The sequence below is a fragment of the Numenius arquata genome, chromosome W (genome assembly GCF_964106895.1).
Source record: "Numenius arquata chromosome W, bNumArq3.hap1.1, whole genome shotgun sequence".
NCBI classification, from domain to species: Eukaryota; Metazoa; Chordata; class Aves; order Charadriiformes; family Scolopacidae; genus Numenius; species Numenius arquata.
In genome coordinates, this window is record NC_133615.1 from 9,418,514 (window position 1) to 9,668,517 (window position 250,004).

The 250,004-nt window shown below is 43.6% G+C and overlaps 1 protein-coding gene across 2 annotated transcripts; it reads right to left on the minus strand.

Annotated features, from left to right (window-relative positions):
* Positions 1-4,517: 4,517 nt before the first annotated feature.
* On the minus strand, positions 4,518-222,489 carry LOC141476648 (probable global transcription activator SNF2L2). 2 transcript variants are annotated; one of them, XM_074165433.1, is made up of 34 exons: positions 222,354-222,489; positions 198,186-198,444; positions 186,951-187,074; positions 176,585-176,914; positions 173,364-173,465; positions 172,171-172,420; positions 152,822-152,948; positions 151,548-151,721; positions 151,126-151,299; positions 144,370-144,540; positions 142,956-143,009; positions 137,309-137,439; positions 137,047-137,107; positions 135,619-135,719; positions 135,136-135,283; positions 132,086-132,249; positions 130,954-131,020; positions 130,371-130,481; positions 127,492-127,734; positions 127,073-127,186; positions 121,151-121,258; positions 117,743-117,829; positions 116,281-116,327; positions 108,386-108,552; positions 107,432-107,595; positions 91,329-91,556; positions 84,227-84,304; positions 62,739-62,957; positions 38,202-38,419; positions 11,931-12,036; positions 11,043-11,144; positions 7,795-7,915; positions 6,035-6,177; positions 4,518-5,427 (listed from the first exon to the last, which is right to left on the minus strand). In XM_074165433.1, the coding sequence occupies exons 2-34, from the start codon at positions 198,408-198,410 to the stop codon at positions 5,395-5,397; spliced, it is 4,692 nt and encodes a 1,563-aa protein (XP_074021534.1). In that variant the 5' UTR covers positions 198,411-198,444; positions 222,354-222,489; the 3' UTR covers positions 4,518-5,394. The 2 variants fall into 2 exon arrangements, with proteins under 2 accessions (XP_074021534.1, XP_074021535.1); XM_074165434.1 differs by lacking the exons at positions 62,739-62,957; positions 84,227-84,304; positions 91,329-91,556; ... (23 more) ...; positions 198,186-198,444; positions 222,354-222,489 and adding an exon at positions 39,999-40,091 and having other exon boundaries at positions 4,747-5,427.
* Between the last annotated feature and the right edge of the window lie 27,515 nt (positions 222,490-250,004).

Below are 250,004 nucleotides of genomic sequence, written 5' to 3' on the forward strand. Positions count from 1 at the left end.
CAAGTTCAAATGAACAGATTAGCTTTCCAACAAGCATCTATGCTCGCCTTACGGGCTTTAAAGCGAGTTCCCGATGGTAAACGTACAGAACTGTCATTTGCGAGTATCCGCCAGGGAGCACAAGAGCCTTACATAGAATTCATAGACCGCTTGCAAACAGCTATTTCTCGAAAGATTGAACTTCCAGCAGCTGCTGAACTTTTATTAATGCAATTAGCAGTGGAAAATGCTAACACTGAATGCCACAGGGCTTTAGACCCTATACGTGGCAAGGCCACCACTTTGAATGAACTTATTAAAGCGTGCCAGCATGTAGGAACGGAAGAGCGCAGGTTTGAGATGTTAGCGATGGCATTGGCTCGACAACTAACTGTGGCTCATGCTGCTATTAAATGTTTTTCGTGTGGGCAGGACGGATACATGAGAAAGGATTGCCCAAAACGAAGGGGAGAAAGGGATAAGACTCCGAATGAATTATGCCCTCGGTGCCAGAAAGGATATCGTTGGAGCAATCAATGTCACTCTAAATATAATAAAAATGGTAATCCCTTACCCTGTCCGTGGTCGGGAAACGCCAAGAGGGGCACACGGTCTGGTGCCCCACGCAATCCCAACAGGGCCCAAGGGCAGATGCTGCAATTAGCACCACAGCAGGGGAATGGACAAGCAATGCAGGCATCGTCCCCCGCCGTGCCACCCCCGGGAGTGCTGGGCTGGACGTGGCAACTGTCGCCACAACAAACGTAAATGATACTTCTGTGCACCTGATATCGACGGGACTGCAAGGGCCGCTGCCTTTTAAAAGACATGCTTTGTTACTGGGCCGGTCTTCTACTACAAAGATGGGTTTGTTTGTTTTACCTGGGATTATTGATAGTGACTATCGGGGAGAAATTAAAATCATGGTATGGACTCCGAATCCTCCCTGTACCATACCAGCAGGTGAACGCATTGCTCAATTAATACCTCTCCCTAGTTTGTCTCCCTTAACAGACGACACTGCTGCATCGGCACCGATCCGTGGAGCTGGAGGTTTCAGGAGTACAGGTGCCACACAGATTTATTTGACTCAGTGGATCACGACCCAACAACCCTTTCTTACTTGTCGACTTAATGGTAAAGATTTTTCAGGGTTGGTAGATACTGGAGCGGACATTTCTATCATCCGTAAGTCTGACTGGCCGTCTGAATGGCCTGTTGTGGACACGGCTGCTTTAATTACTGGGGTGGGAGGAACTCAGCTTCCCCAACAATTGCTACAATCCCTGCTGGTTGAAGGACCGGATGGGAAAATAGCTAAATTGAAACCATACATTCTACTGGTACCCTGTACATTATGGGGCCGTGGCTTGATTTCACAATGGGGTTTGCTTTTAATGACACATTTTTGACTGGGGTCGCTGATGTCCAACCGCGGCTCAAACTTACGTGGTTAACCAATTCCCCTGTTTGGGTTGATCAGGGGCCCCTCAGAGGTGAGCGGTTGGAGCGAGCGCGAGAGCTGGTTGCAGAACAATTGCAGTTAGGACATATTGTCCCTTCTACAAGCCCATGGAATACTCCAATTTTTGTAATACCTAAGAAATCGGGCAAATGGCGATTATTGCAGGATTTACGGGCAGTTAATGCTGTTATAGCTCCAGTGGGCGCACTGCAATCGGGACTGCCGAATCCTGCAATGATACCGCAATCTTGGAATCTTCTTGTCATTGATTTAAAGGATTGTTTCTTTACAATTTTTCTGCATCCTGATGATTGTCCACATTTTGCCTTTTCTGTGCCTTCTATTAACAATGAAGGGCCTATGGAGAGATATCATTGGGTAGTGCTTCCTCAAGGCATGAAAAATAGTCCAACTATTTGTCAATTTGTTGTTTATTCTGCTTTGAAACCAGTGAAAACACAATTTCCTACCCTGTTGTTTTATCATTACATGGATGATATTTTAATTGCTGCGCCTGATGAGTTTCAGTTACAATCTGCGTTTGCCCAGGTGAAATTAGCCATGGAACGCTACGGACTTCGGATTGCACCTGAGAAGGTACAGTCTATACCACCTTGGAAATATCTGGGTTGGCAAATCTTAGATAAAACCATTATTCCACAACCCATACGAATTGACAATACAGTAACTACATTGAATGAGTTACAAAAATTATTGGGAACCCTTAATTGGCTACGACCTTTATTGGGGATTTCTACAGAATTATTATCTCCCCTGTTTGACCTTTTGAAAGGCGATTCTGATTTGTCATCCCCAAGATTGATTACCGGGGAAGCTTCAGAAGCATTGCAGATTGTGGCAGAAAGGGTTAATACAGCCTTTGCATCCAGGTATGATTTAAATTTACCTTTCCGTCTATTTTTAATCCCTAATTCTTTCCAGCCGTATGCGCTTATTGGCCAATGGGATGAAAAGGAACAACAGCTAGTTGTACTAGAATGGGTTTTCCTTCCTCATTCATTTTCAAAAACTGTAACTACTTTGCTTGAGATGTTTGTGAGATTAATTTCTACAGGTCGACTGCGATGCCAGCAACTTCGAGGAACTGATCCGGATTTCATTCATATGTACATCACGAAGGAAGATTTTACGGTAATGCTTCGTGAGAGTTTATCTCTACAGGCAGCCTTTGCGGACTACCTTGGCAAAATACTTTATACTCTGCCGAAACACCGTCCGCTTAACTCCCTAAAAGATGTTCCTCTGCAGCCTCTTTTTTTACAGCAATCTTTGCCAATCCCTAATGCCCAAACGGCATTCATTGACGGCTCTGGAAGAACGGGCAAGGCTGCTGTTGTCTGGCAAGAGGCCACACGTGGGTGGCAACACTCTGTTGTTTTTCAGTTGGGTTCTACTCAATTGGTTGAGCTTGCAGCTGCTATCCATGCATTCAGTTTATTTGCTGCTGAACCCTTTAATGTTGTCACTGACTCTGCCTATGTCTTTGGTATTATACGAAGATTAGAAAAATCCCTTTTAAAGGAAGTTGCAAATCAGGACTTGTTTGAGCTCCTCTCCAGACTGTATACACTGATTTCACGGAGAGCTCATTCTTATTTTGTGTCTCATTTACGTGCTCACACTACATTGCCTGGGCCTATGGTTGAAGGTAACGCTGTTGCCGATTCTTTTACTATGACTGTTGTGGTACCTAAGAAACTTCAACAGGCTCAACTCTCCCATGAATTTTATCATCAGAACGCCAAGGCACTCTCCAAGGATTTCCAGCTCACACTGCAGCAGGCACGAGAAATTGTCTCTGCCTGTCCAGATTGCCAGCGTCTCCTGCCGCTTCCTACACAGACTGGATCCAATCCTCGTGGATTGCAGCCCAATGAACTATGGCAAACTGATGTTACTCATATTTCTGCCTTTGGAGTTTTTCGCTTTGTACATGTTACTGTTGACACCTTTTCTGGGTTTATTGTTGCTTCTGCACACAGGGGCGAAAAGGCTAAAGATGTCTGTCGCCATTGGCTTCGTGCAATTGCTGTTTTAGGTATTCCACAGAAAATTAAGACTGATAACGGGCCAGGCTATGTCGCCAGACAGACGAAAACCTTTTTAGCTGAGTGGGGTATCCTGCACGTTACAGGTATTCCCCATTCTCCGACTGGTCAAGCAATTATAGAGCGTTCTCATCTTACTCTGAAAAATATGCTTCATAAACAACAAAGGGGGAATCCCCTGGGTATCACACCTCAGGAACAATTAGATAAAGCCACTTATGTTCTAAATTTTTTGAATCTTACACGTGCTGACAATTTGACTGCTAATCGACGGCGATGTGGTTTGCCGGATCAGACAAATATGAAGCCTACTGTATTTTATAAAGACTTACAATCAGGGCAATGGATGGGTCCAGTACCCTTGTTGTCATGGGGACGTGGTTATGGTTGTGTTTCTTTATCCACAGGACCATACCTGTGAGAAATATCAAGCTGCCAACTCTATACAAAAAGACGCAGAATCTATTGAAGATGTCTCTCAAGGCGAAGATAAAAAGGAAGATAAAAAGGGCCAAAGTCCAACTATAACTTAACCTGGCTTTGGATGCTGAAAACAATAAAAAAAGTTTCTATCAATACATTAGCAACAAAAGGAGGACTAAGGAGAATCTCCATCGTTTACCAGATGGGGGCAGGGACACACACGGCATTGGACATAATGACCAAGGATGAGGAAAAGGCTGAGGTACTTAATGCCTGTAGGTGACTGCCTACATAACTAATTGTATTCACTCCCACTAAAACATATGGATATTTCCTAAAAAAAAAATAAAAAGGAACATAGATGTTTGTTTTATTGATTAATCACTTGAATTCTAGTTAGGGACTAGAGTTATGCTTCCATTTCAAGGTATCTTTTAATAGCTGTCACTTGTCTTGTATGTCTCTGAGGATGTTCCTATGGAATTCAGACAAGCTCTCATGTTACCTGTTTAGAGCAGAGAACCTTGGGTCTCTACAAGAGGTGCTCTTGTCACTATAGTAAAAAGGATTTTTGTGGAATTCATAACACAAGGCTGTGTTTATTGAGATAAATATAACATTCTTCAAAATTACTGGAATTTTATTTGCCTCAGGTTTATGCCTTGCAACCAAAGACATTGTGCAAAGAAAGCAAAGATTAAGTACACTTTAGGGAAGAGGTGAGAATTCATACTAGTAACACAGAAGATTGGTTTGATGAAAGAAGCCTTTCATTACACTATATAGATTGCAATATTCTAAAACATTTTTCAACCTATTGTTTTTAATCGAGGAGAACAGTTTAGCAAAGTTTAGAGTAAACATAAATTTGCTACAATTCAAAAAAGCTTTTTTCTGAAGGTAATAAGCATAAAGTAAAAAAATGTATACAGGACAAGGTGACGTAAAGGCTAACTACTGTACATTTATAAGCTATTAAACAAAGTTGCATATATGTACCACAGTGTAAAAAAACAATAGAGCAGAAAGCTGCCTGATGAAAAATAAAATAACCAGTGGCTTTTTTGGCTGCTCCTGGTTATCAATGCTACAAAAGACATTTTTTTGTCTTTCTGATGACACTGAAAGCATCAAATGATAAAACCAGGCACGATGAAACCATTACCAAGGAAACGCAACCCAGAGAAATATACTATCAATGCACATTTTTTTCATCAAAAGCTTTTTTGTTATTTTGGAGTTTTAAAAAAAAATCTGAGGCCCATTCAGTCACAGTATGTTACTTCTTTCCTTTTTTACACCGTGATATCATATGTGTGTCAGGCACTATCCTAGAGCTAGTTTATAGAGGATAAGAATACAACCCAATGTCTGTTTAACAAAATGAATTCAGTGGTTGTAAAATGAGAGAAGGGAAGGGGATGGGATCAGTTCTGCCAAGGAAATCAACTCTGTGAGTTACTCATCACTTCCACTTGCTTCTGACCGGTCCTAGAGGTAAGAGACACAAGGTAAGTCAGAAATTCTTTGCCAAGTATTCTATGGATTCTATGGATTTTGTTAAAGAAAAAAAAAAAACTACAATTAAATTGACAAATCAAGATAGCCATAAGAAAAGTAATATGTTATTTACTATTTTCCTTTCATGACATTTCATTCTAATTAAATTGCTGTGGGCCTCTTTAGAAAAGAAAAGGCACAGAGTCAGGAAACACTAGCTCCTTTCTGTCTACCCAGGTATTTTAAAAATGTCTGGAAAGATCTGCCTTCATTTGTTGCATTAATAGAAAGTGTTTCTAGGGTGGGAATGAAAGCAAACAAACCATGAATTTTAAAGTTTCAAAGAAAGAAAGAACATCTTCAAAAAATAAGTGCCAAAAATGTCAGACTTTTTGTCTTCCAGCACCAAGACTAGATCCCACAAGCAAATCCTAACATAGTTTGAACCTGCTCCCCTGTCCTCCCAAGATGATGTCACAGATTAAAAACAATGCTTAATGTTTCTAAGCATGAAGAGGTGAAAATTCTAGTGCAAACAGGACAGGGTATAGATGAAATCACTGTAACCATTTCCAAAATTTCAGTGAACAAAACTTACATTTTCATCTTGATCCTCATCGCTGTCATTGTTACTCACAACAGGCTTGGCTTTTACTCGTCTTTGCCTCTTCTTGCCTTTGCTTTTGTTCTGGCTTTTTTCATCCTTCTTGTTCAACTTGATTTTGACTTTCACTGATTTTGCTGTAAAAAGTGGAACGTGAATGTAACATCTGCTTTTATTTATTGTATACCCTTTTCCTACTAAACAACTTTTAAATAGTCTGTCTTCATGTAAATTCTCCCCTTGTAACCTGAAAAAAATCCTCTTTCTGTTCTTTGTCTGGATTGTGGAATTAAGTAGAGATATTTGCTTTTTGATATTTGATTTTTGTGTTTTTGATAGTTGCAGCGCTAATTTGCATTAAACTATCAAGAAAATCCGAGCGTTCATCAGGTGCATCCTTCTTTCACTTTTAGAATGCATGGCACTTACAAATAGCATTTAGTGTTGCAACTACACTCAGGGAACTTTGTACAAGAACATGCATGTTAAGAACCAAAGTAGTTTTTGTTGCCTGCACACAGAAAAATGTCTATGCTCAGTAGGAACAGACAATTTGGGGATTTTTAAGTACACAAACTCCATGTGGAGGTGACTGGCAATTTTTGAGTTGACAGCTTACTGAAGAGAACACAGGCACACAGTTCCAGGATATCTGCTCGTTTCCAGATGAGCTGCTGAAGTTGCATGCTCTGCATAGCTGCTTGTAATACTTGCAGAGTAGCTCAAGACATAAGTACTCTAGTTTCTCTTTCCAGACACACTTTCAAAGTGCAGTTCTAGGTAGTTTGAAAGTATGGGGTAGAAGCACTCGGGTGGCAGAAAGCAGAATGAAGGGATCCCTCCTTTTCCACAATATCGTGTTTCCAAATTTGCAGGGACTTCAAGTTCAGAAGTTATGTGAGAAGGTACCTATTGAGGAAACTTTAATTGGTCAGGGGAGCTGAAAGGTAATATGTAGATCTGTCTCTTTCTATAGTCATTTTTGTGACATCAGTGTGTTGTGAACCTACTGGCAATTCTGTGGAATAGCAGAGATGCAGCAAATTCAAATTCAAATTGGAAATAAAAGACATACATTTTTACCAATGGAGATAATAAATTATATCAGAATAATTTAATAAGAGATGAGAGTATCACTTCTTAAAAGAGATTCTCTAACTTAACCCACAGCATGCCCTAGATCCCAGATGAATTTTTGGCCCAGCCTGAGCCCATCTCACAGCATATTAGCTGGGCCTCTTAAATTATGAATGTCATCTCCTGCTTACCAAACAATCCGAGTTCCATTTTCCTTTTGTCTCACTGAAGTAACATTTTCTGGTTCTTAATCATATGTGTTGCATAATATCAGAAAGGTTGCTCACCTATGAATTAAGGAAGTCACTAGTTCTAGGCACTTATATTTACAAGCAACAGGACTAAGAAAAGAAGTGTCCACATATACTCATGGTCAGTCAGATAAGGATAAGTCAGATCTGTTTCCATCTAAGCAGTGCTTAAAAGCACCTACTGTGTTTTGTTTCCAGCCTATGAATACTTGAAGTCTTCAGCACAATTCTGAGAAATATAGACAGAATAGAGCAGCCAAGAGACTTAAGCTGAATGGAAGCAGCCAAAACAGCAAACTTTATAAGAAACTACTTCCACCAGCGGAAAATAAAAATCTATAACCAGTCTCAGTACACAAATGGAAAAATCAATTCCCCCCTCTTCCCTAAATGTATTTCCTTCTCAGTATTCAGCAGGGGACTTACATTCTGACTCTGACTCCTCTTCATCATTATCATCATCGCTTTCATCCTCACTCTCTTCTTTGGCAATCTTCTGCCGTGCACTTTTGAATACAGACTGAAGAACGATGGAATCCTCATAGATCTACAGTATGAAAGCAAACCTATGCCAGAACTGCAAGCCAAGCATCATCATTTTTTCCTATACAAACTCACAGAACGTAGCCTTTTTATTACAAATAACAATGCTTGTTTCATGAATTTTACAAAAAATGCCAATATTGAATTTTCATGCTCTAAATGAAGAATCTGACCAACAGTGAGCCACAAAAATACAGCTCAATGTATCACATTTAAAACATCCAATTAGAGAGAGTCCATCCTGGAATGCAATTGTTTTTCTTTCATTATTATTTTATTACCACTAGAACTATGATATATCTTAATTAGATCATAACAGCCTTGAAAAACTGTTGTTCCAAAATCCAAAGTGGGTAAAAAAGAAAATAATTTATCCCAAGCAGCTTTGGGATTCCTTTAAGACTTCTTCCTTTAAGATCCAAAAAGACTGAAAATCCATGCTTATCCAAAACTCTATTCATATTTTGAAGCCTGCTAAATATTTTTGGTACAATCAGCTTTTATATTAACCTAATTGGAAGAACATCTATGAATGAGAAGACTACATCTGGCTTGTAATGTATTTGCCACATTAACAGAAATAAAAATTTAAAATAATAATGAGACATTATAATAATCTTATCAAAATGAGCTTGCACATACTGCTCTGTAAAACTTTGGAAGCAATGCATTGGTTAAATTGAACACACCGTATAAGATCTGTCTCTCCCTGAAAGCACCTTTTAAGCCTCCAGCCCAGATGGAAATGCTTTCCTCAAAAAAAAAAAAGAGGAGCATGCATCATACTAATAAAACAAATATGAAGCATTTCACTTAAATTTTACTATATTATATACTTAAATATCTCTGTCCAAGTAAAACTTATGGGTTTGTATCTTTTAATGTAAGTAGAGCACACATAAATATTATATTTTAATGATATAAGTATGTGTGTCATAGCAAAAGTGGATCCAAACTATTACACAGAATAAAAGAAAAACTAAAAAATTTGAGAACTACTGCAGGAATGTCCCAAGGTTTAATGACAATAAAAATTAATGGTACAGAGAATGTTTCAGACAAAAAAAATCATAGGTACAAGTTATTTGGACTTCATACTTTAAAAAGTAATAGTAAATTTGGTAGATAACATTAGTATGTTGGAATAGAAAATATTTCTGCATCATTCTGTGATATGAATTGGATTATTTCCAAAGAAAAGAAATATCTACTGTACACTTCTACCATTTCAGTATCATTACTGATAATCCGACCAAGAGAATAGCAACCAAAGTTTTCTGACAAGAATAATTATCCATATCGATTTCTCATGTGACCATTGATTTTTCCTTGCATATTTTTACCTCCCTGATCAACTTCCAAACAATTTCAAACTTCTCAGTCACGTTTTTTTTATATCAGCTTCCCTTCTTATTTTTCCATTTACTTTCATTAGCAGTAAAAAAGCTATAAACATTTATATCACTAAACACAATTATCGCCTCTGAACAATTAGTAAAATTTTCTCCCACACTTTCAATCATTAATATTTTTTCTTGAATAATTGAGCTAATTTTGATTTTTTCATTTAATTGAATGTTGTTAAGATATCAAAAATGTCTGTACAACAGACAACATTTTATTCTGCTTGTACACAACAAAAATAATCAAGTAATGATCATTTGTACTAAACAACCCCTCATTTTTAATTGAATGCTCAATTTCTTTGTTATTTGTCAAGATAACATGATATAAAATTCCTCTGTATAGCAAAGGGTCATCTATAGTGTTTAGACACTTGCAGAGTGCATTAATATTGGCAGCATGTGACAGCCAGTTTATAACATTTTTACTGAAGTCCTCCATGACATCTATTTCTTTTTTTTCCTTGAACATTACAGAAGCAATCATCATGTTATCTACTGCAATTTAATAGGGTGCTGCATCATGCTACTTGGGCCTCATATGCTAGAACGTGTATTTAAAATTGTGTCAGAGACTCTGATACAGGTAATACTTGATTCTACATATGTTGCCAGATAAATATAAATTTCTACATATGTTGCCATTCCCTATCTTCTTTCCTACTGCCAATTCAATCTTTTGATAAAAATGTTAACATTCCAGTCTTCCCACCAGCTTTCAGGACCAAGTAGGCTGAATTTGTTTTCATAATGAACAATTCTAATTCTGTTTGTTTGCCCAGGTTCCTAAGACTGGTGTACAGGAAAGCAAAGAGTTTATTCTCTTCATGTCCTGCAGTGCTTAGATGTATTTTGTTCCAATGATCTTAATTTTGTTCAACACTTATTTTTCCCCCTTTTCACATAACCCTTTGTTTGTTTAAAGCCTTCTTGACTCGCCTAGTGTGTCTGTCCCATCCAAGATTTAGATCTTATCCTTTCATAACTAAATCTCAGAGAATCCAGAGCATATATTTAAACTTTCTCATGTCTTCCAGGTTTTTGTACTCTTTTCTTTCATATCGCTGTTTACCTCTTCTATTGTGAATTCATAGGACTGAGTGCATCCTTGTGTGTAAACCAGGCAAAATCCTGAACTCTGTATCTTCTCCAAGATGAGAAATTTGGGTACATTATTTATTAATGAGGGTACATTATTCCAGTCTCTCAAAATGGATATTGTTCTATTGTTCTTTCAACAAGAAAAAAATGTCAACAATATCCAGAGAATATGAACTATACACACAAAGATCCAGTGTCAGACAAACTTTAAACTTTATCTTCCATTAGTAGAGATGAAAATTTCACCACTAAACACTTAACAACTGTCCCTAAGCTGGACCATTCTCTCAATTACTTGTATTACGCACTTTGGTGAGCTCAAATCAACATATGGCTCTTCAGGGCACAGCCATTCAGCATAGATTCAAATAGTCTGAAAACTGTTCTAATGTATATCAAAACAAACTGATCTCAGGATTATGGAATCAAAACTAAATTTGCTGAATGTTTGAATTCTAGTTGTGACAAAGGATTCTGGATGCTTCAAAGAATCTGGGCATTTTTATTCATTAAAAGCACTAATAAGATTAAAAATAGAGGTTCTATATACAGAATTGTCATAATTAAACAAGCACTGAAAACACTGAGTAGGGAAGACATGTTTAACACAAAGTGGTTAAATCAGACCTGTGATCCCTCCAAATTGAATGTCTGAGCATTGTGACACAACAACATGACATCTTTTTCCAGATCACTGAGGTTCCGATATTTATGGTTACGAATTCTTTCCTGTTGCATTTGTTAAGAAGATGGGGAGAAGGATGGATGGCAGCAGTGGGAAGAGAAAAAAAAATAATGGACAGGACAATCAATTAATATTGCTTTTCAGTACATTAAAACCTTCTCTTTAAACATTTTACCTAAGCGGAGTGACAAAATTACAGCCTGTATGAGGAATACGCTGACAAAACACACCATGGCCAAAGGCAGACTAAAAATTGTGCAGTCGCTGTGTTAATTGGAAGGGCCAAAAGCAACAGAAATTGTATTGTTGTGGGTAAGAAAGGAGTTCAATTCCAAGTTTCTTCTCAGTACAGAAACAAAAAGAGGTACAGCGTGAGTGAAGGTAAAAGAGAGAGCCATGAACTGCTCATGGCCTCTAAAGTGCAAGAAGTTGCCTAATCCTCACCTATCCAACTGTGGCTGTTCCAAGATGTGATGCTAGTTGAAAGATGATTATATCCCTCCCAACAACATAAAATGTTTACAAGCACTACACTTACTTAAGTTTTGCTTACAGATTCAGGATTTGGTTTTTTACCAAAAAAAATTCATGTATCATCTCTGAAAGTATGATTTATGTCATCCTGTGTTTTGCTTTGACTTAGATGTTAGTAGTGAAATACTGCAATATACATTAAGCAAAATTCTTAACAAGGGGTATATTAAAATTTAAAATCTAAGCAAAAAACATAGGTAAATTTAATATCCACATAATCATAATTTTAATGATGACTTAATGTTCATATTTCTATGTGGAATAAATAAATGTCCACACCCCAAAATGGTTCTCACCTTTATTTTTTTGAAGTCCACTGGTTTCCTAATTAATTCATAATACTCTGGTAATTCTTTTCTAGATGGGAGTTGAATGAAGACTTCACTTAGCTGCCGTCCTGAACTGTTGAGAAAAATAAGCACACAAAGAATTACTATAACTTTCTCAGAAAAGAAATTGTATACAATCAAATTATTAAAAAGCTAGCATTTTTTTTCTTGTAAAGGATTAATAACAAACTGTGATTTGATATAAATAGTTAATCTACAGTTCAATGCACAACTTTCATGTTCTTGTCCTGATACATCACCACCATCATATATAGATCATAAAGGAGAAGGATCAGGATTTGAATCTGAATTCTCTACTGCTTTGTCTAGGGCAATTTTATTCTTTTCATCATGCTCTTTTATTATTCTTAACTATTCTCTTGTCACCTTAAATTTATCTTCTTCTTGGTCTTTTTTATAGCTATTTTTATAGTTCTGGTTCATAGTGAACTATTTGTCCATACTGAGTGCTATTATACCAGATGCTGCCTGAAATCAGATGAACTAAGTTTTACAATAAATGCCGGTATTAACTTTTGTTAATTAGTGTTAGGTTTCTGGGAAGATAATTGTAAGTGCATTGAAAATCAGTACTGCAGTTTGTACCTCTTTAATCATCTGGAAAGAATTGTCAGATGTAATGGATTATTTAAATTCCTTGGATACCCTAAGATACACTTTGCCTATGATTTGCAATTGTTTATATTCTCTGAGGTTTCCAGATTTTCCCTTCTCCATCCCTTATTAATAGCTACATTAATGCTTCTGAATAAAAGTTCTTTTTATTCACTCATTTGTGGCTTCCCAGGTAATAGCTGACTATGAGTTATTTGGAGAGGAAAGATCCGTTGATGGCCCTTATGGGCTCAAGTATATATATATATATATATTTATGTATGTATTGCCATTTATCTGACAGTCATGGTAGCAGAAAAAAAGCAGCTTCTGAGAAGAACTGTAGCCTGTTTACATAGACAGCATTCACCAGTGTTTCTCAGCCTATATTTCACAGACAGAAACATCACTGCTCAATTCTATCACAACTTACTCCAAAAGTGGCCTGTTTTCTCATTTCCAACTTTGAACGGTAATTTGTAGGAGTTAGGCAATACAGAGCCTGCTGCCAGTTCTTGAGCCCCCCACCTGAGCTTCTCTCTTACAGTTGTCCTCCACAATACGGCATTCTGTTGACACTGCAAGTATCTTATCAGACACACTGGAAGTAATGCTGAATCAAAGGTTAATTTAGGGAATTCTGTCATGATGAGGGAGGATAAGATGTATGGGAAAGCTGTGTCCTCTATGAAAGTCATCATCTATGCCTTTTCAATAGGGATCTCTTAACGTGTATAATAGTTTCAGGATTTGGGTAGATACTATTTTGCCTATGGACCTAGTAGGTTAATGAACAATTAGGAATAAACAGTTTTCTTCTTTTACATGGAGATGTTGTTCAAATGATGCAAGATTTTTTAATGTTCTTGGTTTAGTTCTAGGACATTTCTTCTTATAGACATTGTATGAGAGAAGGACAATGATTCTAATATTCCAAGCACAGCTTCCTATTCGGTGTGGTCCAATCAATATCCTGTGGTATAAATCTTGTGTAGAGTATTTTTCCATCCAGTTTACAGCAAACACAATCCTAGCAGTTAGGATATGGCAGGTGCAGGAATATACTTTTAGCAGCTGCTGCTGCAGGGTGAGAAGAGAAGGCTGGCTATGTATATCTCCCAGGAAAGGGAAAGTGTTCTGAGCGTAGATCCAACCCTTATAGCTGTTGAGGCGAGACCACCCTGTTCTGTGCCACACATGAGAAAACCAGTCAAACTCCAGAAAGTTTACTAGCAACTCACCAAACAGATCTGATTTACTTGAGAAGCACCTGGATATTGTAATAAGATAAAAACATAAAATAGACAGATAATCCTAATACAAATTCTCGTTATTCCTCTCCCACCAGCAAATATTTGTGAAATTGTCATGTTGCTCTGTCTCTCATCCCCTTCTAGTATTGATTCACGCAGAACAGGTCAATTTACTACTACTATACTTCATGAGTCAAAGGGAGAGAGGTTTGTACTGTGGATTTAAAGGCTCCAATCCTATCAATGATCTATGTGAGTGACAATGTGATTCCTCATGACAAGATTTGTTTTTGTTTCAGTTTGTGTTTTCAAAGAGAAATGGGAAGTTGCAAACAAAAGCTACATTTGCATTATTTTCTTTAATCACCAAAAGTGTAGAACATTCACAGCTGCAAATGATATAAATTAAATTTGTTCCCGGACCAACAATCAGACCAGGACCTAACATCATGTAAAACAATAAGTACTCTGAAAACAGACCTCTGGTGTCCAAATGGTATCTTAAAGTTTAAGTCTCTATTTGTCATCTATAAAATTAAAATAATGCTACGGTGTTGTGAAAATCAATTATATGTTTGCAAAGCAATTAGATACTACATACTGATGAACAACATAAAGAAGCACATAAGAAAATTCATAATTCTGTCTTCCAATATGGTTTGAATAATGGACACAACAACTAAGGCACGAAACCACGTATTCAGGAATGAAGATAAAGCAAAATAACAAACAGCTGTTCATTAAGTGATCATTGCCCATCTTGTGCATGATATGAGGCAAAGATCCTGTGGAAAAAAACAAATGAAACCAGTACTGTCATGGCATTACAGGCTATACTTACCTTCTGCCTACTTGACTTCACAAATTTAATAATGTTCTTTTAATAATTCTGTTTTACAACATATATCATGCAGATGTAAGCTAATTCTTTAAAAGGCACAACAAGTTACTTGCAAAATTAGCACACAATTAGCAGATGACTTGTGAAGTCATCCAATATTGTGACAAAACTGTGTCTTCAGAAGCCAGAAGGTATACTATTTTGTAGACATCCTCACTCTGTACTTGCTCAAAGATTAAATCAAAACATTTTCCCATTAAACCAAAAATTGGTAAAAACGAAATTAGTTTTTAAAAAAGAAAGTAGTAAAACTCTACTTTCAGCAGCTAATACTATACTTTAATGGGAACAAACACAAATTTACAATTGCACCATTATAGTAGATATGAAATACAGTCTCAAAGTGCTTACCAAAAAAAAATCCCCAAAACCCACAGTGCATGTCTCCTGATTTGTCATGTAAATGCTAAAACCAGATGTACTGCCCTTTAATTTTGTCTACCCGGATCAGTAACAACTTATTCCATTGCACCATTTTCCCAGAATCTCCTGTCTCAGAAACATTACCTCCTGCTCCCTTTGTGTATGTGTTTCCATATTGCATGGAAATATATGCATATAGATATTGCAGACAATATTTATGTAATCAAAAATTACTTTTATGGGTATGGTAGAAGAAAATTATTAATTTTGAATGCCATTCTCTGATTTTTAATCCATATTTCCACTTTTATAATTAAAACATAATAAATTTGATAGCCACCATATAAAAAAGCATGAGCAGTAATCATTTAGATTTGCCTACCAACTAGCAGACTACATGTTGAAGAGCAAGAGTGACCAGAATAAATTAACAGAATTGACTGTGACAGAAAGATGAGTGATGGTTCACCACTATTGTATTAATTCATCCTTTAATTGCCATGTGTGTTCACATGTGAATACTTACATATTATATAGGTTAAAATTCCTAAAGGAATACTACTGCTTTTTATCAAACCTCTTTCCCCTTCAGATATCTGAAACTAATGAAACCAGAAAGGAAAGGTAACAATGAAGCTGAAACTGCAAGATGTTCACATTTCTTTGGCAAATTTCACACTTCTCAACAAACACTGAAATTCCATTTACATGGGTTGAGTGAAGAGTCCTGCATGCTTGCTCTAGTCAGCTCACACCTAGCACTGGTGTACTAATTACAACTCCCATTCAAGTGCAACTCACAGTGAAGTTGTTCTAAAAAAATCCCAAACAAATACAAAAACCTCACCTTCATTGTAAGATTATTATTTTGTATTTATAACCTTTCAGCAGTAATCCAGACAGGTGGAGAGATTATTCACTTTTGTTACATTTATTTTAATTTTTTTCCCTTTCCAAGATTTTTTGACTTCACTAGTAGATGGCAGACATTTCCCTACTATTTAAATGGGAATAGATAGAAATAGTAATTCCTATTTTTGATGTATTGCTACATAGGCCATAAGCTTGACCAGGATATCAATCACAACTATTTATTTTGTATGCTTGAAGACTTCAGAGTATAGATTGGTACAATTAATTACTATTTACATTACTGATGACCAGTTACATTATTTTATAACACAGCTAAAAGCTAGTCACTTGAGGAAACCTCTAAAACAATCCAAATGAAAAAAAAAATTATATATAAAGAAAAATCCTCTCCCCTGAACTAATCTGTCAAAACTAGGATGGTACAAGTACTAATTTAAACATTTTTAGCTTTAATGATGCAGTGATCAAAATGCTGTACACCAAAAATATGGGAAGTCTTTTGTTCAAGCAAGAAACATGGGCAGGACACAATGACCCAACCTTATTAAACATGATTAACAACCACCTACTAAGAGGAGGAAGCTTTATGAAGTTATCAGGTAAGGCTCTGCACTCCCTACTTTGTCTAGGTCTAATGAACTGAGTAGAGAGTAGGTGGATCATGGAAGCACACCACTTCATACAACAGAGCTGTTATAGTTGTAGAGATCTGGTATGAATCAACTGTTGCTATCTAAGCAAAGTTAATGCAAAGTAACAGGTGCAGCAAAATGTCACCAAGGCATTAAAGAACAAACGAACAAACTACTGCAAGGGAGGAGAGTACAGTGAATTTGTAGGGAAGATGGAGGAATACTGGATCAAATGATTTTTTTTTTGCATTTAAAAATCAGGAAAGGGAAAATCTAACTTCTGAGGATTCTAGGCTAATAGTTTATCTTACTTTGAAATTTAAAAATAAGGGAAAGCACTCACAAGAGGAAGAAGAAAAAACAAAAACACTTTATACATTGCAGATGGGGTCTGTAAAGATGATGCTTATGTCTAAAAATGTCAGCATCATCCCCAAGTTTTTCCCCACTTGTGATTTTAATTCTAAATTACAGAGGGCAAATGTGATCTCTGACACAAAGATAGTATGCTTATAGATACCAAAAGATTAATGAAATAATAACCCACTCATAATTTGGTGTTAGAAATTCATACTAGAGAAAACAGTATAGTGAAAAAAAGCACAGCTATCAGAGGGTCTAACAAGTACAATTTCCTAATGTTTTCCTTTTTTGGTAACTTTGGGAAATTAATTACCTAGACAAGGGTTTTGTTTGTTTATTTTTATGATGCTAGTTATCGATTTCAGGGTGATTTGTTTTGGAAGACTTTATTCAAGCAATTAAACTTCTAAAAATAAAAGCTAGCAGACAAATTCCTGTGAAGTTAAAAATTCTATTCTTACAACTGTTCTAGTGCTTCTGTACTTTGAACAGTAACGCAACATTTAGTCACCAAGGCAAGCTGCTCCGGTGCCAGCCCCATCTGCAGCAGCATGGCAGATCTTGGCATACAGTGGAATTACCTGAGGTAAGGAAATGCCAGGGCAGCAGAGAGACCCGCCAGGAGCTGGCAGCTCGAGAGAGAGAGACACTGACGAGGCCTCGGCGTTGACAGAGCAACTGCGGCCACCCCACACAACTGTAAAAACCAGCCTAGGGAGCACTAGTGACCAGGATGTGGTGCAGCATTTTGTGTGAAAGGGTGTGTGGGAAGGGTGCCATCACCCTCCCAGCTCAAAAGGTGAGTTCAATTGGTGATCATCACCCTCCCAGAAGGAGCTAGGCTATGGTATCCACCCAGCAGAAAGCTATGTCCTCTGCGCTCACCAGAACTGATGTGGCTACCCAAACAGGGTAGCTACGCAGACGGGACTGTGTGAACCTCATGAAGTTCATCCAGGCCAAGTGCAAGGACCTGCACCTGGGTCACGGCAATCCCAGGCACAAATACAGGTTGGGTGGAAAACGGATTGAGAGCAGCCCTGAGGAGAAGGACTTAGGGGTGTTGGTGGATGAGAAGCTCAACGTGAGCTGGCAATGTGCACTGGGAGCCCAGAAAGCCAACCGCATCCTGAGCTGCATCAAGAGAAGTGTGGCCAGCAGGTCAATGGAGGTGATTCTCCCCCTCTACTCCGCTCTCGTGAAACCCCACCTGGAGTACTGCATCCAGCTTCAGAGACTCCAACATAAGAAGGACATAGACCTGTTGGAATGGGTCCAGAGGAGGGCCACAAATATGATTAGAGGGCTGGAGCACCTATGCGATGAAGACAGGCTGAGAGTTGGGGCTGTTCAGCCTGGAGAAGAGAAGGTTCCGGGCTAGACCTTATAGCAGCCTTCCAGTACTTAAAGGGGGCCCACAGGAGAGATGGGGAGAGACTCTTTATCAGGGAGTGTAGTGATAGGACGAAGGGTAATTTAGACTAGATATCAGAAAGGGGGGAAATTTAGAATCACAGAATCACAGAATCACCTAGGTTGGAAGGGACCCTTTAAGATCATCTAGTCCAACCAATGAAGAAAAAGAAAAAAACAAAAAAAAAACACCACACACACAACACACCACACACAACCCACACACCCACACCACCCAACACTAATCCATATCCCCGAGCACCATGTCAACTCCTCTCTTGAATACCTCCAGGGATGGTGCCTCAACCACCTCCCTGGGCAGCCCATTCCAATGCCAGATAACCCTTTCAGTAAAGAAATATTTCCTAATATCTAACCTGAACTTCCCCTGGCGTAACTTGAGGCCATTACCCCTTTGTCCTATCATCTGTAACTTGGGAGAAGAGACCGACCCCCGCCTCTCTACAGCCTCCTTTCAGGTAGTTGTAGAGAGCGATAAGGTCTCCCCTCAGTCTCCTCTTCCCCAGACTGAACAACCCCAGCTCCCTCAGCCTCTCCTCGTAAGACTTGTGCTCCAGACCCCTCACCAGCTTCGTTGCCCTTCTCTGGACCTGCTCCAGCACCTCAATGTCTTTCCTGTGGTAGGGGGCCCAAAACTGGACACAGTACTCGAGGTGGGGTCTCACCAGTGCCCAGTACAGGGGGACGATCACTTCTCGGGTCCTACTCACTACACCGTTCTTGATACAGGCCAGGATGCTGTTGGCCTTTTTGGCCACCTGGGCACACTGCTGGCTCATGTTCAGCCGACAGTCGACCAACACCCCCCCAGGTCCTTTTCTGCCAGGCAGCTCTCCAGCCATTCTTCCCCAAGCCTGTAGCACTGCATGGGGTTGTTGTGACCCAAGTGCAGGACCCGGCACTTGGCCTTATTGAACCTCATCCCGTTGGTCTCAGCCCATCCAGCCAGCCTGTCCAGATCCCTCTGCAAAGCCTCTCTACCCTCCAGCAGGTCGACACTCCCACCCAACTTGGTGTCATCTGCAAATTTGCTGAGGGTGCATTCGATCCCCTCATCCAGATCATTGATAAAGATGTTGAAGAGAACCGGCCCCAGTACCGAGCCCTGGGGGACACCACTCGTGACCGGTCGCCAACTGGACTTCATTCCATTCACCACCACTCTCTGGGCCCGGCCCTCCAGCCAGTTTTTAACCCAGCGGAGAGTATACCCATCTAAGCCATGAGCATCCAGTTTCTCCAGGAGAATACTGTGGGACACTGTATCAAAGGCCTTGCTAAAGTCTAGGTAGATAACATCCACAGCCTTTCCCTCATCCACCAAGCGGGTCACTTTGTCATAGAAGGAGATCAGGTTTGTCAAGCAGGACCTGCCCCTCATGAACCCGTGCTGGCTGGGCCTGATCACCTGGGCATGCTTCATGTGCTGCATAATGGCACTCAGGATGACCTGTTCCATGACCTTCCCAGGCACCGAGGTCAGACTGACAGGCCTGTAGTTTCCTGGATCATCCTTCCGACCCTTCTTGTGGATGGGCGTCACATTTGCTAGGCGCCAGTCGGCTGGGACCTCCCCAGTTTGCCACGACTGTTGGTAGATGATGGAAAGTGGCTCTGCAAGCACTTCTGCCAGCTCCCTCAGAACCCTCGGGTGAATCCCATCTGGGCCCATAGACTTGTTTATGTCGAGGTTATGGAACAAGTCCCTCACCATCTCCTTTAGAATTACGGGGGCTTCATCCTGCTCCCCACCCCTATCTGCTAGCTCAGGGGTCTGGGTACTCGGGGGACACCCTCCTCCACTGCTAAAGACTGAGGCAAAGAAGGCATTCAGTACCTCAGCCTTCTCCTCATCCTTTGTCACTATGTTACCTCCCATATCCAGGAGAGAGTGGAGGTTCTCCCGAGTCCTCCTCTTGCTATTAATATATTTATAGAAATTCTTTTTATTGTTTTTAACATCCAGGGCCAGGTTAAGTTCTAGCTGACTAGATATCAGAAAGAAATTCTTTGCTGTGAGGGTGGTGAGACACTGGAATAGGTTGCCCAGGGAAGTTGTGGATGCCCCCTCCCTGGAAGTGTTCAAGGTCAGGCTGGATGGGGCTTTGAGCAACCTGTTCTAGTGGGAGGTGTCCCTGCCCATGGCAGAGGGGTTGGAACTCGATGATCTTTAAGGTCCCTTCCAACCCAAACCATTCTATGATTCAATGACAGAGCTCTCACGAAAAAATGCAGCCATCCAGGTCTCGGGCTGCAGGGTGTGCCAGAGCCTTTTACTAGTACCTGATGGCATTAGCAAGAACAGCTGTGTGAGGTGTGATGATCTGCTCAGCTTGGTGGCAGAGCTTTGAAAGGAAGTGCAGTTCTGAGTAATGTGCTATAGGAAATCCTGCTTTAGCAGGGGAGTTGGACTAAATGATCTCTAGAAGTCCCTTCCAACTCTGAAAATTCCATGATTCCGTGACAGTTTGAGCATCAGGGAGTCTGAGAAAGAGATAGACTGGTGGGACCGTGCTCTGCTCTCCCTGAGACAGGAACAGAACAGCCACCAGAAAAACCACAAGATCAAGGGGATCCTGTATCCTTCCCCCCACCAGGCAGAAGGCAGTAGCTCAAAAGAAAGGAGTGAATGAGGCAAGTCTACGCTTGGGGGGGCAGGCGACCGCCCTCCTTGCCTTCCCAGGTGCCTCTGTACAACAGGTACGAGACTCTAGATTTGAAAGGCCAGTCAATGAATGATGTGGATGATCTACGCCAGAGATATTGCCAAAGTCAGAAAGGCCTAACCCCTGTATCATGACCACCTCCACGAGTAAAAAAAGATGGGTCATAGTTGTAGGTGACTCCCTTCTGAAGGGAACAGACAGTCTGTCGTGGTATGCTGGACAGACCCTCCTCTTAGGGAAGTCTGCTGCCTTGCTGGGGCCCAGGTTAAGGACATCACTAGGAAACTTCCTAGGCTGATACAGCTAGGGTGGTGATGAAGCCACAATGCGTAGTCCAAGGGAAATCAAGAGACTTCAGGGCCTTGGGACAGTTGGTAAGGGAATCTGGAGCACAGGTAAGTTTTTCCTCTATCCTTCCAGTTGAAGGCAGTGATATTGGAAGAAACAGATGGACCCAGTCTGTTAATACATGGCTACATGGCTGGTGTCACTGCCAGAATTTTGAGGGGTTTGATAATGGGATGGTCTACACGGCACCAGACCTGCTGGCATCAGATGGGATTCACCTTTCTCAAAGGAAGAAGAGGGTCTTTGCTCATGAGCTAGCAGGGCTGAATGACAGAGCTTTAAACTATACTTGAAGGAGAAGTGGGATAATATCAGGCTCGCCTGTGAAAAGCGGTGGGATGACACGCCAAGGTTAGAGGGACGGGGTGCTAGCAAGGGCCCTCAGTTTGTTGATGTGAGACTTGCTGGATACACTGGAGCACACCTGAAGTCTTACGGAGATGAGCCAGGGGCTCCTGAGGTAATAGGAGCCAAGAGGAAAACACCAGTGAAATACCTCAAAGGAATTAAGGGGTTGTCCTGGTTTGAGGTAAAACAGAACTAATTTTCTGTTCAGTAATTTTACTTTTTTAGCTGGGCCCTCTTCTAACTAACTAAACTCTGAAATTAACAGCATATTGTTCAGAAACTGTTCACACTCACAGTGATAAGACCTGATAATACCAAGGAATGGTGAGCAGAGAGGCCCTTGCTTATACTTATTGCTATAACAACCAAGGTCAGGTAAATTTGTTATTTGCACCATTGGAGGGTCGGAAGCGGAAAAGCGTAGAGGGGTCACACCTGTAGGGAGGAGTGGACAGGACAGGTGACCCAAATCTGACCAACAGGGTATTCCATCCCATCTGCATCATGCTCAGTATAAAAGCTGAGGGATCAAAGGGTCATCTCTCTTCCTTCAATGGCTGACGTCTGAGGAGGACCCTGTCTGTTCGTCTGCCTTCTGGATCCTGACTCCAGATCCAGAATCCAGCTCCTGTCCATCACCGAGTCCAGCCTGGGACTTTCCCCTGTGCCTGCTGGTGACGTGATCGTCATCCTGGGAGCTTGATATGGTTTTGTATATACTGTATACTTTATTTTCCTTTTTTTTTCTTTTCTTATTAGTATTTATTATTTCATTATTTATTAATATTTTCATTAGTTTATTTTTTTCTAAACTCATAAATCTCTTTTATCTCTTCCTCTCCTCTTTTCCTTAGAGGGGGGAGGGAGGGGCCATCTGTCATTCTGATTGGTCAATCCGGTCAAAACCACGACAGGGTTGTTCCTCTAAAAAGATAACACTTCTGACAGCCCAGCTGAAGTGCCTCTACACCAATGCAGGCAGCATGGGCAACAAACAGGAGGAGCTGGAAGCCGCTGTGCTGCTAAAAAGCCACGACCTAGTTGCCATTACTGAAACTTGGTGGGATGAATCCCATGACTGGTGTGTGGCTATCAATAGCTGCAGGCTGTTCAGAAGGGACAGGCAAGGAAGGAGGGGCGGAGGCGTTGCCCTCTACATCAACAAATGGCTAGAGTGTGAAGAACTGTCTCTGAAGAATAGCCACGAGCAGGTTGAAAGCCTATGGGTAAGAATTAGAGACCGAGGCAACAAAGGGAACCTTGTGGTCGGTGTCTACTACAGGCCGCCCGATCACGGGGAGCCTATTGATGAAGCCTTCTTACTCCAGCTACAGGAGGCATCACACTCACAGGCTCTCTTCCTGCTGGGGGACTTCAATCACCCCAACATCTGCTGGAAAAGTAGCATGGTGAGCTGTAGGCAATCCAGGAGACTCCTGGAGTGCATGCAGGATAACTTTTTAAGCCAGGTAATAGACAGCCCCACCAGAGGGGATGTGATACTGGACCTGATGGTCACCAAGGCAAGTGAGCTAATTGGTGATGTCAAGATTGGAGGCAGCCTGGGCTGCAGTGATCATGCACTGGTGGAGTTCACAGTCCTGAGGGATATGGGTCAGGGGAAGAGTAAAGACAGGACCCTGCATTTTAGGAAAGCAAACTTCCAGCTCTTCAAGGAGTTAGTCAATAGGACCCCTGGGAAACTGCCCTCAGGGACAAGGGAGCAGAACAGAGTTGGCAGATCTTTAAAGATGCTTTACACAGAGTGCAAGGGTTCTTGATCCCCAGGTGTAAGAAATCAGGAAAGGAAGGCAAGAGACCAGCATCGCTGAGTAGGGACCTGCTGGTCAAACTAAAGGGCAAGAAGGAAATGCACAGGCAGTGGAAGCAGGGAAGAGTATCCTGGGAAGAGTATAGGGATGCTGCCTGGTTGTGTAGGGATGGGGTCAGGAAGGCCAAGGCGTGGATGGAGCTGCACTTGGCAAGGGACACAAAGAATAAAAAGGGCTTCTACAGGTATTTCTGCCAGAAAAGGAAGGTCAAAGAAAGCATATACCCCTTGATGAGCAAGACTGGCAAACTGGTAACAACAGACAAGGAGAAGGCTGAGGTACTCAGCAACTTTTTTACCTCAGTCTTCACTGGCAACCTCTCTTTCCACAGCTCTTGAGTGGATGTACCACAAGACCGGGACTGGGGGAGCAAAGTCCCTTCTACTGAAAGAGAAGATCAGGTTCGTGAGGAACCTGAACATATGTAAGTCTATGGGACCTGATGAGATGCATCCCAGAGTCCTGAGGAAATTAGCTGATGTAGTTGCCAAACCACTCTCCATGATATTTGAAAAGTCATGGCAGTCAGGTGAAATTCCTGGTGACTGGAAAAAGGGAAACATTGCACCCATTTTTAAAAAGGGTAGAAAGGAGGACCCTGGGAACTACCAACCTGTCAGCCTCACCTCTGTGCCTGGGAAGATCATGGAACAGCTCCTCCTAGAAGCTATATTAAAGTACATGGAGGACAGGGAGTTGCTTCGAGACAGCCAGCATGGCTTTACCAAGGGCAAGTCCTGCATGACCAACCTAGTGGCCTTCTATGATGGAGTGACTACATCAGTGGACAAGGGAAGAGCTAAAGATGCCATCTATCTGGATTTGTGTAAGGCCTTTGACACAGCCCCCCCCCCAACATCCTTCTCTCTAAATTGGAGAGATATGGATTTGATGGGTGGGCTGTTTGGTGGATGAGGAATTGGTAGGATAGTCACATCCAGAGGGTAGTGGTGAACAGCTCAATGTCCAGATGGAGATTGGTGACAAGTGGTGTCCCTCAGGGATCCATATTGGGACCGGTACTGTTTAATAGCTTCATCAATGACATACACTGTGGGATTGAGTGTACCCTCAGCAAGTTTGCAGATGACACCAAACTGAGTGGTACAGCTGGCATGCCTGAGGGAAGGGATGCCACCCAGAGGGACCTGGACAAGCTCGAGAAGCCCCAGAGCTGGAAGCAGTACTCCAGGTGAGGTCTTGTGAAAGCAGAGTAGAGGGGCAGAATCACCTCCCTTGACCTGCTGGCCATGCTTCTTTTGATGCAGCCCAGGATACGATTGGCTTTCTGGGCTGCAAGCGCACATTGCTGGTTCATGTCTAATTTTTCATCCACCAGCATCCCCGAGTCCTTCCCCGCAGGGCTACTCTCAATCCCTTCATCCCCCAGTCTGTATTGATACTGGGGATTGCCCTGACCTAGATGCAGGACCTTGCACTTGGACATAATATTGCCATCCAGGTCTCTGGGTGTCTCCAGCCCCAGGAGAAGGCCCAGGACACTCCCTGAAGCCAAAGACCTGGATGATGGCACCCTTAGGAATTCTGTCTGGGTTGAGGCCTCTGATGATGCTTCTGTTCATCTGTACATGCACCAACAATACTGACAGTGAAGACCCTGAGTGTATCAAGGGTGAGGGTGAAGGGCATAGAGGCCCAGGTAGTGTTCTCAAACCTGCACATGAAGGAAAAATGCTTGAGTGTTTCATGGTGACTTAGATGTCTTGCCCTGTGCAATACTGAGGGCCTTTCATTTCCAGTTCTGTAGCCTACCTTTCACCTCTTTAACCTCTCATCTATAGCCCCCCAAGGTTGCTGTGGCAGTGCCCTTACTCTGATGTCCCAAGTGCTCTTTTCTCACAGCCTTGCACTGGCAGATTCTAAACCACTGTCTGTCATGTTGAGTTTCTTGTGGAAAGTGATTGCTTTTGACATGTGAATCACTGTTTTCTTCCTCTATCTCCTCATCCTTCACCTTGTAGCTTCCAGAGTATAATGTCATATTATGATTTCCTCATCCTTCCCTTTGTAGCTTTTAGTTTATAACTTTAGAGCCTAGTAGATAACATACTCAATAAGTTATTTACATATCCAATAACTATTACCCAATAAATACACATGTACAAAATCAAGTGTTCTCTAGTTAGCATTAATAGCAGGAATGACTAGTCTCTATTCTCTCTGCTCTCCACTCTCTCTCCTCTCTCAAAAGTTGGGAAAGAGCATCTTTGCCAACAGGTTGACCAACCTGGTAAGGGGAGCTTTAAACTACAAACATCGGGGTTGGAAGATTACAATCCACAGTTAAGTGAGGAAATGGTGAATGGGGTGGAAAGCTAAGGGTGCAGGGCAACAGATACAAGAGAGACCTCAGGAACAATAAAACAGGGTGAAAGGGTGCCCACCTCAAGCATATGTGCATAAATGCATACAGCCTGGGAAATAAGCAGGAGAAATTAGAGCTCCACATGTGTATGCAGAACTATGACATCACTGGAATAACTGAGATGTGATGGGAGAGTTTGTGCGATGGGAGCTCTGTGACAGATGGATACAGGATCTTTAGGAAACACAGGCAGGGAAGACTGGGAGAGGGGTGTCCTTTTGTGGGATAATTGCTGGAGATGACTTAGAAACTAAAGTTATATTCACATTTTAAGAAAAGGTTCAGCGTTGAAGAAACTTCCAGGGTGAAGTGCAGCTGATATGCAAGGAATGTATTCCACCGTAGTTCCCTAGGCCGCATAACCTGCAATCTTAGAGTCAGCAGATTCTAAGGTGGAAAAAAACAGCATGAAGAGTGGGGCAGTTTGAAGATACCGTAGCCAAACTGTGCATCAACACAGGGAATGGGAACTCATGGTACTATGAATACTGATAAGCTGCATAGTTGTTACCCTGAGCCAACAGTTTCTTATTTTTTGTAAAAATCATGCCCTTAAGTTGAACTTTGCTCATTATAATGTCATTATAATACCAAAACACACCTCCATCCTCAAAGCTACCCACCTCCAAGGTGCGACAATCCCTCACTGAGTCTGTGCTCTGAATTTTTGCTAGTCTATACCTTTAAACACGAAGTGAGGAAATTTTACATCAATCATAACAAAGGTATGTATGACTAGAGTCACTCAAGCTCCACCTGAAAGGTAAAATATAGTATAAAGAGGGCTTAAGAATGGAGAGATGTTAGGAAAGATACGATCCCAGACAAGTCAGGAAGATACCATCATGAACCATCACTGACTTCTGGGACCAGTCGATGGGCTGAGTCTCTCTTCCCCCCTGTAGGGATGCCTATTGGGTGAGATCATAGAATCATAGAATCATAGAATGGTTTGGGTTGGAAGGGACCTTAAAGATCATCGAGTTCCAACCCCTCTGCCATGGCCAGGGACACCTCTCACTAGACCAGGCTGCTCAAAGCCCCATCCAACCTGGTCTTGAACACTTCCAGGGAAGGGGCATCCACAACTTCCCTGGGCAAACTGTTCCAGTGCCTCACCATCCTCTCAGTAAAGAATTTCTTCCTGATATCTAGTCTAAATCTCCCCTCTTTCAGTTTAAAACCACTACCCCTCATCCTATTGCTACACTCCCTGATAAAGAGTCCCTCCCCATCTCTCCTGTAGGCCCCCTTTACGTATTGGATCTGAACACTCAGCTATACCAGGTGCTTCCTGGGAAATTTAGAAATCTCTATATAGAGTTGTTTTATGCTACTACATTACTCAAGTTGCTTTATGCTACTATATTACTTGCACGTGCTTTGCAGACAATGTATTATCACCAGCAACCCAAAAGAATCTGCAGTTCCGTTGCTTCAATAAACTGATTCACAGAATCACAGAATCACAGAATCACAGAATCTTAGTGGTTGGAAGGGACCTTTGAGATCATCGAGTCCAACCACATTAAAAAAAAAAACAAAACAAAACAAAACACAAAAACACACAAACAAACAAAAAAACACAACACAAAACCAAACAAACAACAACACCCCCCCAAAAAAAAAAAAAAAAAAAAAAAAAAAAAAAAGCAAGCAGCATCCATCAACTAAACCCCACACACAACACCCCACCACAAACCAACAATCCCGGGCACTAGAGCATGCCCTGAAGAGCCACGTCTACACGTTTCTTAAATACCTCCAGGGATGGTGACTCCACCACCTCCCTGGGCAGGCTGTTCCAGTGCTTGACCACTCTCTCAGTAAAGTAATTCTTCCTAATATCTAATCTAAACCTCCCCTGCCGCAACTTCAGACCATTTCCTCTGGTCCTGTCGTTATTCCCTTGGGAGAAGAGGCCAACCCCCGCCTCTCTACAGTTTCCTTTCAGGTAGTTGTAGAGGGCAATGAGGTCTCCCCTCAGCCTCCTCTTCTCCAAACTAAACATGCCCAGTTCCCTCAGCCTCTCCTCATAGGACTTGTTCTCCAGACCCCTCACCAGCTTGGTGGCTCTCCTCTGGACACGCTCCAGCACTTCAATGTCTTTCCTGTAGTGAGGGGCCCAAAACTGAACACAGTACTCGAGGTGAGGCCTCACCAGTGCCGAGTACAGAGGCACGATGACTTCCCTGCTCCTGCTGGCCACGCTATTCCTGATACAGGCCAGGATGCCGTTGGCCTTCTTGGCTGCCTGGGCACACTGCTGGCTCATGTTCAGCCGGCTGTCCACTAACACTCCCAGGTCCTTTTCTGCCAGGCAGCTTTCCAGCCACTCTTCCCCAAGCCTGTAGCATTGCCTGGGGTTGTTGTGGCCGAAATGCAGAACCCGGCACTTGGCCTTATTAAACCTCATCCCATTGGCCTTGGCCCATTGGTCCAACCTGTCCAGGTCCCTCTGTAGAGCCTGCCGACCCTCAAGCAGATCAACACTCCCACCTAGTTTGGTGTCATCCGCAAACTTACTGAGGGTGCACTCAATCCCCTTATCTAGATCATCAATGAAGATATTGAACAAGACTGGCCCCAAAACTGAGCCCTGAGGGACACCACTGGTGACCGGCCGCCAACCAGATTTTGCTCCATTAATCACAACTCGCTGAGCACGGCCATCCAGCCAGTTTTTTATCCAGCGGAGGGTACACTTGTCTATGCCATGATTCTCCAGTTTCTCCAGGAGAATGCCGTGAGGGACGGTGTCAAAGGCCTTACCAAAGTCCAGGTAGACAACGTCCACAGCCTTCCCCTCATCGAGAAGGCGGGTCACATGGTCATAGAAAGAGATCAAGTTGGTCAGGCAGGACCTCCCTCTCATAAACCCATGCTGGCTGGCCCTGATCCCTTGGCTGCCCTGCACATGCCTTGAGAGCTCACTCAGGATGATCCTCTCCATGATCTTTCCCGGTACCGAGGTCAGGCTGACAGGCCTGTAGTTTCCAGGATCCTCCTTCCGGCCCTTCTTGTAGATGGGCGTCACATTGGCCACCCTCCAGTCATCTGGCACCTCTCCTGTTGACCAGGATTGTTGATAAATAATGGAGAGAGGCTTGGTAAGCTCTCTTGCCAGCTCCCTGAGAACCTTTGGGTGAATGCCATCCGGCCCCATAGACTTATGCGTGTCCAGGTGCATAAGCAAATCATTAACTACTTCCTCTTGGATTACAGGGGAGTTGTTCTGTTCTCCATTCTTATCTTCCAGCCCAAGAAGCTGAACTCCCTGGGGGTAGTTGGTCTGACTATTAAAGACAGAGGTAAAGAAGGCATTAAGTATCTCAGCCTTCTCCTCATCCTTGGTTGCAAGGTTTCCCCCCGCATCCAGTAAGGGATGGACATTCTCTGTCACTCTCTTTTTGTTGATGTATTTATAGAAACTTTTTTTGTTGTCCCTTATATTAATGGCCAGGTTGAGTTCTAGCTGGGCTTTTGCCTTCCTGATTTTTTCTCTGTATGACCTAACACAATCTCTGTACTCCTCCCGAGTTGCCTGTCCCCTCTTCCAAAGGTGGTAAACCTTCCTTTTTTCCTTAAGTCCCATCAAGAGCTCTTTGTTCATCCAGGCCGGCCATTTTCCCCGCCCTTTAATTTTGCGCTTCATGGGGACAGCCTGCTCCTGGGCCTTTAGGATTTCCCTCTTGAAGAGCGTCCAGCCTTCCTGGGCTCCTTTGTCTCTCAGGACTACCTCCCACGGGACTCTCCCAACCAGGGTTCTGAACAGGTTAAAGTCTGCCCACCGGAAGTCCAAGATGGAGGTTTTGTTAATCCCCTTCCTTACCTCACTATGAATGGAAAACTTAACCATTTCATGATCACTAAGCCCAAGACTGTCTCCGACCTCCACGTCCCCAACTAGCCCTTCTTTATTTGTGAACAGTAGGTCTAGCAAGGCACCTCCCCTGGTAGGCTTACCTACCATTTGTGTCAGGAAGTTATCCTCCATACACTCGAGGAACCTCCTAGCCTGCCTGCTCTCTGCTGTGTTATATTTCCAGCAGATGTCTGGTAAGTTGAAGTCCCCAACTAGAACAAGGGCTGGCGTTTGCGAGACTGCAGCCAGCCGCTTATAGAATACCTCATCAGCCTGCTCATCCTGGTTGGGTGGTCTATAGCAGACTCCCAGCACAAAATCACCTTTGTTAGCCTTCCCTTTCACCCTTACCCATAAACACTCCACTTCTTCATCACTGGAGTCTATCTCTATAGAGTCAAACAACTCCCTAATGTACAGAGCCACACCCCCCCCCCTCCTTCCTTGCCTATTCCTTCTGAAGAGCTTATAGCCACTTATTGCAGCATTCCAGTCATGACCATCGTCCCACCACGTTTCCGTGATGGCAACTATGTCATAGTTGTCCTGCCGCACCATGGCTTCCAGCTCATCCTGTTTGTTGCCCATGCTACGTGCATTAGCGTAGATGCACTTGACCTGGGCTACTGATTTCACCCCCATCTTTGGCCCTTGACACTCAGGTTCATTACCAGCAGGCTTGGTTTTATCCCCATCCCCCTTAACTTTTGGCTTAAAGCTCTGTCCGTGAGCTTTGTTAACTCTTAGCCTAGTACCCTTTTCCCCTTCTAGGAAAGGGTTTTCCCATTGTTCTCTAGCAGTAATTTCTAAACGTCTATCACCTTTCTCTGATGAAATGTCAGAGTGTGAGTCCTCACTAATGTGGCCTCCTTCAAACCGTGGCATGCTTTCCTCAGGCTTAATCTTGACAGGCCCAGTTATCTCCCCTTCCCCCCTCATATCTAGTTTAAAGACCGGTCAATGAGCCCTGCTAACTCCTGCCCCAAAATTCTTTTCCCCCTCTGGGACAGCTGTGTCTCACCTGACAATGGCATGCCAGGTGTCTCATATAGCCACCTATGTTCGAAAAACCCAAAGCCCTGCCTGTAACACCAGTCCCGGAGCCACAAGTTGATCTGTTGCCTCTTCCTATCAATTTCTTTATTCACAGTTGCCACTGGTGGGATAGAAGAGAAGACTACTTGTGTTCCTGACCCCTTGAGCTGCTGCCCTAAGGCTCTAAAATCTCTTTTAATTGATTTCAGCCTCCTCCTACCCATTTCATCACTACCCACCTGAAATACTAACAGGGGGTAATAATCAGAGGGGTTTACTAGGTCTGGGAGTTTGTTTGTCACATCCCTGACCCGAGCCCCAGGGAGGCAACAGACTTCCCTGTGTAGCGGGTCAGGGCGGCATATTGGTCCCTCTGCCCCCCTCAACAGAGAGTCACCCTCAGAGTTCATTAATCAGGCCATGAGAGTTCTCATTGAACGCGACCAAACTCCTTAAATCTGGCCATGCTAGTTCATTGAACGTGACTAGAGCAAAAGTGCATTGCACTATTGTGCGTTTGTAATTGTGGTAGTTCAATACATTGAATGCGACCAGACTTATAGTGCCAAATTGGGCATCACTCAGAATGTAAGCCCAGCTGCCCCCAGCCCCTCTGATATCTGAGGACAAGCTGGAACACAAGGGGGTTTATTTTCTGCCAAATTCCCTTACCCTTTAACACAACACCTCTGTGTGAATGAGTAGCTCAAATGTATGGACTTCTATGGAATGGGAAATGGGATGGTTGAGAGCTTGTGGATCAGGATCAGAGGAGAGGACAGTAAGGGTGACCTCATGGCGAGACCTTGTCACAGACCAGCCAATCAGGGTGAGAAAGACAAAGGCTTCTTTAAACAATTTGAGGAAGTCTCCAGATCTCAGGCTGGGGTTCTTGAGGGAGGGCTTTAATTGCCTTGATATCTGCTGGAAGGGCAACACAGAGCAACACAAGCAATCCAGGAGGTTTCTGAAGAGTGCCAGTGGTAACTACTTGATACAGGTACTAGAGGGGCTAGCCAGTGGTGATGCTCTCCTGGTTCTGCTACTCATGAACAAGGAAGAACTACACAGGGATATGATAAAATGGCAGCTTTGGCTGTAGTGACCACGAAATCATGAAGTTTAAGATCCTGAGGGGAATGAGGAATGAAAGAAACAGAGTACAGACCCTGGACTTCAGGAGGGCAGACTTGGGCTTATTCACTTGGGAACTGGTAGGTGGGATCCTATAGAAGTCAGCTCTGAAAAGCATAGGAGCTCAGGAAAGCTGGCAGGTCTTTAAGGGCAACGTCCTCCAAGTGCTAGAAAGATCCGTTCTGATGCTCAGAAAATCAAGCAGACATATCAGGAGACTGGCTTGGCTGAACAGGGAACTCACAACTGAGCTCCAATGCATAAAGGACGCATGCAGAAGGTGGAAGCGAGGACAGACGTCAAAGGATGAGTTTTGAAACATTGCCCAAGCATGCAGGAGTGGTAACAGGAAAGCCAAAATTCACATAGAGTTGATGCTTGCAAGGGGCACCAAGGACAACAAAAAGAGCTTCTTACTGCTACATTAGTAGTAAAAGGCTGAACAAGGAAAATGTAGGACCATTGCTCAGTGGAGTGGACAAATAAAAGACTAAGGTACTCAATGTCTTCTTTGTTTCAGCCTTCACTAACAAGGTCTCCTAGGCCTTTGTGCTTAGATAAAGGATTCAAGGAGGAGAACAACCAATAGGGAGAGAGTCAGGGATTACTTGAGAGAACTTGACCCATACAAGTCCATGGGACCGGCTGGGATTCACCTGAAGATGCTGAAAGAGCAGGCTGATGTCACAGTGAGGATGCTCTCTATCATCTTTGAAAAGTCATAGAGATTGGGGGAGGTTTCCAAAAACTAGAGAAAGATGATGCACCCAATCCCCCAAAAGGCCAAAAGGACAGTCAGTCTCACATCAGTCCCTGGGAAAATCCTCTTGAACCATATTTCTGGGCACATGAAGGAGAAGGTAGTGACTGGTAAGAGTCAGCATGGATTTACCTAGGGTAAGTCATGCCTGTCCAACCTGATTGCCTCCTATGATATGACTGGATTTGTGGATGAGAGGAGAACACTGGATGTTACTTACCTTGACTTTAGCAAAGCTTTTGACACTGTCTCCCACAATATTCTTGTATCCAAGTAAGTACATTATGGTCTAGATGAGTGGAAAACCAGATGGGTAAAAAACTGCTTGGATGATCAGGCTCAAAAGGTAGTGGTTAATGGTTACTGTACCTGGAGGCTGGTAACAAGTAGAGTCTATCCTGAGACCTGTCCTGTTTAACACCTTTGTCAATGACCTGGAGGAGGCAACGGAGTGCACTCTCAGCAAGTTTTCAGATGACACCAAGCTGGGGTGGGGTGGAGTTGGGTTCCAGTTGACATACTCTAGGGCAGGGCTGCCATCCAGAGGGACCTAGACAGGCTGGAAGAACAGGCCAACAGGAACCTTATGAAATTCAACAAGGACAAGTGCCAAGTCCTGCACCTGGGAAGGAAGAACACCTTATAATGATACAGGCTGGGGATTGACTGGCTGGGGAGCGGCTCTGCTGAAAAGGATCTGGAGTAGATGACTGTCGTGGTTTAACCCCAGCTGGCAACTAAGCACCACACAGCCACTCGCTCACTCTCCCCCAGTGGGATGGGAGAGAGAATCAGAAGAGTAAAAGTGAGAAAACGTGTGCATTGAGATAAAGACAGTTTAATAAGTAAAGCAAAAGCCATGCACACAAGCAAAGCAAAGCAAAACAAGGAATTCATTCACTGCTTCCCATTGGCAGGCAGGTGTTCAGTCATCTCCAGGAAAGCAGGGCTCCATCACGCATAACGGTTTCTTGGGATGACAAAATGCCCTAACTCCGAATGTCCCCTCTTCCTTCTTCTTCCCCCAGCTTTTTAGTGCTGAGCACGATGTCATATGGTACGGAATATCCCTTTGGTCAGCTGGGGTCAGCTGTCCCAGCTGTGTCCCCTCACAGCTTCTTGTGCACCCCCAGCCTACTTGTTGGCAGGGCAGTGTGAGAAGCAGGAAAGGCCTTGATTCTGTGTAAGCACTGCACAGCAGTAACTAAAACATCCCTGTATTATTAACACTGTTTTCAGCAAAAATCCAAAACGTAGTCCCATACAAGCTACTACGGAGAAAATTAATTCTATCCCAGCCAAAACCAGCACAGCAACAAGCTGAACATGAACAAGCAGTGTGCCCTGGAAGCAAAGGCAGCCAACAGTATCCTGGGCTGGATTAACAGGAGCATAGGCAGTAGACCGAAGGAAGGGATCATCCCCCTCTAATCAGCAGTCCTCGGACCACATCCAGAAGACTGCATCGGGATTTGGGTCCCCCAATAAAGAAAAATCATTGATGAACTGGAGTAATTTCAGCAGAGGGCCACCGAGATGGTCACAGGGCTGGAGCACATGCCCTGTGAAGAGAAGCTGAGGGAACTGGTCTTGTTCAGCCTGGAGAAGAGAAGGCTTCAGTAGCTTCCCAATACATATGAAGAATTTACTAAGAAGATGGAGACAAGCTCTTCAGTGGTGCATGGCAGGAGGATGAGAGAGACAATGGGCAAAATTTGAAAGAAGAGAGGTTCAGACTGGATACGAGGAAAAAAATTTTCACCACAAGGATAGCCAAACAGTGGAACAGGTTGCCCACAGAGTTTGGGCAGTCTCCATCCCTAGAGGTCTTCAAGACTGGATCAAGCTCTGAGCTTAACTGACCCTGCTTTGAGCAGGAATTTGCCCTAGAGACTTCCGGCAGTCCCTTCCAACCTGAATAATTCTATGGTTCTAAGGAACCTGATCACTTAATTCAAAGTTTTTTTCTATAATCAGGTTTCCTGTTGGCAGATGATATCTCCTCACCAACAACAAAGAGGAGTCAGAAAAGTTAATACAATGAAATTCTTCTTCTCAATCATAAGCTTCCTTTTACTTAGGACATTTTTTCCTTCAAGTCAGAGGACTTTTTCCAGCTGTATTCTAAACTATCAAATTTAGAGCCTAAACTAACATTTTTAAATTCATAAAGAGAAGAAAATGTAATGTTAAAACACCCCTGCCCTACCAAACAAAAATGAAAGCCGTCAATGGGGAGGGGGGGGGAAGAGATTAGGAGAAAGGAAAGGAATGTACACTTCTGAAAGAATGAGGATTCCTTATTACTTGGGAGACACCCCTTATATCAGGAAACTGGTGTGTGGAAGAAGGCCCTTAAAGTCTTCATGTAGTTAAGGTGCCAGAAAAAAAGCATCTCAGCATAAACACTGAAGCGCTCTCCCATTCGGTAAGTTAGTGAGTTACCTTGTTTTGTGAAACAATTGAGATAAAGTCAGCTGGCAGCTGGAAATTGCTCTGTGAAGACTACTAAGCTTATACTTATTAGAATGTTTCAGTAAAATCTGTACTTTTGTTGGAATGTGGAATGGGAAGTAAGGGAAGAATGCTAGTTGCTAAATATCCCTGCATATAATAGGGAAATCTAAGGAGGCAGCTTTCATTTGTTCTGATGACGTGGCAGAGAGAAACAATAATTTGGTTTCTGTACTAAACATACACCCAGCTAAGCTAGCTTTTACTGCCTTGGGTAAAAAGTCCTTTAATTGGGATTTACAAATAACTGGATATCTACTTCTTTGAATTTCCCGTCACAGGATTTAAAGGAATTATATACTGTATTTCATTACATTGAATATTTATCTCAAATGTTGCTAATTTTTCTCTTTGACTTTATTTTGACCTCAATAACTGTATAGCTCAACCTTTAGTTTGTTATTAGCATTATTATAGCCTTTAGAATTCCTAAATGTAGGCAACCCATCCTGTTTTGTTGGATGCTGTTCAATTACATAAGAAAAAGACTGTCCCTGCCCCAAAATTCTTACAACAGAATTCTAAGATAAGCCATGACAATGGAGGAAGTATATAGGGAGTCCTTCCCCTTGTCAACATTATGCAGAGGTCTCTATACATAAGCAGCCAACTTGTATTCAAGAGTTTTGTAAGCATCATGGATTTTCTTTTTAAAAGAGATTTTAAGTAGAACAGAGGAGTGTTTCAATAAGTACAAGAAGCTCAAGTGTGAGGGGAAGTGTGAGAGAAAGCACAGAGATGCTTAATAGTTTACTGCTAGAAAGATTTTTCTTGATTTTTTTTTTTCCTCCTGGCTTATTAGCTGCAATAAAGAGTGCAAATTTGCTTTTGAGGAAGCAACTCAGTCTAGAGCCACTAAGACTTTTGGGTGGGTGTCTCCTGATCGCCCTTTGGTCTAGATTAACCCTTTGGACTTTCATAAAGTAGATATGAAACATTTACTAGTACTGAAAACTTAAGTTGAAGATGTAAACAGTTTTAAGCATTTATATACTAAATGCATGAAAAAATGAATCTTCATGGCCTATTCCCTTTCTAATGAACCTGTCCCACTATACTTGCCCCAAAACCAAAGATTTGAAAAAACAAAAAAGCCCCCCCCGAATTCAAGGGTTCAAATGGCTAAAATAAAACTCATTCTAAAACTGCCGATCCTGAAAATGCTCCTCTAATCCAAAGGAATAACTCCAAAGATTTTTTAATATTTAAATCTTTACATTTTTAAGAGCCTAATTTTGCATTTAGTTTTCCCATCCTTAATATGACTAAGTGGTTCAATGCTAGCATATACACAATCAAAATAAAGGAACTTGGCTGCTTCTGCCTAACTAACTCATTCCCTTCAAAAGCTCAACCCACAACATAGGCATTTCTAATGCCTAATGGACTAGGGCTCCATATGCTTTCTACAATGGCAACCAATTCTGTCTTTAAAAAATACCTCAATTACTGGAAGAGGGAGTGGTATCCCTCTTAGTGCAGTAGTTACCTGGGCGGTAGAGATATAGATCTGAAGTGACTTGAGCCTGCTATGTTTAAAATTAAAAGTAGGAGCTCTGACCAGAAGTGCTTGCCTTCTGGAAAAGGTCCAAGGCTAGGGACCCTAAATGGAAAGAGATCATTTCTTGCAGCTCTTATTGGAATGCCTGAATTTAAAACACTCCACTCTTCCCAGCTTTTCTGCTGGTTAAAAGCCACAGTAAACTGAACGTTGCTGACCTTTTAGGCAGCTCCTACTCATCATGCTCAGTTTTGGTAACCCATTTTGAAGCAATAAACTTTTCAATGCACTCTAAAGAGAACCTATAGATCACAGGATGATCTGGAGTCCACTTCTGCAGTTATGTGCCTACAAAATAAGGTATTACCAATCTAAATCCTTTATTGCATATTGCCCAAGTTATCCCTGTACAAGCATAGATCAAACTGTAGCTGCAAAAAGGAAAACATGTATCCTGCCATTTGAAGCCACACACTGAAAAGCTTGTTTATATAAAAATTGTAGCAAATTAGGTACTCAGTTCAGAAAGCAAATATTTTATACTGGTGCAGCTCCTCTGGTGTGAAAATGCCTTGTTTTTGAATTAATTTTATATTGTTTTAGTTTACATTTGCTCCTTATTCAAATTAAGGAAATAAATGTATGGAAAAATAGGAGTATCTACACAGGAAGGTTGCACAAATTTAAGTAAATCAGAAACCTGAGATCAAACAGTACAAGTTCCCCACATAGCTGAAGCCTGATACAGCATTGCTATTAAGAGATAGCTGAAGATGAGCTGTTTCTCAAGTTCTTTCTCAATAAAGATGATGATTTTCAGTTGGAAAGTCAACAAAATACAAATCTCACAACTTTGGTTTGGAATAAAAATTAGTTATATTTCTTCCTGAGGTTCAGTTGTCTAACGTGAAATGTATATATATGTTCAAAATTGGGTTTTAAGGACAAAAAAGCTTCAGTCATTTATGAACAACCTACTAGTGCTCAGTATTTCTACAGTTTTTCCTTTGAAAAGTCAAGTGTTGCCTTTGAAAAGTTCATCAGGCAAACCCTAAATGTTTTGGGAGTATTCTTAAGTGTCATGGTGAGAACTTGTATTGACAAAACTATACCCATGCATATATCCATTAAGCTAAAGAAAACCACTTTTGAAACCTGCAGTACTGAAATACATCTACCAAACAGGACAGTAGCATTTCTAAGCAGACATGATATGCCCATCTTTTAAATTACATTTTGACAAGTTTCAATCAACCAGATCCTTTAAAAAGCCCTTTATGTAGAGGAAAACTTAGAAGATCAGGCCCTAAATGGAATTATTTTATTTATAAATAAATAAATAACTACAATTGAAAATTACACAGGATTAAGTTTCCAGAAATTATTTGTCAAAACCAAAAAAAGGCTGAGCTCACCTGTCTTTGTAGTTTATCACAGTATCGATAATGGCATTCATCTGTTTTGTCAATTTAGGTGGGTTGGGTGACAACTTCTCTGCAGGAGGTCTGCCTCTTCTTTTCTTTGCTTTCTCCCCATCCTCTTTCCCAGAATCCTTATCCAAATTACTTCGTCTCTTCCGTTTTTTAAGCCGGATTTCCTCTTCCATTTCTTCCAAATTGCCGTCTTCGATTGCCTGACAACCATGGATTCCAAAAACCCCAAAAAACCCAGAAGAGAAATATGCAAAGACAATTAACAAGTATTAAAAAAACCCCAAGAAAAACACAATGCAACAGGTTATAGATAATTCAACATTAAATGCTTAGTCTATTTTATAAAAAAGATTTCAAAAGGAAACTCGGTTACTGACAAACAATAAGACACTAAAATTAAATTAGTTATATAAAGAACCCTACCACCTAAATACATATTCATCTGATCCTGAATTTCATATATATGAGGGCTTGCATCAATTTGTTCACTTTAGTAGCAATCCTAGATAATGTAGTTCAAAATACTCTGATGTGCTTGTTTACAGACAGGATAGTCCACACCATGCTCAGCTTCCAATGAAAGTAACATACTAGACTCAACTTCTCTTTCAAAGAATTTAAGTGACCTAACAGTTAAAACCATATCTAAAATGTATAATCTTAATTTAGAATAGCAATCAACAAAGAGGCAGAAGCACTGACAATAGTGTTTTACAGCAAAGAGCACTCATCATAGAATGAAAAAAGAAAAACCCACGCATAGCCACAAAAAAAATTAAGTTTTGACTACCCGCAAATGTGTGCTTTTAACCAGAGCCAGCAGCACCAGGCAAACAGATAAAATCTCTATGAAAACAAACCAGGCATAAAGGGAACCTGTTCACACACTAACAGATCCAGGTGAAAAAACAAGCAGCTGAACTTTTTTCTTTGGGGGGAAAAATCCCATAAAAATCTTAAAAGTAAGCTTTCTGATTAATGCTTTCTGGAACACAACTGATGTTGATATTTGTCCCTCCTCCCTCTCAATATTGCCTTGAATAAATGCAAATAGTAATCAATCATTTCTCATAGCTGAAAGAGCTATAATTATAAGGCAAGTACCATCATTTCTCTACAGAACCAAACATGACTAATATGTATGATCATATGAGAAAAACAATTAATATAAAAAGAGTGATAACAGTCCAGACATAATTTATTTAATTTGCATACAGTGTCTTTTGAAAAACATTTTATGAACTAAACTTGGTTCACTATACAAAAAAACCTGGCATGTTAAAACCATTAGTGGGATTTCAAAATCTCTTTCCTATTCATTCTCTAATGTGCAAATCCATAGAACAAACATGAACACAATCCCGAGGAACAGCCTGAAACAAGGCCTTAATAATCAAAAGACAATTTCCATTGTGCTTTCAAGCATTCAGATAGCCACTATGAAGAAGGCTTGAGATCTGATGAGTTAGGAAGAATAAGTAAGGAAAAAACTGCACAAAACCTCATTAATATTAATTTGGTTAAATCAGGATACCCACCATACACCACTGCAGCTAGCAAAGATTAAGAAAAGGAAATTTCTTCACAAATTTTAGAAGCTAAAAATAATAATAAATACAGCATGTAAGGCTGTCAACAGTTAATGTCAATGCTCTCCTTAAGCATTCAGTTGCACAACAAATTTTAGAGAACACCAGCTTTTGATGTCTTATGCACCTACACATTCCTGTGATGCAATTCTACTGAACCTTCAAGACTGCAATGAAAAAGATTATTTACCTTACCACTATCAGCAGGCCAGCTATCGGAAATCACAGTTAGTGGGGATAAAATTAACAAACCAGCAAAGCAGTGAGCTGCTAGTCTCTTCATCAGCTGATCGGGGGGGGGGGGGGAGGGGGCGGTGGGGGGGGGGGGGGGGGGAGAGCTAGGGAAAGGCTATGTTTCCAGATGCAAGTAATCTTATTTTAGTGAAAATTTAATAGTGAAAGGATTGTAAATACTCAAATCTGCTGTTTCATTCTACCTACTACAAGGCCCAAGGCCTTCTTCCTTCAGCTTGCTTTAACATTGACAACTACTTATCATATTTTTCTTATTATTCTAGGCACTCAGATTCTAGATTTTTAGCTGGGCAGTTACCAATTCTTGTTAGCATTTTAATTGTAGGAGCAAAATTGGTCAATTTCATGTATGATTTTAAAACTAAAATATATTGTATGCAATAAATACAGTTTTAAAATTCAAACAATACTCTATTGTTCTGTACTGAACAGATTAGATTTTGGTTATTACAACTAATACAACAAAATACTCAGAATGACAAGAAACAAAAAACAAGGATAGCATTTTGATGCAATGTGCTTTAGAAAATGGATATTCACTCATTAACCAAAACCAAAAAAAATATTTTCTTGCCAAATGTTCCCCCCCACGCCCTCTAAATCAATGGTGTTGTCACCACCCCTTAGTACTAACATCTCATTTAGAACTGTGCATACAGTTGCTACTTAGGATATATACTTTTCTGCACAATTGTTGTGGGGAGTAAGATCAAAGTCATTTCTTTGGGTTTTTTGGGTTTTTTTTTAAAACAATGTTGGCCAATGTAGTACAAAAAAAAAAAAAGAAAGAACAGACAAATTGTGACATTTGCTCTTCCACTTAGATCTCTTCCAACTGAATCTTAAAACTTTGTGCAGACATGTAAATTCAGACAATTTTCCTTAAAAAAGGTTTTAGTGAAAGCACTAAAAATCACACACGTGCATGCCTGTGTGCACGCACACATTCATATGTGTGTGTTCATGTATCAACAAATTATTTATGAAACTAATTCAAATGACAGTGCTTCATTAGAAGAAACAATAAGGCTAAAGTGCCACACCCAAGATAACGTACTTCCAAACATTTACCAGCAGGATAATGACATGCATCCCAGAAATCTCCAGTTTCTGATGGATGATGTGTTGCAAAAGAGTATAGGATACAGCAGAGATCTCCCATGCTCAAATGCCTTTGGATTAGTGAGGTGAAGAGAAAGGAAGTCAAGAAAGCTACTGTACAAATAAATATTTAACGCTTTCCTTAAGGCAATGGGATCAAGTACTACAATAAATTTTGGAGACTCTTTTCTTGAAAGAACACAGTAAAACTATTAGAGAGTCCAATTCTGCAAAGGGTTGAACATCTCATGATGGGTACAGATGGCCAAGAAGGCCAATAGCATCCTGGCCTGTATCAGAAATAGTGTGGCCAGCAGGACTACGGAAGTGATTGCCCGTTTGTGAGACCACACCTCAAATACTGTGTTCAGTTTTGATGTTGAGGTGCTGGAACATGTCCAAAGAAGAGCAACAAAGCTGGTGAGGGGTCAAGTCTTATGAGGAGGGGCTGAAGGAACTGGGATTGTTCAGCCTAGAGAAAAGGAGGCTGAGGGGAGACCTTATCACTCTCTACAACTCCCTGAAAGGAGGGTGTAGAGAGGCAGGGTTCGGTCTCTTCTCCCAAGTCACAGGCGATGGGACAAGAGGAAATGGCCTCAAGTTCCGCCAGGGGAGGTTCAGATTGGATATTAGGAAAAATTTTTACACTGAAAGGGTTATTAAGCATTGGAATGGGCTGCCCAGGGAAGTGGTTGAGGCACCATCCCTGGAGGTATTAAAAAGATTTTTTTTTTTCTTCCTCTTTTCTTTGTTTATTAAGCTGTCTTTATCTCGATCCACAAGTTTTTTTCTGACTTTTGCCCTTGATTCTCTCCCCCATCCCACTGGGGGGGGGGGGGGAAATGAGCTAGTGACTGAATGGGGCTTACCTGCCAGCCAGGGTCAAGCCACCGCAGTCCTTTTTGGAGCCCAACATGGGGCTCAAGGGGTTTGAGATAACGACAGATTTGATCGGAGTGTGCCATTATACCTGTTTAGCTGAGCTGTTACTTGTTAGGCTATTACTTGCTGTTGCTGGTTGTGATGCTGACGTATTTACTCTGGATGCTAACTTACGTGTCATCTCCCCTGCTCTGGTGCTTCATCTCTTTCCTGCTGTACAACAAACTCCAAGAATTGTTAATGACTGTTTTCATTTTTCACTGTTTTCTGTGTTGTTTATCACTTTGTTTTGCTTTGCCTTGAGAGATATGATAAAAGCACTGGCCTTGAGCCTAATCTGGTATTTGGGCCCTACATAGCTAGTGTCCCAGTACTCCAAGACCCATCTCATGGAAAAAATTGGCAATCATACTTTTCCCCTTTTCTCCTCTGAGACATCTTTGTTTAATTCAAGCACAAGATCATTTTATAATTATTCTGGAATGTTAGAGAAGGATAATTTAAAGAAGCAATTAGAAACAGATTGTTTAAAAGCGGAATTGAAAAGAGAGAGCGGATACATCTATTCGAAAAAAAAGTTGAGATCATGCTAGCACAAGCAGAAAGATCCCCCAGTATTGTCCAAATACGAAAATTAATTGCAGGCGCAGATCCCGAGGATCAGTCAGTCGCCAAGGGGAGCTGCTCCAGAGCCAGGCCGACTCACAGCAGAGAGGCAGAGCCCGGCACAAAGGCGGTTTTCCTGAGGTAAGGACATGCCAGGGCAGTGGAGATACCCACCAGGAGCCGGGGCAGCTCTCACGGGAGGTGCTGATGAGGCCTGGGCGTTGCCAGAGCAATGCTGACCACCTCCTGCCTATAAAAAAGTAGCCTAGGGAGCACAGCGACCAGAACGTGATGCGGCAGTTTGCACAAAAGGGCGCGTGAGAAGGGCACCTCTTCAAAGGAGGATCATTCCAACTGGTCGAGCACCGGGCACCGTCCTCTGACCATCTTCACGGGTCAAGGGCACTCAAGGCAGAAAGGTCGACACTCATCAGAGAGCAAATGCTGCAGCTTGGACTAGGGGCTCTGCACCATCCACCCCAGCGGTGGCTGATGCCTCCACCCAGACGGAGCTGCTGAAGGGAGAGGCTGCAGTACAGACCTTGGACTGCAGGAGGTGCTTAGACCTTTCTCCTGGGGCAGGGATAGGCAGCAGACCTGCCTGCAAAAGGTGTGCCCAGGTGGAGGACATCTTGCAGCAGGTGGCTGAGCTGCAGGAGGTGGTGAGGAGGCTGTGTAAAACATCAGGGAGGCTGAGAAGGAGATAGACAGCTGGTTACAAGCACAAACTGCAGTGGACCCACGGCCCACGGCCAAACAGTAAAAGACTACTGGCACACACAGAAGGGAGGGGGGCCAGCATCACAGAATGGAAGCTTGTAACTGCAAAGACTAGCAAGAGGAAGAGACTTCCCCCAAAAACTGAAGTGCCCTTGCAGAACCACTTCACTCCTCTGCAGAGTGAAGAGGGAAGACCCACTGCACTAGGAGAGGTACAGAGAGATTCTCCAGTCTGGCCAGTTTGTAAGCCTGATGGGCAGTGGCGTTTGACGATTGACTATCAAAGATTAAACAGTAATACCCTGCCTCTGATGGCTGCCATTCTGAATATAACCTCAATAGGCAATATAACAGCAATATAAGTATATAAATATAACAGCAATACAGGCAGCCACCCACCCGTAGATGGCCACCCTAGATATCAAAGATGTTTTTCATGATCCCATTAAGGGAAGGGGATTGGCCTCAGTTTGCCTTTGCTTGGGAAGGGACACAATACACCTTTCACTGACTCCTAGGATACAAACACTCTCCCACTATTGCCCACAATGCCTTGGCCAAACTCCTCAATGCGGTGGAGGTGCCATCAGGTGTCCACATATATTAGTACATAGATGATATCCTAGTTGGTGGAGACAATAAAGAACAGGTAGGGCAGGTGGCTGAAGCCATCTGGAACCTGTTGACTAAAAATGGGCTAGACATTCTGCCTTCCAAATGTCAAGGTCCAGGACAAGCAATTAAATTCCTAGGAGCCTGATGGATAGCTGGAGCAGTTGCAGTACCTGATGACACTCTGTCAGCCATTGAGAAAGGGCAAACTCCAGGCAATAAGACAGAATTACAGCAGCTGTTAGGTACATTGGGCTACTCGAGAAAGCATAGGCCGGGGTTCTCAGTGATTGCCCACCCATTATATGACTTGCTCCAAAAGAATAAGGAATGAGATTGGACTCCACAACATACAGAGGCCCTTAATGTCCTAAAGGGTGAACTTAAGACCTATCAGAGGCTAGGCCCACTACACCCACAACACCCATTGAGGGTAGAGTGGGGGTTTGCAGAACATGCCTCCTATTGCAGTGTATTCCGAAAGGGACCGAGAGGGCAAGCTAGACCTTTATTATTCTCTTCTACCTCATTTAAGGAAAATGAACAACGGTACTCAGAGTGGGAGAAGGGACTCCTTTCACTTACCAGGGCAGTCAAGGAAATGGAAAGGTTACGTACTTTGCAAGATATGTGATTGGTGACAGCCAACATGGTTTCACCAAGGGCAAATCGTGCCTGACAAATTTGGTGGCCTTTTACGATACTGCCACAGACTTGGTGGACAAGGGCAGAGCAACAGATGTCATCTACCTGGACTTATGCAAAGTGTTTGGCACTGTCCTGCATGACATCCTGGTCTCAAAATTGGAAAGTCATGGATTTGATGGATGGATCACTCGGTGGATAAGGAACTGGCTGGATGGCCGCACTCAAAGGGTTGCAGTCAATGGCTCAATGTCCAAGTGGATGCCAATGACGAGTGGTGTTCCTCAGGGGTCAGTATTGGGACTGGTGCTGTTTAACATCTTTGTCGGAGACATGGACAGTAGGATAGAGTGCAGCCTCAGCAAGTTTGCTGATGACACCAAGCTGTGTGGCGTGGTCAACACGCTGGAGGGAAGGGATGTCATCCAGAGGGACCTGGACAGGCTTGAGAGGTGGGCCTGTGCAAACCTCATGTCCTTCACCTGGGTCACGGCACTCCCAGGCACAAATACAGGTTGGGTGGAGAATGGCTGGAGAGAAGCCCTGAGGAGAAGGACTTGGGGGTGTTGGTGGATGAGAATCTCAACATGAGCCAGGAATGTGCGCTGGGAGCCCAGGAATGTGCACTGGGAGCCCAGAAAGCCAACCGCATCCTGAGCTGCATCAAGAGAAGTGTGGCCAGCAGGTCAAGGGAGGTGATTCTCCCCCTCTACTCCGTTCTCGTGAGACCCCACCTGGAGTATTGTGTCCAGCTTTGGAGGCCCCAGCACAGGAAGGACATGGACCTGTTGGAACGGGTCCAGCGAAGGGCCACGAAAACGATCAGAGGGCTGAAGCACCTCTCCTACGAAGACAGGCTGAGAGAGTTGGGGTTGTTCAGCCTGGAGAAGAGAAGGCTCTGGGGAGACCTTATAACAGCCTTCCAGTACGTGAAGGGTAGCTCCAGGAGAGACGGTGAGGGACTCTTTATCAGGGGAGTGTAGTGATAGAACGAGGGGTAATGGTTTTAAACTGAAAGAGGGGAGATTTAGATTAGATATTAGGAAGAAATTCTTTCCTGTGAGGGTGGTGAGACACTGGAACAGGTTGCCCAGGGAAGTTGTGGATGCCCCCTCCCTGGAAGTGTTCAAGGTCAGGCTGGATGGGGCTTTGAGCAACCTGTTCTAGTGGGAGGTGTCCCTGCCCATGGCAGAGGGGTTGGAACTCGATGATCTTTAAGGTCCCTTCCAACCCAAACCATTCTATGATTCTACGAATCTACGAATCTATGATTCTATGATTCTATATTATAGTGCAAGGCCCTTTCCCTCTGCATTTAGCAGAGGGAATCCTCAAGGGATCACCCCCTCCCAGAAGGCCATGATACAGAAGTGGTATGCCTATCTATGGAGTTAGTCAGCTACTGCCATTAAGAGAGGGCCCGGTCAAAACCTCTAAGCGCCAACAACCTGTGAATTTGGAGCCTCTAAGCACCAACAACCTGTGATTTCGAAGTCATGGACAATATGCATGTGGACATCGTAGACAACAACTTTTTATCAATTTCACAAAATCCCAACCTTCAACAAAGCCTGTTAAAAAATCTCCATTGTGATTAGATAAATATAAGGGTCACTGAATGAAAGGTTAACTGAAATATTGAACATAAGACAGATAATCCTATAGAGCTACTGTAGTATCTAATTACAACTACCTGAAGATCAAACTGAGTTCATGTTCACTAGCTACAAAATGGTGTGTTAAATATATATGCTTAGCATTGATTGTAAAATATATATATATATAAACAAAGCTCCTTTACAATATACAAACCCTAAAAAAAAGCTTCTGGTAATTTATGTCAGGTTGTTATAACAAGCTAGCTCAACTTTACTATAGTGTTTGATGCCAGAGTTGCCTTTTAACAGTTGGTAAAAGAGAACACATAACTTTTCAATTTCACATTCCAACTGATAAGAAAACAGTTTAAAACATTCTTAACATTTTCCTAGGAAAGATTTTGAGGGGATCAAGGAAAGACTGAATGACAAGTTTTACTATACAACATATTAACTTTTGCCAGTATGCATAAAGTAGGAAAAAAATTAAATAAATTTTATATCACGATATTTTCCAACACTATTATATTCCAACACTTGAAATTCAAAAAATTTTATTATATTCCAACACTATTATATTCCAATACTTTTTTATATTCCAACACTTGGAATCCAAAATAGTCATGAGGATGTTGAAAATATCCATCACATACTTTGTATGTATGTATGTATGTCAATATTAGCTTTCTTCTAATTTGAATAAGAAAAATAAATATGGACTTAATTTCACTTGAATTTTATAGATCAGCAAAAGCAAGTGGTCCACAGCAGTTTGTTTTTGAATGGCCGTGTGAGATAAATCTGACACTGCTCATCTCAGGTTTCAGACTTGTTCCACTTGGCAACATGCAAATCTACTTTGAATTAAATCTGCACATCTACATAACAGAACTTTGTTCATGTCACCAAGCAAGCAATTAGGTTGAATGAGAAACTGAATCCAGATGCAAAACACTTCAACTGTTTTAAGAGATTTAGCTTCACAGTAAAGGTTTGGAGGATGAGTTAAAGAGCATCAGAACTAGTTTAGCCAGGTAAGAGCTGTCTTGATGCTTCTGCCCGAGTCAAAACCATTAGAATCAAGATCAGGTCAGAATAAGTATCTCGCGTATCATGGAACACATCAAACAGCATCCTGCTTAATTTAGCCTCTGAGCAGCAACTTGGATACACTAATTTGTGACTATTGCAAACAAATCCATGGATTCTTGAAAAGCCCTAAACAACAGAGTCCTTAACAGAACACTCATGGCCCTTTAAGAAATAATCTGATTGCTGATCTATCATTTTGCCGCCCTGCAAGGAGCATTGCTGTGGGAGAAATATGCCAGAGGATACAATAATTCCACAATTTAAATGCTTTCTAGGTTCAGAAGGCAGGCTCCTACTTCCCTGTTTATAGAAAATGCAGTTGCCATACCAATAGTTCGGGCACAGCACCCTGCAGCATCAGCTAGTGATCAAAGCCTGTTGTTATAACTTCCCAGGGAGTCTAGGCAGCTGCAGGCCTCCAAAGCAGTTTCACTACATATTGAATGTGTTCATCGTCTTGGCTTTTATAATAATTTTTATTTTTGGTTCACTGCTTCCAAACTCAGAACTTGCGTCTTCTGATAAGGAGAAAGATGACATATTTTTGTCTGTATATGCACATGCACAAATGCCTTGAGGTCTTTTTTTTCCTTTGGGGATCTGCAATGATGCATATGCTCACGAACTTGAGCATCGGCACCAAGTACCACCCAGCACCCAGAACTCCAGGAAGGGAACACTGGCATTAGATGTTTTTGTTTCCTTGGGGTTTTTTTCCCCTTCAGAGGCAACAAGAAGGAATTAAGCCTATAAGACCCTTACTGGACTAGTCAGCATTGAGGTAGCTGTGTAATGGCCAAGTATATTGGGAGCCTTGCAGAAGACATTGTATTTGAGGAGTCAGTGATCTTGAGCAGGCCATGTCTGCTCTATTGGGTCTTGTACTTAAGGCTTGAAAAGCCAATAGGTTAGCATGAGTAGCCACTGTAAAGGAATCTGCTGGAGTGCCCTGTGTCAGCCTGTGCTGTGGATGTTATGACAGAGATAATATTCCAACCTGTCAGGATAAGACCTATGGTTTTGGCTTTTACACAAGATAAAAGCACTATGGTCCTGGAGGGAGGAGGGACTTCTCCACTGACACAGAATCTGCACGGTGTGCTGTGGGAAGATCCATCTGGGGTCTGTCTGATGCTGCATGAAAGCGGGGTTCCCAGCATCTGAAGGGTCGTAAGATTTACTTGCTATCTATATTCCTCTTTTTATTCTGTCTTATTAAAACAGCTATTTTTATTATGCTCTTTGTTGTCAGGCCTTTCTTACTGAGATCCAGAAAGAACCCTGTGCTGTCTCTCTCCTCCCACCCTTGCCTCTTCCACTCCCACCCCACCTGGTGCAGAAGACCAGGGTCCAGCTGAGAAGGAGCAGGTAGCTGATCTGCAGTCAGAATTCTGGCTGCTGACCCAGGCAAAACTTCTCAGAAATTAAAGTAAAATTAAACTGAATCTCTCAAAGACAAATGCAGCTAAGGAGACAGCTGCGAGTTGGATAATGATATTATCAAACCAATATATTAATCAGAAATGTAGTTTCCTTCTGAAAAGCCTCATGCAAGTATAGCTTAAAGGTATCAGCAGCTGGAGAAAGAAAAAAAACTAGACATATAGCCCTGCTGCTAGTGACCAACAGGTCTGTTTCTTCTATAGTGCTACAAAAGAGGAGTGGATAGTGGCATAATAAAACGTGGGGTAGTAAAGGGAAAACTTTTATGAATAAAATGCCATCCTTAAGTTAGAATGCATTGAATCTTGTGGGTCCTTTTTAAAATTAAATTAGCCGTTTAAATAGTTTATTTTAACAAAAAATTATTTGATTTAAAATTACCATGATATTGTTACATTGCGAGTTGGAGTGGCAAGACCTCAGGTTAAAGCTGCTTATTAACTCCCTCTGATAATTTTACACATTTAAAGATTCCCTTGAAAACGTTGCACATGATTGTCGTCTCTTTTTCTATGATCCCTGAGGTATGTCATTTAAAAATAAAAAAACAACAGGAAAATCTAAAATGCTCAAAGAAAAGACAAGTGAGGCATAAAAATGCAGAAAACAGAACTCCTTACTTTCCACACAAAATAAACCTCATGAAAACACTCAAGAAAGTTTCACTTTATTCAAGATTTCATTGTCCACCTAATGGAGAGGAGCTTTTACTGTGAAGCTGCATGACCAGTGCTACACTATAAATCTAATCCTCAGAATACAAGCATTCAAAAATATTAGTAGCGCTTACATCAGCATATTCTGTAACACTCAGCAGTATACAGATGTGCCACCTGAAAATGCAATTGAAAATATGTACACAATACAGTTATAAGTGACTGCTATGTAGTATGGAAGCATATGATCTAGCTTTAAACTAACTAGCCTGATGTTCATTTTGATCGATGTTCATAAGGTTAAACAACAAATTGGGAATGCCACACAGGAATACGTACAACTACCTGAAAGGAGGTTGTAGCGAGGTGGGCGTCAGTCTCTTCTCCCAAGTAACAGGTGATAGGACAAGAGGAAATGGCCTCCAGTTGCACCAGGGGAGGTTTAGATTGGATATTAGGAAAAATTTCTTCACTGAAAGGGTTGTCAAGCATTGGAACAGGCTGCCCAGGGAAGCGGTTGAGTTGCCATCCCTGGAGGTATTTAAAAGACATGTAGGTGTAGTGCCGAGGGACATGGTTTAGTGGTAATTTGGCAGTGATAGGTTAATGGTTGGACTCGATGATCTTAAGGGTCTTTTTCCAACCAAAACGATTCTATGTCCCAAAGCTGTCAATCCCTGGGCATCAGGGTGTATGGGAGGATTTGAGCAGGTGCCTAAGGCCATTATCACCTCTGTTACACCTGTACAGGCATGTAATGCTGACAAATTGGTACAGCATTTGAAAGAGGGGAGCCTTGCCTGCCCCAATGAAACACAGCAAATTCTAATGTTGTGTTGGGGCCCGGCCCACGCCTATCGATAGATAGGCCTCATGCCCTCAATAGAGCAAGAGGGTCTCTTGCTCTGAGGGCACACAAATGGACACTAAGAGGTCACATGAACAGACACTGTGGCTAAACCAGAGACCCAACCCTCAACTTTCATAGTTGCTTCTGTAGTCAAGAAGAAACAATAGAAGCAGAGGTTGACCCAGTTAGTAAGAGAGGAAGAAGCTCCTCCTAAGAGGGAGCAGGAGGAAGAATCAGAAGAGGCAGCCTGTTCTGCAGCAGCACACCCACAAGAAGAAGAGAGGGAAGAGACAGAAATCATAGAAGAGGCAGAAACTATCCCTGAGTGAGCTGTGAGATATGTGGAAAGATTACAGAGGTCAGCAAGGTGAGTGAATTGCTACCTGATTGCTCCAGTGCTGGGACAGTGGGGTCAACGGTCTGGAACTAGACGGTAAGGAAGACCAGCAGCTGGGATCCCTCACTAGGGATCATGGAATCAACAAAGGGATTGAAAGGCTACAGGTGGACTACTGTGGCCTGAACAAAGTCACGCCACTGTCGAGTGCTGCCATACCAGACATGCTAGAGCTCCAATATGACCTGGAGTCGAAGGCTGCCAAGTGGTATGCCACAACTGAAATTGCCAATGTGTTCTTCTCGATCCCTTTGGCAGCAGAGTGCAAGCCATATTTTGCTTTCAAGTGGAGGGGTGTCCAACACACCTGGAATCGACTGCCCCAGGGGTGGAAGCACAGCCCTACCATTTGCCATGGACCGATCCAGACTGCACTGGAACAGAGCGAAGCCCCTGAACACCTGCAATACATCAATGACATCATCGTGTGGGGCAACAGAGAGGAAGAATTGTTTGAGAGAGGGAAAAGAATAATCCAGATCCTTCTGAAAGCTGGTTTGCCATAAAACAAAGCATGGTCAAAGAACCCGAACGAGAGATCCATTTTTGGGGAATAAAATGGCAAGATGGACATTGTCGCATCCCAATAGATGTGATCAATAAGATAACAGCCGTGTCCCCACCAGCTAACAAAAAAGCAACACATGCATTTCTAGGCGCCATGGGATTCTGGAGAATGCATATTCTGTGTTACAGTCAGCTTGTGCGTCCTCTCTATTGAGTGACCCAAAAGAAGAACTGTTTTGAGTGGGGCCCTGAGCAGCAGCACACCTTCCAACAGGAGATAATTTGTGAGATAGCCCTTGGGGCAGTCTGGACAGGATCAGATGTGAGAAATGTGCACTACACTGCAACCAGGGAGCATGGCCTCACCTGGAGCCTCTGGCAGAAAGCACCTGGAGAAGAGACTCGAGGTCAACCTATAGGGTTTTGGAGCTGGGGATATAGAGGATCCAAGGCCTGCTACACCCCAACTGAAAGAGAGACATTAACAGCATATGAAGGGATTTGAGATGCTTCAGAAATAGTTGGTACTGAAACACAGCTCCTTGGTACCACGATTGCCTGTGCTGTACTGGTTGTTCAAAGGAAGGGCCCCCTCTACCCATCATGCACCCAACACTACATGGATTGCACTGATCACACAGTGGGCCTGAACGGGGAACCCCAGCTGCCCAGGAATCCTGGAAGAAATCATGGACTGGCCAGAAGAGAGAGATTTTGGAGCATTGCCCAAGGAGGTGACTCATGCCCAAGAAGCCCCACTGTATAATACATTACCAGAAAATGAGAAGCTATATGCTCTGTTTACTCATGGGTCCTGTTGTATTGGGGGAAACCATCAGAGCTGGAAAGCTGCTGTGTGGAGTCCCACATGACAAGTTGCAGAAACTGTCACAGAAAAGGCAAGTTGAGTCAGTTTGCCGAAGCGAAAGCCATCCAGCTGGCCCTGGAGATTGCTTAATGAGAAAAGTGGCCAGTACTTTAGTACCGATTCATGAATGGTGGCAAATGCTCTGTAGGGGTGGCTACAGCAACGGAAATGGACCAACTGCAGAGGTAAACCCATCTGGGCTGCTGCACTGTGGCAAGACATCGCTGTTCGGGTAGAAAACACCACTGTAAAGGTACGTCATGTCGAACATGTCATGCTCACATGTCGAAGAGCAGCACAACCGAAGAACATTCAAACAAAGAGCAGGTAGGCCACGTTGCCAGAACTGAATTGTCTCTGGTGGACCTGGACTGGGAGTGTAAGGGTGAGCTATTCGAAGCTTGGTGGGCCCATGAAACATTGGGACATCTAGGGAGAGATGCAACCAACAGATGGGCTCTTGATCGAGGGGTGGACTTGACCACTGAAGCCATTGCACGGGTTATTCATGAATGCAAAACACGCATCATAATCAAGAGAGCCAAGTGAGTAAAGCCTCTCTGGTACAACAGATGGTGGCTGGGATATCAATATGGGGAGGCCTGGCAGATCGATTATATCACACTGCCACGGACCTGCTGAGGCAAGTGTCACATGCTTACAATGGTGGAAACTTACCCTGTAACGCATAACACCGCCCGAAACACCATCCTGGGCCTTGAAAAGCAAGTGCGTTGGTGGCATGGCATTCCAGAAAGAACTGCCTCAGACAACGGGACTCATTTCCAAAATAACTACATAAGCACCTGGGCCAAGAAACATGGCACTAGTTGGATGTACCACATTTCCTATCACGCACCAGCCTGCAGAAAGATTGAACGATACAATGGACTGTTAAAGACTATACTGATAGCAATGGGCACTGGGACATACAAGCACTGGGGATGCAAATTTAGCAGAAGTCACTTGGCTGGTTAACACCAGAGGATCAGATGACTTACCCGTCCCTGCCCAAACAAAACCCCTATGTGCTGTGGAAGGAGATAAAGGTCACCGTAGTGTGTGCAAGGAACTGGCTGGGAAATACAACATGGATTGCTCCTCTATCAGGAAAAGGCAAACCCATTCATGGGATTGCTTTTGTTCAAGGACCCGGGTGTACTTGGTGGATAATGCGGGAGGATGGGGAAATCTGGCGTGTACATCAAGGAGAGGTGGTGTGGCCACACGACCTGGCCAGGAGGAGAATGAGAAACCAGCCCCAGAGCCAGCCCAGCTTGTCACCACCCGGGCAGGGACCCACTGGTGCCCCTGGGACTCTATGCATTGTTGGGGCCATGCAGAACATTTGGAAGATCGATTAAGACTGATTTTGGAACCCTTCTGAGCATGTCGCAGAAGCAAGCAGAACTTGATCAGAAATAAGACTATATCGCTTTAAGAACAAGATTGTTTCGAGCTGGCCAGACAGGGGAGAAAAACATTGTGTGTGTCTGTGAAGGTCAGGCTGGAAAATCACCTGGAGAGTGTGTGTAGAAAGATGTGGCTGAAGACAGTCGCATACCATGAGAATGAGAGTGCTCATCCTGTTTGGCAAAACAGCTCAGAAACTAGCTCTATATAGAGAGAGCTTTGTGTATGTGAATAAAGTGCTGCTTGTGCTTGTGCTTCTGCTTTTGCTGCTTCTGCCTCTGCTTCTGTGTCTGCTTACTGCATACAATTGCATCCTGATCAATCATCGCCGCAATTGGTGCCCCGTGTGAGGCTCATCTTCTTCGGCGACACACAACCCGACGGGTGAGTACAGAGTTTTTTTATTATTTATTTCGTGGCCACAATTCCTTGTAAAAAGGAACAGTAATGCCTGTTGAACAGGAAAGTTAGGGGGTTGTGTTAGAAATGGGACAGACTGCATCGCATGAACATAAATTATACTTAAAGGTTTTGCAACAAATTTTGCGCACTGCCGGCTATAATACTAGTGAGAAGCAATTATCTCAACCGTTATTACTAGTAAAGGAACATTGCAATTGGTTCCCATCTGAGGGTACCTTTGATAGCTCACAATGGGAAAAAGTAGGAAAGCATTTACAAAATAGGAAAGAGCTGGGTTTTGATATCCCGGAATCGGCACTAGTAACCTGGCATTTTTTATATTCAGCCCTAGCTCAGTTAAAACCTAGTGAGGCTGTTGTAACTAAAGATACTGAAGGCAAAAATGCTTATAAGGATGTTGAGACTTCCTCAAACGATCAAATTTCCGATAACCCCTTCGACTCTGGTTCAGTCGACCCAGAAGCTGAACCTAGCTTATATTCACCATTACCCCCCCCAACAGTTGAATATGCTGTTGTCAGAAAAGCAGCCTTTGCCAATCACCCCCCCCAGCACCTACAACCCCCTTTTTGAAAACAGAACCTGAAAAACTTTCAGCAATGCAAAGGTGCAAAGAAGCAGCTTTAAAAAATGGGGATTTTTCGTTTGCATTTCCAGTGATATATAAAGCTAATCACCCTCCTGCTCATGAAGGATTACCTTATCAAGTTTTCAAGGAACTTAAAAAATCTATAAACAAAAATGGGCTGCAGAGTTCATTTACAGTAGGCATTTTAGAAGCAGTAGGAAACGCTTATGTTATGTTACCATAGGATTGGAACGTACGGAATTACCAGTGTCTCTTCTAATACTTAATACACTTCATCAACCAGTCGGATTAATTGGACAGGTTGACGATAATGCTAAGGTTTTTTTATCTTGAATGGCTTTTCTTACCTAACACCTTGAGAAAGACTGTTTCTACCTACCAACCTGGGCCTCGCAAGAAGCTGTGCAAGTACAGCAGTGACCCAACCTGAGTTGGCTTTGGTGCTCAATAACTCAGCACAACACACTGCCTTCTCCTGTCCTGAGTGACCACCATAACAGATGGAGCCCAACTCATGGACTCACTCGCCGAGGGACAGCTCCGGTGCAGGTACGTCCGCAAGGGAGTGGGGGTTCATGGCTAAAAAGGGGCTTTTTCCTGAGCTTCCCGGAGCCGGGGAAAGGCCGGGAGAGCGCAGGCAGCCCGCAAGAGCCGGCAGCTGGCACGAGGGTTGCTGACGAGACAGGGGCGGGGCCAGCAGTAACGGCACCCCCCAACTCCCACAAAAGGCGGCCCTAGGGAGCACAGTGAACAGAGTGGGCAAACAGGGTGTGGTGTGTTAGTCAGGTTGTTGCTGAAGGACGTTTAACAGCTTGACCAGGGAGCCATGGTATCCACCTGGCGGAAAGCCTTGGTCTCCCCAAGCTCTGCACCCAGCAGGACTGAGGCAGCTTCCCAGATGGAGCTCTCATGGGAGCATGCTGCCACCTGCAGGGTGTGCCCATCCCTTATGCCAGTATCAGATGGCAGCAGTAAGCACGCAGGTGGGAAGTGTGACCAGGTAGAGGAACTCCTCTGCCTAGTGATGGAGCTCCGGGAGGAGGTAAGTAGATTGAGAACCATCAGGGAGTGCGAGAGGGAGACAGGCTGCTGGAGTCGCAGCCTACCTCCCCTGAGCCGGGCCTAACTGGCAGAAAGGCCACATGACACAGAGGATTCCCTGTCCTCTCTCTGCCTGGCTGAACAAGGTAACTTAGAGCATAGGGGGCTATGGGAACGCGTTCCTGCCCGGTGAAGCAGGCGTGTCTCCCCAGTAACTCCCCTGCCTTCCCAGGTACCCTTAAAAAATAGGAATGAGGCCCTGCAAGGGGAACCCAATCATGACAAGGAAGATGATTCAATGTCCACGGAGGTGTCGCCAAGGTTAAGTCAAACTACACCCCCGCATCAAAACATCTTCAGTAAAGAAAAAAAGATGGGTCATTGTCATAGGTGACTCCATCCTGAAGGGAGCGGAAGGCCCAATAGGCAGACCGGAGCCACTTCTCAGGGAAGTCTGCTGCCTCCCTGGGGCCCGGGTTAAAGATATAAAAAGAAAGCTTCCCTCCCTGGTAAGCCCTTCAGATTACTACCCGCTACTAATTTTTCAGACAGGCAGCGATGAGCTGTTAACAAGAAACCCAAGGGCAATCAAGAGAGGCTTCCAGGCCTTGGGATGACTGGTCAAGGGGTCAGGAGCGCAAGTAGTGTTCTCCTCTGTCATTCCAGTTGCAGGGAAGGATGAGGGAATCAACAAGAAGAGCCAGCAGATCAATACCTGGCTCCGAGCCTGGTGTCAGCAGCAGGACTTTGTTTTTTTTTTAATCACAGGTTGGTTTATACGACGCCAGGCCTGCTGGAGACGGACAGGGTACACCTGTCTCAAAGGGGGAAAAGGGTCTTCACACAGGAGTTGGCAGGGCTCATCGAAAGAGCTTTAAACTAGATTTGAAGGGGGAAGGGGATGAAACCAGGCTCTTTAGAGGTAAGTCTGGGGGTGGTGCACCAATGTCTGTGGGGTGGGATGCTAGTGAGGTCCCTTGGTCTGCTGACTCAGTGAAGGCAGGGAATGGAGATCCACGCAGCGGCAGAGACACGAGGGTCGTTGATGGGTTAGAAACCATGGCTGCGCCTGGGAATGGACAGGTAGGAGTTAAGGCTTCTCCCCCCAAAAAGGTGACAGGACCAGTAGCCCACCTGAAGTGCTTCTACACTAATGCATGCAGCATGGGCAACAAACAGGAGGAGCTGGAAGCCATTGTGCAGCTGGAAAACTATGATGTAGTCGCCATTGCGGAAACGTGGTGGGATGACTCGCATGACTGGAGTGCTGCATTAGATGGCTACAAACTCTTCAGAAGGGACAGGCAAGGAAGGCGAGGAGGTGGGGTGGCTCTGTCTGTTTGGGAGTGTTATGAATGTCGAGAACTTAATGATGGTGACAATAGGGTTGAGTGTTTATGGGTAAGAATTGGGGGGAGGGCCAACAAGGCAGATACCATGGTGGGAGTCTGTTATAGACCGCCCAACCAGGATGAAGAGACTGATAACATATTCTATAAGCAGGTGGAAGAAGTCTCAAAATTGCTAGCCCTTGTCCTCGTGGGGGACTTCAACCTACCAGATATCAGCTGGAAATAGAGTACAGCTGAGAGGGAACAGTCTAGGAGGTTCCTGGAGCATGTTGAGGATAACTTCCTGACACAGCTGGTGAGGGAGCCGATTAGGGAAGGAGCCCTGCTGGACCTGTTGTTTGTGAACAGAGAAGGACTTGTGGGGGATGTGAGGGTTGGAGGCCATCTTGGGCATGGCGATCACGAAATGATAGAGTTTTCGATTCTCAGAGAAGCAAGGAGGGGGGTCAGCAGAACTTCCACCATGGACTTTCGGAGGGTGGACTTTGGTCTTTTCAGGAGCCTGCTTGACAGAGTCCTGAAGGGCAAAGGTGTCCAGGAAGGCTGGACGTCTTTCAAGAAGGAAGTCTTAAAGGCGCAGGAGCAGGCTGTCCCCATGTGCCGAAAAACAAGCTGTCGGGGGGGGGGGGGGGGGAAAGACCGGCCTGGCTGAACAGGGAGATCTGGTTACAACTCCGGGGGAAAAAAAAAAAGAGAGTTTATGGCCTTTGGAAGGAGGGGCAGGCCGCTCAGGAGGGCTACAAGGATGTTGTGAGGCTATGTAGGGAGAAAATTAGAAAGGCCAAAGCCCAACTAGAACTTAACCTGGCTTTGGATGCTGAAAACAATAAAAAAAGTTTCTACCAGTACATTAGCAATAGAAGGAGGACTAAGGAGAATCTTCATTATTTATCAGATGGGGGGGGGGGGAAGATGGGACATAGTGACCAAGGATGAGGAAAAGGCTGAGGTACTTAATGCCTTCTTTCCCTCAGTCTTTAGCAGTAGAATCGGTTGTTCCCTGAGTACCCAGCCCCCTGAGCTAGTAGGTAGGGGCGGAGAGCAGAATGAAGCTCCCATAATACAAAGGGAGATGGTGAGGGAACCTGCTCCAAGACCTAGACATACACAAGTCTATGGGGGCCGGATGGGATCCACCCGAGGGTACTGAGGGAGCTGGTGGAAGTGCTCACCGAGCCACTCTCCATCATTTACCAGCAGTCCTGGCAAACCGGGGAGGTCCCAGTTGACTGGAGACTAGCAAATGTGACACCCATCCACAAGAAGGGCCAGAAGGAGGATCCGGGGAACTACAGGCCTGTCAGTCTGACCTCGGTGCCCGGGAAGGTCATGGAACAGATCATCCTGAGTGCCATTACACGGCACGTGCAGGACAACCATGTGATCAGGCCCAGTCAGCATGGGTTCATGAAAGGCAGGTCCTGCTTGACAAACCTGATCTCCTTCTATGACAAAGTGACCCGCTTGGTGGATGAGGGAAAGGCTGTGGATGTTGTTTACCTGGACTTTAGTAAGGCCTTTGACACGGTCTCCCACAGCATTCTCCTGGAGAAACGGGCTGCCCATGGCTTGGATGGGAGTACTCTTCACTGGGTAAAAAAAACTGGCTGGAGGGCCGGGCCCAGAGAGTGGTGGTGAATGGAGTTAAATCCAGCTGGCGGCCGGTCACAAGTGGTGTCCCCCAGTGCTTGGTCTTGGGGCCAGTTCTCTTTAATATCTTTATCAATGATCTGGACAAGGGGATGGAGTGCACCCTCAGTAAGTTTGCAGATGACAGCAAGTTGGGCGGGAGCGTGGACCTGCTTGAGGGGAAGAGGGATCTGGACATGCTGGATCGATGGGCCGAGGCCAATGGAATGAGGTTCAATAAGGCCAAGTGCCGGGTCCTGCACTTGTGTCACAACAGCCCCATGCAGCGCTACAGGCTTGGGGCAGAGTGGCTGGAGAGCTGCCTGGCAGAAAAGGACCTGGGGGGGTGTTGGTCGACTGCAGGCTGAACGTGAGCCAGCAGTGTGCCCAGGTGGCCAAGAAGGCCAACAGCATCCTGGCCTGTATCAGGAACAGTGTGGCCAGCAGGAGTAAGGAAGTGATCGTCCCCCTGTACTGGGCACTGGTGAGGCCCCACCTCGAGTACTGTGTCCAGTTTTGGGCCCCTCACTGCAAGAAAGCCATTGAGGTGCAGGAGCGTGTCCAGAGAAGGGCATCGAAGCTGGTGAGGGGTTTGGGGAACAAGTATTATGAGGGGCGGCTGAAGGAACTGGGATTGTTCAGCTTAGAGAAAAGGAGGCTGAGGGGAGACCTTCTCGCTCTCTACAACTACCTGAAAGGAGGGTGTAGAGAGGCGGGGGTCGGTCTCTTCTCCCAAGTCACAGGCGATAGGACAAGAGGAAATGGCCTCAAGTTGCGCCAGGGCAGGTTTAGATTGGATATTAGGAAAAAATTCTTCACTGAAGGGGTTGTCAAGCATTGGAAGTGGTGGAATCATCATCCCTGGAGGTATTTAAAAGATGGGTAGGTGTGGCGTTTAGGGATACGGTTTAGTGGTGTTTTTTGGCAGTGTTAGGTTAATGGGTGGACTTGATGCTTTTAAAGGTCTCTTCCAATCTAGATGATTCTATGATTCTAGTTTGAGTACACAGTTAACAGTGGAGGAGGAAGGAACTTGCAGTTTTCTTCAACAAAGTAACAAGCCATGTTGAAAAGGAGTAGCAGTACATGCTTTATCTTGACTTTAGCAAGGGTTTTGATCTTGTTTCACACAACATTATCACAAACAAACCATGAAGTCATGGACTACATAAAATTGCTCTCAGGTGTCTAGCAAATAGAGCACTTCTTAAAACTTGGGCTAGTTCTGTCAAAATGGAAGGCTGTGGAAATAGGAGTCCAGTGCTATTCAGTATCTTTTTTTTTAATTACTTGGATTATGGAATGAGAAGTATGCCTATTAAATCTGCAAAGAACCCCAAGTTGACAAGGGCCACAAGTATATACCTGATGAGATTAAAATTCAAAATGATTTTGATAAATTAGTGTTATGACTGTAGAAAACATGGATAATTTATAACAAGGATATATGCAATGTATTTCTATTAGGTAGGGAAAAACCCAACTGTTTTATTGGGTTTACGTGGCAAGGTTTTGGTAGTAGGGGAGGTCTGCAGGTCTTCTGTGAGGAGAGACCAGCAGCTACCCACATGTTGGATGGAGCCAGTTCCAGCTAGCCCCAAGACTGCTGGCCGAAGCTTAACTGATCAGTGACACTGGTGGCACCTGTCTGATAATATATTTACAAAAGGGTAAAAAAAAAAGCTGCATGGCAGCTGTGAGAGAGAGGAGTTAGAAAAACATGAGAGAAACAACCCTGCAGACACCAAAGTCAGAGTAGGAGGGGGAGGAAGTGCTCCAGGTGTTGGAGCAGAGATTCCTGTGAAGACCAAGGTGAAGCAGGTAGTCCCCCTGCAGCCTGTGGAGGACCATATCAGAGCAGCTATCCACACTACAACCTGTGGAGGGCCCCATGCCTCAACAGGTGGATATGCCCTGAAGGAAGCTGCAGCCAGTGGAGAGGAGCCCATGCAGGAGCAGGTTTTCTGGCAGGAGCTGCGGCCCATGGATAGCATCCATGCTGGAGCAGTCTGTTCCTGAAGGACTGCAGGCCATGGGAGAGACCCACATTGAAGCAGTTTGTGAAGGACTGTCTCCCGTGGGAGGGACACCCTGCTGGAGCAGGGGAAGAGCACGAGGTGGAAGGAGTAGCAGAGACAAAGCATTATGAACTAACCACAACCTCCATTTCCCATCCCCCTGTGCTGCTCAGAGTGGGGGGAGGAGGTAGAAGAGTCAGGAATGAAGGAGTAAAATTGAGCCTGGGAAAAAGGGAGGGGTGGGAGAAAGGTGTTTTTACTTTTATCTTTGTTTCTTGCCATGCTACTCTATTATTAATTGGCAACAAATTTAATTCATTTTCCCCAAATTGAGTCTGTTTTGCCTGTGACAGTAATTGGTAAGTGAGCTCCCTGTCCTTATCTAGACCCACGGACTTTTCTATCTTATTTTCTCCCCCTGTTCTGTTGAAGAGTGGGAGTGAGAGAGTGGCTAGGTGGGCATTTGGCAGGCAGCCAAGGTCAACACCCCACAACTGTACAAAAAAGGATATGGAAAAATTGGATAGGGAGTAGTTTCATAGAAAGTGATTGAGGGTTTATACTAGATCACAAGTTGAACACAAGTCAGTGTCTGTACTGCTGAGAAAACAGAAAAACACTTTACCATATAAACACCCTAGCAGTTATATGAAAGAACTCTTCCCCTTTGTTCAGGCAAGACTGTACCTGGAGTATTGGTGTCTAGCTTTGAATAAAACTTAAACAAAGTTGCTAACCACTTGGAGAGAGTTTAAGGAAGTTGAATGAAAATGATCAGAGGTCTAGAAATCAGGTCCTATGGGAAAAGATCACATGAGCTGGGGTTGTTAACACAAAGAAAAAAACACTAAGCAGGGTTATGATAACAGTCTTTAAAGACATAAAAAGATGGGGGGGGGGGGAGGGAGTGAACAGCCTGTTCTTCATGATCACAGTGAACAGAACAAGAAGTAATGCGCTTAAAAACCAGCAAAGAAATTCAGATAAGGTATTAGGGAAAACTAAATCACAGCAATAGCTTCCCTTACGGAGTTCCATCAGTGGAGGCCTTTAGGCAAACATCTATAAGGAATGACATAGGAATAGCTGATCTTGCCTTGAGGTAGAAAGATGACTTCTTGTGGGCTATTATTTTTTGAAACAGAACAGCTTAACATTGAGTACAAAACCAACCTGAGAAGTAAAGTAGGAAAGTCCAAGTTGAGCTTTTGCCATAGCCAGAGTATTTCAGTACTGAAGCTCACTAGTTTAAAATGAGCTCAAGCAGATCTATCTGATATACACTTTATTTTGGTGTGTTTTTTCCCCTAGCTTTTATGGTCCTAGCTGCACTGTGTGTTAGTGTCAACCACATAAGCATGTGAGTGTTCTACCATGGTAGAATACTGCCTATCAAATCACAGAGGCTAGTTCTGTATGTGAAAAATCTACTAATATGCTTTAGAAATCATAATTGGGTTAATTATGAAATTTCCTGGTTTTGATGAGACTTTCTAGAGATCAAACCTAATTTCTTTACCACCCCTGATATCAACATTTTGAAAAGCCATATACATTAGTGTTTATTATACAATGCTTTTCGTAAATATTTTTAAGCATTTTCATTATCTCTGCTTTTTTTTTTTTTTTTTTAAACAGAGGAATGACAAGAAATCCTCAAGGGCAACAAAATCATAGATTCAGTGAGAGTAAGTTTAGATTCTTTACTTTTGGGCATGGAAATCCTGCAATATGGTCGTCTTCAATTTTTTGATCTCACTGGGATCAAGAAACACAGAGGCACTTGGAAATTAAAAAGTTTGAGAGACTTGCTTGAAAGTTTCCAAACCTTTAAAATGGATCAGTTTGGTTTTTTTCTTATACACCCACAGCACAGAAAGCTGTAATACACACTGATCATAGGTTTCCCATATTTTAAATTGAAAAGTCTATTAATGATGAAAATCTGCTTAGTGTGTTGAAAAACATAAGTGAAATATGTCAATATCTATGGCCACAGAAGAGTTGCAATAGAGAACAACTGTAATCATGATTCTGCATCTAGCAATGAGCTATGCTTCAGCAGCATAGCTTGAAACCTAAGTTATGTCTTAAGCACAGTTGTAAAAACTGAATAAGAATATATGGGCCTTAGATATTACACCGTGTTTTCACTTGTGCAACTTTGTAATCTTCAATGAGAACATTGCCCCCCACAAATAGCAACTGTCAAAAAGAAGAAAGCAGTACCTACCCGTAGCCACTGTTTTTCTGTAAGAGCATCGCTATAGTCCACGTCCCTGCGCTGACGGGACCCTCTTCCAAATATTTTCTCTTCCTCTTCCTCGCATGTGAGCCTTTCAACTTCAGCATCATCCTTAATAATCCAAGATGGCAATTCATCCTCCTCCATCAAGCGGGGCTTGCGCTTGGGGTTTCTGGCATCTTCCCTACGACGATCCATATCCATGCGCTGCAATGGCAGTTGGGAAAAGATACAACAATTTGAAGGATCTTGATTAAATAAACCATGGGAATAGCTGGTTATTTACTTATGATTGAAACTTTAAACCAGCTCCTCTGGTGGCATTTCCCTCCTCCACCCCACTACTTATAAAATGCCACTATAAAAAGGAATATCCCCACATGAAAGCTGATCTTCAATCAAATTCATTATTACAAAGTGAATTTCATTGAAGTGAAGAATATTATAGTCTGGATGAGTGGACAACCAGATGTGTAAAAAAAAAAACCAGGCTGGATAATCAGGCACAGAGAGTAGTTGTTAATGGGTTATGGTCTACCTGGAGATCAGTCACGAGTGTAGTACCACAGGGGTATATCCTGGGACCTGTCCTATTTCGCATCTTTATAAATTATATGGAAGAGGTGACAGAGTGCTTGCTCATAAAGTTTGCATATGACACCAAATTGGAGGGGGTTGTTAAGTTGATATGCTTGAGGGCTTGTTAGACCACATCTAGAATACCATATCCAGGCTTGGGTCCCCCAAAAAAGAAAAACTTTCATGAACCGGGGAGAGTTCAGCAGAGGGCCATCAAGGTGGTCACAGGGCTGGAGCACATGCCCTGTGAAGAGAGGCTGAGGGACCTGGGCTTGTTCAGCCTGGAGAAGAAAAGACTTCGGGACACCTAATAGTAGCTTTCCAATATGTATGTGGAAGTGGTACGTGTTGGGAATACAAGAGACAACAGGCATAATTTGTAAGAAGAGAAGTTTGGACTGGTTATGAGGAAAAACATTTTCACCAGTGGAACAGATTGCCTGAGAGGTTGTGCAATCTCTATCCTGGATAAAGTCCTGAGCAATCTGGTCTGATTTCATAGCTGACCTTGCTTTCAGTAGAAGGTAGGACTAGATACTTCCTGAGGTCCCTTCCAACCTGAATTATCATATGATCTGATTTCTAAATCCAGATGAAAAGCAGAATGAAATGCATGCAACCTGACTATGCATGCTCAACTAGATTCCAGAATCAATGATATTCCATCTTATTACTTCATAATGGAGAAGTGACTGTGTAGACTTCTATTTTCGTAGCAGACTTTCATATTCCCCCTTTTAAATGATGTATTCATTCAAACTGGGCATGCACATGGTTTAGTTTGTTGACAAACATGCCAACTGGCAAGAAATAAAGATTTGTAGTCAAACAAGGCTCAAATCAAAATACTATTCTATTATTTAGTAATGAACTGTAATAAAATACATAATGCTCAAAAATTGTATTTTTTCACTGATTAATATGCTTGCATTTGAAAAGTACAGACTGAAGAACTAAGGATATGTTAGCTGCTATTTTTTTGAAAGGAAAGAGCATAACGGGAAATTAAAGACACTCCCAATTAAGCTGAGAAATGAGACAACCATTTGCTTTTTCTCGAAAGTTTCTATTCAAATCCCTTTTATCTCTGAGAAACCTTTAGTCTCATCTTCCCATGTTTTAGCAAAACATATATTTACAAAAGAGATCCACCTTGTTTTATTTAAACTAACAAAGTAATTATATTCAGTGTCCTCAGTGAGTGTGAAAGCCTAGAAACAAAGAAATTCATATGCTACAAATGCTTATATGTGATCAAAGAATGCATGCTTTGGTAAAATTAGGGCCTAAAACTTTCAATTTCAAAAAGCACACAATATTGCTGACCTTTTAAAAGTTATCTTATTCTTTCTAAATTGCAGCTATAACTGTCCTTATATAAAAAAACACTCATCTTAAACCCACTGACTTTTAGCTCAAATGCCATGTACTGAGTCTGGCTGGGATGGAGTTGATTTTTTTCATAGCCACCTGCATGGTGCTGTGTTTTGGATTTGTGACCAAAACAGTGTTAATAACACACCAGTGTTTTCCCTATTGTTGAACATTGTTTGTATGGCATCAAAGCTTTCTCTGTTTCTCACTCTGATACTTGCAGCAGGTAGGCTGCAAGAAGTTGGGAAGGGACATAGCCAGGACAGCTGACCTGACCTGACCAAAGAGCTATTCCATACCAAATAATGTCATGCTCAGCAATAAAAACAGAGGGGAGGGTGTTTTGGAGTAGGTAGCTATTGCTCAGGAACTGGTTGGGCATCGGTCTACTTGTGGGAGGTGGTGTATCACTTGTTTGGTTTGTTGTTTTTTTTTTTTCTTCCTCTTTTCTTTGTTTATTAAGCTGTCTTTATCTCGATCCACAAGTTTTTTTCTGACTTTTGCCCTTGATTCTCTCCCCCATCCCACTGGGGGGGGGGGGGGAAATGAGCTAGTGACTGAATGGGGCTTACCTGCCAGCCAGGGTCAAGCCACCGCAGTCCTTTTTGGAGCCCAACATGGGGCTCAAGGGGTTTGAGATAACGACAGATTTGATCGGAGTGTGCCATTATACCTGTTTAGCTGAGCTGTTACTTGTTAGGCTATTACTTGCTGTTGCTGGTTGTGATGCTGACGTATTTACTCTGGATGCTAACTTACGTGTCATCTCCCCTGCTCTGGTGCTTCATCTCTTTCCTGCTGTACAACAAACTCCAAGAATTGTTAATGACTGTTTTCATTTTTCACTGTTTTCTGTGTTGTTTATCACTTTGTTTTGCTTTGCCTTGAGAGATATGATAAAAGCACTGGCCTTGAGCCTAATCTGGTATTTGGGCCCTACATAGCTAGTGTCCCAGTACTCCAAGACCCATCTCATGGAAAAAATTGGCAATCATACTTTTCCCCTTTTCTCCTCTGAGACATCTTTGTTTAATTCAAGCACAAGATCATTTTATAATTATTCTGGAATGTTAGAGAAGGATAATTTAAAGAAGCAATTAGAAACAGATTGTTTAAAAGCGGAATTGAAAAGAGAGAGCGGATACATCTATTCGAAAAAAAAGTTGAGATCATGCTAGCACAAGCAGAAAGATCCCCCAGTATTGTCCAAATACGAAAATTAATTGCAGGCGCAGATCCCGAGGATCAGTCAGTCGCCAAGGGGAGCTGCTCCAGAGCCAGGCCGACTCACAGCAGAGAGGCAGAGCCCGGCACAAAGGCGGTTTTCCTGAGGTAAGGACATGCCAGGGCAGTGGAGATACCCACCAGGAGCCGGGGCAGCTCTCACGGGAGGTGCTGATGAGGCCTGGGCGTTGCCAGAGCAATGCTGACCACCTCCTGCCTATAAAAAAGTAGCCTAGGGAGCACAGCGACCAGAACGTGATGCGGCAGTTTGCACAAAAGGGCGCGTGAGAAGGGCACCTCTTCAAAGGAGGATCATTCCAACTGGTCGAGCACCGGGCACCGTCCTCTGACCATCTTCACGGGTCAAGGGCACTCAAGGCAGAAAGGTCGACACTCATCAGAGAGCAAATGCTGCAGCTTGGACTAGGGGCTCTGCACCATCCACCCCAGCGGTGGCTGATGCCTCCACCCAGATGGAGCTGCTGAAGGGAGAGGCTGCAGTGCAGACCTTGGACTGCAGGAGGTGCTTAGACCTTTCTCCTGGGGCAGGGATAGGCAGCAGACCTGCCTGCAAAAGGTGTGCCCAGGTGGAGGACATCTTGCAGCAGGTGGCTGAGCTGCAGGAGGTGGTGAGGAGGCTGTGTAAAACATCAGGGAGGCTGAGAAGGAGATAGACAGCTGGTTACAAGCACAAACTGCAGTGGACCCACGGCCCACGGCCAAACAGTAAAAGACTACTGGCACACACAGAAGGGAGGGGGGCCAGCATCACAGAATGGAAGCTTGTAACTGCAAAGACTAGCAAGAGGAAGAGACTTCCCCCAAAAACTGAAGTGCCCTTGCAGAACCACTTCACTCCTCTGCAGAGTGAAGAGGGAAGACCCACTGCACTAGGAGAGGTACAGAGAGATTCTCCAGTCTGGCCAGTTTGTAAGCCTGATGGGCAGTGGCGTTTGACGATTGACTATCAAAGATTAAACAGTAATACCCTGCCTCTGATGGCTGCCATTCTGAATATAACCTCAATAGGCAATATAACAGCAATATAAGTATATAAATATAACAGCAATACAGGCAGCCACCCACCCGTAGATGGCCACCCTAGATATCAAAGATGTTTTTCATGATCCCATTAAGGGAAGGGGATTGGCCTCAGTTTGCCTTTGCTTGGGAAGGGACACAATACACCTTTCACTGACTCCTAGGATACAAACACTCTCCCACTATTGCCCACAATGCCTTGGCCAAACTCCTCAATGCGGTGGAGGTGCCATCAGGTGTCCACATATATTAGTACATAGATGATATCCTAGTTGGTGGAGACAATAAAGAACAGGTAGGGCAGGTGGCTGAAGCCATCTGGAACCTGTTGACTAAAAATGGGCTAGACATTCTGCCTTCCAAATGTCAAGGTCCAGGACAAGCAATTAAATTCCTAGGAGCCTGATGGATAGCTGGAGCAGTTGCAGTACCTGATGACACTCTGTCAGCCATTGAGAAAGGGCAAACTCCAGGCAATAAGACAGAATTACAGCAGCTGTTAGGTACATTGGGCTACTCGAGAAAGCATAGGCCGGGGTTCTCAGTGATTGCCCACCCATTATATGACTTGCTCCAAAAGAATAAGGAATGCGATTGGACTCCACAACATACAGAGGCCCTTAATGTCCTAAAGGGTGAACTTAAGACCTATCAGAGGCTAGGCCCACTACACCCACAACACCCATTGAGGGTAGAGTGGGGGTTTGCAGAACATGCCTCCTATTGCAGTGTATTCCGAAAGGGACCGAGAGGGCAAGCTAGACCTTTATTATTCTCTTCTACCTCATTTAAGGAAAATGAACAATGGTACTCAGAGTGGGAGAAGGGACTCCTTTCACTTACCAGGGCAGTCAAGGAAATGGAAAGGTTACGTACTTTGCAAGATATGTGATTGGTGACAGCCAATATGGTTTCACCAAGGGCAAATCGTGCCTGACAAATTTGGTGGCCTTTTACGATACTGCCACAGACTTGGTGGACAAGGGCAGAGCAACAGATGTCATCTACCTGGACTTATGCAAAGTGTTTGGCACTGTCCTGCATGACATCCTGGTCTCAAAATTGGAAAGTCATGGATTTGATGGATGGATCACTCGGTGGATAAGGAACTGGCTGGATGGCCGCACTCAAAGGGTTGCAGTCAATGGCTCAATGTCCAAGTGGATGCCAATGACGAGTGGTGTTCCTCAGGGGTCAGTATTGGGACTGGTGCTGTTTAACATCTTTGTCGGAGACATGGACAGTAGGATAGAGTGCAGCCTCAGCAAGTTTGCTGATGACACCAAGCTGTGTGGCGTGGTCAACACGCTGGAGGGAAGGGATGTCATCCAGAGGGACCTGGACAGGCTTGAGAGGTGGGCCTGTGCAAACCTCATGTCCTTCACCTGGGTCACGGCACTCCCAGGCACAAATACAGGTTGGGTGGAGAATGGCTGGAGAGAAGCCCTGAGGAGAAGGACTTGGGGGTGTTGGTGGATGAGAATCTCAACATGAGCCAGGAATGTGCGCTGGGAGCCCAGGAATGTGCACTGGGAGCCCAGAAAGCCAACTGCATCCTGAGCTGCATCAAGAGAAGTGTGGCCAGCAGGTCAAGGGAGGTGATTCTCCCCCTCTACTCCGTTCTCGTGAGACCCCACCTGGAGTATTGTGTCCAGCTTTGGAGGCCCCAGCACAGGAAGGACATGGACCTGTTGGAACGGGTCCAGCGAAGGGCCACGAAAACGATCAGAGGGCTGAAGCACCTCTCCTACGAAGACAGGCTGAGAGAGTTGGGGTTGTTCAGCCTGGAGAAGAGAAGGCTCTGGGGAGACCTTATAACAGCCTTCCAGTACGTGAAGGGTAGCTCCAGGAGAGACGGTGAGGGACTCTTTATCAGGGGAGTGTAGTGATAGAACGAGGGGTAATGGTTTTAAACTGAAAGAGGGGAGATTTAGATTAGATATTAGGAAGAAATTCTTTCCTGTGAGGGTGGTGAGACACTGGAACAGGTTGCCCAGGGAAGTTGTGGATGCCCCCTCCCTGGAAGTGTTCAAGGTCAGGCTGGATGGGGCTTTGAGCAACCTGTTCTAGTGGGAGGTGTCCCTGCCCATGGCAGAGGGGTTGGAACTCGATGATCTTTAAGGTCCCTTCCAACCCAAACCATTCTATGATTCTACGAATCTACGAATCTATGATTCTATGATTCTATATTATAGTGCAAGGCCCTTTCCCTCTGCATTTAGCAGAGGGAATCCTCAAGGGATCACCCCCTCCCAGAAGGCCATGATACAGAAGTGGTATGCCTATCTATGGAGTTAGTCAGCTACTGCCATTAAGAGAGGGCCCGGTCAAAACCTCTAAGCGCCAACAACCTGTGAATTTGGAGCCTCTAAGCACCAACAACCTGTGATTTCGAAGTCATGGACAATATGCATGTGGACATCGTAGACAACAACTTTTTATCAATTTCACAAAATCCCAACCTTCAACAAAGCCTGTTAAAAAATCTCCATTGTGATTAGATAAATATAAGGGTCACTGAATGAAAGGTTAACTGAAATATTGAACATAAGACAGATAATCCTATAGAGCTACTGTAGTATCTAATTACAACTACCTGAAGATCAAACTGAGTTCATGTTCACTAGCTACAAAATGGTGTGTTAAATATATATGCTTAGCATTGATTGTAAAATATATATATATATAAACAAAGCTCCTTTACAATATACAAACCCTAAAAAAAAGCTTCTGGTAATTTATGTCAGGTTGTTATAACAAGCTAGCTCAACTTTACTATAGTGTTTGATGCCAGAGTTGCCTTTTAACAGTTGGTAAAAGAGAACACATAACTTTTCAATTTCACATTCCAACTGATAAGAAAACAGTTTAAAACATTCTTAACATTTTCCTAGGAAAGATTTTGAGGGGATCAAGGAAAGACTGAATGACAAGTTTTACTATACAACATATTAACTTTTGCCAGTATGCATAAAGTAGGAAAGAAATTAAATAAATTTTATATCACGATATTTTCCAACACTATTATATTCCAACACTTGAAATTCAAAAAATTTTATTATATTCCAACACTATTATATTCCAATACTTTTTTATATTCCAACACTTGGAATCCAAAATAGTCATGAGGATGTTGAAAATATCCATCACATACTTTGTATGTATGTATGTATGTCAATATTAGCTTTCTTCTAATTTGAATAAGAAAAATAAATATGGACTTAATTTCACTTGAATTTTATAGATCAGCAAAAGCAAGTGGTCCACAGCAGTTTGTTTTTGAATGGCCGTGTGAGATAAATCTGACACTGCTCATCTCAGGTTTCAGACTTGTTCCACTTGGCAACATGCAAATCTACTTTGAATTAAATCTGCACATCTACATAACAGAACTTTGTTCATGTCACCAAGCAAGCAATTAGGTTGAATGAGAAACTGAATCCAGATGCAAAACACTTCAACTGTTTTAAGAGATTTAGCTTCACAGTAAAGGTTTGGAGGATGAGTTAAAGAGCATCAGAACTAGTTTAGCCAGGTAAGAGCTGTCTTGATGCTTCTGCCCGAGTCAAAACCATTAGAATCAAGATCAGGTCAGAATAAGTATCTCGCGTATCATGGAACACATCAAACAGCATCCTGCTTAATTTAGCCTCTGAGCAGCAACTTGGATACACTAATTTGTGACTATTGCAAACAAATCCATGGATTCTTGAAAAGCCCTAAACAACAGAGTCCTTAACAGAACACTCATGGCCCTTTAAGAAATAATCTGATTGCTGATCTATCATTTTGCCGCCCTGCAAGGAGCATTGCTGTGGGAGAAATATGCCAGAGGATACAATAATTCCACAATTTAAATGCTTTCTAGGTTCAGAAGGCAGGCTCCTACTTCCCTGTTTATAGAAAATGCAGTTGCCATACCAATAGTTCGGGCACAGCACCCTGCAGCATCAGCTAGTGATCAAAGCCTGTTGTTATAACTTCCCAGGGAGTCTAGGCAGCTGCAGGCCTCCAAAGCAGTTTCACTACATATTGAATGTGTTCATCGTCTTGGCTTTTATAATAATTTTTATTTTTGGTTCACTGCTTCCAAACTCAGAACTTGCGTCTTCTGATAAGGAGAAAGATGACATATTTTTGTCTGTATATGCACATGCACAAATGCCTTGAGGTCTTTTTTTTCCTTTGGGGATCTGCAATGATGCATATGCTCACGAACTTGAGCATCGGCACCAAGTACCACCCAGCACCCAGAACTCCAGGAAGGGAACACTGGCATTAGATGTTTTTGTTTCCTTGGGGTTTTTTTCCCCTTCAGAGGCAACAAGAAGGAATTAAGCCTATAAGACCCTTACTGGACTAGTCAGCATTGAGGTAGCTGTGTAATGGCCAAGTATATTGGGAGCCTTGCAGAAGACATTGTATTTGAGGAGTCAGTGATCTTGAGCAGGCCATGTCTGCTCTATTGGGTCTTGTACTTAAGGCTTGAAAAGCCAATAGGTTAGCATGAGTAGCCACTGTAAAGGAATCTGCTGGAGTGCCCTGTGTCAGCCTGTGCTGTGGATGTTATGACAGAGATAATATTCCAACCTGTCAGGATAAGACCTATGGTTTTGGCTTTTACACAAGATAAAAGCACTATGGTCCTGGAGGGAGGAGGGACTTCTCCACTGACACAGAATCTGCACGGTGTGCTGTGGGAAGATCCATCTGGGGTCTGTCTGATGCTGCATGAAAGCGGGGTTCCCAGCATCTGAAGGGTCGTAAGATTTACTTGCTATCTATATTCCTCTTTTTATTCTGTCTTATTAAAACAGCTATTTTTATTATGCTCTTTGTTGTCAGGCCTTTCTTACTGAGATCCAGAAAGAACCCTGTGCTGTCTCTCTCCTCCCACCCTTGCCTCTTCCACTCCCACCCCACCTGGTGCAGAAGACCAGGGTCCAGCTGAGAAGGAGCAGGTAGCTGATCTGCAGTCAGAATTCTGGCTGCTGACCCAGGCAAAACTTCTCAGAAATTAAAGTAAAATTAAACTGAATCTCTCAAAGACAAATGCAGCTAAGGAGACAGCTGCGAGTTGGATAATGATATTATCAAACCAATATATTAATCAGAAATGTAGTTTCCTTCTGAAAAGCCTCATGCAAGTATAGCTTAAAGGTATCAGCAGCTGGAGAAAGAAAAAAAACTAGACATATAGCCCTGCTGCTAGTGACCAACAGGTCTGTTTCTTCTATAGTGCTACAAAAGAGGAGTGGATAGTGGCATAATAAAACGTGGGGTAGTAAAGGGAAAACTTTTATGAATAAAATGCCATCCTTAAGTTAGAATGCATTGAATCTTGTGGGTCCTTTTTAAAATTAAATTAGCCGTTTAAATAGTTTATTTTAACAAAAAATTATTTGATTTAAAATTACCATGATATTGTTACATTGCGAGTTGGAGTGGCAAGACCTCAGGTTAAAGCTGCTTATTAACTCCCTCTGATAATTTTACACATTTAAAGATTCCCTTGAAAACGTTGCACATGATTGTCGTCTCTTTTTCTATGATCCCTGAGGTATGTCATTTAAAAATAAAAAAACAACAGGAAAATCTAAAATGCTCAAAGAAAAGACAAGTGAGGCATAAAAATGCAGAAAACAGAACTCCTTACTTTCCACACAAAATAAACCTCATGAAAACACTCAAGAAAGTTTCACTTTATTCAAGATTTCATTGTCCACCTAATGGAGAGGAGCTTTTACTGTGAAGCTGCATGACCAGTGCTACACTATAAATCTAATCCTCAGAATACAAGCATTCAAAAATATTAGTAGCGCTTACATCAGCATATTCTGTAACACTCAGCAGTATACAGATGTGCCACCTGAAAATGCAATTGAAAATATGTACACAATACAGTTATAAGTGACTGCTATGTAGTATGGAAGCATATGATCTAGCTTTAAACTAACTAGCCTGATGTTCATTTTGATCGATGTTCATAAGGTTAAACAACAAATTGGGAATGCCACACAGGAATACGTACAACTACCTGAAAGGAGGTTGTAGCGAGGTGGGCGTCAGTCTCTTCTCCCAAGTAACAGGTGATAGGACAAGAGGAAATGGCCTCCAGTTGCACCAGGGGAGGTTTAGATTGGATATTAGGAAAAATTTCTTCACTGAAAGGGTTGTCAAGCATTGGAACAGGCTGCCCAGGGAAGCGGTTGAGTTGCCATCCCTGGAGGTATTTAAAAGACATGTAGGTGTAGTGCCGAGGGACATGGTTTAGTGGTAATTTGGCAGTGATAGGTTAATGGTTGGACTCGATGATCTTAAGGGTCTTTTTCCAACCAAAACGATTCTATGTCCCAAAGCTGTCAATCCCTGGGCATCAGGGTGTATGGGAGGATTTGAGCAGGTGCCTAAGGCCATTATCACCTCTGTTACACCTGTACAGGCATGTAATGCTGACAAATTGGTACAGCATTTGAAAGAGGGGAGCCTTGCCTGCCCCAATGAAACACAGCAAATTCTAATGTTGTGTTGGGGCCCGGCCCACGCCTATCGATAGATAGGCCTCATGCCCTCAATAGAGCAAGAGGGTCTCTTGCTCTGAGGGCACACAAATGGACACTAAGAGGTCACATGAACAGACACTGTGGCTAAACCAGAGACCCAACCCTCAACTTTCATAGTTGCTTCTGTAGTCAAGAAGAAACAATAGAAGCAGAGGTTGACCCAGTTAGTAAGAGAGGAAGAAGCTCCTCCTAAGAGGGAGCAGGAGGAAGAATCAGAAGAGGCAGCCTGTTCTGCAGCAGCACACCCACAAGAAGAAGAGAGGGAAGAGACAGAAATCATAGAAGAGGCAGAAACTATCCCTGAGTGAGCTGTGAGATATGTGGAAAGATTACAGAGGTCAGCAAGGTGAGTGAATTGCTACCTGATTGTTCCAGTGCTGGGACAGTGGGGTCAACGGTCTGGAACTAGACGGTAAGGAAGACCAGCAGCTGGGATCCCTCACTAGGGATCATGGAATCAACAAAGGGATTGAAAGGCTACAGGTGGACTACTGTGGCCTGAACAAAGTCACGCCACTGTCGAGTGCTGCCATACCAGACATGCTAGAGCTCCAATATGACCTGGAGTCGAAGGCTGCCAAGTGGTATGCCACAACTGAAATTGCCAATGTGTTCTTCTCGATCCCTTTGGCAGCAGAGTGCAAGCCATATTTTGCTTTCAAGTGGAGGGGTGTCCAACACACCTGGAATCGACTGCCCCAGGGGTGGAAGCACAGCCCTACCATTTGCCATGGACCGATCCAGACTGCACTGGAACAGAGCGAAGCCCCTGAACACCTGCAATACATCAATGACATCATCGTGTGGGGCAACAGAGAGGAAGAATTGTTTGAGAGAGGGAAAAGAATAATCCAGATCCTTCTGAAAGCTGGTTTGCCATAAAACAAAGCATGGTCAAAGAACCCGAACGAGAGATCCATTTTTGGGGAATAAAATGGCAAGATGGACATTGTCGCATCCCAATAGATGTGATCAATAAGATAACAGCCGTGTCCCCACCAGCTAACAAAAAAGCAACACATGCATTTCTAGGCGCCATGGGATTCTGGAGAATGCATATTCTGTGTTACAGTCAGCTTGTGCGTCCTCTCTATTGAGTGACCCAAAAGAAGAACTGTTTTGAGTGGGGCCCTGAGCAGCAGCACACCTTCCAACAGGAGATAATTTGTGAGATAGCCCTTGGGGCAGTCTGGACAGGATCAGATGTGAGAAATGTGCACTACACTGCAACCAGGGAGCATGGCCTCACCTGGAGCCTCTGGCAGAAAGCACCTGGAGAAGAGACTCGAGGTCAACCTATAGGGTTTTGGAGCTGGGGATATAGAGGATCCAAGGCCTGCTACACCCCAACTGAAAGAGAGACATTAACAGCATATGAAGGGATTTGAGATGCTTCAGAAATAGTTGGTACTGAAACACAGCTCCTTGGTACCACGATTGCCTGTGCTGTACTGGTTGTTCAAAGGAAGGGCCCCCTCTACCCATCATGCACCCAACACTACATGGATTGCACTGATCACACAGTGGGCCTGAACGGGGAACCCCAGCTGCCCAGGAATCCTGGAAGAAATCATGGACTGGCCAGAAGAGAGAGATTTTGGAGCATTGCCCAAGGAGGTGACTCATGCCCAAGAAGCCCCACTGTATAATACATTACCAGAAAATGAGAAGCTATATGCTCTGTTTACTCATGGGTCCTGTTGTATTGGGGGAAACCATCAGAGCTGGAAAGCTGCTGTGTGGAGTCCCACATGACAAGTTGCAGAAACTGTCACAGAAAAGGCAAGTTGAGTCAGTTTGCCGAAGCGAAAGCCATCCAGCTGGCCCTGGAGATTGCTTAATGAGAAAAGTGGCCAGTACTTTAGTACCGATTCATGAATGGTGGCAAATGCTCTGTAGGGGTGGCTACAGCAACGGAAATGGACCAACTGCAGAGGTAAACCCATCTGGGCTGCTGCACTGTGGCAAGACATCGCTGTTCGGGTAGAAAACACCACTGTAAAGGTACGTCATGTCGAACATGTCATGCTCACATGTCGAAGAGCAGCACAACCGAAGAACATTCAAACAAAGAGCAGGTAGGCCACGTTGCCAGAACTGAATTGTCTCTGGTGGACCTGGACTGGGAGTGTAAGGGTGAGCTATTCGAAGCTTGGTGGGCCCATGAAACATTGGGACATCTAGGGAGAGATGCAACCAACAGATGGGCTCTTGATCGAGGGGTGGACTTGACCACTGAAGCCATTGCACGAGTTATTCATGAATGCAAAACACGCATCATAATCAAGAGAGCCAAGTGAGTAAAGCCTCTCTGGTACAACAGATGGTGGCTGGGATATCAATATGGGGAGGCCTGGCAGATCGATTATATCACACTGCCACGGACCTGCTGAGGCAAGTGTCACATGCTTACAATGGTGGAAACTTACCCTGTAACGCATAACACCGCCCGAAACACCATCCTGGGCCTTGAAAAGCAAGTGCGTTGGTGGCATGGCATTCCAGAAAGAACTGCCTCAGACAACGGGACTCATTTCCAAAATAACTACATAAGCACCTGGGCCAAGAAACATGGCACTAGTTGGATGTACCACATTTCCTATCACGCACCAGCCTGCAGAAAGATTGAACGATACAATGGACTGTTAAAGACTATACTGATAGCAATGGGCACTGGGACATACAAGCACTGGGGATGCAAATTTAGCAGAAGTCACTTGGCTGGTTAACACCAGAGGATCAGATGACTTACCCGTCCCTGCCCAAACAAAACCCCTATGTGCTGTGGAAGGAGATAAAGGTCACCGTAGTGTGTGCAAGGAACTGGCTGGGAAATACAACATGGATTGCTCCTCTATCAGGAAAAGGCAAACCCATTCATGGGATTGCTTTTGTTCAAGGACCCGGGTGTACTTGGTGGATAATGCGGGAGGATGGGGAAATCTGGCGTGTACATCAAGGAGAGGTGGTGTGGCCACACGACCTGGCCAGGAGGAGAATGAGAAACCAGCCCCAGAGCCAGCCCAGCTTGTCACCACCCGGGCAGGGACCCACTGGTGCCCCTGGGACTCTATGCATTGTTGGGGCCATGCAGAACATTTGGAAGATCGATTAAGACTGATTTTGGAACCCTTCTGAGCATGTCGCAGAAGCAAGCAGAACTTGATCAGAAATAAGACTATATCGCTTTAAGAACAAGATTGTTTCGAGCTGGCCAGACAGGGGAGAAAAACATTGTGTGTGTCTGTGAAGGTCAGGCTGGAAAATCACCTGGAGAGTGTGTGTAGAAAGATGTGGCTGAAGACAGTCGCATACCATGAGAATGAGAGTGCTCATCCTGTTTGGCAAAACAGCTCAGAAACTAGCTCTATATAGAGAGAGCTTTGTGTATGTGAATAAAGTGCTGCTTGTGCTTGTGCTTCTGCTTTTGCTGCTTCTGCCTCTGCTTCTGTGTCTGCTTACTGCATACAATTGCATCCTGATCAATCATCGCCGCAATTGGTGCCCCGTGTGAGGCTCATCTTCTTCGGCGACACACAACCCGACGGGTGAGTACAGAGTTTTTTTATTATTTATTTCGTGGCCACAATTCCTTGTAAAAAGGAACAGTAATGCCTGTTGAACAGGAAAGTTAGGGGGTTGTGTTAGAAATGGGACAGACTGCATCGCATGAACATAAATTATACTTAAAGGTTTTGCAACAAATTTTGCGCACTGCCGGCTATAATACTAGTGAGAAGCAATTATCTCAACCGTTATTACTAGTAAAGGAACATTGCAATTGGTTCCCATCTGAGGGTACCTTTGATAGCTCACAATGGGAAAAAGTAGGAAAGCATTTACAAAATAGGAAAGAGCTGGGTTTTGATATCCCGGAATCGGCACTAGTAACCTGGCATTTTTTATATTCAGCCCTAGCTCAGTTAAAACCTAGTGAGGCTGTTGTAACTAAAGATACTGAAGGCAAAAATGCTTATAAGGATGTTGAGACTTCCTCAAACGATCAAATTTCCGATAACCCCTTCGACTCTGGTTCAGTCGACCCAGAAGCTGAACCTAGCTTATATTCACCATTACCCCCCCCAACAGTTGAATATGCTGTTGTCAGAAAAGCAGCCTTTGCCAATCACCCCCCCCAGCACCTACAACCCCCTTTTTGAAAACAGAACCTGAAAAACTTTCAGCAATGCAAAGGTGCAAAGAAGCAGCTTTAAAAAATGGGGATTTTTCGTTTGCATTTCCAGTGATATATAAAGCTAATCACCCTCCTGCTCATGAAGGATTACCTTATCAAGTTTTCAAGGAACTTAAAAAATCTATAAACAAAAATGGGCTGCAGAGTTCATTTACAGTAGGCATTTTAGAAGCAGTAGGAAACGCTTATGTTATGTTACCATAGGATTGGAACGTACGGAATTACCAGTGTCTCTTCTAATACTTAATACACTTCATCAACCAGTCGGATTAATTGGACAGGTTGACGATAATGCTAAGGTTTTTTTATCTTGAATGGCTTTTCTTACCTAACACCTTGAGAAAGACTGTTTCTACCTACCAACCTGGGCCTCGCAAGAAGCTGTGCAAGTACAGCAGTGACCCAACCTGAGTTGGCTTTGGTGCTCAATAACTCAGCACAACACACTGCCTTCTCCTGTCCTGAGTGACCACCATAACAGATGGAGCCCAACTCATGGACTCACTCGCCGAGGGACAGCTCCGGTGCAGGTACGTCCGCAAGGGAGTGGGGGTTCATGGCTAAAAAGGGGCTTTTTCCTGAGCTTCCCGGAGCCGGGGAAAGGCCGGGAGAGCGCAGGCAGCCCGCAAGAGCCGGCAGCTGGCACGAGGGTTGCTGACGAGACAGGGGCGGGGCCAGCAGTAACGGCACCCCCCAACTCCCACAAAAGGCGGCCCTAGGGAGCACAGTGAACAGAGCGGGCAAACAGGGTGTGGTGTGTTAGTCAGGTTGTTGCTGAAGGACGTTTAACAGCTTGACCAGGGAGCCATGGTATCCACCTGGCGGAAAGCCTTGGTCTCCCCAAGCTCTGCACCCAGCAGGACTGAGGCAGCTTCCCAGATGGAGCTCTCATGGGAGCATGCTGCCACCTGCAGGGTGTGCCCATCCCTTATGCCAGTATCAGATGGCAGCAGTAAGCACGCAGGTGGGAAGTGTGACCAGGTAGAGGAACTCCTCTGCCTAGTGATGGAGCTCCGGGAGGAGGTAAGTAGATTGAGAACCATCAGGGAGTGCGAGAGGGAGACAGGCTGCTGGAGTCGCAGCCTACCTCCCCTGAGCCGGGCCTAACTGGCAGAAAGGCCACATGACACAGAGGATTCCCTGTCCTCTCTCTGCCTGGCTGAACAAGGTAACTTAGAGCATAGGGGGCTATGGGAACGCGTTCCTGCCCGGTGAAGCAGGCGTGTCTCCCCAGTAACTCCCCTGCCTTCCCAGGTACCCTTAAAAAATAGGAATGAGGCCCTGCAAGGGGAACCCAATCATGACAAGGAAGATGATTCAATGTCCACGGAGGTGTCGCCAAGGTTAAGTCAAACTACACCCCCGCATCAAAACATCTTCAGTAAAGAAAAAAAGATGGGTCATTGTCATAGGTGACTCCATCCTGAAGGGAGCGGAAGGCCCAATAGGCAGACCGGAGCCACTTCTCAGGGAAGTCTGCTGCCTCCCTGGGGCCCGGGTTAAAGATATAAAAAGAAAGCTTCCCTCCCTGGTAAGCCCTTCAGATTACTACCCGCTACTAATTTTTCAGACAGGCAGCGATGAGCTGTTAACAAGAAACCCAAGGGCAATCAAGAGAGGCTTCCAGGCCTTGGGATGACTGGTCAAGGGGTCAGGAGCGCAAGTAGTGTTCTCCTCTGTCATTCCAGTTGCAGGGAAGGATGAGGGAATCAACAAGAAGAGCCAGCAGATCAATACCTGGCTCCGAGCCTGGTGTCAGCAGCAGGACTTTGTTTTTTTTTTAATCACAGGTTGGTTTATACGACGCCAGGCCTGCTGGAGACGGACAGGGTACACCTGTCTCAAAGGGGGAAAAGGGTCTTCACACAGGAGTTGGCAGGGCTCATCGAAAGAGCTTTAAACTAGATTTGAAGGGGGAAGGGGATGAAACCAGGCTCTTTAGAGGTAAGTCTGGGGGTGGTGCACCAATGTCTGTGGGGTGGGATGCTAGTGAGGTCCCTTGGTCTGCTGACTCAGTGAAGGCAGGGAATGGAGATCCACGCAGTGGCAGAGACACGAGGGTCGTTGATGGGTTAGAAACCATGGCTGCGCCTGGGAATGGACAGGTAGGAGTTAAGGCTTCTCCCCCCAAAAAGGTGACAGGACCAGTAGCCCACCTGAAGTGCTTCTACACTAATGCATGCAGCATGGGCAACAAACAGGAGGAGCTGGAAGCCATTGTGCAGCTGGAAAACTATGATGTAGTCGCCATTGCGGAAACGTGGTGGGATGACTCGCATGACTGGAGTGCTGCATTAGATGGCTACAAACTCTTCAGAAGGGACAGGCAAGGAAGGCGAGGAGGTGGGGTGGCTCTGTCTGTTTGGGAGTGTTATGAATGTCGAGAACTTAATGATGGTGACAATAGGGTTGAGTGTTTATGGGTAAGAATTGGGGGGAGGGCCAACAAGGCAGATACCATGGTGGGAGTCTGTTATAGACCGCCCAACCAGGATGAAGAGACTGATAACATATTCTATAAGCAGGTGGAAGAAGTCTCAAAATTGCTAGCCCTTGTCCTCGTGGGGGACTTCAACCTACCAGATATCAGCTGGAAATAGAGTACAGCTGAGAGGGAACAGTCTAGGAGGTTCCTGGAGCATGTTGAGGATAACTTCCTGACACAGCTGGTGAGGGAGCCGATTAGGGAAGGAGCCCTGCTGGACCTGTTGTTTGTGAACAGAGAAGGACTTGTGGGGGATGTGAGGGTTGGAGGCCATCTTGGGCATGGCGATCACGAAATGATAGAGTTTTCGATTCTCAGAGAAGCAAGGAGGGGGGTCAGCAGAACTTCCACCATGGACTTTCGGAGGGTGGACTTTGGTCTTTTCAGGAGCCTGCTTGACAGAGTCCTGAAGGGCAAAGGTGTCCAGGAAGGCTGGACGTCTTTCAAGAAGGAAGTCTTAAAGGCGCAGGAGCAGGCTGTCCCCATGTGCCGAAAAACAAGCTGTCGGGGGGGGGGGGGGGGAAAGACCGGCCTGGCTGAACAGGGAGATCTGGTTACAACTCCGGGGGAAAAAAAAAAAGAGAGTTTATGGCCTTTGGAAGGAGGGGCAGGCCGCTCAGGAGGGCTACAAGGATGTTGTGAGGCTATGTAGGGAGAAAATTAGAAAGGCCAAAGCCCAACTAGAACTTAACCTGGCTTTGGATGCTGAAAACAATAAAAAAAGTTTCTACCAGTACATTAGCAATAGAAGGAGGACTAAGGAGAATCTTCATTATTTATCAGATGGGGGGGGGGGGGAAGATGGGACATAGTGACCAAGGATGAGGAAAAGGCTGAGGTACTTAATGCCTTCTTTCCCTCAGTCTTTAGCAGTAGAATCGGTTGTTCCCTGAGTACCCAGCCCCCTGAGCTAGTAGGTAGGGGCGGAGAGCAGAATGAAGCTCCCATAATACAAAGGGAGATGGTGAGGGAACCTGCTCCAAGACCTAGACATACACAAGTCTATGGGGGCCGGATGGGATCCACCCGAGGGTACTGAGGGAGCTGGTGGAAGTGCTCACCGAGCCACTCTCCATCATTTACCAGCAGTCCTGGCAAACCGGGGAGGTCCCAGTTGACTGGAGACTAGCAAATGTGACACCCATCCACAAGAAGGGCCAGAAGGAGGATCCGGGGAACTACAGGCCTGTCAGTCTGACCTCGGTGCCCGGGAAGGTCATGGAACAGATCATCCTGAGTGCCATTACGCGGCACGTGCAGGACAACCATGTGATCAGGCCCAGTCAGCATGGGTTCATGAAAGGCAGGTCCTGCTTGACAAACCTGATCTCCTTCTATGACAAAGTGACCCGCTTGGTGGATGAGGGAAAGGCTGTGGATGTTGTTTACCTGGACTTTAGTAAGGCCTTTGACACGGTCTCCCACAGTATCCTCCTGGAGAAACGGGCTGCCCATGGCTTGGATGGGAGTACTCTTCACTGGGTAAAAAAAACTGGCTGGAGGGCCGGGCCCAGAGAGTGGTGGTGAATGGAGTTAAATCCAGCTGGCGGCCGGTCACAAGTGGTGTCCCCCAGTGCTTGGTCTTGGGGCCAGTTCTCTTTAATATCTTTATCAATGATCTGGACAAGGGGATGGAGTGCACCCTCAGTAAGTTTGCAGATGACAGCAAGTTGGGCGGGAGCGTGGACCTGCTTGAGGGGAAGAGGGATCTGGACATGCTGGATCGATGGGCCGAGGCCAATGGAATGAGGTTCAATAAGGCCAAGTGCCGGGTCCTGCACTTGTGTCACAACAGCCCCATGCAGCGCTACAGGCTTGGGGCAGAGTGGCTGGAGAGCTGCCTGGCAGAAAAGGACCTGGGGGGGTGTTGGTCGACTGCAGGCTGAACGTGAGCCAGCAGTGTGCCCAGGTGGCCAAGAAGGCCAACAGCATCCTGGCCTGTATCAGGAACAGTGTGGCCAGCAGGAGTAAGGAAGTGATCGTCCCCCTGTACTGGGCACTGGTGAGGCCCCACCTCGAGTACTGTGTCCAGTTTTGGGCCCCTCACTGCAAGAAAGCCATTGAGGTGCAGGAGCGTGTCCAGAGAAGGGCATCGAAGCTGGTGAGGGGTTTGGGGAACAAGTATTATGAGGGGCGGCTGAAGGAACTGGGATTGTTCAGCTTAGAGAAAAGGAGGCTGAGGGGAGACCTTCTCGCTCTCTACAACTACCTGAAAGGAGGGTGTAGAGAGGCGGGGGTCGGTCTCTTCTCCCAAGTCACAGGCGATAGGACAAGAGGAAATGGCCTCAAGTTGCGCCAGGGCAGGTTTAGATTGGATATTAGGAAAAAATTCTTCACTGAAGGGGTTGTCAAGCATTGGAAGTGGTGGAATCATCATCCCTGGAGGTATTTAAAAGATGGGTAGGTGTGGCGTTTAGGGATACGGTTTAGTGGTGTTTTTTGGCAGTGTTAGGTTGACTGTTGGACTAGGTGTTCCGAAAGGTGCCTTCCAACCTATTTACCTTAACTAATTCTATAACATGTGAGTACAAGAAGCGAGGAGTCATCAAAAAAAAAACTCTAGGATTAGCATGACAAGCGGTGATCATCTGTTATGTGATACTGTTTAAATCTATCAAACCATCTACGAATCCTCTGAATGGACAGTGTTCCACTGTACCACTCAGCAGGGTTTTCTGTATTTAGTTTGTCATGTGAGGATGCTGGTCTCTGTTTAGATTCTTTCCTTTTCCCAGATCACGGAATCGCGGAATTGTCAGAGTTGGAAGGGACCTTCAAAGATCATCTAGTCCAACTCCCCTTCTAGAGCAGGGTTTCCCAGAGCACATGACTCAGGACTGCATCCAGGCAGGTCTTGAAAATCTCCAGAGAAGGGGACTCCACAACCTCCCTGGGCAGCCTGTTCCAGGGCTCTGGCACCCTCACCGTAAAGAAGTTTTTTCTCATATTTGAATGAAACTTCCTACGTTCCAGCTTGTGCCTGTTGCCCCTCGTCCTGTCACTGGGAACCACTGAAAAGAGTTTGGCTCCATCATCCTTCAACCCACCCTTTAGGTAATTGTAAGCATTGATAAGGTCTCCCCTCAGCCTTCCCTTCTCCAGGCTAAAGAGGCCCAGCTCTCTCAGCCTTTCCTCATAAGGGAGATGCTCCAATCCCTTAATCATCTTTGTTGCCCTACGCTGGACTCTTTCCAGTAGTTCCCTGTCTCTCTTGAACTGGGGAGCCCAGAACTGGATGCAGTATTCCAGTTGTGGCCTCACCAGTGCAGAGTAGAGGGGGAGAATGACCTCCCTCGACCTACTGGCCACACTCTTTCCTGTGCAGCCCAGGATCCCACTGGCCCTCTTGGCAACAAGGGCACATTGCTGGCTCATGGATAGTTTACTATCCACCAGGACCCCCAGATCCTTCTCCTCAGAAGTGCTTTCCAGCAGGTCCACCCCTAACCTGTATTGGTGCCTGGGGTTCTTCCTCCCCAGGTGCAGGACCCTACACTTGCCCTTATTGAACCTCATTAGGTTCTTCTCTGCCCAGCTCTCCAGCCTGTCCAGGTCACACCGGATGGCAGCACGGCTCTCTGGAGTGTCAGCCAGCCCTCCCAGTTTGGTATCATCAGCGAACTTGCTGAGGAGACACTCTGTCCCCTCCTCCAGGTCATTGATGAATATGTTGAACAAGACTGGACTGAGTATTGACCCCTGGGGGACACCGCTGGTTACAGGCCTCCAACTCGACCTTGCTCTATTAATTACAACCCTCTGAGTTCTGTCACACAGCCAGTTCTCAATCCACCTCACCGCCCACTCATCTAGCCCACACTTCCTTAATTTTCTAATGAGGATGTTATGGGAGAATGATGAACAGATTCACAGATGAACAATGTGACTAAACAGAGCCTTTCCCTCCCACAATAATAATCCGACATGTGAATCACAGAAGGATAACACCTTTGTTTTGCTAAAGGTGTTAAAAAGCCTAGAGATGATATACTACTTATCATCATAATGTCCTTACCATGAAGAGATCAAACTCTTCTTCACGCCGAGCAATCATCTGATTCAGAGTCTCATCATCAGGAACTTCATCTTCTTCCTATTTAGATAGAAAAAAGCATTAGAAAAATACAAAGCCATCTCCAAAGAGAGGCAACCATTTACATTGAGCAACTGTTGCACTGATACCTCTCTCTCAAAAGGAGTGTGAAACGCTTAAATGAAAACTAAAAATTTGAAAGTGCCTGGCTCTTCATTGATTCAGAAGTAACACAAAATAGACTTAATCTAAAGAGACAATTAGGACTTCTTATCACATATTGAGAATGATGAAGTGAGCAAACATGCAACTGGGAAATTTTGGTACGTGAGGTTTTTTTTAGGGTCACAAGCACAATTAGTTGTCAGCTTGTTTTTCAGTTAAAACATACACATTTCCCTTCTGCTGCTTGTCCCGGTTTGAAGTGAAACAGAACCAACTTTCTGTTCAGTAATTTTACATCTTAGCTAGGCCTCTTCTAACTCTCTGAAATTAACGGCATATTGTGGAGAAAACTGCTCGTTCTCAGAATGATAAGACCAATGTTTGTGCTCCATGCCAAGGAATGGTGTGCAGAGAGGCCCTTGCTTATCCTTATTGCTATAACAACCAAGGGCAGCCAATTTCGTTATTTGCCCCCTTAGAGGGTCAGAAACAGAAAAAGCGTAGAGGGGTCACACCTGTGGTGAGGAGCAGACAGGACAGGTGACCCAAAACTGACCAACAGCGATATTCCATCCCATCTGCCCCATGCTCGGTATAAAAGCTGAGGGATCAAAGGTCAACTCTCTTTCTTCGATGGCAGACGTCCGAAGAGGACTCTGTCTGTTCGTCTGCCTTTGATCCTGATCCATGTGTTCCTGACTCCAGAGCTGGAATCCAGTTCCCATTCGTCACTGAGTCCAGTCTGGGACTTCCCCAGTGCCTGCCAGTGACATCATCCTGGGAGCTTGATACGGTTTTGTATATATTGTATCTATTTCATTATTTTTTTCTTTTTGATTTTAATATTAAATTTCTTCATTAGTTTAGTTCATTCTAAACTTCTAAATCTCCTTATCTCTTCCTCTTCTCTCTTTTGGGGGGTGGGAAGGGCCATCTCTCAGTTTGGTTTTGGTAAATTTGGCTGAAACCACGACGCTGCTCTACAGCGCTCCCCCAGTAATAGCATTCTACACTATGAGGTCTTTACTGTCAAAGTAGAAAGAAGGAAAACAATCCCCCCCCCAAAAAAAGAAAAAAAAAAATCCTAGAAACAAAGCCTGCCCAATCCTTCTTTGCTTTGGTCTTCACTGCTGAAGCTGTCCCTCATGAATCCCAGACCCTGAAGACAAGGGGGAAGGTCTAGAGAGAGGAAGTTTTTCCTCCAGTAGAGGAGGACCAGGTTAGAGACCACTTAGCCAAACTGGACATCCATAAGTCCATGGGCCCTGACGGGATGCACCTGCGAGTGCTGAGAGAACTGGCAGATGTTATTGCTGGGCCAGTCTCCATCATCTTTGAAAGGTCATGGAGAACGGGAGAGGTGCCTGAGGACTGGAGGAAGGCAAATATCACTCCAGTCTTCAAAAAGGGCGAGGAAGACCCAGGGAACTACAGGCCGGTTAGGCTCACCTCTGTCCCTGGGAAGGTAATGGAGAGACTTGTTCTGGATGTCATCTCCAAACACGTTGAAGAACAGGCAGTTATTTGGAGTGGTCCACATGGATTTACCAAGGGTAAATCATGCTTGACCAATCTGATAGCCTTCTATGATGTTATAACTGGATGGCTGGATGAGGGGAGAGAAGCAGATGTCATCTACCTTGACTTCAGCAAGGCTTCTGACACTGTCTCCCATAACATCCTCATTAGAAAACTGAGGAAGTGTGGGCTAGATGAGGGGGCAGTGAGGTGGATTGAGAACTGGCTGTGTGACAGAACTCAGAGGGTTGTGATTAATGGAGCAAGGTCGAGTTGGAGGCCTGTAACCAGCGGTGTCCCCCAGGGGTCAATACTCAGTCCAGTCTTGTTCAACATATTCATCAATGACCTGGAGGAGGGGACAGAGTGTCTCCTCAGCAAGTTCGCTGATGATACCAAACTGGGAGGGCTGGCTGACACTCCAGAGAGCCGTGCTGCCATCCGGTGTGACCTGGACAGGCTGGAGAGCTGGGCAGAGAAGAACCTAATGAGGTTCAATAAGGGCAAGTGTAGGGTCCTGCACCTGGGGAGGAAGAATGCCAGGCATCAATATAGGTTAGGGGTGGACCTGCTGGAAAGCACTTCTGAGGAGAAGGATCTGGGAGTCCTGGTGGATAGTAAACTATCCATGAGCCAGCAATGTGCCCTTGTTGCCAAGAGGGCCAATGGGATCCTGGGCTGCACAGGAAAGAGTGTGGCCAGTAGGTCGAGGGAGGTCATTCTCCCCCTCTACTCTGCACTGGTGAGGCCACAACTGGAATACTGCATCCAGTTCTGGGCTCCCCAGTTCAAGAGAGACAGGGAACTACTGGAGAGAGTCCAGCGTAGGGCAACAAAGATGATTAAGGGATTGGAGCATCTCCCTTATGAGGAAAGGCTGAGAGAGCTGGGCCTCTTTAGCCTGGAGAAGGGAAGGCTGAGGGGAGACCTTATCAATGCTTACAATTACCTAAAGGGTGGGTTGAAGGATGATGGAGCCAGACTCTTTTCAGTGGTTCCCAGTGACAGGACGAGGGGCAACGGGCACAAGCTGGAACGTAGGAAGTTTCATTCAAATATGAGAAAAAACTTCTTTACGGTGAGGGTGCCAGAGCCCTGGAACAGGCTGCCCAGGGAGGTTGTGGAGTCCCCTTCTCTGGAGATTTTTAAGACCTGCCTGGATGCAGTCCTGAGTCATGTGCTCTAGGCAATCCTGCTCTAGAAGGGGAGTTGGACTAGATGATCTTTGAAGGTCCCTTCCAACTCTGACAATTCCATGATTCCGTGATTCCGTATTTCTGTAGACCACTCTCCACTCACAAAGTGAAATGTGAATCATAGAATCATAGAATATCTCGAGTTGGAAGGGACCCATAAGGATCATCAAGTCCAACTCCCTGCTCCTTGCAGGACTGCCTAAAACTAAACCATATGACTAAGAGCGTCGTCCAGGCACTCCTTGAATTCTGACAGGCTTGGTGCCATGAACACTTCCCTGGGGAGCCTTTTCCAGTGACTGACCACCCTCTCGATGAAGAACCTTTTCAACCTTTTCCTAATGTCCAATCTGAACTTCCCCTGACGCAGCTTTAAGCAATTTTGTCGTGTCCTATCGCTGGTCACCAGAGAGAGATCAGCACCTCCCCCTCTGCTGCCCCCCTTGAGGAAGTTGTAGACTTCTATGAGGTCACCTCTCAGCCTTGTCTTCTCTAAACTGAACAAACCAAGTGACCTCATAAGCCTTGCCCTTGAGACCTTTCACCATCTTGGTCGCCCTCCTCTGGGCACACTCTAATAGTTTGGGACATTTGCCAGCTTCCAGTCGACTAGGACCTCTCCAGACTCCCAAGACCATTGAAAAATAATGGAGAGGTCCTGTGATAACATCGGCCGGTTCTTTCAGCACCCTGGGGTGAATCCCATCGGGCCCCATAGACTTATGGGCATCCAGCTGGAGCAGCAAGTCTCAAACAACTTCAGAGCGAGAGTTTATCATTCCCCAAGTCTTGGTCTTCCAACACAGGATTCCGAGGGTCCCAGGGCCCATCATCAGTGTTGAAGACAGAGGCGAAAAAGGCATTAAACATCTCCGCTTTGTCTACATCCCTATTTGTGAAGTGACTGACCCCATCAAGCAATGGACCAATGTTATCTCTGATTCTCCTTTTGCTATTAGGATATTTTAAAAAGCCCTTTTTTCTGTCCTTCACAGTGCTGGCCAGCTTGAACTCTAATCGAGCTTTGGCAGCACGATTTTTCTCCCTACAGCAGCAAACAGCATCTCTGTAGTCCTCCCGTGTCGTCTGTCCTTGCTTCCAATGTCCATACACTTTCCTTTTCTGCCTAAGTTCTAGAAGAAGATCCCTGCTCAGCCAAGCTGGCCTTCTGCCCTGCTTGCTTGACTTCTGACACTTTGGAATTGCCTGCTCCTGTACTCTTAAGAGATAGCTCTTAAAAAGTGACTAGCATTCATGGACCCCAATACCTTCAAAAGCAGATTCCCAGGGGACCTTACTAACTAGCTCCTTCAGCAGCCCAAAGTCTGGTCTCCCTGTATCCAGGGTCGAAGTTTTGCTGGCAGTTTTTCTCCTATCGCCAACAATTTGAAACTCAACTACTTCGTGTTCACTGTGACCAAGACAGCCACCAATCACCACTTTGCCCACGAGTCCCTCTCTGTTTACAAACAACAAATTGATTGTTGAAGAGGGCATCTTTCCTTAGTCGGCTCTCTTAGTACCTGCACCAAGAAGTTATCTTCAACGTGCTTCAGGAATTTCCTGGACCTGTTTGTGTCTGCTGTATGATATTCCCAGCTGATATCTGGGAAGTTAAAATCACCCATAAGGACAAGGGCAGCTGATCTAGAGATATCCTTTAATTCCTTGCAGAATAATTCATCAATCTCATTGTCCTGGCTGGGTGGTTGATAGTAGACTCCCACAACAACATCCACTTTATTTGTTTTCCCCTTAATCCTTACCCAGAGGCTCTCAACCGTTTCATCACCAACTGCAAGCGCCATACAATCCAACCCCTCCCTTATACACAGCGCCAACCCCCCCACATCACCTGCCCTGCCTATCCCTCCCGAAGAGCGTATAACCGTCCATTATGGCACACCAGTCACAAGACTCATCCCATCAAGTTTTGCTTATGTCAATGATGATGTAGCTCTGGGACTGGGCCAAAGCTTCTAGCTCCTCTTGTTTATTCATCATGCTGCGTGCATTAGTATAGCGACATTTCAAATGACGTGACAATAAATGTTTCATACTCATTAAAATGGAGGTGGAGTAGAATGCAGTATATAGTACCTCAAAATTAACCTTCTACAGTCTTTTATTTTCAAAATAATCAAAAGAAGCCTGAATTTATATCTATACATCCCATTTTCCCTCCATTGGTAAGATTTCTACACTTCAGGAAAAAAGTATGATTACCACTTCAGCTCTCACTAAATACTCATGTAATTTGTAATTCAAACATGAAATGAGTAAAGCAGTTGGAAAAGTGATAGTGTTCTGACACAGTGTTCTGGTGGCACAAGCTCTGGAACTGTTGGTTCCCCTCCCCACCAATATTTCATACATTCACTATTTGGAAAAAAGCTAGCTGTTCTTTTTATTTGTATTCGTTTGTGCCCATTGCCTGTTGTCCTGTCACTGAGAAGAGTCCGGCTTCATTTTCTTTACTTCCTCCCGTCAGGTATTTAGACACATTGAGAAGATCCCCCCTGAGCCTTCTCTTCTCCAGGCTAAACAATCCCAGCTGTCTCAGCCTCTTCCTTATGTCAGATGCTCCAATCCCTTAATTATCTTAGTGGCCCTTTATTGGACTCACTCTAGTATGTCTATTTCTTTCTTGTAGTTGGAAGCCCAGAACTGAACACAGTACTCCAGATGAAGTCTCATCAGTGCTGGTATAGGCTCAGTTGACTCTGATGCCTCCCTTGACAGAGCTTGTTCCTCCTCAGTTGTTTCCAGGGCACTATACCTGTTCTGTAATTGCAGATCTGCAGGCAGAGAAGGAGTCTTCCTTCGGTTGCCAGAAGTCACAAGTTTCAGGTCTTCCCTGGCATGGGAGTCTCCATCTACTGGTCACATGATAATTTGGGTTGTGAATTAAGGAATAGGGCTGAGTGTGGCTTGAAGGTTTGCTTGACATAACTAAGCCACTCTTAGTATAAGCATGAGTTAGCAAATACTGTGAGGGTTTTGTTTTTTAGGCACGTATGCATGTAGCCATTGTATAGGTCAGCACAAATGTAACTTTGTAAGAGGAAATTGTCCCTGAGAACAGGATGCTATAGGACAATGTAACCTTGTAGAAAGAACTTATCTCTGAGAACAGTGGGCCCCAAGACCAATGAGACATATAGAACCAGTCACTATGACAATGAATTCTCGGAAATATAATGAATATGTTAATTAGTTCTCGGAAATCACATAAATATGTATGTATAGTGTGTATATATGTTGTTAAACTAACTCTGCCTGGCGTGCACATTTGGAGGAGCGATCCCCTGTGCGTCCAGCGCTGCAATAAAGAATACCTGCTTAATAGTCATCCTGACTATTGAGTCCTGATTTCGGCCTTTCACGGCATCAGTTGGAAGGGTCCTCAGTAGGTCATCTAGTCCAACCTCCTCCTCAAAGCAGGGTCAGCTACCAGGTTGCTCAGAGCTTTATGCGCCTCTGAGCACAGCCTCTAAATGTACCTCCCTTGCATCATTTGCAAGCTTTTGCCTCTGCAGGCTCTCTCAAGACCATCTCCTGCCCATCCTCCCCCATGCTACACAGCTGTATTGGGAGCCTTGCGGAAGACATTGTATTCGAGGAGTTAGGGATCTTGAACAGGCTGACTGCTCTATTGGGGCTTGTACTTGGGGCTTGTACTTAGGGCTTGAGAAGCCCGTACGTTAGTAATATAATCTGTAATTTAGAATATATCTTTGGTAAAGGTAAACTGTACGGGGATCAAGGGGTGGAATGTAGAGATCCTGACTGAGAAACGTTGCACATTTAGGAGTTGGTAATCCACATAACAGTTAATGGGAGTAGGCCCAGGCCTGTGATGTGCTGCACGTACAGCTTGGCTTTCAGGCCTGTGTTGTTTTGCACAAACTCCTTGGCTGCAAGATAAACTCAGCCAGCTCATTGTAACAGAGGAGCCTGCAGGCAGCTCCCACTTGGTACCGGTGACTATGCCGCCTCGCCTTTATCTAACAGTGCAGCAACAAGTTCTCATGAGAATATCCTTTAGGAATAGAATTGTTTTCTTGTAAGGAAATTATATCATAGCTTGCGGTCTTAAGCAGTCTCAAGCTGCTCTCAAACTGCACTGTTGCCTACCAGTTATATAGCTGCTTCCCAAGCACCAACTGAAACATTTTCTCTTTGATTATTTTTAACTGCCTTACCTCATTTTCTTCCTCATGTTCTAATATAGCCTGTAGAAAAGCCCTTCGCTCATGGCTTGAAGATTTCTGATCGAACATTCCAGCCTGAATAACTTTTTGATCTACATTCAATTTATACTTTGCAGCAGCGAGTATCTTCTCTTCCACACTGTTCACAGTGCACAGTCGCAGGACTCGAACCTCATTCTGCTGACCAATTCGATGAGCTCGATCTTGGGCCTGCAAGTCCTATTAAGCAAAGAATATGGAATGATGCATAAGGTAACTGTTCTACACAAATCACTCCCTGCTTAAAGGACACTGTAATGTTGGGTTTTATTAGCATAACAAAAAGAAGTGCTCAAGCTACAGCCCAGCCGATTATCCTTCTTGGGAGTTCATCAGACTCAGGCAGGCAAACTGGAGGGAAACAAATATGTGCATGCTCTGTACAATGTGAATGCAGTAAGTCAAGCACTTCTTGAAAGCATGTGCAGTAAGTGACCAAGATAGGCCACAGTATGTAATTCTTCTCTGCCACTCAGAGTTCATGGCCTTTCAGGCCAGAAAGGAACCCTGAAGTGGAACAACTCTCTAGTCCAGATACAAGAACAGAGGCAATGATATAGCTAGGTATATATTATAAAGTCCAGATATAAACCTGTGTATCTAAAGCAAACCACTATTTCTGAATATCTTAAATGCATTAGTAATTTTATGTATTGGGTCTGGCTAGAATGGAGTTAATTTTCTTCATATCAGCCTGTTGGGGGCTTGTCTGGGATGGTGCTGTGATATGGATTTGTCACCAAAAGAGTGTTGATAATGCAGAAATGTTTTGGCTATTGCTGAACAGTGCTTGCACACCATCAAGGCCTTCTCTGTTTCTCACTCTGCCCCCCCCAGGGAGTTGGCAGTGGACACAGCTGAGACAGCTGACCTGAATTGGCCAAAGGGATATTCCATGCCATATAACATCATGTTCAACAATAAAAACTGGGGGACGAAGGGGGAGGGAAAGGGGGGGGGGGGGCACATATATGGGCGTTGTCTTCCAAGGAAGAGTAGAGTAGAATAGAATAGAATAGTTCCAGTTGGAAGGGACCTACAACGATCATCTAGTCCAACTGCCTGACCACTTCAGGGCTGACCAAAACTTAAAGCATCTTATTAAGGGCATTGTCCAAATGCCTCTTAAACACTGACAGGCATGGGGCATCGACCTCCTCTCTAGGAAGCCTGTTCCAGTGTTTGACCACCCTCTCGGTAAAGAAATGCTTCCTAATATCAAGTCTGAACCTTGGCTCTGTAACCTTCCTGCGAAGCCTGACCTCGCTTCCAGAGATCATACAATTTCTTTTTCCGCCCGAGTTCCAAGAGGAGTTCCCTATTCAGCCAAGTTGGTCTTCTGCCTTGCTTGCTTGACTTTTGACACCATGGGATTGCCTGGTCCTGTGCTTTTAAAAGGTGGTTCTTAAAGAATGACCAGCACTCGTGGATTCCTAAGCCCTCAAAAGCAGATTCCCAGGGTACACTGCTAAGTAGCTCCCCAAGTAGCTTAAAGTTTGCTCTCTTGAAATGCAGGGTAGCAACTCTGCTGTCCTTTTTTCTCATTACACTGAAAATTTTAAACACAACCATTTTGTGATCACTTGTGGCCAAGACAGCCACCTACCATCACATCTCCTACGAGTCCATCTCTAGTCACAAATAGCAAGTCTAGGAGGGCATCTTTCCTAGTTGGCTCACTGAATACTTGTGACAAGAAATTTTCTTCCACAAACTTCAGAAATTTCACAGGTTTGCTTGTCGCAGCAGGATGGTATTCCCAGTTGATGTCTGGGAAGTTGAAATCTCCCACAAGGACAAGGTCTACCGATCTAGAGATTTCTCCTAATTGCCTATAGAATAACTCATCAGTGTTAACATCCTGGTTGGGCGAACGATAGTAGACATCCACTACATCACCTGCTTTGTTTTCCATCCCCCTAATCCTCACCCAGAGGCTCTCAACCATATCACTGCTAACTTAAACACTCTTAACATCTTAAACACTGACAGGCATGGGGGCATCGACCACCTCAAGGTGATGTTTTAACAAGGAGCGAGAAAGCAACTGCTTTTCGAAAGCTTTTTGAAAGTGGCTTTTTGGAAATGTTTCCATCATTATGTGACTTTATTGCCAAAAATGGTGCGTGTGACTTATAAAAACTCTCATATTCATAAACTTAAAAAACTTGGAAGCAGAATTTCCAAACCTGTTTAGAAATCTTCCAAATGAAGAGTTTCAGTGGGTTTTGAACCCATTTGTTAAAAACATAAAAATGCAACACCTTCCAAGTAGTTTGCAAGAACAACTGATTGACATCATGGAAGATGGAAATTTACTAGCCATATTTCAAGAAGAACCTTTGCATAATTAGTGAATGGGAGTGATAAATGTGTTAAAGGAGAAGCTGCTGCCCGAGCATTCACACACCATTCATGGTGGTGTGCGCACACACACACACACTTACTCTCAGGCATGCTTCCTCCTTCTTCAGGCTCGACTCTGGGTTTCCCACGCAGAGTCTCAGGTGTTGGATTTTATAAAATAATTAATTTAATTGAAAGGTACAGCAGCAAGAACAGCCCATGCTGGGTGCCTCCAAAGAGAGGTATGCCGAACTAAGAAATCCCTGGGCAATTATACCCTTGTGTTCTATACACCTGCCCCTCAAGCATTCTTCATGAGCTGTCCACGCGTCTATTAGTCCAATAGTGATTTTTGGTCTGGGGTTTTCTAACATCTAATTGGATTCTTTTTTTTGCGTCCAGGCAAGCAGGCTCTTATCTTGTTGATTTGCAGTTTCAGCTGAGGGTTGGAGCCTCCTTATCTTCTGGTTTACACTCCTTGTGCACCTGCACTTGCTGGCAGAACAGGGAGAACTGAAGAGTCCCAGACTTGGGAAAAACACTACCAAAACATCAGTGTGATATCAAAACACTTTCCCATACTAAAAGACTAAAGACAGCACTGTACCAGCTGCTGGGAAAATTACTAAGAAAAATAACTCTCTCGCGGCCTAAAGACTTCAGCAAATCTAGCCACTCCTGCTAAGTAAAGCTAAGCAAACAGCATATATCACACCATATTATAACCCTAAGTAATTTATTCTAACTAAAATGTACTTATTTATGCTAAACTATTTGTTCTCTTTAACATCTTCATCAATGATCTGGACGAGGGGATCGAGTGCACCCTCAGTAAGTTTGCAGATGACACCAAGTTAGGTGGGAGTGTGGACCTGCTGGAGGGTAGAAAGGCTTTGCAGAGGGATCTGGACAGGCTGGATCGATGGGCCAAGGCCAATGGGATGAGGTTCAATAAGGCCAAGTGCCGGGTCCTGCACTAGGGTCACAACAGCCCCAGGCAGCGCTACAGGCCTGGGGCAGAGTGGCTGGAGAGCTGCCTGGCAGAAAAGGACCTGGGGGTGTTGGTTGACTGCAGGCTGAACGTGAGCCAGCAGTGTGCCCAGGTGGCCAAGAAGGCCACCAGCATCCTGGCCTGTATCAGGAACAGCGTGGTGAGTAGGACTCGGGAGGTGATCGTCCCCCTGTACTGGGCACTGGTGAGGCCCCACCTCGAGTACTGTGTCCAGTTTTGGGCCCCTCACTGCAAGAAAGCCATTGAGGTGCTGGAGCGGGTCCAGAGGAGGGCAACAAAGCTGGTGAGGGGTCTGGAGAGTAAGCCTTATGAGGAGAGGCTGAGGGAGCTGGGATTGTTCAGCTTAGAGAAAAGGAGGCTGAGGGGAGACCTTATTGCTCTCTACAACTCCCTGAAAGGAGGTTGTAGAGAAGCGGGGATTGGTCTCTTCTCCCAAGTCACAGGCGATAGGACAAGAGGAAATGGCCTCAAGTTGCGCCAGGGGAGGTTCAGGTTGGATATTAGGAAAATTTTTTACACTGAAAGGGTTATTATTAATGGGCTGCCCAGGGAAGTGGTTGAGGCACCATCCCTGGAGGTTTTCAAAAGATGGGTTAACATAGTGCTTAGAGACATAGTTTAGTGATGGGGGGGTGGGGGAGGGTTTGTATGGTTTTCTTTTGGTTTTTTTATCAGAGTTAGGTTGATGGTTGGACTAGATGATCTTAAAGGTCCCTTCCAACCTAGACGATTCTATGATTCTAAACAACTAATATCCCTCAACAAAATGAGTATCATGATTTAATAAGCACAGCCAATGATGCACTTCTTCCATTTGGATCTACGCATCTTTGTGAGTTTTCTTTTCCATATATATATTTATATATATAATATTCCATATAATAATTTTTAGTGAGAGCAAAAATTTTTATTATATCATTAATAAATAAAATTTTAAAATTATTTTTGAAATATTTATATCATCTTTATATCTTTTTTTGTATTTTTAAAATATATATAATATATTAGCACAGTAGTATATGCATATCATTTATAAATAAATAAACACATATATTGGGAGTATGTGCTCAAAATTTTTTGTACTGATGGGGGACATGATCAGAAAAGTTTGGAGATCACATATCTTTTACATCTAGCACTGCCATCCATGGGTGTGTGGCTGCTTGCAGAGTAGCTGTTAAGGTTGCAATGTTTGGTACAGCGGCTGTTAACGGGGCTCTATTAGCATTTAGGTGGCGATAACCAACTGTTAAATGCCACCTCCCATCTGGTTTCCGAAGGGGCCAGACAGGAGAGTTATATGGGGAGTGGGTTCTGGAGATAATTTGTCATTTCTCCAAATCAGCTATGACACCAGAAATTCCATTTCGTGCTGCAGCAGAAATTGGGTATTGTGATACATTAGTAATCTCTGAACTGGGGAGCACAGGGACTGCGTGGAGCACCCGCACTGTGGCCTCCTGGTGTCTGCCCGGGTTGGTGTTTGAGCCAAAGGATCACACGCTGCCGTCCGGCAGGTACCAGGTCCGGCCGTTTAAAACATCGAAACCTAAAATATTTTCATTATGATCTTTAATTGCAAGGCGAGTAGACGTCATGCGCTTCTCTCCAGGGAGCCATAAATTGACCTTGGCAGTTCAGCACACAACAGTCATCCTGTTCACACCGGTCATTTTAACTCTTTGCCGTCCAGACCGCACACCCAGCTTCTTGGCATCTTTTTGTGTTAGTACTGAAATTTGTGCTCCCGTATCAAAAAATTCACCAGTTGCCTTTGAGGGCCAACTGGAATTAAGATGTTTGGGCCATCATCATTTATCCACTGATAAGCCTCCACTGTCCAGACAGGCAGACCCAATTGCCTTCCGGACATCACTCATTTTTTGACTTCATGTCCTGCAATTCCTCCCTAGGTGGGAGAAAGGGATTATCTTCCTTTGTAGAAGCTGAAATACGCTCCTTGCTTTCACTGTTATCTGGAATGTTTCTGGAACGCGTCGATCAGACTCAAGATAGTGCCAGTAGGCTGACCTTGAATCCCGGCTCGGGGAACGCCTAGGGCTAATGCATTCCTCCACAATTCATTCCTCCCTTGGAGGCTCTGATCTCCCAACTGTAAGGGCTGTACAATCAAACCCTTACATACAGTGCAACTCCTCCACCTCCCCTGCCCTGCCTATCCCTCCTGAACAGCATGTAGTCCTCCATTCCAGCACTCCAGTCATGGAACTCATTCCACCAAGTCTCACTAATACTAATGATACCATGGCTCTGGGAATGGATCAACACTTCCAGTTCATTCTGTTTGTTTCTCATACTGCGTGCGTTGGTGTACAGGCATTTCAGATGTGATGATGATGATCCCGAAATCCCCCCGGAAAGTCCCTTGGGGGGAACGTTAAGATCTTGGGGAGATCTACACATTCACCCAGAAATAACTAAGGAAACAATGGTAAAGTTTTGTTATTTTATCTGCCCTGAATATAATTTGCAAAAAGGTTTTAGATGGCCTCCTCTTTGGTCAGATGATGTTAGTCTTTGTCAGTGTTTATACTTATACTTGAACGACACTGAGAAAGGACTTCTTGAAAAAGAATGTGGGGAAATATGGTTAAGAGCGCCACCAACAGGAATTTATGTGATCAGAGGGATTCTCTTCTCAGAGGGAAATAAGGGAGAGTCAGAAAATTGGGGGGGGGGGGGGGAGGGGACAGAGAAGGAGACGTGGGATGTTCTTCAGTGTCTTCTCCCGCCTTATCACCGAGCCCCTCCAGGTCCAGGGGACCCAGGAGTGGCTGCTGGGCCTTTATACCCCCAAATCCCAGATCAAGAAATTCAGGGAGAAACTGTCTCTATAGCCCGTCTTAAAGAAGACAACAGTGGAGGGGAGGATGGGCAAGAGATTATGTCCCCATCTAGAACTAGAAGGGGGACACAATATGAAGCACCAAGGGTGCCTGTCCTGGTTTGAGGTAAAACAGAATTAATTTTCTGTTCAGTAATTTTACTTTTTTAGCTGGGCCTCTTCTAACTAAACTCTGAAATTAACGGCATATTGTTCAGAAACTGCTTGCTCTCACAGTGATAAGACCTGATAATACCAAGGAATGGTGTGCAGAGAGGCCCTTGCTTATACTTATTGCTATAACAACCAAGGTCAGGTAAATTTGTTATTTGCACCATTGGAGGGTCGGAAACGGAAAAGCGTAGAGGGGGTCACACCTGTGGGGAGGAGTGGACAGGACAGGTGACCCAAAACTGACCAACAGGGTATTCCATCCCATCTGCATCATGCTCAGTATAAAAGCTGAGGGATCAAAGGGTCATCTCTCTTCCTTCAATGGCCGACATCTGAGGAGGACCCTGTCTGTTCATCTGCCTTTGATCCCGATCCGAGCAATCCTGAGTCCAGATCTGGAATCCAGCTCCTGTCCATCACCGAGTCCAGCCTGGGACTTTCCCCTGTGCCTGCTGGTGACGTGATCGTCATCCTGGGAGCTTGATACGGTTTTGTATATACTGTATATTTTTTTCCCCCTCTTTTCCCTTTTTTTTATTATTTATTATTTCATTATTTATTAATATTTTCATTAAAGTAGTTTAGTTTTTTCTAAACTCATAAATCTCTTTTATCTCTTCCTCTCCTCTCTTTTCCTTGGGGGGGGCATCTGTTGCTCTGATTGGTTAATCTGGTCAAAACCACGACAGTGCCTAAAACCCAGGAGGCAAGCATTCATCAGATGCCTCTTCGCCAGGTCCCTTTGGGCAGAAAAGGGGGGGATTTGGGTTTGTAATTGTACCCCTTACAACTCAGGACATAAGAGGGTTGAAAAAGGAATTACCCCCATACCTGGATGACCCCATAGGGGTGGGGGGAAAGGTAGACGAATATCTAGGGAATGCAGATTATACCTGGAAGGACTGGGATTTTCTTCTGGGAATTTTATTTGGGCCACAGGAAAAACAAATGATTTTGCAAAAAGCCCGTCAGTTGTGGGAAGATGAACACCCACAGGCAGCAGGGAACACAGGGCAGAATGCACCCATGGTTGATGGTGCAATCCCCCAGGTGGACCCCAATTAGGATCTAAACAATCAGGCTAACCTAGCCCGCCTTTGGGATTACAGAGCCTATTTGATTAGAGCAACTAAGACAGCAGTTCCCAGAACTAACAATATGACAAAGGCTATGTCCCTAGAACAGGAGAGAGATGAGACTCCTCCTCACTGGTTGGAAAGGACCAGGAATGCCTTAAGAAAACAGGGAGGTTTGGACCCCAAGGGACCGGCCTTTGACACACTGTTGAGGGTACAATTTGTCACCAAGTCCTGGCCTGACATAAGGAGAAGAATATAGAAAGAGGAGGATTGGCAAAACAGGCCTTTGGACAAATTGGTTAGAAAGGCACAGCAGGTGTATGTAAGAGGGAATGAAGAGAGGGCAAAGACGAAGGCAGGAGTGATGGCACAGCTTTTACAGCCTCCAAAGGGAAAAATGCCGGGACCCCCAGGATCGAAGGGGAGGGGGCAACCATCAGGATTTAACAGAAATGTGTCTTCCTCGGTGGGGAGGGGTCAGCCCAGGCCTCGGCTGGGAAGAAATCAGTGTGCTATTTGTAAGAAAGAAGGACATTGGAAGAGAGAGTGTCCGCAGAGGCAGGTGGATTCTAATGAGGAGGAAGTCCACCGGTTGATGGAAATGGATTGTTAGCGGTGTCAGGGGATCCCACTGTTCCAGGGAACCACCACCTTGGAGCCCTTGATAACCTGTCGGGTGGGTCCAAATCGGGAGGAGGTACACTTTTGAGTGGATGCTGGAGCCTCTCGATCTACTTTAAACTGTGTGCCAAAGGGGGCATGGTTGTTAAGAGAATCTTTAATTATCCAAGGAGTAAGTGGAAAGGATGAACGGGTACATTTCATCCAGCCGCTATTAATAGATATAGGAGATAAGTTTGAGATGCATGAATTTTTGTTTGTTCCTAAATGTGATTGTAATCTATTGGGGAGGGACCTGATGGCTAAATTAGGGATGCATATTAACATCATAAAGGGTGACGAAGAAGCGAGTACAGTTGTGACTTTGTGCAAATTGTCTGATAGGGCTTATGCTAAAGTAAACCCAGAGGTGTGGGCAGTCCCAGGGAAATATGGAAAACTAGATATGGAACCTCTTCAGGTTACTTTGAAACAGCCTGGTCAAGTGGTCTCTAAAAAGCAATACCCTATTTCAAGAGATGGAAGAAAGGGACTGCAACCCCTTATTGAGTCCTTACTAAAGGCAGGTCTTTTGGAGCCGTGTATGTCTCCCTATAATACTCCCATCCTGCCAGTTAAGAAACCGGATGGAACCTATAGAATAGTACAAGACTTAAGACTAATAAATAAGATTATTAAACCAAGGCATCCTACGGTTCCAGATCCTTATACTATCCTGAACCAAATTCCCTCCTCGCACCACTATTATTCAGTGCTCGACTTAAAAGATGCTTTTTGGGGATGCCCACTTACAGATGATAGTAAACAATATTTTGCCTTTGAGTGGGAACAAGAAGAACCAGGGAAAATAGTGAAGCAACAATTGACGTGGACAGTGCTTCCACAGGGATACACAGAAGAACCGGTTCTGTTTGGGCAAAGTTTACAAGAAATATTGAGAGAATTTACTCCGACTCCAGGGATTAGGTTGTTACAATATGTAGATGATTTACTCCTGTCAGGAGAACAAGAGGAGGCAGTGGAAGAGGCCACTGTGGAATTGCTTAATTTTCTAGCTAAGAAAGGGCTTAGAGTATCTGAAAAGAAGGCACAACTAGTGGAACAGTGTCGTGGTTTCGGCTGAATTTACCAAAACCGGACCGGCAGATGGCCCTTCCCCCCCCCTTCCCCCCCCTAAAAGAGGAGAGAGGAGGAGAAAGAGATAAGGAGATTCAGAAGTTTAGAATGAACTAAACTACTTTAATGAAGAATTAATATTAAAATAAAAATAAAGAAGAAAATAATGAAATAGATACAATATATACAAAACCGTGTCAAGCTCCCAGGATGACAGTCACATCACCGGCAGGCACTGGGGAAGTCCCAGACTGGACTCAGTGACGACTGGGAACTGGATTCCAGCTCTGGAGTTAGGAACACACGGATCGGGATCAAAGGCAGATGAACAGACAGAGTCCTCTCTGGACGTCGGCCATCGCAGGAAAAGGGGCTGACCCTTTGATCCCTCAGCCTTTATACTGAGCATGGGGCAGATGGGATGGAATACCCCAGTTGGTCAGGTTTGGGTCACCTGTCCTGTCCACTCCTCCCCACCGATGTGACCCCTTTACGTTTTTTCCGTTTCCGACCCTCTAAGGGGGCAAATAACGAAATTGGCTGACCTTGGTTGTTACAGCAATAAGTATAAGCAAGGGCCCCCCTGCTCACCATCCCTTGGCACGGAGCACAAACATTGGGCTGATCATTCTGAGAACGAGCAGTTTTCTCCACAATATGCCGTTAATTTCAGAGAGTTAGAGGAGGCCTAGCTAGGATGTAAAGTTACAGAACAGAAAATTGGTTCGGTTTTACTTCAAACCGGGACAAACAGAAAGTTAAATATTTGGGACATATTTTGACTGAAGGCTTGCGGTGTATTGATCCAGAAAGAATTTGAGGAGTTGTAGAGGTGCCATTACCTAAGACTAAAAAGGAGCTGCGACAATTTTTGGGACTAATAGGATATTGCAGGATCTGGATTGAGGACTTTTCTGCTTTAGCCAGACCCCTGTATGATCTCTTAACGCAAGACAGCCCCAATGTTGAAGTATCGACACCAGAAGGGAAGCAGAGCTTTGAAATGTTAAAGAATAAGTTAACCAAAGCTCTGGCTCTAGCCCTTCCAGACCGGGAAAAAAGAAACTGAATTATATGTGGATGTTAAACAAAGCCATGCAAAAGGGATTCTAGTGCAAGAACACAGGGGTAGTCGAAGACCAGTGGCCTATTTTTCTAAAATGTTGGATCCGGTGGCAAGGGGGTGGCCTCATTGTCTACAAAATTGTGCAGCTACGGCTTTAATGGTAACTGAGGCTCGAAAACTGACAGCAGGAGGAGCTCTCATTGTTAAAGTACCACACCAAATTAAAGCTTTGTTAACTGAAAGAGCTTCTAAATGGATGACCAGTGCTAGGTTATTACAGTATGAAACTTGTTTAATGGAACAAGAGGATTTAGAATTAAGAAGCGGGGAAGGGTTTAATCCGGCCTCCTGTTTAGCTGGTCCTGAGGGAGGAGATCCAGAGGAAATGCATGATTCTGTTCAAGTCATAGATCTTCAAACACGGGCCAGGGAAGAACTAAGGGATACCCCTTGGCCAAAGGGGGAAAATGTATTTATTGACAGATCATCAAGGGTAACAGAAGGAAAACGAGTTACAGGGTATGCTGTGGTAAAAGGAAGAGAACTGCAAGACGGGGGGGGAAAGCTACCCTCCACATGGTCAGCACAGACCGCAGAACTGTATCCATTAATACGAGCCTGTGAATTGTATCAAGGAAAAACAGTAAACATATTTACAGATTCAAAATATGCATACGGGGTGGCTCATGCATTTGGAAAATTATGGGAGGAAAGAGGGTTATTAACCTGTAGAGGAAAAACATTAGCTCACGAACGTTTAATTACTAGCCTATTGGAGGTGGTGAATTTACCAGAGAAAGTGGCTATAATACACGTCAAGGGACATCAGACAGGATACTCAGAAGAGGCAATAGGCAATCGATTGGCAGATGAAGAAGCTCGAAAAGCAGCACTTCTGCCAGAAGTATCTAGGATCCTCTCTTTGCTCCCGGTGACTCCACCACTGCCAGAGAGGATATGTTTTCCACCTGAGGAGTTGGAGATAATTAAAAATAGTGGAGCAGAAAAAAAAGAGAATAATTGGTTTACAAAGAACGGTAAACAATGTGTACTGAAGGCCTTGGCCCTGCAAATATTAAAACAACTCCATGAGGGGAGTCATTGGGGCTCTCGAGGATTAGCAGAAGCCTTCCTCAAAATGTACGCTGCATTGGGTCTTTTTGTTTTAGCAAAAAGAGCGATTGAGGGTTGTTTAATTTGTGCTAAGGTCAATAATCGGGTTACAAGGGAAGCTGCTAGAGGAGGGTGACCTTGGGCTGTACGCCCATTCCAATGATGTCAGGTGGATTTTACTGAAATGCCTCAAGCAGGAAGACTTAAGTATCTTTTGGTAATAGTATGCCAGCTAACCGGGTGGCCAGAAACATTTCCAGTTGCTTCAGCAACTGCAGGATCAGTTAGTAAAGTACTTTTAGAACAAATAATTCCTAGATATGGAATAGTAGAGGCAATAGAGTCAGATAGAGGAACTCATTTTACTGGAAAAATTCATCAAGGGGTTATGGTGGCCCTAGGAATACAGTGGGATTTACATACTCCGTGGCATCCTCAGAGTTCGGGGAAAGTAGAGAAGATGAATGGGGAGACTAAGAAGCATCTTTTAAAATTAATTTTGGAAACCAAAATGCCATGGATACGTTTTCTACCATTAGCTTTAGCTAGAATACGGGCCAAACCCAGAGGAGACATTCAATTATCCCCCTTTGAATTAATGTTTGGAATCCCTTACCCTGCTAACTCTCGACCTAGTGGGGAGGTAGAAATAAGTGATGTATACTTGAAACCATACGTGGCCGGGATACTGTCTCTTGTGAAATCTCTTCGACAGGAAGCTCAGCTGGCACAGACCCTGCCTTTGGACTTTGCTGTCCACAGCATCCAACCAGGAGATTGGGTCCTAATTAAAGAGTGGAAAGAAGCACCATTGGTGGCAAAGTGGCGGGGACCGTACCGAGTGTTATTAACCACCAAAACAGCAGTTAAGACGGCTGAACATGGGTGGACTCATCATACTTGAGTCAAGACGTCCAAGGCCCCGGAAAACTGGACTTCGGAGCTAGAGGAAGAGGAGGGGAAACTGCGGCTAACCTTCCGTAGAAAAAGACTTGATTAGTAATATTTGATAAGTTAAAATCAAGGGCAAGACTGGATTGACCTCTGTGTTTGCCACAACAAGAAATTGTAAACTCCGCTACTGGCTGCAACCCAGTAGGCGTTGAGCAGTGGAAGCGCATGCCATACCGGACCTTGATTTGAAAAAGTGAAAAATTGAAGTTTAGGGGGGGAAAACTAAAACTAACTTTTACAAGGAGTGGATCAGACCAGTAGCCATCGGGTAGACCTCGGGAGGAGTTCCATGTGTTTACCCAAAGGATCTACGGTATAGATCCATAAGGAAAGGAGTTCCCTTATTTGAACTTCCAGCAACTGGTGAGCAGACACTGACTGAATTGTTTCTGTATATTCACTTGCCACATCAAGCGTAGAAAGATAATAAGCTCAAGATGAAATTTTTAGTAATGATCATGTTTCTATATTATTGGCAAAATCGAAGTCTGGGATGGGAAAACCGATTTTTGACTCTAGGGGAAGAGGTAGCCAAAGCTTTTAACCTCAGTAATTGCTGGGTCTGTGGAGGTCCAGGAGGAGCTGAAGATTGGCCATGGGTAGCCCAGCCTGTCCAGCCTAAATGGTGAGTGAGTGACTTAAGTATAATGCATAATGGAACTGGGTTCTGGAAGGAAGAAGGAGGTACATGGAAAATACAGTACCCAGGAAAAGGAAATTGCTGTCTGAATAGGACCAAGCTGGGAGGGAAAAACATAGGTAAAAGCGAATGTGAGTGGACATTGTCACCAGGAATGGATTGTTATGATCCTTATTGTAGACCTTATAATTACTTTAGATACCGAGGAAGATGGAACCAAACACATGTTAAGCTCATAGATGGCACCTGGGTAAAGTGCTCTCTCAAAGAACCTTGGCACAGCGGATGTAAAGGAGTTGCGAGAGAAATTACGCGAAAAGGGGGGGTTTAGAGATTCTTTATTCCTGGCTTGTCAGCGGGACAATACCATTAGCAAAAATCACATAATAAGGGTTTATCAATGGGCCTGGCAAAATTTAAATGGAACTAGGACCTATTTTAGAAAATTTTGGTTGGCTACAAATCGAACTAAGAATGATAGGGGATGTAACTGTAAATGGCACCCGGATGCGGGAGCCTTTGAATGTGATTATTGTGATTCCTATGGTGATTTAAGTATAGCAGGAGGACCGTTGGGATCAAAAGATACTCTATACTGTGAAATACCACATGATAATGAAACATGGGAAGGCCCATTCGCTAACGGGACTTGGGCTTTGAAGGGCCGTTACTGGATTTGTGGGCAACATGCCTACCGAAGGTTACCTCCAAATTGGTCAGGGTTATGTTATATAGGCTATATTAGACCATTGTTTTTCTTATTACCACAAGTTCAAGGAAACGAGTGAGGGGTTAACGTATATGATGATTTGCTAAGAGAACGACGATCAATTGATAAATCCCTAACTAAAGGTAGTTCCCAATCATGGGGAAAAGATGAATGGCCACCTGAACGAATTATACAATATTATGGACCAGTAACATGGAATCCCCACGAGGCGATTTCTGGAGCATGAGACCCCATTTATAATTTAAATAGGATAATTAGATTACATGCCATTTTTGAAATTATAACTAACCAGACATCTGAGACTCTTGACCTTCTTGCAGACCAATCTACTCAAATGAGGAATGCAATTTTCCAACACCGAATGGTCCTAGCAGAAGAAGGGGGAGTTTGTGGAAAATTAAATGAATCCAACTGTTGTTTTCAAATTGATGATAACAGGAAGGTAGTAAAACAGATAACAAAAGGAATGGGAAAACTAGCTCATGTGCCAGTTCAAACCTGGAAAGGATGGGAATTGGACATGTTCTCGTGGTTGCCTGGTGGACCATGGGTTAAACGCATGTTGTTTTTCTCTCTTTGTGCAGTAGCAGCTCTGATTTTTGTACCATGTATGATACCTTGTTTGATGCAGCTCATTCAGCATGTAGTCAGAAGGATGTAAGTAGTAGCTGTGCCCACTGACCCAGAATTAGCTACAAGGGGACAGAAGATGATGTCTCTGCAAATAGTTCCAAACCCAAAAATGTCAAGAAGAAAAGATCCAATTAATGGTGACTAAACTTTGTGAAGACAAATATTAAAATAAAAAGAGGAGGGATTGATAAGATAGGGATAAGAGTGTCTTCACAAACAGGGAAGTTAAATGAAATGACCGGAGTGAGATAGCCAAAAGAATCAGAGAGTTAATTGAAGCTGCAGGAGTGAGATAACCAAAAAATAGGGGAATTAACTGAAAATGCAAAAGTTAGACAATTATAAAACTGCAAAAGTTAAACTTTTATGCAATAGGTGGATCGAGAAGTCTGTACCTTCCAAGTACCTCAGCCAATGGGGAAAGGAAGAGGGTTACATGCGGCCGGGGAATTAGGATAAAATGGAGGCTGCATCCTCTGGAAAAATGAGAGACCCCCCAGGGGAATGCCCCAGTGGACTCTCCCTTTATTCGAATAAAGTCTTTGCAGGACTCCTCTGTCTCCTTTGTGAACATTGACCTCTGGCTACGGGATTTTCTGCACAGTGCTTAGCTGCTGGCTGGGGTCAACCCACCACAATGTGGGGCGCCAAAAAGCACTGTGGATGACCTCGGGCAACGGCCAAGCACCCACACAGCAACTCGCTCACTCCCCTCTCCTGTAAGATGGGGAGAAAATAGAAGGAAAGTGAGAAGAATGGTTGATCGAAATAAAGACAGTTTAATAGGTGAAGCAATATCTGTGTGTGCAAGTAAAGCAGAAGAAGGAATTTATTTACTATTTCCTTTTGGCAGGCAGATGTCCAGCCCCTTCCTGGAAAGCAGGACCTCAGCATGCACAACAGTTGCTTGGGAAGACAAATGCCATGACCACTAACATCCCTTCTTCCTCCTCCTTTTATTGCTGAGCACAACATCATATGGTATAGAATATCCCTTTGGTCAGTCTGGTTCAGCTGTCCTGGCTGTGTCCCCTCCCAGCTTCTTGCCCGTTCCCAGTCTACTCGTTGGTGGGGCGGAGTAGGAAAAATCAAAAGCCTTGTGGCTATACAAGCACTGTTTGGCAACAGCCAAAACACTAGTGCATACATTATCAACACTGGTTTGGTCACAAATGCAAGATACAGTACCATATGGGCTGCTATGAAGAAAATTAACTCCGTCCCAGCCAGACCTAGTATAGACTCTAGTCCAGGTAGAAGAACAGAGGCAACAATATAGCTGGATATATATAATAAAATCTAGCTATAGAACTGTGTATCTAAAGCAAATCACTATTCCTGAGAATCTTAAGTGCATTAGTAGTCTTAGAAATTATTTCATCTGCTTCATGAGCTTTTAACTTTGAATGTAGAGCCATTTATTAGTGCCTTAAGATTAAAGGGTGAACAAAGTTATACCAATGAAACAGAAAATGCAGACTGTAAGACGCTAACTTTGAGGATTCCCTGACACTCAGAAAAAAAATATATGCAGACACAGTATCACTTTACCAATTTAAAACAAAACACTACTTGATTGTAGCCATTTGCCTTACCAATTCTTCTCAAAGCAGCATTTTATGATATACTTCAATTTCACCGTCAATCTTCCCAAATTAAAACACAAAGCATAAAAAAGCACAAAAATTATTTCTGTATTGCATGAAGATAAATAAATAAAAATAACCTGATGAGGATTCCAATCACTATCAAAGATTATAACAGTGTCAGCAGCCTGAAGGTTCAAGCCCAGCCCTCCTGCCCTTGTACTCAGCAAGAAGATGAAGTACTGTGAGTCAGGTTCATTAAACTTCTTCAGCAGGGCAGCTCGATCCTCTGATTTTGTTGTACCTGAGAAGCAATAAAAAGAAACCCTATGACAAAGATCTTCTACCAAAATAATTTAAAAGCAATCTTAGTTGTTTAAGATACATGTGAAAGGGAAATTTTAGCTCACTTGTTCTTTGCCAGCTCAGCTATATTTTCTATAATATGGATGCAAACACTAAACTGTCTATAGTACTTGGGAGGAAGGGTCCCAAACTTTTATTTTAGGTAGGCTTGACATTTCAAAAGGGGACTTTGAAAAGATGCAACTATCTATTTGACAACATTTTATGACTGACAAGTTTCAATAGATGATATACACAGGCAAAATGGAGCTTCAGTTTTGATTAAGGCCTTATGAGCACTCACAGAATCTAAATATTTTAAAAACTATATGTATACACAAACATAGATTTATTAACATTTCATTATCGGCCTTAAAAATCAAGGTTAACATCAAGGGAACAAAAATTCTTAAAAGATCACATTCAAAACACAATGGTGTCAATAGGGGAGGGAGAGAAAGCAGAGAATTCAACCACAATAAAAGGTCTTCACAAAGCTCTAAGTAACAACTAAGCACTGTACACATTGGCAACAAGGTGAATTTCCTGTACTTTGACAATCAGTTTTTACTGATCAGCTTGGTCTGACCCTCTGCTTGTTTTATCTTTTTACATCTCTGCCTGTAGCTGAAGACAGAAGTTTGATATTTTTATTCAGATGTCCATCTGTACAGAGGAGGAAGTTTTTATACTATGTAGTCAAATTGCTGAACCAGAAACACTCCCAAATTTATTTTCATTCAGCTTACCATCAAGACGTAAGTAAAGGAAATTTCGAAATGCAAAATAGTCCTCCATAATGGTCATGAGTGATGTCATTTGACAGAAAAGAAGCACACGATGGTTAGTGGCTCGCAACTTAGGTAAAATACGATCAAGTAGTTCAAATTTCCCTGAGGCCCGATAAAGCTCAGCTCTGTTTAAGAGGAGAAAACACAATAAATGCCATGACAAGTCTGCTTTTAGAAGAGTTTTTAATAATGCATTCTAATTACAATTGTGTCATATCATGATAACAGATAGATTTCTTTACTCAAAGGAAAAACACTCAACCAAACAACTCAAACAAAACTGATAGAACTTTTCTCTCTTTAAAACTGTTTATGATGTTGATTAAAATAAGAAAAAACCCACATGACTTGCATCTATGTATGTATTTGTTTGGAAAGGGTTCTTCTGCCAAAATATAAGAATTCTGTGGACTCTCAAGCACATCAAATATCTTCCTTTATGAGCCCAGTATTTTTTTCATTATTTCTTAAAACAAACATTATTTCTGAAGTACATTTTATTGGTTTAGATGCTCTACCACAGGATCTGCTTTCAATCAGCATCTACTGGAACCACAAATTATATTTATCAAGTGTACATTAGAATTAATTACTTTTCCACTCACTACTGTGCACGTGAAAGCAAAGGAGTCCAGACCAGACTAGTTTATATACAGAAAGAATGGGAAAAGTTTGATAGTGGACATATTCTTTTATTGTATACACTTATAACTGTCTTGAACTATCATTATTTGCTCTGATTACTAATCTTCTGTCTTCTGTGCTATCAAGATGAGTTGCAAAACAGACTGAGCACTAGGTTTGTACACAAAGATGTTTAAGCCAAAAATCTGAAAGAGAATAACAAATGTGGCTGAGTAGGACAACCATATAGTTTAGAAAATCAAATTACACATAACTCTCCTCTATCTCTAAATCTGTAGCCTTAAAATATCATTAGGAACTGTATACTCAGTCCAAAAGATACAAGGCCTTCTGAGATGTATACATATGTAATTGCTATGCTAAAGGCCAAACTATTTGAGAGACAGATGGTCTTGTATAGTAATAAAGAAAAAAAGACATTGCTGACACTTAAACAGGAAGGGAGCCATGTGGAGGATACACACAACCTCCTCTATCCCTTGCTCAGAGTAAGATGGAAATAATTTCTAGCCAGTTGCACAGAAGTGTGGAGAACAAATTTAAATCTATTTAATTTTTTTATCTTAGCAATGGAAAAAGTGTTAACATAACTTTAATTTGGAATAAATTAAAAAGGAAGAGTAGAAGAGGGAGAGAGTGAGAGAAATGAAACCTCCTACTGAAATACCTAAAGAGCCTCCACAATAAATTTCAGATAGTGTCTTTGCTGTTTAAAAAAAGAAGGGAGGGATTAAGGCAGGGAGGCAGGCAGGAGGGAAGGCAGGCAGGCATTGGTTTGTCTGCATGAAGACAGGATTTATTATTCAGTATATTGACATGCAGTATGATAATCATCTTTCCCAGTTTTCCCAAGACAGACAGAGGAGCAGAAAAGCTTCACATAACAATTTTAATACCATAATCTTTTGGTTCAGCTATGGATCCTGTGCCTCTCTGTCCTCCTATAAAAGGGCATAGAGGACAAAGGAATCAGGATTCTCCTTCAGGTCCCTCCCAAACTGAAGTCCATGCTAATGAAAACTGATGAGAAGATGAGATATATCACAGGGCTGCTGTGGTTGCCTGCTGGGATTTGCCCCTGATCAGCAAATCATCTGGACATGAATAGTCTTCCATGCTCTTAAAAACCCTTCCATTACATCCTGTCACTCTGAGAACTTTTTGATAGTGAGGAAAGTCCCTGGGTAGAGAGCATCCTGATAACACCTAGGTTTTATTGAAAATCTTACATATCTTCTTCGATGAGGGGAGATTCCTAATGTGAAAGTATTGATAAGATAGGGATAAGAGTATCTCCACAAACAGGTGATAAAATACAGATAAGAGTGTCTCCACAAACAGGGAAGTTAAATGAAATGACCGGAGTGAGATAGCCAAAAGAATCAGAGTTAATTGAAGCTGCAGGAGTGAGATAACCAAAAAATAGGGGAATTAACTGAAAATGCAAAAGTTAGACAATTATAAAACTGCAAAAGTTAAACTTTTATGTAATAGGTGGATCGAGAAGTCTGTACCTTCCAAGTACCTCAGCCAATGGGGAAAGGAAGAGGGTTACACGCGGCCGGGGAATTAGGATAAAATGGAGGCTGCGTCCTCTGGAAAAATGAGAGACCCCCCAGGGGAATGCCCCAGTGGACTCTCCCTTTATTCGAATAAAGTCTTTGCAGGACTCCTCTGTCTCCTTTGTGGACATTGACCTCTGGCTACAGGACTTTCTGCACAGTATGAATCCAACAGATGGAAATCTGTAATCAGTCTTGAGCTTGGAGACATGGAATGATGGAGTCAAGTGTTATAAATAATTTAGGGTCATATATGCACTTGGATTTTAGGATAGGAAAACCACACTTCCTTCTTGTACAGAATGAGAAAAAAATATCAAAATGTCCTGTTAACCCTGAAATATCTTCTGTAACTTCTAAATGAGATCATTGGCATGTGCAGACTCTAATGATTGATCCTTGAAATGGACATAGTAGATGTCCTTCCACCAGGTGTCACTAAGAACAGTCTGGCTCCATCTTCTTTACTCCTCCTATGAGGTATTTTGATATGATCCCCCTCATAGCCATCTCTTCTCCAAGCTAAACAGCCCCAGCTCTAAGCCTCTCCTCATATGACAGGTGCTCTTGTGGAAGCAAAATAGTTAATGCCTCATAGGCCTTTTCAGGCCTCACTAGTTAAGAAACATTTGCACCTAATGGTCTCATTAGTCAGCAAGATTTCATTAACAAAAGCGTGAATTATTTGTAAAAGGATATACTGTCTAGAGCCTCCTTATTTGAAGAATTCCAATGGCTGTTGTTATTTACCATATCCTGCTTTTCTGACACAGTTTTGGTGAAGAACCTGGTTGTATAACCTAAAAAGTATATAAACTCTGTAATTGCCCCATTTGTACAGAGTTTATATCAGCAGAGTCTCTCACTGCTGTTCTGTGTTCTCTCCTATAGCTATAGTAATAAACTGCTTCTGTTCTGACCTGATCTAAATAGTAATTCTGGTTATTCCACAACACTCCAAACCCTTAGTCATCTTTGTGGCCCTTTGCTGGACTCACTCAAGTATCCGCGTGTTTGTCTTGTACTGGGGAGCCCAGATATGGATACAGTACTTGAGATGTGGCCTCAGCAGTGCTGAGTAGAGTGGAAGTATCTCCCCCCTCGACCTGCTGGTAATGCTCTTCCTAATGCAGCCCATGATGCTGTTGGCCTTCTTTGCCATGAGGATGCATTCGGGGCTCACGGTCAGATTCTTGTCCACCAGGACCCTCAGATCCTTTTCTGCAGAGCTCCTTTCCAGCTGGTCAGCCCTTAGTCTGTACTGGTGCATAGGTTTATTCCATACCAGGTGCAGGACATGGCATTTCCCTTTGTTGAGGTCCCTCTGAATGTCAGCACAATCACCTGGTGTATCAGCCACTCCTCCCAATTCTCTGTCATCTGCAGACTTGCTGAGAGTGCACTCTGTCCCAAGATCCAGGTCAGAAAAGAAAAGGTTAAACAGTATGGGCCCCAGTATTGACCCCTGGGGGACACCACTAGTGACTGGCCTCCAGCTGGACAACAGCCTTTTCCTGTTGATATACCTGCAGAAGCCTTTCTTGTTGCCTCTCCCATCCTTCACCAGATACAAATCTAGATGGACTTTGGCTTTCCTAACTGCATCCCTGTATGCTCGGACGGTGTCTCTATATTCCTCCTGGGTCACCTTTCCCTGCTTCTACCTCCTGTATGCTTCCATTTTATGTTTGAATTTACTCAGGAGCTCCTTGTGCATCCATACTTCCTGCCATCTGTGCTTGACTTGCTGCATGTTGGGATGGACCATTCTTGAGCTGGGAGAAGGTGATCCCTGAATATCAGCCAGCTGTCCTGGACCCCCTCTGCTTTCTAGGACTGTCTGTCATGGGATTCTTCCAAGCAGATCCCTGAAAAAGTCAAAGTCTGCTTTTCTGAAGTCTAGGGTTATGATCCTGCTATTTGCCTTGTTCCCTCCTCTCAGGATCCTGAACTCCAGCATCTCATGGTCACTACAGTCAAGACTGTACCAACCAGTCCTTCCTTGTTTGGAGGTATTCAGGTTCAGCCGAGTGCCTCCCCTCATTGGCCCCTTGATCACTTGTGTCAGGAAGCAATCACCAAAATACTCCATAAACCTCCTGCATTGCTTATGCCCTACTGTCTTGTCCTTCCAGCAGATATTGGGGTGGTTAAAGTTCCTCATGAGAACCAGGGCCTGCAAATATGAAGCTTCTTCCAGCTGTATGAAGAAGGCCTCATCTACTTCTTCCTGATCAGGTGGTCTATAGCAGATGCTCACCACAATGCCACCCATATTGGTCTGCCCTCTACTCCTAACCCATAAGCTCCTGCCTGGCACATCATCAGTCCCTAGGCAGAGCTCCATGCATTCCAGCTGCTGTCTCATATAAAGGACAGTTTCCCCTCCTTGCCTTCCCAGCCTGTCCTTCTTAAAGAGCTTGTATCCATCCATGGCAGCACTCCAGTCGTGTGAGCTACCCCAGCACATCTCTGTGGTCCCAATGAGATCATAGCCCTGCAAATGCACACAGACCTCTAATTCTTCCTGTTTGATCCCCATGCTGCATGCATTAGTGTACAGGCACTTCAGAGAGGCACACAGTCATGCTGATTTCCCAGGAAATGGGTGAGAGCTTACCCCACAATACTGTCCTCCTGGCACTTCCTTAGTTTTGTGCATACACTTGGGGTGGGCTCCTTTGTGTCCTGTTTTGTTCATTTTGAGGTCTCTCCTGTCCACATCACCTTGCACCCTCTGCTTACCAAGCCAGCCCGCCACTTTCTCAGTTGACTGTGGGTTGTCCTCTCCATCCCCTGTCATTCCTAGTTTAAAGCTCTCCTCACCAGGTTGGCCAGCCTGTTGGCAAAGATGTTTTTGCCCCATTTGGTCAGGTGGATCCTGTCTTTCCCTATCAGTCCTTTATCCTCAGAGGGTCCTATGGTTATTAAAGCCACATCTCTTATCAGCAACACCAGCTGTGCTGCCAGTTGTTGATCCCCAGGATCCATCCACTCCTCCTCAAGCTCTTCCCCTTCATCAGTAGGGTCAAGTAGAAAACCACCTGGGCCCCCATACCTTTGACCCTCATCCCCAGATTCATGTAGTCATTCTTGATATACTCAAAGTTTTCCCCTAGCAGTATCATTGATGCACACATGGAAGAGCAGCAGAGGGTAATACTCTGAAGGCCAGACAAGCATCAACAGTCTCTCAGTTCCAGATCCGAGCCCCTGGCAAGCAGCAAACCTCCCTAGAGTAGATTGGAGCTTCTGTCCCCCCCAGGAGGGAGTCATCCACTGCTACCAGTTGCCACTTCCTCCTGATGCTGCTGCATGGTTCAGTCTCAGCTGGCTCCGATGTTTCCTCAGACAGAGCTTCCAGTCCCTTATCTGCTACCAGGGCACTGCACCTATACTGTAGTTGCAGATCTGCAGGCGGAGCAGGAGCCTTCCTCCTGTTGCCAGAAATAACAAGCTTCTAGCCTTTGCCATCATGGGAGTCTCCATTTGCCACCCCAATGAGTACAGATTCTAGTTGGTCTTTCTGTGCAGGTTCTTGCTTCTGTAGGGTGTTGGAGAAGATCCTTTCCATCTCTTTTTTCATCATCATTGCTGCACATTGACAGTGACATACTGGAGCAAGTCCAGAGGTGGGCCACCAAGATGCTCAGGAGACTGGAGCACATGACATAGAAGAAAAGGTTGAGTGCTGTATTTGTTCAGTCTAGATAAGAGAAGGCTCAGAGAAACCTTATTGCTTGTCTACAACTGCCTAATGGGAGGATACAGTGAAGACTCTTCTCAGAGCTGCACAGTAATAGGACGAGGCAATGGATACAAGTTGGAACATGGGAAATTCTGATAAGATATTAGGAAAAATATTTTTTACCATGAGGGTGGTCAAATACTAGAACTGGTTGCCCAGTGAGGCTGTATAATCTACATCTTTGGAGGTGTTCAAGACTTGACTGGACAAGTCCTTGAGCAACCTGACCTGCTTTGTGTAGGGGTTAGATCAGGTGACCTCTGGAGTTCTCTTCCAACCTAAATTATTCTATGATTCTAACCTTTTTTAACATGGTCTTTATCAAAAATGTACAGGTCAAGAGAACCTGTAAGCAAATGAGACAGGAATTTCTGCCAAGAGATCTTTCAAGTCTAATGGTTCTTTATGGAAATTACTGGCATAGCCTTTGAACAATTAAGAACTGGGTACAAGTATCACTGAAGTATCAGTTCAAGCATTTTATGTAAATATAATGTGTTGCTGGATTATAAGAATTTTGTTAAAGGTTTCACAGAAAGTTTTTGAAAAGCAAAATATTAGTAGTTTAGTAGTAACCTTAAAATTTTGTTATGACAAGGTTCATTTAAATTGCTGACAAAAAAAATTGAGTGGACAGATGCCAATAATCTAATTGCAAGTGTAATAAGAAAACATACCCCCCATAAAATCAGAGGTAGATTAAGGTTTACTGGAAAGCATTCCTAGCCTAATATTTGAATGAGCCATAATAACAGAGGAATTTAAATGCTTTACGTTAGAGGAAGTTTGCTAGTATTTCCCTTATTTGAAAGGAAATGAAAAGAAAGAGGTGATATTTAAAATTGATAAATGGTACTGTAATAAATAATAATAAAACACAGATATGAAAACATCAGTGACCTCTGTAAGGAAGTTTTGATAATCATAGAATCATAGAACAGCCCAGGTTGGAAGGGATCTTGAAAGATCATCTGGTCCAACCTTTCATGGGAAACGGAGCCTAAATGAGATTATCCAGTGCCCTGTCCAATCGCATCTTGAAAACCTCCAGTGATGGGGACTCTACCGCATCCCTGGAGAGGTTGTTCCAGTGAATGATTGTTCTTACTATAAAAAAATTTATTTCTTATGTTGAGATGAAACCTCTCACGGTGCAACTTGTACCCACTGCCCCTTGTCTTCTCCATGTGACATAATGTCTCATGCCATTGCAGTTGGGCAAAGGTGTCAATCTTGTCCCTAATTTAGCAAGGACTAGTGTACAGTTATCAATAAATAAACAAGAATCCTGCATGTGACCACCATAATCCTTCCTTATGTGATGGGAAAGAAAAAAGACTCTTGTTATAACAGGAATAAAAGCTTTCTGAAGAACCAGCAATCATTTCTACCATGTTCAGTCATTGTCTAAGGACTGGAAGTTTTGTGAAAGAGAAGATCCTATATCTTGGTATGATGTTAATGGAAATAATGGAAATCCATCTTCAAAATTCTCCTAACCATTCTCTGCTTTAGCCGAATGCTTCTATTCAAAGCACAAGACTACTTTAAATCAGATACAAATTTTCTTGCTTTGACATTAGTCACTCAGCAGGGCTTCACCATCAGTCAAGGACAAGACTGAAGTCCAGAAGATTCTAATTACCATCCAGCTATAAAAGCAACTTTAAACTGCCATTTTGGAGAGGAAACATCCCTTGAAGTAAGAAGCATTCCCTTAGGCTGGGGGACTATGGGAAGAATTTTAAGCTGGTTAGGTTCCTTCTAAAGCATGATATTTCTATAGCTAATTAGATTTATCTTAGAAACTGCTTAGTTTTTGAAAACATATAGCTTTTGGAAACAAGATATGATACAATAGTTTCATTGCAGCATATATGAAGAAGATAAAGATTTACCCATTGATGACACCATTTGAGTAGCCTAAATGTTCAGCAAAGGATTCCTGCAGAATTATAAGCAATAAACAGAATATTAGACACAGTCTATACAGTGGCCAAAATTATGCATCCCTATATCAAGAAATTATATGAATGGGGTTTGAGTCCCAATACTCATACCCTTATAATTTGCCTTGTGGCACAAGTACTCTAATGTTTTTCTGCTACTGCTTTATTTAAAATGCATGGCTTGTAGGAATAATTTACCTCTGTATGCTTTTTACCACATTACAAATACAGTAGATCCTAATTCATTTTGCACTGATTACTGGGAGACCCATTTGCAAAATACTGAATTTCATGAGTGAGGAAGTGAGCAAACAATAAAAACCACAATAATATACCACAGGAGATACTTGTTGATTTCTTTGTATATTGTAGCTACATTTTAGTTAGCTTTAGCTCAGTAGTGAGAAATGCTACACAGTAAACAAATCTTTGCTGAAAAAAAGGAGGGGTATGGAGGGGGGCAATTTTTGATAGATATTCTAAAGGATTAGCAGTCTGCTAGATAACAAGGTTCTACTATATTGTCGTAGTTTAACCCAGCAGGCAGCCAAACACCATGCAGCCACTTGCTCACTCCCCCCCCCTGCCCCCCCCACCAACGGGATGGAGAGACAATCAGGGGAAAAAAAGTAAAAATCGTGGGTTGAGAAAAAAATAGTTTAATAGGACAGCAAAGGAAAAGAAAATAATTACAATAATAATGATAAAAGAATATACAAAACAAGTGATGCACAGTGCAATTGCTCACCACCCGCTGACTGATGCCCAGCCTGTTCCCGAGCAGCAATTGCCAATTCCTGCCCCCCAGCCAACCCCCATTTATATGCTGAGCATGACGTCTATGGTATGGAATATTCCTTTGGCCAGCTTGGGTCAGTTGTCCTGTCTATGCTCCCTCTCAGCTTCTATGGGAAGCTGAAAAAGTCCTTGACTGCTTAGCAACAACTAAAAACATTAGTGTGTTATCAACATTGTTCTCATCCTAAATCCAAAACAGACCACTATACCAGCTGCTAGTAAGAAAGTTAACTCTCTCCCAGCTGAAACCAGGACATATATGTTCTACTATATGGCATTTTAAACTGATGTCTCTATTTTTAAATTTAGTTTTGTTTTAATCACAAAAGTGGCAAGTTTATATGGAATATCTTAAACTCAGAAAGCTATATTTTTTAAAGATAGTGCCTCAAAAAGAACAAATGCTGTAAAAGTGAATTTAAGGCTGCAGATAAAAATTTGGTGACTGCTCCATTTCTTCACTTATACAGAGGAATGGAATGAGTGTTTCTCAAATGTGTTCTTTTCAGCACAAGTGTTGTTGCCAAAGATGTTCCCTCCCGCACTAGCAGGTTTTGACTATGTTAGCCACCTGAATAAAAGAAGCCCCCAAAATCAAACATGACAGACTTACCTCAATATGTTGAAACATATACGGATGATTGCATATCTTTCTCAATTGCATGATTGTGTTCATAAGAGTTTTTGCCCCACCTTTTCCCTAGGGAAGCAAACAACACAAATCATATTATGAAACCCATTTCCTAGCTCGTTAATGAAATTTTTGAAACTCAATTTCAAAAGGAGACATAAAAATACTTCTACCCCAAAGCAGAACTCCATATCACCATGAAATAAAAATATTTGAAGCTATGAAATAAGGTGCAGTTATTTGACTGCTCAAAATATCATGAGGAGAAGACAAGAAAGATAAGGAGACCAAAGACTTCCAAGTAACCTGGAAAGTGTACTACATCTCATATCTGTCTATAGCAGTCACAATAAGCACTTACTGCTTATTTATGAAACCATGTAAATTGTAAACAGTAAAATATTATCAGGTGTTCCACTAAGCTGGGATGGTTACAATCTAATTATCACTGATGAATACATTTGGTATTGACTAATGCTTCTCACTTTAAGATCCCATTTTGATTTGCTATAACTCTGTGAAACTGTTAACAGTTGGTACAATTTCCAAACTCACTATGTCACTCAGGTGAAATTATTTTAAAATATCTCAGCCAAAGCAATTCAGACATTTACAAGAGTGAGATTAGGAAAAATTACATTATGTGGTCATTTTATATTCTGGTAAATTCATCTCTGGAAGGGAACTGATGTTTGATTGGGGGTAGTCCACATGTCAAAGTCTACTGCTGAACCCTTGAAAGTCTATCTCAATTTGCTCCAAACTGCAGTTTGCATTTGTTTATGAAATGTTTCCTAGAGATTTGCATACTAATGAATTCTCTCTAGTTTGAGCAGATTGCAAGTCAGAGCAAGTCAGAATGACATAGTTTTCCCTAAAACCATAGTTATTGGATCTTCGAAGACAAGAGTTCTCAATGACTGCCACCTCCTGCTGGCACCAGGAAGCATGAATAAGAGAGCCTGATGAATTACTTACAGAAAACAAAAAAATTGGAGGATGAGTAAAAATTGAACCTATGAGTATGAGGGAGTTGAGATTGCAATGTTCTGGCCAAAGAGACTAGAAAGCTAGAGGACAGCAGAGGCAATTAGAACTGCTTAAGGCAAAGAGCTGGACAGGGAAGCATGGAAGAAAAACCAGAGAGAAGATTCTGAACTAGTGAACAAGAGAAACCAGAGAGGCAAGCATAAGGCTGGGATGCAAAATGAAATTGGGGAGGTGGGGGAAGTTAGAACAAGGAACAGGATGTAAGATAGGCAACACTGAGGTGGACATAAACCTGCTGAGGTGCACTGGGAACAGGGAACGAGGGCATAGAGATAGCTGACCTCCGTTTAGTTGAGTAAGGCGACTGCACACAAATCTTGAGTCAGAGGAAGGGCAACAGGAATAGCCGTGCCAGGAAACTGGGCCTAGTTAGGCACAGAGAACTGAACTAGCAGAAGACGTTGAGATGAGGAAGAAAATAGACTGGACATGGACCAAAGTGGTTATGGTAAAAGGCATCACAGTCAGGTCAGGAATAGGGGGAGATGAGCAGGAGGGACAACACCCATTCCCACCACCCTCTCTCCAGATCTTAGAGCAAATTGAACACTCCCCAGTCTCACTGCTCTTCTGTCATCAAATATGTATTAAACCCTCAACCACATCAAATGTTGCATTGTAAAAGGCAACTACTATCAGTTATTCAAGTAACTCAAATCTCTACCATAGGTCTCTGTAGTGCTTCCAAACTTCCAATCGTTCTGATGACCTCCTTTGGATGTAAATGTGTCAAATAACACTTTCTAAGGCTTAAAAAATGGTAGCTGAAAAATTACATTAAAAATACAACAAAAGAAAGTAAACCAATGTTTGCAAAGTACTCAGAACCTATATAGAGATGACTGTCATAGAAGATCCTATGAGGAAAGGGCTTTGTTTTTTAGAGCAGTGTTTGAATACTCAACAGTAAATAACAGACCAAATAGAGGTTAAAACAAAATAAGATATTGAAGAAAATTGTCATCCATTGTGACAATGAAATTGACAGGAGGCAGGTGGAAAAATAGTATGCAATCATATCGTACTATGAAAACACATATAATGGGGGCAATATATGGGACTGGTGCACACACAAGCTGTTACACACCAGCTGCTCAGAACCACAGAATGGTTGAGGTTGGAAGGGACCTCAGGAGGTCATCTGGTCCAACCCCCCTGCTCAAGCAGGGCCACCTAGAGCAGGTTGGCAAGGACTGTGTACAAATATCTTCTGAATATCTACAAGGATGACGACTCCACAACTTCTCTGGGCAATTTATTCCAGTGCCCAGTCACTCTCACAGTAAAAAAGTGGTTTTTGATGTTCACACAGAATCTCCTGTGTTTCAGCTTGTGCCCATTGCCTCTTCTCCTGTCACTGGGCACCACTGAAAAAGAGCCTGACTTCATCATCTTTGCACCCTCCCTTCAGGTATTTATATACATTGATAAGATCCCCCTGAGCCTTCTCTTCTCCAGGCTGAACAGTCCCAGCTTCTCAGCCTTTCCTCATAGGAGAGATGCTCCAGTCCCTTCATCATCTTTGTGACCTTTCACTGGACTCTCTCCAGTAGCTCTATCTCTCTCGTACTGGGGAGCCCAGAACTGGACACGGGACTCCAGGTGTGGCCTCACAAGTGCTGAATAGAAGGGAAGGATCATCTCCCTTGACCTGCTGGCAACACTCCTATTAAGGCAGCCCAGGATACCATTGGCCCTCTTTGCCACAAGGGCACATTGCTGACTCGCGTTTGTTGCTCTGTGTTAAGTGCCTACATGATCTTACTGTGAGAAATCTCACAGTAAATCCAACCTACCTCACATCTAGTGCAATGTAAAATATGTATTTACAGACAAGCTGATGCATGGCTACTTGTCTTCTCTACAATAACTTGACCATGTGCCAAAGTCCTAAGATAGAAAAGTCAATATTTATTTTGGCATATTCTAATGCATGACTACATGACTTTGAATCTTATTTTTCTTTTAACACCTCTTTGCATGAACAGATGTTATATGTATGTATGAACAGAGGCACTCATAACCTAGCTGGCCAAAACAAGATTTGTGCTTAATAATGGCTCTGAGAGAAAAGATGAACACCTGGTAGTAGTCAGTGCTGCCACAATCCCAATTATTCAGGTTTTTTATTGGATTTAACTCAGCATATTTTTACCTTATGAATGGAGAGCACAGACTACTGTCTTTTAAAACACAAACATGTCTGAGATTTCTTTCTTCAAAGATATCTGTGGTAAGAACCTACTTATTCTTTTTTTTTAAAAAAAAAAAAAGAAATCATGTTATTAACATGTGATCATGATCTATTGTTCTGTGAGTGTTCTAGTTTCCCCTTTGTACCTTCTTGTCTTTCTCAGAACCATCTGTGAGAAGGATTCCCTTGGCTTGCATGTGGCGGTACAGAATCTTCTGAAGAGCTGACATGTCACATTTGATTACATATTCAACCTAGTGTAAAAACACAATTAACAAATACATTGTCAAGTTTTACCAAGATATAATCATTTCAGTATGATTTTATTTCCAAGTCCTTGCCCTCCTAAACAAATAAAACAAAAACTATATTTCTTTGATCCTTATCATAACAGCACCTTTAAACAAGTTGCAATCCACTTGCAAGCATAATAATGACTATTTGAAAAGATTAACTGTGGGGTTTATGATTACTACAAGACACATAGATTCTAAGGGCATGACTGCAGATTCTGTACTGTTTTACTAAACATATAAAAAGGAATTATTATTTCCTGTTTCTCTCTTCTTATAATTTTAACCAACTGTCAAAAGACTGAATGGCTGAGAACCTGTGGAATTTATTATATCTGCAAAGCATTAATCACAACTGACACAACCTGGCACAAAATAAATAACATCACCTATAGTCCTAAGTAGCATTCTGCAATGTGGGGATGGAAATGTGCTATTTTGTTTCTTGATATCTACTAAAAAAAGGGAAACTAATGAAGTAGAGGATTAACACCAAATTAATTTTGACTTCTTGTTAAATATGATTAAAATAAGTTAGTTTCAGAATGTTTTGACTGCACACCACCCTTAAATCCAGTAGCACAAGAAAAGTTTTCATGTACCAATTTAACACACATTTTTTTGACTGCCAGGCTTGTATACTTCACTGTCTTTAATACCTAGGCTAAAATGAAAATAGTCACATAATGAAGCCAGAATAATGGTGACAGTGCAAGAAATGATTAAAAGAAAAAAGAGAAAGATGCTTAATGTTTCGTAAATAAATTTGTGGAAGTTAACAGTTATATTTAACACTTCATAGGCCTTTGGAGGCCTCACTAGTTAAGAAATACATCAGCATGACCTAACGGCCTCACTGAGTCAGCACAATTAACAAAGGAGTGAATTATTTGTAAAAAAGAGGTACTGTCTAGAGCTTCTTTATCTGACTGTTTGGAGCCTCCTTATATGAAGTTATCCACGTTACTGCTCTTTGTTGCAATTTACTATAGTCCTGTTTCTCTGACATGGTTTGGTAATGAATGAGTTGTATAACCCAAAGGTATATAAACTCTGCCCCATTTTGACAGAGTTCATATCAGCAGTCTCTCACTCTGCTGCTTTATGTTCTCTCCTATAGCTAAAGTAATAAACTGCTTCTGTTTTGACACAATCAAAACTGAAATTCAAGTTATTCTTCAACAAACTAAAAAAAGATCATCTTTGCTAACAGTTTCATTAACCTAGTGAGGAAAGCTTTCAACTAGGTACATCAGGGAAGGATTGTCATTACCTGAAGAAAAGCAAAGGCATGGGGGGCAGTGAAGTGACTGCAAGACAGCACGACTTGGGAGGTTGTTGTGCTTCCCCCATCTCAAGTGCCTGTACACAAACGCATGCAGCATGGGCAACAAACAGGAGGAATTATAAGTCCACGCGCGTTTGCAAAACTCTGATCTCATTGGGATTACAGAGATATGGGATATAGCTCACATGATTGGAGTGCTACCATGGATGGGTACAGGCTCTTCAGGAAAGACAGACTAGGAAGGTGAGGACAGGGGATTGTGCCCTATGCACAGGAGGGGCTTGAATGCACAGAGCTTTGCATTGGAGCAGGTGACATACCAGTTGAGAGCTTATGAGTAAGGATCAGAGGACAAACCAGTGCAGGTGTTACTGTGGTACGCATCTGCTACAGGCTTTCTGATCAACAAAAGGAAGCACATGAAGCACATGAAGCACACAGCTCATGGGGAACGTGCTCTGCTGGACTTGATAGTCATACACAAAGAAGAACTGCTCCAAGATGTGAAGGCTGAGGGCTGCATTGGCTGCAGTGACCATGAGATGGTTGAGTTTAAGATCCTGAGAGAAGTGAGCAAGACAAATAGAATCACAGCCCTGCACTTGAGGAGAGCAATTTTCAGCTTGTTCAGGTATCTTCCTGGCAGGATCTCATGGGAGACTGCTCTGGAGGGCAATGGGGCCAAGGAGAGGTGGATAATCTTCAAGGACAGCCTCCTCAGAGCAGAAGTTTTTTCTTATGACATGGAAGAAGTCAAGGAAGCAGAAGGCCAGCATGGATGAACAGGGAACAAATGCAAAAAGGAACCACACAGAAGGTGGAGACAGACATGGGCTACCTGAAAGGAATATAGAAACAGTGCCCAGGAGTACAGGGATGAAGTAAGGAAAGCCTAAGCTCAGCTCAAATTGGAACTAGAGAAGGATATGAAGGGCAACAAGAAGGGCTTCTATAGGTACATTGGCAGTAAAAGGAAGGCTAAGGAAAACAGAGGCCCGCTGCTCAATGGGGCAAGGGACCTAGTGCCTAAGGACACAGGAATGACTGATGTACTCAGTGCCTTTTTTTGCTTCAATTTTCACTGATAAGGCTTGTCCTCAAGCCTCACATGTCCCTGAGCCTAGTGGCAGAGTCTGGGGAGTGAAGCATTACTCATAGTAGAGGAAGATACAGTTACAAACCAGTTTGACATATACAAGTCCATAGGACCAGGTGGGATTCATCTAAGGCAGCAAAAGGAGTTGGCTGATGTCATTGTGAGGTCACTCTCTATCATCTTTAAAAGGTCATGTTGATCAGGGGAGGTTCTGAATGCCTAGTAAAAGCAAAGGTCACAGCCATTTTCAAGAAAGGCAAGAAAGGGAATCCAGGGAACTACAGGCCAGTCAACCCCACCGCCGTCTCTGGGAAGCTTATGGAACAAAACGTTCTTAAAGACATTTCCAAATACACGAAGGACAAGAAGGTGACTGGCAACAGACAGCATAAATTTATTAAGGTGAAATCATGCCTGACTGATTGCCCTCTGTGATGAGATGACTGGCTGTGTAAAGGGGAGAGCAGTGGATTTTGTTTACCTTGATTTTAGTAAGGTCTTCGACATGGTCTTCCATAGTATTCTTATAACCAAACTAGTGAGATATGGACTGGATAAGTGGACAATAAAGTGGGTGGAAATTTGACTGGATTACCAGGCTCAAAGGGTACAAATCCAGTACTACTACTCAGTAGCAGTCCAACTTGCAACCAGTTATCAGTGGTGTCCCTTAAGGGTCAATATTCAATACTGTTTAATGTCTTTATGAAAGATGTGGATGATGGGATAGAGTACACTCTCAGCAAGTTTGTGGATGACACCAAGTTGGAGGAGGGGGGAGTGCTCAATATGCAGGTCAGAGGGACCTGGACAGTCTAGAGAAATAGGCCAACAGGAACCTCATGAATCATAGAATCATAGAATTGTCTAGATCTGAAAGGTCCCTTCCAACCATCTAGTCCAACCATCAACCTAACTCTGAAAAAAAACCCCAAAAAACACCCAAAAACCACCAACACCCAAAACACACCCACATTACCAACCATGTCTCTAAGCACTATATCAACCCATCTTTTAAATACCTCCAGGGATGGTACCTCAACCACTTCCCTGGGCAGCCCATTCCAATGCTTAATAACCCTTTCAGTGTAAAAATTTTTCCTAATATCCAATCTGAACCTCCCCTGGCGCAGCTTGAGGCCATTTCCTCTTGTCCTATCGCCTGTGACTTGGGAGAAGAGACCAATCCCCGCTTCTCTACAACCTCCTTTCGGGGAGTTGGAGAGAGCAATAAGGTCTCCCCTCAGCCTCCTTTTCTCTAGGCTAAACAATCCCAGATCCCTCAGCCTCTCCTCATAAGACTTATTCTCCAGACCCCTCACCAGCTTCGTTGCCCTTCTCTGGACCCGCTCCAACACTTCAATGTCTTTTTTGTGGTAAGGGGCCCAAAACTGGACACAATACTTGAGGTGGGGCCTCACCAGTGCCAAGTACAGGGGGACGATCACCTCCAGAGTCCTACTCATCATGCTGTTCCTGATACAGGCCAAGATACTGTTGGCCTTCTTGGCCACCTGAGCACACTGCTGGCTCATGTTCAGCCGACAGTTGACCAACACCCCAAAGGTGGTGTTCAACAAGGGAAATGCCCTTGTTGTGTTCAACAAAGGGAAATGCCGAGTCCTGCACTAGGGATGGAATAATGCCAGTATACTCAGGGGGGCAACTGGCTAGGAAGCAGCATTGCAGAGAAGGACCTTGGAGTCGTGGTGGACAAAAATTTGCACGAGCCAGCAATGTGCCCTTGCAGCAAAGACCAACAGCATCCTGGGCTTTATTAGCAAAAGTGCAGCCACCAGGTCAAGGAAAGAAATCCTTTGCCTCTATTGAGCACTGGTGAGGCCACATCTGGACTGCTGTGCCCAGCTTATGTCTCCCCACTGCACAACAGTCATGGACATACTGGAGCAAGCCCAGCAGAGGGCCACCAACGCTGGACTTATTCAGCCTGGAGAAGAGAAGGCTCAGGAGACCTTATTGCTTTATTTAACTACCTAATGGACCAGACTCTGCTTGGAAACATTCAGCACAAGGGCAAGTGGCAGTGCTCACAAGTTGGAAAGTGAGAAATTCTGATTAGATATAAAGAAAAAATTTCCCCATGAGGGTGGTCAAACACTAGAACAGGAACCCAGAGAGGTTGTGGGATTTCCATCCTTGGAGATATGCAAAACTCAACTAGACAAGGTCCTGAGTGACCTGCTCTGAACAGGAGGTTGTATTTAAGATCTCCAGAGGTTCTTTCCAACCTATATGATTTTATCTCAGAATGACAGGAGGATGAGCTCACAGGTAAGAAACATGAACATCCACTTAGCATATTTATCAGGGGCCTGTCAGAGCATATGCAACTTATAAATCCTTTTTCTCTCATGACTCTTAATTGTTCTATCAAACACAGTGGCTCTAATTGGTAGAAATTTGAAATGCAATAAAAATTTCAGTAATGAAATTTTCCTGGTAGAATGTCAGACGTTTTCAGATCTATGTTTCAAGCTCAAATAAATGTTACGTAGAAGGCTATTGTGAATACAACATTTGGAGGGGAACAGAAGGTCAAAATAGCAACAATCTTCATAACAGTCTAAATTTTTAGGTCTTTAATTAGAAGTCTTTTTTTAAATGCAGATAAAGAACTCTTCATTCATTCAATGTAAATGCAACCTCACAACTCGCATGTAACAAGTTGATTTTTGTTATGGTTTTAACCCAGCAGGTTTTAGTATCAAATTTCCCCCCCAACCTGCCTTCAATTTTAATTTTTGGTTATGTTTTTGTGGGTTTGGGGGGAAGGGCAAAAAGGGAAGGAGGCTCAAAATCACAAATGAGGGCAGGGGTGTGGGTAGAGTGAGATGCCTGGAAATTAAAATAGTGGTCTTTCAAATCAGCGTTGAATTTTACATTCTGAGATGCACAAACTGGTTAAGACACATATAGAAGCCCCCAAAAAATACTTCACACAACTCAAGAGTCCTGAAAAGTTCACTAAAATTCTGCTAAATTTATGAATGTCACACAGTCCTTTAGGAGTTTCAGTGAAACAATTCAGCGAGCAAAGTTTCTTCTCAGTGCATGAGTGGCCCAATCTGACCCTCAGGGTAGGACTGGCTTTCATTAATGCCTTGAAACCAAATACTGTGGAACCAAGCTGTATGTCTTATATAAACTTTGGGTGGCTACATACAGAATTAAAGCTGTAGGACTGAGGATTAAGACTGAGAATGCAGAAATTGGGATTCCTCAGTGGCCAGTATTTCTTCTTTGCAGAGTTAAAAACACAAACCACAACAACAACAGACACTTAATAAGTCCTCTTATCTGGGATGCATTTCAAAAAACAATATTATATAGAGCTCAAAATAAAAGTATAAAACCCCTTTCTACCACAAACCTTTTCTGGCAGTTGAGACTCAACCTCTTTTTTCAGTCTCCTTAGCAAAAAGGGCCGGAGCACTTTGTGGAGACGACGGATGATCAGGATAGTCTCTTCCTCATTTAAGTCCACCTACAAAAGTTTAAAAAGGTCACAACAAGGCAACTAAGTGTGTTATGTAATGTCTTTGTGATTAGATTATTTCTCATCGTAAATGTTTGCAGTAATTACTTGTTGTGTTACGACCAAATTGACTCAGAGTCCAGAAAGAGACACTTTAATGAAGACTTTTAAAGCTGTAATAAAGGTGGCTTTTAAGTATGCTAATTCTCTGAGCACAAAGGAGAGTTCAAAGACTATTCCTATAACATGGCTTCCTTTTTGTTTCCATCCTAATAGTTTGTTTCTAACGAACATTAAGCAAACTGTTGCAGTACCCTTTCTCCAGTCATGGCAAATGGAGCATTGAACCACTGTTCAAAGGTGCTACAGCTCTTGAAAATGGTAGGGAGAAGGAAGTTGAGAAGAGCCCATAGTTCAGGCAATTTGTTCTGAAGTGGAGTCCCGGTCAACAGTATCCTCCGAGGTGCCACATAGTGAGTGTTCAAGACCTGAGTCAGCTTGCAGTGATGGTTCTTCATTCGATGACCTTCATCTACTATCATGTATTTCCATCGAATCTGCAAGAAGAAGAAAAGCTGGTAAAGAAAAAGCAGGTCAGATATCATCAGAATTAGAACTTACCTCCCAGTAGGTTTAAAACAGGAACGTTTCAAAACTGAAACATCAGTCGTTCCTGTTGAATGATTGGAAACCCAAATCTGATGTTATCCAAGCATTAGTGGCCTCCCAAGCAACAAGAGGAGAAACAAATACTAGGTAGTATTTGTATTTGCATCTGTAAATAAGCTTACATCAGCAAACAGCTGAATCCCCTCATTTCCTGGAAGGAGTTCAGGAGACTGACACCATAAGGTCAGAATTTGTCTTACTGGGGAAGAAAAAGAACTCGAGAAATCCAAATGAAACTGTCATAAAGAAGAAACTAGACAGGATGCAAAGGCATTTTCTGACAAAATAACTGTATTCTCTCAAAGCATAGTAACCCTGAACTTTGCTTTGATTCAGTTAATCCTTTTCTTCTAACCCCAAAATGAAGTAACATAATTAAGGCCATCTCAGTCACTGCATCTTCTGAAATAAAACTTTAATGCAGTCACAGTAGATGTTGAAAGAAAACTGCCATGGTTTTTATTACTTTCTGTGCTAAGACATGGATAGCTAACCTATACCTCATATGATAAGTTTGATGGGATGCTGCTTGAACCTCAGCACATCAGTGATTCAGGCAGTTCTTTAGTTTGTTTTTTTTCAGATATTTCATGTCAGCAGTTTAGGTTTTTTTTTGTTGTTTTTGCTTTTTAAAAAGCAAATACTGCCTCACAACCTATTTTGTTACAGATGCGAAGCTTTTGGTGCCTCTTGCTGCTTTATATTCTTGCTGAGGCCCTCAGTTATCAGAAAGAAGTGGGCCAGATAACCAGTAGACAAACACGTGTCACATAACCAAAAATATAACAACCCCCCCAACAGATGTTGGGCATATATCCAAATCTTTGGCCATGTGATGAGAGGCTTCATGTAAGTCAGATCACATGCCAAGAATAGAATAGTTCAGTTGGAAGGGGCCTACAACAATCATCTAGTCCAACTCCTGACCACTTCAGGGCTGACCAAGTTAAAGCATGTTATTAAGGGCATTGTCCAAATGCCTCTTAAACACTGACAAACGTGAGGCATCAACCACCTCTCTAGGAAACCTGTTACAGTGACTGACCACCCTCTCGGTAAAGAAATACTTCCAAATGTCCAGTATGAACCTCCCCTGATGCAGCTTTGAACCATTCCCACACATCCTGTCACTGAATACCAGGGAGAAGAGATCAGCACCTCCCTCTCTACTTCCCCTCCTCAGGAAGCTGTAGAGGGCAATGAGATCATCCCTCAGCTTCCTTCTCTCCAAACTAGACAAGCCCAAAGTCCTTAGCTGCTCCTCATAGGACATGCCTTCCAGTCCTTTCACCAGCTTTGTTGCCCTCCTCTGGATGCATTTGAGTACCTTAACATCATTTTTAAATTGTGGGGCCCAGAACTGCACATAGTATTCAAGGTGAGGCCACACCAACACTGAATACAGAGGGATAATCGTCTCTTTTGACTGGCTGGTTATGCTGTGTTTGATGCACTCCAGAATGTGGTTTGCCCTCTTGGCTGCCAGGGCACACTGCTGACCCATACTGTCAACCAGCACTCCCAGATCCCTAAATTCCTATGCCAAGGGCATGCCAGTCATAAACCAGAGGATACCTCTGTTTGTAGTTATGTGCAACATTTGAGTCATATGGTAAACAGCAACATAACAAGACTATGATGTACTGATCACATGACCAGTAAGGTCTCAGTTTGTAGTCCTCAAGTACTTTCATCAGATGCTACATAGCCCCATTGCATAGAAAGGGTTGGTCCCACACTGCTGTTCCCTGCTCTTATCTTTTAATAATGGTGGGCAAAACCTAGAGGGACAGAAAAACTGCGCAGAGTAAAACTGTTTTCAACCATTTGGAATTATGCTAAGATCATGTACTGTCTATGTTTCAGAGAGGAAAAATGAGACATCTAAATATATAATAGGATAAAAGGAAGACAATAGGATCACAAGGTTTCACAGTATGGCAAAACATACCTACCTGGTCAGGTCTGTGTGTATTTTATAAAATACTCTTACATTACCATACAGTTTTCAAAACAGTTCATTACATCTGAGGCACCAATATCCACATATCAGTTTGTGAGCTTTTAAAAATTGAGTAATAAAGCATCTGGATATCAAATTCATTATATAGGTGGTCACTTGGGAAAAACACACCACACAGCTGGAGAGGTTGCAATATCAGCGAGCTTCAGCTCAGAAACAGAACTAGAAAAGTAGAGTCAGGATAGCAGATGAGGATAAATGCTGTCAGGCAGTAAAAAGAAAAATCACACTTTTGTAAAGACAGGTAAGTCTACAGTACTGACAAAATTCCAGAGCAATAGTATTATTCTCTGAATTATATCCAGAAAAATCCTGCTGTTTCCAAGGAAGGAGAGATCCAGTTGTCAACAGGGGAGTGAAAAAGTAGATGAAATGGTTAATTTTTAGCAAGACAAACCAGCAATTTAGAACTATAAATCAAAAACACGTGTTTTGTCCTAGGCACCAAATAAGATGATGTCTTTAAGGGTTAGCTGTTAAGAGATGACAGATATTCCTTACCTTAGCAAGAATATGTTTGTCCTTTATTATGTATTCGTAAGTAGTTAAAAGAACATTAAATTTTCCACTTCGAAGCTGAGGAACAAGTGAGCGACGCATGCCAGGTGTCCCCTAAAAGAGAGACAAAGGATGAAGAAAACAGATATACCTATATTTCTATGCAGTACAGTCATGAATTAGCAGAGAAAGAGACAATATGTGACCTTGTAATCCTGCAAAATCATACCAAATGTATTGATATATTCCATACTCCTTCAAGAGTGGTTTCCCTAACCAGCTGCTGGACTATAAAGCTCTGTTTATATGGGAATGGAAGCATGCAGCCGGCAGTCTAGTCTACTTACTAATTGCTTGACTTTATAGGAACTGCAGTCAAACAACAAAATATTCAGCTCTATACAAAATGTGCAGTATTTATCATTTGTATTGCTCTCAGCAAATCCTTGCAATGTGGTATTTAACAATTTTATTCTGCATTTCACTCACATTCAAAAGCAATTACAGTTAATTACAGCAATCTTGGGATGATTAACTCATGCTTTATTCTTTCAGTTTTATGTTCATATAAAAAAATTAATCAAACCTTGTAAGATATTTTCACCACAGAAGGAGCCCATTTGTCAAATTCGTATGCCCAGTTGGATAAAGTTCTAAATAAAAGATCAATAGGTAAAAATAATATATTTCATTATTTGATAAAAAAAATAATTTAAACTTCATAATTATGCCATCTGTTTCCCGCTGAACGCTGGATTCTCAACATACTTCTTACACCCCCTATAATAAACAGTATATTTAAAAAGAAGCACATAATATATTGAATCAGGATATATGTATCTTTATTTGAGAGGGGAGGAAATAGAAATAAAGTGGGGAAAATGTCTCTTTCCCTTATATTCAGGGGTCCCTTTCAGGCCAATTCAGCAAAGTATTTGAAGTACACCTTTGTATTTTGACACATATTAAGGGGATGATATACCTACACAGAAGGACGTATGTGTCATTGTAAGCTGATAGCCTCTCATAAATCGAGCCTGCAACTTTTCAGATATAGACATATGAAGTCTACTGTAAAATACATCTGTATTCAGCTGTAATGATATACTATTGCCACTAGGCAAATTCAGTTTTGCACTATGTAGTTTCAGCTTTATGATCACAATAAATAGTCTTTAAAATGGGTAAAAGTATGTTTGCCAGTATGATATGGGAACAGAAGATAACCTTTTTGTTTGTGAAGTCATTGGACATGCCAAGGCAACACCAACCTGGTCTAATGTGCATCTTATGAGGGGAGAAGGAAGAAAGAGTTTTAAAATAACTAAAGTCACTCAAGTTTCAGCTTCTTTCTTCAAGAAACTTTGAAAGGTTCCTAGAATAGGAAAAACTACAGGCACGTAATATTAAAAAAAAAGTATCATTCCTCTCTTGTGGCTTATGTGAGGAGTAAGTAACAGTGAAGTAGGACATACTATATAGCATGTCAGCAGAGTGAACAGCAAAATTAATGAAACAAAGTGCTTTTTTCAGCCATCTGGTCACTTTTCCAATGCTAGACAATCAGTTAGGAAGAAATAATCACAGGCTAAATTCAGAGTATATGCTCAGTGCAATTCCAAGATGTGCCTCATCTTGTCATTATGTGAGAAAAAAGTACTTGTTGCTAAGAAACCAAACTACAATACACAGAATAATAGCAGAATGAGTTTACTTACGAAAGGGGAACAATGATGAGATAGGGGCCGTTGAGTCTTTTGTGTTCCATCAGATAAGTGATGAGTGCAATAGTCTGTATGGTTTTTCCTAGTCCCATTTCATCAGCTAAAATTCCATTCAAATTGTTATTATAGAGTGAAACCATCCATTCCAGGCCCTGGAGCTGAAATGAATAATCATTTCAATTATTTGAAATCCACAGAGGTAGGTAGTACTAATATTAAAGTAGTGAGGTTCTTACTTCTCTTAGTACTTAGATGCTGGTTTTCCTTCCACAGTACTATGTGCATGCAGTTCCAAATATGTCTTGGAAAAGGTAATATGACTTACATCTATATGAAAGTCATCACTGCTATTTAGCTATTTGTACTGTAGACAGACTAACACTACCATCCATACTTCAGGTTTCTTAACACCACTAAAAGATTCTATTTGTTAATTTAGACACTGACAGTTTAAATTTGACAAATTTAAAATCTTTGGAGTAAAATTTCATGTCAGATCTCTGCCTCAACCAAAACTTTCTCAAAACCAAACCTATCAAGTCTCATGCACTGGCCGTAAGACTCACATTTGGTTCCACTTCACACCCCGACTGCAACACTAGCATCTTGAAACCCTTGTAGTACACACCCATTTAGTGTTTGCTGTCCACAACTCAATGTGTCAGAAGAGGTCCACTGACCAACTATGCCTGGCATGTAGAATCCCAGAGCTGGGAAGAAGCCACAACAGTGTAGTAAGCAGTATCTACCTAGCTGGGCTAGCAAGAAGGCACACTCACTCTATTGCATCCTAGCACAGTGATGAATTTCTTGTCACACAGCCTTCTATGTGTGTACATATCACATTATCCCATACAAGTATAATCTAGACACATTCCCACTTCCATGATCCAGATGTTTGATGAGTCTCATGCATGGGGAGGGAAGTAAATTAACAGGTCTGAGAAAGTTCAGCTAAGAAATATGAGGAAAGCATTGTATGTCAAAAGTAATCCGCTATATCCATGAAAATTTATACAAAATAATACAGCCAATATATCAGCTTCATACATATGTTGATTGATTTATATTTAGGTACTAAATTCTCTGAAGACTGTCTTTACTGAACTCAGGGCAACAACAGTCAAGCAGAACTTTTTCTGCAGTTGTCTCCCACTTACAAGTGGCTGCAGACTGATAATAGAGAAACTCTTTCCTGTGTCAATCACCACTTCACTGACATGTACTGATGTGCAGAAGGAAAAGGCAGACTAACTAAAGCCAAGAATGAAGTATATGTGAAAAAGGAAAAAAAAAGAGAAGGAAAGTCAGGCAGAAAAAATGGATCAGATCTAGAGGAAACTGAAGGGCATAAAAGTCAAAGTGATAGGACAAGAACTAAAACCAGGCCTCAACATGCCTGCTGTAAAGCTCTCTGGAAAAGCGTGCACCTTATCTGCAACAGTAACAATTTGTATATGTAAAACAAATATTGTATAGAACAATTTTATCAATTCAATCACTAGAGACCCACGCTGAGGTGCCAAAAGCTCAAATTGTTAATTTTTTAAATACTAAATCAAGAAAAAGATTATTTAAAAAATAATAAATGAAAATAATGAGCAAAATTCCAAATACTGGGTTGATGAGGAGAGTGTGGTGGGTTGACCCTGGCTGGATGCCAGGTGCCCACCAAAGCTGCTCTATCACTCCCCCTCCTCAGCTGGACAGGGAAGAGAAAATATAATGAAAGGCTCGTGGGTCGAGATAAGGACAGGAAGAGATCATTCACCAAGTACCATCATGGGCAAAACAGACTTGTCTTGGGGAAATTAGTTTAATTTATTACCAATCAAATCAGAGTAGGGTAATGAGAAATAAAACCAAACCTTAAATACACCTTCCCCCCACCTCTCCTTTCTTCCCTGGCTTAAGTTTACTCCCAGCGGCGCAGGGGGGTGGGGAATGGGGGTTGCAGTCAGTTCATCACATGTTGTTTCTGCGAGAGACAGTTCTCCACAAACTTTTCCAAAATGAATACTTCCCACGGGCTGCAGTTCTTCATGAACTGCTCCAGCGTGGGTCCCTTCCACGGGGTGCAGTCCTTCAGGAACAGACTGCTCCAGAGTGGGTCCCCCACAGAGTCACAAGTCCTGCCAGCAAACCTGCTCCAGCGTGGGCTCCTCTCTCCACTGGTCCATAGGTCCTGCTAGGAGCCTGCTCCAGCGTGGGCTTCCCACAGAGTCACAGCCTCCTTCGGACACATTCACCTGTTCCTGAGTGGGGTCCTCCACGGGCTGCAGGTGGATATCCACTCCACCATTAACCTCCATGGGCTGCAGGGGGACAGCCTGCCTTACCATGGTCTTCACCACGGGCTGCAGAGGAATCTCTGCTCCGGTGCCTGGAGCACTTCCTCCCCCTCCTTCACTGACCTAGGTGTCTGCAGAGCTGTTTCTCTCGCATATTCTCACTCCTCTCTGTGGCTGCAATTGTGCAGGTTTTTTTCTCCCTTTTTAAATATGTTATCACAGAGGTGCTACCACTGTCGCTCATTTGTTCAGCCTTGGCCAGCAGCGGGTCCATCTTGGAGCCAACTGGCATTGGCTCTATCGGACACAGGGGAAGCTTCTAGCAGCTTCTCACAGAGGCCACGCCTGTAGCCCCCCTGCTACCAAAACCTTGCCACGCAAACCCAATACAGAGAGCAAAACCAAAACACTATTGGTCTGCAATGAAAAGAGATGTTTACAGGTATATATAGAAAGCCGATATTATTCAAGCGGTATGTAAGAAATTTGATCTGGCATAGAAGACTACATGCATGATCATCAATTTCTAACCTAATAGATATCTTGTGCTTCTGCCCATTTTTTCAAACAATTTGTCATTTTAAGTACTGTAATTAAATATCTAGGATAAGGCAAGTCTTAAACGTTTTAACAATGAAAAGTATATTATATTGGAGCCTGGCCATTATTACGTAACTGTCAGCTGTAGACAGGGTATTATTTTGAATAAAAGGGTTTGGAACTACTTAAGCTAACTCCAACTATATTTCTTACCTGATAAAGTTTTAGTCTACCATTAATAAGAAGAGAAGACTGCTTCTCCACCCTCTCTATGATTGCATGAGCAACAGTGTAGTAGGACTGAGACCCTCTAGCACTATATTGCATACTGTATTCATCATCCACATCTTGTTTGGCTGTCCTGGAAAGCAGACAAAGAATAAAGGTAAATTCCCACAAATACATATATTTTTCAATATAGTTCACTTATTTATACAAGTGGTAAAGAGGAAGTAGAAATCCTCAACTATGGGAAGTTCACCCTTAGAAGAATGCATGTTACTTTTAAGTATTGCACAAGTACTACCGAGCGGTCATATCCCTTCTCCTGCAGGTCCATGTCACAGGCACTACAACAAGCAGCCACTCATGGTAATCTAAAGCAAGCTAATTTTGAGAGCCCTGATAAGAAGGAGGCAGAGGAGGAGAGGAGAGAAAAAGAAAAAAAGAAAAAAAAAGGCAGAATCCAAAGCTCACTCAATGATTTGTTTAGCATCTTTCTCAGAAACTTCCTCACTATTAGGATCCAGAAGTATCTTCTCATCTGCTTCTAACCTACTTGATTCTTCTTCATCATCCTAGAGAAGATGGAAAAAGAACAGGAAAATGTTGTACTCCTCAATGCTACTTAGTCGCAACTTTAGCTAACACTCACATATTTATTAATAGTTTTCATCGTACAATGCTTTATACTGACAAGAACCTGAACCAAAAATTTCAACTGAGAGCTATCTTGATACACTGCAACAAAACAAAAAAAATTACATAGATTAGCTAATAGAAAGTCACAATACTTTAAGAAAAAATATTTTCCTCTTCAATGTTCTCATTTATAAAAATCTTACTCTACCTGTCCTGCTCATAGAGCAGACTGATATTATGCATATTTTTGTATCATATTCAAGATGCACAATACTGTAAAGCAGTTTAAAAAACTGGCAAGAGCTCCTACTTTCATGCTGTTTGAAGCTTCTGGTTTATTATTTTTTTAAAACAGATTATATTTTTTAATCTTTATTTATAGTTTCCCTTCTAGCTACAGTTGCAATGGATGACAAATGGGTAATTTTTTCTGATTTTACTGGGGGCTTTCTAACAATGCTTGAACCATTTGAAGAAAAAAGGCATCGTGGTACATTTTAAATTCTTAACAATTAAACAGAGCAAAATATTGTTCTATAATATTGCATCTATCAAGATGATATAAGCAGACAAATGAATGTACCTAACTGTCTTATTACATGAGCCCTATTTCATCCCTACTTAAGAATTACCAAGGAAAAAAAGCCACAAAATGACCTTGAAAGCTTCCAAATGCTGATGTGGAGCTGTAAAAATGAAGGTGTATTCTAGCAAATGATCTTAATAAACCTTTGCCATTTACTGACTCAAAACACCCAAGTCATAATCACACCACAATCAATAAAATTTGTCTTTTCTCATCCTCTCAATAGGCAATACTTCAATGTTAAGACTAGGAAAGCATTGCTTTCTCTAGAAAAGTATTATATAACAGATACATGACACATCTAGAACATAAAAGCTGTTAACTTCATTCAGCACAAAGCCACCATATGTCCTTTACAGAGGTGTATTTTAAAATAGGAACCTGCTTGCCTGTTCTGACATAATTATTTCATTATTTTTACTCTGATGATATGAGAGTAAAACAAATTCTCTTTTCCGCTCATTCAGATTATCAGGTAGGCATTTACAGCACATATAAAAGACATGCTATGCAATGAGCATCACAGCAAAAAGGATGTATTTTGCTGTTTGTATTGTTGAAAACAGTTAGACACTTGCTTTTCTTCAAGCCTATGAGAAAAGGAACATACAGGAAAATAATGTGGGTTTTGCTCTACTGCACTACTAAAAATGAAATTTGAAGAAAATTATACCTACCTCCTCCTCATATTCAGAGCCACTTTCATCTTCACTGTCTGACCTGGGAGCAACTTCATAGCTGTACAGAGAAGACAAAAGAATACAAATTAGAAATACAAAGGGAGGAATGGAATAGATTCAATACATTTCCTACTCAACTTACAAGTAATAAATTAAAAGGAAAATGGAATAGATAAAAGAGACAGTTTCATCAAAAATAACAATACAGTTGACACCCCTCTAGTAATAAAAATACCCCATTGGTTTGCTAGCTACTTACCCAGGGTTCATTTCCAACCAAGCATCTAGCTGACTTGCTTTTGGTGCTCCTGGTCCAAAAAGAACTTTGCCTGTTTCAGTGTGAGTCACTTTGACTGGAAGGTCACTCATCTGACTGCTCTCATCTATGGGCTAAAAATTCAGATGAAATTTTGTAAGATAACTGGTCTTCTGTGTTTGCCACAGTTAATGAAGAGAACTAACACAACTGCAAAGTTATGATTCTGAATAAGTTAATGTGTTGCTGAAACCTGTTTCCCATACTGTTACCAAGTCAACACTAAGTCACAGTATTTCTGTGTGTAACATATCTCTACATTTAATATCCACACATGTATCACAGTATAACAAGTAAATGAATGAGAACAGTGTGGAAAAGAAGTAACTTGATCTCTCTGAAAGAGGAGAGAAAGTATATTATGCTTACAGTCCTTTCACTCTTGCTGCTTATACTGATGGAGATCTGTAAGGAGAAAAAACATTGACCTTTCAGCCATTTTCTTTCTTTATGGATGAAGAAATGGAGCTATAAGATTTTAATTAATTTCTAAAGTAAAGAAGGCCAAGTTAAAGATTCACTGTCCTGACTCTTTCACTTACTCTGGTGCTCTAACAAAAGAAAGAACAAAATTATGTCTCTGATACTTCTTTGGCCTGCTCAAACCACAGATTTTCTACTTTACAAACTATTTTGGCTAAATATATTCTTTTTAATAATAATTTGCACAATAATGAATGCTTTACCAAGATATATAAACACAAAACTGGAAAAAAATTTGAACAGCTATAAAGATGACTTACAGTGAGTATAAAACTTACTCCCTCTTCTATAAATGATTATACTACATCAGTATATGTACATTTTCCTGGTGCGATTGTATACACATTAAAAGGATGTGGCTGTACTTTAACTACAATATCAGTATATATTTTACCCTATGCCAGAAAGGGAATTGATGTGCAATGTCAACAGTGTATTTTCTAGTAATGAGATGATATAATCTGTTGTGTTTACAGGTGCATCTTGAAAAATAAGTACTGTACTGTACACAGACTTTTATCTCAAGAAAAACATTTAAGTGTCTGCCAAAGCTGAAAAGGATTTTTCAGCATACTCGGTGATAGATTCAATGAACCTTTGTTGTAGACTTAAACTCTTTAAAAAGAAACAAGTTAGCACCAATGTTAATCCAAATTGGTTTTCTCCTGGTTATAAAAAAAGCTATGGCAATGGTATACAACTTCTCCAAATTCCTTCACTCCTATGTACTGTAACACAAAGCTCCCAGCTTGTGCCCAGGCAATCCACTGACCCACTCACAGCCATGCTGTCTGAAGCAGAAGATCAGATCTGAAGCTGCAGTGATTAAACAGTAAGGTTTGCCCAGCCATGCCTAAGGGAAAATCAGGTAGGAGCCGTGAACAATGAAGAGGAGTAAATGAGCTTGATTAGCAGTCAATATCAATGGCTTCTTGTCCCGGTTTGAGGTAAAACAGAACCAACTTTCTGTTCAGTAATTCTACTTCTTAGCTAGGCCTCTTCTAACTCTCTGAAATTAACAGCATATTGTGCAGAAAATTGTTCGTTCTCTGAGTGATAAGACCAATGTTTGTGCTCCATGCCAAGGAATGGTGTGCAGAGAGGCTCTTGCTTATACTTATTGCTATAACAACCAAGGTCAGCCAATTTTGTTATTTGCCCCGTTGGAGGGTTGGAAACGCAAAAAGCGTAGAGGGGTCCCACCTGCAGGGAGGAGCAGACAGGACAGGTGACCCAAAACTGACCAACAGGGGTATTCCATCCCATCTGTCCCATGCTCAGTATAAAAGCTGAGGGATCAAAGGGTCAGCATTTCTTTCTTCAATGGCCGACATCCAGAGAGGACTCTGTTCATCTGCCTTTGATCCTTATCCATGTGTTCCTGACTCCAGAGCTGGAACCCAGTTCCCACCCGTCTCTGAGTCCAGTCTGGGTCTTCCCCAGTGCGTGCCAGTGATGGTATCCTGGGACCTTGATATGGTTTTGTATATATTGTATCTATTTCATTATTTCCTTTTTGATTTTAATATTAATACTTCATTAAAGTAGTTTTGTTCATTCTAAATTTGTAAAATCTCCTTATCTCTTCCTCTCTTTTTTTTGGGGGGGGGCATCTGTCATTCTGATTGGCCAATCTGGCCTAAGCCACGACACTTCTGAATCAATTGGACCTTCTCCTGTGCCACTTCAGGGATAGCAACGATGGGCATGGGATAAGAATGCATGATCATGCAATTCTCCTTCAACACAAGACCGTACAGTCTCCTCCTTTGGACAACTCCCAGTATATAGGCAGAGCTAGGAAGAGCTCTGGTAGCTCTTGATGCTGCTGCTCTGGGTGGGATTTCCAAGGCAATGCCTCTCTGGAACCTTTCTTTTCTTCCCAGGAGGAGAAGCCATATACCACTCCCATGACTCAGACCAGGATTAACAGCCATCTTTTATTCTCTGACTGTACTGCCCCAAACAGAGCTTTTAAGAGATCCTTTTTGTTAACACATGTAAATCTAACAAGAGTCTATAAGAATCAATATAAGCTTTTCATACAAATATGGGGTCTGCACATAGCAACAGAGAGAGAGAGAAGCAGAAGAAGAAAGGAAAGAAAGCAAGCAGGTTCAAACCCGAAACCAGAGACCTTGACTCCACAAAACTTAAGGACAAGTATAATTCTCCTCACTTTACTCATATGAGAAAGTGAAGCTGTGTCTCTCGCGCACTCTCTCATAGCCTTTCTTTCTCTTTTCCTGATGCATTCAGACTTCTGTCTTTATTCAGTCATCCTTGCTGTAAGTTGCTTTAAATTGTAATTGGATAATCTTCCAGATTCTGGTGGGGGGCCTTTTGTCAGAGGAATTCATGGGCATATAGCCTCTATGATGAAATTGAGAGTTGCTAAATTAGGACAAACTGAACATGTGATTCTTTGTTCATAGTAGAAACTACTTTTAGGGAACAAAATAGAGTACTGAAGGAGTTAGTGGATGTTAAAGCAGGACCCCTCTCAATCACCTACTAAAGGCCTGGGGAGTCTGGGAAGGTCCCCACTGACTGGAAGGTAGTGAATGTTATTCCAATTTACAAGAAGGGCGTGAGAGAAGACCCAGGAAACTACAGACCTGTTAGTGTAACCTCAGTACCTGGAAAAATTATGGAGAAGATCATACTGGGTGCTATTGAAAGGCATTTAAAGGACAATGCAATCATCAGGCACAGTCAACATGGGGTCACAAAGGGAAAGTCCTGTTTAGCTAATTTAATATCCTTTAACGATAAGGTCACCTGCCTAGTGGATGAAGGGAAGGTGGTCGATGTAGGCTTTTGATACTGTCCCTCACAGTATCCTTCTGACAAGTTGTCCAACTGTGAAATGATCAGGTACATGGTGCACTGGGTGAAGAACTGGCTGAACGGCAGAGCTCAAAGGGTTGTAGTGAATGGGGCTACATCTGGCTGGTGACTAGTCACTAGTGGTGTTCCTCAGGGTTCAAGACCAGTTCTGGATGTGTTGAAAGCAGGTTGGGGGGTGACCTGCTGGAGAGCAGCTCTGAGAAAAAAGACCTGGGAGTCCTGGTGGACAATAGGATGACTATGAGCCGACAGTGTGCCCTTGTGGCCAAGAAGGCCAATGGCATCCTGAGGTGCATCAGGAAGAGTGTGACCAGCAGGTCGAGGAAGGTCATCCTCCCCCTCTACTCTGCCCTGGTGAGGCCCCATCTGGAGTACTGTGTCCAGTTCTGGGCTCCCCAGTTCAAGAAGGACAGGCAACTGCTGGAGAGGGTACAGCAGAGGGCTACAAAGATGATTAGGGGCCTGGAGTATCTCTCTTATGAGGAAAGGCTGAGGGACTTGGGTCTTTTTAGTCTGGAGAAGAGAAGGCTGAGGGGGGATCTGATCAATGCTTATAAATACTTAAAGGGAGGGTGTCAAGAGGATGGGGCCAGTCTTTTTTCACTGGTGCCCAGAGACAGGACAAGAGGAAATGGGCACATACTTGGATATAAGAAGTTCCACCTAAACATGAGGAGGAACTTCTTTCCTGTGAGGGTGGCAGAGCCCTGGAATAGGCTGCCCAGGGAGGTGGTGGAGTCTCTGTAGACATTCAAAACCCACCTGGACACGTTCCTGTGCAACCTGCTCTGGGTGGACCTGCTTTGGCAGGGGGGTTGGACTAGATGATCTCCAGAGGTCCCTTCCAACCCCATATCATTCTGTGATTCTGTGAAATTCGAGGGGAAAAAAATTGGCTAGCAGCCAGGCACCAGCAGTCTTTCTCAGGGCTCAATTCTAGGGCCAGTTCTGTTCAATATTTTTATCAATGATCTGGATGCAGTAGTTGAATGCACCCTTAGCAAGTTTGCTGATGATACTAAACTGGGAGGTCCTGTTGACTCTCTCAAGGGACAAAAGGCCTTGCAGAGGGATCTAGATCCTTTGGAGCACTGGGCAATGGCATGAAATTTAGCAAGAACAAATGCCGGATTCTGCACCTGGGACGGAGTAATGCCGGATAAAAGTATAGACTGGGAGAGGAGTGGCTGGAGAGCAGCCCTGCAGAAAGGGATCTGGGGGTGCTGGTTGACAGTAGGCTCAATATGAGTCAGCAGTGTGCCCTGGCAGCCAAGAGGGCAAACCACATCCTGGGGTGCATCAAACACAGCATAACCAGCCAGTCAAAAGAGGTGATTATCCCTCTGTATTTAGTATTGGTGCAGTCTCACCTTGAGTACTGTGTGCATTTCTGGGCCCCACGATTTAAAAATGATGTTAGGGTACGCAAATGCATCCAGAGGAAGGCAACAAAGCTGGTGAAGGGGCTGGAAGGCATGTCCTATGAGGAGCGGCTAAGGACTTTGGGCTTTAGTTTAGAGAAAAGGAGGCTGAGGGGTGACCTCATTGCTCTCTACAGCTTCCTGAGGAGGGGAAGTTGGATACTAGTATTCAGTGACAGGACGCATGGGAATGAGTCAATGCTGCACCAGGGGAAGTTTAGACTGGACATTAGAAAGCATTTCTTTACCAAGAGGGTGGTCAGTCACTGGAACAGGCTTCCTAGAGAGGAAGTCGATGGCCCACACCTGTCAGTGTTTAAGAGGCATTTGGACAATGCCCTTAATAAGATGCTCTAATTTTTGGTCAGCCCTGTAGTGATCAGGAGTTGGACTAGATGATCGTTGTAGGTCCCTTCCAACTGAACTATTCTATTCTATTGTAAAATACGTATGCTTGTACATTCATTTTACTGTATTTTATTTTCTTTCAAATAAGACTGAATTGATGAATATTGTGATCTCTGTGTGTCTCATGGGGACCTTAGCATGCACACTTGCTACCCTCGACCTTAGAGATTCCAAATGTGTAGGCACCTTTTAAATTTCCCCAAACTTTAAATTTCCCCAAATCAATTTCATTTTTGCACTATCATCTCTGAGTGTATACATGGCTCTTAGTCACATGCAAAAGCCATACAGAGTACTAACTGAACAAAGAGGTCAAAATCCTGGAATACACTTTAATCTTTTACCACCACTATAATTTATAACAAGTTCTGGGAAAATTAAACAAACCAACCAACCCCACAAACTAAAAAGGCTTGTAAAATTCATACCTCTCCATCAGGACCAAGACCAGATCCCATTCCTTCTGCATTTTCTTCAGCCTTCTACAACAAATAGAGACAAAACTATTATAGTCAAGCTATGAGCATAAAAAACATTTTATATGATGAAAGCATTCTAGAGCATGAACAGTTTTTCACTTAGCATTTTCATAGCCTGGGATTAATGCAAATAAAGATATTGATGGATGTAGGGGGGATATATATACAGGTACTACTGCACTCACAGCACGTAGCAGTCTTAATGGGAGATCTACAACCCTCTTAGTTGCCTTGGTAAATCTGTGCCTGGTACATGGCTAGCCTACTGGATTTCTGGTCCAGGAGAAGCTATATCTTTACTTTAGAAGCACAGGCCATTTTCTCTGTTAAAAATATATCCTTAACAAAATGTACAACTGTCTTGGAAATAGAGTCCCCTCTATCTATAAGGAATATTTATGTCAGTCATTTCAAAATTGTCCATTTATTATATATTGGCTTTTATTACCACATGTAGAGCACTGCTTTTAAGCAATGCATATATTAACATTTTAAATGGTATATATTTTTTGTGTCCAAACTATGCAAAGGTAAATTGTCAGGAATATTAGCTACAGCAGTCTGTTTATATACAAGCACATGAAACCTCTGAGACTCTTTTTCTTATAGCTGATAGTAAGATCATTCACACCATGAAAATTAGAAATGGGCTATTAAGGCCATCTTACTCATCCTCTGGGACAGGAAAGGAATTTAGGGGTCACAGAAATGACAAATTATTACTTAATTATCACTTATAATATTTTTTTCATAAATTTGCTCAGTTACCAACTAGTCTCTCTGACAGAGATAGAAATATTTAATAACAAACAAAGTGGATTTTCAAAAGGCTTAAATTAAATGGTTACAATGTAGACAATGAACAATACTACTTTTAGAATACCCATTTATACAAAATACACCTATTAAAGTTCTCTTTCTCTGGCTATTTCTAATGGCCCTACAAACCAAATATGGAACTGAGTTTAGAATCTAGAGGTCTAAGTAAGCAGTTCTATATGTTACTACTGAATATACTAGCCTTTTCTGATATACTCTAGTTTGGACTCTCATAACTTATTCCTAATTTACATGGTTGGCCCATTTTTGCCTATAGGAAGTTTATTAGTAATTCAAATGTTTACAACCCACAGGTTTCTAATCTTCTTCTTTCCATCATTGGAATAATGTTAGCATGGCAAAAATACAGCATTTCCTACAACAGACTTCAGAGAAATATGAATTCATTCAATGCTAAGAATTTGGCAATGCAGATTTCAGACACTCCAATCTCTGTAAGACAACTGGAGATCACTGCATTTACCAATGTTAAAATGGGGTTTGACGGGGAAGTGGGATAAAAATGTTAGTTTTAGCTACTTGCCTTCTTTCTTCTCCTCCTCTTTTTCTTCTCTTTGGCTGCTTGTGCCCGTTTGTGCTCCCATACCAGACTGGTCAGATTAGCTACATACTCATCTGTCTGCTGCAATAAGTAGGCTAGGCGTCTGTCTTTCTTTTGGTCAATCAACTTACGGTAGCCTTCTTCATCTTCAGCCTAGCAATATAGGATAAATATCATCCATGAGAGATGTGTTCCTAGGAAGAACCTACAATTGCAGTCTCAATGATGATGTGTTACCTTAAATATCTCCTACTCTTGCGGGGGGGGGGGGGCATTCTACAACAGGACTGAGAATGGAAAAAAATTATACAACAGCACATCAGACAAGTTACAATGCTGGGAAACTGAGGAAATTGATAAGACTCCTAAAGAGAAGATATTTCAAAAGCACAAAGTACAGTTATCCCTCACTGTCATGGAAAGATAATGGGACCCAGATGCCTAACTCTGATTTGGTCCTTTACCCAGCATAAGTAATAATCTTTATCCATCAGGTGTTACCAATAAAATTTTCTTAGGGCAGATTATGCATCATCTATCTACTCTGATGTTGTTTCATCTTCCTGTGGAGAATCTGATGCTGGACACTGTTAGAAACAGGATATCACACCAGATCAGCCACATCTCCGAGTCAGTTCAGCAATTATGGAATCACGGAATTCTCAGAGTTGGAAGGGACCTTCAAAGATCATCTAGTCCAACAGGACAGGGGGACAAAATAGGATGAAAAAGCTCATGAGGTGAGTTAAAGATAGGGAGATAGCTTGCCAATTACTGTCAAGGACAAACCAGACTTGACTTGGGGAAAATTAATTTTATTTATTTATTAAAATAGATTTCACTGAATTTCACTGAATTTTTAGAGTTGGAAGGGACCATAAAGATCATTTAGTCCAACTCCCCTGCCGAAGCAGGATTGCCCAGAGCATGTCAGAGCATGTTACTCAGGACTGCATCCAGGCAGGTCTTGAAAATCTCCAAAGAAGGGGACTCCACACCCTCCCTGGGCAGCCTGTTCCAGGGCTCTGGCACCCTCACCGTAAAGAAGTTTCTTCTCATATTTGAGTGGAACCTCCTATGTTCCAGCTTGTGCCCGTTGCCCCTCGTCCTCTCACTGGGAACCACTGAAAAGAGTCCGGCTCCCTCCTCCTTCAGCCCACCCTTTAGATACTTGTAAGCATTAATAAGGTCTCCCCTCAGCCTTCTCTTCTCCAGGCTAAGGAGTCCCAGCTCTCTCAGCCTTTCCTCATAAGGGAGATGCTCCAATCCCTTAATCATCTTTGTTGCCCTACGCTGGACTCTTTCCAGTAGTTCCCTGTCTCTCTTGAACTGGGGAGCCCAGAAGTGGATGCAGTATTCCAGTTGTGGCCTCACCAGTGTAGAGTAGAGGGGGAGAATGACCTCCCTCGACCTACTGGCCACACTATGCAGCCCAGGATCCCATTGGCCCTCTTGGCAACAAGGGCACATTGCTGGCTCATGGTTAGTTTACTATCCACCAGGACTCCCAGATCCTTCTCCTCAGTAGTGCTTTCCAGAAGATCCATCCCTAACCTATATTGGTGCCTGGGGTTCTTCTTCCCCAGGTGCAGGACCCTACACTTGCCCTTATTGAACCTCATTAGGTTCTTCTCTGCCCAGCTCTCCAGCCTGTTCAGGTCTGGCCTCCAGCTCCTCCTGTTTGTTGCCCAAACTGCATGCATTTGTGTAGATGCACTTTAGCTGGGCTAATTTTCCTGCCACTTTTATGGGGGGGCTGAGCCCCAATACCCCCCTGACCATGCTCAGACCCTTCTGTGGTTGCCAGCCTATCACTATCCCTGATGTCATCACCACAGGGGTTACCATGCCCCACCTCTACTGAGACAACAGGCCGCAAGACCTTGCTAGTGCTTTTACCCACCAGCACTGGTAATCTGCTCCCAGGCTCCTCTTTAGTAATCCTGGTTTCATTCCCCATCCCCCTTCAAACCTAGTTTAAAGCCCTTTCAATGAGCCCTGCTAATTCTTGCTCCAGTATTCTTCTTCCCCTTTGGGTAAGACTTGCCCCACCTGTTGCCAGCAGGCCTGGTGTCCTGTAGATCATCCCATGATCACAGAATCACAGAATATTTTTGGTTGGATGGGACCTTTGAGATCATCGAGTCCAATCAACAAAAAAAAAAAAACAAAAAAACCCACACCAAAAACAAAAACAAAAAAAACCCCCAAAATCCCAGAACACCAAACACCAAAACCAAAACAAAACAAACACCCACAACCACACACCACCCCACCCACAAACAGACACAAACCAACAATCTCGGCCACTAGAGCATGCCCCGAAGTGCCACAACTACACATTTCTTAAATACCTCCAGGGATGGCGACTCCACCACCTCCCTGGGCAGGCTGTTCCAGTGCCTGACCACTCTGCGATCAAAGAAACCAAAGTCCTGCTGGTTACACCAGCCTCGGAGCCAGGAGTTCATCTGCTGGCTCTTCCTGTTTATCCTCTCATCAATTCCTGCAAGTGGTGGGATGGAGGAGAACACAACTTGTGTTCCTGATCCCTTAACCAGCCGTCCTAGGGCCCTAAAGTCTCTCTTCATTGCCCTTGGACTACTGTTAGCTACCTCGTCGCCACCTACTTGAAATACTAGTAACGGATAGTAATCCGAGGGCCGGACCAGGGTAGGAAGATTTTTCTGTATATCCTTAATCCTGGCCCCAGGGAGGCAGCTGACTTCCCTGTGGGATGGATCCGGTTTGCAAATGGGGCCTTCTGTTCCCCGCAGAAGGGAGTCACCCACCACAATTACCTTCCTTTTTTTCTTTGTTGAGGAAGTCCTAAGGCGTGGGGTTGGGTGGCTGGCTCTGGGCAGCTCACTGCGTGGGTCTTCATCTCCATCCTCATTTACCTGCCCCTCAATATCCAAAGCCCCATACCTATTTTGCAAGTGCAACTGGGAAGGTGAGGGGGGCCGGGAGGGGTTTTGCTTGCCCCTCCGAGGAGGGACCTGCCTCCATTCCCCATTGTCCCTTAAGTCCCTCTCTTCTGCCTGGTGACAAGCGGAAAGGAGATCATCCACCTCCTGTAGAGCCTCTGCCCGATGCCTGTGCCTCAGTGTACGGCTCCACCAATCTATTTCACTTTCACCGTCTCTGACGCTTCTAAGTCTTTCTACCTCTTCCTTCAGTTCCACCACCTGCCTGAGCAGGCAGTTTATTTGATCACAGCGCACACAGGCGGTGTCTCTGGCTCCCTTGGGAACAAGTGCCAGGCTCAGGCATTCGCTGCAGCCAGAGACCTGCACAGCCACGTGTTTTTGCAGATGCTCGGTCTGAGTTCCCACATTCTTCCTTGTAGTGCATTTTGAACGTGTTGGGGCCATGTTCTTGTCTAGCGCCGGGAGGGGACCGGCCACTGTTGGCTGCTTCCCACACGCTCTGCGCACGTGCGCCTGCGCGCTGATACTCCTGCCCTTGCGCTAACGCACGTGCGCCCGGCACACGCTCTTCCTCTGTTGTGGCTATAGCTGCTTTTAAATTTGCCCGTCCAGTCCCTAGCCACGTCAGCCTCGCGGCTCCCTCGCGAGATTCCCGACTCGTTTTGGGCCTCTCCGCTCTCCCTTGGCTTCTCCGTCTCAATCTAGTCCAAATTTAAATTCGCAGCACCCACCGCTGTCGCTCTCTGCATGGTCTGAGGGAAGCTTGTGGTATGGTCGCTTTTTTTATTATTACCATAATTATATATTATATAATTATAATTATCATTATTACCAGGGATATATTACCATATTCCTACAGCACTGCATAAATATCTTGTTAGGGCATAGCAGGAAATATTACTTGTGTATACCAGAAAGATATAATGACATCTTTATGCATATCAGGAAATATAGACAAGCATCACAGAGCCTACTGCAGATCTTGGCCAAGATAACTCAGTGAATAAATTAATAATTGAAGAAGTATACAAGGCCTTACAAAACCAAACAAAAATAAGAAATATTTTGAAGACCATTACTTTCAATAAAAATAGCTCAGTTGTGAGATATAAACAAGCTCCTGCCTTTCTGGAGACATGCCAGAACTGCAGTAACCTGACAAGAATTTGCAAGGTAAAATCCATTTTCAGCATTCAAGACAACAGAACTACAATGCTCAAAAAGTAAGCTTCTTTGACTATTATAATTAAATATAGTATCATTATAACCTAGCCAAGTTATTTCCTCTATACGTAGTATCTTTTTCTTGGTGAAATCTTTTGAAGCATATAATGAATGTTCTTGCATGCAATATAAATGTTCAGGAACTTCCCTGGGACACAATCACCATTGCTAATCCTAGTTATCTAAGGACAATCCGTGTAAGGAATTTAACACTATTATCTAGGATGCTTTGGTTAAAAAGTATGCTATCATACTTTTAAACATAGCCTATTTTCCTAGGCTAGCCCAAGTGTCTGAGAGGAGATGAAGTCTTTAGAAATTTCTAGTATATAGAAGATTAACTTGTGGCCACACTGAATTAAAGATCTGTAAAAACTGTAAGAACATATCACAGTTGGACTAAATTTAAACAGGGGAAATAACTCCACTAACATAACATGCATAATTAGTGTCATTTTGGTTTGCTTTTCCATGAAAATTTACTTAAGCTTTTAGCAGGGAACATGGTAAGTGCTTCTGACTCCAAAACCCAGTTGAAGATGCCTACTGAGTGCTGTCTCTGATAGCAGATCTGAGTCACAGGCTTTGGGTAGGAGGTTTTAGGAGAAAGCACTGGATATTAGTGTTCTGTGACATTTATGGACATACAAATCTATCTTGTATTTATTAGCTGTGGACTTCTTTACCATATATATATTTCAGAGTGACATAAGCTCATTCACCTCAGAATCTAAAAAATATTTTTAAAACAGCAAGACTTGTAAAGTCATATTTTTATCTAATAATTAACATTGTAACAGCTTGAATAGATAAACTGTTGGCAATTGTCTCTAATTATTGATAGTAAAATGTATATTGATGTGGGTGAACAGGATTGTGGAAGAAGCAAGGCCAGAGGAAGGAACAGAAGCAGCAGGAACACTGGCAGGGGACGACCCACAAACAGCACCTAACGACCCTACTGATTGAGGGGAATTCCGCCCCTCTGGCAGTTGGGGGTTGCAGGGCCGTGTTGTCTGGGAAAGAAGATACTTGGTACTATATAAGCTGCATGTTTGTTGTAATAAACGATTCTGGTTGCACCGCCGACCGGGGTCCGTGCCTTCATACGCTACATATTGATATGTAACCTTGAGAAAAGCCATAGGGCCTAAACATTTGTTCTCTTCTGCAAGCCCTTCAGCTGCATTTCATATGCACTTTTAATCCTCATTGGTGATTTAAAACCAAACTGTGCAGTCCTTATGCTTGGTGGGCACTGATTTTGGACAAGGATTAAAGTTTTATTTCACATCACCTTAAATATTTGGGTTTTTATTAGCACTGTGTTTCAATGAAAACATATCAATTCCCATTAACTTCTATGTTGTTGTCACATTGTGTCATTTAATTGCTCACTGAGAACCTATATTTTCCCAATCACCTACTGTCTTGTAGGTTTCAACAATTCAGAAAAAAGTATTAGGGTTACCCAGTGTCTGGTATAAGTTTTTCAGGAGAAAATTAATCTAACTCTGTTTGCTAACACACTTGTACTTTAAGTTCTGACAGAGATATTTTAACTCCTGAAATGTAAGTAGTCCACTGATCAATTCTACAGCATTCTGAAGAGACATGGTTATACACAAAACCATTATATCCTGTTTTTAAAAAAGGTGCAACTGATATTGTTCAGGTGCAAAGAAGGGAGAGAATAAGAAATAACAGCAGCAAGAGGAACTATAGCTGATGCCCATTAGTTCCCAGGAAAAAACTGCAAATATTTACTGCTATTGGATACGTATGTGTGCAAATACAAAGTTTCTGAGTAATACCATAAAAAAATAATTGTAAGTAGTTTTCAAAACTATAATAGCTAGAAAGAATACACAGTACTTTTATAGTAAATAACTTGAATATCACAGAATCACAGAATGATATGGGGTTGGAAGGGACCTTTGGAGATCATCTACTCCAACCCCCTGCCAAAGCAGGTCCACCTAGAGCAGGTTGCACAGGAATGTGTCCAGGCGGGTTTTGAATGTCTACAGAGAAGGAGACTCCACCACCTCTCTGGGCAGCCTGTTCCAGGGCTCTGTTACCCTCAAAGTGAAGAAGTTCCTCCTCATGTTTAGATGGAACTTCTTATATTCAAGTTTGTGCCCGTTACCTCTTGTCCTGTCTCTGGGCACCACTGGAAAAAGACCGGCCCCATCCTCTTGACACCCTCCCTTTAAGTATTTATAGGCGTTGATCAGCAACCTTGTAAATGTGTTGACATATGACAAAGAGATTAAGTGATGTTATACAAAAGTGGTTGTGATACGCATGAATGACAAGTTTCTAAGCTTGTAGAAAAGACAATTATATATTATCAGAAATGTTAAGTAAGAAGTAGTTATAGCTCAAAGTGAACACTATCAAATTCACTACCATCATTAGAAATACAAGGGACTCTTCTGCAGTAATTTTAGGTTTATAGTTTTTAAACTTCTTGAATTAAAGAGTTTTTATTCTGAAAAAGCATACGTAAGCACCTGAGGGTGTACATCAGACTGTATGTAATTTTAGCCAAACTTGTCATACCCCTTCCCCTATTCCTTACCATTAGCCTTCTCATTCTTTCTTTCTCAATTCTCTCAGTTTCCTTTTTCTGCTCACGTTCAGTGTTGGCATGCCAAGTTGCCACAGCTTTAGAAATTTTTTGTATTCTCCCAGACAATGACCGATGGTATTCTTTAAAATCTTTAGCGTGCTGCAATATGCTGTTCAGATATTCCTAGAGAAAGAAATCAATTTAATTCATAGATTTGATAACTCGAGATTTGATAACTCAAGATTTGAGATCAGGAATACAAGAGCTGTAATTTTAGAGTTTTATGCTTGCTTATTGCATAAACTTGTTTTCTTGTGTCTCAGTCTCCAGCGGTGAATAAAATATAAAATGATTATGATCATAACAAGATGGAACAATCAACTGAATGTCATTTCCATGTCTAGGAAATCACTTAATAGGAGTTAAAATACCTGGTGTTTCTGTCTACGTTTTCTCTCTTGTTCTATCTTCTGCTGTTTCTCAAGCTTTTCTGTCATACGGGCCTCCCTCAGAGTCTGGCGCTTGCTTCTCTTGTAGGCTTTGGAGTTTAGTGCTGTCTCTAGTGTTGCGTCACGACGCATGCAGGCTACTACCTCTTGTCTTAGCTAGCGGTGGGAAAAAAGAAACAGTTCAACAGAAAACCATTTTTCACACACACAAGAACAACTTTAATTAGTAATACAGTAAAGTAAAATTTTAGTGGTGCAGGAGATCTCCCAGCTTCCTTTCCCCTTTCCATTATAGTTCTGCAACTGCTCAGTTGTAGCAGAAAGGTCTGTCTCCCTAAATAAATTTTCAGTCTCTGTAGGATGACAGAAAGAGTCAAACAACACGGTACATCACATTTTCCTTCTTTCCTACTGAAAATGACTGTCCTGCTTGTATGAAAGGCACCAGTCAAGATTTTACACCACTCAAGTAAAGCATGAAAGATCAGATATTACATGCTTTTGTAGAATTGGTGCTGAACATAGGTGACAACTGTTCTTGTTGTCAGTTGCATGGGAAACAGAATAGGGAGTAGAAAATTGGGAAGGTTTGGAATAATACAGCCACAGTCCCAGCAACGCAAGCAGGGAAAGGCTGCCACTTTTCAACTAACAACCTCTGACAAAGCCTCACTATAAAGGTATTGCAAGGGCAGTGAGAAGGAAGATGTAGATAACATGGTACAAATACCGCCAAAGACTTCTTCCAGGAACTATTTTTGCTTGAGAAATCACATCTCTGCTGCTTCCAGGCCAACCAGGCAAGCCAATGACAAGGGGCCCAGAATGGTCTGGCATTGTGACTCTCTGAAATTCAGATGCTGTTCAAGATCTAACTTGTGTCTTAGACGTGCTTTTGTTAGGCTTAATTTTCACAGTCTGTGTGTCACAGTGGGAATGCTGAAAACAGATTACAGAGAAAGGCTACACACTTCAATAAGAGCATTCAACTCTCACCAATAAAAGACCCATGACAAGTATAAAGAGTGTCATGAAAATTACATCTGTTATTATTTGTGTTGAAAATGGGCTTGCAGCCTGTCCTTCTCTTGTGTCTCTGTGCCACTGCCATTATTTTCATGAAAAACTACCACAATTCTAGGATTGCAATTTATACTGGAGGATGTAGCAGGTGGGAGAGAGAATACATACATATTCAGTAATAAAACAAATATTTGTGAGCATTACAAGAACTTCCCTGCAGCAAAAGGCATTACCTGACGCTGGAAATTCAGTAACCTAAGTGCCTTCAACTCCACTGTAGCTTTGGTTCGCAGATCAGGAGGTAAAGAGCCAGGCAAGTTCTCCAGTTCTCGGATTCTGTGAGCAATTCGAGCCTGAAGCCTAAATAAATATAGGATTGGAAAAGATACTGGAAAAAATCTGTCAGTAGTTATCAACAGTATATAGTAAAATTTGACGATTTACCTCAGGTACTTAGTTGGCTTTTACTACCTGTTTCTGAACTAACAGGCATTTGTATAGATGGAGAAGAATAAGGTTTAATTTTCCATTTACAGAATAAATTGCAAAATAATGAAAACCCTCCTCTTCCCCTCTTCCCCTCTTTTAATTTGGACAGTGTCCCGGTTTGAAGTAAAACCGAACCAATTTTCTGTTCTGTAACTTTACATCCCGGCCAGGCCTCCTCTAACTCTCTGAAATTAACGGCATATTGTGGAGAAAACTGCTCGTTCTCAGAATGATAAGCCCAATGTTTGTGCTCCATGCCAAGGGATGGTGAGCAGGGAGGCCCTTGCTTATACTTATTGCTGTAACAACCAAGGGCAGCCAATTTTGTTATTTGCCCCCTTAGAGGGTCGGAAACGGAAAAAACGTAGAGGGGTCACATCGGTGGGGAGGAGTGGACAGGACAGGTGACCCCAACCTGACCAACTGGGGTATTCCATCCCATCTGCCCCATGCTCAGTATAAAGGCTGAGGGATCAAAGGGTCAGCCCCCTTCCTGCGATGGCCGACGTCCAGAGAGGACTCTGTCTGTTCATCTGCCTTTGATCCCGATCCGTGTGTTCCTGACTTCAGAGCTGGAATCCAGTTCCCATCCGTCACTGAGTCCAGTCTGGGACTTCCCCAGTGCCTGCCGGTGATGTGACTGTCATCCTGGGAGCTTGATACGGTTTTGTATATATTGTATCTATTTCATTATTTTTCTTCTTTATTTTTATTTTAATATTAGTTCTTCATTAAAGTAGTTTAGTTCATTCTAAACTTCTGAATCTCCTTATCTCTTTCTCCTCCTCTCTCCTCTTTTAGGGGGGGGAAGGGGGGGGGAAGGGCCATCTGCCGGTCCGGTTTTGGTAAATTCAGCCGAAACCACGACAGACAGAAAGTATATGTGTGCATAGCAACTTGGAAATTTTATTTTACTCATGCTTCCTAGCATTCTGTCTGCAGGTCTGTGTGGTGGGTACTATTTTATGCCTTTAACACATGTTGTCAGAATAGTCACCATACACAACTGGAATTTTCTTACATGATATATTCACAATATTAATATTCATAATTCTACTTGCTTGTTTTATTGTGACAACTTGAAGTTGTCACAATTTCAATAAAATGATAACACTTACATATCTATTGGACTACAAACTGGATTCTATTTCACTCTTTCTTCATGGAATTCTTAATTCATTTACAAATCCAAAAGAGACTGACAATAATTCACAAGCCAGAAAAAACTTATTTGGTTCTATTTTTCACATTCAAAATTAAGATCATAGAGCTAACATTTATATAATCTTTATGAGCTTTTTAATTTACAAGTAATTATTTATTTGCAAATTCTAAATTTGGCCAAGACAGCAAAATGACAGACCACAACATTTTAAGTGGTCCAAAAGTTGCATTTAAGGTCAAATTAATCAGAAATAAGAGCTCTTCCTCACACTACCTCTATTTCCTACATACTATTTTAAAAAAAAATGCACACACCCCCAATTAAAATCTCCCAAATCACAGGAATGGAAACATGTCCTGATTTGAGGTAAAACAGAACCAACTTTCTGTTCAGTAATTCTACTTCTTAGCTAGGCCTCTTCTAACTCTGAAATCAAAAGCATATTGTGCAGAAAACTGTTGGTTTTCAGAGTGATAAGACCTATGTTTGTACTTCATGCCAAGGAATGGTGTGCAGAGAGGCTCTTGCTTATACTTATTGCTATAACAACCAAGGTCAGCTAAACTCGTTATTTGTCCCATTGGAGGGTTGGAAAAGCAAAAAGCGTAGAGGGGTCCCACCTGCAGGGAGGAGCAGACAGGACAGGTGACCCAAAACTGACCAACAGGGGTATTCCATCCCATCTGTCCCATGCTCAGTATAAAAGCTGAGGGATCAAAGGGTCAGCATTTCTTTCTTCAATGGCCGACGTCCAGAGAGGACTCTGTCTGTTCATCTGCCTTTGATCCCGATCCGTGTGTTCCTAACTCCAGATCTGCAATCCAGTTCCCATTCGTCGCTGAGTCCAGTCTGGGACTTCCCCAGTGCCTGCCAGTGACATCATCCTGGGAACTTGATATGGTTTTGTATATATTTGTATCTATTTCATTATTTCCTTTCTATTTTATTATTAATATTTCATTAATGTAGTTTAGTTCCTTCTAAACTCGTAAATCTCTTAATCTCTCTTCCTCCTTTCCTTGGAGCAAGAGGTGAGGGAGAGCATCTGTCATCCATCATTGGCCAACCCGCCCTAAACCATGACAAAACATATCTAATCTCTACATCACATCTCCACTTTTTAACTCTCCTAATGTATAAAACATCAGATCACATGAGGAAGACGTGTCTGGTGCATGTTTACATGTTATCATGTGATAAGGATTTCAGCACTAGCCTGCAGGCAGAAAGAAAACATCTTCTAGTGTTGCTTCTCTGCACATTAAGATAAATTCTTTCCTTGTACTTCCCCGCCCTTTCCCCACACCACACTACAGCAGTAGCACAGTGCCACAGGCACTGTCATACACTCAGTGTTCCAGATGCACAGCTGGAAGGCAGATCACAGAGTTTGTGTCTGAACACAAGTTAATGTCTACACATGCATACACACTCTTCTGTGGGAAGTCTGATTATAAGGACTAAATGACTGAACCTACTCATTTCTACAGAAAAGTTCAGTTATTTACTTATCACCTATCCACTCTAGTAAAATAAACATAAGAAATCCATTATTAGCGTAATCATAGAATTTATAAATCCTGATAAATAACTTGCTAACAGATAAAAATATTAATATTTCATAATAACTACATGCAATGTGTATTCTGAAAAGGAAAATATAATTCTTTTTTAAAGCTGCAAACTAGTACTTCTTCTATAACAGTACTCCTACACAAAACTTGAGAATAATATATTTTGAGTCTTCCTAGGTACTAACAAAGAAAAATTATTTAATGTATTATTCCATTTTTTATATCTGAGTTTTTCTCCAGCATTCTAGGTTTCCTCATACAATCTGCTATCTCATCTACAATTTAATAGTTTAGTTTTTTAATAGCGGTTTCTGCATTTTATCCTGTTTTCATTTTAAGAGCTTGTTGATTTTACACACCTTAAATATATTAAAATAAAATGCTATTGGTTTTTCTAATCTTAAAAATAAATTCTATTTCACAGAACCACATAATCATTTAGGTTAGAAGGGACATCTTGAAATCAGCTAGTCCAACCACCCTGCTCAAGCAGGGTTACCTAGAGCAAGTTGCCCAGGACTGTGTCCAGTCACATTTTAAATATCTCCAAGGATGGAGACTCCACAACCTCTTTGGGCAACCTGGTCCAGTGTTTGACCACCCTCACAGTAAAAATGTATTTTTGGGGGTGTTCAGATGGAATTTCATGTGTTTTAATTTGTGCCCATTACCTGTTGTCCTATCACTGAAAACTACTGAGAAGAGTCTGGCTCCCTCTTCTTCATTACTCCCTCCCATCAAGTACTTAAACACACCCTGCCCTGAGCCTTCTCCAGGCTGAAGAGTCCAAGCTCTCTCAGCCTCTCCTCATATGAAAGGTGCTCCAGTCCCTCAGTCATCTTGCTTGAACAACCTAGTGGCCTTCTATGATGGAGTGACTACATCAGTGGACATGGGAAAAGCTATGGATGTCATCTATTTGGACTTGTGTAAGGCCTTTGACACAGTCCCCCATAACATCCTTCTCTCTAAATTAGAGAGATATGGATTTGATGGGTGGGCTGTTTGGTGGATGAGGAATTGGTAGGATGGTCACACCCAGAGAGTAGTGGTCAACAGATCAACGTTCAGATGAAGATCAGTGATGAGTGGTGTCCCTCGTGGGTCCATTTAATATCTTCATTAATGACATAGACAATGGGATTGAGTTTGCAGATGACACCAAGCTGAGTGGTGTGGTTGACATGCCTGAGGGACAGGATGCCATCCAGAGGGACCTGGACAGGCTTGAGAAGTTGTCCTTTATGAACCTCATGAGGTTCAAAAAGGCCAAATGCAGGATCCTGCACCTGGGTCGGGGCAACCCCTGGTTATCAGTACAGGCTGGGGGATGAAGGGATTGAGGGCAGCCTTGTGGAGAAGAACTTGGAGGTACGGGTGGATGAAAATCTGGACATGAGCCGGCAATGTGCGCTCACAGCCCAGAAAGCCAACCGTATCCTGGACTGCATACAAAGAAGAGTGGCCAGCAGGTTGAGGGAGGTGATTCTGCCCCTCTGCTCTGGTGAGACCCCCATGTGGAGTATTGTGTCCAGCTCTGGAGTCCTCAGTACAAGACAGACATGGACTTGTTGGAGCGGGCCCAGAGGAGGCCATGAAGATGATCAGAGGGCTGGAGCACCTATGCTATGAGGACACGGCTGAGAGAGTTGGGGTTGTTCAGTCTGGAGAAGAGAAGGCTCCAGGGAGACCTTATTGCAGCCTTCCAGTACCTGAAGGGGGCTTAAAAGTAAGATGGGGACAGACTTTTTTTAGAGCCTGTTGCGATAGGACAAGGGGTAATGGTTTTAAACTAAAAGTGGGTAAATTTAGACAAGATAGAAGGAAGAAATTTTTATGATGAGGGTGGTGAAACACTGGAACAGGTTGCCCAGAGAGGTGGTAGATGCCCCATCCCTGGAAACATTCAAGGCCATGCTAGACAGGGCTCTGAGCAGCCTGATCTAGTGGAAGGTGTCCCTGCTCATTGCAGGGGAGGTTGGACTAGATAGTGATTAAAGGTCCCTTCCAGCCCAAACTATTCTATGATTCTAGTCTATGATCTTTGTGGCCCTTTGCTGGAATTGCTCCAGTAAGTCCATACCTTTCTTGTACAGGGGAGCTCAGAACTGGATAAAGTATTTGAGGTGCAGCCCCAGCAGTGCTGAGTAGAGGGGAAGGATCTCCTCCTTTGACCTGCTGGCAATGCTATTCCTAATGCAGCCCAGGATGGCCACCTTTGCCATGAGGGTGCATTGGGGGCTCATGGTCAGCTTATGTCCACCAGTACCCCCAGGTAACAGAATCACAGAATGATATGGGGTTGGAAGGGACCGCCAGAGATCATCTAGTCCAACCCCCCTGCCAAAGCAGGTCCACCTAGAGCAGGTTGCACAGGATGGTGTCCAGGCGGGTTTTGAATGTCTACAGAGACGGAGACTCCACCACCTCTCTGGGCAGCCTATTCCAGGGCTCTGCCACCCTCACAGGAAAGAAGTTCCTCCTCATGTTTAGATGGAACTTCTTATATTCAAGTTTGTGCCCATTTCCTCTTGTCCTGTCACTGGGCACCAGTGAAAAAAGACCAGCCCCATTCTCTTGACACCCTCCCTTTAAGTATTTATAAGCATTGATCAGATCCCCCCTCAGCCTTCTCTTCTCCAGACTAAAAAGACCCAAGTCCCTCAGCCTTTCCTTGTAAGAGAGATGCTCCAGGCCCCTAATCATCTTTGTAGCCCTCTGCTGTACCCTCTCCAGCAGTTCCCTGTCCTTCTTGAACTGGGGAGCCCAGAACTGGACACAGTACTCCAGATGGGGCCTCACCAGGGCAGAGTAGAGGGGGAGGATGACCTTCCTCGACCTGCTGGTCACACTCTTCCTGATGCACCCCAGGATGCCATTGGCCTTCTTGGCCACAAGGGCACATTGTTGCCTCATGGTCATCCTATTGTCCACCAGGACTCCCAGGTCTTTTTCCTCAGAGGTGCTCTCCAGCAGGTCAGCCCCCAACCTGTACTGGTGCATGGGGTTAATCCTCCCCAGGTGCAGCACCCTACACTTGCCTTTGTTGAATTTCATCAGGTTCCTCTCTGCCCAACTCTCCAGCCTGTCCAGGTCTCGCTGTATGGTGGCACAGCCCTCCGGTGTGTCAGCCACCCCTCCCAGTTTTGTATCGTCAGCAAACTTGCTGAGGGTACCTTCCATCCCTTCATCCAGGTCATTGATGAATATATTGAAGAGGACTGGACCCAGTACTGACCCCTGGGGGACTCCACTTGTTACAGACCTCCAACTAGATTCTGTGCCACTAATCACAACCCTCTGAGCTCTGTCTTTCAGCCAGTTTTCAATCCACCTCACTGTCCATTCACCTAATCCACGCTTCCTAAGCTTACCTATGAGGATGCTGTGGGAGACTGTGTCAAAAGCCTTGCTGAAGTCAAGGTAGGCAACATCCACCGCCCTCCCTTCATCTATCCAACCAGTCCTGCCATCATAGAAGGCTATCAGGTTAGTCAGACATGACTTCCCCTTGGTGAATCCGTGTTGACTACTTCTGATAGGTTTCTTTTCCTCCATATGCTTTGAGATGACCTTGGTCCTTATCTGCAGAGCTGCTTTCCAGCTGGGTGGACTGAGTGTGTAGTGGTGCGTGGGGTTGTACCTCCTCTCCTCTTGCTGAACTGCATGAGATTCCTCTCTGCCCCATTTCTCCTGCCTGTCCAGGTCCCTCTGGACAGCAGCACAACTGTCTGGTGTATCTGACACTCTTCTCAGTTTTGGGTCATCTGAAAACTGCCCCATTGTATAAGTCATTAATGAAGGTGTTTAAAAAGGATTGGACCCAGTACTTACCCCTGGGGTACACTGCTATTTACTGGCTTCCAACTAAACATCGTGCTACCCTCATCACCACCCTCTGGGGCCGTCCCTTCAGCCACCTCGCTGTCTGTTCATCCAGACCATACTTCATTAGCTTGTCTTTGAGGATGCTATGGGAGACAGTGTTAAAAGCCTTCCTGATGTCTACCTAGACGGTATCCACTGCTCTCTCCTCATCTACTAAGCCAGTCATTTAATCACAGAAAATTATTGAGTTGGTCAAGCATGACCTTCCCTTGGTGAATCCATGTCCATATTGACTACTCCCAATCACTGCCTTGTCCTTCACGTGCCTGGAAATGGGTTCCAGGCTTTGCTGCTCCATCACCTTCCCAGGGATTGAGGTGAGGCTTACTGGCCTATAGTTCCCTGGGTCCTCTTTCTTGCCCTTCTTGAAGACAGGAGTGACATTTGCTTTCCTGCTCTGGCACTTCTCCCAATCACCATGACCTTTCAAAAATTATTGCAATGAGATCAGCCAGCTCCCTCAGCACTCATGGGTACATCCCATCAGGGATGGGATAGCAATTTTAAAACAACATATAACATGATTTCTTGGAATACCTTAGATTTTCTATTAATCAGTGACACAGTTCATCAAATAAAATTTTTATTATTTCAAAGAAGCCATTAAACAGGGCTTCTTAATCAAATTATACATAAATATTATCACAGTAGGCTCTTTACCTATATAAGAAGTGATGATAACTCAGGTTCCCATCTAATGGTGATTTGCTGCCCAAAGGGACTGTGCTTCCTCCCTTGTTTTCCTTCTGGCCCATACACTTCTCCCTTGCTTTCAACTGTCCTTTGTGGTCATGTGACTCCACAGTGAAGTGTATAGGGCATAACACTATTCACTATTTTGTTTCTACCAGTTTTGCTCCTTGAACTGGATCACTATTAGAGAAGTGCCAATGGGGAGACAGTGGGAAGGGTCAGCAGGAGGGAGAGGGAAAAAGGGGAGACAGGACTACCTCTTTTGGCAACAGCTAACAATTAGACTGCTTTAGCTGTACTGTCAAATCACACCAGAAGAACATGCTGCTTTTTTAATTATGGTGCCCTGCAGAAGAAGAACATGTCAATGTTTCTGCCCTGCTATTCAATCTGTTTTGGGGTTACTAGAGTTTTCTAATGCAAAGCTTCAATAGTCTTGCAAAACAAATAAAAAAAAATAATTACACCTTCTCTACCAAGAATATTCCAAGAATCAAATATTATGCAAATATTATGCCCTATTCTCTGAGGTAGAGTTCCCTCGATAAATATTTCATTGTGCAATGAAATATCATTACTTAAGGGAACTCAGTTGTTTTATTAACTTAATCTAGCACATCATAACATCATACATAAAAAAGCTTTAGTATAAAAATTAAGTGGATTAAAAAGTAGAAGTTTTATCACAAGACATTATATTGACATCTATGTTATTCATAATCAGGGTTGGAACATTTAGGTCAAAAAACACAGTTGCCTGCTTCTTGAGGTACATCTTTGTAAACAATGGCAGTTCTAACTTTTCTTTTGAACAGCTGCTAAGGATGGAACCCTTAAGTTCTATTCCCTGACCATCACACTGTCTTAGCCTTAGAGAACACCTGGGGGCAACATTAGTTTGTACCCCATGGAATGTTGTACTGGGTCTGGCTGGAATAGAGTTAACTTCATAGCAGCCCATATGGTGCTGTGTTTTGAATTTGTGGCTAAAACTAAGCAATGTTGTTAACACACCCATGTTTTGGCTGTTGCTGAACAGTGCTAGCATGGTGTCAAGGCCTTTTCTTTTTCCCATTCTGCATCCCCCAGAAATTAGGTTGGGGGTGCACAAGAAGTTGGGAGGGGACACAGCTGGGACAGCTGATGCAAACTGACCAAAGGGATATTTCATAGCATATGAAATCATGCTCAACAATAAAATGGAGGGACTGGGGTGGTTTGGAAAGGTAGCCATTGCTCAGGGACTGGCTGGGCATCAGTCTACTTGTGGGAGGTGGTGAGTGATTGCCTTTGTGTCACTTTTTGGTTTTTGTTTGTCTCTTCTTCCTCTTTCCTTCACTGATTAAACTATCTCAACCCACAAGTTTTCTCTCTTTTGCTCTTCCTAGTCTCTCTCCCATCCCTCTTGGTGGGGGGTGGGAGTGAACGAGTGGCTGTGTGTTGTTTAGCTACCAACCGAGGTCAATCCACAACAAATGTCTATCAGAAACCTAAGAACTTCCTAGTCCTTCCTGAATTTCCCTAGGTTCCCCATGCTTTATGTATGCCAGAAAAATTGCTGGGAGTGTGCTCTGTCCGATCGTTCAGGTCTTTAATAAAGATGTTAAACAATATCAGACACAGTATTGATCCCTGAGGGATGTCACTAGCAACTGCATACCAGTTAGGCTTTGTACCACTGATCAAAACCCTCTGAGCACAACAGTCCAGCCAATTTTCCACCCACTTTACCATCCACTTATCCACTCCATATATCACCACTTCAGTTATAAGGATACTGTGGGGGACTGTCAAAAGCCTTGCTAAAGTTAAGGTGAATTAATTCCACTGCTCTCCCCTTGACCACACAGCCAGTCAAACTGATTTAAGTGGTATCTAACTGTATCTTCCTCTACTATGAGTAATGCTTCACTCCCCAGACTCTGCCACTAGGCTCAGGGACATGTGAGGCTTGAGGACAAGCCTTATCAGTGAAAATTGAAGCAAAAAAAGGCACTGAGTACATCAGTCATTCCTGTGTCCTTAGGCACTAGGTCCCTTGCCCCATTGAGCAGCGGGCCTCTGTTTTCCTTAGCCTTCCTTTTACTGCCAATGTACCTATAGAAGCCCTTCTTGTTGCCCTTCATATCCTTCTCTAGTTCCAATTTGAGCTGAGCTTAGGCTTTCCTTACTTCATCCCTGTACTCCTGGGCACTGTTTCTATATTCCTTTCAGGTAGCCCATGTCTGTCTCCACCTTCTGTGTGGTTCCTTTTTGCATTTGTTCCCTGTTCATCCATGCTGGCCTTCTGCTTCCTTGACTTCTTCCATGTCATAAGAAAAAACTTCTGCTCTGAGGAGGCTGTCCTTGAAGATTATCCACCTCTCCTTGGCCCCATTGCCCTCCAGAGCAGTCTCCCATGAGATCCTGCCAGGAAGACACCCGATGTCCTGGTTTGAAGTAAAACAGAACCAACTTTCTGTTTAGTAATTTTACTTCTTAGCTAGGCCTCTTCTAACTCTCTGAAATTAACGGCATATTGTAGAGAAAACTGCTCTCTCTCAGAGTGATAAGACCAATGTTTGTGCTACATGCCAAGGAATGGTGTGCAGAGAGGCTCTTGCTTATACTTAGACAAGACAAGCTGGCCAAAGGAATATTCCATACCATAGACATACTCAGTATATAAATGGGGGTTGGCCAGGGGGCAGGAATCCGTGATCACTTCTTGGGACAGGCTGTGCAACTGATCATCAGGTGGTGAGAGCAACTTTTTTGTATCACTTTATTTTGTATATTCATTTACCATTATTATTATTATCCTCTTCCATAACTGTTCTATTAAACTGTCTTTATCTCAACCCATGAGGGGTTTTTTCCCCCTCCTTTTCTCCCTCTTCTACCTACCCTACTGGGTGAGGGGGAGAGCGATCAAGCAGCTGTGTGGTCCTAGTTGACAGCTGGGGTTAAACCATGACACTTCTTGAATCCCTTCCACAACATATTTAGACATGTAGATAAGATTCTGCCCTGAACCTTCTCTTCTCCAGGCTAAACAGTCCCAGCTCCCTCAGCCTCTCCTCATATGAAAGATGCTCCAATCCCATAATGATATTTGTGGCCCTGCTCTGGACTCACTGCAGTATGTCCATACCTTTCTTCTACTGGGAATCCCAGAACTGGACACAGGTGCAGCCTCACCAGTGCTGAGTATCAGCCACTCCTCTCAATATTGTGTCATCTGCAAATTTGCTGACAGTGCACTCTGTCCCATCATTCATGTAATTAATGAAGATATTGTATTTGCCAAATAACTGACAACTAAAGAACACCACCAGTGACTGACCTCCAACTGGAATTTGTGCTACAGATTACCACCGATTGAGCCCAGCAGTTCAGCCAGTTTTCAGTCCTCCTCACTGTCCACTTATCCAGTACGTTTCATCAGTTTGTCTATGAGAATATTATGGGAGACAGCGTCAAAAGCCTTGATAAAGTCAAGGTAAACAGCATGCACTGCTTTCCCTTCATCCATCAAGCCAGTCATCTCATCATAGAAGGCTATCAGGTTGGTTATGTGCGATTTCCCCTTCATAAATCCATGCTGACTACTCCCAATCACTGTCTTGTCCTTCATGTGCCTGGAAATGGTTCCCAGAATTAGTTGCTGCATCACCTTCCCAGGGATCGAGGTGAAGCTGACTGGCCTGTAGTTCCCCAAATCCTCCTTCTTGTCCTTGAAAATAGGAGTGACATTTGCTTTCCTCCAGTCCTTGGGCACCTCTCCCTATCACCATGACCTTTCAAAGATTATTGAGAATGGCCTTGCAATGACATCAGCCAGCTCCCTCAGCACTCATGGGTGCATCCCATCAGGCCCCATGGACTTATATATGTCCACTTTGTTTAAATGTTCCCTAACCTGATCCTCCTCTACTGAGGGTAAGTCTTCCTTGCTCCAGATTTTCCCAGTGGTCTCAGGAGCTTGGGATTCCTCAAAGCAAATCTTCCATGTTAAAAACCAAGATGAAGAAGACACTGAATACCTCAGACTTTTCTGTGTCCTTTATCACTAGGTCCCCTTCCCCATTCAGCAGCAGGCCTGCATTTTCCCCTAATCATCCTTTTGCTGATGATATACATGTAGAAGCCCTTCTTGTTGCCCTTCACATCCTTCTCCAGTTTCAACTCCAGGTGGGGTTTTGCTTTTCTGCTCTTTTCTTAAAGAGCTTTATGCATCCACTGCAGCACTCAAATCACATGAGCTATCCCAGCACATGTCAGTAAACACAATGAGGTCAGACCTCACCACCACGCATGGAGTTCTAAGTCCTTCTGTTTATTTTACATGCTGCATGTGTTTGTGTACAGTCACTTAAAATGGGCCACTAGCCATGCTAGTGGGAAGAAGTATGAAGGCTTTCACATTATGCTATCCCTGTGGGCACTTTTTTGCTATTCCCCATACCTCCACTTTTCTTTGAAGAGTTTCTGTGAAGATCCTGTCCATTTCCTGCTCATCCTCCCCAATGCTACATAGCCTGCTCCCCTCCTCACATAGCTCCTTCACCTGGTGGTTCAGTGCCTCTCACAAGTGAGGCCACTATTTCCCTCAGCCCCAGGAACAGTCCTCAGGCACTCCCTGCAGCCCCAGACCTGGGCAGCTGCATCCTTCCTCCAGGGCTCTGTGTCTGGGTCAAGCTCCCTTATGTGCCAGGGGTACTTGCTCCAGCAAGTGCTGGGGACCAAGCCCTGTGGCATGTCACTACTGTTGTTGTGCAGCCTCAAGCAGTCCCATACTTTATTGAGCAGAGTTTCTGGCCCCTTTCTGACACAACTTCCCTCTAACTACCAATATCCCCATTAGCTGGTCATGTTTGTTGCACTCCTCTGTTGAGAATTACTCTCTAGAGGGCATAGAGACTTCTGTCTGTTCCCTAATTTTGTCTCTTTTCTCTGACACATCTCCTCAAACCTGTCTCAGCTAACTGCTTGTGCTAGTTCTTTCTCCACTCTTGTCCTCTATGCATATATCCAATCTTACCCTCCATATCCAAGTTACATCAGTTTTTAGTCCCATTCTCCTCTGCACTGAGGGCTACAGGACTTGAGGGGGCCTTCAGATTCCCCTGCTGCCACAGCTAGTCACACCACAGAACTTCCTTTCATGTGCTGCTCAAACTCCATCTTAAAACTAGAGGTTATGCTTACTGAAAAGCTGTTCCAGAACCCTGTACCTCTGACAGCTAGAAATCGTCTTCTACTTCCCAGCCTAATTTCTTTTCTGGTCTAATTATTACCATTTTTTCTTGTACAAACTGTTACATTAACTAGTTCTTTCCTGAACTGATGCTTTCTTCTTTAATGTAAATATACATATAATAAGGAAAGCAGCACCTTTTAATATCCTAAAAATTGAGAAGTACTCATTGGTATAACCTCTTCTATTACCTACAGGGAAGTTACAGAAAAGAAAGACTTCTCAGAGGTGTACACTGCAAGGACGAGACAGCAGGTGCAAATAAGGGAAATTCTGATTGGACATAAGGAAAAAAAAAAGAATCACAATTACAGTTGTGCAGCACTGTAACAGAGGCCCAGAGAGGTTATGGGATCTCCATCTTTGGAGACTTTCAAAATTTGCTTGGACAAAGCTCTGAGCAACCTGATCTAACTTTTAAATTAGTCCTGCTTTGAGCAGGAAGGTTGGACTAGATGCTCTCTACAGGTCTCTTCCAACCTGAATGATTATATAAAGCAACTGTGGTTTTTTGAGCCTTTGCTTGGTTAGGCTATATAAACTTTTTTTTTTGTCACTAAGCCAGAACATCCTTTCTCTGCATCGTCTAAGATAACTTTTTCTGTATTTGTTCTGGTTTCAACTAACTTTTCTTTAACTTGAGTATCTAGAATAGCACATAGTAGGTCCTCTTAGTGATAGGAATAATTATATTAGTTGTTTTTACACTCTATTGGAAATACCTCCCCTCATACATCCTATAACCATGCCTGTGCTTTATCATGGCTAGTTCATTATCATTAGTGGTTCAAAAGCCCTAGTTCTGAACCCAACACTAAAGACAGTGCCAGAAATTTGAAAGGAACCAGAAACAGACAAGCCAGGAGGCCTTAGACTCAGGTTTAGTACAAGATTCCAAAATTAACCTGAACAAACCTAAAAAGCTTTCTTCTGTTATACAGATTTTTGAAAGGACAATAAAGTTGCAGTATTTGCAACCCAGACCTTTGTTGATATTTGCAGTATTTGCAACCTTTAACTAACCTCCAAACCATAAAGCAAATCTCTTCCCCTCTTTTGCAGACAATAGTTGTTTAATGAAATATTTCCTTTTAGTAATATCATAAATATTACTATATTTAGTATGCTATATATGGAAAACTGGGGGAGGGGAGAGAGAAATGGGAGAAGAATCCAGTAAAATAAGAACAGGTACAGAACTGATATACATCATTAAGAGATACTGTTCTTGCATTCTTAAAAATTTAATGTATATTGCCACAGCACCTGTACACCTAAGTAATAATATAGTTTACATTATCAGGCAATAAAGCTACAATTTATATATGTAATCATATCGATATTTTTTTTCAAACCCTTTAGAAGTTAAAATAGTCTACTTGCAATATCTTTTGGCAATTTAGTGTCAGGCAATCACTGGATTTCAGCATTAACAGACAAGCAACACGAGATTTTCAGGGTTATTGAATACTGGACTGGCACTAAATTTACTTTTCTAATTTTCTTTTAGTAAACTACCTCAATTTACAGTACTCAGCAACCATTAATCCTGCACTTTTATTTCTGTGACATAGTAAACCAAAGTTGGTAATCTGCCCTCAGTGAGAGCAAGGCAGATGTTCTAGTTAAAAAGACCTTAAAATAAGTTTTCTGTGGGATAGCAGGGATATAGGACTGCAAAGAGCAAAAATGAACCATCTCCTAAGGAATGCTTTCCTCCCCCTTCAATACCTGTTTCTCCAAGGATATGGAGGATTATACATACATTAACTGATGACAAAAGTAGAAATACCCTTATTGACCCCACTTTTTGCAAAGTGCACCTGCACATACATGGCAGCAAGAATGCAATAGAAAGAACAAAGGTCTATATTACATATATATGTATTTGGGTCAATGCATCAGAAAGCATTAGGGTACATTAGAATTTCATCAAAAATATTATGTTCAGAACTGATTTTAAATTTATTTTTATTTTTTTATTTGAACTTAGTATTAGTAATTTTAAGTGCTGCTCAATTTTGACTTAATATCAATAAGGCACAGTAGACAGTCTGATACAAGATTCTAAAATTCCTGAAAAAACAAAATGGATGTAATACTGCATTAACTGCAGGAGACTCATTTAGTGTCATCAAGAGAACAGAAAATGAAAGCAGAATTAGGTCAGTAATGTTCTCCATACTGATTGAACACCAAATCAAGAAGGGCTACTCTTCTGGCAAGAAAGAGTTCCATTAAAAGCAACAGATATTTGTTCAGGTCCACAGAAATTTGTGATTCCTTGAATTAGAATGCTTCATCAACAGGCCCACCTTGATTGGGTGGCCTGTAGTAAACACCAACCACGAGGTTTCCTTTGTTGGCTTGGCCCCTAATTTTTACTCATAAGCTCTCAACCTGTTTATTGCTGTTTTTTGAAGACAGCTCTATGCAGTCAAGCCATTTTACATAGAAGGCAATCCCCCCGTCCCTCCTTCCTTGCCTGTCCCTTCTGAACAGTTTATAGCCATCAATTGCAGTGCTCCAGGCGTGTGGTTCATCCCACCACGTTTCAGTAATAGCAATTAGATCATAGCTTTCTAGCTGCAAGGTGGCTTCCAGCTCCTCCTGTTTGTTACCCATGCTGCATGCATTCACATAAAGGCATTTCAGTTGAGCTGTCAACTGTGTCACCTTTTTAGAGTAACACACCCTAATTCCTTTGTGGCTTTTCACAGGTGTATCCTTATGTTTCCTAATACATCAGCAGCCCCTGGCTCTTCTCTGTTACTCAAAACTCCATCCCTTTCCCCCTATAAATCTAGTTTAAATCTAGTTTAAAGCTCTCCTTATAAGTCTGATTAAAAGCTCTCCTCATAAGCCTGGCTAGTTTGTTGGCGAAGACCCTCCTGCCACATTTGGTCAGGTGAATCCCATCAATTCCCAACAGACCCAGATTCTCAAAGGTAGATCCACGATCATAGAAGCCAAAACCTTGAGAATGGCACCAACTATGCAGCCAGGCATTCACCTGTTCAATTTGTCTCCTCCTTCTTGAACCCCTTTCCCTGACTGGGAGAATAGAGGAGACAAGACAAGAGAGACAAGATAGATGTTGGACATAGGAGAAAGGAGGGAGAGAGAGAGATGAGAGAGATGAGATGCCCTGCATGCAACTAGATGTATAGAAACATGCATCTCCCCCAAAAGCAAACTATTAATCACTTATGAGGGTGCATATGCACAAATAGGAATGGCCGAATGGCCAAATGCCAAGCAAGTGACTTCTTATATAGCAGATAAATTAACAGTAAGTGAATGTGACACAGCAGACTTCACATCTTCAGTCAAGAAACACCATGCTCAAGGCCACAGACTGTGGCATCAGATTTAAAGCAGAGACTTCTCCACAGTGAGGCAATATGCCAAAAATTAAACTTTTGGTCTTGATATCTGAATTATGGGATTTGTTGAAGCATCTTGCATCTTTTTTTTGAAGATGTGAATAATTCACCTTTTTATTTAAAAAAAATATTTCATCATAAAATGCTTTCTCATTAAAAAAGGAGCTCTTGTTTACTATACAGTAACTGTTTTTCAAAGATATTACTAACTTCACTGGGTTTTCAGGATGCAAATGTTTATATTAACTTTCTTCTATTCCCATTTTACTAAGAAGGCATGAATACTTCATGCTGTTATATTAACTCTACTTGTACTAAAGCTAAATCTATTACCATCCAAAGCATAAAAGCTGTTTTCACAGCTTTAGTTTGGTGTTATTTATTTAGGTTTAAATAATGAAAAGACCTATACAAGTTCTAAGCACCTTGGTATACAAAACAAAACAAATTCCCAACAACACTCAATATCTTAAAAGCTTGAATTACTAGCCAGCCATTACAAAAACAATTCAACTATTCCAGAATCCCTCTCAGACTTCCATATTATTTAGCCTGCCCAGATCAGGCTATTTAGAACCTAATGGATATGCTGTGACTGCGACCAATTTCTACACAGTGGAGTAGATCTACCTCAGTTGTTTTCTGCTGTCCCTCACTCCCCTTCCTCCCCCGTTTATGCATATCCTCAAGTCATAAAATTTGGAACAGTGCAGCAGTGGAGCAGGGCTGGAAGGGCAGAACCAGTTACAAATGAGTTTATGCAATACTGGCAAAATGATTGCTGGCTCAGATTAATGCTATGATCACTCATTCAGAGCAACAGTGAAACTGTATTATGGTGCATCCTCATGGTTGATGAAAGCTCAACATGAGCTGGAAATGTGTGCTTGCAACCCAGAAGGCCAACCATATCCTGGGCTGCATCAAAAGAAGCGTGGCCAGCAGGTTGAGGGAGGTGATTCTTCCCCTCTACTCTCGTGAGACCCCCATGTGGAGTACTGTGTCCAGCTCTGGAGTCCTCAGCACAAGAAGGACATGGACCTGTTGGAGAGGGTCCAGAGGAGGGCCACGAAGATGATCAGAGGGCTGGAGCACCTCTCCTATGAAGACAGGCTGAGAGAGTTGGGTTGCTCATCATCACAGAATCACAGAATCTTCTTGGTTGGAAGGGACCTTTGAGATCATCGAGTCCAACCAACAAAAAAAAAAAAAACAACAAAAAAAACCCCACAACACCAAAACCAAACCAAAACAAACACCCACAACCCCACACCACACCCACCCACAAACAGATGCAAACCAACAGTCTCGGGCATTAGAACATGTCCTGAAGTGCCATGTCTACACGTTCCTTAAATACCTCCAGGGATAGCGACTCCACCACCTCCCTGGGCAGGCTGTTCCTGGCAGACTGTAAAGTAATTCTTCCTAATATCTTATCTAAACCTCCCCTGCCGCAACTTTAGACCATTTCCTCTGGTCCTGCCATTATTCACTTGGGAGAAGAGGCCAACACCCACCTCTCTACAACCTCCTTTCAGGTAGTTGTAGAGGGCAATGAGGTCTCCCCTCAGGCTCCTCTTCTCCAAACTAAACATGCCCATCATGGAGAAGAGAAGGCTCCAGGAAGACCTTATAGCAGCCTTCCGGTACCTAAAGGGGGCCTACAAGAAAGCTGGAGAGGCACTTTTTACAAGGGCATGTAGTGATAGGACAAGGGGTAATGGCTTCAAACTGGAAGAGGGGAGATTTAGATTAGATATCAGGAAGAAATTTTTCACTATGAGGGTGGTGAGGCACTGGAACAGGTTGCCCAGGGAAGTTGTGGATGCCCCATCCCTGGAAGTATTCAAGGCCAGGTTGGATGGGGCTTTGAGTAACCTGGTCTAGTGGGAGGTGTCCCTGCCCATGACAAGGGGGTTGGAACTCGATGATCTTTAAGGTCCCTTCCAACCTAAACCATTCTATGATTTTCTAAAAAAGCTGTTAGATCATGACTGTACATACCAAAATAGCTACAGCCATTCCATGCTAAGGTGAAAATTAATAGACTGACAGAATGCCCACAACTATAAATCAGAAAAGCACATAAACATGCTCTTATGTAAAAATCACAAGTGTTTTGCTGGATCAAGGCCTGGTTTCTGGATATCACATCATATCCTTCCTGAGATGCTTGATATAAATGCTTGCCGCTTACCCTCCCTCCTGTATCTGAAAAGGTAGAACACATATGCAAAGCAAGTATTCATTTAATCCTGTTTTAAGTGAGATTACCATCTTTTGTCTACTTTCCCCCTATGTTGTTTCTCCCTCACTGTTTTAGTAACAAGAAGAGGCATTGTTATTTCAGATCAAGCAAATACACTATGGGTAGTCTGCTTCCTGTCACTGACAGTGACCAGGAACATACTTTAGATACAAGCCAATCATCTTTCTCCTCCCCTAGTCCTCAAGGGCAATTGTATAATAGTGTCAGTAAGGGGAAGGAACAGTTTCTTTCTAACCATAGAAAATCATAAGAGATTAAATCCTCTGTGTGTTACTAGGAATATTACTGGGTACTAATCACCTTTTAATTAGGGTAGGTATTTAGGAGTCTGACACAACATTTATGGACCATACTTCATGGTATCCTATTTTTCATCTTCACTTTCACTTCCTTAATAGTCTATTCTTTGGTAGTCCAGCTAACCCATTTATCATTATACAAAATTATTTTTTGCTTTGGCCACTTATTCTTCAGTCTTTTCATTGCCATTTTTTTTCTTCTAATTTCTTTTTGTTTATAGTTCTGAATACTTTCTGTACTAAAATAGTTTCCATTTGGATTCCAAGGATTTTAATTTCATAGCTATTATTATTTGCAGCTTTCCAAATATCACATTAATCCAGCTAAGTGCTTGCATCCATTTTAAAGTTAAGCTGGTTTGCAATGATACTACCAATATGCTTTGCTAATTCAGAACTTGGGCTCAAATTAAATCATGCTTTACGGTTTGATGTCTGTATTTGGATTTGACATGGTCCCTCTATGGAAACTCAATTTCAACTACGATCACTACAATAAAGGGGATGATTGCAAGAGCACCCACTGAGAAAGTAAAAAATAAGCATATGCATTTAAATCTTGTTATTCAGCTTTTACCTATATTCACGTTCCTGGAGTATTTCAATTGGATCCAATCCTTGTGGTTTCTGGATAGGGCTGATACGATTCTGTTTTTGCTGCAGCTGCACAATAGCTGAAGGCTGTCCATGTGTGGGCTGTGGTACAGAGGGCCCAGGCATGGCTGCAGAAGGCTGGGAAGCAGCGGGGGCAGGAGAAGGCTTCCCACTAGGAGATGGTACAGAGAGCTTTTGTGGTGTATTAGGAACACTCATATCTGGGGCTTGGCCTAGAACATAAGAAACACGATAACACGAAATATGGAATGCAGTAAAAAATACATGATGATTTTTTAGGTCAAAACATGAAGCTAAGACAAACGTTCAAACTTATCAGGGAAAATACTAGGTTTCCCTCCCTATAGAGAAACAAACTCAAACAGACATTGCAGAATGTGATCCAAAAATAATAAAAGTGCATGTCAATTTATGAATAACACCTATATTTTTTAATTCACAGTGTTTTTTAAGTAAATCTAACATTAGTAAGAACCCTCTAGAGCTAGTTTCATATAAATGCAGGACCAAATTCTGCCTCTTCATATGTCCATTGTCCTTATACTGCTTACAAGGATGCATCCACAGTCACAATTTGACTAGAAGCATGAGTAGGCCTGCTTTTACAACTCTCTGTGAGAACCAGTAAGCCATATTAAAATTTCAGCAATAGTACTTAAATATACCTGGCAAATATAAATAGCTTCCATTCTGCCCCCAACTCCCAATTAATTATATTTATGTACCTGATATACTTGGTATCTGATTACTCTTTTATGTTATAGCATTCTAATTATTTTGAAAGTTAACTAACTCATCAGTTAACATGAATATAGCACCTGCCAATAACAGTACAGGTTTCAGTACTCTAACATGTCAGTAAGTCAAAAAAAAAAAATTGAAAATTTATTTATTTAATTCTGATTGTAGAGGGTGCTCATGTTCAGGCTGCCTAACAGCTGCAATAATTTCATCTGGTCAACTCATTCACCTTTGAATGAGTGGTAAAACACTCCTTGATATTTAAGTGCTAGTCAAAGTAAAGGTCACACCATTTCTTCTTTATACCTTTTTATTTCCCTATTCTTTTTCCTGCCTCTTTTCCCCAGTCCCTACCTACATGGTTTATCCTAAACTGTATGCATGATATAAAATTACTGCTATACTCCTTTCTACCTTCTGTCCAAGGTTTAGGGGTCATGGCAGCTATATGTCCAGGTATTCCTGGAGCTGGACCTGGGCCAGCTGTAGGACCACTCATTGCATGTGATGCAATACCTATAATGTAACAAAGGAAAGAAAAATATTAAAATATGAAACATTACTAAACATTATAAAATCCCTCAGCATTCCAATATGCTAGTCTATTTATTCAAATAAGCTTTGTGCATTAAATACAGATTTAAGTGGATTCCACTGTGCAAAAAATTAATGTAATGAGGTATATTAAAATTACATCTTTTAAAATACATAATGACAAAGCCACATGCATTGAAATCAAGTGACCAGTTATTCAAATTATTTTTATAAGAAAATAGGATCATCTTTACTCTCAGCTTCTAAAGCTAAATAACAGTTTACAAAAACTGTTAACTCTTTAAAATAATCAGCATATTTTTTAATCTGTTCTTGAAGCTAATTTTGTGCCTAAATCATGGGTATGGTGTATATTATGATATCATGAACACAGAATTATTATTTCAAGTGAGTAACAAACAGCAGGAGGAGATTAATTTTTAAAAATAAAGATCACATTTTCATAGCCCTTGGTTAAAAAATGTACAAAATGGAAAAGACAAAAGAAATACATAAAGAACATTTAAAACTGCCTTTAAATAAACTGGAATTTTTTCCCCATGGGTAAAGGTCCTAAAACGTCTGAAGTTGAAAGTACTAAGGAGTCAAAAACTATGCACGTAATACTTTTATTAAGATATCACAGTGGGATGCATATATCCACATGGCTAGATAAATCATTTCTTTATGTTCTTGAAGTTGTGGAGGAGGGAAAAAAAGACAATCATCATACAAATTAATGAACTTAAAAACAAAACCAAACTTCAACAAAAGAAAACTACCCTCCTTTTCCTCCCCAATAAATTTATCTTAGGGTTGGAATTGTTCAAAAAACATTACAGGTGCAAGCTGTTTAAACCTCCATCCCTGGAAGGGTGATGGAACAGCTCATCCTGGATGTCATCTCTAAGCACGTAGAAGAAGAAAAGGTCATCAGGAGTGGTCAGCATGGATTCACCAAGGGGAAATCATGCTTGACCAGTCTGATAGCCTTCTAAGATGGAATGACAGGCTGGGTAGATGAGGGGAGAGCAGTGAATGTTGTCCACCTTGATTTCAGCAAGGCTTTTGACATCGTCTCCCATAACATCCTCACAGGTAAACTTAGGAAGTGTGGGTTAGATGAGTGGACAGAGAGGTGGACTGAGAACTGGCTGAATGGCCAAGCCCAGAGGGTTGTGATCAGCGGCACAGAGGAGGAGGCCTGTAGCTAGCGGTATTCCCCAGGGGTCAGTACCGGGTTCAGTCTTATTTAACATATTCATCAATGACCTGGATGAAGGGACTGAGTGTACCCTCAGCAAGTTTGCTGATGACACAAAACTGGAAGGGGTGGCTGACACACCAGAAGGCTGTGTCACCGTACAGCGAGACCTAGACAGGCTTGAGAGTTGGGCGGAGAGGAACCTAATGAAATTCAACAAGGGCAAGCGTAGGGTCCCGCACCTGGGGATGAATAACCCCATGCACCGGTACAGGTTAGGGGCTGACCTGCTGGAAAGCAGCTCTGCAGAAAGGGACCCGGGAATCCTGGTGGACAACAAGTTGACCATGAGGCAACAATGTGCCCTTGTGGCCAAGAAGGCCAATGGCATCCTGGGGTGCATGAAGAAGAGTGTGGCCAGCAGGTCGAGGGAAGTCATCCTGGTGAGGCCGCATCTGGAGTACTGTGTCCAGTTCTGGGCGCCCCAGTTCAAGAAGGACAGGGAACTACTGGAGAGAGTCCAGCGAAGGGCTACAAAGATGATCAAGGGAATGGAGCACCTCTCTGATGAGGAAAGACTGAGAGACCTGGGTCTGTTTAGCCTGGAGAAGAGAAGACTGAGAGGGGATCTCATCAATGCTTGTAAATTTCTAAAGGGCGGGTGTCAAGAGGATGGGGTCAGACTCTTCTCAGTGGTGCCCGGTGACAGGACAAGGGGCAACAGGCACAAGCTGGAACACAGGAAATGCCATCTCAACATGAGGAAAAAGTTCTTTACTTTGAAGGTGCCAGAGCACTGGAACAGGCTGCCCAGAGAGGTGGTGGAGTCTCCTTCTCTGGAGATATTAAAAACCTGCCTGGATGCGTTCCTGTCCAGCCTGCTCTAGGTGACCCTGCTTTGGCAGGGGGGTTGGACTAGATGATCTCCGAAGGTCCCTTCCAACCACTACCATTCTGTGATTCTGCGATCAGGAAACACTTTTTCACTGTGAGGGTGACTGAGCACTGGCACAGGTTGTCCAGAGAGGTTGTGGATTCTCCACCCTTGGAGATATTCAAAAGCTGTATGTATACAGTCCTGGGCAGCTGACTCTAGGTGGCCTTGCTTGAGAAGGGGGGTTTGATCAGATGACCTCCTGAGGTCCCTTCCAACCCCAACCATTCTGTGATTCTGTGTATTCTCTAGCAAACTTCAAGCTGGACTAATATGTATGTAACGCCAGGGGAAGGGGGGCTATGGTTTAGTCTCAGACGGCAACAAAGAATCACGTGGCAGCCGCTCTCTCAGCATTCCTGCCCAGCCTTCTCTAGGTGAACCTGCTTTGGCAGGGGGGTTGGACTAGATGATCTCCAAAGGTCCCTTCCAACCCCTACCATTCTGTGATTCTGTGAAAGTAGCACATCTGTTTAAGACCGAAACAAGTTTGTGTACTGCATTACTGCATTATAATATCTATTATTATTATGAGAAACTCTTTTCCCTATGTTATGCACTTGACACAATACTGCATGTAGTTTCAATTTTCATGATCTGCATAATCAGTCAACTTCTAGATTTTACATCTATTTTTCTGCATGGCAACAGGGGAGTGAAAAAGCATTCCAAGAAGAGCAGTAAAATGTAATTGGCAAATTGTGACAAACATTTGCAAAAGTGGCAGGCATAATCAGGACAGACAGTATATAAATTACTTTTATCTCTATTTTTAAAAATAATTAGTATCCTATTAATAATGTGCTTTATGCACTTACTCCAACTTAAAACCATAGGTCATTGTTCATATAGATATCTGCAAATGGTTCCAAATTATATGCCTGCACACCAATAATTTCTGTTATTTTCCATAGGTAGAACTTAAAGTATCTTGCCAATGACATGGTGCCTACATTCACTTACTTGATTGCCTACTATAGGCAGCAGGAACCTGTTGCTGCTGAATGCCAGGCAGGGTCCTCTTTCCTTGAACAGCAAGTTGGAGGTTTTCCGGTAAAGACTGACCTCTAGCTAACATTTTGTATGCCAGAATCTGAGCTCGGAGCTGATGTAGTTGTACAGGACTGAAAGGGGAAGGACCTCTGTTGGATTGACTCATAACTTGTGGGTCTCCTGGTATCATCGGTCCTGGCTGACTTGGAGTCATCTGGGGTGGAGTTGGACCTCGTCCAGACATTGGACTGGGCACATGTTCTGGTGCTCCCAGTGGAGATGGGTGTGGAGACATGTAGCCTGGAGCAGATAAGAGGTTCAAAAACTTATTTCCCAGGTTAATCAAGTCTAAACTCCACTGAAGTTTTTGTATCTTAAACAGTATTTGAAGTATAAAAAATTCTCTCTCACATTAGTAGAGCTGTAATATTTTCTACAAGAACAGAAGAATGATCTGAAATTCCCTGAGATAGCAAGAAGGCTACAAGAGCTATTATTCAAAGAGAATAATTAACTCCCCTCACATTTGGGGTAAAGCAAACTAAAACTAAATTGCATGTAAAATACAACAATCAAATGGCATGATAGGGCACTGGTTCACCTGTATGTTGAATGAATATTTCATTATAGAACGTTTTCAAAGATGTTTGCCTATTTTACAGCTTATAAAATCAGCATTATATTTATATATTTATTTTGATGTGCATACATCAAAGCACCTATTCAATGATACATAACCTTTTTGCTAATACTCTCCAATATACAAATATAAAAACAGACAGTATCTAATTAATATTTTTATATAATTCCTCGAGCTTATGTGGATTAAAGCTTTTAGTCTGAGAAACAACATTCACTACCTTTTACCATCCAGGTGATGGAAAACCCAGAGTATCAACTTTGAACACAAAAACTATCTTCTGAAGAAGCTGGTGGTACCTCTGTGTTAACGTATTTAAGAAAAGGGAAGAAACACTATGCAGCAGCTGTGAGAGAGAGGAGTGAGAAAAATGTGAGAGACAACTCTGCAGACACCAAGGTCAGAGAAGAAGGAAGGGGAGGAGGTGCTCCTGGCACTGGAGCAGCGATTTCCCTGCAGCTTGTGGTGAAGACCATGATGACGCAGGTAGTCCCCCTGCAGCCCATGGATGACCACGGTGGAGCAGATATCCACCTGCAGCCCATGGAGGACCCCACAACAGAGCAGGTGGATGCACCCTGAAGGAGGCTGTGATTCCATGGAGAGCTCGTGCTGGAGCAGGCTGGAACTGTTGCCCATGGACAGGAGCCCATGCAGGAGCAGGTTTTCTGGCAGGAACTGTGGCCTGTGGGGGACTCATGCTGGAGCAGTCTGTTCCTGAAGGACTGCACCCCATGAAAAGGATCTATGCTGGAGCTTCAGCCTGTGGGAAGGACCCACACTGGAGAAGTTCATGAAGGACTATCTGCTGTGGGAGGGACCCCATGCTGGAGCAGAGTAAGAGCATGAGAAGGAAAGAGTGGCAGAGAAAAAGCTTTATGAACTGACTGCAACCCCCATTCCCCATATCCCCTGTGTCACTCAGTGTTGGAGGAGGAGGTAGAAGAGCCAGGAGTGAAGTTGAGCCTGGGAAGAAGGTGTTTTTAGCTTTGTTTTTGTTTCTCACTATCCTACTCTATTTTTAATTGGAAATAAATTAATCTTCCCCAAGTTGAGTCTGTTTTGCCTGTGACGGTAATTGGTGAGTGATCTCTCTGTCCTCATCTCAACAAGTGAGTTTTTTTCACCTTATTTTCTCTCCATCTTCCTGAGGAGGGTGAGTGAGAGAGCAGCTGGGTGGGCACATGGAGGCCAGCCAAGGTTAACGTACCACACAGGGTGAGCACAACTCTGAAGGGAACAGAACTCATCTTATTACAATCCTTGCTTTTTGGTGGGTTTAGGTTTGAATTTTAATTCCACTTCACAAATATTTCCCTAAGCTTCATAACATATCCATGAAAACAGACGGTACGGGTATGCTTTTTAAGTGAGATGTTGAAGATTCCAAAGCATATACAAGACAAAAAAAATCTTAAGGCTTATCCTTTAGATGATGCACTGCAGTTAGATTTTAAAGATGCCCACCAGCTGAGAAAGAGAGATTTTCAGAAGAAAAATAACATCTGTACTGGGTCTGTCTGGGATGGAGTTAATTTTCTTCATAGCAGCCTGTATGGTGCTGTGTTTTGGATTTGTGACTAAACCACTGTTGATAATGCAGCAATGTTTTGGCTATTGCTGAACAGTGCTTGCACAGCATCAAGTCCTTTTCTCTTTCTCACTCTGCCCCCCTCAGGGAGAAGGCTGGGAGTTGACAAGAAGTTGTGAGGGGACATAGCCAAGACAGGTGACCTGAACTGGCCAAAGGGATATTCCATGCCATACAACATCATGGTCAGCAATAAAAAATTATGGGGAAGTCTTTCCAAAGTAGCTGTTGCTTGGACACTGACTGGGCATCAGTCTGCTTGTGGGAGGTGGTGAGTGATTGCCTTTGAATCATTTGGTGGGTTTTTTTCTCAACCCACAAGTAATTTCTTCATTTTGGCCTTCTGATTCTCTCCTCCATACTGCTGGGGGGGGTGGGGGGGTGGGTGAGGAAGCAGCTGGTGGGTGCTTAGCTGCTAGCCAGGGTCAACCCACCACAGTATCAATCTGATGAGCCTTACAAAACAACAAATCTCCTAGCTCCCTTTCACAGTCTTTGGCCAAGTTATAGGTCACAGAACTCAAAATTTCATGCAGACTTCCCTGAGTTCTGTGGAATCAAATCTACTCCTGTGATTCCTTGGCTGATCTGACATTCTGAACTGAAACTGTCAACTTTATCTATACCTAGTCCTGGTCACAGTAAGAAGCAATTTTACTCCTTCCTTTCACTGTTCTTCCAATGCTGCATAGGGGAACTCTACAAATTTTGACTGGTGTGATGCCAGTAGCTGTAAATTCAGAATTCATACAAGCTGAGACATGAGAGTGCTAAAGAACTGAAAGTTAATGAAAGGTGGGGTCTGAGGATACTAATATCCTACAGTGAAGTACATATTAAAAATAACTGAGAGAAAGAATAAAGAAAAAAAAAAAGAACAGAAGATTTGGAGTTGGTTGTGCTTTGTTTTGTTTTTCAAAAGCAGGAAAAGGAAATGGAAGGACAGAAAAAGAAATTTTAGTTGGTAAAAGATCAGATAAGACAGAAAGAGACTGAGAATTCAGTTTTATAGCTAGAGCAAAAAGACAAGAGAAGAAGACCTTGTTGAAAATAAGAAAAAATAAGGAACCTAGGAAGAAAAAGTTGAAGAAAGAATGGAAAGGGAGAATAAGAGACATTAAGGGTAAAAAGCTAAAATTACTGAGGTTGTTCAATAGAAAGATTAATATCAAAATTGCTTATACATATATTCATAAATATATTGCTGGTGATAAAAGCCATGATAAATAATCATGCAGATCATATGGTTTATTCCATTTATTAATTTCTGTCCACCAAAGGTGTCTGGACTGAGACTACTAACTACTCTCAAAAATAATTCTTTCTTTATTAAGAAAGGAGGGGGTAAAATCCCATTTACTGAAGACACTGCTTTAAATGAATACATTCTGGATTTTAAAAAAGCATGTAATTGCTGTATTGTCTTATGCTTTAAAATTTTGGTTTCTTATTTATTGTATTTTTCCATTATTGTTACATTTCCAAATCTCACAATTTCCTTTAAATAGCAACTACTTTGAATTAAGCTGTTTTTAAAACTGTCTGCCAAAAAGAGATTTGTATCCCCACCACAACATTATACTTTTCAAAGTTATTTAGTCCTAAATCAGTGATGGGTTTTGAGATGCTGGATCTTAAATCTATCTGAGCTACAAAAAAGTGAACTCAAAAGGTGAAATGAGATATACAGCACTAATTTTTAACCTTGACAGTTCAAGCCTTAAGGGTGTGACATTGCTATGAAGAGAGGAATTTCTGGAAATAAATTTTTTTTAAGGTTTCTACATATTTAATAATTACATTTCCTCACTCCCTCAGTGTCATACACATTGGGAATCTTGGCGATAAGGAAAATGGGTTTTACAAAAGTAAAGCTTAAAATAAAACATCAACTAATTATTTCAGGTAAGGACAAAAACCTTCCAAATTTCCCATTATTAGCTATAAAATGTGACATTTGCAGACTCTAAAGCTTTGTGATGTCATATAGAGGTTTTCTACTCTAAGTGCAAAACCTTTAAAAAGAGTCAAGACACACTGGCCAACCTCAAGCACAACCCTGGGCTTCAGGAGAGCAGACTTTGGCATCTTTAGGGAGCTGCTTGAAAGAATCTCAAGGTATACAGCACTAGAAAGAAGAAGGATCCGAGAGAACTGGTTGATATTCGAGTCACATCATTCAAACTCAAGAATGACATGGAGGAAGTCAAGCAAAGGCAACAGGAGGCCTGCATTCACGGACAAGGAGCTCCTGACTAAAATCAAAGAAAAAAAGGAAGCGCAAAGGAGGTGGAAGCAGGGGCAGGTGACCCAGGAAGAGTATACAGACAGAATGTAGAAGTACGCAGGGATGGAGTTAGGAAAGCCAAAGCTTATCTGGAGTTGAAACTGGAAAGGGATGTGAAGGGCAAGAATTACTTTTACAAGTATACTTGCAGGAAAAGGAAGGAAAAAAAAAAAAGTGGTCTCACTGCTGAATGAGGCTGGGAACCTGGTGACAAAAGACATAGAAAAGGACAACGTATTCAGTGCCTTCTTTGTCTTGGTCTTTACTGGTAAGACCAGCCTTCAGGAATCCTAGGTCTCTGAGACTAGATGGAAATTCTAGAGAAAGGAAGACTTACCCTCAGTAGAAGAGGATCAACTTAGGGAAACATTTAAACTATCTGAACGTATGCAAGACCATGGAACCTGATGAGATGCACCCATGAGTGCTGAGGGAAACAGCCAATATCATTGTGAGGACATTCTTGATTATCTTTATCTTTGAAAGGTCATGATGATTGGGAGAGGTTCCTGAGGACTGGAAGAAAGCAAATGTCACTCCTATTTTCAAGGAGGAAGGAAACTACATGCCAGTCAGTCTCACCTCTGTCCCTGGGAAGGTGATGGAACAAATAAACCTGGAAGACATTTCTAAACATATGAAAGATGAGAAGGCGATTGGGAGTAGTCAGCATGGATTTATGAAAGGGAAATCAAGCTTAACCAACTTGATAGCCTTCTATGATGACTCACTTGGTGAACTAGGGGAGAGCAGTGCATGTTGTTTCCCTTGACTTTAGCAAGGCTTTTGGCACAGTCTCCCATAGCATCTTTATAACCAAATTGGTGAGATATGAGATATACTGCAGCTAGTACTGTTTAATATCTTCATTAATGACCTGGATGATGGGGCTCTCGGCAAGTCTGCAGATAATAAAGAATCGGAAAGAAGTGGCTGATACACCAGATGGTTGTGCTGCCATTCAGAGGGACTTCAACAGGCTGGAGAAATGGGCAGACAGGAACCTCATGAAATTCAACAAAAGGAAATGCCCAGTCCTGCCCCTGAGGAGGAATAACCCCATTTATAAATACAGACTGGAGGCTGAACAGTTCGAAAACAGCTTTGTAGAAAAAGACCTGAGGGTCCTTGTTGACACCAAGTGTAACACGAGCCAGCAATGTGCCCTTGCAGCAAAAGCAGCTTGGGCTACTTTAGGAAGAGTGTTGCCAGCGGATAAAGGGAGGCAATTCTTTCCCTCTACTCAGCATTGGTGAGACCACATCTGGAGTACTGTGTCCAGTTCTGGGCTTCCCAATACAAGAGAGACATGAACATACTGGATCGAGCCCAGCAAAGGGTCACAAATATCATGAATTAAGAAAAAGCTTTTTTTTTTTTTACTGTGAGGCTGGTCAAACACTGTACCAGGTTGCCCAGAGAGATTCTGGAGTTGCTATCCTTGGAGATATGCAAAACCCAACTGGTCAAGATCCTGAGCAACCTGCTCTAGCTGACCCGTTTTTGAGCGGAAGGGTTGAACTAGATGATCTCCAGAGTTCCCTTCTGACCTCAACTATTCTGTGATTCAGTGGTTTACCAGTGACAGTACTTGCAAGCTTGTACTGGTAAAGCCTCTATACCACTTGATTTTTCCTATCTACACATTCATCTACTACAGGTGAGCGTGCACATGAGTGCTGAATAAGGTAGAAACTTATGATGGAGACTGATGAAGGTAAAGGTTATCTGGTATATATCAAAAAAGAAAAGTTAAAGGGCTAAAGAATATTAAAGATACATATAAGAAGAGTCTGGACTTCTTTTCAGAGTTTGCAAACAAGTTTTCCTGAATTAGCAGGCATTTCAAATGCATTTTTGCAGTGCACATAAATTTCTACCATAAGTATGCATCAATTTCTCAAAACCCAACTCATTAATTGCTCAGAAGAATGCTACCTACTGAATTGCCAATGCCACCACTTATGTCTTTGATTTTAGTCCTGACATAAACCCATCCTGCTTAGTTTAATCTGGGAAAGGTAAGATAACCCCAGCACAGAGTGATTCCAACAAGAGTTCTGTGTACTGACAGAGGACAATCGGATAGCCATTAATTCTGGGAAATATACAGGGGAGAAGACACCAAATATGAGGAAAAAAATAGCCTTGACATCACAAGTAAATTCCCCAGATTTCATGTGAACTGTCTGCCACTTGCATCCGGGCCTAATGTAAACCATATATCTATGCAATGCTCTGCATTACAAAATTATTAATTCATTGCTATTTAAAACGCAGAGCTACAAAGACAACTTAAATCAGAGATGCACATAGTACCCTAATAACAAAGACTTTAATGCTATAATTCTAACAGTTGCCAATATTCTGAATGCAAACAATCAGCTTTTTTTTTCTTATATGAATATACTTTCTTTTAACAAATTATTTAAAATTAAACAACATTAGTATCTTGTTAAAAATAAAAAAAATAGAATCATAGAATCATCTGGGTTGGACCTCTGGAGGTCATGTAGTCTAAACTTCTGCTCAAAACAGGGCGAACTTCAAAGTTAGATCATACTGCTCAGAGCCTTATCCAGGCAAATTTTGAAAGTCTCCAAGGCCTCTCTGGGCCTTTGTTCCAGTGCTGCACAACTCTCACTCTGATTTTTTTTTACTCATGCACAATTAGAATATCTCTTGCTAGGCAGCAGGCACCTCTGAATAGTCTGGCTCCGCCTTCTCTATGACCCTGAGTAGAAGAGGCTGTTCCTGTGAGTCCTTCTCAAATTTTAGGAAGTTAAAAGACTTTCTTAACTATATATATAATTAGCAATCACATTTTTTTCAAACTTTTATACAACTTGATCTACATAAGTATGTCATAACATCATGTGTTATATAAAGTAAGCATGTTATTTTCAGACTTCACAGTGGATCAAATCCTAGTTCTAACAATTCTCCAGAAGCAAGTGGGGGGAGGGGGGGCTAGGAGTGTATATAATTTTTTTGCCTTAATTGATTCTGCTTTCATTTTATTTAGCAGATGCAAATAGAAGTTTTTCTTCATTTGGACTAATTCTTTCAAAGTTGAGGAAATAGGAGCTGAAAGCTGAGGAAAACTTGTACTCCTTTTCCACTGTATGAATAAACAGAAGATGACATTATTAATTCTAAACCACAATACTATAATAGATAGCACTAGGTGCACAGTCAAAATTCACCATTCCAAGCAGTGGAATATTCAACAGTGCTTAAGTCAACTAAGCTCTTAACTACCACTAAATATTAAGATGACTTAAATGACGAAAATGTATGTGGACCATATACATTAAAATTTCAACTGCTGTCAGCTCTGATACAACTGATCGCAGGGGGGTGGGGATAGGATTTTTATTGAAACGATGAATGCAAACAAGTTTTGGGAGGAGGAGATATAGACCAGAATTGAAGAAATTTAGTTCAATAGTTCATTTAGGTTGACTATCACTTTTTTCATTAATTAAACATAGAAGGAGGAACAGAAGAGGTATTCACAATATACAGTGAGAGCACATAACATCTTAGAAAAAATATATAGTGAGAAACATATTAAGACAGGACTGAAGCTACAAGAAGATTTATTTAAGGTAAGCAAAGTATGAAATTTTCCTCATTGGTAATATGTGCAGTGCTAATATAATCTCTTGTGAAACTGTCAACTAAGAGAAAGATATGAAGGCCTCAAGCATGCAATTCATTCAAAATTAGGACTCGAGAAATATACTGTTGAGAGGTAGTCTTCCACTGGCAGACAGATGGATAAGATGACCAAATAGATTTTTCTCATCTTTAAAAGGCTGAAAGGATCAGAAAAGTAAGTGCAGCTAAGTTTAAGAACAGTAGGGACAGTAAATATCAATATTCTCTGTGAAGAAGCAGTAACTTGGTGAACTCTATGTTAACCTAAATTTGGGTAGCTTTATTGTAAAAAGCTCAACAAATACTGCTTGGTGATTAAAAATGTATAGAGATTAAATCCCAGAGCCTTAAAAACTCTGCAGTGCTTATCTTTGCATTTCAAGTTCTTTAATCAACTGTGAACAGAGCACTTTAAACATTGTAATTGGAGTGGGTTTCACTGCAGTATCACAATAATTGCACTTCTTTAGTTCCAAATTCCATGAAAAAACAAGAGGGATTTTTGGTTTGTTTCATTTCATTGGTATCTTTCTATGATCTTGATCAGCATATATAATCAACTTGTTCCTTTTGTTATTTGCTGCTACACCACTGTTATCTTCAAATTCTACCAGCAATGAGTTTATGACACATATTTATGAGAAATATATTCAGATTCCTGCAAGATCAACTAGAAATGTCCCCGACTGGTTGATGATTCGCTATTTAGTTATTTTTATAAGCTATCACTTAACAAGTTTTAGTCCATTTAATATGGGTTATATTTATTTTGCTTAGTGCTACTTTTCTTCTAAATTAGAATGCTATCCAGAAGCAAGCCAAACACTATACATGTCTATTATATAGACAGTTGTACCTGTTATTACTGTTTATTGGTTTTATTGGAGCATAGAGAAGTCCCATGCATGAGCCATGACCCACAGCGCTAAGTATTGTACTGTATTATTAGCACATTATGTTTAAATTGAATCAGTTTTCATTTTCAGAGTAAACATTCTGTTCATTCTAGGAAACACATTTGTTACAAGCAAAACTGTCTCTGAATGCATACTCGGGTAAAATTTTGCTCTCAGATCAGCATGCTTGAATTCCACTGAAATCAGCATTAAAAAAAATTTAATCTGATGGAGAATTTGTACCTTCAGAAGACAGTTCTATTTCACTTAATTGGTAGTGAAAGGTGTAACTGAAAATCAGTACTTTACAATTCTCAAGGTACAGGAACAAATATTGACCATGATCCCAAGTCACAGCCCACTCAGAGTCATACAGCAGTTCAAGCAAAGACATTCAGCTAATCTATACCCATTTTCTCTTTCCACCATTTGTGTTATTCAATCTAACAAACAAAAAAACACATCAAAAAAAGTGACCATCTCTTAATAGATTTGTACAGGGACTGGTAAAACAGGGCTTCTAATTCTAGTCAGGGTCTTTAGGCATTGCTGTAATACAACAAGTTATGCAATATTATGCATATATATTGCATATGCATTATGCATATATAATGCAACCTTATCTGATAAACTAATTAATGAAAGTAGGTGTTGTCAGCTAAATCTTCAACATACTGAGCTGCTTACAGAATATGTTTCCTTTTACCTTGTGAACTAAAGGACGTGAAGAAGACATATGATGAAATTAGCTTCTATTTTGTTTCTGTTGTTGGGTACAATTTTTTGGCAAAACCTACGAACAGTACTTGGCCAAACATGGCAGATACTAAATAAGGCCACTCCAGGCTGGTTTGACTTCTCTCTTGTGATTCCTTCATCATAGGATTCAAACCAATCAAACTCTTTAATGCACTTATGTTTACAATACTTACATAAAAAAAGAAGAAAACTGTTTTAAAAACGGGAACTGAAATCTATAATAGACTTTAGTGATTTGCTGAAGATCGTAGAAAGTTACCCAGGTCAGAGATTATAACCTTATCCAAACCCTTAGATTACCCCTTTTTTTCAGTACATGGTTGACGAACACTCCAAAAAGCAAGGTAATTAAGTTATTCCTGTACTCTCCTCAATATCACAATTAATCTTTTCCAAACAAAGCACAGAGCAAATATAAGAAATTTATTCCAAGGGACTTGTGACTTCCAGTAGCACAAAAGGGACCCAAAAATCATATTGTATGCATAATAGGTATAAACCTTGATTATGTTGGTCCACTGGACTCTGAAGTGGGCCCATTCCAGGGTGAGGAGGTCGCATACTCTTCATAGAGCTACAATGAACATCTTCAACCATTCCTTTTTCATGCAAGCCATCAGTAGGCTGTAAAAAAAAAAAAATATATATCTACTAAAAATAAAAGGGACATAAAATAAAAATTTACACAAGTATATAAAGAAGCATATAAATTTCTCACACTGCCTATTATAAGTAAATACAATGGGGCTCTCTATCCCTAGAAACATATTTTTAGAAAGCAGAGCACATGAGAACGTTTATCCCCTTTCCTGCTGCTTCCTTTTCTTTTTCTGATTCCTTATGACCTGTTTGGACAATGTCAAGTAATACAAACTGGAGAAAAATTGTCCAAACAGAAACAAATGAACTGTATTGACTTCTAATAACAAAGCAGTGTAATGCAGACCAACTTAGAACAGTACAGCCTGTGGCTTAGTCCAAATTATTAACCCAAACTTCTGCCTTTCAGTTGCCGCTATACTGGAATGTCCCAAATGCTGTTTTCTTTCAAACACAAAGATTCCATTAAAGGAATCAATTTCTTATTAGTATATTTTTACTTTGAGTAAAAATCCTGCTTGTGACATCATACTAATTTTTCTACAGCCAGCAATTATTTATGGTATACATGATGTTTAAGTGGCAAGGCTTTGGTAGAGGGAGGGGAGCAGACTGCAGGGATGACCTCTGTGAGAAGAGGGAGAAGAGGTAAGGGGCTGCCCTGTGCCTGACACAGCCAGTTCCAGCCAGCTCAGCAGTAGTTCCACTGCAGGCCAGAGATGAGCCCAATGCTGGACAAGCAGGTGGGGGAGGAAGAAGAGTGAGAAAAGGCAGTGCAAACACCAAGGTCAGAGAAGAAGGAGAGGGAGGAGGTGTCCCAGGCACCAGAGAAGGTAGCTGCAGCCCATGGAGGACACCATGCTTTTTTTTGTGTGTCTTTGTTTTTCACTATTCAAATAAAAGGGGGACAGGCAAGGAAAGAGAGGTGGTGGGGTGGCCCTTTATGTTAAGAGCAGTATTGTATGCCTCGAACTTAGCAATATGCACGATGACAGCGTTGAGTGTCTATGGATAAGAATTAAGGGGAAGACCAATAAGGCAGACATCGTGGTGGGAATTTGTTATAGACCCCCAAACCAGGATATAAAGGCAGATGAAATATTCTATAAGCAGCTGGCAGAGGCCTCACGATCACTCCCCCTTGTACTCATGGGGGACTTCAACTTCCCAGATATCTGCTGGAAATACAACACAGCAGAGAGGCAACAGTCCTGGAGATTCTTGGAGTGCGTGGAAGACAACTTCCTAACGCAGCTGGTGAGGGAACCGACTAGGGAAAGTGCCCTACTGGACCTGCTGATAGTTAACTCAGAAGGTCTTGTGGGGGATGTAAACATTGGAGGTCGTCTTGGACAGAGTGATCACGAAATGATACAATTTTCAATTCTTGCTGAAGCAAGGAGGGGGGCCAGCAAAACTGCCACCTTGGACTTCCGAAGGGCAAACTTTGGCCTCTTCAGGAGCATGGTTGCAAGTGTCCCTTGGGAGACAGTCCTGAAGGGCAAAGGTGCCCAGGAAGGCTGGTCGTACTTCAAGGAGGCACTCAAAAGCGCAGGAAAGAGCCATACCCAAGTCCCAAAAAACAAGCAGGAAGGGAAGAAGACCAGCCTGGCTAAATAGAGAGCTTTGGCTGGAGCTCAGGAACAAAAAGAAGGTTTATGATCTTTGGAAAAGGGGCCTGGCAGGCAAGGAGAAATACCAGGAAGCGGTGAAGATATGCGGGGGGAAAATTAGAAGGGCCAAGGCTCAAGCTGAGCTCATCTTGGCCACTACAGTTAAGAATAACAAAAAGGGTTTTTTTCGGTATGTAAACAGTAAAAGGAAGATTAGGGATAATGTGGGCCCACTGATGAATGAGATGGGCACCCTAGTGGTGGAAGACACGGAGAAGGCAGAGTTGCCGAATCCCTTCTTTTCTTCAGTCTTCACCACTAAGGCTGTCCCTCGTGAATCTCTGGCCTTGGAGGCAAGGGGGAGGGTATGGAGAGAGGAAGTTTTTCCTCCAGTAGAGGAGGACCAGGTTTGGGACCACTTGGCCAAACTGGACATTCATAAGTCCATGGGCCCTGATGGGATGCACCCACGAGTGCTGAGAGAGCTGGCAGATGTTATCGCTGGGCCACTCTCTATCATCTTTGAAAGGTCATGGAGAACGGGAGAGGTGCCAGAAGACTGGAGGAAGGTCAACATCACTCCAGTCTTCAAAAAGGGCAAGAAGGAGGACCCTGGGAACTACAGACCAGTTAGTCTCACCTCCATCCCTGGGAAGGTAATGGAGAGACTCATTCTAGATGTCATCTCCAAACAAGTTGAAGAGCAGGGGGTTATTGGAAGTGGGCAACATGGGTTTACCAAGGGTAAATCATGTTTGACCAATCTGATAGCTTTCTACGATGCTATAACTGGTTGGCTGGATGAGGGGAGGGCAGCAGATGTCATCTACCTTGACTTCAGCAAGGCTTTTGACACAGTCTCCCATAGCATCCTCATTGGGAAACTAAGGAAGTGGGGGCTGGATGAGGGGACAGTGAGGTGGATTGAGAACTGGCTGTGTGACAGGACCCAAAGGGTAATGATTAATGGAGCAGGTTCAAGCTGGAGGCCTGTAACCAGTGGTGTCCCCCAGGGGTCAATACTTGGTCCAGTCCTGTTCAACATATTCATCAGCGACCTGGACGAGGGGACCGAGTGTATCCTCAGCAAGTTTGCTGATGATACCAAACTGGGAGGGGTGGCTGACACCCCGGAGGGCCGTGCTGCCGTCCAGCGAGACCTGGACAGGCTGGAGAGCTGGGCAAGGAAGAACCTCATGAGGTTCAACAGGGAAAAGTGTAGGGTCCTGCACCTGGGGAAGAAGAATGTTAGGCACCAATACAGGTTAGGTGTGGACCTGCTGGAGTCAAGTTCCGAAGAGAAAGATCTGGGGGTCCTGGTAGACAGCAAAATGACAATGAGCAAGCAGTGTGCTCTTGTGGCCAGGAAGGCCAATGGAATCCTGGGCTGCATAGGGAAGAGCGTGGCCAGTAGGTCGAGGGAAGTCATTCTCCCCCTCTACTCTGCACTGGTGAGGCCACAACTGGAACACTGCATCCACTTCTGGGCTCCCCAATTCAAGAGGGATAGGGAACTACTGGAAAGAGTCCAGCGAAGGGCAACAAAGATGATTAAGGGATTGGAGCATCTCCCTTATGAGGAAAGGCTGAGAGAGCTGGGACTCTTTAGCCTGGAGAAGAGAAGGCTGAGGGGAGACCTTATCAATGCTTACAAGTATCTCAAGGGTGGATTGAAGGAGGAGGGAGCCAGACTCTTTTCAGTGGTTCCCAGTGAGAGGACGAGGGGCAACGGGCACAAGCTGGAACATAGGAGGTTCCACTCAAATATGAGAAGAAACTTCTTTACGGTGAGGGTGACAGAGCCCTGGAACAGGCTGCCCAGGGAGGGTGTGGAGTCCCCTTCTTTGGAGATTTTCAAGACCTGCCTGGATGCAGCCCTGAGTAACATGCTCTGACATGCTCTGGGCAATCCTGCTTCAGCAGGGGAGTTGGACTAAATGATCTTTATGGTCCCTTCCAACTCTAAAAATTCAGTGAAATTCAGTGAAATCTATTTTAATAAATAAATAAATAAAATTAATTTTCCCCAAGTCAAGTCTGGTTTGTCCTTGACAGTAATTGGCAAGCTATCTCCTTATCTTTAACTCACCTCATGAGCTTTTTCATCCTATTTTGTCCCCCTGTCCTGTTGAGGAGGGAGAGTGAGCAAGCGGCTGGGTGGGCATTTGGCTGCTGGCCAAGGCTAACCCACCACACATGGTTATAAATAAAAAAAAAAACACAACAAAAAAAACTAAGGGATTATGCTTCTGATCATGAGCAAATAGGAAGAGAGATCATAGAGTGCACAGTTGTCTTTCTATCCCCCAAGTAATATCTATGGAAAATACCATTGTTCTGGTTAATAAATATATATAGCTAAAAAATACACGTCCCAGTTGGTACATAAGAACAGCTATACCACTTCAGACCAAGACCATCTTTCCCTTTCTTCTGTCTCCAGAAGGGACCAGAGGTGAATACCCTGGAAGAATAAGATCAGGGCAAGCATATACCAATGCTTCCCTCTTCTGTCCTCTCAGCTTCCCAATATTTTGAGTTTAGGAGATTTCCTGATGCTGTTGACATCCTGATGCTGCTGACAATGTGACTGATGGACTAAAGTTTACTCCAAAAATTAGAGAGAAAAAGTTAGTTTATTCTTTCTGGCCTAACTATATTCTATATTCTATAAACCAACAGTAAAATTTCCTTTGTACATATTTCCTGGTTATTTGAATATATAGTATTTGATTTTCACATAATTGTTGTTAAGTATGGGAACTATATGATCTATTAATGACAACTTAATGTTAGATTATACTATTAAAAGCAAATCTCTGTAAACACAAAGGAGCACAGGCACAACGACAGGTAAAGGAACCCCAATAACCTTATCAGAGACAGAGCCCCTGCCCCAGCTCCTCCCAGGGCTGTCCCAAGGAGAGCCTCAGCTCCAGCGTGAAACCCACCGAGCACCTACAGACTGAGAGGGGTTACTGCCTACTAGGATATGGGACTCATTAGGGGATGCCAGGAAGAACATTTTGGAATTGTGCAAGTCTTATTATGGGATGTTTAGGGGAGGAACCAAAGGCAGGGAAAGGGAGAGATATTGCCTCAAAATAGGCAATTTTGGGAGGAACAAGCATGGGAAAACAGAGGTATAAGGGGATAAAAGGGGCTGGTCCCATGTAAACAGGTCTGGTGAGTGCATTTATCTGACCATGTCCTACACTTGATCAGCAGTCTGTCCTGTCTTGTCATTAAACTCACCCCCTGGGTGAGGGGGCTCTCAAGTCTGTGTTCATGTGCATGGAGGTCTAAGTGCCAGCAATTGGAGTGGGGAATCACAAGTCATACGGGTCCATGTGTCTGTGGTACCAGCAACTGGAGAGACTGGAGTGCATGCTTGTTGTGTGGGTATGTATGTCAGTGTGTGATTGCTAACATATATCAAGCCAAACTAGCCAGCAAGTAGGATAAGAGGTTTGGGAGCCAGAGTAGAAGCCTGGGTCACATACTGGAGAGACAAGAGGGTCTGAGAGTTGGCTACTAGAAGAACCAGGAGGTCCAAGCCAGCTACTGAAGAGATGATGGGGTCAGATACCGGTAAGCCTGTAGGTCTGGACCAGTTACCAGAGAGATCTATTTGCATGTGTGTGTGTCTGTGAGGCAACTGGGAAACCAGGGGATCCAGGGACCAGCTACTGAATAGACTGTCTATGGCCAGCTATTGCAAGGATCTATAGCACGTATGTCCATGTGTGCAAGGGTGGGGGCAAGGCAAGTACCAGGAAATGGAATGAGGCTGCAGGTCTTGAGGACTTGCATGCCAAGGTGCCAGCAACTGGAAGACCAGGGAATGCAGGGGCCAGCTAATGGGCTGACTGAGTGTCTGAGCCCAGCTCCTGGAAGGATCCATATCATATATATTTTCCACTAACAGGCTTTCATCCTGGATCAGCTAGAGATGGGATGAGGATGTTGGTGCTGGTTGTGCTTGCAAGTGCAGTGTTTTCTGTTGGTGTTGATCTGTGCAGTTGTACATATATGTGTATTGTATACATATGTGCCTACTAGGAACACACACTCACTGTCATGACTGGCTTGACCTGGAGACACAGAGCACTGGCAGCCTCGCCCCTACCCTATTACAGGATTTAGCAACCCCTTATATCAATCAGGTTTTTTATATACTTCTGCATACTTTGGATTCTTTCAAATTCTGTATGCATTTTATTATTCTCTGTAAGTTAGTCAAGTATCCAATACAGAATGAAGATAGTTTACTGGTTAGTTTGTCAATTTTAAAAGTGAGAATCATATCCCATTGCATATATATGCACAAATATGCCCATCCTACAAATATCTGCATGAATCAGCATATTTTGTCTACTTTAGTCATGTACACACACAAGTGTACTACAACAAATGAACTGGCAGCCTGGAGAAGAACAAGGCTGTTTAAGCCAACAGTGCTGCTAAAACAAATACTTGTGTAGTTACAGTCTTAGCCTCATTTGCAAAAAGAAAGGGGAAGTAATTTTATTGTAGCTATACTGATTGGTCACCTTTAGATCAACTATCTGGACTCTAGGGTCATGGTAAATTTTAAAAGAAGCCTTGAAGCATCTCAAAGGCATAACTTGTACTTTGGTACACAGAACTTCTCCAAGATGCTCCTAAAATTTCTATAAAAGCTCTATGGTATGTATTTTTGCTGACATAGCATACAGCTCCTGATGAATGCACAAGGTGATGCTTGTATATTGAGTATTCAACTGTTCTACTGCAGAATTCCAGGTGCTTCCTCTCTTGTGCAGTTCAGGAATCTCTCAAGAGAGAGACAATTGAATGTAAACCCAGACTGCCTACTGAGTGTTTGGTATTCACCAGAACGCTGGCATCTTGGGCAGTCACTGACCTCACAAACAAGGAAATGGCAATTGCAAATGTCTCATATCATAAAATCATTTAGGTTGGGAAAGACCCTTAAGATCATCGAGCCCAACCATTAACCTAACACTAAACCATGTCCCTAAGTGACACATCTACACGTCTTTTAAATACCTCCAGGGATGGTGACTCAGTCACTTCCCTGGGAAGCCTGTTCCAATGACTGACAACTCATTTGGTGAAGAAATTTTTCCTAATATCCAGTCTAAAACTCCCCTGGTGCAACTGGAGGCTAACAAACTAACTTGATGCTTCAAGACTTATGTGCATAAAATGGAATGTACCAACCAGGTTGGTGCGCACTGAGCAAGCAAGCAGCAAGTGGGCGTAACCTAGAGTGCCACCTGGGAGCACCAACACAAGGTGCAGGGAGCAGGGAAAGGGCACGTAGGGAGGAACTGAAGCTCTGTCAGCTTGACAGGTAAGTCCTGCTGCTGGCATCACCCCCTTGGAAAGAGCTTAGCCATGGTCTCCACCCAGAGGAAGGTCATGCTCTCATCCTTAACCAGAATGGATGTGGGAACACAGACAGACCTCCCACGGAAGCATGCGGCTGTCCAGGTCACAGACTGCAGGGAGTGCCAGGACCTTTTACGAGTGGCAGCTACGAGACCTGTTGTGTGAGATGTGAACAGGTGAATGATCTGCTCAGCCTGGTGGTAAAGAGCTGAGAGGGGAAGTTGAAAGGTTGAGGTGTATTAGGGAGGAAAGCAGCCAGGAACTAGGAGCCCCTGTATCCAGCCCCAGTCAGGCTAAAGGTAGAAGCCTAAATGATAAGAATGAATGGAGGCAGGTTTGTGGTCGGGGCAGCAGAACTCCCCCCTTGCCCACCTTGCCCCATCCTGTACCTCTGAAGAACAGATACGAGGAACTGGTTGAGGAAGGCCAGTTGAGTGAGGATGTAGATGATGGGCAGTCTTCATTACAGATGCCTCCTCAGCCAAAAAAGAGTACACCCCGGATCACCACCACAACCACAAGGAGAAAACGAAGGGTTATAGTCGTTGGTGACTCCTTCCTAAGGGGGACAGAGGGACCAGTAAGCCGTGTGGACCCTCCTCAGAGGGAAGTCTGTGTTCTTCCTGGAGCCCAGGTTAAGGACGTTACCAGGAAACTTCCTGGCTTAGTATGGCCTTCAGACTATTATCCGTTATTGGTTTTCCATGTAGGCACAGAGGAATCTGCGACTTGCAGCCCAAGATCCATAAAAAGAGACTTCAGAGAGTTGGGAGGGCTGGTAAGGGAGTCTGGGGCACAGGTTATCTTTTCATCACTCCTTCCAGTTGCGGACAATGATGCTGGGAGGAACAGACGTATACAGTCAATTAATACGTGGCTCCGTGGCTGGTGTCACCACCATAACTTTGGGTTCTTTGACAATGGATTGGCCCATACAGCACCGGGTCTGTTAACATCAAATGGGAGGCACCTCTCTCAAAGGGGGAAGGGGGTTCTTGCACAAGAGATTGCAGGGTTGATTGACAGGGCTTTAAACTAGATGTGAGGGGGGAGGGGGTTAATAATATCAGGCTTGTCTGTGGCAAGCTGTGTGGTAAAGCATCAGGGTTAGGGGGACAGGGTGCTAGTAAGCGCCTTCAGCCTGGCTCCCTGAGCCATGCTGATGACACTCCATTGCAGTCAAAGCCTTATGGAGAAGAGCCAGCAACTCCTGAGGTAGTTGAAGTAAGAAGTTACACAGGAGTTGGCAGGCCTCATCAAAAGGTCTCCTACACCAAAAAGGTGGTGGGATGGGTAGCCCAGCTGAAGTGCTTTTACACTAATGCACACAGCATGGGCAACAAACAGGAGGAGCTGGAAGCCATTGTGTGGCAGGAAAGCTATGATGTAGTCACCATCACAGAAACGTGGTGGGACGACTTGCATGACTGGAGTGCTGCAATGGATGGCTACAAACTCTTCAGAAGGGACAGGCGAGGAAGGAGAGGAGGAGGGGTGGCCCTGTATGTTAGGGAGGGTTATGAATGTCGAGAAGTAATTGAGGGTAGTAGTAGGGTCGAGTGCCTATGAGTAAGAATGAGGGGGAGGGCCAGCAAGGCTGATATCGTGGTGGGAGTCTGTTACAGACCACCCAATCAGGATGTAGAGGTAGATGACATATTCTATAAGCAGCTGGGAGAGGTCTCAAGATCCCTTGCCCTTGTCCTGGTGGGAGACTTCAACCTACCAGATATCAGCTGGGAACACAATACAGCTGAGAGGGAACAGTCCAAGAGGTTCCTGGAGTGTGTTGGGGATAACTTCCTGACACAGCTGGTGAGGGAGCTGACTAGGGAGGGAGCGAGCACTGCTAGATCTGCTGTTTGTAAATAGAGAAGGACTTGTGGGGGATGTGATGGTTGGAGGCCATCTTGGGCACAGTGACCATGAAATGATAGAGTTCTCGATTCTCAGGGAAGCAAGGAGGGGAGCCAGCAGGACTGCCATCATGGACTTCCGGAGGGCAGACATTGGTCTTTTCAAGAGCCTGCTTGACAGAGTCCCTTGGGAGGCAGCCCTGAAGGGCAAAGGAGTCCAGAAAGGCTGGATGTTTTTCAAAAAGAAAGTCTTAAAAGCACAGGAGCAGGCCGTCCCTGTGTGCTGTAAAATGAGCTGTTGGGGGAAAAGACCAGCCTGGCTGAACAAAGAGATAGGGTCACAACTCAGGGAAAAAAGGAGAGTTTATGGTCTTTGGGAAAAGGGGCAGGCCACTCAGGAAGATTATAAAGGTGTTGCATGTAGGTGTAGTGATGTTTTTTATCAGCGTTAGGTTGATGGTTGGACTAGATGATCTTAAAGGTCCCTTCCAACTTAGACGATTCTATGATTCTAACCACTCAGATGATGATTTCAGCAGTTCAGTTGAACTTGGGACCATAGCTCCCCTCCACCTTAGATGTCTTTACATTATCAAAAGTTTTAATGATGTGTTTTTTCATACTGTCGATGAAAACCAGTGTTATGTCCTTATTGACTGGACATGAAAATAATTTTTTTAATAACTAAGATTGAGCCATATGAGAAAAACACAAGTTGTAAAAGTTGCCATTTCAGAAAGGGTTCAAAAATATTTTAAAAGTACATAAATGGATCATTTTTATTTTAATTTGAAGTTTTCTCTATATTCTTATAGCAATAAGAACAACAATTCCAAGTGACAATGATAACCACCAAAAAGTTTTGAAATGATATCTTGCTTCTGTAAGCAGTTATTGCACATTTATGAAGGCAAAACACCTGTAAAAGGGAAGTTACCATAAATTTACATCAAAATTAAATAAAAGATGAGAATTAGTAAGTGAATGTCTTAAAAAACATTTCAGACATATTTCCTTACAGCAAAGGAAATTGATTGTGTAAGCACACATGTAAATTTAAGCATGACAAGCACTCAAGTCACATTATTCACATGCTTTAAATTAAATTAGTTTAAATTCCTTAATGAGGTAGAGCCTATGTAAATTAATGTGACAATAATTTTCAAATCAACATGGAAAATGAAGCAAATATCTTTTAAGAGATAACCGCATCCTGGGCTGCATCAAAAGAAGGGTGGCCAGCATGTCCAGGGAGGCGATTCTACCCCTCTACTCTGCTCTCGTGAGACCCCACCTGGAGTACTGTGTCCAGCTTTGGAGTCCTCAGCACAGGAAGGACATGGACCTGTTGGAACAAGTCCAGCAGAGGGCCACGAAGATGATCAGAGGGCTGGAGCACCTCTCCTACGAGGACAGGCTGAGAGACTTGGGGTTGTTCAGCCTGGAGAAGAGAAGGCTCCAGGGAGACCTCATAGCAGCCTTCCAGTACCTAAAGGGAGCCTACAGGAGAGATGGGGAGGGACTTTTTACAAGGGCATGTAGTGATAGGACAAGGGGTAACGGCTTCAAACTGAAAGAGGGTAGATTTAGATTAGATATCAGGAAGAAATTCTTTACCCTGAGGGTGGTGAGACACTGGAACAGGTTGCCCAGGGAAGTTGTGGCTGCCCCATCCCTGGAGGTGTTCAAGGCCAGGCTGGATGGGGCTTTGAGCAACCTGGTCTAGTGAGAGGTGTCCAGGCCCATGGCAGGGGGGTTGGAACTCGATGATCTTTAAGGTCCCTTCCAATCTGAATCATTCTATGATTCTATGATAATAATAAAAATAAATGTTCATGAAAAAAAAAGTCATCCCAGAAAAATATAATATGGAAAAATAATATTCCCAAACAGATGTCGAAAAAGAACCTTAGAAGATCTAACATGTAGGTTTAACTACAAAAAATTACTACCAGAATGGTCTTATAGCACTTCAATTTTATTCTCTAGCAAGGCCTATTCTATTGAAATGTGCAGTTTACAAGTTAAGATTTGCATAATTGCTATCACTGTAGTTCAAACTGGTCCATTAAAAACAAACAAGCTGTGTTTGATCCAATAGGTACACCATCTTTAGTAATAAAGATGTAATCAAAGTGTAGCTGCAGTTTTACAGGTGATGTATGAAGTGTAATAGCTTGTTTTGCAGGTCTAAATGTAGTAAAAGTATGCTTTTTAATCAATGGAGAGAAGTCTAGGAAAAAATCTCATTTATTAAAAACAAAATTACCTTATGCCGTTGGTGCATGCCCTCCTGCAGGTAATCAGTAGATCCCATTGTCGGCATAGGATGTGGGACACTGGGTGGTCCAGGACTCGGCCCCATCATGCTGTGTACTGAGCCAGGAGATGGCCCTGGTCCTGGGCTAGGTCCTAGAATTGGTCCAGGTGAAGGACCTGGCCCTGGGGAAGGACCAGGATGAGGCATTGTGCCAGGGTCCACTGGTGTAGACATGTATTTTCTGTCTCCTTTTCAATTAACAAAATAGCTGTAATGAAAAGAAAAAAAAAAAAACCAACCAGAATTTCCATGTGTCATTAGGGTCAATGGAATATAGCCAGGAAAAAAAAAAACTATACTGGAGACCATGTGAATGATGCGAAATACAGACAAAAAAAATTAAACAGCACCTTTCCCCATCCCTCCTTTTCCCAGGCTCAGCTTCACTCCCAACTTCTCTACTCCTCCCCACCAGCAGCACAGAGGAGATGGAGAATGGGGGGTTTACAGTCAGTAGTAACAGTTGCTCTCTGCCTGTCCTTCCTCCTCACACTTTTCCCCTGCTCCAGCATGGGTCCTCTTCATGGAACACAATTGCTTCTGGAAAATTCCGGAAGGAGATGGGAGACCTGGTCGCCCAGGACATGGACAAGGCTGAGGTACTCAATAACTTTTTTGCCTCAGTCTTCATCAGCAAGTGCTCTAACCACACCGCCCAAGTCGCAGAAGGCAAAGGCAGAGACTGGGAGAATGAACCATCCACTGTAGAAGACCAGGTTCAAGACCATGTGAGGAATCTGAAGATGCACAAATCCATGGGACCTTATGAGATGCATCAAAAAGGGGCAGGCCACTCAGGAAGATTACAAAGGTGTTGTAAGGCTATGTAGGGAAAAGATTAGAAAGACCTAAAGCCCAACTAGAACTTAACCTGGCCTTGGATGTTAAAAACAATAAAAAGAATTTCTATAAATATATTAGTAACAAGAGAAGGACTCGGGAGAATCTCCATCCTCTATTGGATACAGGAGGTAACATAGTGACAAAGGATGAGGAGAAGGCTTGTAAGAAAAATTAAGATATTGTTTTTGCAAAGGAACAACCTGGCCAGTTTTTGCAGAACAACTTGGTCGGTCTGCAATGAGGTAGTTGGGGAATGATTAACAACACAAAGGCTTCCCAGGGACATGCAAGAATGCTCATCCCTTAAACAAAGGAGAAACCAGTCTATGCCAGAATGAGGGTTTAACAGGAGGATGACTTGAGCAATATTACCAAAGAAGGGAATAAATAAATAAGTGAAGCAATTGATATAGGTGGAGTGATGGGAAGAAGTAAACAGGGGCGGGACAAATGGAAGTACTCCTAGGCGTCTCTGATAGGCTGTAACCTCTGGAGTACCCAGCCAATGGGGAAACAGGGGAGGGAAATTTCAGCCAGGAATAGGGAATAAAAACAAAACGCACCAAAACCCACTGTGCCTGCTTGCTGGGTCACCTGTTCTTGCAAGAATGTTTAAATAAAATGTGCTTCGTACTGATGACTGCCTGAGCCATTGTTACTGGGCAAGGAGAGTTTCTCACAGGCTGAGGTACTTAATGCCTTCTTTGCCTCAGTCTTTAGTAGTAGAGTAAGTTGTTCCCTGAGTACCCAGACCCCTGAGCTAGTAAGTAGGTGCAGGGAGCAGAATGAAGCCCCCGTAATCCAAAGGGAGGTGGTGAGGGACCTGCTCCAACACCTGGATATAAACAAGTCTATGGGGCCAGATGGGATCCACCCGAGGGTACTGAGGGAGCTGGCAGAAGTGCTCACTGAGCCACTTTCCATCATTTACCAGCAGTCCTGGCAAACCGGGGAGGTGAAACTGGCGTCTAGCAAATGCTCTAGCAAATGTGATGCCCATCCACAAGAAGGGCCGGAAAGAGGATCCGGGGAACTACAGGCCTGTCAGTCTGACCTCGGTGCCTGGGAAGGTCATGGAACAGATCATCCTGAGTGCCATTATGTAGAGCATGAAGGATGCCCAGGTGATCAGGCCCAGCCAGCACGGGTTCATGAAAGGCAGGTCCTGCTTGACAAACCTGATCTCCTTCTATGGCAAGGTGACCTGCTTGGTGGATGAGGGAAAGGCTATGGATGTTGTTTACCTGGACTTTAGTAAGGCCTTTGACACAGTCTCCCACAGTATCCTCCTGGAGAAACCGGCTGCCCATGGCTTGGATGGGAGTACCCTCCGCTGGGTTAAAAACTGGCTGGAGGGCCGGGCCCAGAGAGTGGTGGTGAATGGAGTTAAATCCAGTTGGCGGACGGTCATGAGTAGTATCCCCTAGGGCTCGGTATTGAGGCCGGTTCTCTTTAACATCTTGATCAATGATCTGGACGAGGGGATGGAGTGCACCCTCAGTAAGTTTGCAGACGACACCAAGTTAGGTGGGAGTGTCGACCTGCTGGAGGGTAGGAAGGCTTTGCAGAGGGATCTGGACAGGCTGGATCAATGGGCCAAGGCCAATGGGATGAGGTTCAACAAGGCCAAGTGCTGGGCCCTGCACTAGGGTCACAACAATCCCATGCAGCGCTACAGGCTTGGGAAAGAGTGGCTGGAGAGCTGCCTGGTAGAAAAGGACCTGGGGGTGTTGGTCGACTGTTGGCTGAACATGAGCCAGCAGTGTGCCCAGGTGGCCAAGAAGGCCAACAGCATCCTTTCCTGTATCAGGAACAGTGTGGCGAGTAGGACTCGGGAGGTGATCATCCCCCTGTACTTGGCACTGGTGAGGCCTCACCTCGAGTACTGTGTCCAGTTTTGGGCCCCCTACCACAAAAAAGACATGGAGGTGCTGGAGTGGGTCCAGAGAAGGGCAATGAAGCTGGTGAGGGGTCTGGAGAATAAGTCTTATGAGGAGAGGCTGAGGGGAGACCTTATCGCTCTCTACAACTCCCTGAAAGGAGGGTGTAGAGAGGCGGGGGTCGATCTCTTCTCCCAAGTCACAGGCGATAGGACAAGAGGAAATGGCCTCAAGTTGCGCCAGGGGAGGTTCAGATTGGATATTAGGAAAATTTTTTACACTGAAAGGGTTATTAGGCATTGGAATGGGCTGCCCAGGGAAGTGGTTGAGGCACCATCCCTGGAGGTATTCAAAAGACGGGTTGACATAGTGCTTAGTGACATGGTTTAGTGATGTTTTTTTATCAGAGTTAGGTTGATGGTTGGACTAGATGATCTTAAAGGTCCCTTCCAACCAAGACAATTCTATGATTCTATCTGCAGGTCATGAGGGAACTGGCAAATGAAGTTGCTAAGCCACTATCCATCATATTTGAAAAACTGTGGCAGTCTGGTGAAGTTTCCACCAACGCGAAATGGGGAAACATAACCCCCATTTTTAAAAAGGGGAAAAAGGAAGACCCAGGAAACTACAGGCCTGTCAATCTCACCTCTGTGCCTAGCAAGATCATGGAGCAGATCCTCCTGGAAACTATGCTAAGGCACACTGAAAATAAGGAGGTGATCAGTGACAGCCAACATGGCTTCACTAAAGGCAAATCGTGCCTCACAAATTTGGTGGCCTTCTATGATGGGGTTACAGCATTTGTGGATAAGGGAAGAGCAACTGACATCATCTACCTGGATTTGTGCAAAGCATCTGACACCATACAGCATAACATCCTTGTCTCTAAATTGGAGAAACATGGATTTGACAGATGGACCACTCGGTGGATAAGAAATTGGCTGGATGGTCACAAAGAGTTGCAGTCAACAGCTCTATGTCCAAGTGGAGACCAGTGATGAGTGGTGTTCCTCAGGGGTCAGTAATGGGACCAGTGCAGCTTAACATCTTTGTCGTTGACATGGATAGTGGGACTGAGTGCACTGTCAGCAAGTTTGCCGATGACACCAAGCTGTGCGGAGAAGTCAGTGCAGTGGAGGGAAGGGATGCCATCCAGAGGGACTGGGACAGGCTTGAGAGGTGGGCCCATGTGAACCTCATGAAGTTCAACCAGGCCAAGTGCAAGGCCCTGGACCTGGGTCACAGCAATCCCAAGCACAAATACAGGTTGGGTGGAGAATGGATTGAGAAGGACTGAGGAGAAGGACTTGGGGGTGTTGGTGGACGAGAAGCTCAACATGAGTTGGCAATGCGCGCTGGCAGCCCAGAAAGCCAACCGCATCCTGGGCTGCATCAAAAGAAGCGTGGCCAGCAGCTTGAGGAAGGTGATTCTTCCCCTCTACTCTGCTCTGGTGAGACCCCACCTGGAGTACTGCGTCCTGCCCTGGGGCCCCCAACATAAGAAGGACATGGACCTGTTGGAACGGGTCCAGTGGAGGGCCATGAAGATGATCAGAGGGCTGGAGCACCTCTCCTATGAAGACAAGCTGAGAGAGTTGTTCAGCTTGGAGAAGAGAAGGCTCCAGGGAGACCTTGTAGCGGTCTTTCAGTACTTAAAGGGGGTCTACAGAAAAGGTGGATAGGGACTCTTTTTCAGGGAGTGTAGTGATAGGACAAGGGGTAACGGCTTCAAACTGAAAGAGGGGAGATTTTTATTAGATATGAGGAAGAAATTCTTTACTGTGAGGGTGGTGAAACACTGGAAGAGGGAACAGGTTGCCCAGAGAAGTTGTGGATGCCCCATCCCTGGAAGTGTTCAAGGCCAGGCTGGATGAGGCTTTGAGTAACCTGGTCTAGTGGAAGGTACCCCTGGCCATGGCAGGGGGGTTGAATCTTTAAGGTCCCTTCCAAATGAAACCATTCTATGAATCTACAAATCTCTCCTATAAGGAAAGGTTGAGAGAGCTGCGACTGTTTAGCCTGGAGAAGAGAAGTTCAGGGGGAATCTTATTTATGTGTATAAATATCTGAAGGGAGGGTGCAAAGAAGATGGACCCAGGCCCTATTCAGCGGTGCTCAGTGACAGGACAAGAGACAATGAGCACAAGCTGAAACACAGGAGATTCTGTGTGAACATAAGAATGAGGAAGGCTAAGGCCCCCTTGGAATTAAACCTGGCAAGGGATGTCAAGGACAACAAGAAGGGCTTCTTCAAGTACATCAGTAGAAAAAGGAACACCAGGGAAAATGTGGGCCCGCTGCTGAATGAGGTAGGTGCCCTGGTGACGGAGGATGCAGAGAAGACAGTTACTGAATGCCTTCTTTGCTTTAGTCTTTACTGCTAAGGCTGTCCCTCAAGAACCCCAGACCCTGGAGGTAGGAGAGAGATCAGGAGTAAGGAAGACTCTCCCTCGATCGAGGAGGATCAGGTTAGAGATCATTTAGGCAAACTTGACATCCAAAAATACATGGGCCCTGATGGGATGCACCCACGAGTGCTGAGCAAACTGGCGGATGTTATTAGGAAGTCACTCTCCATCATCTTTGAAAGGTCATGGAGAACAGGAGAGGTGCCTGAGGACTGGAGGAAAGCTAATGTCACACCAGTCTTCAAAAAGGACAAGAAGGAGGACCTGGGAAAATACAGGCCGGTCAGCCTCACCTCCATCCCTGGAAGGGTGATGGAACAGCTAGCTCATCCTGGATGTCATCTCTAAGCATGTAGAAGAAGAAAAGGTCATCAGGAGTGGTCAGCATGGATTCACCAAGGGGAAATCATGCTTGACCAGTCTGATAGCCTTCTAAGATGGAATGACAGGCTGGGTAGATGAGGGGAGAGCAGTGAATGTTGTCCACCTTGATTTCAGCAAGGCTTTTGACATCGTCTCCCATAACATCCTCACAGGTAAACTTAGGAAGTGTGGGTTAGATGAGTGGACAGAGAGGTGGACTGAGAACTGGCTGAATGGCCAAGCCCAGAGGGTTGTGATCAGCGGCACAGAGGAGGAGGCCTGTAGCTAGCGGTATTCCCCAGGGGTCAGTACCGGGTTCAGTCTTATTTAACATATTCATCAATGACCTGGATGAAGGGACTGAGTGTACCCTCAGCAAGTTTGCTGATGACACAAAACTGGAAGGGGTGGCTGACACACCAGAAGGCTGTGTCACCGTACAGCGAGACCTAGACAGGCTTGAGAGTTGGGCGGAGAGGAACCTAATGAAATTCAACAAGGGCAAGCGTAGGGTCCCGCACCTGGGGATGAATAACCCCATGCACCGGTACAGGTTAGGGGCTGACCTGCTGGAAAGCAGCTCTGCAGAAAGGGACCCGGGAATCCTGGTGGACAACAAGTTGACCATGAGGCAACAATGTGCCCTTGTGGCCAAGAAGGCCAATGGCATCCTGGGGTGCATGAAGAAGAGTGTGGCCAGCAGGTCGAGGGAAGTCATCCTGGTGAGGCCGCATCTGGAGTACTGTGTCCAGTTCTGGGCGCCCCAGTTCAAGAAGGACAGGGAACTACTGGAGAGAGTCCAGCGAAGGGCTACAAAGATGATCAAGGGAATGGAGCACCTCTCTGATGAGGAAAGACTGAGAGACCTGGGTCTGTTTAGCCTGGAGAAGAGAAGACTGAGAGGGGATCTCATCAATGCTTGTAAATTTCTAAAGGGCGGGTGTCAAGAGGATGGGGTCAGACTCTTCTCAGTGGTGCCCGGTGACAGGACAAGGGGCAACAGGCACAAGCTGGAACACAGGAAATGCCATCTCAACATGAGGAAAAAGTTCTTTACTTTGAAGGTGCCAGAGCACTGGAACAGGCTGCCCAGAGAGGTGGTGGAGTCTCCTTCTCTGGAGATATTAAAAACCTGCCTGGATGCGTTCCTGTCCAGCCTGCTCTAGGTGACCCTGCTTTGGCAGGGGGGTTGGACTAGATGATCTCCGAAGGTCCCTTCCAACCACTACCATTCTGTGATTCTGCGATCAGGAAACACTTTTTCACTGTGAGGGTGACTGAGCACTGGCACAGGTTGTCCAGAGAGGTTGTGGATTCTCCACCCTTGGAGATATTCAAAAGCTGTATGTATACAGTCCTGGGCAGCTGACTCTAGGTGGCCTTGCTTGAGAAGGGGGGTTTGATCAGATGACCTCCTGAGGTCCCTTCCAACCCCAACCATTCTGTGATTCTGTGTATTCTCTAGCAAACTTCAAGCTGGACTAATATGTATGTAACGCCAGGGGAAGGGGGGCTATGGTTTAGTCTCAGACGGCAACAAAGAACCACGTGGCAGCTGCTCTCTCGCTGCCCCTCCCCCCCACCATGAGGGAAGAATCAGAAGAAAAAGGCAAAACTCAAAACTTGTGGGGAGTTAATCCTGGGGAGAATTAACCCTATCCCCATTGGAATCAGGACAGGGGCTTTGGTCCATGCTGCTATGCCCAGGACGACTTGGTATGGGTATCGGGTGGGCAGAGGGCCCACACTGGTACCCAAGCAATCTCCCGAATGTGTGTGTGCTTGTCAATCTAGAGAGCGTTGTGTATGTGTCTTCACTAGTGACCTCCTGTCTCTACCAGTCAAAGAGGAGGAAGGGGACTTGGCTGTCTATGTTTATGTTTTATGTGTGTCTTCCATGTAGGTGCTGTTGAAGGCAGCACCTTGTCTGTGGCAGTCTGTGTGACTGGCCATGTCAGTGTCCTGTGTCTGTGTGTGTTTTTCTAGGATACATGCTCAGCTTTGCTACTGGTTGAACCTGTTAACAGGAAAGTGGTAGCCTCATCCCTCAGCCTGGGTAGAGACCCAGGGTCCCTGGGCTGGGGTCCAGCAGCTGGGCAGGAGGGAGTCCTGAGCTGGAACGGCTGGAGGAGGTGGCCCTGCTCCTAACATCACTTGTAGCCTCTCAGGATTCCCACCAAAGCAGAGAAGAGGCCCACTGAGAAGACATAATGGAATAGGAGAGTAGGATGGTCATTACTGTTGGCTGCCTCATTTGCTTGCAAACAAGGAATATCAGGTTTACAGAACTGCCAACCTTGTTCTTATCACAAGTAAAACAACATTTACCGAACAGACCCAATACTTTAAGCAAGCAAAACACAAATGCATCAAGACCTTATTTGGGTATTGCCTCCCTTACCTACATGTTCTATCAGGACTAACAATGTTTACTAGATTTTGTTTATAAACTCTCTTTTATTATGTTTTATTAGTTACGTCTCTATTCTGATTCAAGTAAAAAAATTAGAACAAGGGTTGAACTCAATTAAAATTAACTACCTTGGGATCTCATTTCCTTGCAGGGTAAGACATGTTAATACCTCTGAAGCTTTCCTGTTTAAAAAATAAAATAAAATATTACAGCAGAACACCACAGGGGCTAATTAGCACCCCACAATCCCACAGCATCACCAACAAAAGGAATCACATTTTAAAATAATCAGAAACGTATATATCATGTCAAATCTTCTTAGAAGAAGCTGTATGAGAGCTGAGACAGAGCAAAAGGAAGTTTTATAAGACAAAAGTCACTATGCTGAAAAATATAGCAGCTGGCAGATATTCAAGGATCACCTCCTCTGAACTCAAGAATGGTCCATCCTGATGAGCAGGAAAACGTGTAAGGCAGCAGAATCTACTGCCTGCGTGGATGCACAAGTTGCTCCTGACTATACTCAAACATAAAAAGGAAGCATACAGGAGATGGAAGCAGGGTCAGGTGACTCAGGAAGAACACAGAGACACTGCGTGAGCATGCAGGCATGGGGTTAGGAAAGCCAAAGCTCATCTGGAGTTGAATCTGTCAATGAACATGAAGGGCAGCAAGAAGGCCTTCTACAGCTGTAACAGCAGCAAAAGGAAAGCTAAGGAAAATGTGGGCAAGGGGGCTGGTGAAAGGGGACATGAAAAAGACTGAGGTGCTCATTGCCACCTTCACCTCAGTCTTTGCTGTTCAGGCCAGTCTTTAGAAATCCTAGGCCCCTGAGACCAGGGGGAAACTCTAGAGCAAGGAATACTTACTCTCAGTAGAGGAGGATCAAGTTAGGGAAACATAAAAAAATTACACATACACAGGTCCATGGGACCTGACAGGAATGCACCCACAAGAACTGAGGGAGCTGGCTGATGTCATTGCAATGCCACACTCAATTATCTTTGAAAGGTCAGGGAAATTTTTGATAGAAATCAAAATATGATAGTCAAATGTTATTTAAAAAGCTTAGAGTTTTATTGCATTTTACTTATTATTATGGGATAAGTGACCATGGGCAGGTACCCTTATTATAAAACTGCTCTCTAAATCAAGTAAAAGAAGCAAATAAGCTCAGCCTGGCTAATGGCCAGTTGCCACTAAAGGTGGTGTTACTACCTCCTCCTTTGTGATGGCACACATCTGACCCTACAGCAAGTCAGTTCAGGAACCCAAATCAGAAGAAAATTACTTTTTGCGCGGTTAGTTTTCTGCTGGTTTAGGTCCTCAGATAATGAAATTACCGCGTTATCAGACATGTGGAATTGGTGTCACTGGGAGGGACGGCGGGAGGAGTACCAAGAAACAGGACTGATCTTGTTGACAGCAACTGACCAGCAGTTTTATAAAAGGATGGCATCTGTGTTGCAATACACTGATTTTAGTAGACTAGAAATTCTAACTCTTAGACACTGATAAGAGTTTTGCAGAAAGCTAGAAAAGTAGACCAATTCTAATGTGTAGTCTGCCCCAATTTTTATTAAGTACAAGTAACTAAAAAAAATAGTAGTTGGCTCTCCAGCAAGTTGAAGGCCTATAATTCATTTTCTGGGCTCTTAGCATTGTATAAGCAACTTAAGTTGTGTTCTCATGGTTTATGACACTCAGCAAACCGCTCAAGCAAGTTACAGCTGTGTTCAGTGTAAAGCAGTCTTGTATTTTGTGTTTCAGTTGATGTTATGATTGCATAGACCTAATGAAGAATGTCCTTAAGTAAATATTTAAATACACACCAAAAAAAAGTCACATAACAGTCCTAAACATTTTTATATTTATTTTCTTGTATTATTCTGAATTTTTTTAAATAAGAATCACAATGGTTGAGGTTGGAAGGGACCGTGGGAGGGCATCTGGTCTGGATGACAGGACTATATCCAGTATTGATCCCTAGGGTACACAAGCACACCAGATTTGGGGAAGATGCAGACATGCATGCCCTCCTCCCTCAAACACTCACAGACATAGGTCTCACCAGTAGCTAGCACTTAGTCCTTGCAGCACACGTACACACAGGATAGAGTGAGTAAAATAGAGTGGGAGGGGACTCTTTATCAGGGAGTGTAGCGATAGGACGAGGAGTAAAGGTTCTAAACTGAAAGAGGGGAGATTCAGATCAGATATCAGGAAGAAATTCTTTACTGTGAGGGTGGTGAGACACTGGAACAGGTTGCCCAGAGAAGTTATGGATGCCCCATCCCTGGAAGTGTTCAAGACCAGGCTGAATGGGGCTTTGAGCAACCTGGTCATGGCAGGGGGTTTGGAACTCAATGATCTTTAAGTTCCCTTCCAACTCTAACCATACTATGATTCTATGATTATGGTGTAAGATAGTTAAGAAAACATGTAATAAGAAGATAAGACTGGCTGCAGTGATCAGGCAGAGGGCTCAGCCAGATAGGTGAACTGACCTTACACTCAAGCAGACCCTTTTATACCCCATTCTGCCAAACCCCACTTTTTGTTCCTCCCTGCTCCCCCTTCCCCCTGCACATTCTTTCACAGGTTTGTACAGCACTATCAATTAAACAGAATCAGAGAATGATATGGGGTTGGAAGTGACCTAATGCAGCCCAGGATGGCCACCTTTGCCATGAGGGTGCATTGGGGGCTCATAGTCAGCTTATGTCCACCAGTACCCCCAGGTAACAGAATCACAGAATGATATGGGGTTGGAAGGGACCGCCGGAGATCATCTAGTCCAACCCCCCTGCCAAAGCAGGTCCACCTAGAGCAGGTTGCACAGGAACGTGTCCAGGTGGGTTTTGAATGTCTACAGAGACAGAGACTCCACCACCTCTCTGGGCAGCCTATTCCAGGGCTCTGCCACCCTCACAGGAAAGAAGTTCCTCCTCATGTTTAGATGGAACTTCTTATATTCAAGTTTGTGCCCATTTCCTCTTGTCCTGTCACTGGGCACCAGTGAAAAAAGACCGGCCCCATCCTCTTGACACCCTCCCTTTAAGTATTTATAGGCGTTGATCAGATCCCCCCTCAGCCTTCTCTTCTCCAGACTAAAAAGACCCAAGTCCCTCAGCCTTTCCTTGTAAGAGAGATGCTCTAGGCCCCTAAGCATCTTTGTAGCCCTCTGCTGTACCCTCTCCAGCAGTTGCCTGTCCTTCTTGAACTGGGAAGCCCAGAATCAGACACAGTACTCCAGATGGGGCCTCACCAGGGCAGAGTAGAGGGGGAGGATAACCTCCCTCGACCTGCTGGTCACACTCTTCCTGATGCACCCCAGGATGCCATTGGCCTTCTTGGCCACAAGGGCACATTGCTGCCTCATGGTCATCCTATTGTCCACCAGGACTACCAGGTCTTTTTCCTCAGAGCTGCTCTCCAGCAGGTCAGCCCCCAACCTGTTCTGGTGCATGGGGTTATTTCTCCCCAGGTGCAGCACCCTACACTTGCCTTTGTTGAAGTTCATCAGGTTCCTCTCTGCCCAGCCCTCCAGCCTGTTCAGGTCTCACTGTATGGTGGCACAGACTTCTGGTGTGTCAGCCACCCCTTCCAGTTTTGTGTCGCCAGCAAACTTGCTGAGGGTACCTTCCATCCAGGTCATTGATGAATATATTGAAGAGGACTGGACCCAGTACTAACCCCTGGGGAACACCACTTGTTACAGACCTCCAACTAGATTCTGTGCCACTAATCATGACCCTCTGAGCTCTGTCTTTCAGCCAGTTTTCAATCCACCTCACTGTCCATTCATCTAACCCACACTTCCTAAGCTTACCTATGAGGATGCCATGGGAGACTGTCAAAAGCCTTGCTGAAGTTGAGGTAGACAACATCCACTGTCCTCCCTTCATCTATCCAACCAGTCCTGCCATCATAGAAGGCTATCAGTCAGGACATGACTTCCCCTTGGTGAATCCGTGTTGATTACTTCCGATAGCTTGCTTTTCCTCCATATGCTTTGAGATGATGCCCAGAACGAGCTGTTCCATCACCTTTCCAGGGATGGAGGTGAGGCTGACCGGCCTGTAGTTTCCCGGGTCCTCCTTCTTGCCCTTTTTGAAGACTGGGATGACATTGGCTTTCCTCCAGACCTCAGGCACCTTGCCTGTTCTCCAGGACCTTTCAAAGATGATGGAGAGCGGCTCAGCAATGACTTCTGCCAGCTCCCTCAGCACTCGCGGGTGCATCCCATCAGGACCCATGGACTTGCGGATATGCAGTTTATTTAACTGCTCCTTAACTTGGTCTTCCTCCACCAAGGGAAAGTCTTCCTTTGTCCAGACTTTCTCTGATTCTTCCAAATTCTGTGGCTCCTGAGGGCTGGCCTGAGCAGTAAAGACTGAAACAAAGAAAGCATTCAGCAACTCCGCCTTCTCTGCATCCTCCGTCACCATGGCACCCATCTCATTAAACAGCAGGCCCACATTTTCTCTAGTTTGCTTTTTGCCTCCAGTATACTTGAAAAAACCCTTCTTGTTGACTTTGACATCCCTTGCCAATTTTAATTCCAAGGAGGCCTTGGCTTTCCTTGCTTCATCCCTGCATACTCTAACAGCATTCTTGTAATCTTCCCAAGTGGTCAGTCCCTTCTTCCACTTGAGTTTTTTCAGAAGCTCCCTGCTCAACCACGCAGGTCTCCTGCTTCCCTTGCCTGTTTTCTTGCTCTTAGGGATGCACCGATCCTGAGCTTGGAGAAAACGATGTTTGAATATTGACCAGCTACCTTCCAGAGCCCTATCCCGTGGGATTTCTTCTAGCAGTTTCTTGAAAAGGTCGAAATGAAATCCCTCCTGAAATCCAAGGTTTCAGTCCTACTTGTTGGTTTACGCGTACTGCCCACGATCCTGAACTCTGTCTTTCCATGGTCACTGCAACCAAGGTTGCCCCCAACCTTAATGTCCTCCACCAGTCCCTCTTTGTTTGTCAGCACTAGGTCCAGTAGTGCTTCTCTCCTCGTTGGCTCCTCCACCAGCTGAGTTAAGAAGTTATCATCAATACACTGGAGGAACCTCCTGAACTATGCCTGGCTACGTAGCCTTCCCAGCAGATATCAGGGTGATTGAAGTCCCCCACAAGAACCAAAGCCTGTGATTGCGAGGCTACTTTGAGCTGACTGTAAAAGGCTTCATCAACTTCCCCATCCTGATCAGGTGGCCTGTAATAAACACCCACTACAGTGTCCCTCATATTGGCCCACCCCTTAATCCTCCCCCACAAGCTCCCAACTATCTCTTCATCTGACCCCAAGGAGGGCTTTAGGGACATCTCCTCACTCTCTATGCATTCATTAACATAGAGGGCAACACCTCCACCCCTCCTTCGTTGCCTGTCTCTTCTGAACAGCTTGTAGCCCTCAATAGCCACACTCCAGTCATAGGATTCATCCCACCAGGTTTCAGTGATGGCCACTATATCATATCTTTCCAGCAGCCTGGTGTCCAGGACCCTCCTCCCCTCCCCCCTTTTATAATCCTATCAGTTGCAAAGTCCAGGTTGATCTTCCTAGAAGTGATACCTGTAGTTTCTTCTTGATATCCCGTTAATTAACGTGACTGGCAAGGTTTGTTTCTTGTCATTGTCTCCATATTTATTTTGTCAGGTCTGTGTCTCTACGTATTTTGTTTCTGGCTTCCCCCTTTTTCCCTTAGTTTCCCAATTGACAACATACCCAATCAGATAACCTTGCTGGAATAAAGATTCTCACATATCCTCATAATTAGTGTGCCTGACCAGGTTTGGTTCTCATCACTGCCTCCCTTATCATTTGTCAGTCAGGTTTGTGTGTTCTTGTTTATGGCTTCCTCCTTCTCTTATTATCCCTTGTTGAAAAATGTCCTTAACCAGATACCCTCAAAGGAGCAAACAGTCTCCTGCCACATACCCTTACAGAACAGACAAGTAAAAGTGTACTTGACTTGTGCTAGCCAGGATGTCAATTACAATGTGGATTTATAGCAGTTATTGCCAACTGTGGATTGTTATGGATCCAAATATTGAAGGTGGAATGCTTGTTCTTCTGCTCTAAGTTCTACAAGAACAGAGGATGGGTCAGGGAGATCTGCTAGGTCTTAGAATGGACTGGAAGAAAGCAAACGTCACTCCCATCTTCAAGAAGGGCAAGGAGGATCTGGGGAACTACAGCCTGGACAGCCTCACTGCAGTCCTTGAGAAAGGTGATAGAGCACCTAATCCTGGAAAGTATTTCCAAATATGTGAAGGACAAAAAGGTGATTTGGAGTACATGGATGCATGAAGGTGAAATCATACTTAACTCACCAAATAGCCTTCTACGATGAGATGACTGGCACAGGGGATGAGGAGAGAGCAGAGGATGTTGTTTGTCTTGACTTCAGCAAGGCCTTTGACACTATCTTCCATACCATCCTCACAAACCAACCAATGAAGCCTAGACTGGAAGAGTGGACAGTGATGTTGACTGAAAACTGCCTGAATTGCTAGGCTCAGAGCACTGTGATGAGCAGTACAATGACCAGTTAGAGGCCAGTCGCTATTGGTGTACCTCAGAGGTCAATATTGGGTCCAGTCCTGTTGAACATCTTCATTAATGACTTAAACGATGAGACAGAATGTACCCTCAGTAAATATGTCGATGATACAGAATTGGGAGGAGTGGCTGATACACCAGAGTTGTGCCACCATTCAGAGGGACCTGGACAGGCTGGAAAAATGGGCAGACAGGAACCTCATGCAGTTAAACTAAGGGAAATGCCCAGTCCTGCCCCTGAGGAACAACCCCATGCACCGGTATAGGCTTGGGGCTGAAAACAGCTTTGCAGAGAAAGACCTGGGGGTCCTGATGGACACCAAGTTAAGTATGAGTCCACAATGTACCCTTGTGGCAAAGGCAGTCAACAGCACGCTGAATTACATTAAGGAGAGCATCATTAGCAGGCCAAGGGAGGTGATCCTTCCACTCTACTCAGCACTGGTGAAACCCCAACTGGAGTACCATATCCAGTTCTGGGCTCTCCAGTACAAGAGAGACATGGACATACTGGAGCAAGTCCAGTGAAGGGCCACAAAGATGATTATGGGATTGGAGCATCTCTCATATAAAGAGAGGCTAAACAAGCCCAGCTCTCTCAGGCTCAGGAAGAGGAAGCTCAGGGGGAATCTTCTCAATGCGTCTAAATACCAACAGAGGGGCGTAACGGAAATGGAGCCAGCCTCTTCCCAGTGGTACCCTAGTGAAAGGACAAGCAGCAATGGACACAAATTAAGATACAAGAAATTTCACTTATATGTAAGGAAGAAATATTACTGTGAAGATGGTCAAAGACTGGACCAGGTTGCCCAGAAAGGTTGTGGAGTCTCCCTCCTTGAAGATATTAGAAACCCAACCGGACACAGTCCTGAGCAACCTGCTCTAGTTGACACTTATTTGAGCAGGGGGAGTGGACTAAATCACCAGAGGTCTCTTCCAACCTCAACAATTCTATGATTATTGATCAGGCAACAAACCACCACTACCTCAGACCATGTGGAGAGTGACAGCAGTGAGTGCTGTGTCTTTAAAAAATTGAGCTAGATTGAGACGGAGAGGGGGCTTCCCGAGACAGAGAAACTCGTGGGAGTCAGGAATCTTGTGAAGGAATCGTGAGGCTGATGTGGCTGGGGGCATGCCGGGTGAGCCATGGCAAATTTAAAAGCAGCTATAGCCTTCACAGAGGTGCAGGGCAAGCTAGGGTGAGAACAAAGGGAGGAACATCAACGTGCAGGGGCAGGTGCGCAGGGCGCGTGGGAAGCAGCAAGCAGTGATTGGTCCCCTCCCAGCTCAAGAAAGGAACATGGCCACAACACAGCCAAAATCCGCTGCAAGAAAGAATGTGGGAACTCAGACCGAGCTCCCACACAAACACACGGCCGTGCAGGTCTCCAGCTGCAGCGAATGCCTGAGCCTGGCACTTGTACCAGAGGGAGCCAGAGACACCGCCTGGGTGCGGTGTGATCGAATAAACGATCTGCTCAGGCAGGTGGTTGAACTGAGGGGGGAGGTAGAAAGGTTAAGAAGCATCAGAGAATGGGGGAGTGAAATAGATTGGTGGAGCCATACCCTGAGGCAAAGGCAGCAGGAAGAGGCTCTACAAGAAGTGGATGATCCCCTCCCCTCCTGTCACCAGGCAGAAGGAGGGGACTTAAGGGACAGGAGGGATGGAGACAGGTCCCTCCTCAGAGAGGCAAGCAAAACCCCTCCCGGCCCCCCTCACCTTCCCAGTTGCCCTTGCACAATAGGTATGGGGCTTTGGAACTTGAGGGCCAGGTAAATGAGGATAGAGAGGAAGATCCATCCAGTGAATTGCCCAGGGCTGTCGCGACGGAGGGAAGACAGGGACACTCAATATGAGTGATCAGCAAGCTTCGTTTATTGAATAGTACAGCCGTCTTTTATGCTTCGTTATAATTAGCTAATACATATTCTGCAATACATCTTTCTGATTGGCCTGTCCTCCAAACTTCAACCCCGCCCTTAGTTCCTTCTTTACAGTTACTTTCATCCTCTTTTCCCATGCCTGAGCAGCTGCAATCTCCCTGTTATCATACAACAGTTACAGTCAAGGACAGGGTGTCCTTGCCAGCTCAGCAGTTACAGGAGCTGAGTCCGATGTTTCCCAAGCTCCCGCTCAGCCAGCTGGACCATGTCTACGAGACCCTTCTCAGCTAGCCAGTCTCCCACACAGGGCTAGTCACTCACCTCCAGGCCTTAGGAATTCCTCAACTAAGAAAAAAAGGAAGGTAATTGTAGTAGGTGACTCCCTTCTGAGGGGAACAGAGGGCCCCATTTGTTGACCAGACCCATCCCACAGGGAAGTCAGCTGCTTCCCTGGGGCCAGGATTAAGGACATACGGAGAAAACTCCCTACCCTAGTTTGGCCCTCAGATTACTACCCATTACTGATATTTCAAGTAGGCAGTGATGAGGTAGCTACCAGAAGTCTAAGGGCAATGAAGAGAGACTTTAGGGCCCTGGGACGGCTGGTTAAGGGATCAGGAACACAAGTTGTGTTCTCATCTATCCCACTAGTTGCAGGGATTGATGAGGGGATAAACAGGATGAGCCAGCAGATGAACTCCTGGCTCCGAGACTGGTGCAACCAGCAGGACTTTGGTTTCTTTGATCGTGGGTTGATCTGCAGGGCACCAGGCCTGCTGGCAACAGGTGGGGAAAGCTTAACCTGAAGGGGAAGAAGGATCCTGGGACAAGAGTTAGCAGGGCTCATTGAAAGGGCTTTAAACTAGGTTTGAAGGGGGGTGGGGATGAAACCGGGATTACTAAAGTGGAGCCTGGGAGCAGCATGCCAGTGCTTGTGGGTAAAAGTGCTAGCAAGGTCTTACAGTCCGTTGTCTCAGTGGAGGTGGGGAATGGTGATCCATGTGGTAGCGAAGACATGAGGGGGGTAGTGATAGGTTGGTAACTACAGAAGGGTCTGAGCACGGTCAGGTGGGAATTAGGGCTTATCCCCCGCAAAAAGCGGCAGGACAATTAGCCCAGCCTGAGTGCATCTACATGAATGCATGCAGCACGGGCAACAAACAGGAGGAGCTGGAGGCCATTGTACAGCAAGAAAACTATGATATAGTTGCCATCACAGAAACGTGGTGGGAAGACTCGCACAACCGGAGTGCTGCAATCAACGGCTACCAACTTTTCAGAAGGGATAGGCAAGGAAGGAGAGGCGGTGGGGTGGCCCTCTATGTTAGGGACAGATTTGAATGCCTAGAACTCAACAATGTGAATGACAGTGTTGAGTGTTTATGGGTAAGAATCAAGGGGAAGGCCAAGAAGGCAGACATCATGGTGGGAGTTTGTTATAGACCCCCCAACCAGGATATAGAGGCTGATGAAATATTCTGTAAACAGCTGGCAGAGATCTCGCGATCGCTCGCCTTTGTTCTCATGGGGGCGATGATGATATAACATCATCTTCTGTGATGTTATAACTAGATGGCTAGATGAGGGGAGAGAAGCAGATGTCATCTACCTTGACTTCAGCAAGGCTTTTGACACTGTCTCCCATAACATCCTCATTAGGAAACTGAGGAAGTGTGGGCTAGACGAGGGGGCAGTGAGGTGGATTGAGAACTGGCTGTGTGACAGAACTCAGAGGGTTGTGATTAATGGAGCAAGGTCGAGTTGGAGGCCTGTAACCAGCGGTGTCCCCCAGGGGTCAATACTCAGTCCAGTCTTGTTCAACATATTCATCAATGACCTGGATGAGGGGACAGAGTGTCTCCTCAGCAAGTTTGCTGACGATACCAAACTGGGAGGGATGGTTGACGCTCCAGAGGGCTGTGCTGCCATCCGGTGTGACCTGGACAGGCTGGAGAGCTGGGCAGAGAAGAACCTAATGAGGTTCAATAAGGGCAAGTGTAGGGTCCTGCACCTGGGGAGGAAGAATGCCAGGCACCAATATAGGTTAGGGATGGACCCGCTGGAAAGCACTACTGAGGAGAAGGATCTGGGGGTCCTGGTGGATAGTAAACTATCCATGAGCCAGCAATGTGCCCTTGTTGCCAAGAGGGCCAATGGGATCCTGGGCTGCGTAGGGAAGAGTGTGGCCAGTAGGTCGAGGGAGGTCATTCTCCCCCTCTACTCTGCACTGGTGAGGCCACAACTGGAATACTGCATCCAGTTCTGGGCTCCCCAGTTCAAGAGAGACAGGGAACTACTGGAAATAGTCCAGCGAAGGGCAACAAAGATGATTAAGGGATTGGAGCATCTCCCTTATGAGGAAAGGCTGAGAGAGCTGGGGCTCTTTAGCCTGGAGAAGGGAAGGCTGAGGGGAGACCTTATTAATGCTTACAAGTATCTAAAGGGTGGGTTGAAGGAGGACGGAGCTGGACTCTTTTCAGTGGTTCCCAGCGACAGAATGAGGGGCAACGGGCACAAGCTGGAACATAGGAAGTTCCATTCAAATATGAGGAAAAACTTCTTTCCAGTGAGGGTGACAGGGCACTGGAACAGGCTGCCCAGGGAGGTTGTGGAGTCCTCTTCTCTGGAGATATTCAAGACACGCCTGGATGCAGTCCCGAGTAATGTGCTCTAGGCAATCCTGCTCTAGCAGGGGAGTTGGACTAGATGATCTCTAGAGGTCCTTTCCATCTCCGACAATTCCATGACTTCTGTGACTTTGTAATTTACAAGCAGCAGAGCACCCCAAAAGTTCCACACATGGCAGACTACTTTGGCAGAAGACGGTTGCACTGACAGCAACACATAGAGCAATAAGTATTTTCAATTCCTCTGTCTGTTTCTCCTCACTATCCAATATCACTTTTGTCTTTTTCTAGCCTGAATCAACCCGAAATGAGTCTCATCCACAGGGTGGTTTTGATCGGATGCTCTGCCTTAACAAGATATTGGAAAACAAGTGCACCATTTACATCTGATGAAAAGGCAATGTAGACCCAAGGTTCAGCTGAATGCTGATAGCATGTTACTGTGCAGATCACATTCCCTTATCTTTAAATCTACAGGAAAATAATTAGTCCACCTCCCCCCTCAAACTGAAGTCACAATCCACAGGTGCTTTTGAAAAAATACATTACGAGATCACAACACACTGTTACTGGGAACAGGAAAGCTTGGGGCCACCTTTCTTACATCATGAAAAATACAAAACGACATCATGAAACATTCATGGTATTTGCTTGATTTACTAACTATAACCAAAATTAAGATTCTGGAAGTTTAAGAACCGATAATAGGAAGACAACATTTATCAGGACCTAATTATTGCCATTCCAGGGTCAAACAATGATTCAATCAAGGAACACAAAATGTATATGAAACAATATAAAACAAGTAAAAATGAAAGAGATCTTCAACTGACAAAAACTAGTGTTATTCAATTTACATAACAGGAGCTCAACTCATAAAAGTTCACTCTTGGAAGGCAACTTGCAGTTCTGCATACAAACCATAGAATCAGAAATACATCACCTCAGTTCTTTATCCAGATGCTTAGGACAAACAAGCTCTGTACATTGCCCCAGCTTTTTCTCCAGCCCTCTGTCAGAGATCACTGTCCCCACCCACAGTAGAATGGGTTGTGTATCTGCATCACAGACATTTCAGTGTGGAGGTCAAATAACATAAGGCTCTTTTACAAAAAGTTATTATTTACTTCTGGACAGTTCTAGTAGTCCCCACCTCCAACTCTTTCCCAATCCTCTTGTAGAGGCTCATCCCTACTGTCTAGTTGTTTTGGTTTCTCATGAAGCAGTTTATGAAGTACTATAAATTACAGCCTAAGTTATTTAATAAAACAAAAATCACCACCAAGAAAAGAGTGGCTAACAGCTAGGGGCTGGATCTACTACAGCCATCCCAAGGCAAGTCATCAATAGTCAGTGTCCACAGAAGATGAACATAAGCAACGTTACTAAATTTTTCACTGAAGAAGTTGAGGCATATGTATATGATCCCTTTCAACAGCTTTGCTACAGAAGGCAATAACCTTCAGGAAAGAGTAAAGTAGATAGTTGGAGTTAAGAGTGTAAGGAACTACTTCTTCTCCACATATCAATATGCACAATGCTCTGCCAGTGCCTAAAAATCAAGTCTACACTTGGAGTAGCACTATTCAGTACTACATGTGCAGATTTTACTCTACTTTTAGGGGGCAGAAGACTCACTCATCACTTTGCTGACTGGTTAGGGATCAAGGGGAAGCAGAGAAAGAAATGCTCATGTGAAAAGTGATAGCTGTAGGGTTTTTTTCTGATAATTAAAATTTTTTTCAATATCGATCTTATTATCCTATATAATTGCAAACTATCAAAGCTGTGCAAATAAGGCATAAGCTTCTACTTGCTTCCATTTTCATGGCAAGTGATCTTTATGTTGTAATTTTCCATTTATTACTCCCACTAGAGGATCAATCTGAAATGAAGGAGCACAGAAGAGGCAGAGGTCAAGGACACTATTCATGGAGATCAATTGCAGTAGGAAACAAAAAAATATAACAAGTACTGCAATGATTTGTAAAAATGGTCTCATTTGCTGCTAAATTAAAAAACCCTTTTAGAAAGAAGGGCCTTCATTTGTATAACAGTACACTAACTCACATAAAAAGGCTGTCGACCTTGACATGTAAATCTCATAATACTAAAGGAAGAAAATTTTGGTGTAACATTTATTGCCTCGATCTCAGGGGTTACAGTTAGACATGAGCAACACCAAAGAAAAAACTAAATATACAGGAGAGGTGGCAAATGGAATGATTCTGTAAATGACATGGGTTCCATATCATTTAAACAGAAAACAAACACAAGATTTTGTTTAACACACACAAAAAAAAAATAATCAATATATCTTTGACTCTTCAGCCAATCACTTACCTGACTAAAATATTCATCAAAGACCTTCTTAGAAAGAATGGAGTTTATCTAATGTTTGGAAATGTTGGACATCAAAAACAATTTTGAACATCAAAACCCAAAATAAACAGCAAATATAAATGAAAAAAAATATCAATTCCAATGTAACCTATTTAGTCCTACTGAGGTTACAGCACAGTATTTATTCAATAATATTTACACTCACTTTAAAAGTACTTTTAAAAAATCTGATTATTTAGAATATGTTTTTAAAAATCTGAATCCAATTATAGGTTAAAAAATACTTTTTTCCCTTGTGTATATTTTGTTTCGCCTTAATCATAAATTTTGTTTGGGCACGAAAAGACAAATTTATAAACTCCATTCTTCCCCTAGCAAATATAAAGGGCTTCCTTAGACATGATTAGGGGAAGTACCAATTGTTTTATCTACATACAAACTTAATATTAATAATATTAAAATAAAATAATAATTTTAAAAAAGATCCAAACTCAATCATACCCTTCCCCCCTGCACACAAAAGGACTGGATTGTTAAAGATCACAAGTTTCCCAATCTGATTGTCTTCATTAAACAGTAAGCTTTTCTTTTTTTAAAGCTCCAACATGAATTTTTCCAGAATTGCTGAGGAACGTACAGGCATCGACTTCATAACTGTAACACACCCCAGCACCTCCATCCACAAACACACAAGTGACCTGTAAGCACATTTAGCAGAACTATATTTCCTTCCTAGGAAGTTTTAGCCCAAATCAAGAGGATCTCAAAATCGATTTTGAAAGAGCCAGTCCTGCTTTCTTCTCTCACTCTGCAAAGCAATGGCTGCACTGCTTTTCCTGGTGGGTTATCCTAATGAAGTGACACTCAAAAGCGAGATCTAAGCATGCACTACTTTGGTTAAGAGCCAGATGCACGCACAGGAAGCATGTTTCATGGCAAAGCTAGGCTTCTCTCTCCTCCTCTTCCGTCATCATATCACACCAATCAAACACGTCAATAACTCCGTAAGCAAGTCTGTATTTGGCTGCTATGACTTCCCAATTCTCTGCTGCTGAACACATACGCAGGGGGAAGAAAGACAGAAAGACAACAAAAAAACCCACCACATAACCACCACCACACACAAACAAAACAAGCCCAAAAACCACTCCCAGCTACCACAAAACACTGCCTTTCTCTCTCTTCAGAGATAGAGACAGGCTATAACTGCTCTCCTCCAGGCTTACTCAGCACACAGCACCAAGTAACAGACTGGAACACTCCTCAAAAGCACCATTTTCTCCTTACCTCCTCTTAACCACCGGGGGAGGGGGGGAGGCAGGGACAGGACAACAACAAAAAACACAAACCCACAACAAATCCACCTTTGTTTTTTTGTGCAAAGAACAAAACCCCTCTCCCAACAGGATGATGAGAACCACATCTTTACAAAGAACTTGCATCTATACTAAAAGGCAAATTTTCCATACATACCGAAAATAACATGCAAATTACATGGAAGACAACTATAAATTTGTAAGCGCATGCTGTTTTACGCCACTCTTTGTTCCTCAGACTACTGCAAGGGGGAGGGAGAGGCAACAACACTTGCTTTTTTTCCCCAAAAAAAAAAAAGGGAATGAGAGAAGTTATTTTAGGAAATTCATCACAACGTTTTTACAGCAGGAGTGACTTGACTGTGCAATTAAAAGCAGAGATTGAAAGATACTAAAATGAAAGGCAACAGGAGATGCAGCCTTGGTTATTGAATCCCCCGCTCCCCAAACGTTCTCCCGCGTGTTCTTGTGTTTGGAGTAGTCAGACAGGGAGATTATCCAGCTCACGGCCTCCTTGGCATTGCTAGTTAATGCTGCTGCTCTAACAAGTAACACCACTCCTCATACAGCTCTTCCCACTCCACTTCTCTTTCCTCAGCCACATCTACTTAATTCTTTCCAACAGAAAACAACAATGCCATTACAAAACACTCACAAAGCACAGCATTTGTTCTCCCCTTCCCCAAGACAGAAGGCAACGAATTTCAAAGTGCAATATTCAGCTGCATGCAATAAATCTAACCCTTCTGCTCAAAGGACTGGAAAATTATAATCTCCCTCCCAACACACTCTGTTTAGAGCCACTAAAAAACAGATCAATCAATTAATGCAAGGGGAAAAAAATTTTAAAAAGACAATCACAAGACCGACTCCCAGCACCATCATAGCTGCTGAGCTGCTCCTGAAGAGGCTGTTGCTTCTGGGATCTATTTCTGTTTAGACTGCTTTGCCTGGAGCCTTTTAAACGCTTGTTTCAGACACAATACCAAAGGATTACAAAAGCAGCTGATTATTCTTATCTTATTTTTTCAGACATTTTCTTTAAAAATTACATATATGTACAGACAAATATTGATAGATACACATACGCACCATTCCCTGCTTCCTCCTCTTTCTCTCTGTTGGTGCAGCTGACTTGCAAATCGGGAAGAAGATTGGTGTATTTTTTTATTCTTATTAGAGATTTACATTACGATAATCCCAGAAATGCTGAATCAAACCTTTTTTTTTCTCTTCACCCTCTGAAGAATATAAATTTTTTTGGGGAAATGGAAGTTATAGACAGCAGAAAGGAATAGAAGGAAGGCACATAATCCTTGAAGCCAACAGGCATATTTTTTAAAGGAGTGAAAGTGGGCATGATACATGATTACATAATTAATAATAATAAATTATTTTTAAAAAAACCCTATAATGGAAAAGGTTGAGAGTATACATGGGAAGGCGGGGATGAAATCATAAATTACATTTACCTTGCTTTGGAAGAATGTTGTGTTGAACAGCTTTCCTCTCTGTGAGTCACTCAGAGTACAAAACCAGACAGGGATGCAATTATGACTTCATTGCTGACAACTATTCCCTCCTCCTGCTTCGTTCCACCGCTTCTCCAACCGACACCATCGCTCAAGAAAAGGGTTCTCCTATTGGTTCACCTCAAGGAGAGCACCCGCCTCCTGTTCAGAAAGGGCGATCCGATTGAGACTCGTTAACTGTTGTTTACCCTGGAATGGAGGGGGTGGGTCTGCATTAGGAAGAGCATTGCTAGCAGGTCGAGGGAGGTGATCATTCCTGTATACTCAGCACTGGTAAGGCCAGTATCCCCAAATCCTTCTTGGCAGGGCTGCTCTCAATCCCTTCATTCCCCAGCCTGTATTGATACCAGGTGCAAGACCTTGCACTTGGCCTTATTGAACCTCATATGGTTCACATGGGCCCACTTCTGGAGCTTGTCCGGGCCCCTCTGGACGTAGTACCTTCCCTTAGGTGTCAAATGCACCACTCAGCTTGGTGACTTCTCAAATATCATGAGGAGTGGCCTGGCAGCTACATCAGCCAATTCCCTCAGGGCTCTGGGATGCATCTCATCAGGTCCCATACACTTCTGTATGTTCAGGTTCTTCAGGTGGTCATGAACCTGATCTTCTCTTACAGTGGGGAGGGATTTTGTCTTGAGGTCCATCCACTTGAGAGCTGTGGGAAGAGAGGTTGCCAGTGAAGACTGAGGCAAAAAAGTTGTTGAGTACCTCAGCCTTCTCCTCCTCTGTTGTTACCATTTTGCCCATCATGTTCATTGGGGGGGTATGCTTTCTTTGACCTTCCTTTTCCAGCAGACATACCTATAGAAGCCCTTCTTATTATTCTTTGCAGCCCTTGCCAAGTTCAGCTCCATCCACGCCTTGGCCTTCCTGACCCCATCCCTACACAACCAGGCAGCATCCCTATACTCTTCCCAGGATACCTGTCCCTGCTTCCACTGCCTGTGCAGTTCCTTCTTGCCCTTTAGTTTGACCAGCAGGTCTCAATTCAGCCATGTTGGTCTCTTGCCTTCCTTTCCTGATTTTCTTACTCCTGGGGATTGAGAGCTCTTGTACTCTGTAGAAAGCATCCTTAAAGATCTGCCAACTCTGTTCTGCTCCCTTGTCCCTGAGGGCAGTATCCCAGGGGGTCCTATTGACTAATGCCTTGAAGAGCTGGAAGTTTGCTTTCCTAAAATGCAGGGTCCTGTCTTTACTCTTCCCCTGACCCATATCCCTCAGGACTGCAAACTCCACCAGTGCATGATCACTGCAGCCCAGGCTGCCTCCAATCTTGACATCACCAATTAGCTTGCTTGCATTGGTGACCATCAGGTCCAGTATCACATCCCCTCTGGTGAGGCTGTCTATTACCTGGCTTAAGAAGTTATCCTGCATGCACTCCAGGAGTCTCCTGGATTGCCTACAGCTCACTGTGCTACTTTTCCAGCAGATGTTGGGGTGATTGAAGTCCCCCAGCAGGAAGAGAGCCTGTGAGTGTGATGCCTCCTGTAGCTGGAGTAAGAAGGCTTCGTCAATAGGCTCCCCGTGATCAGGCAGCCTGTAGTAAACACTGACCACAAGGTTCCCTTTGTTGCCTCAGTCTCTAATTCCTACCTATAAGCTTTCAACCTGCTCATGGCTATTCTTCAGAGACAGCTCTTCACACTCTGACCATTTCTTGATGTAGAGGGCAACACCTCCACCCTCCTTCCTCGCCTGTCCCTTATGAATACCCTGTAGCCATTGATAGCCACACTCCAGTCATCCCACCAAGTTTCAGTAATGGCAACTAGGTCGTGGCTTTTTAGCAGCAAGGTGGCTTCCAGCTCCTCCTGTTTGTTGCCCATGCTGCCTGCATTGGTGTAGAGGCACTTCAGCTGGGCTGTCAGAAGTGTCACCTTTTTAGAGGAACGCCCCTTAATTCCTTTGAGGTATTTCACTGGTGTTTTCCTCTTGGCTCCTATTACCTCAGGAGCCCCTGGCTCATCTCCGTAAGACTTCAAGTGTGATGCAGTGTAGCCAACACGTCTCACAGCAACAGGCTGAGGGCCCTCACTAGCACCCTGTCCCTCTAACCTTGGCGTGTCATCCCACAGCTCGTAACAGGCAAGCCTGGTATCATCCCCCTCCCCCTTCAAGTCTAGTTTAAAGCTCTGTCAATCAACCCTGCTAGCTCGTGAACAAAGACCCTCTTCCCCCTTTCAGAAAGGTGAATCCCATTTGATGCCAGCAGGCCTGGTGCCAAGTAGACCATCCCATTATCAAAAATCCCAAAATTCTGGAGATGACACCAGCCACGTAGCCATGTATTAACAGACTGGGTCCGTCTGTTTCTTTCGATATCACTGCCTGTAACTGGAAGGATAGAGGAAAAACTTACCTGTGCTCCAGATTCCCTTACCAACTGTCCCAAGGCCCTGAAATCTCTTTTGATTGCCCTTGGACTATGTGTTGCAGCTTCATTGCCACCCACATGTGTCACGGAACCTCACAAACCAAGCCAGACCAACTAACAAACTAAAAAGGGGATTTATTTTTACAAGATGGTAACAAAATCAAACTAAGTTTTACTGTAACTGAAACTGCTTTGAGACTCCAACAAACATTAACAATCCACAGGTTCAGGATGTCGCTTGGGAGTTAATACTACACCACCAACTTAATAATTCTTAAGGTTTATGGTCAGTGACCCAAAATGTGCATTATCACTCATCTATATAAGATGAGGTCTCTCGATCTGTACAGAAGATGAACCGTAGGTGGCGTTCCAACCCACAGGGAGAGCCCCTGACCACAGACCCGCTGCTCTGAGGGAGACCGACTCAAAATGGCTTTCTTGCCGGGTCCCATTTATACCCAATCCAAATCTGAACTGTGGTCATTGTGTGAGCCTGTTATAGTTTAAAATAAAAAAGACTAAGTCCGAAATAGATTCACTAAATATTTATTAAGGTAGGAAAGCAAAAACAGCGCTGGGCGGCCGGGGAGTCACAGCTCCACCAAAGGCTCGCAAATTCAAGCAAACTGAACATCTCTTTTTATCCTCACAGAGGTCGGGTTCGACATCTTCAGTACGCCCCTCTGCTTCTTCCGTTATCTTTACTCCATCTGGTCTGTCTTGCTTCAAAGCGGTTTCAAGGCAATGTTTGTTGTAAATTAGTTTACACCCTTCCCCTTCTGCACGATTGATTAGTTACAAAGTTAAAACAGGGATAACATTGGGGTTAAGCTTATCTTGTAAAAACAGGACATTCCCATACGGTTTAGTAATATAATATTGTGGACGTCTCTTCTTGTTAGGGAGTTCTCAAGACTGCCACAATAAATTACAATCCAGCTTCAGGGGAGTTTTGCAGGTGGTGGTGGCATAATTAGCTTGTGCCATCTCTTACATGCATTTGGTTAATACAAAGATAAACATTCGCTTACATGGACACATTTTGATAGCATTGCAGTTTGTGTAAGTCAGGACTTTCTTACACTATGTACAACAGAAATGGATAATCCTAAGATTTGATCAGCAACAAATCTTCCTCAGTTATCCATTACAAGCCGATGCAGGCAGGATGCAGGAACAACCACAAAACCATGGATTAAGGGCAAAGAACAAATTTAATCTCAATACCTCATGGATCGGGGAACCTCTGAAGCAGCACCTGGGCAGAGGCAGGCAAGCAGGGGACGCAGGCACCACAGAGCGAGAGAGAGTCCTTATTAGCAAGAGAGCCCTTGTTAGCAAGGGAGTGCGAGAGCGAGAGAGCTCCCACTTGCTGTTTGAGCCTGTATTTCAAGGATTCTGGCAGGCAGAGTTTTCCACTGTGCTTTGATCTCTTCAACAGCAGGGCAGGAATCTCAGGCGTGTTCGATAAGGTGCCCCTGAGTCCATCCCAGGCCTGTGTTATCTAAGTGCAGATGTCCTACTTGTTGAGCACACAAAACTAAGCAACAATTAGTGTGATATATGTGTTTTCCAGCACCCCACCTGTGAGTCACTTGAGTGTGTTTACAGTCCTCCTCGCCAATCTTCCGTTACTTTCCCACAGTCATGTAGCCCTCCCATTGGCTGGAGACCCCAACTTCTTCACCTTTCAACAGAAACGATCACCACCGTGTGTGCATAACAAGAACTGTGTCAGGAAGTTTTTTGTAGGGTCCTAGGTTTTCGTGAGCTTTTATCAGATCTTATCTGATCTTTGTCAGAGCTTTGTTGGGGTGGGTGCATCTGCCACACAATACACCCCGTGACCACAGTCATGATTCGACTGGCTTACTTGGAGTGGTGGTACAGTCACCTCTTGCCTGCAAAGTTAAAAGGGAGTGGAGTCTCGGTGAGTCTTAATGCTCATTGTGGATCATTATTTCTCAATTGTTCTATGGCTATACTGGGATATCATTTACATGAACAGGTTCTAAGAGCGTATATTTCACAGCTGACACAGATCTTACTATCGCACACAATGCACTTTAGCATAATACAAATTACAACTGTCATAACTACGATCATTATCAAAGATTGAAGGAGGCTGGTTTGCTGCCCAGAAAGAGAAAATCCAAATATGTCAAAAAATTTCCACAACCAGTTCGTTCCTCATTCAGCAACAATCACTTCTGAATCTTTGGCTACTTTCTTCATCTTGTTGATTTGGTCTTGAAGCAGTATTGATACATTCAGCATGTGGACGCAACACTCATCCACTGACAAGTTCAGAACTCCACATACACCTTTCTTCTTTAACAGTATCAAGTCTAATATGGCTCTGTTTTGAATGGTCATCTTACTGGTAATTGATCATTTAAAAGCTTCAGACTATCAGATGTGGTGTTGGCTAAAGCTGATAGTTGCAGGCCTAGATCCAAAATGGCTTGTCGGTTTCATACCAAGGCAATTCCTACTCCAAATAAGGATTCTCTCCACCACCCAATTCATGTTTGGTCTTCTTGCCATCCCTTCCGTACATCTGTTTGTCTATGATCCCACCACTGGTGTGGGATGGGCCCTTCCCAATAAATGGGGCAGAAGGGAGAGCACAGCCAGTGTACAAGCTAGCCCAGGGATCGTTGAATGTAGACGGGAATATAGGTGGCCATCAGAGCATGCCCATACTAAGTTAGGGGGTGCAAGGATGGTGGATGCTCAGCATGAACATGGTATGGTAGTAATAGGAGGACAATAGCCTTTCTTACTACAGTCTAAGACAGAGGGTCATGAGTAGCTGGTATTACTGCACAAGCAGCCTTGTGTTAGAGCTCTCTTAACAGGAGGATATAGACATAGTAATGACATCTTATTGATGTCTTTGCATCCTATTTCTACTTGGCAGTTCCAGTGAGATTTCCTTGCTGGGGGTATCTTATGCTTGTCCCTGTCCCAACTAGGCCCATGTGTAGTTGAGAAGACAGTCAAATGAGTTTTGATTGCATGCGCTGGGACGCTCATTATTATCCCTTTCAGGGTGTTTAATACACCATGAGGAGTTTAATGGTTTTATATATTGTAGAGAATGATCATCAGCGCTCTATTGAATATTATATTCAGTAGCTCCCCATGAAATGTAGGAACATGGTACAGTACCATTCACACTCCACCCCATGGCGTCAATAGGGGGTTGGAGGATATAATTGCATCATTGTCCTGTAAGAAAGCACAAAATTGAGCCTCGGTCCTCTGAAACCGGGCCTTGGGGTTAAAAATCAGGGATTATCCACTGGGTACTAATATGGTGGGTCTTTCCACTCCCATCTAGGGCTTCCCAGGCATATAAGCCTCTTGGTTTTGCCAAGGGTCATGGGTACAATGCCAATAGAAGGTAGTTTCACCATGACAGGTTGGCCTACACATGTCCTCAGTGGGAACTGGCCCTTTTGATCATCAGGTATGGAGGCGTTGCCCATCAATGGTCCTGTAGGACAAAATGCTTGAATCTTCGGGTTTCCGTATCTTCCCCACCAGTTATTAACAGTAAAGACCGCTTGTGGCAATCCTATGTCCCAGTTATGGCATGAGACATCAGCATGTCTTTTAATCAAACCATTGGTTCACTCAACTATACTGTTAGCCTGGGAATAATATGGTGTGTGAAACACCCATTTGATACCTTCTCCCCGCACCCAGTCTTGTATGACTGTGGCTGTGAAATGCGACCCGTTGTCACTCTGAATACATTCAGGAATGGGAAAAATAACAAACCATTCTTGCAGCACTTGAACTGTCTGATCTCCCATGGCTGTGCCAACAGCTGTGGCCATAGTCAGTCCTGATACCACCTCTGCTCCTATCAAAATATACCTCTTCCCATGGGATGGCCTCAAGGGCCATAATCAATCTGCCAGGTACTCCAATGAGCTTTGCCTTGTTTGATATGCTGGGCAGAGACTTGATTTGGATGGTTGGCCTTGAGCCTTATTTGGCATTGTGGACAGGCCATAAGAATTGCTTCACATATTTTCATAGAAACTGTCCATCCTCAAGACCGACATTCATAACTGAGGTCTGTCTTCTCTGAGTGGCTTTGCTTAATATGCAACCATTCAGCCAACCATCCCCAATCCTCCTTTTCACTATCAACTACCCTGATTTGGGCTAGATGATCTACCTGTTGGTTCCATTTTGCAGCGGGGGTTCCATTCCTTGCATGGCCTTTCACCCATCCCACCTTCAGGGGTCATGATCTGCCTATTTCTAACGATTGTTGCCAGTCTCTGGTTCTCCAGACCTTTGTATGGCCCACTTCCCACTGATTGGATTCCCATTGGCATATCCACTCTGTGGCACCCTTATAGGTTACACAGGAATTGGTATAAATGGTGGTGGTGTCATTCTCCGCTGCCAGCAGGAGAGCACACAATTCTCCCATCTGTGCACTACCTTCTCCCTCCTCTGTAACCATTTTCCTGGTACCAATTTCCAATGCTGCTGTTTTGTATTGCCACTTTGATCCTATTCGTTGGGCAGATGCATCAGTGAACCACACTCCTTGTGTATCCGAGCCTATGGATAGTTCGGGTGCCTCTTTGGTCAGGGAAAGTTTATAAGGTTGGCCTAACAAAACTGGATCTGGATTAACAGGTTGTTGGAATTTAGAGACCTTAACTGGGCTCTCTCTCAATTGCAGTAACTGACTAACTCTTTCTAGGTAGGCATACCGTTTCCGTACTGTGGACTTTTGGGCTACCCCCTTGGGAGGGGGTGACCCCTTAAAGATCAAATTTAGGAGAGGGAAAGGGGTTTGCACCATGATATCTTGTGAAGTATGTAATTTCTCTGCTTCCTTAACTGCCCTGGTGAGTGAAAGGAGTCCCTTCTCCCACTCGTATTCTGAGTATTCTTGTTGTTCGGTTTCTTTAAATGAGGTGGAAGAAAACAATAAAAGTCTAGCTGGTCCTCGTCATCCCTTTTGAAACACACCACAATAGGAGGCATGTTCTGCAAATCACAGAATCACAGAATGATATGGGGTTGGAAGGGACCTCTGGAGATCATCTACTCCAACCCCCCTGCCAAAGCAGGTCCACCTCGAGCAGGTTGCACAGGAACAAGTCCAGGCAGGTTTTGAATGTCTACAGAGACAGAGACTCCACCACCTCTCTGGGCAGCCTGTTCAAGGGCTCTGCCACCCTCAAAGTAAAGAAGTTCCTCCTCATGTTTAGGTGGAACTTCTTATATTCAAGTATGTGCCCGTTTCCTCTTGTCCTATCCCTGGGCACCAGTGAAAAAAGACCGGCCCCATCCTCTTGACACCCTCCCTTTAAGTATTTATAAGCATTGATCAGATCCCCCCTCAGCCTTCTCTTCTCCAGACTAAAAAGACCCAAGTCCCTCAGCCTTTCCTTGTAAGAGAGATGCTCTAGGCCCCTAAGCATCTTTGTAGCCCTCTGCTGTACCCTCTCCAGCAGTTGCCTGTCCTTCTTGAACTGGGGAGCCCAGAACTGGACACAGTACTCCAGATGGGGCCTCACCAGGGCAGAGTAGAGGGGGAGGATAACCTCCCTCCACCTGCTGGTCACACTCTTCCTGATGCACCCCAGGATGCCATTGGCCTTCTTGGCCACAAGGGCACACTGTCGGCTCATGGTCATCCTGTTGTCCACCAGGACTCCTAGGTCTTTCTCCTCAGAGCTGCTCTCCAGCAAATCCCCACTTCACCCTTAGCGGATCTTGTGGGTGCAATGGACTTAGCCTCTGAGGTTTTTAGTTCATCCTTCAAGGTGTTAAGGGCTTCTGTATGCTGCAGAGTCCAATCCCATTCCTTATTTTCTGGAGCTGGTCATACAGAGGGTGGGCAACCACTGAGAACCCAGGTATATGCTTCCTTCAATAGCCCAATGTACCTAGCAGCTGCTGTAATTCTGTCTTATTGCCTGGAGTTTGCCTCTTCTCAGTAGCTGACAGTGTATCGTCAGATATAACAACTGCACCAGCTATCCACCAAGCTCCTAGGAATTTAATCTCTTGTCCAGGACATTGACAAATGAAAGGCGGAATTTCACTGAATTTTTAGAGTTGGAAGGGACCATAAAGATCATCTAGAATCTCTAGCCCATTCTTAGTTAGCAGATTCCAGATGTCCTCAGCCACTTGCCCTACCCATTCTTTGTTATCTCCACCAACTAGAATACCATCTATATATTGATACATGAGGATGTCTGATGGCACTTCTATGGTATCAAGAAGTTTAGCTAAGGCATTGTGGGCAATGGTAGGGGAGTGTTTATATCCTTGAGGTAGTTGGTTAAAGGTGTACTGCACTCCTTCCCAAGTGAAGGCAAACTGGGGTTTATCCTCTTCTCTCAGGGGCATCATAAAAAACATGTTATAGAATCACAGAATCATAGAATGGTTAGAGTTGGAAGGAACCTTGGAGATCATCGAGTTCCAAGCTCCCTGCCGTGGGCCTGGACACCTCTCACTAGACCAGGTTGCTCAAAGCCCCATCCAGCCTGGCCTTGAACACCTCCAGGGATGGGGCAGCCACAACTTCCCTGGGCAACCTGTTCCAGTGTCTCACCACCCTCAGGGTAAAGAATTTCTTCCTGATATCTAATCTAAATCTACCCTCTTTCAGTTTGAAGCTGTTACCCCTTGTCCTATCACTACATGCCCTTGTAAAAAGTCCCTCCCCATCTCTCCTGTAGGCTCCCTTTAGGTACTGGAAGGCTGCTATGAGGTCTTCCTGGAGCCTTCTCTTCTCCAGGCTGAACAACCCCAAGTCTCTCAGCCTGTCCTCGTAGGAGAGGTGCTCCAGCCCTCTGATCATCTTTGTGGCCTCCTCTGGACTTGCTCCAACAGGTCCATGTCCTTCTTGTGCTGAGGACTCCAGAGCTGGACGCAGTACTCCAGGCGGGGTCTCACAAGAGCGGAGTAGAGGGGCAGAATCACCTCCCTTGACCTGCTGGCCATGCTTCTTTTGATGCAGCTCACAATGCGGCCCAGGATGTCCTTAACATCTAAACCAGCCATCAGTGGGTGAGCAGCTGCCTGGATCGCCATCACCACTGATGTTATTCTCGGGACAGTGGCAGTTAAGGGTGGAGTATTACTATTCAAGTTTCTATAATCAATTGTTAAACGCCACCATCCATCAGGCTTACAGACTGGCCAAACTGGAGAATTGTATGGCAAGTGGGTGCGACTTATGATTTGCCTTTTCCCGAGATCATTAATTACTTCTGTAATTCCCCCGTTTTGCTGTGGTTGGCAGAGGGTATTGAGAAACACAGATTACTTCAGATTGTGGTAGTATGGGAGCAAGCTGCAGGGTCCTAACATGGGCAGCTTCTGCTCATCAACTTCCAAAACTCCATATCTCGACATTAGGTAGGCACCACTTCCTGCCCACTAATACATCAAATCCCAATATATTTCCCTTATGAGGGCTTAGAGCCACCTTCACGGCCGTCATTCTTTTCTCCCTGCATAGCCAAAGTTGAATCCGAGCTAAAGGACATTTTTCTGCTATACCCATTACCCCTATTATGTTTATAGCTTTTCTTCAGGGTTTAATTCCTAATTCCTCAGCCTGTTGCTTATTTAAAACACTAATTTGGGCCCCTGTATCAATTAAAATTTCTAAACTTAGCTGTCTTGGACACACAGGAATATGTATATAAGGTTCCCTGTCAGCGGACCATTGGCAGGAATTCACCATGCGGAGTGGGCGGCCCGAACCCCAAACCGCGGCTTCTAGTTTTTTAACTCTTGCAACTCCTCTCGCAGAGGTGCGAAAGGGTTAAGTTTCCCTTCCTGAGGGGGCGCGGTTGCCGGCGCCTCCTTTTGTTCCTTAGTTTTCCCCTCTAGCAATTCCACCAGTTTCCGGATCTGAGCCGTGGATTGCCCATGCAACGTTGTTCGAGGTACTCCTCGTGCTAATGCTTTTCGCCAAAGGCTATTTCTTTCTAATCGTAAATCCGGTCCGATCTATCCCGGAAAGGCTCAGATTCCCGACGAGGAGGCCGATCGGGGCGGAGTTTGCGGCTGGCTTGTCGGACCCTCCTATTCCCGTCGGCGCCACCCCCCGGATCAGTCCATCCCATCTCGCGCCCATATATCGTGTAGCGTCTCCGTCCAAGTCAAAACGTGCGCAGGGGGATTCTGAAGGTCTTGCTGATTGTGCTCAATTGCTCTCTGAATTCTTTCTCAAAGCAACCAAGGGAACCTGCCACTGCTGCTAAAAGTCCTCTACACAGCCCCAACCCTATTTGATTACAGAGAAATAGTAGCTAGACATGATTTATCTAAGATTAAATTAAGGAACTAACTACCAGACAATGTAGCTTTGTTGATAAGCAAGATATTTCTGTCAAGAGAGTGATGAACTGTAGGCCTGGTCAGCAAACCGAGAAAACCACCTGGAACTGCCAAGATTAGAGGAGAAGTAGGTAAAAGGTAATTCTGGCAGGGGGAGATTGTGACCACTGACTCATTGACCATCTACACAAATGATACCACCTACTCAAAAGAGAACAATGGAAGAAGACGACAGAGTCTGCGCGCTGATTTACATAGGAAGTGAAGAAATATCAACCAGTCATTAAAGAGAATAACAATGAATATGTATTAATTGTTAGAATATGTAATAATCAGTGTATAAAAAGGGAAGTTTTTGAAACTAAGGTGTGCTCCCGTTTTGGGATGAGCATCCTATTTCTGCGCATTAATGGAATAAACTTGGAAATACCTCTGCTCTGTGTGTTATTGGCTTGCACGCCGGGTAAAGAACCCAGATTTGGGACAACAACAATACAGGGGTTAGGCCTTTCTGACTTTGGCAGCACCTCTGGTGTAGATGGACCATCATCCACATCATTCATTGACTGACCTTCCAAATCCAGAGCCTCATACCTGTTGTACAGAGGCACCTGGGAAGGCGAGGTAAGCAAGGAGGGGGTTTGCTTCTGCCTGGTGGGGGGGAGGATACAGGATCCCCTTGATCTTGTGTTTTTTCTGGTGGCTGTTTCTGTTCCTGTCTCAGGGAGAGCAGAGCACGGTTCCACCAGTCTATCTCTTTCTCAGACTCCCTGATGCTCCTTAAACTGTCCACTTCCTCTCAAAGCTCTGCCACCAAGCTGAGCCGATCATCTCCTTGGTCACACCTCACACAGCTGTTCTTGCTAATGCCATCAGGTACTAGTGAAAGGCTCTGGCACGCCCTGCAGCCTGAGACATGGCTGCATGTTTTCGTGGGAGCTCTGTCTGAGTAGTTCACCAGTTCTGGTGAGTGCAGAGGACATAGCTTTCTGCTGGGTGGTTACCATAGTTAAACTCCTTCTGGGAGGTTGATGACCATTAATTGAACTGACCTTTGGAGATGGTAGGGTGACAACACCCTTCACGCGCAAACTACCACACCACACCCTGGTTGCTCGTGCACCCTAGGCTGCTTTTTATAGATGTAGGGATGGCCACAGTTGCTCTGGCAACACCCAGGCCTCATCAGCATCTCTCATGAGAGCTGCCAGCTCCTGGTGGATCTCTCTGCTACCCTGGCGTTTCCCTGCTTCGGGAAACCCCCCTGTATGCCAAGATCTGCCACTCCGCTGCAGACGGAGCTGGCACCAGAGCAGCTCACCTCGGTGACTGACTGCTAGTTTCAGTTACATCACGTTTAAATCTCCTGCGGTTGCTCTGGCAATGCCAAGGCCACATCAGCATCTCTCATGAGAGCTGCCAGCTCCTGGTGGATCTCTCTGCTACCCTGGCGTTTCCCTGCTTCGGGAAACCCCCATGTGTGCCAAGATCTGCCGCTCTGCTGCAGACTGGGCTGGCACCGGAGCAGCTTGCCTCAGTGATTTATCTAGTCCATGCTTCATCAATGTGTCTATGAGGATAGTATGGCAGTGTGAACAGCCTTGCTAAAGTTAAAAAACCCAACATCCACTATTCTCCCTTCATACAACAAGCCAGTCATCTTATCACAGAAGGCTAGCAAGTTGGTCAGGCATGATTTTCCCTTCATAAATCCATGCTGACTACTCCCAAGTACCTTTTTGTCATATGTCTGGAAATGGCTTCCAGGATGGTTTGCACCATCACTTTCCCGGGGATGGAGGTGAGATTGATCAGCCTCTAGCTCCCTGGATTCTCCTTGCTCTCCTTGAAGATAGGAATGACATTTGCTTTCTTCCAGTCCTCAGAAACCTCTCCCGATCACCATGACCTTTCAGAGATAGAAAGTGGCCTCTCAATGACATCAGCCAGCTCCCTTTGTACTCATGGGTGCATCTTGTCATGTCCCATGGTCTTGTTTTTTCAGTGTTCCCTAACTAGATCCTCCTCTATTGAGGTTAAGTCTTCCTTGCTCCAGATTTACCCAGTAGTCTCAGGGGTCTGGAATTCCTGAAAGCAAATCTTAGCAGTAAAAAAAATGTCCTGGGTTAAGCAACACAGGACTAATTTTTCTTCTAATGCTGGGGAAAACTGCACTTTTAGAAGACTCTGGTGTCTGAATTCATGAATATATTTACTTTATAGCCAACCAGGCTCTGTGGGATTCAAGGTCTCAGTGTTTTTGAGCCTTGCCAGGTGCAGGGACAAGGAGGAGCAAGGCCTGGGCATTTGACCCAGGCTGGCCAACAGGATTATTTCATACCATGAATGTCACATTCAATATAAATTAGAAAAGTTTGCTGCGTAGCTCTCTCTCCCTTGATGGCGGCGGGTCCAGAGAACTCCTTGCCCCGGTACCGGACCCCTGAGGCCTTCCCTTCCTCCCGAAGCCATTGCGCTCGCAGTGTCTGACATTTGCTGTCCCTGCTGGGAGTGCACAGCTTCCTACTGATACAATTGGCTGAGTATAATTCCTGTATATCTTATATCAGTATCAGGATCGATACTGGTTCTTTAGTATTATTGTTAATTATTTAGTCTTATCCTATTAAATCTATTTATATTTCAACCCTTGTGTTTCCTTGTGTTCCCTGATTCCCCAGGGTCATCGGGTGATAGAATAATTGTCTAAACGATAGTTAATTGTTATGGGTTTTCTCAAACCATAACAAAAAAATAAGGCTAAGAAGCAATCAATACATCAACCTTTTCTGTGCCCTTTGTCACCAGGTCCCTTGTGCCTTGGATTATTCCAAGCAGCTCCCTGAAGAGGCCATAGTCAGCTCTTCTGAAGCCCAGGATTGTGATCCTGCTATTTGCCTTCCTCCCTCCTCATGGGATCCTTAGCTCTACCATCTCATGGTTGTTGCTCTTCCACTGTCCTCTCCCCACCAAACTTCACATATCCAACTCTGCAAATATGAAGTTCAGTAGAGTGCCTCCCCTCATTGTCTCCTTGATCACCTGTGTCAGGAATTTGTCATCAATGCACTCTGGAAGCCTCACAGATTTCTTGTACCCTGCTATGTGGTCCCTCCAGTAGATATCAGGGTGGTTCAAGTGGACCAGGGCCTGCAAAGTGAGGCTTCTTCCAGTTGTCTGAAGAAGGCATCATCTACTACTTCTTCCTGATCAGGCAGGCTGTAGCAGACACCCACCACAACATCACCCATGTTGGTCTGTCCACTAATCCTAACCCATAAACTCTCAGCTTGTTCTCATCTGTGTCTAGGCAGAGATCCATGCATTCCAGATGCTCTCTCACGTGAAGGGCAGCTCCCCCTCCTTCCTGGCCTGTCCTTCCTAAAGAGCTTGTATCCATCCACTGCAGCACTCCAGTCATATGAACTACCCTACTACATCTCTGATCCCTATGAGATCTTAGCTCTGTAACTGCACAGAAACTCCTTATTCTTCCTGATTGTTTCACATGTTGTGTGCATTAGTGTATATGCACTTCAGAGGCATGCAGTCATGCTGAAGAACACAGAATATGTGTTAGAATTTTCCTCTTGGCACTTCCTTATCTGTGTGTATGTGCTTGAAGTGGTTCCCTCTCAGCCCTGTTTTGTTGATTTCAAGGTCTCTCCTGTCCACATCACCCTGCACTCTTTTTGCTTGTCAGTCCAGTCCACTACTTTCTCTCTTGACTGTGGGTTGTCCTCTCCCTTTCCCCATTGTTCCTTGTTTAAATGTCTCCTCACAAGGTTGGCCAGTCTGTTGGCAAAGATGCTTTTGCCTCACTTGGTCAGGTGGATCCTGTCTCTCCCTATCAGTTCTCAAACCCCACAGGGTCCCTTGGGCATAAATGCCAAATCTCTGTTGTTGTAGTATCTGTGAAACCCATGGTTGACCTGCAGGCTCTGTCCCCTTCTCCTCAAGTCCTCCCCCCTCATTGGTAAAATTGAGGAATAAACCACATAGGCCCTAATGCCCTTGCCCCCAGAGCCATGTGGTAACTTGATATGCAATATTATTGGTGCCCACATGGATGAACAGCAGGGCTTAATAGTTCAAGGGCTGGACAAGTCTCATCAGTCTCTCCATAGCATCCTGGATCCGAGCCCTTGGCAAGCAACAAACCTCCCTGGACAGCAGGTCAAGGTCAGCAGATGGGAGCCTCTACCCACTGCAGGAGGGAGTCTCTCACTACTATTGGTTGCTGCTTCCTTTTGCTTGGTTCAGGCTCAGATGGCTGATGCTCTGTTGGACAGAGCTTCCAGCCCTTCATTTACAGTCAGGGTACTGAACCTATTCTGCAGTTGCAGTTCTATGGGTAGAGCAGAAGCCTTCCTCCTGGTGCCAGAAGTCACAAGTTTCCAGCCTTTGGCATCATGAGCATCTCCATTTCCCACCCCAATAAGCACAGATTCTGTCTGCCCTTCCTTCAGTGCAGTTGGGGATTCAGGCCTTTGTATCTGCAGGGTCTTAGAAAAGATACAGTTGGATTGTTCCTTGTCATCCCTGATGCTATGTAATCTGCTGACCTCTTCTCCCAGCTCCTTTACTTGGCAACACAGATCTACCAGCACACAGCTGCAGGCAAAGAGATCATCTCTCCTTGCCCCAGTCTCAACAAAAGACCCCAAGCATTCCCTAGGGCCTGAGACCTGGAGAGCTACAGCCTCCCTCTGGAGCCTCTGATGTTCCAGGGATAGTTGCTCTGTTGAGTGCTGGGAACCTTGCCCTGTAGCACATCACAACCATTGCTGAGCATGTGCACACTGCCCTCAGCAGAGTTGCTGTCCCCCTTCTATGCAAACTGCTATGTAAATTGTTGCATCTGTTGCCTGTGCTCTGGGCGTAGCAGTTACATAGGCCTCTCTCTCTCTAGCACATGCTGAAAGGGTGCTTGACCCTCCCTAATCAGGAGTTGGCTAGGGAAAAAAAGCTGAAACCACCCTTGGATCAGGAATAGTTGACAGAGCTTGTTAGAAGCTGCTAGAGCTTGCTAGAAGTCACAATCCCCTGTAGCTGTTCCAGAAGTCTTTTGACAGTCCCATAAGATCTAGAAGTAGATCCTGTTAACTTCTGTCTGTTGGCTGCCTCTGTTAGCTGTTCATTATAGTGTTCCCATTATCATAGGTGTACTGATTGTAGTGCAGTAGATAAAGACAATGGAAGTCACTATTTTGGAATTTCTGTCCTATAAATGGAGAAGACTGAATATTGTAGGTTGAGAAAATTATGGTGATTCATTTTTATCAAGGTACAGACCCTTGCCCTTTTCCTCTGGCTAACACTTGGAGAAGGATTGGTCTAATGACATTTGTATTACAGGTTCTGTTTCAGTTCACAATATGGAATTGGGTAAAAAAAAAAGTGGGGTCTAACCAGGAAAATAATAGTGTGAGCTTTGGAAAGGGTGATTTTGCAATTTAATTTTGCATAGGTCACATATGTACCCCTGATTTCTTAATGAGAGGAATTTTTATGACTGTTATCTATACCAAGTCTGATGGTGACAAAAGCACAATTCCAAAAGTGTCTCAGGGTAGTAGAGTTTGTCATAGCTTGTGCTTCTCTCATCCAAGCTAATTTTGGAGAGCTGTGTTCTTCTGAGTGCTTCTTCACATAGGTTTAACTTTTCTCTTTGCTGATTCTTTCTCTGTATAGTTTCTTACTTGTTTTTTTTTTCATATACATGGTGCTTTCTTCTGATTTTTGGTGTATGAACACAATTATGCACTCAAATCTGTTTCTTCATCAACACTGTCCATGTCACTGTTATCATGATTAAATGCTTGCATAGTGCTAGTGGTCAAAGTGAAATTATATTATCTAGTGACATTCACTTAAATAATCAAATGCTTATTATTTAGGCAAAAGTTGGGGACCAGTTATGAATATTGTTTTCATTTTTGAAATGTGGGCTAGGTGTAGTCCAGATATTAGCATATTTCTGACAAAAATGAAAATAAAATTGTTTAGCTTATACTAAAGAATCTGTATTTGGGTTATATACTGGGGGGTATGGGTTTCATGGAAAGATCATTAGGCATCTTCTCAAGCAATAATCAGTTAACATAACATGACATACATCCTTGCTAAATATGCATTTTTCTCTCATATTTACTTCAGAGCACCAAAGCTGGGGACATTCTTGTCTTGGCAACTGTTTTGGCCTACTGTGCTGACATCACTCAAATAATTAAATTGATTTTGGAGGCCCACAGTCCTGACCTAAATCACAACATTGATAAAATGGTGTCAGCAGTGGGATACGAAGGAGGTTTTGGACAGTGAAATTGTACAGCTGCAGCATCATTCAACAAATTCCCACAAGGCCAAGACCACCTACAGCTGTCAAATAATCTTGGTAGGATGTGAGAGTGGGCACTCCAGGTTAGGAGTCGGATGGGAAGCATGCTTTGTACTCCTACTTGAGGTAGTGTATTAATAGTATATATAGGATAGCACTAACTTGTATTATTCACTCCTACTTGGTAAAACAATGGTGGTAACATTCGCTCCTACTTGGTAAAACATGTCAATAGCGTATGTAGGATAATATTTTGAAACATATTCAAGTATTAGACAGTAACAAATAAATGCAACTCTTCTCCTCCCTGGTGTTTTCTGTAATCATCAAACAGCTCCCAATATATTGTCCAGCAAATCCTCCCTATGCTGTTTGGAACACCCATAATATAAGACTGTGCCTTTTTTTGGTGGGGAGGTGGGGTCTGAGAAATTGTGTGCTATTTGAAGAGTAGTGGGAAGAAACAGGAATCAAGGTTGTGCAACTGTGCTCTGAGCAGCATATCTTAACTCTTCCACTCCTAGCATCCATGTGAAGAGGTTGTTTGTTGCAGCAGTTTCTGCCAGGCTGGGAGAGGGGCTGAGAATAGTCACACAAAACACTAGTGACACAACAAACTGAAACCACTTGACCCTTAACTAGTGCTGAATTGTGAAACCTAAATACTAATTTTTCAATGAGGAGTAGAGGAAAATCTCCTAACCTAGCTATTATGATGCTGGAATGCGGGTGCCAGTAGCTTAGAGCTAGATAACTGGGAGAAACGGCAGCTGGCATCTCTGTCCAATGATGGAGCTGCAGATAGTGCAATCACCAAGGAGCTGGCCACTTGGGTACATGAACTCAAGTAGCAATGAAGGCCATCTGCTAAGCCACACCAGGCTGAGAAAGGCCTCACACCATCAGCCCCACTAGCAGAAAATTCCTATTCTCCTCTCCTGGAAGAACTGACTTTGGTAAATGTCCCATAGGGAAGCCCTGTCCCCAGCCAAGTGGGGGAAAGGGATGATGAAGATGTTACAGAGGATAACAGGATTTACTAGACTGTGTGGGTCTGGTGGCCTGACACACTGATCCATAGAACATCAAGCCTTGGTGGACACAGAAGCTCAATGTACCCTCCTCCCTTCCACACTCACTAGAAAGATGTCAGTCATCATCAAAGGAGTCACCAGAGGCCCATGGAAACTGCATGTAGTAGAAGTCAAACTCACTCTTACTAAAGGAAACTGGAAACCCCATGAAGTGGTAGTGGGATGGGGTACTCATTGCATCTTGGGTGTTGACTTCTTAAGGAATTAACATTTTAAGGACCCACAAGGAAATCAATGGGCGTTTGGCATCACCACTGGGGGAATGAATGAGGACACCCCTTTGATATCTTAACTACCTAGTATCTTAAAAGGAGAGTCAGTAGTAGGAGTACTACAGATGTCACCTCAATCAGTGCCAGGAACAGTGCCTGGAACAGTGCACCAATGACAGCACTGAAGCAACAGAGATTCCCTTGTGTCGTGGTTTCGGCCGAATATACCAAAACCGGACCGACAGATGGCCCTTCCCCCCCCCTCCCTCCCCCCAAAAGAGAGAGAGAGGAGAGAAAGAGATAAGGAGATTCAGAAGTTTAGAATGAACTAAACTAATGAAGAATTAATATTAAAATAAAAATAAAGAAGAGAATAATGAAATAGATACAGTATATACAAAACTGTATCGAGCTCCCAGGATGACAGTCACGTCACCAGCAGGCACTGGGGAAGTCCCAGACTGGACTCAGCGATGAATGGGAACTGGATCCCAGCTCTGGAGTCAGGAACACACGGATCAGGATCAAAGGCAGATGAACAGACAGAGTCCTCTCTGGACGTCGGCCATCGCAGGAAGGGGGTTGACCCTTTGATCCCTCAGCTTTTATACTGAGCATGGGGCAGATGGGATGGAATACCCCAGTTGGTCATGTTTGGGTCACCTGTCCTGTCCACTCCTCCCCACTGATGTGACTCCTCTACGTTTTTTCCGTTTCCGACCCTCTAAGGGGGCAAATAACGAAATTGGCTGACCTTGGTTGTTACAGCAATAAGTATAAGCAAGGGCCTCCCTGCATACCATTCCTTGGCACGGAGCACAAACATTGGTCTTATCATTCTGAGAACGAGCAGTTTTCTCCACAATATGCCGTTAATTTCAGAGAGTTAGAGGAGGCCTAGCTAGGATGTAAAATTACAGAACAGAAAATTGGTTCGGTTTTACTTCAAACTGGGACACCTTGGTCCCATACACAGTTGTATCAAAGAGATGAAAAGTCAAGGGGTGGTTACTTGAACTCATTCACCCTTCAACAGCTCCATCTGGCCAGTGCAAAAACCCAATGGAGACTGGAGATTAACCACAAACTATTGAGGTGTAAATGAGGTAACACCACCTTTGAGTACAGCAGTACCATATAGGCAAGAGCTACAGTGTGAATTTCAAGCAAAGAATGCTGCCTGGTATGCAACCACTGACATAGCCAGTTCTGTTTTTCTCAATTTCCCTGACACCTGAGTGTAAACTGCAGTTTGCCTTTACCTGGAGGAGTACAGTTCTCCTGGAATGAGAGAGAATCTTCCACATCTTCCACAAGGATGGAAGCATAACACCACCATCTGTCACAGACTTATACAAAAGGTTTTGGAATAGGACAATGCCCCAGATCGCTTACAGTACATTGATGACATCATAGTATGGGGAAACATCACCCAAGTGGTGCATAACAAAGGCAAATTGGAAACAGTTTGCAAGCCCTGGACAGGCTGGAGAGCTGGGCAAGGAAGAACCTCATGAGGTTCAACAGGGAAAAGTGTAGGGTCCTGCACCTGGGGAAGAAGAATGTTAGGCACCAATACAGGTTAGGTGTGGACCTGCTGGAGTCAAGTTCCGAAGAGAAAGATCTGGGGGTCCTGGTAGACAGCAAAATGACAATGAGCAAGCAGTGTGCTCTTGTGGCCAGGAAGGCCAATGGAATCCTGGGCTGCATAGGGAAGAGTGTGGCTAGTAGGTCGAGGGAAGTCATTCTCCCCCTCTACTCTGCACTGGTGAGGCCACAACTGGAATACTGCATCCACTTCTGGGCTCCCCAATTCAAGAGGGATAGGGAACTACTGGAAAGAGTCCAGCGAAGGGCAACAAGGATGATTCAAGGATTGGAGCATCTCCCTTATGAAGAAAGGCTGAGAGAGCTGGGACTCTTTAGCCTGGAGAAGAGAAGGCTGAGGGGAGACCTTATCAATGCTTATAAGTATCTAAAGGGTGGGCTGAAGTCACCTGGAGAAAGAACTCAGTGTGTGAATACAACATGTCAATGCCCATATCCCAAAGGGAAGGGCCACCAAAGAACAAACCAATCAAGCGGATCAAGCTGCTCAGATTGCCACAATCAACAAAAACCTGTACTGGGAACATAGAGGGGAACTATTTGTATCTTGATGGACTCATGAAACATCAGGATGACGCGCGGAAACAAACCCTACAACTCGAATAGAGTTATAAAGCAGGTATGTTTATTGCGGCGCCGGGTGCAAGGGGGATCGCTCCTCCAAACTTGCACACTGGCTCGTAAAACAAGCATCTATTGATGATAAAAAGCATACATATTCATTAATGTGGGCTGGGTTATTATAATTAATTCTAAGAAAAGGCGTTACTATTCTAATTATTTCTAGGAACTCATTATCATAAGTCTCCTCCCCTTGCCGCATGCGTACTGTCGCCTGGTGGTCGTGGGCCGGGGTCTTCTGGAGGAAGGCTCATAGTCTTCTTCACCGGGTACTTTTACCTTTGGCTTAGAATGCTGGGCTGGCTGGACCCCAAACCGCGAAACTGGTCCCGACCAGATGGACACTTTACCCAGACAATTGGGTTCCTCCTTAGCGTGCAGGCTGTTCCTGCTATCTTATACACAAGGCCAGCTCCTTATCTTGGAATGCTGGGCTCCTGGGCTCCGAGCTCTGTTCTTTGCCAAGCTGTACTAAATCTACACTAACGACCTTTAACCATTCATTCTCCGAATCAAGGATGAGATGTCACCTATGGCTGGGTAAGAGACTGATGGGTGGACTTGTCTAGACATGCCATTATACAAACAATAAAGGACTAAGTTTTTTACAATAGTGAAAAAAACTGAACAATGAAAAATATTGAAGCATTAAAGACAACATTTAAACTACCAATCTTGAGATGCATGATAAATAAACTCAGTTTTCAGTGGTAATCTCTCTTCCCACATCTCTCAAGCCCCTGAACCTCAGGGCAGGGACTAGAGGAATGAAGTCACTCCCATCACAGGAGAAGATCAGGTTCAAGACCACCTGAGAAACCTGAACATACCCCACGAGATGCGTCCTGGGGTCCTGAGAGAATTGGCTGTCAAAGCATTGTTGTCAAAATGTTGTCAAAGCATTCTCCATGTTATTTGAAAAGTCAGAAGTTATGACAGTCAGGCGAAGTCCGCAGTAAATGGAGAAAAGGGAATATTGCATCCATTTTTAAAAAGGGTAAAAAGGAGGACCCTGGGTACTACCAACCAGTCAGCTTTACCTCTGTGCCTGGCAAGTTCATGGAACAGATCCTCCTGGAAGACATGTTGAAACATATGGAAGACAGGGAGGTGATTAGAGACAGACAAAATGGCTTCAACAAGGGCAATAGTGCCTGATTAATCTGTTCGCCTTCTACGATGGAGTGACTACATCACTGGACAAGGGAAGAGCTACAGATGTTATCTACCTGGACTTCTGTAAGACCTTTGATACGGTCCCCCACAATGTTCTGGCCACTAAATGGGAGAGATATGGGTTTGACAGATGGACTGTTAGATGGATAAGGAACTGGCTGGATGACTGCGTCCAAAGAGCTATAGTTAACAGCTCAATGTCCAAGTGGAAACCAGTAGTGAGTGGTGACCCTCAAGGGTCCGTACTGGGACCAATACCATTTAATATCTTCATCAACAACATAGTGGGACTTAGTGCACCCTCAGCAAATTTGCAGATGACACCAAGTTGAGTGGTGCAGTTTGACATGCCTGAGGGATGGGATGCCATCCAGAGGGACCTGGACAGGCTTGAGAGGTGGGCCTGTGCGAACCTCATGAAGTTCAAAAAGGCCAAGTACAAGATCCTGCACCTGGGTCGGGGCAATCCTTGATATCAATACAGACTGGGGGATGAATAGATTGAGAGTAGCCCTGGGAAGAAGGACTTGGGGATAATGGTGAACAAAAAAATGGACATGAGCCATGAGTGTACGCTTGCAGTCCAAAAAGCCAATTGTATCCTGGGCTGCATCAAAAGAAGCATGGCCAGCAGGTCAAAGGATGTGATTCTCCCCCTCTACTCTGCTCTGGTGAGACCCCACCTGGAGTACTCCATCCAGCTCTGGAGCCCTCAGTGCAAGAAAGACTTGGACCTGTTGGAGTGAATCCAGAGGAGGGCCACGAAGACGATCAGAGGACTGGAGCACCTATGCTATGAAGAAAGGCTGAGAGAGTTGGGGAAGAAAAGGCTCCAGGTAAATCTTATTGAGGCCTTTCGGTATATAAAGGGGGCTTAGAAGAAAGACAGAGAGAGACTTTTTGCCAGGGCCTTTAGTGACAGGACAAGGGGCAGTGTTTTTAAACTGAAAGAGGGTAGATTTAGATTGGACATAAGGAAGAAATTCTTTACCCTGAGGATGGTGAGACACCAGAACAGGTTGCCCAGAGATGTTGTGGATGCCCCATCACTGGAAGAGTTCAAGGTCAGGTTGGACAGGGCTTTGAGCTACCTGATTTAGTGAAAGCTGTCCCTGCCCATAGCAGGGGGGTTGGACTAGATGATCCTTGAAGATCCTTTCCAACCCAAACCGTTTTATGATTCTATGATTAGAGCTTTGTGCAGGACTAATAGGGGGTGTGGGAAAGTAATGGAAGATTGGCGAGGAGGATTGTAAACACACTCAAGTGACTCACACCTGGGGTTCTAGACAACACATATATCACACTAATTGTTGTTCAGTCTTATGTGCTCGCAAGTAGAACATCCGCATTTAGATAACGAAAGTCTGTGATGGACTCAGGGACACCTTATCTAACACGCTTGAGATTCCTGCTCTGCTGTTGAAGAAGATCAAAGCACAGTGGAAAACTACGGCTGCTTGAACCCTTGAAATACAGACGAGAACAGCAAGTCTGAGCTCTCACTCTCTCACTCTTTCACTAACAAGGACTCTCTCGCTAATAAGGACTCTCTCGCTCTGCGGTGCCTGCGTTCCCTGCTTGCTTGCCTCTGCCCAGGTGCTGCTTTGGAGATCCCCCAATCTGCGAGGTATCAAGATTAAATTTGTTCTTTGCCTTTCATCTGTGGTTTTGTGGTTGTTCCTGCGCCCTGCCTATGTCAGCTCACACATTTGGTGTATTCAGCTATGCCATGGCTGACAAAAAAGTTGGGGACTGAGGAGGCAAAGATGGTGACTCCCTCTATTCTGGGATGACCCAGTACTGAGCACTGGACCCCCATGGCCACTTGTCTGGCTAATTTGGCTGCGCTGGAGGCATGGCCTGAAATAGATGACGGGGCAGTGGTTACCCCCCCAGGCAATTGAAATAGCTATGCGCGGGTTGCCATGGAAAGCAGGATCAGATTCTTCTTGCAAATTAGTGGAGAGATTGGGATGGCTGTTAGCTACTGGACTCAGAGCTCTTCACTGTGAAGTTGTTGCATTACGCAGTAAAGTGAGAGATTTGGAAAAGGAAAACAGGAGTTTACAAGACGCAAAGGTGATCGAGCAAGAAGTAATTACTGTTCAAGCAGAGCAGTGCTATGAGCTGCAAGATAATGTAGAGCAGCTGGTAGTGCGTATCGCTAATAAACAAAGGGACATATATGGGAAAAGTAAGCTTTCGATTTCCCAAGTTCGTGCTCTCACTACAAAACAGTCATGGGATCCTGAGGAATGGGATGGAAATATTTGGAGTGAATCATCAAACTCCGAGACTGAGTTTGAATTTGATCTGGGCTTAAAAAGCAGTGAGGTGGTGGAAGCACGAGCCCTCATACAAATGAGGGGGGAGCAGGAACGAGCAGCCAGAGGAGTGCAGATCACTAGTACTTACACTCTGAAAGAGTTAAGGGAATTTTTAGAGATCTATCAGCAAAAGAGTGGGGGAGGCATACTGCCATGGAGTTTGCAAGCATGGGATAGTGGAGCTGCTTCTATCCATTTATCAGCAGGTGAAAAATATTTATTAAGCCTTATAGCCAAATCATCAGATACAATAAGGATATGCTCAGCTGCAAAATGTCAGAGGTCCTGATCACAGACAATATTGCACCTATGTTGTATCAGTGGTTGTGTGCAGCAGTTTTAACAGCATATAAAGAACCTGTCGAATTAGTGTCATCCCTCATAATCTGGTGTACAATGGAAGAAGGTATTAATTTGGTACAGCAGATGGGAATGGCTCATGTGTTGGCTATGGGATCCAATCCAGACAGTGTAGCAGTAACGAGAAGTACCAAAATGCAGTTTTTGAGAGGAGTGCCTGCTTCACTAAAACCCTTGATTATATCAGCAGTGACAAATGCTACAAGTAATGTAGGCACCCTAGCAAAAACCTTGAGGGAAATTGGGGCTGTAATTTCGGGACCATCTGTGCAGGTGGTGAATAAAGGAAAGCCTGCAAAACCGAAATGAGTTACAGCACAGGTGATGTGGAAACAAATGTGGAATGATCTTGTACAAATTGGTATCCAATGATCAGAAAAAGATGAGATCACAACATCAGAAATGTTTTGCCGATAGCAAAAGTTACCATTTAAACAGGGAAATGGGATTGTTTAGCCTGGAGAAAAGGAGGCTGAGGGGAGACCTCATTGCCCTCTACAACTACCTGAAAGGAGGTTGTAGTGAAGCGGGGGTTGGTCTCTTCTCCCAAGTAACAAGGGATAGGACAAGAGGAAACAGTCTCAAGTTGTGCCAGGGGAGGTTTAGATTGGATATTAGGAAAAATTTCTTCGCAGAAAGGGTTATCAAACATTGGAACAGGCTGCCCAGGGAAGTGGTTGAATCACTATCCCTGGAGGTATTTAAAAGACGGGTAGACGTGGTGCTTACGGACATGGATTAGTGGTGGTTTTGTCAGTGTTAGGTTAATAGTTGGACTTGATGGTCCTTGAAAGGTCCCTTCCAACCCGATTACATCACACTCCCTCAAACCAGGACATTCCACCCCTTATTCCATATCATTTGCGTTGTGCTCAGATCACTAATACTTTTATCTATCAAATCTATACACATACACATATATAGACAGATAGACAGATACATGCAGGTCACTCATTATCAATTTATCTTTATACACAAAATTCACTAAGACCATTTAGCTCATAATTGCAGGATTTCATCTATCATAGCAAACTCTCAGGGCAGGAAAGATGATATGAAATTCATTGTGGTTTGTGCCTACGGGTAGCATGTCCATCTTGAAGAGTTTTGCTGGACACCACTTGATGAAGCTAGCTCAAGGTTTCATTACCACAATGTTATCCTGAAAACTACTTATTGAACACTGTTTAGTATTATATAACAATTAATAACATACTCAGAATTCAGTATTCTTGCCCAGGGTCAAATTCCCTTGAGGTACACATTGAACTTCTCCATTCTTCAGCATCACCCACCAAGTAGATCCAGGTCCTTGAGCAAAAACAGTCCCATGAATGGGTTTGCCTTTGCCCGAGGCAGGAAAAACCCATACAGTTTTCCCTAGCATATTCCTTTCATGCACCACAGGGACTTTATCCCCTTCTACAGTATGTAACAGGACTGATTGAGCAGGACCAGCTCAATTAATGGATCCCCTGGTGTTAACGAACCAGGTGGCTTGCACTAAATGCTTGTCCCAATTTTTAAAGGATCCACCACCCATCGCTTTCAGGGTAGTTTTTAACAATCCACTGTATCGCTCAATTTTCCCAGAAGCTGGTGCATGATAGGGGATATGATATAGCCACTCAACGCCATGTTCTTTTGCCCAATTACTTATAAGATTGCTCTTGAAATGAGTCCCATTGTCTGACTCAATTCTTTCTGGAGTGCCATGTCACCACAAGACTTGCTTTTCAAGACCCAGGATGGTATTCCGGGCAGTGGCATGGGGCACGGCATAGGTTTCCAACCATGTGGTGCTTCCTTCCACCATTGTAAGCACGTAGCACTTGTCCTGGCAGGTTTGAGAAAGCATGATGTAGCCAATTTGCCAGGCCTCCCCATACTTATATTTTAGCCAATGTCCTCCATACCACATAGGTTTTAAACATTTAGCTTGCTTGATTTCAGCACATGCTTCACAGTCGTGGACAACCTGCACAATAGTGTCCATGGTTAAATCCACCCCTCGGTCACAGGCCCATTTATATGTTGCATCCCTTCATTGATGACCTGAAATGACACAGGCCCACTGAGCTAAAAACAGTTCACCTTTATGTTCCCAGTCCAAATCTGTCTGGAAGATCTTAGCAACGTGGTCTACTTGCTGATTGTTTTGATGTTCCTCAGTGGCTCGACTCATGGATACGTGGGCATCTACATGGCATACCTTTACAACTAGTTTCCCCAGCTGGTCAGCAATATCTCACCATAATTCAGCAGCCCAGATGGGTTTACTTTTGCGCTGTCAGTTGCTCTGCCACAGCAGAGCATCCCCACAGAGCATTTGCCACCATCCATGAGCCAGTACAGAGAGAGAGTATTGGCCACTTTTCTCATTCAGCAATGTCTAGGGCCAGCTGGATGGCTTTTACCTCTGCAAATTGACTTGATTCACCTTCTCCTTCAGTAGCTTCTATGACTTGCCGTGTAGGATTCTACACAGCAGCTTTCCACCTTCGATGTTTCCCTACAATACGACAAGACCCATCAGTGAACAGAGCATACTGTTTCTCATTATCTGAGAGTTCATTATATGGTGGGGCTTCCTCAGCACGAGTCACCACCTCCTCTGGTGGCATTCTGGAGCCTTTGCCTTGGGGCCAGTTTGTGATCACTTCTATGATTCCTGGATGATTTGGGTTTCCTATTCGAGCTCCCTGTGTGCTTAAGGCAACCTACTTGCTCCAGGTAGCACAGGTGGCATGATGAGTAGATGAGTAGAACTTTACCCTTGAACATCCAGCCCCGCTCCAGCAGTTTCCCAACTGCTTAGCCTCTCTGCCTTCTAAGTCTATGGTATCAGCCCCATTGTCCCAGCATTGGGACCTCCGAAGGTCCCTTCCAATCCCTACAGTTCTGTGATTCTGTGATGTCAGTCTTCCCCAATAGCTGGTTTTCAGGACACCCACTGTTCCTGCCCCAGTGGCTGGTGGCCAAGACCCCCACTCACTCCAGTAGCTGACACCACAGCCCACAGGGGGCCGACACCCCTGTCTACTCCAGTAGTTTGCCACAATTCCACTCACACAGTTTTCACCAGTAGCTGGCACTTAATCCTCACAGCAAACACACACAG

Excerpts from the sequence above, each read along its gene's own strand:
- LOC141476648 (XM_074165433.1), bottom strand. The coding sequence starts at position 198,410 with ATGTCTACACCAGTGGACCCTGGCACAATGCCTCATCCTGGTCCTTCC. Across the intron at positions 131,021-132,085 it reads CTCATCATTGTTCCCCTTTC|AACTTTATCCAACTGGGCAT; the intron begins GTAAGTAAACTC and ends TCTTTTATTTAG. Across the intron at positions 11,145-11,930 it reads TGGACTTCAAAAAAATAAAG|GAAAGAATTCGTAACCATAA; the intron begins GTGAGAACCATT and ends CAAATGCAACAG.